Source organism: Eumetopias jubatus, unplaced genomic scaffold (genome assembly GCF_037043125.1).
Source record: "Eumetopias jubatus isolate StellerSeaLion01/CBP00866 unplaced genomic scaffold, mEumJub1_p1.0 scaffold_6, whole genome shotgun sequence".
Classification (NCBI taxonomy): Eukaryota; Metazoa; Chordata; class Mammalia; order Carnivora; family Otariidae; genus Eumetopias; species Eumetopias jubatus.
In genome coordinates, this window is record NW_028274812.1 from 13,565,284 (window position 1) to 13,853,641 (window position 288,358).

Below are 288,358 nucleotides of genomic sequence, written 5' to 3' on the forward strand. Positions count from 1 at the left end.
ATGATAACATATTATATGTTATATAATAATAATATATATCAACTGTTTTTCACCTTGCTTTTTTTCTCTCAAAAATATTTCCCTAAGATTGATCCCTAGTAGTATTTAGAGATATTCCGCATTCATTTTTATAGTTATATGGTAATCCATTGTGTGGATGTATCATGGACTTCAACCAGCTTCCTACTGATGTATATGATGTGTGTTTAAATTGCTCTAACAAATATTCCTGCAATGCAGTCTTATGCAGAAGCTCTTTTTTTGGCCACTATATCTGTGAGATAGATTCCAGCAACTGAGATTGCTGGGTCAAGATATAAATGCTACGTAATTTTGCTAGCAATTTCCAATTTTTTTTTCAATAGCTATTGCTCCATGTTGCATTCTCCCTAAAGATGTAGGAAATTGCCTCTTTCCCCACAGTTTTGCCAATAGAGTATGTTTTCTGATTTTGTTCCAAGTTAATATGTAGAAAATGCTCTCTTGGTATAGTTTTAATTTGCATATTCTCTTATTATGACTGAGGTTGAATACTTATTCACATAAAGCCATTTGCTGTTCTTATTTCTATGAATTATCTATTAATTTCTATAGCTGGTCTTACAGGGCCATCAGCCGTTTCTTATTTTAGAAGCACTTAATATATTAGAGATATTAATTATTTATCTATGATTTAAGTTACAAATAAGTAATTGTTATTATTTTGTTTATGGTGTTTTTATTTTTTATTTTTATTTTTAATTTTTAAAGATTTTATTTTATTTTTTTAATTTAATTTAATTTTTTTCCTATTTTTTAAGTTTAAATTCAATTAGCCAATGTATAGTACATTTTTAGTTTCAGGTGTAGAGTTCAGTTATTCATCAGTTGCATATTACACCCAGTGCCCATCACATCACATGCCCTCCTTAACGCCCATCACCCAGTTAACCCATTCCCTGACCCACCTCCCCTCCAGTAACCCTCAGTTTGTTTCCTATAGTTAAGAGACTCATGGTTTGTCTCCCTCTCTGATTTCTTCCCATTCAGTTTTCCCTCCCTTCCCCTCTGATGCTCTGCACTGTTTTTTATATTCCACATATGAGTGAAACCATATGATAATTGTCTTTCTCTGACTTACTGACTTATTTCACTCAGCATAATACCCTCTAGTTCCAACCATGTCAATGTAAATGGTAAGATTTCATCTTTTTTGATGGCTGGGTAATATTATGAATGTGAATATATGAATATATGAATGTGACTATTATGAAGTGAATAATATATATCACATCTTCTTTATCCATTCATCTGTCGATGGACATCTGGTCTCTTTCCACAGTTTGGCTATTGTGTATTGTGGGTGTTGCTGCTATAAACATTGGAGTGCAGGTGCCTCTTTGGATCCCTACATTTGTATCTTTGGGTAAATACTTACTAGCGATTGCTGGGTCATAGGGTAGCTCTATTTCTAACTTCTTGAGGAACCTCCATACTGTTTTCCAGAGTGGCTGTTGTATCTTAGATAGGTGAGTGATTCCTTTTTTGAGTTATAGAGTAATTTATCCCCATTTCTTCTAGCACTTATATGATTTCACTTTTTGTTTAAATCTCTGTTTAAATCTTTGTTTCCATTTGACACTTACACTGTTGTATCCTGACTAATGGATCCAATCGTACTATTTATCCATATGGCCAACCAGTTACCCCTTATCATTAATTTAAAAAAAACCCCAGTATCTATAATTTAAAATGGTCCTTCTATCACATATTATTTGTGTATTATGAACCAAGCATAAATCCCATATTGTTCTAATACAGAGGTTTTATAGATTGGATTGTTTTAATATCTAATGGGCCTAGCCCTCCTTCTCCCTTTCCTTGTTTTCTTTCTGTATTCTCCTGGGTTTTATAGCTCACCGGTGTGTGTCTTTCACCTCATTAACTAGACTGGGGTCAGTCATTTATCCCCTGTCCCAATTCTTACCTCCTGGGGAGGCAGATCTATCTTGAATTCTGAGGGTTTTTTTTAAATGCCAAAAGATAAATGTATAAATCAAGGTTTCTGATAATTTCTGATTTCATCCATTGATCACCGAAGTAAAAGGCATGCTCTTTGCTAATGCCTTATTTCCTGGAAATTTAACCTTGACCCGATGAAGTCAAAACTACACCTGTATCCCGGAAGTAATCCCTAGGCTCTCTAACGGACCATGACAGACCACATTCCAGATAGATAATCTGGATAACCAATCTTTTTCTAGATAATCTTTCTGGTAAAACACTTAAAATTAGGAAAGTATAAAAAAATGAAATTCTTAAAATTTTCAACAGTGTTGTTGTAGACTATTATCTCTAACACTTGTATTATTTTATTTTGTTTTGTTTTATTCTATTTTTATTATAGTTGACCCATAACGTTACATTAGTTTCAGGTGTACAACATAGTGATTTGACAAGTCAATACATTATCCTATGCTCACTGCAAGTGTAGCTACTACCTGTCACCATGGGAGGTTATTACACTACCATTGACTGCACTCCCTATGCTATACCTTTCACCCCTGTGACATATTCATTCCACAGCCGGAAGCCTGTCCCCCCTCCATCCCCTTCACCCATTCTGCCCACTCTCTCCCTCCTCTCCTCTGGCAACCACCAGCTTGTTCTCTGTGTTTATGGATCTGTTTCTGCTTTTTGCTTGTTTTGTTTTTTTAGACTCCCCATATAAGTGAAATCTTGCTTTATTTTACTTTAAAAATTACTTGCATTATTTTAATTTAGAAAGTACTTAATCGCTGGATAACTATTTGAAATATTTATATATCAATTCATCTTATATTAGCGTAGATCTGACTTTGCCTTTTATAGCTAGAGAAAAATTAAATCCCATAGCTATAGCTAATTGACTAACATTTTGGCCATCAAAAATAATAATATAAAAAAGATAGACTCCTTTGTACTATGGGTTGATGGATTCTACAATCTCCCCTGGTCCTAAAATATATTCCTTTACTACCTGAAATGAGGGTAAAAATTTCCCGAAGACATACTTCTTTATGTGAGGCCTAAAAGACTTAGCTAAAATTCTATTTTTTAAAGGTTTTATTTATTTATTTGAGACAGAGAAAGAAAGAGAGGGAGAGAGCACAAGCGGGGGGAGGGAGCGCAGAGGGAAAGAGAGAAACAGCCTCCCTGCTGATGTGGGGTTTGATCCCAAGACCTTGAGATCACAGCCCCAAGCCGAAGGCAAACTTTTAACTGACTGAGCCACTCAGGCACCCCTTGAAATTCAATTTTTTTAAATGGCAAAACATAAAGATTTGTTATATCCAATAATAACATTTTAGCTTGGAAATGAAACTATCCTACCCAGCAGGACCCTGAAGATACAGATCCCGAGATAAGCAAGTTAGAATCTAACAAGAGAAACAAGCTACAGTACCTTACATTTGAGTAACTAACTCTGACACAAATCCCACAATACTTAACAGATATAAGAAACTTGAGAAACCAGGTACATAAGGGAGGCAACTATAAGTTGTCAGTCTACAGTATAGCCAGGTTATGGTATAGTGGGCTCTCCTTTGAATGATGTTTTCACAAAATTTACATAATTTATATATACTGTTTTATTATATAGTAATTTATGTGTGTGTGTATATATCTATACATGTGTATGTATTTCACATGCATATTTTGTATATAATGCATGTATAATAATGTATATTCCTGTATGAGTCCCTTACATGTTTGAAGTCTGTCCATCTGTCACTGTAGACCATTTTGTAACACATGCCTAGAGCAAAATTGGTGCTCAAACATTTTATTAAGTGACAAATAAAGACCAAACTTTGTCATTTGTGCCTAGGTCTGACCCTTCTTACACATAAGTTACCTGTGCTTGGAAACAGGTTGCAAAGAAATCCTACAGTTCAGACTTTAACAAATTCCCATATGGCAGGATTTCTCCCATAGAAGTAATTCAATACAGAGGAATAATATTATTGCTATCTTAACTTTTGTTATTTCTGAAATGGTAAATTGGTTTTTGCATGGAAAGTTTTGCTCTGTAGGAAAAATCGCTCTGTAGGAAAAATCGCCCTGAAGGCTGGAAGCTTAAAATGCTGTACTTAAATGGAGGGAGATCTCTGGCTAATTTGCAGGTCACCATCAAAAGTGAATCTTGAATTACAATGTAATTTGCTTTCTGCTGGAATGACAAAATGTGAAGATTTTTATCCTTGAGTGGTTTGGACTGAAATGAAGGAGCCAGATAAGAGTCATAAAAGGTGAATCAGACTTGGAGTCAACAAAACTTTTTGTTGTTGTTTTGTTTTTCTGTTTTTTTTTAGAGAGAGAGAGAGAGAGAGAGCATGAGCATTGGAGGAGGGGCAGAGGGAGAGAGAATCTTAGGCAGGCTACACATCCAGGGCTGGGGCTGGATGTGGGGCTTGATCTCCTGACCCTGAGATCATGACCTGAGTCGAAATCAAGAGTCGGTCCCTTAACTAACTGAGCCACCCAGGTGCCCCTCAACAAAACTTTTAAATAAGTATTTAATTTTTGCATATTTCCACTGTGATGCACAAATTTTAAGTGTATTTTTTTATGTAACTACACAGCTGATGTCATTCAAACATTTAGTATAATTAACCATTTTCAAATTCTCTCATGCTCTCTTGTACTTTATTTAAGCACAGAGGCATTTTCAGTGTTCAGAGGTTTATGCTTCCTTATTTTGGCAAGCAGTTTTCAGTAACTTCCTTTTTGAGCCAGAAGATCAGAGATTAATACTTTTTTTCTTTATGATTAGTGTTCATTCTTTCGTTCTAGAGTATTCAGAACATGAGGGAAATAACTATAACAAGAAGAACACGTGCAACTCTATAATTTAAACAAAAATAACTGAGTTTAGCAAAAATATTCTGATGAAATGAAAAAGATAACATTTTGTTCACATATTAGCTATTATTTACAAATAGTACAATTCAGTTTATACTTGATCTAATTATAGCAAAATGAAGTGCCTATATTTTTAAATGTTTAGATATGGTTTAGCCACACAAGTTTTGTCCCAGAGGAGGCCAAAGGAAAAAAAAAAGTGGAAAAAGGGGGATGGGGAAAAAAGTGAAGAAAGAGTGGAGAAAAGACTGAACATGATATCAGACAAAATTAAAATGTATAAATACAGAAAGTGTGCCTGAAACACACAAAATTAAAATAAAATTTGAGGCAATTATTTACCTAAGTAAATACCCACTGGAACTCTTCAAAATAAGTATATCTAAAACACCCCAATAATTGAGGATATGTGAAAAAGAAAATATCTCAAGTCTTCACCAGGCACCGTATGTAGTCTCGCCTCAAGCACATTAATTGGTTCTCAATTAAAACGTTCCACTTGTTCGGGGGTGTGAGAAGGTTATAAATGTATTAGTTTGGCACTGATTACTCTAAGATTAGAGAGTGTGTCAGCAAGCTCTTGCCAGATTCTTAAGCAAATTCCTTTGGAAAGATACATCAATAAAAAAGCGAGCTGGGTTCAAGTACCACACAGAATTTTTTCTGGCTTGCAGTTCCAGCTCATGACCAGAGATGGCGCTGAGTGTACAGGGAACCTCGGACCAACCTGACTCAGGAATCAGAAAAAAAATCCGGCTAAAGTCGGCTCATGTATCCTCGGCAGCATTTCTAAGATAGTGAATATGTAGGAAGGGAAAAAAAGCATAAAGAACAAATAAAGAAAGACTCGAATTAGGGGAATCACGTATGGGAAAGGAGATAGGAATGAAAATCCTGACAGGTTAATATGGGGAGCATCAGGAATATGGATCAAAGCACTGAGAGAGTTAGGGCATCAATTTTTTTTTTTTAGGTTAAATAACCAGTTATGGAAGTTCTTCTAATATTTAATAAGTGTTTATATGGCAGAAGGGCTATGGGAGTTTTCGTGCTTTTAATGTTATATTCTGAAGGTGTGTGCGGACTGGTTATACTTCTGTCTTTAACAAATAAAGATCCAAAAGTAATCTGATGTAGCCATGAAGTACAACCCCCGAAGTCTAACGATGCATTTAAAATTTCTTTTTGATGAACAGAGTTTTGGCAAACAAAGATATCTTAAGTGAAAAAGGCACAAACTGCTTGCAGCCACAGCTGGTGTGCATATCTCTTGACCTGTATTCAGAAAACCAGAATTAAAGACACCGCATAAAAAAAAAAATTACTCAACCTCCCTCCAGTAAGTATGGCAATAATTTCTAAAATTATTTTTATGCTTTTGTGTTCTTTACCTTTTAATTTTTTAAAAAAAATTATAAAAGTAAAACCCCCAAATTTCTAATTTATACAAAAGGACTTCAAATAGAAAACCAAAGTGTCCTTCCCTGCCTTGTGTGTACACCTCCCTTTTTCATCTCTCCTTGGAATTCAGAACTAGAGCATACACAGCTGTGGTCCAAGGGTGCTAAATACTTTATCCTTGCTATGCAAAGTGGGTTGTGAGTCAGCAACATCAGCATCACCTGGGAGTTTGTCGGAAATGCAGAATATGAAGCCTCAGCCCAGGTTTAATGGATTGGGATCCGGATTTTAACAACACCCCCAAGTGATATATATGCACATTGAACTTTGAGAAGCTCTGCTCCATATTCCACAGACAGAACTATTGAGGGAAAGTCCTTCTCTTCCAGCTTTGCAAGAGGTTGCAGAAATAGCGTATATTGAATGCCCCATCCTTAGACTGTACAGAGAGGGGACTAGGGAGGGGGAGTCTAAGTCAATTATCATCAGAGACATTGAGAAGTAATGCTCACAGCAAGAGACTGTCTCATCTATCTAATCTCCAAGGAAATTGGTAGTAGATATTAGTGGTGCTGACAATAAAGGAACACTTATATCTCAATCCAAGGCTGGATATTTGTTTATTTTTCCAGAATCTACACAGCCACCCTGGTGCTTTCCTTGGAGTAAAAGGGAGCATGCAAGTGCCTGGATGACCCTGGCAGTGTTTCCCTAGAATTTAGGGACATATGTAAACATCAAGACTGTGCCCATTTATGGTCTTGTGATTTTTAAATGTGAGAGGCTTCTTGTAGTAGCCTGTGACAATGCTGTGAGAAGAGACTGTGGTGTACTATGGGAAGAAGACAGGGGTCAACCAATTCCCCAAACCATCTCAGTTCTTTGTGTTCTTGGGAGGGGTCCAAAACAGGATGCGCATAGTTCCTGTGGTTCCATGAGATGAGATGTAGAGATTCGATGAGGGAGTATGCACCCAGGTGACTAAGTCTAGCAAGGTTTTGTCCCTTCCAGAGAAGTAATTACAGGCATGAACCAGTCATAGCTAACAGGAGACATTGTTGCTATCTCTGAATGAGGCATTGGTGACAGAAGAGGACTGGATGCACATTGGGTGAACACTGCCCTCAGAAAAATGTACCACCACAGGAGGACCATCATCATCATGGAGGTCATTAGCAGCCAGAGAATGAACTCAAACCACAGCAAGACCAGGGTCTAGTGCCCAGCAGCAGCATTCAGGTAACTATATTAGATGAACCTCACTGCTACTATCTCTCCTTTTGCATGTCTTCCTCTAAAAAGATCTAAACAGAAAAAAGGGAGAGCAGGAAGACAGAACAGATCCCATCTTCTTCCATCACTCCAAGAACATGGGTTATAAATCAAATCTATTCTTGAAAGTGAGTAAGAAAGGGAGAACTTAGATTTCAACTGTGTTTATGTTCTTGGTGCATAAAATTAGATTAGACTTCAATAGCTAAAAGTGATCAGAAAGTTACAGAATCTTCCCAAGATGTAGTCAATGGATGAGAAAGCATTCAAAGTAGCAGGGTTGGAAGTAACGGTAGACAACATAAAACCAATGTCATCTATTCACTTTTCTTTAAAGAAAGAATTATAAATGTAAATAACAAACATGTTTAGAAATCTTAGTAAATCATTCTTTTTGTTTTCTCCATGATAAGCCAGATGAGGAAAGTGCAATTGTCCTAACTCCTTCTCTCCCAAGTCCACATTTCTTGATTAAGGGGAGTTCCATTACTGCTGTTTTTACTTAGTGGATAGGTTTATAACTTTGCTAAAAGTCATATAATATTAGTTATTGTTTAGGAAAAGGAACTACAGCTGACTCTGCAAATACATTGAAGAAATAGTGAATGCCTTTACACTCTATCCACAGTTTCTCTTAGCATCCCTACATTTGGGTAAGTTATTTGGGAGTTACTCTTCATGCCCTGTCCTGATCTCCTAAGAACTCCTGAGAACTCACTTCCCAGGACCTGCAGGAGTCCTGCTGCCAGCACCCTCGCCGTCTGTGGGGAAGACCAGAAGAGCTGAGGACGTAGGGCTCTCTGGAGAGGCCTCAGCCAATGATTGACAAGAACTGGAGGATAAATGCCCCACTTCCCTTTCCTTGCCTCCCAAGGAAGGACAAATCTGGGGTATGTTCTACACCATTTCCCAGAAGTTTTTAGTGCGGAAAATGGAAATTATTAAAAAATAAAGCCACTGTGACAGAATGGGTCTAACACGTGCATTACCAGATGAGGCTTGACTGACTGATCCAGAGTCTAAAAATCATAATAGTTAATTTGCATAATGGAAAGAAAGTCTTTCTCTGACTTGCCAAATGGGATAAGCAAAAATATAAAATAATTTGGGCTAGTTCACAGTGATCATAAAATGGTGTTATACAATACTGTGAATAGAATCATTCCAAGTATAATACATTTTTACAGCTTATTTAGAGACTTTTGAGGGGCTGTTTATCCAGTTTATGTTTTTAGCATCTTTTATTTTTCCTCTTCCTCCCTGAAACCTGCATTTTAAGACATATGATTATTATTACTTAAGTTTGAATGAAGTTAGGAGACAGAGAGATAAAACTCAAAGTAGTTTGTTTTACTCTTGTTGAAACAGTTTTGTGGAAAAGGCAAGAAGGAAGGATCTGGAAATGCTTAATCTAAATATCTCTCAGACCACCTGTGGATTTTAATTTTTTTATGACAGTTTCAGTGTTTTAGGTGTGTTACTTACTGTCAGGAAGAGGCCACCCACACATACACCAACACTCACATTTCTCCATCCATGGGGAGATTAGATTATGTTTAGGATTTAACTCACCAGGACTACAAAAATGTTTTGGAAAGCAATGTGACTATGCAGGGCCTAGGGATCCAAAAATATATGCAGTTGCTGGTGAAACTGCCAGTAATTTCAGTAAAAGGGCAATTCTTTGTGCCCTGCCGCACTTTAGTTTTGGGACATACATTATGACTCAGGCAGAGTTTATACAAGGAATCTGTGTGCTTCTTCTTGAAGCAGAGCTTCTCCACTTCAGAGCTACTGACTTTGGACCAGAAAATTCTTTGCTGTGGGGGGCTGTCCTGTGAATTGAAGGATGTTTAGCAACGTGCCTGACCTTAACCCACCAGATGTTGTGAAAGACAAAAATTACTCCAGTTGTTGCCAACTATACCCTGGGGGCAAGAGACAGCATGCTGTCTAAAACCACTGAATTGATGTAATGTTTACAAATAGTTGGCTGTCTTGGTGCTTGTTCTACATGTAGCATCATTAAGGTAATGTCGTCATGTGGGGGAAGAATGGAGCCAAGGCCCAGGAGCCCCTGAGCGATAGCTGCATACAGCACCTCTAGTCCCTGAAAGGTCATGTCTGCAATAACCCTCCCCTGGCCACCCAAAGTATCACCCCTGGTAGTATTTTACATATTGAATTGTATGACATGAAATATTTAAGTGCTTGTTTGTACCATTTATAAGTGTGACATTATAATCATCTTCCCCTTTTGTATTCTTTTTTCCTTTTTCTGGTGTTTTTCTCACTTGGCACTTTTCTGTTTATTGGGCATGGTCGTTTTTGTAAGTGGGAAGTAACATAGTCATGTCTGGAATATTGCTGTTATAAATTTGGGTTTAATCCGTAGCGTAGCCAGTCAAATTATGAGGTGGTTACAGTGTTGTTCTGCATTATATGATAAAGTCTTTTGACTATTTATCTAAATGCAGTATATGTTTCTCAGTCACATCTACCCTGCCATAATTCCTGTTTATATTTTACCCATTCCACTTTTGTTATGGTCTGTTTTAGTAAATGTTGGCAATTTTACGGAGAAATAACATTGTATTTGCTACCAGAAAGATAAATAGACTAGCCAGTCATCTGAAGAACAATAATAATGCGTTTTGTATTTTCCATTGATAACTGTAAGCAACAACTTTAAGAAATGGAAGTTTTAAATGAAAAGAAGCAGAGTGAGATCTCTCCTCTAGCGTAAAGGCAGAGGCAGAACACCTCTAACTGAATTTATTATTTTCTTGTATACACACCTTAATAGTAATGGCCCTTCACCAGGACAGTTATAGCTAGTTTGAAAAATAAACAGGTCGCTTCTTGCCCACTAAATGGTTTTAACAAAAAAGGCAGGCAATAATAAATGTTGGCAAGGATGTGTAGAAGCTGGAACCCTCATACTTTCTTGATGGGACTAACCTGTTAAAACCACTTTGGAAAACAGCTTAACCATTTCTTTAAAAAGTTAGACATAAGGAGATCAAAGAAGAGAGTAGCAACAACTCTCTGAACAGAGAAGCGACCACTCACTGGAAGGTAGGACGTTTGGAGAAGTGAATCCGAGGCGGTATTCGGGAGGATAGACGGCGGGGGAGGGGGCCTCCGCCGCTTCTGGCAAGTGATAGAGCCTGGAGCACAAAATCGGAACTTTTAGAAATTGGCTCCACAGAGGGACGTTGCTCCAGTGGCTAAGCAGGGGGTGGAACCCTCCCGGGACAGTGTGGTCTCAGGACCCTCGGGGTCACAGAAAGACCGGGGGTGCCTGAGTGCGGCAGAGCTCCCAGGTATCGGAGCGGGGAAGCCAGCTGCAGAGACGGAGCCGAGGCGCGGGCTCTCAGCTCGGGGTGGCCATAAACTGTGATCCGCGGCCCAGTCGGGCCACGGCTCCTCCAGCAGGGACCCAACAAGCCGCAGATCCGGGGAGACTCCCCTTCCTCCCCCAGGAGGAGCGGCGCGGGAGCGCACGGCAGGGATCTGCTGGGTTTGGAGACTCCACACGGGGTCGGGTGCCAGAGATAGAAACGCTCGGTCACAGGCCGGGTGAGCACGGAGTGCGGCCGGAGACCAGGGAGATGGGAGTGACTGCTTTTCTCTGGGGGCGCACTGAGGAGCGGCGCCCCGAGTTCTCAGCTCCTCCGAGTGGAGATTGGGAGGCCACCATTTTCACCGTGATCTTCCAAAGCTGTACCGAGAGCTTGCAGGGAACAAAAGCTCCTGAGAGCAAACCCAAGCAGGTTGCTTAGGCCGGACTCACAAGGGCAGGGCAATTCCGCCTCCGGCAAAGACATTTAGGAACCACGGCAACAGGCCCCTCCCCCAGAAGTTCAGCATGAACAGGCAGCAAGCCAAGACCAAGTTTACCGATCAAGGAGAACGGGAGAACTCCAGCACTAGGGGAATATTGCACATACAATTCATGGCTTTTTTACCATGATTCATTAGTTTTTCAAAGTTAATTTTTTAACTGGTTTTTTTTGAATTTTTCTTTTTCCCTTTTTCAACCAACATCTTATCAATTCCTTTTTTAAAAAAATATTTTTTATTTTTCATTTTTAGAGTCATATTTTATCCCTTCATAGTAGTTACCCTTATTTTTGGCATATATATATATAAGTTGTTCTCTCTTTAAAATTTTGAGATACAGTTTCTTCTAACAGATCAAAATATACCCTAAATCACTAGTGTATGGCTTTGTTATAGTCTCCTGCCTGATCACATTCTCTCCCTTTTTTTTTCTTTTTTTTAAAATCTTCTTTCTTTTTTCAAACAACTTCTTATCTTATCAATTCCTTTTATAAAATCTTTTATAATTTTCATCTTTACAGTCATCTTCCATCCCTTCATTGTATCAACCCTTATTTTGTGCATATATAAGTCTTTCTTCCTTTAAAATTTTAGCAGGCACTTTCTTCTAACAGACCAAAATATGCCCAAAATCTAGGGTGTGGCACTGATCTATGCACTAGCCTGACCATATTTGATCATGTTTTGTTTTTTTTTGTTTTGTTCTGTTTTTGTTTGTTTTTATCTTTTTCTTTTTCCTTTTTTTTTTCTCTTTCTTTCCCTTTCTTGTCCCCTGGTTTCAGGTCTTTTCTGATTTGTATAGAGTATATTTGCTGGGGATGTTGTTAACGTGAACTCATTCATCTATTCTCCTCTGGGCAAAATGACAAGACGAAAAAAATCACCACAGCAAAAAGAAGAAGAGGTAGTACCGTCTGCCAGGGACCTACTCAATACGGACATTAGTACGATGTCGGACCTAGAGTTCAGAATCATGACTTTAAAGATACTAGCTGGGCTTGAAAAAAAGCGTGGAAGTTATTAGAGAAACCCTTCCTGGAGAAATAAAAGAACTAAAATCTAACCAGATTGAAATCAAAAAGGCTATTAATGAGGTGCAATCAAAAATGGGGGTACTAACTGCTAGGATAAATGAGGCAGAAGAGAGAATCAGTGATATAGAAGACCAAATGATGGAAAATAAAGATGCTGAGAAAAAGATAAACAACTACAGGATCACGAGGGCAGAATTTGAGAGATAAGCGATACGATAAGATGAAACAACATTAGAATAATTGGGATCCCAGAAGAAGAAGAAAGAGAGAGAGGGGCAGAAGGTATATTGGAGCAAATTATAGCAGAGAACTTCCCTAATGTGGGGAAGGAAACAGGCATCAAAATCCAGGAGGCACAGAGAACCCCTCTCAAAATCAATAAAAATTGGTCAACACCCCGACATCTAATAGTAAAACTTACGAGTCTCAGAGACAAAGAGAAAATCCTGAAAGCAGCTTGGGAGAAGAGATCTGTAACTTACAATGGTAGAAACATTAGATTGGCAACAGACCTATCCACAGACACCTGGCAAGCCAGAAAGGACTGGCATGATATCTTCAGAGCACTAAATGAGAAAAATATGCAGCCAAGAATACTATATCCAGCTAGGCTGTCATTGAAAATAGAAGGAGAGATAAAAAGCTTCCAGGGCAAACAAAAACTAAAGGAATTTGCAAAAACGAAACCAGCCCTCCAAAAAATTTGAAAGGGGTCCTCTAAGCAAAGAGAGAGCCTAAAAGCAGCATAGATCAGAAAGGAACACAGACAATATACAGTAACAGTCACCTTACAGGCAATACAATGGTACTAAATTCATACCTTTCAATAGTTACCCTGAATGTAAATGGGCTAAATGCCCCAATGAAAAGACACAGGCTATCAGATTGGATTAAAAAACAAGACCCATCAATATGCTGTCTGCAAGAGATTCATTTTAGATCCAAAGACACCCCCAGATTGAAAGTGAGGGGGTGGAAATGATTTACGATGCTAATGGACACCAAAAGAAAGCTGGGGTGGCAATCCTTATATCAGACAAATTAGATTTTAAAACAAAGACTGTAATAAGAGATGAGGAAGGACACTATATCCTACTTAAAGGGTCTATCCACCAAGAAGATCTAACAATTGTAAATATCTATGCCCCTAACATGGGAGCAGCCAATTATATAAGGCAATTAATAACAAAAGCAAAGAAACACATTGACAACAATACAATAATAGTAGGGGACTTTAACACCCCCTGACTGAAATGGACAGATCATCTAAGCAAAAGATCAACAAGGACATAAAGACTTTAAATGACACACTGGACCAAATGGACTTTAGAGACATATTCAGAACATTCCATCCCAAAGCAATGGAATACACATTCTTCTCTAGTGCCCGTGGATCATTCTCCAGAATTGATCACATCCTGGGTCACAAATCAGGTCTCAACCGGTACCAAGAGATGGGGATTATTCCCTGCATATTTTCGGACCAAAATGCTTTGAAACTAGAACTCAATCACAAGAGGAAAGTCTGAAAGAACTCAAATAAATGGAGGCTAAAGAGCATCCTACTAAAGAATGAATGGGTCAACCAGGAAATTAAAGAAGAATTAAAAAAATTCATGGAAACCAATAAAATGAAAACACAACTGTTCAAAATCTTTGGGATACAGCAAAGGCAGTCCTGAGAGGAAAGTATATAGCAATACAAGCCTTTCTCAAGAAACAAGAAAGGTCTCAAATACACAACCTAACCCTACACCTAAAGGAGCTGGAGAAAAAACAGCAAATAAAGCCTAAACCCAGTAGGATAAGAGAAATACTAAAGATCAGAGCAGAAATCAATGAAATAGAAGCCAAAAGAACAGTAGAACAGATCAACGATACTAGGAGCTGGTTCTTTGAAAGAATTAACAAGATTAACAAATCCCCGGCCAGACTTATCAAAAAGAAAAGAGAAAGGACCCAAATCAACAAGAGGAGAGATCACAACCAACATCAAAGACATACAAACAATTATAAGAACATATTATGAGCAACTCTATGCCAGCAAATTAGATAACCTGAAAGAAATGGGTGCATTCCTAGAGATGTATCAACAACAAAATTGAACCAGGAAGAAATAGAAAACCTGAACAGACCTATAACCACTAAGGAAATTGAAGCAGTCATCAAAAATCTCCCAAAAAACAAAAGCCCAGGGCCAAATGGCTTCCCAGGGGAATTCTACCAAACATTTAAGGAAGAATTAATACCTATTCTCCTGAAACTGTTCCAAAAAATAGAAATGGAAGGAAAACTGCCAAACTCATTTTATGAGGCCACCATTACCTTGATCCCAAAACCAGACAAAGACCCCATCAAAAAGGAGAATGTCAGACCAATATCCTTGATGAACATGGATGCAAAAATTCTCACCAAAATATTCGCCAATAGGATCCAACAGTACATTAAAAGGATTATTCACCACGACCAAGTGGGATTTATCCCTGGGCTGCAAGGTTGGTTCAACATCTGCAAATCAATCAACGTGATACAATACATTAACAAAAGAAAGAACAAGATCATATGATCCTCTCAATAGATGCAGAAAAAGCATTTGACAAAGTACAGCATCCTTTCTTGATCAAAACTCTTCAGAGTATAGGGATAGAGGGTACATACCTCAATATCATAAAAGCCATCTATGAAAAACTACAGCAAATATCATTCTCAATGGGGAAAGCTGAGAGCTTTTCCCCTAAGGTCAGGAACGTGGCAGGGATGTCCACTCTCACCACTGCTATTCAACATAGTATTAGAAGTCCTAGCCACAGCAATCAGACAACAAAAAGAAATCAAAGGCATTCAAATCGGCAAAGAGGAAATCAAAAACTCTCACTCTTTGCAGATGATATGATACTTTATGTGGAAAACCCAAAAGACATCACCCCAAAACTGCTAGAACTCATATAGGAATTCAGTAAAGTAGCAGGATATAAAATCAATGCACAGAAATCAGTGGCATTCCTATACACCAACAACAAGACAGAAGAGAGACAAATCAAGGAGTTGATCCCATTTGTAATTGCACCCAAAACCATAAGATACCTAGGAATGAATTTAAGCAAAGAGGCAAAGGGTCTGTACTCAGAAAAGTATAAAATTCTCATGAAAGAAATTGAAGAAGACAAAGAAATGGAAAAACGTTCCATGCTCATGGATTGGAAGAACAAACATTGCGAAGATGTCAATGCTACCTAGAGCAACCTACACATTCAATGCAATCCCCATCAAAATACCATCCACTTTTTTCAAAGACATGGAACAAATAATCCTAAAATTTGTATGGAACCAGAAGAGACCCCAAATAGCCAGAGGAATGTTGAAAAAGAAAAACAAAGCTGGCGGCATCACAATTCCGGACTTCCAGCTCTATTACAAAGCCGTCATCATCAAGACAGTATGGTACTGGCACAAAAACAGACACATAGATCAATGGAACAGAATCGAGAGCCCAGAAATGGACCCTCAACTCAATGGTCAACTCATCTTTGACAAAGCAGGAAAGAATGTCCAATGGAAAAAAGACAGTCTCTTCCACAAATGGTGTTGGGAAAATTGGACAGCCACATGCAGAAGAATGAAACTGGACCATTTCCTTACACCACACACAAAAATAGACTCCAAATGGTTAAAGACCTAAATGTGAGACAGGAGTTCATCCAAATCCTAAAGGAGAACACAGGTAGCAACCTCTTCGACCTCAGCCGCAGCAACTTCTTCCTAGAAACATCGCCGAAGGCAAGGGAAGCAAGGGCAAAAATGTACTATTGGGATTTCATCAAGATAAAAAGCTTTGCACAGCAAAAGAAACAGTCCACAAAACCAAAAGACAACTGACAGAATGGGAGAAGATATTTGCAAATGACATATCAGATAAAGGGTTAGTATCCAACATCTATAAAGACTCAACACCCAAAGAACAAATAATCCAATCAAGAAATGGGCTAAAGACTTGAAAAGACATTTTTCCAAAGAAGACATCCAAATGGCCAACAGACACATGAAAAAGTGCTCACCATCGCTCGGCATCAGGGAAATCCAAATCAAAACCTCAATGAGATACCACCTCACACCAGTCAGAATGGCTAAAATTAACAAGTCAGGAAAGGACAGATGTTGGCAGGGATGCGGAGAAAGGGGAACCCTCCTACACTGTTGGTGGGAATGCAAGCTGGTGCAACCACTCTGGAAAACAGTATGGAGGTTCCTCAAACAGTTGAAAATAGAGCTACCATAGGATCCAGCAATTGCACTACTGGGTATTTACCACAAAGATACAAATGTAGGGATCCAAAGGGGTATGTGCACCCCAATGTTTATATAGTGCAATGTCCCCAATAGCCAAACTGTGGAAAGAGCCAAGATGTCCATTGACAGAGGAATGGATAAAGATGTGGTATATATACACAATGGACTATTATGCAGCGATCAAAAGGAATGAGATCTTGCCATTTGCAACGACGTGGATGGAACTGGAGGGTGTTATGCTGAGTGAAATAAGTCAATCAGAGAAAGACATGTATCATATGACCTCACTGATATGCGGAATTCTTAATCTCAGGAAACGAACTGAGGGTTGCTGGAGTGGTGGGGGTGGGAGGGATGGGGTGGCTGGGTGATAGACATTGGGGAGGGTATGTGCTATGGTGAGCGCTGTGAATTGTGCAAGACTGTTGAATCACAGATCTGTACTTCTGAAACAAATAATGCAATATACGTTAAGAAAAAAGAAGAAGAAGAAGATAGCAGGAGAGGAAGAATGAAAGGGAGTAAGTCGCAGGGGGAGACGAACCATGAGAGATGATGGACTCTGAAAAACAAACTGAGGGTTCTAGAGGGGAGGGGGATGGGAGGATGGGTTAGCCTGGTGATGGGTATTAAAGAGGGCACATTCTGCGTGGAGCACTGGGTGTTATGCACAAACAATGACTCATGGAACACTGCATCAAAAACTAATGATGTAATGTATGGTGAATAACATCACAATAAAATTAAAAAAAAAAGTTAGACATAAACTTACCGTAAAACCTGACAGTTCTACTCTTAGATATCTACCCAAGAGGAATATAAACTTACTCACATGAAGACTTGTTTATGATAACAGTATTATTCATAATTTCAAGAAGTGAAAACAATCCAAAGGGCCATCCACTAGTAAAAGAAGAAACAAAATGTGGAGTATCCATACAGTAGAATAAAACTCGGCAATAAAAAGGAATAAAGCACAGATTCATGCTACAATATAAATGAGTATTAAAAAAAAACATTATGTTAAGAAGTCCAATGCCAAAGACTCCTTTTGTGTGATACCATTTATATGCAGTGCTCAGTAAAGTCAAATCTATAGAGGCAAAAAGCAGATCTGAGGTTTTCTAGGGCTGGGATTAAGATTAGGGATTGATTGACAATTGGCACAGGGAATCTTTCTTGGGTGATGAAAATGCTCTAAAACTGGATTGTAAAGATGTTTTTATAGCTCTGAAAGTTTAATAAAGATTATTGAATTAATATAATTGAAATGGGTGAATTTTATAGTATGTAAACTATACCTTAAAAAAGGTCTAAACAAATACATGGGAAGACAGATTGCAAACAGAAGAACCGGCCTTGTTGGCCTTTCTTTGATTATTTTAGCTGATATTTGTACCTTTGTATACAACATATCAACTCCATGTGATTATGTCCTAGTCTCACTATTGGTCCCTCACTTCCTTGAGGGTCATTTTATTATACTTATGATTGAGTTAAATCTCCCTTATTGCACTTAGTTATTATGTAGTGAAGAATTAATCTTACTCAAGGAGAGGGCTGGCTTTTGCTCTCTCTGTTGAGATGCAGCTTCTAAGTCTTTACAATTTCCTGCCTGTTAAGAGTGTCTTTGTTGGACTGGAGACTTTGACTGCTAACAATCTAATCATGATTAGATTGTTAATCTCATGTTGGGAGCTTTGGGTTATGTGGTGTTAGATTTGCCTCCAATAGGAACTGGAAACTAAAGGTACCAGCCTGCTATTTGGGGGAGCATGGCAACTAAAGATCAAGTGCACGGGCAGTATGTGAAACTCCAGTTAAAATCTCCTGACAGCAATGATCAGGTGGGCTTCTCTGGTTGATGGTACTCCAATCATACTGTCATACTGTCATGCTGTGAAAGTACTATGTCCTTGCTCATGGAGAGAGGACAACAGAAGCTCTGTATCTGGTACCTGTCCTGGACTCTGCCCTACATCCTCCTTCCCTTGGATGATTTTAATTTGTATCCTTTCCCCATAATAAACCATCACTGTGAATATAAGCTTTCAGCTAGCTCTGTGAGTCCTTCTGGAGAATTATTGGAAATGAAGGTAACTATGGGAATCTTCCAAACTTGTATTTATTGTCAGAAGTGAGGGTGGTGTCCTGTGGAGATGATTCCCTTGGCTGAACACACACACACACACACACACACACACACACACACCACACAACACACAATACTTATTTTTTTTATATTTTAAAGCATCCTGAGCTTCATTTTTCAGCTCTTCAAAATGGTCAAACCTTGAGGATAGGGTCTTATTTAGTGTGGAAATCAACAATTGATAAGTGATTACTGGAACCATGGAAAGATATTTCCAAGACAAGATTTTAATCCTTTTGTTGAAAGGCATTATGTGGTAATACTCCTCCTAAATCTAGGCTGTGTTCAGCACAGGACTAGGCAGCTAAATATAGTTCAATATGTACTGAAGAGAATCACAGAAATTCTTTTCTCAACTGAATTAAGTTAAGAAATTCTAACCTCAGACTGTTGGCATATGTGAGGGACTCTTTGGCAAGCACCTTATCATTGAGGACTGACCACAAGTGAATCATTAATACACAGGACTAGAGGATTTAAAAATTAAATTTATGCATACTTATACCGCATATATTACTTTACTTTAGAGACTTCAAATGGCTTTTGCATAAATTATCTTGTATGATGACCACAAGAATCTTGTGAGGTTAGCATGGAAAGCTTAAAGATGCTAAATGACTCACTCAGATTTCCATAATCTTTGAGAAAGGTCTTATATTATGTACCGGGGCATAATCCTTGTAAGTGAAAATTTCTCATCCAAATTCCCTGCTGTGCAGACCATGTGACCTTCCTGTTAGCAGCTGATTGGACAAAACGTGGGCATAGGACCCGAAGACCAGCTAGAAATCTGTGCCTTGGACCGATGTGAGAAGATGAGAGGAGCAATCACATCACCTCTCCTAGGGGAGTGAACTGGGAAACAGAGTTGCTAGTGTGGAAGTTGAAGATGGAAGGAGGCCTTGAGATAGAGCAGGGCCTTATGGGCTCTTATTCAGCAAGGCAAAATCACAGAGAAGACAGTTATGGGTCAAACAAAAGTCAAGATGAAGAAAAGAGAATACTACTAGAAGACAGTGGTAACAAGTCAGAAATAAGCAAATATCCAGCAGTAATGGAACCACTCTGGAGGGGAACATGGGCATGAAAATATGCACCTCTGTGCCTGAGATCTCTAGATTGCCCTGGATTCTTCACAAATATGCTCTGGTTTCCAGGATGCCTGGATGTGGGACTGGAGCTGGGCACTTGTTTGTATCCCTACTATATAACCTCGCTATATCATCACCACCATCATTAACATAAGGTCTAGCTTTATTTTTTTAAATTATACATCTTTTCCACTCAAATGTGCCAAGCTGGTTTATTTATAACTTGGATCGAATATGGCTTATTGCCTCAATTCTTCTCTGAAAAAAATGAGCAAGTTAAAATGAAATATTTTCCACAGAACGCACCTTACATATATTACTCAGCTTTGTTCTGAAATTCTTGCCTCATAAAGATTTTAACATACCTATCAGAGAAAGCACTTTAGTTATTCAATTGCAGGTGGCTTTAATTTCAAAAGTTTGCTTTTCTTGTGCTATCTCCAGGCTCTATTACGGAATCTAAAGCTTAAAAACAGGTTAAGTACAAGTTATCTGAGCCTCAAGAAAAGCCCGCTAGAAACTTCCTGTGAAGAAAAGGCATGTGATCCTGGGAATACACCATGTCCAGTCCACATGTTTATACTTGATCTTCCCAGTCGCTTAGGCTGTGAACGTCTCATCCACACATTTTCTTGTTGCTTACTTCCAACTATATGGTGATAAAATATCTTGACCCATTTTGATGTCCTTGCAAAATGTCATGGTGTTTACCGGTTTTGATTTCTAAAGTCACCTTTATAGCTTGTCTGGATGTGAGGTATTTTTTGTTTGTTTGTTTTGTTTTGTTTTAATGTTGAGCAAAATTCTCATGCCCATTTAAAACACTTGCTCATTTTGTGTTTTTTAGAACCTGTAGTCACTGTTACCCTTTTTGTCTACTTTCTCTCTACTTTGTAAATTTTATCAGCTCCTTCTGCATCTGACTCTGCCTTATCTTTCTTTTTGCTTTCTTTTTTTTTTTTTTTTTAAATCGAAGTATAGGGATGCCTGGGTGGCTCAGTAAGTTAAGCATCTTCCTTCAGCTCAGGTCATGATCCCAGGCTCCTTGCTCAGCAGCATACTTCCTCTGCCTGCCACCCCCCCCCCCCGCCCGCTTGTGCCCCTTCTCTCTCTGACAAATAAATAAAATCTTTAAAAAAATAAAAATAAAAATTGAAGTATAATTGACATACAATGTCCTATCAGCTTCAGGCATACATCACAGCGACTCAGTATTTTTATACATTATTAAATAATCCCCATGATAAGTCTAGTTACCATCTGTCACCACAGAGTTATTACCATATTATTGACCATATTCCCTATGTTATCCATTATATCCCCATGACTTATTTATTTTATAACTGGAAGTTTTTATTTCTTAATCCCCTTCACCTATTTCTCCTGGCCCTCAACTCCCACTGTGGTAACCAACAGTTTGTTTTCTGTATCTATGAGCCTGTTTCCATTTGGTTTGGTGTTTTTGTTTGTTTGTTTGTTTGTTTTTGTTTTAGGTTCCACATCTAAGTGAAATCACATGGTATTTGTCTTTCTCCATTTTATTTCACTTAGGATAATATCCTCTAGGTTTATCCATGTTGCAAATGGCAGGATTTCATTCTTTTTTATGGCTGAGTAATATTCTATTGTGTATATACCCAATCTTTTTCATCCATTCCTTTATTGATGGACACTTAGTCTGCTCCCATGTCTCAGCTATGATTTTCTCTTTCCTTTTTTGGGCATATGGGAAGTTTAATTTTGGTATTGGTTGGGAACATTCTCATTTTATTAGAGAGGAAACTGAGTCTTAAAGAGAAAAAAGTACTTGCCTAATAAAAAATGTTATTACATGGCAGAATCTATACTTGAACCTCTCTCTTTCTGACTATAAACCTGTGCTAATGATTTCTGTAGCATTTATTGCTAGTTTTTGCAATCAAAACTACCAAAATAAGTACAAAATCAAATACAGAATCTTAAACTGGACCAAGATTTCCCAACAGCAATGTCTGTGTTATTTGTACTATGTCAGGCTAGCTTCACAGAAATAATTCCATTTTACTTACTTTGGATTTAGTATTTTTACATCCATTATTTCAACTTGACCTCTGAGATGGGTAAGGTAGGTCCTTACTCTATAGTTAAAACCCAGGCTGACAGACATTTAAATGATATACCAAAGGTCACAGAGCTAGTAGAACTTGCTTTCAAAAAGAGTTGGTGTTTGTAAGATATTTTACTTATGTGTCCTTACATATTTTAAAAATCAGACCAGATTTAAACTCCAAATAGAATCTTCATTCATATTAACACATGAAAAAAACTACTTTCAAATCCTCTGTTTAATTAAGCCAGATATTTTTTTCTAATTCCTCTTTGTCTTCGTTGCTAACAAAGGCATAGACTGGGGTGAAAATTAGGAAGATGATTCAGTCGGTGAGGATGTACCTCCATGGGTACCAGCAGCTCTTTGATAATGGTTATTAGTAACAGTCTGTTCTAGGCTGGGCTTCCACTTATTTCTCAAGTATGGGTGAAAAGGACTTCTTCAAAGAAGTATGATGGGAATGAAGAGCAGATACAGGTTGGGGGTTTCACCGGGCAGCATTCTCAGTGGGGTCAGGTAGATGCACAGTTTACCAGTGGATAAGACCATGGAGCATCTACTGAAATCTTCATTCCATGGCTACATTTTGGTCTCACTTAAGAAAAGTAATCAGGTGACCCAAATTAAATGGGAATTAAATCCCCAAGAAACCACCAGAATAAAACCCAGTGTATAATATTCAGTAATTCTTATAATCAAATTTCAAGTTATTACAGCAAAGCCAAGTACTTATTTGAAAGGAGACACAGTAGGGCACAGTTTGCACAATTGTCTTGTGCAGCCTCCAGATCTTTTCTCATTGCGATGGCAGAATAGCTCTGTATCCTTCCAAGCACATTTCTTGCCAGCATGGCAGGTCTTCAGTTCTGGAAAAGGATTTTGTTACAAGAAAGCAAAGCCACATCTATGAGGGATTTTCTACTTGTTATGACCATGACCATGATAACTTTCTTTCTTTCTCTTAAATAAACCTCTTATTCTCTATCCATTTAAAACTGTGGATAATAAATCACCGAGACTGAATTTCCTTGGGAAAAATGCAAGTTTTTTAAACATATTACAATTTCTCTGAGTTATTCATGAAAAAAATGTATGTATATTCCTAGATTCTTTGTTTGAAGAGAGACAAGTAAAAATAAGGACAGTGAAAAGAATCCAGGTTCCCTAACAAGCCCGAACGACTAAATGACCATTTCAGACGAGGATGAGCTACAGAGCAGCCATTATTCCCACGGTTCCCTTAAGTCTGACAGTAAGTGGCTTTCAAAATGAGCAAAGGTTCAGAGGGTGACAGTCCCTATTATCAGAGGGCTCTGTTGATCATTGTGAGACGTGTTGTTTTTGCTTGTCCAGCATGCATTTTCTTTTGGCCTGGTAGCTGTGTTCTGATGCCCTTTGGGGAAAGGAACTTCCTCTATTTTTGTCAGCGGCCTGGTCCAGCATTTCAGTCAAGATGCCATGATCTTCCCTGGCCAAGAGGCAGGGAAGTGTGCGACCTACCTAGGTCAATCAGAGTCTTTTTCCAGGTGGGGAGAAACCAGGAGAGGAAGCAGTTGGTGCAGAATTCTTCATCTGGTGATGTGGGATCTTCTCTCTTTGTCTCTATTCTCACTGTCCCAAGATATTGTCTGGTTACTGTTCTTGGAGAAGCCTGGTTTACCAGCTGTTTTGTCAAATCTATTAATAAAAGATAGTTGGAAAAAAGGCAAGGAGGGACAAGGGGCCCCCGCCCTAAGAGGAAACCACCCTTAAAAGGATTTTACACTACCCTGGAAGGAGCCCTCTACCCTTTCCCACATGCTAGGTAGATGACAAAAACCTGAGAGGGTGACAGGCACATGAAGGATTAATCAGATTAAAATAGCTTGCCAACAAGCCCATAAAAACCCCTAGACTTAGAAACTCAGGTGGCAGCCCTCTGGGATCTCCTCCCTCTTTGGGGGCTTTGTTCTATTGCTCAATAAACTTTACTATAGCTCAATAAATTTTGCTTTGCTGTCCACCAATCTTCATCTGGTCTACCTCTTCATTCTTTGAAGCGGTGTGACCATGAACCATAGGCACCAAAGGAAAAAGAAATCCTGTAACATTATGACTTTACCACATTTGTTTCCAATTACCTCTTTTTTATTTTGTTGCTTATTTTAGCCTTTTTTCCCCCTGTTATCTACAACCAAAGAACCCTAAGAGATACAGAAACTTTCCTCCTGTGTTGAGGATAGGGCCAGCTATTGTTATAGAAGGAGGAAGTGATTAACCCTGTATTGCAGTTTGAGAGAGTCCATAGGGCATACGTCCAAATATCCTCCACTTTGGGCTTCCATGATTTATAATTCCCACATTAGAGTCACCGGATAATGGGAGAATTATAGTTGTCAGAACTATAAGAGACCTTGGAAGCAAATCATCCTCCTATTTTTACCCATGTGTATACTGTTTCGAATGACTTCTCTAAGGTCACAAGGCTGGTAAATGGAAGAGATGGCTCTGGAACCTGAGTCATCTGATCATCGGTCTACTCTTTTTATGCTAACACATGGCTACTTCTCTAAGGACCTGTGAACATTTCCTCAGTCGACTCCTGTGTTGGCACAGATTAATCGAAACATCGCATCTGAGAAAGTTTAGAAAATTGAGGAGGGATTTAAGACTGAATATGTGAACTCTACCTCCACACCTAGAACTTATCCTGACAAGGGGAGAGGAAGAGTTATGTCTGAGTGTCTATCAAGAATGGATAAAATTGGATAAGTGATTTGGTAAGATTTAGAAGGTTCCTGAGCATCAAAACATTGATTTATGAATCTCAGCTCACCGTTGGGCTTTGAGAATCATTTAGGTTCTCAAATTTCAAAAACGGAAATTTTAATTCTATTTTTACAGATTAATTGTATACAATTATCAACTTTTATTTTTATGTGAGATTAAGTTATAAAAGTAACTTACTAAATGCCTTGCTCTGTTAACTAAATTATGCTTTTCATAAACTTAAGTTAACCCTGTAAATTAGGCTTTTGGAGTCTCATTTAAGAAACGCTTTCCCAACTCCATCTCCCAAAACAAGCTTCTTAAATTTCCTTTTAAGTGTTTTATAACATTCTCTCTAACAGTTAGACATAACGCTTTCATATTTGCATAGATTATGTCACAGTAAATCTTCTGATTCTTCTTATGCTGAGCCACTTTCCCCAAGATTATTTAATGTATAACCTGTTCTTTCTTCTCTCCCTTTTGATGCCCTAAACCACGTTTCATCACATTCATATGACCCTTTAGTGACTCTGCCTGATTCTGTTGATCTATTTGTCATTTCCTATACAAGAACTGTATAGATTTGATACCAGTGGCTTTCTAATATGTGTTCGTATCTGGTATGGTGGCTTTTCCACATTTGTTATTATTTTTCAAGTTTTTCTTAGCTATTTGTAGACTTTTATTCTTCCACATTCATTTTAGAATGAATTTTCCACATTCCCCTAAAATTCTGGCTGAGATTATTGTTGTAATTGCATTGATAAATTAATTAAGAAGAAATAACATTTTAAAAATATTAAGAAATCCTACCCATGGCTGTGTTATATCACTCCTTTTATGTCCTTTGGTAGAATTTAAATTTTTCTCCATCTTGGCCTTACTTATTTTTATAAATTTAGTTCCTAGATAAAATACACATTTTCTTTATCATTGTAAAATGTATCACATTTTCTATTTCACTTGCTTTATCAGTCAGAGTGTTCTAGAGGAACAGAACCAATAGGATTTATTTATTTGCTTATTTATTTATGAGTTGACTTACATGATTGTTGAAGCCGGGAAGCCTGAAATCCACAGGGCAGGCCATCATGCTAGAAACTCAGGCAGGTTTTAATGCTGCTGTCCTGAGGTAAAATTTCTTTGGAGGGAAACCTCAGTTTCTTCTCTTAGAGTCTTCAACTGATTGTAAGACCCACTCATATTATTTAGGGTAATCTCCTTTACTTGAAGCCTTTACTTGAATGTAGATGTTAACCACATTTATAAAGTATCTTCACAGCAGTACCTGGAGTAGTGTTTGATTAAATAATTGGATAGTATAGCCTGGGCAAGTTGATACATAAAACTAACCATCATTTAATGATGACAATATATAGAAGAACACTCTTCATTTTGCACATTGATACATTTAGCAAACTTCTGACTCCGATTATAACCTGATTGTAATTTTTTTTGATTATCTTGGGTTTGATACATAAATAATGACATACTGAGCACATGACTAGATCTTTTCCCCTTCAATCCTTGGGTATTTTTTCCCTGCCCTCTTATCGCATTGGCGAAGATCTCCTGTTCTGGGGTGAATTGTATGGGGAGGAATCCTATTCTTGTTTCTGACCTTTTATAGTTTTTCTATAAGGAAAATGTTTTCTGAAGGGATTTTATAGATTTTATCAAGTTAAATAAGCACCCTTATATTTCTAGTTTCTAGCTTTTTTTTATCAACAGGTATTAATTTTCATTAAATACATTTTGACTCCTAATAAGACTATTTTAATTTTTCTTCCTTTGAACATTAGTGAGGTATATTACTTTGCTAGATTTTTAAAAATGTTGAATTATTCTTGCATTTCTGCAATATACTGCAATTGATAATGATGTATTTTTTGAAAAGATTTTATTTATTTGAGAGAGGGAGAGAGCACGGGTGAGAGCACATTAGCAGGGGGAGGGGGAGAGGGAGAAGCCGACTCCCGGCTGAACAAGGAGCCTGATGTGGGGCTTCATCTGAGGACCCTGAGATAATGACCTGAGTAGAAGGCAGCCACTTAATACCCTAAGCCACCCAGGTGCTCCTTTGATATATTATTTTTGTAATATAGTCAGGATTTTTGAAACTAAGGTTATAACTAAAATAACTTTATTATAATTATTTATAAAATAGTATAGTTTAATATAACTAAGTTAGTTAAATAACTATAAGTATTTATAAAATAACTATTAATATAACTTGAAAAACATTTTTCTTTGTTGTTACTTATAAGATTTTGTTATAGAGGAAGCTGAGTCTTCCAGAGTTGGCGCATGTGGGCAGAGGGAAGCAAGGAGAGAGGAGAATTCTAAGGGACTCATGCTATAATGGCATCTAACACCGGCACTCTTTAAATATGGTGGGTATTCAAAGCTGACTTTCATGGAGTGTTTTTGTGAGACTTTTGGAGTCCCTCCTAATGTTGGGCATCTCTCACATCAAAATTTCTTTGGTGAGGCTGAATGTTATCTCCTTTTCTGCTGATCATGTACTCTTTTCTTAGCTCCTGAGCATTGGGTGAAACTCTATCTTCTTATTCCTGGAGTTTGCTTCTCGATACGGTCTTATTGAAAAAGACTCAAGACAAGTCTTTTTTTGCATGTGGCTAACATTTTATCTGTAGAAAATATTTATGCATTATCTCAATAAGAACTAGGAGTACCAAATGCCCATTGCAGCAAACTCTATTGTATTCCTACATTAAAATGGTTAAGCACCCTTTTAGATTTTCCACAAAAATTAGAATGAGTACTTCCTCCACGTTACCCCCAAATTGCAAAGGAGAAATAATGAGCTCTAAATGATCTTAGCGAAGCCCTTTTATTAACTTAAGGAAGTATCCCACACCTGCAGCTCTCTAAAATGAAATGCTCTTCAAAATCCTCTTCTGATCTCCAATTCCTTATTCTTTTATACCTTCAAGGAGTGTGACAGATTTGTGTCTCAAAACTAGGTGTTCAAATATTTACCATAAATTTTGCATCTTTGGAATATAATGTCTATTTTCTTGAATTGTCAGTTAAAAAAGGTTCTTTGTAATATTTTGTTATACACATATAATCCCTCTACCCTCATAAACATTTTTAGATATTACCACACTATTACACAGAGCAAGAAAACAGTTGGGAGACCTTGTGGTCTTTACCTCACCTAAGTGGATGGTGGCTCATGATGTTTGAAGGCACTGCCTAGAACTGAGTTTTGGCTGGGATTTAGTGGCTGTGAAATGTCTGAAATTATAGAATAAGTTGTGTGTGTGTGTATATGTGTGTGTGTATGAGAGAGAGAGAGAGAGAGAGAGAGAAACAGAGATGGTGAAAGAGAGAGAGAGAGAGTTTGTACGTGTGTATACTTATTTTAGCTTTCATTAGATTACCAGAGGGTCTTTGGAATCAAAATCAAGAACAATTGCCTAAATTTGTATTCCCCTGCAGATTAGTCAACATCAGCAGTCTTTTGCTTTTCATGAGGGCTAACTTACTAGGTATTTACATTTGTATATAAAGAAGTTGTAGTCAAATATATTTAAAATTCATATATAATCCCCTCTTTCTACTTCATTTAAAATTCAGTCCACTGTTGTTTAATACCTAAGAAGACACTGCATTCCTTCTTCTCCCAGGATTCCCTAATCTACGTGGAGCATATGCTTTCTTCACATTTTCTCATCTTACTGACAATTTTAGTGTTCAGGGGATAATTTTATTGAATTTCATAGAATCAAAATTAGTGGTCAATAGGTGCTTAGAAGGAAAAGTTATTTAAGGTGGGTTGGGGGCGATGCTTTTATATAAGAATTTAAAAGCAATGACAACAAAACAGGGCATGAGTCAGCAAGGGAGAGAGAAGCGAATATTTCTGACTGGGGGAGTGGGCTTCCAGTGAGGCCCATGTGCGCCGTGTGTCTCTGATTTATTACCACCTCCCACAAATACTCCACAAATAGTTCTGGAGTATCCTAAGATTGACCCCATTTCTGAACTCACCCACAGGCTCTCTTCAGCTCTTGGTATTCAATATTTGTCCTGCAGAACTTGACAGCTTACTGTACTGCAAGGAGAAGGACTTTTTTAAACACGTGCTCCTAGAGAATTTGAAGTATTGATTTTTACATACAAATATTTTCCAAGGGTGTAAAAGCAGAAGCTCAGTTTTAAAGACAATATAGAGACCAAGACACAACCTGGTGTAAGACTGATTCTAGGAAGTTCTGGTGATAGTTTTATAGTTCTTAATAGGCAACTGTCATTTTTTAATGTAAATATTCTAGGATTTCCTTTGTACATATATATGTTACTTGGTGGCACAAATGTGTGTCATAAAATGGGATTTAAAATATTATTTGTTGGGCACCTGGGTGGCTCAGTTGGTTGGGCGGCTGCCTTCGGCTCAGGTCATGATCCTGGAGTCCCGGGATCGAGTCCCACATCGGGCTCCCAGCTCGGCGGGGAGTCTGCTTCTCCCTCTGACCCTCTTCCCTCTCGTGCTTTCTATCTCTCATTCTCTCTCTCTCAAATAAATAAATAAAATCTTTAAAAAAAATAAAATAAAATATTATTTGTTAATTAATGTTATTTACTTTTGGCTATTGCTCGATAGATTAATTTTGACACATGTCAATTAAGCATTTAAAGATAACCAAATATAATTCTTAATCATGTAAAGTAATAACAACAAATAAAATAATAAAAATAACAAAACACTTTTTTTAAAGATTTTGTTTATTTGTTTGAAAGAGAGAAAGACAGCACAAGCAGGGGCAGTGGCAGAAGGAGAAGCAGACTCCCCTGCTGAGCAAGGAGCCTGACTCAGGGCTCCATCCCAGGACCCCAGGATCATGACCTAAGCCGAAGACAGATGCTTAACCGACTGAGCCACCCAGGTGCCCCAACAAAACACTTTTTTCTTTTTACCAATATAGCAATATGAATATTTAAGGAAAAAGAATTCCAAGAAGCAGCTGAAAGTAAGTGAGACTTAGAATTCTCATTATATATTTTGCACATAAAATGAACATGTAATCATTTGAACAGCATTTATCTTCTTAAGTAAATTTGGATCAGCTGTTGTATCTCTGCATAAGAAAAAAATATGAAGGCATTTTGTTTTGGGTTTATGAAAAACTGTACTTTGATTATTGATGGCTTTCAAGTGTTTCATTTCTAGTCCCACAGGCATAGTGTTTTAAGAAAAAAAAACAGGAGGTAGAGAAAAAAAGAAGACTGTGAAGCTATCAGGAATTTTTCCTCAAATGCTAATATCTTCAGAGCCATAGATATGAGAGGTTCTGGAAGAAACTCCAAATTCATTTTTAGCTTTAATCAATAAATAGTTATTGAGTGCTTCCTAGGTGCCAAGCACTGTCTTTGTGGCTTACAGCTGTGAATAGAGAAGATAAAATTTAATGAAAATTTTAAATGTAACTTTATGAAGAAACTTCAGCAATAATTTGATGTTTGAGTTTTGAGTTATTTGGATTTTGTTATTTTCTTACCTGTATTCACGGAATGTCATAATAAATGGATTCTTGATATGATTTATTGAAAAGTCTGTGTCCTCTTCTTGAAGAATAATTTTTAAGTTGTTCTTTTTTTCATTGGTTTCCAGGCAAAGGTTTAGGACTGCAGTGAAGTCTGCAGTGTTTTTAGCAGCGATATTGGTGGTGTGACACGTTGGACCCATGCTTCTCCTAAGGATGACACTTTTTATTTTCTTTTTAAAGATTTTATTTATTTATTTGACACACAGAGAGAACAGACAAGCAGGGAGAGGGGCAGAGGGAGAGAGAGAAGCAGACTCCCCACTGAGCAGGGAGCCCGATGCGGGGCTCGATCCCAGTGCCTTGAGATCTTGACCTGAGCTGAGGCAGATGCTTAATTGACTGAGCCACCCAGGCGTCCCAAGATGACACATTTTCAAATGATATTCTTACAGTTTTATTTTCCTCATTTCTAGTCAGTGTAAACTGTCTGATGCTTTCCAAAAAAAAGACAAGCTGAGGTCAACATTAACACAGGAACTGGTATGAACAGCATAAAATAGCCAGAACTATTACTTACTGGTCACATATAAAATATGTGTCTATCAGAATTGAAGCTGCTTCTTTGAATTTGCAATTCAATGTTGTACATTTAAATCCAAATACTGTTTTTAAGTTAGGTGATAAAATAAAATGTTTTACTCAGCTAAAAAACCCAAAGCAAAATGATATGACCTCATTGTATAATTTTTAGTGGTAGTTTTCAATTTGGGTTTGCATATATATATATATATATATACACACACACACACACACACACACACACACACATATATGTATAGTTTAATTCATAGGGACTTTTTTAATGTTGTGGAAGAATATTTAATTACAAGGAGAATGGGAGAGAAGTAGTTTGCAAAATAGTATGCACAACATGATCAGATAGATAGATGGTTGCAGAAACTGGAAATTTATCAACCAAATATTAATAAATCAATAAAATATGAATGTTGAAATCTCTGGATGGTAGAATTATGGTTGGGGTGTATATTCTTATTTACTCTCTTTATTTTTAAAATTCTTACAATGTAAATTATGTACTACTTTTATAATGAGAAAAAGTTCTTTACATTATTAAGAGATGGTGATTATTCTCTAAAGATTGGAGGAATGAATGAATTTATTTCCTTTTATATGTTTCTGCTTTGGGGACTCTTTATATGTGAAAAGTTGTAATTTGGAAAAGAAAAGCTTAAAGGTATAATTCAAGCCCAGTCTCATTGGGACCCGAACAAGAACATCAACACTTATCTCAAAATGTCATTACACATAGACACGTGCATATGAATATTGAACCTGTTACATTCTAATATTAACCAAACGTGGTCAAATTATGGTTTAAGAATAGAGGTTTGGGGACAGCCGCAAGTGACCCAGTTTCACCGACTGAGACCTTGAAGACTGAGATTGAAGTGTTTTCTTAAGTTCAAAACACATAAACATCAAAAATTTAATTTAATAAGCATGATTTTTTTGGAAAACTTCACAATTTTTTTGTGCATGTGTGTGCATACACACGTATGTGTAAGGCAGACCTCAAGGTTCTGGCAAAATGTTGGTATCACTCAAACATGCTACACATCTTTGCTACATGAGTTCCGCTATATGCATTCTTTAGATCTCAGTTCAACTGACATTTTATTGGGAAGTATTCCATAACCTCAATGAGTAGACTAAATGTTCCTTTATCTACCCAATAAAACTATCATTTGTGGCAATTTTACATTTATTTGTAAGCTTTATGTGTCTGCTTTCAACATCTTATTGAATGAATGAATGAATGATCAGCTACTTAGCTGAAAGTATTAATCTCTTCCCTTCCCTTACCTCTGCTTATTAAATAAAATTCATGATGATACTACAGTGTTTCTTCTACTTCATTCTGTTCACTAATCCATTCTATGGTTGAAAAACTTTTTTGTGAGCTTTCTGAGCTCAAGGCAAACTCAACAACAAACTGGTAAATTTCAGGAAGTGTTCTTAGCTAAAAGATCCATTAGAAGAATTGTTTTAATATATTATTTTCCTTAGTAGTCTCTGGGCTTTTGAGTACAGGGGTTAAGCCCCTCCCTGCTCCCCCCCACCCATACTCTTAACACAGTTCTTTGTGCCTAACTCTTTTTTTTTTATTAACATGTAATGTATTATTTGTTTCAGGGGTACACATCTTTGATTCATCAGTCTTACACAATTCACAGTGCTCATCATAGTACATACCCTTCCCAATGTCCATCACCCAGCCACCCCATCCCTCCCATCCCCCTCCACTTCAGCAACCCGCAGTTTGTTTCCTGACATTAAGAGTCTCTTATGGTTTGTCTCCCTCTCTGGTTTCATCTTGTTTCATTTTTCCCTCCCTTTTCCTATGATCCTCTGTCTTATTTCTCAAATTCCTCATATCAGTGAGATCATATGATACTTGTCTTTCTCTGATTGACTTATTTCGCTTAGCATAATACTCTCTAGTTCCATCCACATCATTGTAAATGGCAAGATTTCATTTTTTATGGCTGCATTATATTCCATTATATATATATATATGTATATATATATATATATATATATATATACACACCACCTTGTCCATCAACAGATGAATGTGCCTCTCTTAAGAGGCTGCATCAGTAAGAATGTTTTCATTTGCAGTAATAGAAAACTAATAGTTGAAATGCTTTTAACACAAATAAGAATTTGTGGGATAATGTAATTATAAATATCCAGGGAAAGCTTGAGACTCAGTTTGAACAACCCTGTTGTTCCAGTTCTTTGCAATTTCCCGGGCCATGATCTCATCTCTGTATTGACATCATTCTCACCCTAGCTTCCTTCATGTCAGCAAAGTGTCTATAGTGGTTCCATGCTTTACATCTGAACACGGTTCAATTCCAGAAGAATATAAACTTTTTTTTTTAAAGATTTTATTTATTTGAGAGAGAGAGAATGAGAGATAGAGAGCGTGAGAGGGAAGAGGGTCAGAGGGAGAAGCAGACTCCCCCCTGAGCAGGGAGCCCGATGTGGGACTCGATCCCGGGACTCCAGGATCATGACCTGAGCCGAAGGCAGTCGCTCAACCAACTGAGCCACCCAGGCGCCCAAGAATATAAACTTTTGAACAAAAGTTCTGAGCTTCACTCTCATTAAGGTGGGGAGAGTGCATACTCCTCAATTGCTGTTGGTCAGGAGGATTGTAATTCACTGATTGCCTTAGGTCTCTGTTATATGTCATATCCTTATCCAGTAACAGTGAGATAATCTCAGGCTAATCAGAACTTTGTCTCAAAGCTGAGGGTAGGGCCAATTGTGCTCAACTTAGATGATGAATAGCAGAAATGTAAAATGGCTCTGGAAGAGGCAACTAAAAATGCTCACAATTCATTTGAAAGTAGGAGAGAGAAGATGCTGAATATGTTCAAGGTTATCTTTTCTGGTCTAGCACTCTTAACAAAACAAAGTTGTTCTCAGGAAGGTAAAAGGTAGGTTGAAGGTTGAAACTTGCTTATGTACATTTTTAACGATTCTCGTGGATATTTGTGGATAATGCTGGGTTGAACAAAAGTTTCTATATTTTTACTACTTGCATAGAGCCAGAATGGAAGATTATACAATCAAAGGTATTTCAGAAAAACAGTTTTTCAGGTTTCAATTTATCCTTAGTTGAATTTTGGTTGTTTTCATCCTTTAAGGAACTGGCTTATTTCATCTAAGCTATCAAATTTGTGGGCATATAGCTCTTGTCTTGCGCCTTTATTATCATTTTAATACCCATACAATCAACAGTGATATCCCCTTGAGACCGCTAATTTTTTGCAATTTTGTTTCTAGCACCAATTTGAAAGTTAGAAAAAAGGCCCAACATGTAACACTCTACCAAAAAATGTGAATCAGTAAATAAACTGCAAAGATAAAGGTTTAAGATAAATGATGATTCTTTTACCTATTTTTCAGGTTGGTCTAAATTTTGCAAGGCTTTCTCCTTTAAAATTGCAATGTTTTCAGGGCGCCTGGGTGGCTCAGTCGTTGGGCATTTGCCTTCGGCTCAGGTCATGATCCTGGGGTCCTGGGATCGAGCCCCGCATCGGGCTCCCTGCTCCACGGAAGCCTGCTTCTCCCTCTCCCACTCCCCCTGCTTGTGTTCCCTCTCTTGCTGTGTCTCTCTGTCAAATAAATAAAATCTTAAAAAAAAATAAAATAAAATTGCAATGTTTTCTTCTGCCCATTAGCTTCTTCCTTCCATTGTTTATCTGAGTTACATTGTATACTTCCTCCTGACATTCAGGTCTAATACTCTCAGCCAGTCCAGATATATGAGTGCGTTGAGAACTGATAATTCCAGATGCCCACATTTTATGAAGCAGCTCATTTGTGTCTCTATACATGAAGATGTACAAATAAAGGTTTGTAAGTTTTGCCATTCTAAACCACAGGTTCAGAAATGGTGCTGCTATTTCCTCAAGACAAAAGCTTAAAGACTCAATTTTTCTTTTTATAAATAAAAACAATTTCTTTCCAATGACTATACCTTGGAAAGATAAGCAAATTGGAAGACGAAATCAAAGTTAGCAACATAGTTTTAAATACTCCATTTCTTTCTCTATGACTAACTTTGACAAACTCCATCTATGCATCCCTGGTTTATTCTTACCTACTGAAGATAAAATGTTCATGGAAATTGAATCTGGATGTTTAAGTCATGACATTTTCTGCAAAGAATCCATAAAAACTATGGAAAAGCTTCAACTGACATCTGTTTAGATGTTTTGATAGTCTCTGTTTAATTTTTTAAAGCTCATCCTATAATGCTGCTTACTTAAAAATAATAGAGGGGTGCCTGGGTGGATCGGTCAGTTAAACAGCTGACTTTGGCTTAGGTTGTGATCTTGGGGTCCTGGAATACAGCCTCTCCTCATGCTCTGCCCTCAGCATGAGTCTGCTTGTCCCTTTCCCACTTCCTCTGCTCCGCCCCTCGCCCAGGCTCTCTCTCTCAAATAGATAAGTAAAATCTTTGAAAACAAATAGAAATAGAGGAATACGAGCTGCTTAGCTAGGGAAGGACACTTCACACTGCACCAAGTAGTCAGATTGTGACTGTAGAGAAATAACACTATGCCAGAAGTGAGCAGAGAGTCTTCAGGGGAAAGGTGAAGTATATATTTCACTATAATAATAGTGAAAACAACAGCAATAGGTATTTTTCATTTCTGACCACCTCATGTGTTCACTATCTCTAATCTTCATATGAGGAGCATGTGTATATTATAATTTTCATTTTAACAAATTAGAAATCTGAGGTTTAACAAGATTAAATAATTTGCCAACTATCACATGAAAGAGTCCAGATTAAAATCAGTGTTGATCTGACTGTTAAATTACTATGTAATACCGATTCAGGTAGCAAGGTTATAGATAGTCCACGAGGAGGCAACAGAAATTGCTCTATGGAGCATCTGGGAGACTCTGCGGGACACTGAGTATAATTTTCCTCATCAACATGGGCATGGGAAGACTGAGGTAGTCCTGGAATTTTCATGGAATTTACTGCAGCATCATGGAAAAAGAGTGTTTCCAAAATGAGGCATCCAAAGAAGTTTCTCTAAAGTGATTGCAAGGCATTGCTGGCAAGATTCTGTAGGTTTGTTTGGGATGTGGGTGAGAAGGGACCAATCAAGTTATCTCAGGTGTACAGTCACTGATGTGAGCAAATTCGATATGAGACTTCTCTCAAGTGAAATATTCTGTGTGTGTTTTGAGGCTTCCCTATTAAAAGATAAAGCTACTTCTAAATAAAATAAACATCTCAGTTTTCACTAGAGTAGAGGTAGAACAGAAATAGCCATTACAGACTTGAAAGGCAAGGAGCTTGCCGGGTTCCAGAAGCTGGCGTATGTAGCCAGCGTCCAATACCTTCAAGGCAGTGGGGAAAATAAAGCAATAGTGACCCTCAGTTTGCTGGAGTGATGGGGGGTGGAGGGATGGGGCAGTTGGGTGATAGACATTGGGGAGGGTATGTGCTACGGTGAGCGTTGTGAATTGTGTAAGACTGATGAATCACAGACCTGTACCTCTGAAACAAATAATACATTATATGTTAAAAAAAAGAAGAAGAAGGTAGTAGGGAGAGAAAAATGCAGGGGGGAAATCGTAGGGGGAGACGAACCATGAGAGACTATGGACTCTGAGAAACAAACTGAGGGTTCTAGAGGGGAGCGGGGTGGGGGGATGGGTTAGCCTGGTGATGGGTATTAAAGAGGGCACGTACTGAATGGAGCACTGGGTGTTATATGCAAACAATGCATCATGGAACACTACATCAAAAACTAATGATGTAATGTATGGTGATTAACATAATAATAAAACAAATTATATAAATTGTCAACAAGATAAATTATAGTGAAAATATTAATACAATTTCAGAAGTCATAGTTTCTTAATTATATCATTACATTTTGCTGTATCTATAATCTTTATGTTAATTACATTTATTATATTTGCATAACTGGGATACTATAAAATATATGCTACTATGCATCTCTTCTGAAATCTGTATAAAGTGGTACCATATTTGTAGCCTGAACTCAGAAATGGTAAGATTATTGACAAAATAAAAGTGAGCAAACATTAAAAAAATAAAAAAATAAAATAAATAAATAAAAGCAACAACAAAATGTGCTTGGGACTAGGGTTTGTATCAAACTGGACATAATGATGGCTAGAAGCTGAGGAAGGATTTCAGGCATGATGTGAATTAATCTGCTTTTGGCCCAGTGACTGAATTTCAATATTCTTCCAGCCAATAATTTAAGACCCATTTCCTGACCCATTTCCTTAGAAATCAGAAGTCTGTACTCAATATGAGCCTACACATTCAACAATCAGAAAGGTATGCTTGAGATCTTTGAGAAGATAAAGGAAGAAATAAAGTCTTTTGAAAAAATTATAAATTAAAATAAGAAAGATATGAATGAAGAACAAATTAATAAGAAAAGAAACCAACTGAATTTAAAAAAGAGATCTGAAAAAGTAGAATTTGTCTGGAGTGAACACAGTTGAAAACTACTGAGGAATTTATACAGATTGCAACATGGAAAATAAAATTAAAGTTATAAAAGATGGAATAAATGAAACATGAAAGAAAACTACCTATGTCTAGTGGAATTTACAGAGGGAGAGGTTTGTGAAGAATGATATAGAAATAATATTAAAACAATTTGCCAAGGGGCACCTGGTGGCTCAGTCGGTTAAGGATCTGACTCAATTTTGGCTCAGGTCATGATCTCAGGGTCCTGGGATTGAGCCCCACGTCTGGCTCTGTGCTTGGCGCAGAGTCTGCTTGTTCCTCTCTCTCTGCTCCTCCTTGTTCTCTCTCTTTCTCTAAAATAATAAAGTCTTAAAAGAAAGATTTTGCCAAAATTGAAGATAGACATCCCCAGATTAGAAATAACCAAACTAGAAAAATACAAGTAAGTTCAAAGACTTCCAGTAAAGTCTGAGTTTGCTAATATCCATTCTTCCTTTTTTCTTTTGGTTATATGACACCTTGAGTTTTATCTGAGTTCATTTTCTTGAATTAATTAAACTAATCACTTTGACAACTATTTCTTTTCTCAGTGTTTTCCTCCCAGCACCCTGAGTTTTCTTCTTGTTGGAGGGAATTTTTGATTGTTCTTTTAGTAAGAATCTGTGGTTACTAAATTCTTTTAGCATTTAAATATATTGAAGAATATTTTCCCCTACAATTAAGTGATATTTATCTGGATAAATAGTCTAGAATTACAATAATCTTCCTTCAGCACTTTAAAGATTTCATCCCTTTGTACTGTTATGTGGCTAGGATTTAATGCCTTCAGGGCAATTGAAATCAACATCTCTTGCTGCTGATAAAGTCTGTTGCCAGTTTAACCACTGTTCCTTCGAAAATTATCTCTGTTCTCTTTTCAAGTTCGAGTTATCCTAAAGGGCATATAGAAAAGCAAAATGTTAGCAAAATAGTTAATACAGTTTTAATGAATAGGAACCAAATGAGATTATTTGGCTTTTGAGGTGTCAAATTTTATTATAATAATTATAACCATTTAGACTTGCTGGACATTACTACAAAGATAAATAATTAGGTCATTAGGCAGAATAAAAATATATAAAATGATACATATATGACAACTTGAAATATGTTAGAGGTAACTTTACAGATGAGTGAGAACAAGCTGACTGGTTTTCATTCATCTATCCATTTTATCCATCTTGAAGGAAAAGCCTAGATTACTGCCCCGTAACATACACAAAAAATAATTCCAGATGAATGGAAGAGTTCTATGTCACAAGAAAACATTGAAATGTTTAGGAAAGAGCATAGCAGAATATTTTAATTACTTTGGGAATTCAAACCATAAAGTAAAATATTGCTGAGTAAACCCACATTAAAATTAGCACTAACCTTTAGGTTTAGCAAAAGACACCTGAAATAAGGAAAAAACATCCCACATAGACTGAGAGTAAATATTGCAGTTAAGTCACAAAGGATTAGTATCCAGAATATATAAAGAATTTCTGCAAATCAGTAAAAAACTGATAAACAGCTCAATAATATATGGACAATGCACTTAAGGAAGAAAAGGATTGGGCAATAAATATAGGAAAAATGCTCAACTGCACTAATGAGGTAAATAAGGCAACAGTGATATCTTTCATACTGATCTGAATGATAAAAATTTTTAAAGTCTGATAATAATACCAAGTATTTGCCAGGATGTATGGAGTTGGAAATACAAATTATTGGTGGCTTCTAAATCAACACAATTACTCTAAGGAGCAATTTTGTAACACCTGGTAAAGTTGAACATGCTGATATCTATCAAAAAAAATTTTTTATTTCTAGGTACTTCCTAAGAATAGGCTCACATGAATGAACAAGGAGATATGAGAAAGATAAGTGCTAAAATTTTTTATATCTAAAATAGTGGTAACTACTCAAATGCCCACCAGTGGGATAACTGAGAAATAAATTGTGACATGTTTTTATAATGTACTATCTATGTTTTAATTAAAAAAGTAAGCTATATATTTCCTTTTGAAATTTTATTGAGCATTCAAATTACCTGGGATTCTTGTTAAAACATATCTTCTGATTCAGAAGGTCTGGGTGGAGTCAGAGGTTCTGCATTTCTGATAAGCTCCTAAAAGATGCTGATGACTCTGTTCTGTTATGTATACCTTGAGTAGTGATGGGCTGGATTAATACATATGAACATGGAAACATCTTAAAATATTGTTGAGTTAGTAAAGTTACCTTATATATCGTAAGTTATGGTATATTATCTAATGTAATTTATGTAGACCAAAAATATTCCAAAAAGTAACTACTCAGAACAGTGGCAACACCAAATGCTGGGGATGAGGAACAATAGGAACTCACACTCACTGTTGGTGGGAATGCAAAATGGACAGCCACTCTGGATGACAGTTTGGCAGTTTCTTATAAAACTAAATGTATTATTAGTCGAAAATGCAGCAATTTTATTCCACGGTATTTATCCAAAGGAGGTGAAAACATATGTCTATAAAAAAACCTGTACTTGGATATTTACAGCAGTTTTATTCATAATTGCTAAAACTTGGAAGGAACCAAGATGTCCTTCAGTAGGTGAATAGATAAACCATGGCTCATCTAGACAATGAGCTATTATTCAGCACTAAAAAAAAATGAGCTATCAGGCCCCAAAACGACATTCAGAAGTGTCGAATGTATATTACTAAATGAAAGAAGCCAATCTGACCAGGCTACTATATGACTACAACTATATGACATTGTGGAAAAAGTAAAACTCTTGAAATAGAAAAAAAAAAAAAAAGTCAGTAGAGTGGTGCCAGGGGTTAGCAGCAGGGAGGGATGAATAGATGCAGAGGAATTTTAGGGCAGTGGAAATACTCTGTATGCTACTATAATGATGAAAACATGTTATACATCTGTCTAAACCCAAAGAATGTACAACACCAATAATGAACCCTAATGTAAACTATGGACTTTGGGTGATTATAATGTATCAATGTGAGTTCATCAGTTATCAACTGTAACAAACGTACTGCTCTGGGAAGGATGATGACAATGAAGGAAACTGCATGTGTGGGGACAGAGGTATAAGGGAAATCTCCATACCTTCTTTTCAATTTTGCTGTAAACCTAAAGGTACCCTAAAAAATTAAAGTCTTATTTTTTTTAAGAAATAACTATATTATTTACTTTAAGACATAGAAAAATTACAAAAAAAAAAAAAAAAACTGGACCAGATACAGACCAAACCTTGTATTTGTGACCTTGGAGAAGTGAGGGAGTTAAATGGTATGACAGAATGCCACCAAGAGGCCTTTAGTTTAATGAATAACAATTTATTACTTTAAATATCAACTTTTTGAGAAATAAAAACCATATGTATATAGGCATTGTACATGAATGTTCATAGAAACAATTTAATATCCATCAGTAAGTGTGTGGATAAATGAGCTGTGATATATCCAACACGACAGACTGCTATTAGCAATAAAAGGAAAACTTTTGATATGAAATTTTCATGGAATCTAAAAAAGTCATTCTTCTGAGTAAAAGAAAGTAGATTCATCCCTCTCCAAAATGTAGACAAGATATAATTTCATTTATATGCATCTTAAAAAAGTACAAACTAATATATTGATATCTTAATTAGATTATATTAATTTATGTATAGTCATTGGTTGTTTGGGGATGAATTTTATTTATTTATTTATTTATTTATTTATTTATTTATTTACTTACTTACTTACTTACTTACCTTTTTTTTAAAGATTTTATTTATTTGACAGAGAGAGACACAGCGACCTGGGATCATGACCCGAACTGAAGGCAGAGGCTTAACGACTGAGCCACCCAGGCGCCCCGGGATGAATTTTAAAAAGGGCATTGGGGAATAATGGTAATGTATGTTATCTTGGTTGTGATGGTTTCACAGATACATGCATATATTAACATTGATCAAATCGTACAATTAAAAATGTAAAATTTACTGTATGTCAATTATTTCTCAAATAACATTTTAAAAATTGTTCTGAAGCAATTGTTGAGCCCTTTAACTTCTGTTTATGAATAAATGGTGATAATATTCGTATTTTTTTAAAGATTTCATTTATTTATTTGACGAGAGAGAGAGAGAGAATGCACAAGCCGGGGGAGAGGGAAAAGCAGACTCCCCACTGAGGGGGAAACCCGACAAGGGGCTTGATCCCCAAACCCCAGGCATCATGACCTGACCTGAAGGCAGATGCTTAACAGACTGAGCCACCCAGGTACCCCATACTAGTATTGTTTGCCTTTTCTGGTCAATTATTTTTATTAAGATAACATATTGCCTTCTGTAGTGGATTTTGTGTTTCACAGAAAATGGAAAAGATGCTCATTTTGTCTTAGGAGGCTGTGTCCCTTTTGATAAAGAGAGCAAAGAGAAACAAAGACAAATGAGAAGAAATTGACGATGGAAATAATTTGCAATGCTATGAATTCTCTATCTGAGTCCCCATCCCCAACCTGAGCTTGCTTTTCCTGGCCTGACCTGGGCACATCAAGATGTGATGAAAACAGTTTTTTTGATTTTACAATGTACAAAATTGAGGTGGGCTTGCCCAAAGGGGGCCATAATGTCTTATAATAAAATCTGATTCTGGAGACCCCCAAATTAATTCTACTGCTTATGAGCATACAACATGGACAGACATTTCCTTTCCATTAGTTTTCATTTTGTAATGGAGGATCAGAGAAATGATCAATTCAAAGACAGGAAGACCTAAAATTATAGATATTTTACACAAATAGCATAATACTTAAAATTCACAACCATGGTCAAACATCGTTTGACAAATATACCAGGACACAACCATCAGAATCAAAACCTCTATTAAATATGAGCAGCATTTTGTTTATGGGCATTATCATTTCAGGTCAGCCATGGTATCTAATAATAAACCCCTCAGTAAAAGCCATTTCATTTCTAGGAGATCAAAGGTCATTTTCCCAGTCAAAATCAGAGCAGGAACTTACATGTCTTCTAATGTTGTTAAGACTTAAGAAAAAGTCTTTGAAGATGATCCCTTTCAAACACAAGTCAACCTACTTGAGCATTCCAAGAGGCCTTCTATTTAGAACATTAGGAAAAGAAGTACTTCTTCTCTTAGATTTATTACCCAAGGGATTTCTGTTAGTTTAAGTACATGCTAACATATATTAAATACTGTCATTGTTTGCCTGAGTGGTTGTGTGCCTAATGTGTGGAAGCGTTCTGGTAAGATACATATTTTAATGAAAAGGTTTTATTTTGACTTTGGTTCAAATTTCCAAGAACTTGGTTTAAAAAGTCCTTATTGGGGTAAATTTTACAATGTTTGAAGCCTACTTTGGTCCTGAGATCAACCTGGAAGAACCATGAAAACTATTTTCAGTAGTAAGAGATTGCGCTTTCAGGGTTATTATGAAAATGTAGAAATAAAAAGGTCAGTTGCTCAGTTGTTGGGAGTAAACCTTTGGTATTTCCAGAAATGCATGGGAACTGGAACTCTAAACACTTTGAAAGAGCAGAAGTTTCTGGACACCTGCAGCAGATGTTGATTTGGTTTGCAGAGTGTTGGTGTCAACAATATGATTCCAGTTTCCTTTATTGTTTCTTTGTCCATTGACTTTCTTTAAAGGATGAAGTAGATATAAGGCATACATTGTTTTTAGTTGCTCTATGATGTTGTGCAACTAGTTTTTTATAAGCCTATTACTTCGTCTTATGCTAAACTATTGTCTGGAATGTATCACATACCATGAGACGTAGACCTTGAATTTTGGAGGAAGATGAATAAAGAAAAATGAGAAATATTGAATGTAGATATTTAAACTTCATTTTCAATTATAATTAAGGCCTTATATCCTCTGGTACCATTTTATTGATAGGATTGATTTGTAGATAACTGAAAACCTTATAAGACAGAGATAACATGAGATTAAGAAGCCTTTTAGTCTAAGTCTGAATTTAATCTGAAAATATTGTAAGTGGTCTTCTATATAGCTTGGGGATGACATTAGATTTGTTTGATTATTTCCAAAGCTATCAGAAAGAAATAAATGGTGTGAGTTATAACATTTCCTAGAAATTGAACAAAATTAGTAACATTTGAGCAAAGAAAATGGAAGGTAATGACTTGCACTGTAGTAAACTTTTTCTCTTATTGTAAACTATTTAATTAGCTAGAAGTAACCTTTTTAAATTACATTCACTGAGAGCGCTTCTGTGTGAAAAAAATGTAGCTATCACGGCACTGTCTGAGGGATCTCATGTATGCCATCTGCTGCCAGGTCCCATGGGAAAGGTTTACATCATGTTGGGTTCTAGCTTGCAACAATGGTGCCCAAGGATGTGAGTTGTTATCTCCAGTGGGACCCTGAGAGTCTTTGGCAAGGAGCAAATGCTTAGCAGAACCAAATGATCCCCAGAGCCCATCAGTGATATAGAGGCCACTCCTTGTTTGGTAACTCCCATAAGCATCCACATAGTTTCTTTTGGAGGTTTCATTTAGTTACATCATCTGTAATCTTGTGTCAGAGTCTTAGCATACATTTTTTTGTTCTATCTATAGATAGATGATAGATGATAGATTAGATAGATAGATAGATAGATAGATAGATAGATAGATAGATAGATAATAGATATCTTGGTGCACCTTCTCAACGTCGATATGCTACTACCAAAAATTCGGTACTAACAAATATTTAAAAACAGTATCCTTATCTTCTGTTTTTTTCTGGAAGGTGCCAGAAAAAGAATTTCAATTGATGTGTCTGCGGCAGATCTCAAAATGGAAAGGAAAGTAATTGGGATGGTTCTTCCACTTCATCTAATGTCATCTCTCCTGTGGTATCTTATTTCTAATGTTCTGATTTATGAGGGAGAAGAAAAACTGAGAACATAGAAGCATTTTCTTAACTGTCTTAGAAGTGGCATTGGTTGGGATATTTCTGTGAAATCAACTAAATGGTTCTGAAAATGAGGTGAGGATTAAAAAACCAACTTGCAATCTAAAGATCCTTGATTCTGTTCCCTGGAACCAGATAAAATTTAGCAGAATCAATTTTAATAAAATAACCATAGAAGAGTTCTCCAGTTATTGGTATTTTTTTTACTAAAATTGTAAGAACTTGTATATTAAAAAAACAGACTGGAAGGTAAATTTTTTTTTCAAATGAAACTTTTTTTGGTACTTGAAAGCATCATGTATTTAAGGACAAACAATTATCCTAAAAGTTATTTCATTAAATACAGAAACACTTCAGTTATAAAGGCAATTCAAAAGGATTTTAAATTCTAGAAATTCCATTTTATAGTAAACACCATAGAATGGCATTTACTTAAGGGGTAGGCTGTTGTTGGCAGCATGAGTTCATGCTTTGACTGATAATCGTTGAGTTGTCTGCTTCCAGAATACAATTATTTTCCAGGCGGCTGAGAACAGGCAGGTCTGAAGAAAAGAGTTGGGCATGAACACCTGTTCATTCTGCTTTCAGCACAGCGAGCCCTTCCACCTAATCAGGCCTGCCCTTGATTTCCCAGTCTAGAATAACCTTGGTGCCTACACTCTTTGTTACACATTTATGGTCTGTACACATAGAAAGCAAGCAAGAGGACCCTCTAGGTTGCTCCATGCTGCTAAAGCGCTTTATTGTCAATAACTTATTTACTTCTCCAAGTTGTTGGTTGTTGACATTTTAAAGTCAAGTGGGCCCCACAATGAAGAGACAAGTTTCCTGAGCTCTGCAGTAAGAGCTAACAAAAAATTATTTAGCACTTCATGAGTTACAAAGATTTCTCATATACATGATCACATTTGGCACTCACTAGAACTCCTCAAAATAGACATGATTATGCTTCATTTCACATTAGCCCTGTGCATGGAGATTCACCTTTGTTTCAGTTTTCTATCGCTGCTGTAGCAAATTACAAATTTTGTGTCTTAAAACAGCACACATATGTTATCTCAGAGTTGTAGAGATCAGAAGTCCTGATTTTAAAAGTAACATTATTTAGGTTCTTTTTTTTTTTAAGATTTTATTTATTTATTTGAGAGAGAGAGAATGAGAGATAGAGAGCACGAGAGGGAAGAGGGTCAGAGGGAGAAGCAGACTCCCCGCCGAGCAGGGAGCCCGATGTGGGACTCGATCCCTGGACTCCAGGATCATGACTTGAGCCAAAGGCAATTGCCCAACCAACTGAGCCACCCAGGTGCCCCAACATTATTTAGGTTCTTGTCCGTACCTAAGTTGCAGGCCAGAACCTTAAAGTCCGGTTTTCTGAACTTAAATAAAATAGTCTTTCCATGACATCACTGTTGTAAAGACCCATAAACGTTAAACCACACATCTTAAAGATTTCTTTTAATAAAATGCATATAGCAGGTATCTCTTCTTGAGTCAATAGGAGACAACTTCCCAGCTAGGGAAGAAAAAATTAATATTGGGCTTAAATATATACTTCTTTGTCTGAAAGCAACTGTTCTTTGTTCAGACCTTAAACAGATTGTCAGAACTTTCTGAATCTACCTTCCTACCTGTGGACAGAAGTATTATAAACCACATCGACTTCAGATGCTATATCTTCTGCCACAGGCTTGTGCCTTTGAGTTTAGAACTTGGAATTTTGAACTTAGGATGTCAAAACCAATTTCTGTAGTTTCTTTCTCCTCTTGAAATAATTTTGGAGTAACTTTAGAATAGTAAATTTCCTTCCATGTTTATCTAATGGGAAACCATTAATTTGATTTAATAGAAAAATAATTACATTGTCACTAGGACATGGAAGCTCTTTTCTTGGATCATCATCAAATAAAGGAGTAAAACTCCAGAGGTTTCATGTTGCTTTTTCAACTTGTAGATTTTATGAATGCAATTTTCTTCCTTTTCTAAGGATCAGGCTGTAGTTGCAATGGTTGCTTCGGAGTTATGAACTTGATATAAATAATTCCTTGTTTTATTTCATTATTTTGATCAGTAATTACATGTTCATTTAGCAAAGAATTTGGCATTGCAGAGATTTCAACTAAGCTGGTTGAGTTCTGAATTTGATGGGAATAATTTCTTGTTTGTTTTGATTGTGTGATCAGTAATTCAGTCCTCACTAAATAATTAGTAAAACCCTGTTCTCAAATTGTATATTGACTATGTTCATCAGCAGCTTTACTTTAATTCATTCCAGTTTTCAAAATTTAAGCCAACTGTTTCTTTGAAGATTTTCTGTTTTTAATTTCAGCTCTTTTTGTTTCCTTAGTTCCACTCTTGTGTTTTTAATTTATATAACTTTTTCAAATATTTTATTTTATTTTATTTTATTTTATTTTATTTTAGAAAGTGAGTGAGCATGAGCAGGAGGGGGTGGGGAGGGGCAGAGGGAGAGGGAGAGAAAGCATGCTCCACGCCTGGCACAGAGCTGGATACTGCCTTGATCTCATGACACTGAGATTATGACCTGAGCCGAAATCAGGAGTAACATGCTTAACTGACTGAGCCGCCCAGGTGCCCCAACTTTATCAAATTATAATCACTTTCAATGATCTAAAGGACTAACAAAAAGTAGTCAAGGGCTACAAAATTTAAATATATGTTTATCACATATGTAAATAAAAATGATCGTAATATTAAAATTATTGTCAAATTATTTTCTTCTCAAATAGTAAAAATTTTCTATTAGAATTTGAATACCAAATAAAGCTGAATTTTTCTATTTAATTTTCTGAAAATGTAACTATTACATATTTCTACAAAATAAAAACACTTGACATTCCAGTATTCACTTTCTATCTAGTTGCCAATGTAAAAGAAAAAATTCATTATTTGTTTTATTTATGTTACCTTGGGACACACAAACACACATAAACACACACCCCAAAATATAATAGCAATATGATTGTTTAATTTTACAAAGTATTCCTTTGCTGTCATGTTCAAATGTTTTAGTACTGTTCTGATTAGTTAATACCTCTACACTTACAAATTAGCATAGAAATAGACAAGAAAATAGGTACTTTTCATTAATTAGAAACAATATATTGTAATGCAAGCATCTTTTGCAGTCATACTACTCTCTAAGAGAAGAATTTGATAATTAGGGTAATTTGCCTTGCCTCTTTCCTAAATGAACCCCTTGCTCAAATTCTCCTCAGCCTATAAAGCAGTGTCCATTGGCAAGGTTGGCATAATGAACCTGAAACCCTTGCGATATTTGAACAGTTGCCTTTTGTATTAAGGACATACGAGGAGTTGTTGAGGGTGACCCAACAGTGTATACATTTTTCTTGTTCCTCACTGACAATTATAGAGTTTTTTTTTAATTGAGCATTCAGCATTTATTTTTCATTCCTTTAAATGTATATTTAATAAATATATAATAATTTTCCATTATATGGAAGACCCAGAGCTAGGTGTACAAAATTTGGAGGTTAGAAGAACAGAATTTTTGGAAAGTTTACATTCTAATGGGTGACAAAAGACAAATGTACAAAAAATGGGTAGGAGGTGGGTAAAAAGTCCTGTGGAGGTGTCAAGCCCCAATGATAAAGTACGACAAGAAAAGGAGGGATTTGGGGTTTAATCACAAGGGTAATTTACAGATGAATTATTAAGGGACACTTGTTAGGTGGCTGAGTCGGTTAAGCATATGACTTGTTTTTTAAAGATTTTGTTTGTTTGTTTATTTATTTATTTATTTATTTGAGAGAGAGAGAGCAAGCGAGCGAGCAGGGGGAGGGGCAGAGAATCTCCAATCTCCGGAGTCGGTTAAGTCAGCACTTAATCAACTGAGCCACCCAAGCACACCCAGGGACACCTAAGCATTCGAACTCTCTGATTTCCACACAGGTCATGATCTCAGGGTCCTGAGGTAGAGGTCCAAGTTGGGAATCCGTGTTCAGCAGGGAGTTTGCTTGAGATTCTCTCTCTACTCTCTCTCTACCCTCTGCCCCTCCCCCTTTCTCTCTCTCAAGTAAATAAATAAATAAATCTATTTTTAAAAAAGTGCTATGGTGAGCGCCGTGAATTGTGTAAGACCGATGAATCACAGACCTGTACCCCTGAAACAAATAATACATTATATGTTAATAAAAAATAAATAAAAAGAAAAAAGATGAATTATTAAATTACAACACTAGATCCACCTTTTAATCTACGCTTTTTGTCCTGTTTTCCTTCCAGTTTGCTTGTAGCAATTTTTATTTATTTTCTTGAACAATGAAAATTTCCAGAAAATGTACCTAGTGTATTCTTCATGTTCTTCGTACTGAGATTCTAAATCAGAGAATTAAGTAAAACTCTAAGCCTGAAAAATATTCCTTCACCATCCTTCTTTTCATTTTGAAATAAGTTTATTAAAACTAAAGAACTGACATATATAACCCTTAGCCAATTCAATCTAGAAAACTCTTCTTTCATAAACAACAGCATATAGAGAGCAATGACCATGAATGTTAACATTTTATAATAAAGGTTTATAAAGAAGGTTGCCTCACTTAATATTTTACACCAACAATAACAACTTATTATTTTTTGTTATGTTTACTATGTACTGGTGTCAAAGAAAATTTACATTGGACAACTTAAACAGGCAAGAAACACTTTATTCAAGACTATTGCAATTCAAGGGGTTGAAGCCAATTCTGCTGGGGTGAGCTAGTAGGAAAGTACTGGATGATATGAGGGTAATTGGCCAATGGGTTAGACCATCTATGTTAGCTAATTGTTGCCTCTGAAGTTAAGCTCCTACCATCCCACAGAGACTGGGAGGTAAGGGTGCTATCTCCTTCAATAATCACATTTCAAAACAATGGCTCCCAGGGTCCTGAGAAGAATAACCCTGGGTTGTAAAACTGTCAAGAAGTTTGGAAAAGATTTACCACATCTCAAAGGGGTAGAGGAAGAATTTACAACAGGAAGTTGTCAAAAGTAAACACTTTAAAAAGAGATTAAGTGGGAAGCTAGAGTCAGGAAGAAGGCTGTCTAAGTTTAGTCAGATTGAGGGGAATGCTCGGATGGTCTTGGTCACTAAGCATTGAGTTTGCATATAGTATCTTATTTAATTTTCATAAAAAATGTATGTCAAGCAGATTTTCTATTAAACTTTGCTGTAAGGTTAAGAAATTGAGGCACCAGGAAATAAAACAAATTGCCTAAGATCATAGAGCTTTTAAGTGGCATAAATGACAGAAGAACCTGGGGTGTCTGACAGGGTGTGTGATTCCATACTGTATAATATGACTTTAGAACATTAGAGTTTACCAAGTACATTTTTCAAATTGAATCTCACAGTGACCCTATGAGATTGTCACTTGTTTACATAAAGTGAACTTCAGACTCACAGAGGGATGATCAAAATGAAATATGATGGTGAGTGGATGTTGCATCTCATTGTGCCAAAGTTGCTTTATTATAGTGTTCATTGCAGTAAATACTTTCCATTTCTCAGAGAGTAACTGGGCTACGCAAACAATGGCTGGAGCTGATGCCTTGCAAAAAAAAAACACTGTGTATTTTTGCTTGGTAAGAAAATGACTAGAGGTAGTATTTTTTTTTCTTTTAAAGAAATATTGCAAGCTTTCAAAAATTTATGGAAAATAACAAAAACAAACACCCATATATTCACCACCCAGGTGTATCAAATCTTGTTATTTTGACATATTTATTTTAGCTTTTTTTTTTTTTTTAAGAAATAAAATAACTTGGAACTCGTAATTCTGAACACGAGGTTTTCTGTTTTAATCAATTCAGGAGAAATTTCACAATTAATTTGCAATTTTGAAGTTCCAACTAATTCAAAGAAATTGGAAGTTTGTGCAAGTCTCAATCCCTACTACCCACATACTTGTGGAGGCCTCATCTCTTTTTCTTGGACAGACATAAAACCCCGTATCATCATTTACTAACTAAAGCCAACATCATGCTCCCTCTACTGGAATTGTGTTTTTTTTTTTTTTAAATAATTTTTTATTGTTATGTTAATCACCATACATTACATCATTAGTTTTTGATATAGTGTTCCATGATTCATTGTTTGTGCATAACACCCAGTGCTCCACGCAGAATGTGCCCTCTTTAATACCCATCACCAGGCTAACCCGTCTCCCCACCCCCTCCCCTCTAGAACCCTCAGTTTGTTTTTCAGAGTCCATCGTCTCTAATGGTTCGTCTGCCCCTCCGACTTACTCTCACTGGTTTGCCACAGAATTTTTCAGTTCTATCCACACTTTTGTTCCTGGAACTATTCTTAATTTTCTTGCAACTCAGTTATGAATGCAAAAGTTTATATATATATAAATATATATATATTTATACATATATATGTTTATAGGTAAATAAATAATATAAACATATATAACTTAAATGTATATTTTTAAAACTTTCAGCTAGAATGTGTATCTTTAAACAAACACAAAAGCACTCTGGTCATATGCACTCTCATTATATACAAATATTTGGACCAAGTTAAAAAAGCTTCGGACTAAAAAGTGTTGAATGTGGCCTTTCATATGCTTTTTATCTGCATTTTGTCTATAGAATGTTGAATGCAGTTGAGTTGTGCCATAAAAAATATATACATTCTTGGCTTCTCATCTGAAAGTTTTTAAGTATGTGTGCTAGCCTGAATGCTTCCTTGCATAGACTTGCATTTTATGGAGCTGTGTGGAAATGCAGGCCCACTTGCGGAAATGAAGGAAGGCTGATGGATGGTGTAGAGACTATATACAGGCTACATATTATTGTTGATCCTATATTCTTTGAGCGTGGTGTGATTTGGAGGGAAGTGACAGAACAAGGCTTATCAAAAAGGCCCCTCCTTGTTCACGAGCCGTTTTCCAGAGAAATTTCATAAGATTTCCATTCATCAAATTAATTTTTTTTTTTTAAATCTCTGAGTCAATTGATGTAATTGGGTCAATAGCTAATGAATGAGTTTGGTTATGGAGCTATAAATGTTATTTCAACTTAGATTCTTTTCATCTATAATTTTTCCTAATTCCTTTTCCTCTAATTTCATTATATTGGAAGTTTTCCATGTTACTAAGAAACACAGGATCCAGTCTAATGGATTCTCCGATTATCATTTTACTTTAAACCAATCAATAAATCTCACATTCATTTGAATATTTGGAAAGGTTTTTTAAGCAATTAAAATGTTTTAAGAATACAAAACTACTAAAATGTTAAGATTTGACAGTAAATGTTTTGCCAGACCTTTTAAAATTATTTTAAATGTTACACGTACTCACTATAAACAGTAAAGCAACGGAGATAGACATAAAAAAAAGAAAAAATATTCTAAATCATCACATTGCCCAGATGTAACATTTTAGGTGCTCTTTACTATAAGATATCTGTTTTCTCTGAGAGTATGTGTGTCCACATTCCACTCTGTACCTCACATACCTACACACACACACACACACACACACACAGGAATTTTAATCATTTTTTAAATAAAACATTTTATGCATAGAGATGGACATGTAAATCATATATTCATATATAAGATATATAAAGATATAAGAAGAATAATAAAATATTCACTTATGGATCTACCACCTCATTGAAAAAAAATAAAACTTTACTAATATTGTTGACATCCCCTGTGTGGACCTTCCCAGTCTGTGTTCTGTCTGTCATGCCAAGGTTAAGAACTATTAAGAATTTGTGGTTATTATTTGCTTGGCGTATTTTCTTAAGCTGTATACTGCCTAGTACATGTAGCTAAAGTTCACTCATTTTTCATGCCCTCCATACCCGTGTATGACTATTCCACAATTTTTCTTTATCCATTCTCCTTGTTTCCTTATTGGCTTTCTTTGGGGGACAGTGCATTTTTTTTCTTTGCTTGCCTTTTCAATGACTGTGTAGCTCTATCTGGAATTTGGTTTCATATAGGTTCTCTGGCTTGGCTGCTTACGTTGCACAAATTCAAGGCCTGGTGATCACTTCTGCAGCTGGTTATAAGCAGTCAGGGCTCCAGCTCTTTGGTTGACGTCTTACCCCAGATATTCCCTACTCTTCATACCACCAGTGCCCGTGAACCATCATATAGATTTGAGGCCAGCACAGTTCCAAGAGGCTCCATTCACAAGCAGTGCCCACCACTCATATTAAACATTTTTCTGTTTTGGTCCTTGATATCCTTGTGACTTCAACAGTGCATTTTAAATAGCACTGTGCGTTTATCTAGTTAAGCAGTTCATTGCAAGAATTGTGAGAATATCTGATCTGCTTTATGGTCTGAAGAGATGTTCTTCTGTTCACTTGCCTTTTCAACTCACAAATTTCATGAACATCTTTCTGTGACATAAATCTGCCTCTAATATACTATCTTCAATTGTACAGAAGTACATTGTACTGATATATACTATTTAATGAATGTCGCATGATCTAATCACATTTATAGAATTTCCAAATTTTGCTAATACTCATAACTTCACACATATTCATAATTACTTAGGATAAATTGCCAAATTACCCTATAAAAACTTTTTTTATTTTTACATTCCACATATAAGTGAGATCATATGGTATTTGTTTCTCTGTCTGACTTATTTCAAGATCCATCCATGTTGTCACAAATGGCAAGATTTCATTCTTTTTTTATAGTTGAATAATATTCCATTATATATATACACATATATGTATATGTATGTACAAAAAAAGAAGTTTGATATATCTACATATATATATATATGTAAGATTTTTATTTATTTGAGAGAGAGAGAGAGGAAAAACAAGCAGGGGGAGCTACAGGCAGAGGGAGAAGCGGACTCCCTGCTGAGCAAGGAGCCCGATAGGGTATTCTATCCCAGGACCCCGGAATCATGACCTGGGCGGAAGGCAGATGCTTAAATGGACTGAGCCACCCAGGCACCCCTGAAATGTGTATCTTAAATAATATGAAAGTTGAAATGACTCCTTGATCCATGGGCTGCAGAATGGCTGTTGTGTTAGCAGGCATGAAACCAATTGTTTTCATGTCCCTCAGAGCTCTTGGGTGACCCGGTGCTTTGACCCATGTCAAGGAGCTTTGTTCCTACGTTTTCCTTCTTTCTTTCTCTCTCTCTCTTTCTTTCTTTCTTTCTTTCTTTCTTTCTTTCTTTCTTTCTTTCTTTCTTTCTTTCTTTCTTTCTTTCTTTCTTTCTTTCTTCTTCCTTTCTTTCTTCTTCTTTCTCTTTTTTTCTTTCTTCTTTCTCTTTTTTCTTTCAAGATTTTATTTATTTTTTTGAGAGAGAGACAGACAGAGATAGGGAGAGAGAGAACAAGCAGGGAGTAGAGGGAGAAGCAGGCTCCCAGGGAGCACGACGTGGGGCTCGATCCCAGGATCCTGGGATCATGACCTGAGCAAAGGCAGATGCTTAACCGACTCAACCACTCAGGCACCCCTGTTCCTAAGTTTTGTTCTAGGATTTTCATGGTTTCAGGTCTTACACTTAAGTCTTTAATGTATTTCAAGTTAATTGTGTGAGTAGTATGGATGTGGGTCCAGTTTCATTCTTTCGTATGTGAATATACAATTATCCCAGCACCATTTATTGGACAAGGTCTTTTCTTCATTGAGTATGCCTGGCTCCTCTGTCAAATGTTAATTGACCATATACACTTGGGTTTGTTTCTGGGCTCTTGATTCTGTTTCATTGGTCTGTTGTCTATTTTTATGCCAGTACTGTATGGTTTTAGTGACTATAACTTTAGAGCTTAGCTTTAAATTAGGAAGTGTGATGCCTACAGCATTGTTCTTTCTCAGGATTTCTTTGGCTATTTGGGGTCTTTTGAGGTTCCATAAAAATTTTTTGGAATCTTGATAGGGATCGCATGGAATGTCTAGATAGCTTTTGGTAGTATTAATATTTTAACAATATTAATTCTTTCAGTCTATGAACACATAATCTGTGTCTTATTATTATTTGTATCTTCAGAGTAGAGATCTTTTACCTCCTTAGTTAAATTTACTCCTAAGTATTTTATTGTTTTGGAAGCTATCGTAAATAGGATTCATATCTTTATTTCTTTTTCAGAAAATTTGTTGTTAGTGTATAGAGATGCTACTATTTTTGTACGTTAAATTTGTATTCTGCAACATTACTGAATTCATTCATTATATCTAACAGTTTTTTGATTCAGTCTTTAGGGTTTTCTCTGTATAAAATCATGTCATCTGCAAATAGAGACAATTTTACTTCTTTTTTTCTCCCCAGTTCTGATACATCTTATTTCTTTTTCTTGCCTGATTGTTCTGGTTAGGTCTAGTACATGTTGAATAGGAGTGGTCAGTGTGGGCACTCTTGTGTCTGATCTTTGAGAAGTTTTCAGTTATAATATTAAATCAATTAAACATTAAAATGAAATTTAAACATTTTTAAGTTCTGACCAAGTTATGTGTGAGAGATTTTTCCCCACCTTTACCCACACTTAATAGAGTCCATCTTTTTAATTATTAATTATACTACTATGTAATACTAATGCTCAAAGAATATTTTATTGTACATGCAACTTGTATTTCCTTGGTTACTAATAGTATTCAGTTTTTAAATTTACTTTTTAATCATTCCTATTTTTTTCTCACTGAATTCTTTGCCAGTTTTCCTATTGGACTATTTATTTTTCTTAGAAAATAATGCTTATTGTAGATCAAATATATTATAATTATAGCTTCCTATCTCATTGATTTGCACGTTGCCACATTTATGTTGATTTTGACTCCAGAGAAATTTAAATGTTTTTTTGGTCAGTTTTGTTAAATTTTGCCATATGTGCTCTGACTTTGATTCTTCTATTAACTAACTGTTCACTAATGAAATGTGATGCACCTAGAAAAGTCCTAAGTATAAGATGCTGGGTTGGGTTAGATAAGATGCAGAGTAATCTCTTCCTTATGTCAAGATTTTCATACAATTAATTTACATTTTATCTATTATATATATATTTTTATAAATTCATATTTTATAAATTCATATTATAAATCCATACATTCATATATAAATTCAATATATTTCAATCTTTAATCCATACTTAATCTATTTTTGTATAAAGAATAAGATAAACACTAGAATTGTTTTTCTCCATAGTTGTTTCTAGCTTAGTGATATTTATTTTTTGATTATTTTTCTATCCATTTAAATGCCATTATTTCAATATGTTCTTGAATTATCATTGGACTAGCCATTTTATCAAATTAATTTATCAACCTGTTCTTCTACCAACATCAATTAATTTCATTATGTAGCAACATAATAGATTTTATATTCTGTAGATCAAGTAACCCCTGTACTCCATTACTCATTTATTTTAGAATTAACCAAGCTGCTCAGATCGTATGTTTATTATTCTAGACTAATTTTGAGAATAATTTTCAAGTTAAAAAATCCATGGGACTTAATTGGCTTTATGTTACATTTAGAGAGAAACTTGTGGTCAATTTATAAAATTTAGTCTATCAGCATGATAGTCTCTATTTGCTTCCCCACATCCAATCTCCTTCCTTCTCTCTTCTGTTATATACTCTAGGAGGCTGACTTTTTTGGACCATGTCGATTGGTAGAGTCCATTTCAAATAGTTAGGGGAAATAGAAGATGTTGGCAGGATGGGGGTGGGGGTCCAGGAAAGAGTGAGTCTTGTTATCTGTCTCCTCCTTTCTTCTTACTCAAGCCAGCACCTGTCAGTGACTACATCTCTTAGGCCCTTATTGAACAGCCCTTTCCTGCTACACAATCCATCTTCAGACAACCCCTTCACACCTATAGGAGATAATGGTTTCCATCCTTGCTAAACCTAGGGTGCTGTATCTCCCTGATTCTTTCCTCTTAAAGACATTTTTGTTTGTTTCAATTACCTCTTTAAATATGTCTTCTGATCCTTGTCAGAACTCTGCTCCATACCTCATCCAAAAAAAGATGTTTCTTTTTTTATTTCATGGTTCTTTTGTGTTCCTCAGTATTTTTATAACTTTCCTTAAAAGTTTTTTTAAAGATTTTATTTATTTATTTGAGAGAGAGAGAAGGAGTAGGGAGGAGGGGTAGAGAGAGAAAGGGAAAAGCAGGCTCCCCACTGAACAGGGAGCACGACGCAGGACTTGAATTCAGGACCTTGAGATCATGACCAGAGCTGAAAGTAGACACTTAATGATCTGAGCCACCCAGGTGTCCCCTTATAAAGATTTTGCACACTTTTTTTTTAAAGTTTATTCTTTTTTTTTTATGGAAGCTTCTGTATGAACCCTGCTGGACCTTAAATGTTCCCTTGAGATTTTCAACTTTACTTCCTCTTTTGAAATGTGTTCATCTTCCTATTCAGGAATAGTCACATGTGGTTCTCAAAACTATGATGCTCTAGAGTATACATACATACTAGACAAATGAGACAGATATTCTAATAATAATGGAAAGAAGAAAAATTTAACATTATTGGCTGTGCAATTTATATATTATGTTTTGCATTACTTCATCTAAACAAATGACTAATTGAACAGCCTTTTTGTTCTGAATATTAGAATAGTGATAAGCAAACGCAAAAAATTTCAAGTTAAAAAATGAGCACACATCATGATGCTATTAAAGCAAAACATAGACTGTGTTCACCACTGTAAACATCAATTCATATTTGACTCGATAATAAGACATTTGTTAAAGCATTCTAAATGAGATCTGAAATGCTCTTTGGCACAACATTCATCACATCGACCCCTGGTCAACTAGACATAACATTGCCATTTAGGAAAAAAAAAAAAACACGAACAGTTCCATTTTTAAATATGAGTTCTTTTGACCATCATCAAAGACCCTCATTAACCTGGCCTGACACTTAATAGGGCATGGTTTTCCTTCTCTAACTCTGGCTGCTTCTCGGTCTCCTAGACTGTGTTCTTTATCTCCTCAATGTCTAATCGTTGGAGAGCTCCCGAGTTCGTCCTCCCATCTCTTACTTCTTAGAGCTCTCTTCTGGCCTGCCTCACTCTCAGCTTCACTTCTGATTCCAGCCTCGACTGCAGCCATGTGTGGGCATCTGCTATTTCAAGCAGCAACAATTACCTCATCTTAACTTCCTGCCCTGGGGCTTCTAACTTCAGTGTGGGAACCTGCTAGGGACAGGACCTTCAGGCTCAGCCTGGAAGTTTCTACGAGTGAACCTCCCTACCCTTTCCATAAACCCTCAACTACTGGAATATGGGAGGTGATGGATAAACATCTCTCCCAGTCAACCCATGAGTGGGCCAAGACAATGAAATATTTTAAGTAATTTTCAGAGAGCTCTACTGGAATGAAGCTCTGATTGCCCAAGTCAGTGACTGACATGATAAAGTATGATTGTATTGGCTTTTCTTCCTTCCCTCTTTTCTTTTCCGTGGTCTTTTATCCTGCTTCCTGGGCTCACCTTTTAAATAAACTACTTGCCCATAAGTCCTGATTTCAGGGTCTTTTCAGGAAGGACTCAGACTCTGTGATTTCATCCAGTCAAATGAATTAAGTACCATTAAAACAGTGATCAATTCTAAATATATAATCCTATTCAAAGTTTTGCCCCTCAATCTACATTTGTGTAACCAACTTTATACTGGGCATTTCTACTTGGATATCTAGTTTTTCTGCTTAGGCTATGACTCTAAATGAAAGAATACTTCTGCACACATTATACACACCAGAGCAACTAATAAGAAAAGTTATTGACATCACTGTGATGGGAAGAGGGCTTATAGTATTACACAAACCTTTGTAATGTCATAAGGAACTTTTCACCTGGGACAGCCTGGAGCAGAGATTTTATCTTTCATGAATTTGTCAGGATGAGATTGAAGAATATAGATGCCCTCCTCCGCCCCAACAAATGGCCCTCTCTTGCCTGATAGCTAGATTTGACAGATGTCAAAAAGAACCATGCAACACCACATTTCAATTCTGCTTCACGTCAACTTCATGGCTACAGATATTTGTACTTGTTAAAAAATTGTTTATTTAATTCTTTATATAAGATATTCAAATAATGAAAACGTGTAAAAAGTGAAAAGTCCCTCTCTCTCATCAGTTTAGTTCCTTCCACTTCAAAATCAAAAATAAACAAAACAAACATCTTCAATCTCCCCACCCCCAGCCACATACTTTACTTAACCTATTTATTAATTTTGTGCATATTCTTTAAGAATTTATTTATACACACCAAAAACTAATGATGTAATATATGGTGATTAACATAACAATAAAAATTAAAAAAAAAAGAAAGAATTTATTTATACATACATGTGCAAATACAAATATATATTTTTATTTTCTTCCTTTTTATGGGAAAAAATAACATGCATAGAATGTATAATAATATACTTTTAAAAATCAGTACATAAACATCCTCTTCTCTTTTTTGGAGCCATATAGTGTTGCATTGTGTGGATATGCCATAAATTATTTCACCAACATTGTACTGGTGCTTGTTAGGTGTTTATGCTGCTAATTTCCTGCAGGTTCTCTGTTCATGTGCAAGCAGATCAGTTGGATAAAAATCTTAAAAGTGCAGGATCGAAGGGAAAGTCCCTGGATCCCAAACCACTATTTGGCCATATCTATCAAAATTACAAATTTATATCAAATTACAAATTATTTCAAATTTAGTTTCCTGTAATCCATTTTGGAAAATGTCTGTTTCTTAACACTTTAACATGATTGATGAAATTTTATTTGGTCAGGACCATAGGTGAAAATAATATCTCAGTACAGTTTTCATTTATCTTTCTCTCCTAAGGAATGAAGATGGGCATCTTTTCATGTTTTATAGGTCATTTATATATTCTTGTGTTCAACATCTGTTTAGAGTCTGCTCACTATCCGATAAGTAAGTTCATCGAGTGTAAACCATGCTGTATGTGATTCATATCTCATCTCTCATTCCTGCTTGAGGAGGATGTTTTTAAGTGGCTTTCTTTTTTTTTTTTAAGACTTTATCTGTTTATTTATTTGAGAGAGCGAGAGAGAGCGAGCACCAGTGGGGTGAGGGGCAGAGGGAGAAGCAGACTCCCCCCTCCACTAAGTGGTAAGCCCCAACCAGGGCTGATCCCAGAACCCTGAGATCATGACCTGAGCCAAAGTCAGAAGCTTAATGGACTAAGCCAACCAAGTGCCCCAAGTGACTTTCTTTTATTTACCTCCAGCTACCACACTCTGACCTCCCAATTTGGAGGAAACTTGGTGCTATCGGATTTCTAATAAATATTTGCTCAAGTCAGTAACACTCTCAAGAGCTGACCTTGATTTTACAGTTACCAGTTTATGAATATCAATAGAGAATTCATAATGGCAGCTTTAAGAGTATAGTTAAAGTAAAATATTGTTTTATATCTAAGTATCTAATCAAGGACTATGGCAAGGGAAGCGTTACATTACTCAAAAATAAATGGTACCTAATTAACAACATAAATACCAGGAGTTTGGAGGATGTAGTGAAGCTCTAATGAAACCTAGGTCATAAAATAGCCATTGTGGTTCTCCCCTATGAACATATTGTTAATATATTTTCTGTGTTTGGGGATAATTTGTGCTGAATCTTTGTGTTCAATTTGTTATTTTAAACCAATCTCAATTTAATCATAAACCAGCCTACAAACTAGTTTTCCACAGAAAACTAATGGCAAAGTTCAGACCTAGAACTTTCATGCATTTATAATTGTTTTTTAGTTAGGTAATCATTTGGTAGACATTACACTGTGAGGGTTCTTTGCTTGCCTACAACCGATAATGTATGATTGTATTGGCTTTTCTTCCTTCTCTCTTTTCTTCTCTGTGGTCTTTTATCATGCTCCCTGGGATCACCTCTTAAATAAACTACTTGCTAAACTAGCTAAGTAATCTAGCTAAATTTGCATGAAAAGGGGGATGGTGAAAGAATATGGTAGCTTAAAGAATCAGGAAAAAAATGGAGAACTGATCTCAAAAAAGGAAAGATAGGAAAAGTACAGGGATTAATATGTAGAAGTTAACTGACAGTCTTAGCAGAGCATTTTAACTGGGAAGAACAGACATCTGTCCTGTTCAGATTCTGTATTATTTTGCTGAAGATGGAAATTCCAGGGAGATGGCTTCTGATTGACTTAGCTTGGTTCAAGGGTACCATCTCCCCATTTGCAGGAGAAGGTTGGACATGTCTGTCAAGATTGATTCAAAGTGGGAGCAAAGCAGAGCATCAAGGCAAAATCAGAATGCTATTACAGCAGGAGAGGGATGCATGATGAGCAGGGAAAAACAAGATGCTCACCACACACATAAACCCCTCAAAGTCCTGGGCTTACTTAATCACCTCACATGCATTCTCAGAACTAGAAATAGGCTTGATTTCTGTTGAAATCAACAGTCACTCAGTGAACCGCCCTCGTTTGTAAAGCCATGCACTGTCATTACTGCGCTCTGTCTTATTCCTATTCCTTGCTATTATTACGCTCCTTAATGTAGTAGATCAAATTGCTTTCTTGGACTATTAAGCTATATAGAACTAGGACTTCAACTTTGTTTTCCCATTTGTCTTTAAGATAGTGACAGAATAAATGATATAGTAAAATATCTCATAAAGCAAAATTTCAGTAATTAAGACTATTTGTGGAAAGGTCAATCTAAATTACAGATGTCTGTCTTATGGACTATTTTCATTCTAAATATCTATTGTAATTAGAAGGACCACTGGTGAGAAACTCTTGCCAAATAGAATCCTTTAAGGTCAGTTCTAATAGAACATGCTTTTGTAATTAGCTCATTCTAAACAGAGATGTTAAAGTTCCTGAAGCCATTTAGCCAGTTTAATCTTTTATACTTTATAATATTACTCTTAATTTACTTTTAAAGTGTTTTTTTCAAAGTCCATGCATAAATTTTGGTCTATATCAGTTGAATTATCATGAATTTTAGTTGATATGTGCTGATGACGTGAACTTTTACTACATTTGAACAGATACTGCTTACAACATAAATAAAACAATGTGACAAAATAAATAATAAACACCTAGTGTTCTAGCACTCTTCCTGGTGTGGAGATGCAGTAGTTAATATATTGAAATGACCTGACTTCATGGAGCTTAGACTCTAAGGGGGTACTTTCTCTATATAACCAATTTTCTTTTTGCATTTAGAGTTTGATTATGTAACTAAGAAAATTCTTCTTATATTTTTAGAAACTCATCTATTACACAAAAAGAAGTCTACATATTAGTAACAAAACAAAACAGTGAAACATCTCTATACCCTTTTTTCCCAACAAAACATTTGGCATTGATGGGAATATTTTTTATATATCCTGTCTAGTAACATAGCCACTAGCCAAATCTGACCACTGAAATGTAGTTAGTATGAGGAACTGAATTTTAAATTTTATGAAACTTTATGAAATTTTATTCAAATTTATTAAATAAATATTATTTATTTATAATTGGTTTAAATTTAAATTTAAATAGTCACGTGTGACTACTGACTACCATATTGGACAAAATAGCTTCATGTATTTACCCTAAACTTGGTCATTGGCAACGCATTCTCAAAATCAGTAGAATTTGCTGTTCTCAACTTTGTTACATATGCTTATAAAGCTAGGAATCATATATACATTTTTAATTTTCAGAGAGACCCATACTGTTAAAGTTATGGGGCATATACTTTCCTTTGAACTAGTCCCTTCAATTTCCTTACTGTGATAGAGCCAGTGCTGTGATGATGAGAAAATATGTTTTCATGAATTAATTTATCTCTTAGATCCTGGGAACTTCACAGAGAATACGATGTTTCATGCTGTAGCTTTGCACTATAAAGAGTTGAACTTCCATGGGGCCAACATTTACACATTATTCAGACTGAGATATGTGTGATATTTTCTAACTTTAAATTTTCTTCTTTATATAAACAGTATGTTAAGGTGTGTCTCACGATTAGATTTAGGGTGAAATATCTAAAAATTTCTCATCTATAACAGTACAACTTATATACATTCTCCTTATGGTGTATTCATGATGACTATTTCTTTGAAAAAACTTGGGTGGGTTTGAAAGAAAACCACCAACACGATCCAATTTAAATAGAATAAATTGCAGTTGAACTCAATACCATATTTCCTGGAAACTCTGGGTCATGTTTGATTGGATTTGGGAAAATAATATTTTACTTTTGGAATTCCTCTGCCTACCATACCCATTAGCTGGGTTTGATAGATAAGATGAATGTGGGAAGTAAGAATTAATTTTTGTTAGTCAGTAATTATGATCTTTTACTTTCTAATTAGTTATCCAGAACCAAAGATAATCTAAGAATTCTCTGCCAGTATCCAAATACATCCATTATCCTATCGCTCTGAATCCTTCCCTTGCATTATGGGTATCTCTATCTCCTTTTCAACTAATTCAATTTCTTCCTCAAATAGTTCCCATTGGATTACTTATAACTCTTTGCTGTTGGAGGTATTTGAAATTTTTAGAGTAATAACACACTATCATACACTATTGAAAGCTTCTCTGTATTTTTTTAAATTCTACTTTAATTAAATTGATGTTTTTATTTGTACCTGGTACTTGAATTTTAGGATACATACATAAAAGTAAACATACACACATGTGATATTTCAATCCTGTAAAATAAGATCTCTTTGTCTAAGAATATAGTAACGTTAAGTAATGATTTACCACTTATTACCAAACAATCCCACTATTGGTACTTGGAGTACTAAGTTTAGTGCTGGTACTCAAAATTTAGCAGCATTACATCACTTGGTTTCCACAAATGAAAAAGAATATGAATCATAACATGCAGATAGTACTTAAACTCTAAATTGCTTTCCATTTACTATTTTTGTTTTCTTGTTCTTTCTCTTTCTTTCTTTCCTTCTTTCTTTCTTTCTTTCTTTCTTTCTTTCTTTCTTTCTTTCTTTCTTTCTTTGAGAGAGAGAGAATGAGAGATAGAGAGCACGAGAGGGAAGAGAGTCAGAGGGAGAAGCAGACTCCCCACTGAGCAGGGAGCCTGATGTGGGACTCGATCCTGGGACTCCAGGATCATGACCTGAGCCGAAGGCAGTCGCCCAACGAACTGAGCCACCCAGGCGCCCCTGTTTTCTTGTTCTTGATGAACAATTGTCTATGCTTTTTCCATTTTCTCTTTCTTTTTCTGTCTCTCTCTTTGTCTCTTTCTCTCTCTCTTGCTCACCCACATGTTCACACACAGGCTTGATGTAAGTCTTTATAGTTCTAGATGTTAGTGAAACAAAGTGAATTCACACCCTTTATAACAAAAGGATTTAGCATCAAATGCATCTCAAAAAGCAAATCAAAAGAGTGAAATGTAACCAGAGATGCTTAGAATAGTTATGAGATTAAATCTAAGTAATGTCTAATGCAAAATAATTTTGGTTCTTTAATTTTTAATTTATTTTCAGTAAAAAAAATATTCTAGAAAACATGTCATTCATTTTTATACACTCCACTTCTATTAAATATTTTCAACTTTATATGTATTCCAGTAAGACATGGAAATGATCAAAATTTATTGGAATTATGAGTTATAGAGCTGGCAAAAAGCTCTAAGCATCATTCCATTATAAATGAGAAAACTGAAGGGTAGGGATATTAAGTAACTTGCTCGAAATCTTATATCTAGTACAAGACAGGCTTCCAGGTGGTGAGATAATAGTCTTACTTTGTGTCTCTTTGTTAGAGGCACAGTGTAAAGTTTGGTGCCCAGTTCTCCATGATATTTTGCCTCTAATTTATAAGGTATTTTATAATTTTCTTTGAGTTGGTAGGCTAAATATGTAGTTTTAAATACATTAGTTGAAGAAATTCTAAAGTTCCTTTTTATATCTGTTGGGTTGGCACCAAAATATAAATTTTAGTTTGGTTATCCACTTCCCCCCATATTAATCCAAACTCCACAGATATTAATTAGCAAGCAATGATTTGCCCAGGGAAAGAAACAGTTTAATTTTGTAAACACTTTGGATTTGGGGGGCTTAAGGGGTTTATTTGAGATACCTAGGGAGTTGAAAAAATGCAATAGTCTGCCTATAACTTTAACACTCCTAGCAGTCACACATTTTTAGTTGCATTTAAGTTACACAATCGAAAATACAGCAAACCAATCAATTATCCAATATAAGAAGACAGATTGGAGAGAGATGCAAAAATAATTTAACTTTGTAGTCAAGTAATAATAGCACTTAGGAAATGTAGATTGCTCACTTGTGAATAGATCAGAAAAAATGAGGTTTGAAACACTGTTACAGAGTTTCTTATTTTCTTTTTTTTAAAAGACAATCATGTAGGTTACTTACAGGACAATGCTTCCCACATTATGACCAGCTGGAAAACAGATGCAACTGGATGAATTGATTCTTGGTTAGTTTCAAAGCTAGTAGCTGTGGTTGGCAATTTTACCACAGTAATAACATGATATGATTAAAGATCAAGATACTTGGCATTGCCACCAACTAGGATCTCCTGCCTTGTGTATGATCAAATAGAATACAGTCTTAATGACTTAGAGGCCTCGTATTTAGGCAGCTGATGTCATATTTAGAAGGGTGTTTTACATGCATTTGCCCCAGAGCCCTGCCTCAATCCTGAGTAGACAAATACCTGGGGAAAGAAATAATGTGATTTGGGATGAGAGAATAAACTGTAAGATTTCTGAAATTTGTTGAGAACCATGAATTGTCTTCTTCCCCATTTGGACTTAGCAGCTGGGGACTTGTGTTCTAGGTTCACATTGTGACACTCCATCATTTCTAGTGACTAATACAGCACATGTAATTATAGCTTCATCGATAAGGGAGGTCATGGTCTTCTGCACCACGAATGGTTTAGGTTAAATCAAGGTTCTTTCACTTCATAACTATGTGATATTGGTAATTTACGTTTCTATACTTAGCTTAATCTATCAGTTGCAATAATCACACACATGTTGGGATTATCATGAAAAAAGCATATGGAAATGTAAGTAAAAGATTTAGCACAGTGGTTGGCACCACAGAACTGGAGAAATCCTTCCCTGAGTGTTACCGGAGGGGCACTATTTCAGATTCTTTTCTTCTTTACTATCCTGTAAATTTCCCAATTCCCAAATGGAAGTTAATGCCAGATTTTCATGTGTATTGGTTGTAGTTTGTACTACATGCTACTATGATTATATTTTAATTAAATATTAAGTAGGTTGAAAAGTTTATGTCATGAGCCTTCTCAGTTGTTCTAATAAAACTCTAAGTAAAAAGAATCCTTCTAAATATTTGTAAAAACACATATTTGAACCAATTTAAACCACTTTACGACTCAATAACAACAAAAAAGTTCTATCACCCAGACTATATAGGTCATGTAGGTGGTATTTCCTTCAAAAAACACCAGAATGATGCTTAGTGCTTTGAGAGGTTGCTATGTTTTAGCAAAATGCTACATGGGCTTTGAAAGCCATCCGATTGGCTGAGTTTCTTACAACTGCTCCCTTCTTAAAGGAAGCATAAGGTGATGACTAAACTATATAGCTTAGTAATTATGGAATCAGATAGACTTATTCTGCCATTTCCTGGTTGTGTAAGCCAGGGAAAGACCCTTAATGTCTCCAAGGTTAGGTTTCCTCATCTCTCAAAGGATTGTTTGGAGAATTAAATAAGTTTATGTGTATAAACTTCCTAATTGTTTGACACATAATTATCAATACATGGTATCCATTTAAATATCTTTATTGAGATAAAAATGACATATAATAAAATCCACCCATCGGAAGCATACATTTCAGTCATTATCAATATCTTAACTGATCTTAACCATCACAATTAATTTTAAATCATTTTCATTACCCTGAGAAGAAACTCCCATACCCATCAACAGTCAGTCCCAGCTTTCCCCAGTAGGGACCCACTCGTCAAGCTTGAAGTGACCACTCATCTATTTGCTGTCCCTGTAGAGCCACAGATTCTGAACGTTTCATATAAATGGAATCATACAATGTATGTTCCTTTGTGGCTGACTTCTTTCATTTAGTAAAATGTTTTCAAGGTTCATCCACATTGTACCATGTATTAGTACTTCATTTCTTTTTATTTCCAAATAATATTCTATTTATGGATGTACCCTATTTTGTTTGTTTATTGGTTTATGGAGATTTGGGATGTTTCCACTTTATGGCTGTTATGAATAATGCTACTATGAACATTCCTGTATAACTTTTTGTGTGGATATGTGTTTGTATTCTTCTTGTGTACCTAGGAGTAGAATTTCTGGGTTTTATGGTAACTGTGCTTAACATTTTGAAGAACTGCCAAACTGTTGTCTAAAGTGGTTGTACCATTGGCACCCTTTTTGATATCTTGATGATCATAATCAATTCTCAGGTGAGAATAAAATTGGGATCACTCTGTATTTGGGGTGCTTTGAGATCTGGGATAAGAGATGTATCCCCAGACATTACCTAGAAGATCCCAGTCTTCCTAACACCTCTCTCTCTACTGGGGCCTAGGTGGAATTGACTGCTACTAAGTTCCTTTGCTTCTCTAACACCTAGAGAAATCAGAACAGTCAGCCCTTAATGAGCCAGTTTTAGAGTCAGCAGAATGTTATCTGCTTCGAAGAAAAGTAGGTTGTTTGGATTTTTTTTATTAACTTGTGACATCAGGGAGACATCAGAAAGCTGAAACATATAATTGCCTTTTATTACAATAAGTACCAATAAGGTGGCAAAATAATATTTTAGAAATGACTCTTTGGTCGCTATAGTACCAAATGAAAGAAAAATTCTAAAAGATTTTAGCAAAGCCGGTACAATGATAGCAGTCCACAGGGATTTGGACACAGAACTATCCTTCTAATAAACAGTGCAATGGGGGCATGGGGAAAGCTGCTTACCCTTAAGTAATTTAAATAATAAGTTAATGACCACAACAGCTCTACATGTGATGTTGTTAGCTATTAAATCAAATGCAATTCATGCAGCTCATGTCATCTGCATCCTCGATTCACTCGAAAAGCTTGCTCTCAGATCGGTATTCCTTGTCAGATCAGTCTTTTCTCCAGAGGAGATAAGATTTGTTGGAACTGATACTTACTTAGATTTAAATACATGTAGTTAGAAACATTGCTAGGGTATCATCCCTGCTTTCTAAAGTTCTTTCATTTAGTCTTAGAGGACTCAGTCACTTCGTTTTTCAGAGTGCTGTGTTATTTACTTTAAACTTGAAAATAAGTGTTTTAATTTCATTCAATGCCTGATACTAACTTTTCTAAAACAACTCACTGAGTGGAATGGTGTGAAAATGGAATGAAGTTCACACCAGAAATCAGAATAATTGGCTGAAAATCTTCCACTCCCCCCCCCACTCTATCAGCCTTACATTGGGGGTTAAGTTCTCACTATAATTTAAGGGTCATTGGACACTTTCACCACACATTTTTTTTCTTTATAAAGAAGAATGGACTTGCAAACATCTTTCACGCATTCTACAAAGAACGGCTAGCAGAGCCTCCAGCAGAAGAAAGCACACCATCTGTTTTTGTTTTGGAAAAGACAAGCAGAGCACTGTACAGTGAAAATAACCAGAGATAAGTGAATGCACACACTTATTTAAGCTGCAGTGGAGTCTGTGAGTCCTCTTGGCGTGTCATCTGTCAAAGTCGGGTACCTTCGATTTAAGTGAGTGTTTGTATTAAATAAAAAAAGAAGTTTATAGACCGAGCAATCCATTAATGTCATGGAACAAGAGAAAATTATATGCTCTGCACAAAATATTTTTGAAAAGGCAATCCAAGCCACAAGCAATTTTGGAAATGCATTGAACATTTCTGAGATTTTGCCAGCTCCCATGCTGCAGCCATGACCATGGCTACACATTAACTGTTGGTAGAAGAGAGGCTTTAGTGATGGCAACGACAGAGCTACACACTGCTTAATATATGAGCTCATGCCTAAGAGAGGTTGGTAAGATAGGAATGTATGAAAATGCCACCGCTTATGAGATCAATGCTGTAAACAAAACCTGATGAGGGACCGTAAAATCTAAGATACAGTGATTGGTGTAGGAATAGTACAGTGTTCAGGACTTACACAACAATGACCTCATTTTAAAAGGGGAAGGTCAAAATCATATTCTGTTGGGTAGCAGGGAAATAAAAATAATGAAGACTTTAGAAAAGAGGATTCTCTTTTTTTTTTAAAAGGGGGTGTGGGAGGGGCAGAGGGAGTGGGAGAGAGGGCATCCTATGCAGGCTCCACGTCCAGTGTGAATCCAGATATGGGGCTCCATCTCACAATCCTGAGATCATGACCTGTGCTGAAACCAAGGGTCAGATGCTTAACTGACTGAGACACCCAGGTGCCCCTAGCAAAGAGGATTCTTATTTGGGCATCTAGACATATGCAGACCTGGTCTCAGTTCCCTCTATATTGTTGAAACATGGAATAATAACTCAAAAATATCAAAACACTACTATCAGCAATCCTAACACACATATCAGTTATACATATTTGGGTACTATTATAATTTAGTCTCCAAGTGGACACGGTTTTGTGCACCTAAATCTTCATTATATTGATTTATAGAACTATAACATCTCATCTTAGTAGTAGAAATCAGAGGAAGCTTACTGTGTCCAACATGTGGTAAATTTTTCGTGTCACCCAATGTCAGTAATAAGCCATTCCAATGGGCTCTGTTGAGATGTTTTGAGTGGTCTTGCTGTTGAGTTTTTTTTTGGGGGGGGATCTTGGCAATTGATTAATATGCGCATGGGCCATAACTCCACCTTTATTCTTGATGTCTTATGACATAGAACCTGTGTTCTCAGTCAGTGTCCCAAACCCATCTATTAAATATGTTGAGGCTAAAGCATTTAGAATAGTGAGGGATACAATATTGCTCTACATGTATTTGCTAAACAAAAACAGAGTGTTTTCAGTTTCATAATTCCCAGCACATACCAAATCTTGTATTATGAAGGTGATATAAGTGGCAGGACAGCATGTGGGATATAGTCCATTGTTTATCAGACCCCCAAGTAAACACTGAGATGTGGTCACTTAATTCATCATGACTTACTACTGTCTGGAACATGAGCTGACAAGTCACACAACAAAACACTTGGCAGGTCCAGTTGGCCAATTTCATTTAGCAATTCGCTTCAGGGCATCCTTAGTATTCTGTACTAATCTTTAAATATAACCATTTAATTCAGGATGACAAAGCATGATATTGACTGCTTAGATCAATGTTCTGTTCACAAATCCTTGAGCTTTTATTTGAGATAAACACAGAGCCATTTTTTGAAACAATAGTCTTTGGAAATCAGTGCTTCTTAAATAGCAGAAGCCAAGCTAAGATTCTGGTGGTAGAGGTTTGAAATGGAAGCGTGAGACTTATGAAGTAGATTGAGATGAAATCCCTCTCAATTAGGAAGTTCCTCCTCCAAAGCGTTCTTACAGAATCAAGGAGAATTTATAACAAAGCTTCCTTGTTTGGATTTCATGGAATCCTAAACCACCTGGCAAGAATGGTCTAGAACTCACTGATGTAGAACTTGGGATCTGACCACAGTAGGAGTCTTGCTCACAGTGCTGTTTGACTTCAACAGGACTGTCACGATAACTAAATCTTGTACACCTAACATAGCTTATTGAGTTTGTTTCAGTATGGATTTAAATGGTCTAAATATGAACTTAAAAGTTTCAGTACATGGGGGGCACCTGGGTGGCTCAGTCGTTAAGCATCAGACTTCGGCTCACGTCATGGTCCCAGGGTCCTGGGATCGAGCCCCACGTTGGGCTCCCTGCTCAGCCGGAAGCCTGCTTCTCCCTCCCCCACTCCTCCTGCTTGTGTTCCCTCTCTCACCGTGTCTCTCTCTGTCAAATAAGTAAATAAAATCTTTTTTTAAAAAAAGTTTCAGTACATGGATTCTAAAAAGTAGGCTAAAAAGTATTCAGTAGATATAAAAAGTATTCAATAAATACCAAATAGCCATTTTAGGCCCAGGGTCTGCTGAAGCACTACAGTGGAAGTCATTTTTTTTGGTGTTTAACTGAAAATCTGTGTCCTAAGATGGCCAACTGAGCCAGCGAGAGAGTCCCAGTCCTTGCTTTGGAGCTCTTTCATGTTCTTCTCCCTGCTCTGCTTCCGGCGCGCACCAATCCGGGTCCTTCTCCCTGCCCTGCTTTGCACACGCGCCAAAAGTGCCAAGTATGGGTAAGTAGAAGTGTATAAATTGCCCCCTTTGTTTGTGCTCGGGGCTCAGACTTTTGGAGACCACTCTCCTCTGAGCCTGCCGGTGTTAAATAAACCTCCTATCCTCCAAGATCTCCGGGTGCTGCTTGGTTCTTCAGTTGGGCGATCCAGTCCAGGTTCCATAACATAACCAGGAGCCTTTTAAAGTGCATCAACCTTCCTCATGGGGTCCCAACATTTTTCCTGCCAGAGGAAAATATTTGTGTATCTCATGAGAAATAAAAAAGATGATTACAGGAAAGGAATAAGTGGAATTTCTACATGATCTTCATTTGTTAAAAAAAAAGATTAAAAATCACTTCAGATAAAGCAAAGGAAAAATTCTCTGTGAGTCAGTATTAGAGACAATACATAAGAAGAAAACTGACATTGAACCACACACAAGTGCCCTTTGACATATAAAGTAAATGAATCCCCAAAACTTTTGTTGCTCTACCACCTTAGGTTAGAATTTGCATATTATTTAGCAACATCATGATCAATAAACATGGAACTAAAACGTGAATTCAGTCAGGCAAGGCAAAACAGACACAGTTTTATAAGCACTTTTTTTGTTTGGAGAACTTTTGTGTATCTTTTTTTTTTTTATATAAAGATGAGGGTGAGATCAGCTACCATGTCACTGATTTCAGAAGGTATCAAGACAATCTGACTAGTGAGTGGTTGTTTCACTCTGTCTGATAGTTTCATGTGCAGCTCTCCAGAAGCTGTGAATTTTATCCAAGAACACAATTGTCTCTGACAGAAGAATTGATATGCTTTCTTGCAGAAATCTGTTCTTTGCAATAGCTTCCTGGGTGAGTTTACCATATAATAGTGTCATTGTTACAGTGAGCAACATCCATGACAGTAATTCATCAATGTGATATTCATTCAAATAAATATTGAATGAACATTAACATACAGCAGGTCCTCTGCTAAGCACTAGAGAGTCAATAATGGACAAAAATATCATAGTCTCTACGTAAGCTCTTAAGAGCTGATAATTTATGGAGAAGACAGATTTTAATCAAATACTCACCCGAGGAAGCATATAATTAAATGTATGGTAAGTACTGTGAAAGAAAAATGCAGGAAGTGAAGAATGTCTACAATAAGGGGATCGGACCTAGTTGGGCAGAATGTGGCATATTGCAGGGATTAGGGTTGGGTCAAGGTCAGGGAAAACTTACCAGAGGGAGCGATGACTGAGCTGAAATCTGAAGCATGTGAAGTGGTTAGATAGATACTGTGATATTCCGCTCAGATTCTGTCTTCGGAGCCTATGCATCCATCCCTCAGTTGCTGAGAATAGTGGCTGCTGTTTGTTCACAGCTGTACCCTTCCTTGGAAATTACCCTCAGCCTCAGGGAACCATACTGCTCCTGATTATAGCTTTCCTTTCTGCCATAGGTCAATGGTAGATGTGGAAGTACTAAGGCTCTGCTCCTTTACTTCTCTTTGAGATAACTCCAAGGGATCTTCCCAGCTCCAAAGCTTTCCTTAGGATTGTCTGAGGCCTTAATTGATCAACTTTTTCCTCTGCCTTGTCCTTTACTTCCTTGCAGCTGGACCCCCCCTAAGATCATTTCCCATACATTTCTACAAATAGTTCTGTGTCTCAAAGTCTGTGTCCAAGTTGCCCAACTGAAGGCAGTTGTTAGTGGTGGTCCTGGGAAACCAAATCTAAAATAGAATTCTGGAGATGGATCACTTGCCAGCCATCTGGCAATGAGGACCCTATCACTGGTGGTAGGTGGTGCATGGGTTGCCCTTGGCATGTTGTAATGGTACAGTTGTTAAGCATACCCCTGTGGAGAACTAGAATGGGATACTGGTGGAAGGAGATACACTGACTGATGCATGATTTTGGGCTCTTGAAAGAGAAAAGGGAAAACCATAAGGACTGTGGAATTGGACGAATGAGTACCACCGATTCATTGAAAAGAAATTATTACAGGCTCAGGCTGATTAATCACTCATTTTAGGCACCATTTAAAACTGGAGCACTTAATCTACAATCAGAGGACACAAGGTTGCGGGCACTGATCAGAACCTAATCATAAGAATAATGGGAATTCCAAAAAGGTTGAATTCTGAGCCCTGGTAGGTCTCTTCATGAAGGTGAAAGCCCCATAAGGAAGGAGCGGGACTGGACATTGGATCAAGGGGCAGCCTACAGATATGGGGCATTCTTCTCTGATACAGGGTTTAGCACCATGACGAGGTCTCTGAGAGATGGCTCTTATTAATTTAAAAAAGTGATATCTCACATTAAATAGAGCTGATAGGACCATCAAGGCAAAGGAAAAAAAGATCAATAGGCTCAGAAAAATAGTATGCTGGGGTAGTTATGTCAGGTTGGAAAATCCACTTGCCTACTAAGTTCTACAGAGGACATCCCATTTACCAAAGAGGCTGTGCTGGTGAGAGGGGAAATGCTATCATTAAGAAGGTCTGGGATGCCTTTCCTTCATATGCTGGGGCTGGAGCAGGAGGTGTTCTTACAGAACTGGACTCCCTGAAATAAGACAGATCAGGTGAGGTGCTTAACTACCAAAAGCAGTGGGAGTGGGGTGGGCTGGGGGGGTGGCAGAGTTACTGCAATGAATAGAAAGACCAAAATGTATCCAGGGAGTCCCAATCGGCAGAGAACTACAGGTAGTCACAGAAACTGAGTTTAGGGGCAAGGTATATGGGAAACTAACAAGAGCGTTGTTTAATGATACAGCTAAAGGAAATCGGTTGGATGACTAGAAGTCGGGATGATTGCCAGATTCTGGAGCTGAGATTGTTCTAAGACGTCGAATCCCTCTCTGAAGGAGAGGCCAGGTCTCTAATAGGAAGGAGTCTGCAATACTGTGACAAGTATTGTATTCAGCAGTAATTACCCTACTCTTCCCCAGGGGATCTCTAGCCATTTACATAGATAATTAAGCATTGGCAAAAGGGAAATAGCCTCACGTTCCCAGGATTATGAGAGCAGAGTCTAAATTGACACTGATACCCAAGTACACAAATACTACCTTAGCCTGCCTGTTTGAATGAAGGCATGTGAAAGCTAGGTAATAAATGGATTCCTGGCCTGGGTCCAAATCACAGTGAGTCCACTGGGTTTACAGAGTTACCTGGTTTTAATATATATGGTCCCTGAGTTTATAATTGGAATGGATGTAATTGGTAGCCAGCAGAATCCTCCTCTTGTTTTCTTGACCCAGGGCTGGGGGTAGATGGGGTAAAAGCACTATTATAATGGCTTGAAAATGACCCACTTCCCAAGCAAAATAGCAAATCAAAACTAATATTACATCCCAGGAGGACTGACAGAAATCATTACCATTTTCAAAGATTTGAAGAATGTAGGGCTAATGGTCACCCTTATATCCTCATTTAAATTCACTGACCTGGCCTCTATTAAGACTGGATGGATAACGACAGTTTACAATGGACAACCATAGATTTCAGCACATAGTGTCTCTAATTGCAACTGCTGTGTGAGATGTGGTAATTTTACTAGAGCAGACAAAGGGAGCCTGTGGCGCTGGTATATGCCTTTCTTGGAAACGCGTTCTTTTCCATTCTATCAGAAAGAAGATTTAGAATCTCTGATAATGTCCTGGCTAGTTTGTCTGGACCCTGGAAAGAGAAAGATGAGAAGCTCTGGGACAAGATGGTGAGGGGAAGAGATACAGGAAGGGAACTATAGGAGTGAAGGTCTCTGGATCACAACTCAATGCCCATCAGAGGAATTAAACAACCAAGACCTCCCAAGTACTAGTCATTTCTTGTTCATTTGGAGCAGGGGTATACACTGAAAATCAATGACCTATAGGCCAGCATCTATCAACTGGCCACAGAGCTGTCATAAAGGTCACATAAATGGAGTTGCCATGGTGACAGAAATGATATCAAAAGCCCAATAGCATGGATCTTCACTCAATGAGGATGATTTTGCTATGACTGCTGCCAAAAGTCCAACTTGTAAGTATCATAGACCAACAGTTAGCCCTCGGTATGGCCCATTCCCCCCAAGGTGAGCTAACTTACTAGAAAGTTGACTGCATTGGATTTCTTTCACTCTTGAAGAGGCAATGATTCATCCTTAATGGGTTTGCTACATAGTTTGGAGATGGGATTTCTTTTCCTAGGGTAGGACCTTGACAAGCCTCTCTATTAAAGATTTCTGGAGATGGAGCTGCTAACATGCAATACTGCACTACTTCTCTAAATAATAACAAAGTTATATGTAGTCACCATAGTGGACACAGGACCAGGAGGTCTGCCTGTTTAAACCTAATCCCCAGTGTGATGGTATTAGGTGAGGCCTTTGGGAGGTGATTAGGATATGAGGGTGGAGCCTCTACAAATGGCATTAATGCCCTTATAAAAGAGACCCCAGAAAGCTCCCCTGTCTTTTCCACCATGGAAGGACATAGAGGGGAAAATGGCCGTCTTGAACCAAGTATCGAATCTGCTGACACCTTGAGCTTGGACTTTCTAGCCTCCAGAACTGTGAGAAATAAATTGTTTATAAGCCACCCAATCTCTTGTATTCTATTATATCAGCCTGAATGGACTAAGACTGAGTCCCACAAACCAGAAACTGTCAGTCTGATATAGCGGTGGAATGGTGTTTTAAACATGCTACTGAGGTGTTGGGTTGGAAATCATACCTTGTAGAGATGGAGTGCCATAATTCAGGACATGGTCTACACTGAAAATTAATGACTATTTTGTTGTCCTATAGCCTCTGTGTCTAGAATTCATAGGACTGGGAACCAAAGGATGGAATTTGAAATGGTGTCAGTTACCATCACCCCTAGTTTTTCCCTAGGGCTTTTGTGACTTCTGTCACAAAGTTTCAGGCTTGGTGGGTCTAAAGATCATGGTTCCCGAATATGTAATGATTTCGCCAGGAGAAGAGAGTAAAGTCTCACTAGATTTTAAGTTATGTCTTTCATCTGGATACGTTGGTCTTCTCATGATAAGGGACTAGCAGTGAAAGAAAGGAGCAAGCACTGATAGGAGCAGTTGGTTCAGATCAGCAGAAGGTAGGGTTGTTGCTATGTAATGGGGAAGGGTAGAATGTGTTTTGAGCTCAGGCGACCTACAAAAGCATCTCTTTTGCTCTGTCACCCAGCTTTAGGATTAAATGCATAAGTACAATAAGTGTTATGTGAGAAGGACATGGTAACTCCTGGGATTCAAACCTCTCAGGGATTAGGGACTCAGTGGCCCCCACCAGGCAAGCCACCACCTAGGCCAGCAGAGGAGTTGGCCAAGGGTGAAGGGGATCTAGAATGAGTACTGGAGGAAAGGATGATGAGTATCAGTTACAGCCTTCAGGTCAAGTGCAATAACACAGCTTGTGTTTCTTTCCATTTATTTTCAAGCTCCCCAACCAATACCCTGGAAAGCTCTTTCTACATGGGACAAACTTCCTACAAAAAGCAAGTGAATCTGACAGTGCAAGGGACAACAAGGTACTGCACTCACAATCCTGCTCCAGGGCCAATGTGCCCCTCCCTCTGCTAATGGGAAATATGAATTGCTGACAGGTCAAAGCTGTATCCTTCACTGGGGATTGTCCTTGGACACAGCAAACTGCTATGTTAGTTCCATTGGGCTCATGCTATTTCCATTGGGCAGCTTGTGACTAGTGACCGGCTGTTGTGAGGATACAAACAACGGGCCCTTTTCTACTGCTTGGGACTAGTCTGAAGGACTGTCCTAGCTCCACAGCACCCCTCAGGTGGGCAGATGCCTCTGTTGCAACCACACTGCAATTCGGCTTCTCTTTCGCTCAGCCCTGCCCTCTGTACTTCTTTACAGGTGTAACCCCGAGAATGAGCCTCCTTAAGCGTCCTGTGTGCAATTTTCCTTCTGTTATGGACTGAAAGCTTATGTTCTCCTAAAATTTATATGTTTGTGGAAGCTAGAACCCCTAGCGTGGCTGAATTTTGGGATAGGGCCTCTAAGGAAGTAATTAAGGTTAAATGAGTTCATAAAGGTGGTGCTCTGATGAGATAAGATTAGTGTTCTTCTAAGAATAGACACCAGAGAGTTTGCTCTTTCTCTCTCTGCACACCAGCACTGAGGAAAAGCCATGTGAGGACACGCTAAGAAGGTGGCTGTCTACAAGCAGAAAGAGAGCCCTCATGAGAAATGAAATTAGCAGGTACTTTGATCATGGACTTTTAGCCTCCAGAACTGTGAGAAAGTAAGATACCATCTCAGTCCATTTGCAGGAAGCTCCACCTAAACACACACTAAAATACACCCAGAGGCCATTGGCTGTCTGAGTCCAGAGCTCACAAAAAGATTTTTGGCTGTAGAGTTTTGGATATTGTTCTGGGCCAAAGCATTCTGGTAATATTTTTAAAGGAGCTGGCTTTTAAAGGTGTGTTTGATGACTCTTTTTATTTGAAGAGGAAAGAGGAGACTATACATTATTTTAAAAATAAACACTTTTCTCAGCAAAGTTTTTATTTCAGCAGCTTTAAAGCTACCATGGTAAGACTTCCAAAGAATGATTTTGGTCATACAAAACAGGTGGATTGCTATTATTATAAGCGATACCAGAAGCAGGCATATGTAAATATGCCTGTAAGTGAGCTGTCTTCAGCAAATTGCTTGACATATGTTTAGTCCAATGTAATGTATAAAACAAATGTTGGGGTATTAACAAGAGTTATGCAAAAGGATCATGTTCCCTTTAACTTCACCCCCTATAAACTCTCCTACCCCCAGAATGAACCATTATTATTAGGGTCTTAAACATAGAGGAAGAAGAGAGAGGTAGACTAAAGCAGGCAGAAAAGTTGAAGGAAAAATTAAATCTACAACATAAGACAAAGGGAGATTGTGGAAAAAAAGATTTAAAAATAGTTTAAGATTAAGATGAAAGAAATCTTCTGTTATAGATCATCTGTTCACATATCAGGGAGAAAGGCCACACATACGTTGAAGCCTTTTGGCAATAACACACCCACCCACCCACCCACATATGCACACCCACGCCCCCCCACACACACATGCACCAATAACTCAGTCCATCCCTCTTTATCCTTCTATGCCAACAAATGTGTCCCTTGGGATATTTTAACATCTCTAGTTTGAAGTAAAAACAAAGGAAGCCACTCTACTTTTTTTTTTAAATTATTATTTCTGAACATAGAATCAGATACAACATGGGCTTCCATGGGTGCATACAAGCACTGTGCCCACAGCAAACCTCTAAGGAAATAGGTCCCTAACCGAAGTGGTGGTTGGGGTCTCTTTCTGCAACAGGAAATGGCCTGAAATCCATCCCTCCTTCTTATATTAGTTCATTCTAAAATTCAATATTGATTTGAGGAGACCATCTCAATATTGATGAAAAATGAAGTTTTCTCCCAAGTAAAAAAATGTCCCATTATATTTTTTTTCTCATAATGAATTCAAATTACACTGAGTGAGAAGAGCTGTGGAAAGTGAGACCAATTTAAACAGTGTTCCATTGTGTGCAAAACCTTTCCTCTTTATCCATAAAATTCATTCTTCATGGGCAAAATAGCTTCATTCTCCTTGCGGCTACTGCCAAATAATGGATATTGGGTTTAAGAGTTTTTCGCTTGCTTTGGGATTTCAGAGAGTTATTATTTTCTTTTACCAGGAATCTTGTTTTCACAGTTTTGGGTACAGAATATGTTGCATTCAAATCTAGCTTTGGTTGGTTGGTTTGTTTCAAGTTTTTATTCAAATTCTAGTTAGTTAACATATAGGATAATCGTGGTTTCACGTGTAGAATTTAGTGATTTATCACTTACATATAACAGTGCTCATCACAAGTACCCTCCTTAATACAAAATCTACTTTTTAAGAGTCACTGTTTTAATGGAAACCTGTGGTTTCAGATTTACTTAGTGTTTCAGAAGAGGCAGCTACTTTCAGCACCTCAGTTTTTCTGTCTGTTAGGATGTACCTTAAATCTGGAACAATTATACTTCAGCTATAAGATCCTTTAGGCAAAGACTAGAATTTGTTTCTTTCTCCCTAGAACGTAATACACTGATACTATGTTCACGCAAGATACTTTTGCAATTGGAACTGATTTTTTTTTCCTACAGTCATTTATTTTCCAATGTCTGATATAGCTTGTGACTGGATAATGTCCCACTCTAGCTGCCCTTCTGTTTTTTCTGTATGTGGTGCATTTCCCATCTGCAAGTTCCAAAATCAGTCCAGAGTTCAACTTGAAGTAGCCTGAAGCTGTTCCCAGTTTTTAAAATATATTTCATAGTTATGTTTTCTTATTTTCCCAAGATTAGTTTGGCCTCACTCTATTCCATGACAATGAGACAACTATTAAATATTTATTGAGCAGTTTCTAAATGGATAGCAGCACACTAGATGACACACGTAGAGTAGAAATTTGCTGTATTTTAAAATTGTTGCATAGCCAGGGATGTTTCACATTATATATAAAATGTGTTTCTTTTTCCTACAGCTGTTTTCTCATGGGAGGTATGGACATGTGTTAGTTTTCTCGGTTGGCAGGGCTTCAAATCAATTTCTTTTCTACTAAATAGTCACTTTTTGAGGCATTTTTACAAAAAAATAAGCAAATGCATCGGGCCTGTCCTGAAAACTTCATCACCTTCCTTGTGAAGGAAAAATGATATGCCTTCAAAATTTGTCTTCTCCATGATCACTGATAAAATCCCCCTAAAAACATTGCATAAATCAAAACTGAAAAGGTTTTCTTTATCTGAAGGGTCTTCTGCTGCTGTGAGGTTGAGGCTCATGGTAATTTCCTCTGCCTGTACATCTGTCTCCAGGCCACCTTCTAATCCATGCACTGGAAGCTTCCACTGAGGATTTAGGTCATCTTGTTTATAGAGGGATGGAGCCTCATTCTGGAAAGGCTAATATATTCTTAACTTCCCCTGCAGATAATATATTTGCTGGGAGAGGACAAAATGGGGAGTAAATGTAAACACATACAAGTATAAAGGGTTTGTGTTGTTCCCGGTGAGCCTGGTACTTACAAGGAGATATTAGCTACTGCACGACATGCCAATGTCCCTGATGCCACTCATTTCACATTTGTAAAATTGAATCAAAGCACATTACATAACACTGTTGTGTAGAAAGGTTATTTTCACAGACATTTGATGTGAAATAATAAAATGAGCCATGTAACTGACAGTTCTCCAGCATAGAAAACCTCATCAGTACTAGGGCAGAGCAATGAGGAGGCCAAAAGCGGTGGAGCACTGAAATTCAAAGATCCTGGGGTCATTGGCCCTGAGTCCCTGTGCTGTGTCTTATTGCACAGATACTCCTGGGCAGCACCCAAAATCAAAGCACTATACTTCCCCTCAGGTAGAAAACACATTAGAAAGTAGTCTGGAAACATGGCAGGGTTCCTTCAGTGTCTCAGAAATGTAAGGTCACCCAGCTAGCTTTTCTTAGTCTCTTGGAATCATGTTTGCTTTACCTTCACTCTCCCCTAATGCACTTACTTTATAAAGAGCAATAAAAATTTTCAGCCAAAGTACCATCCACCTCTCACTTGGCATCTTGCTTTTAAAGTAGGATCTAGTCCCTTAAGCTTGTATTTGAAGTGAATTAGAACAGGTCCTTTATGACTGATGACTTTATGCCTGTAGAGTTTCTGAATAGCCTATTTTATGCTAAAACGCATCCCTCTAAAACTCAAAACCTTCTATGCTGGTGTTTGGAAGAGAATCTTTTGATAATGTCAGTATGCTGTAAAATCTTCTAGCCTGACATCTCGTTGAATAGAATAGGGAGAGGTCAAAGATACTCTGGGGACTGTGAGCCTCCATGCTGGACAGGAGGGACATAGTTAGAGGGACAATAATAAAGAAGAATTTATATTTTTAGTCAGCATACTTAAAAGAGGATGTTGGATGAGACAGTAGAGCCAAAATTTGAAAAAAAAAAATCTGGCTTCTTTTCTAGGCTGCTTTACTCATTTTCCTGCTCTGTGCGTCCCCAGGTTATGGAACACATGCATTTAGCAGCAGAAAAGCAAGAGCTCCATCCTGCTCCTAAACAAATACCATTGCACTTCTTGTCATAGATTTATATGGAAACACCGTATAAATTTAACATTATTTTGGACACCATCATGTTCTGATTTTCTGTATGTGGTGCATATGGATTAACAAATGGCAGTCAGGGAATGGGGAAGAGAAGAGATGTTCCCTGGAGTGATCAGACACAGTTTGTGAGTTGTATGATTATTATTATTATTTTACAACTCAGTATACCACAAAGTTATGCAACCATCACCATTAATTCCAGTACATTTCCATCATCCCAAAGGAAATCCCATAGCCATTTGTAGTGTGCATGTTTTATAATGAGATCTTAAAGTTCATGCTTGTCTACCTTGCACCACCAGAAATTTGGTAGCTTAAGCAATGAAGAATCATTCATCGAAACAAATGGGGGGAAATGTAATGGTTTGGTTGTTTGTACCTTAATTCCCGCTTAAATCCAAGGAACTTGGTGATATGAATCACTAACTTTGGTAAAAATTAAGAAGTCCCCATTTCCCTTTGAATGCTGAATCAACTTCCCCAGGACCCTGGGGGTCCTCTACTTTGATGTTTTTAAAGCATATTTCTCTCTAGGGTTGTTAGGGAAATTTTTTTTACAAAGCTCAAAATACATCTTAATCATATCAAAATCCACATATATTTTGATGCCAATCAATTAATAAAATTAGCATCTTGACATAATATATTAGTGTCCTATAATGAATAACTATAATTTTAGACAGTGGAAAGGTGTTACAACAAATAGCATGTTCTCTTGCTGAGGTGCAAAGAAACACCCCCTGTCTTTCACAAGATCCAGAGTCTGTTCATTTAGATGCAAGGGTCACCTCTAGTTTTTATTCCAGACTACTGCTCTTCTCATGATTGTTAACTCCCCTTTCATGGGAACAGGATCCAACAATCCAATTTCCGCTTGGATACAGCCAATAAATCTAAGCTCAAGGACAAAGCAACCAATGGAGGAACAGAATTCTAGTTTAGAATACACAAAGAGAAGGAAAGGGAAATGAGAATTGCATTTCAGCATCACCAAAAGCAAAATCTGCTAGAACATACAGTATGGGTTTCAACAGTAGATAATTTAGCCATAGTTCCTTATTTACTATCTTCTCTCTTTTAATAAACTTGAAATATTATAATCAACAGGCACTAGTTCAAGGGTCAGAGGTCAGAGGAAAATCAATATATCTATCAAGTACATGAAAAAGCAGAATATTATATCATATAAGACAGAGAAGTTGTTTTAGTTCTGCCAGTAAGTAGCTTTGTGATCTTTAGCAAGCTACTTGATTTCTTTGGCTTTACTTGTGAAGGGACTCAGTCATATGGAAAGAAAATTAGAATTTTCCTGTGCTTCCCTAGAAGGTAGTCCAAATGTAACAGTAGGAAGTTATAGGGAGCACATAGTAGACCCTTAATATATTGCTTTGCATTATGGGGAAACATAGAAAAGACCTACTTAATAATTAAAGTTGTTTAGGAAAATAAAATAAGGACTTCTCAATCCTCAGAAATGTTGAGGTAGGGTTTGTATGACTGTCAAGCTTATTTAGAAGGAGTAACTTTTGATAGGAAATGTTACTAGAGATAACAGAGTTTGAATATGTAATCTTAAAAAGCACTATTGAAAAAACTATAACTTTAAAGTTACCACACATAATAATTACATTAAGAGAATGCCCATAAATACCTAAATATGCCTTTCAGATGAAGGGGGTCTTGTTTTCATCAATGAGTTAGATGTTATCTAGTACCTACACAAACAGTCATTTTCCTTCACAATTTCCTTGGGAAAGGAGCCCCGATATTCTTTTGAACCTGGGCAACCAAGTGCTTCACCTTGATTTCTCTAAGATGATCATACAAATTCCAGTCCCTAGGTGGTAATTGGCCTGGTAAAGGACATGGGGTACCATTATGACCAGTGAGATTTGAAGAAAAGTTATATAGGAAGATCCACTGCTGTTAAGAATGGATCATGAGAGAAGGGTATACACTCTTCCATGTAGGCCGACGATCGAAATTAGTGAAGAATTAATGCCTGGAGCCTGCTGCAGCTTTTCTCCTTCCTTCTGTAATATGGATGTTGTAATGATAAATTTTATGTGTCAACTTGACTGGGCCATGGGATGCCTAAATATTTGGTCAAAAATTATTTGGGGTGTTTCTATGAGAGTATTTTTGGATGCACTTAACATTTGAATCAGTAGACTGAGTGAAACATACCGCCCTTCATAATGTAGGTGGGCCTCTTCAATTGATTGAAGGCCTGAACTTGACAAAAGAATCACCATGAGTGGGAGAGAATTCTCTTGCCTGATGGTTTTTAATCTGGGGCATCGGTTTTTCCTGGTTCCAGAGCAGCTGCTGGGTTTTGGACTTAAACTGGGACATCAGCTCTGCAGATTTCAGACTTGCCAGCTTCCATAATTATGTGAACCAAATAAATCTCTTTCTCCGTATACACACATCATATTTGTTCTTTTTCTCTGTAAAACCCTGACTAATAATATAGGTGTATCATACAAGGAGGATGAACAAAAGATAGAGAATGCCTGGGTTTTTTTAAATGACATAATTGGCAAGTTGAATAACCAACCCCATACCAAATGACTTTCATATTTCTTGTTATGTCATGGAGAGAGGAACAGAGAAGGAAGGGGTAGGAGAGATCCTTTGTGTTTGACTTATTTGAAATTGGATCTTCTGTTACTTGTTCCTTCAGCCAAAACCATACCCTAACTATTACAGTCATGGAAACTTTATTCTGAGTGTTCTTTGTGGTTCCTTACTGTTCTAAAACCTTGGGATTTATCGGGCTGGTCCACCTCACAAGGCCATGAAAATTAAATGAAACATTTCTATGGGAAAGTGTATAAAGTATGATGAAATTGTCGGGAACTATTAGCATTCGTTTTATGATGACTAAAATATATCCCTTGTCTCCTGAGTTGAGAAATCTTTATGGATTTTTGAAGAAAACATCAAACGTCTATAGTAATAAAACAATGCAGGTACAAATGAAGTTCAAGATGAATTGAAATGCAGCAAAATTATATTAGAAAAAGTTATCCTTTGATACTAATGAGGTAGAATCTTTAACTAGAAGGGAGAGAATTTCCATGAAGGAGATTATCCTGTAACTAAGAGAACTAGGTCATGTCAGTGGGAAAAGAGCTACAGTAGGGAGATCTGAGAAGTGTGACAATAAAGACACTAGAAATTGTCATTGATTAAAACACACACACACACACACACACACACATGCACTTGTGCTGTTTACAGCTGAGCCTTCCCCCTAAGATTGTTCTCTCTCAATGGCACTGATCTTTTTTTTTTTTTTTTTACAAGTAGAAGCGAACTCTAAAATGATTCTTAGCTATTTGTGCCCCACAAAATAAAACCATTCCTGGGGTTTTTAGGTGCTAGGTTAGCCAATAGCTCTTAATTTCGCCATCTTCTTGTATCTTTATTTCTACTGCTTTAAATACATTTCCCGTGAGCCCCCTCCCCACCTTTCTGCCTGGAAGTTCCATTTAAGTATCCATATGTGTCTTTGCTTGTTTCCAGTTGCTCTGCACTCCCTCACAGTTGTTCCCAGACAAAAACAGGAAGAGCACAGGTAATTCGGTTTTTATCTTGCTCAGTTCTGAATATTGACGGAAGTGCAGTCACACGTAAACAGTCACGTTAACAAGCCCTGAGGTCTAGAGCAATGACATGGCAGGGTATTTATTCCCTCAGAGTTGACTGGGCATGGTTTTTCAACAACTCATGCTTTAAAACAAATACAACGTGCGCATCAAATACTTTTCAAAGATAGTTCGCGAAGCTTCACAGATTAAAAATCTGCTTCGGAATTGAATGTTTTATGCGACAAAATGTAGTTAATTATGCAGAAAGGCCACACCAGTCACAGTTGAGTAAAACCTATAATGTACTCTTGAAAGTGCAGTAATAGCTAACACTAATAAACACTAATAGATACTTTTTATTCCAGGTGTGGCACTTATTAGGTACTAACACATACCAGTTAGTGTCCGGTCAATATGTAGAAATCACACCGACTATTTTAGCACAGATAAATTCATCTGAAGAATGGACAAGCAAAAATAGAGTTAGTATGAAGGCAGGAACTGTCAGAACCGGCAATTACTCCTAGGGCTGAGAGAACAAAGGGGAAGAGGCTTGAAATGATGAAAACATCGAATTTGAGGGTGGAACCCTGGAATTGAAATGAAACCTTGGCCTCCGAGGAGGGGGTCTTTCTCTGGATAGCATCTGTAAGGGAAACACGGAGAATTTGGTTCTGTAGGGGTTAGAAAAATTCCAATCTGAAATCAGTTGTTGCTAGTGAAATAAATTGCCATTATCCAGTTGGAGATAATTTGCTAGAGTGATTCTAAAATGTACAGCCAACAGAAAAAATAGGAAAGAACCAGGAAAGAGTCTGTCTTTCTCCCCGTCTGGTGCCATCTCCCAGCTTAAAGCCTAACAGGGAGCCAACAGGCGAAGAAAGGCCGTGTACAGGGGCAACTCATCACCACAACACAAAGGGTGAAGAGTGGGTTTGAGGCTGAGAGGCCGTGTCTTAGTAAATGACACATGGAGAATTAAAGATTAACAAGACCTCTACCTTGTCCTCAAAGAATTCTCATTTTAGTAGGAGAGAAAAATATGTAAGCAAAAACTTATAATGAAGTGTAGAAAGATCTACAGAGGAGGGGTGCCTGGGTAGCTCAGTTGGTTAAGCGGCCAACTCCTGGTTTCAGCTCAGATCATGATCTCAGGGTCTTGGGATCAAGCCCCCACCCAGGGCTCTGTGCTCACTGGGGAGTCTGCTCCTCACTCCTCCTCTGCCCCTCCCCCCACTTGCTTGTGCACGCTCTTTCTCTCTCTAAAATAAATAAATAAATCTTTAAAAAAAATCTACAAAGGAGATATCCCTAGGTGTATGTTTTGAATAATAAACTTGAAGATATATGTAATTTTGTTAATAATGATATTGGTATATTTCTTCTTAAAGGGAAAATATATAACTATGACTAACTATAACTATAACTATATATATATATATATATATATATAAAACTTTATAATTATATAGTTATAGGTTAAATCTGGGCTAGACCTTAAGAAATAATTTGACCCTGTTCCAAATCTTCATTCAGATAAGATATTCTTGAAATGATTTGCCTCAGATGCAGTGATGAGCTTGGCTACCGTCACCTTGGATGGTACAGTGGGAAAGGCGAGCTCAAACTCAGCTCTCTGCTTCACAGCAGAATGTTTTGTCTATCATTCTATTCTGTGCCTCACAAGCCAGATCGACAATAACAACTCTACTTCAAGTTTTAATTAGAAAATCACTGGTACCACCAAATATTTCTCATACAGTGCTAATCACATACAAATGAAAGTGTTGTAAGCTGGAGAGTTAGAGCTATTTATTTTAAAATCTTTTTATCTCTTTGACAGGATAATTCTATAAGTGCCAATATGTTGACCCTTCTATCACCCTGACCCGCTCTCCTTTCTTTTTTTTTTCATACATACATACATACATACATACTAACCCGCTCTCCTTTCTTTAGTTTCAGTCTGTCTGTATCTGAAAGAAATGTATAGCTAGAACACACAAACAAATGTATCATGATCTTGCCTAAAGATATGCCTGATAATATTTGATCATAAAGCATCAATTGCTTTATCATGTGAATAGTGATAGCACCAGACATCTAGTTACTTGCTTACTTATTTTCTGGGTTTTGAGCATGTATTTAGAATTAGAATTCAAAATTCCCATAAAAATAACAAAATGATAACATTCTACAATTTGGAGTTGACCAAATGCCCTTTTGTAAGGAGATGGATTGAGGCTCTCAAGGAATTTATTCTAATGTCCTCACCTTCAGTTCTGTCTATGGAAGGTAGGCGGTGGAGACATTTCAGAAGGCTGCCTAGCATCTCCAGATAGAGCTTATCTAGAGTGAGATAGCATGTACCTGGTATGAGACATGGACGTTCTCTCAAAAGGGGCTGCAAATATTTCTTAGCTGAGAAAAGAGAAATAGTGAGAACCAAAACTAGGAACATATTCTGCAGGAAAGTTTTAATGACTCCAAAAGAAGAGGAGAAGGAAAACTGCATAGTACTTACCATATGCCTGTAACTATTTTAAGAATTTTATATTTATTCACTCACTTAATCTTCATAACAATCCCGTGAGGTTGGTATTACTGCCATTGCCTTCATTTTACACAGAAAGAAACTGAGATTCAGAGGTTAAAATATACAGTTGGCAAGAGCAGAGACAAGATTCAAACTTAAGAAGCTTGACTTCAGCGTTTGTGTATACTTACCCACATACACTATTGTTTTTCAAATACTAGAAAAACATATAAGTATTTACTACTTTTCAGGCCCTGTGCCAATTTGTTTAATATGTTATTGTATTTGTTTCCTGACATTTAAAGTAATATAATCAGATAATATAAGTAATATTATCATCTCCATTTTACAGATGGAAAATGGAAGAACAGGGAGGTAAATTGTGATTCCCAAGGTTACAGGACTAGTAAATGTGGAGCATCAAGGACAGATCCTTATGTCCAGAAACACTGAGTCAGAATTTCTGGTAGTAGAACTTAGGGTTGGTATTCTATCAAGCATTCTGAGCAGTTTTTGTAGACACTAAAGTTTGAAAAATCACTGCTCAGGGGCCAAGATTCTTTTAATTTAGAATTGGTACTAATCTTTTTATCTTACGTTAGAATAGTACCATTTACATATGTAGAGCACTTTTAATCAATAGCTAATTAACTCAACATACTTTTAATGAACACCTGCCATGTCTCAAGTACTCAGCTAAACTTCTAAGCTAGGAAATTGAATAAGAAATTATCCTTGCGTCAAGGCCATGGGAAAATAGTAGGAAAGATAGAAAAATAGGTACTTATAATATGGAAAACTTTATAATAGAGATTTGATTAAAATGCTATGTGGCTAGAGAGAATGGAATACCTAATCTGGCCTGGGAGAGTCCAGGAAAATTCACAAAGACAATGACCTATCAGTTGAATCTTTAAGAATTTGTAAGAGATTAAAGAGGGAAAAAAAAGCTTTCCAGGGAGAGTGCAAATCATTTCTCAAATTATGGAGATGTGAAAGAATGCAGTATGTTTAAGAGGCTCTGGGATATTCAACAAGGATAGATGTAGAGCAGCAGAAAATGTAACTGAAGTGGGGTGGAAGAAGGCATCTTTCATGGGACCATCGTTGTATTTTGTACCAGCAAATTTTTGCTGCAAAAAATGAAAAACACAACTCAGATTGGCTTAATGATGGTAAAAGTGTTTATTATTTCACAAATCTGGAAATTCCATATTGAATGTTGACTGGTCCATGGCCCAACAGTGTCATTGAGGTCCCAGTTTATGTCTCTTCACCATCCCATCCAGTGTTTGCTTCATCTCAAGTCTGGATTTTGTTCTCAAGGTCATATCTAACAATGAACAGTGTTAAAATCTCCTACAAATACTTCTCCTAGTATTTCTAGCTTGGTGGGCCAGGAAAACGTCCTAAAATTCATAACTTGTTCTGTTAGCTGTTAGGTAGTGAATTAGCTATCTATTGCCATGTAACAACCTCAAAACTTAGCATCTTAAAACAATAAATATCAATCATCTTGCACATATTCTGTGAGTCAAGAATACATTAGTGGCTTAGCTCAGAGGTTCTGGCTTGAGGTCTCTCATGAAGTTGCAGTCAAGATGTCAGCTGGACCTACGGACATCTGAAGACCTAACCTGGCCGGAGGATCAGATTCCAAGATGGCTCATTTGCATGGAGGGCAAGTTGTTGTGGGCTGTTAGCAAGAGGCATCATCTTTCCATTGGACTGACTGAATGCCCTGAGTAAATGATGCAAAGAGAGCAAGGACGGATAAAACCACAATGCCTTTTACTACCTAACCTCTGAAGTTGCACTCTCATTTCTGCAATATCCTATTGGTTATTCGGGTTATCCCTATTCATTGAGGGAGTGGGCTATACTTGACAGTTCATTGCAAAGGCTTTCTTGTGCCTTGAAATTTATTTCATGAAAATTATTTTAATGACATTATTGTATTGATATCATATAGATATGTCACTATTAATTTTACCAATTTTCTGTTACTAGGTATTATAGGTTATTGTTGTTATTATTATTATAAATCAAAGAATTATTGCAGATAAATATATGTACATAATCTTAACTTTTTCCTTAGGTTAGTGTTTAAGATTTTTTTTTGAAAAAATTTTGATAAAGTATGCTTAATTGTCCTTCAAGATGATTTTTTATTTATTTATGTATTTTTTAAAGATTTTATTTATTTATTTGAGACAGAGAGAGAGAGTGAGAGCACGAGCATAAGTGAGGGGAGGGGCAGAGGGAGAGGGAGAAGCAGCCTCCCCACTGAGCAGGGAGCCCTATGTGGGGCTCGATCCCAGGACCCTGAGATCATGACCTGAGCCAAAGGCAGATGCTCAACACATCGAGCCACCCAGGCACCCCTCAAGATGGTTTTTTAAAATCAATTTCATATCTACACATAGCCCTAGGTATTATCATCTATAAGTAACACCAATCTCATCTCATAAAATTTTGCTTTCATTCTAATTTATTTTTTCATTATTGGTAAGGATAAATATTTTTCATATGGCTGGTGTATATTTGTCTTTCTTCTATTATTAGCTGTTTGTGTTCACATCCTTGGTTCTTTTTTATTGGGGTGTTAGTTATGTTCTTTGTTCTTATTTATTTTGAAGAGCACTTCTTATTAAAATGCTAGATATTTTTGCCCTTTATTCTGCAAACATTTTAAGACAAATTTTTCATTTGCCTTTTATTTGTATTTATGAACTTTTATTAAAGGAATATTTAATTCTAATTTGTCATAACATATTTATATTTTCCATTATAATATTTTAGCATGTGATCACATTCACACTTGACTAGATTTTCAACTAAATCAGTTAAATTAATCTATCTTTTTACATTTGGCTCAACAATCCGTTTGGAATTTTTTTTGGTGTACAATGTGAGTGAAGGACGTATGTTTTTTAAAAATAGATAAATTGACAATATGTAGAAAAGTGTTTGTATAAGCTTTGTTTTAAGTAATAGAAGCATTTTGAGTCAGTAACCTGCTTCTTTGTCTTCTTACTCTTGGCCATTTTAATCCTACCCGTATAGCTTTATTTTAGGGAAGTAAAAACATGCAACCAAAATATACATACAAGGATATGTATAACATAATTTATTAATAGCAAAAATTAGAAACAACCTAAATATACAACAACATCAAACAGCTGGTAAATTAAAAATTACAATGAGAAAGATGTAACAACTGAAATCAGGTATTTGAATAACATTTAGTTATCTTAGAAAACTTCTCCAGATATAATCCTATGAGAAGTAGCAGATTAGAGAGTTGTCTGTGCAGTATAATCTACCTTCCAGAGATTATATTTAAATTATATTTTACTTGAAATATGTTCTGTGATTTTTAGTTTTCCAACATGACTACACCCTACTACATGAAATTTAAAACACAATGATGATTTTTGAAAAATAAATATGTAATTATAAAATCAAAGGGAAATAACTTTTCCTTTGGACATAATTTTATAATGGTTAATTATGAACTTGTTTCTGATTTTTGATAGCTTCAAGTGTACATACTTCGGTTTAGTCACCATAATTAGTAAACAAGCATGTCTTATAATTATAATGACAGAAGCATTTATTAACTCATTAATATTTATGATGAAACATAGTCAGTGGTAATTTAAGAAATGATTCCTGAAGCTCTTTCAAGCCACAAACCAGTAGTGGTTTTTACATTGGAAGCTTCTCTAAAAAAATGATAAAATCTGGTAGCATTAGAAAGCAGGATTGTTCTCATGTTCAGATATACCCTATAACTGAATTAAATTTGCTTTTAATTTGATCTGCTTTGCTTTTCATGGGAATTTTTTTTCCTGAAGTTACTTCTAAATATTATTTTAATTGTTTCTCTCCTTGTATATTCAATACCTTTTATGTTACATAAAATCACTTATATGTGTACAATCAAAACAAATTTTAATTTTTATATCTACATGGCACAATGTAGGAATATTAGGTAGGAAGCATATGTTACTGAGTCAGATTTTAAACACATATGACTGTATTCAGAGCCATCTTCAGAGGCAGTTGCACAGACCCTTGCTCTTAGAGAGATCCCACCCTTGATTCAAGATCATGTTGTTGGGGTCTTAAAGTTCTAATAATTTTTGGAAAAGTGCACTGTATTTTAATTGTGCACTCAATGCTGTATTTTAATTATGCACTCAATGCTGCCAATTATGTAGTGGACCCTGACAGTATTAGGAATTTTTTGGAACATAACAAAAATATCAAAACTACAGCTATAACTGGCCTAATCCAAAAGAGGAAATTTTGGGAGGGGTGTATATCAAATGCTTTCAGTGAATGGATAACTTCAGGTGAGACTTTATGCAGGGCTCATACTGTGGGATCAGGTTGTGCTGCCTCTGTCTGCACTGGCTTTGTTCTCAGACCCACCAGCACTCAGGTTTTGGAAACTGCATGGGTACCAGCAGCTTCTGGGACAGCATGGTCTATTTTCTTTGCCAGGAAGGAAGACTACCTTTTCTTCAAGCCCTTAACTCAAAGTTCTGGATTTCACTCTGGCTGGCTTAACTGAATCTACCACTAAACAGAACAAAAAAAATTGGGAAATTATTAAGAAAAGAAAGGGAAATTTGATGCTGTTTGGCCCAGGTCTGAACCATAGCAATGTCTCTAAAGATAGTATTGGGTTGTCTGTTCCTGAAACCGTGGAGCACAGGAATGAATGACAGCAGGGAACTCCTAACCAAGAAAAGAGGAAATGGATGCTACATGGGTAAAATTTGTTTTGATGACTTTACAGAGGAATTAAAAGTTTATTGAAAAAAGAAAAGGCAATGTCACTAATTTAATTTCATTTGAGAGAACTGTTTGAGAGAGTAAAAAAAGGCTGTAAGTTATTTTAGAATAAGTTTGCCTTGTATTGTCTGCTGTGTAGCTGAAATTCAAATATTTGATAATTGAATGACCAACATGGATTTACTAAGCAGGAATGGGATAATTTCACATATTAAAATACAGTAGGAATAACATACTCCCTTGCTACATTGAGAAAAAAAAATGATCTATTGAAATATTTGCTAGGATTAGGGCAAGGTATTTGGGGATTTGGGGGGTATCTGTAACTTACCATAATTAAGGCATGTCAGACAATCTAGTATTTTGTACAAAACAATGAGAAGCCACAATATTGAAACATTCTTCTTCTTGCAAACTAAAATTAGAAAACTTTCTTCTTTCACTGAAACTAAATGCTATATGATTTATAAATCAGGCTTGCAGCATTATTCTTACTGTACCAAGGTATAATAACTTTCCTTTCCAGTGACATTAATTTACTTAAGTAACAAGTTAAATGTAGAATAATAGTTTCATGAAGTCAAGATCATTTCCAAAACAGAGCCTGACTATTCTCAACATAGGTTATCGTTGCTGTTACCTGGCTGGTCAATCAATGATGTGTCTGTTATTTGGGCAGAAAAAGTACCAATTAAAACTTACAAGAATATCCTGAAGTAAAAAATGGTCACCTCTTTTAGAAAAATGTGATTTGATTTATTAAAGGAGGGAAGCTCATGCTTTATTTCAGTGTCAATATAGTCAAATTACATTGATTGAAGAAAAATTGAACTATATATCTACTAATGGATGAGAGAAAAGTATTCTTTTTCTAGCTGAATGGTCAAAGGGAGGAAAAAGAAATTGACAGGAAGGGGAAAGAGAGATGTCAATGATTTAGATAACTTCATGTTGGAGAGAAGTCAGCAGCTCTGGCAGCATGTCTTAAATGGGTGAACAGACTCTAGAAAGGAGAAAATTACCCCTGCCCATGTATACAATGGAAATGAGCCCCAAAGCCTAATTTTCTCCTTTCCATGCCATCATATGCACAGATATACCCTGATATTTCTTATAGTTCCTATTTTCTTTATTTGAAGTGTACTCAGTTCACTTCTTGAGATGATAGAAGTCCCAACATTTAGTTTTTATTATCATCTAAAAATTTAAGCTCTACAGTCACCACCAAGTGCTTTGGATTTTGAGGTCCATGTATAGGGACTGAAGGATATTTAGCTAAGGGACAAAACTGATGTGAAATTGTATGGGAAAGGAAACAGTTTATGCATATCTTAGCTATTCACCCAATAGACACTTAAAGGATGCATGCTCTGTGTCAGGCCTTGTGTTAAGACAAGTAGAGTTTCCATCCCTAAAGAACCTTTAGCTTAGAAGAGGAAAACAGTCATGCAAACAAATGCAAAAGTAAATCTAGGTGGAATTAATATAGATTTTAGTAGGGAACAAAAGTAGATCTGGTCATTTATATTTGGAGATAAAGAAAGAAAGGTTTCAAAGGAGATTGCCATGATTATATTTTTGGGGGTTGTGTCAGATGATTAAGAGTGAAGGAAAGACAGATGTTCTCTGCACCACTCATTACTATTGAGCAACTACTGTGTTAGTGTCAGCCACAAAGAAAATGTCTCAGTAAAGGGGATTCAGATAGTACCTGAAATGTACTTTCACTACCTAGTATATCACATGGCACATAGGTAGCACCCATGAATGTTGGATAAATGAAGGAAGGAATAAATAAATGGAATACCCTTTGGAGATGCTCAGAGTCTCTAAGAGAAGTATGAATCGGGTCTTGTAACAACTGTGGGAGGAGTAAAGCTAACTGGAACAGGTGAAAGAGAGGTTTCACGGAAGAGCATGAGTCTTCAAGGATGAATAGGAGTTTATTGGCTGGAGGGGGAAAGGACTTTTCCAGGTAGAAGGAATCACTGCAGAGAGTCCTGGAGGAGGGGGGAGGACCTGGCATGTTGGGGATGTCAGGTGGTAAGGTATAAAAGTTCATGAGAGGAGAGGAGCTTGGTGATGACGTTGACTAGGTGGAGATAGAGATGATTTGCATATGTATGCAATCTCAAGAATGAAATGAAGGCCAAAGAGGAAGTTTTAAAGGGAGGGATTTTTTTTGAAGTTTTTATGGCTTTCAGTGTTCAGGCTCCAACTGTGTATTCCTGAACCCTCTGCGTTTTGGTTTATGTGCATTATCTGATTCACTATCCCCCAACCCCACACAATGAGCAGGTGCAGTAATTCTTTTTATCCCCATTTTATCAATGGGTAAACTAAAGAATGAAGAATATAACTTCCCAAAGGTCACGCAACTAATAAAAGGCAGTGGAAGGCAAACTAGCAAAAAGGTGACATTCACTTACATGAGCATCGGCACATGTCTGTGCAGCCCCAGAGCAGGCCAGTGAAGAAAGGCATGTTACGGATGGAGCTTACATTTTCCTTCCCTGCACATTGCATCCACAGCTGTCACCCCTGATTCTGCACAGGCTTTCCTTTTTGACAGTTTATATTGTACATCTAACCTGAAACTCCTCCTTGCCGTTTCAGGCCACAGCTCAAATTGCTTTACCAAGTTTTAAGCAGCTAGGTTCAATGCTGCTCTGCACAGAGAGTAGACATTTTAATTTCATTTTGTTACCCTCCAGGGTCTTACTTGAATACCATATTTTACTTGGCTAATTCATTGTTCATTCGTCAGTGTGGTGAAGTATACCCAGTGCTCTCTATCCAGTCTCTTCTTTTCTTACTACTTAAAGATCCGGGACAGCTCCAGCTATACATGAGGAAACAAGAATGGTGATGCTTCAATAATTTTTAAATTAATGTGTCTTAATAATGGCAATCTGGTTGGAAGGGTTAAAGGACAGGAGGATTGTCTTGAGAATTCATTTGCATCGTTAGATGACGTGTGTGTGTGTGTGTGTGTGTGTGTGTGTGTGTGTGTGTGTGTGTAGAGAGGGTTGTTTTGAAGGCTTTTTTCATTATAAAACTATAATGAAGAACATATTTCTTAAATCTCCACTTCTCATTTTGAGAAAACAGCCTGCTTTCTTGAAATAAATCTTTTGCAAAACCTTTCCGATTTTTAGCAGCAAAGATCTCTGTAAGGGATATCTCCTGGTGAGAGAGTCAGTAATTTGTCAGTCTTGAGTATCTGCCAAACCTCTGTTCCTCCTAGAACTGATCTACTAAACAGAGTTAGGCCCAATACAGGGACTCTGAGGAGGAAGGACTCTCAGATCCTTACTACAATGTTGTTTTCTTCTAAAGCTTTGTTTTCATCATTTTCAAGCACATGTCACTTACAATACTTGTACTTTGTAGCAAAGGCAAAATGTCACTTATTCCAGCTCCATTAATCTGTCAAACCAGACAGTTTTTGGTTATAGATAGCCTTTGAAATGGTGATGAGCAAGTGATAAACAAATTTCCAAAGTGTTTATCCCACCTTCTTGAGAAGGTAATATTTTTAAGCACTTCAAAAATTTCTGTTTACAAAAAGGAATGTTTTTGGAGATTATTCTAATTTCTTAATGTCTTATTTTCAAGACAGTCTTTGATAACACCGGACAAAGAGTTGGAAATCTGAGCTCTGCTGTTTACTAGCTGTGTAGCTTTGCATAAATCAATAAACACTACTTATCTATTTTTTCTTCATTCTAAAAGGATATAGTGTTTACCTTCCAGGATCATAGTGAGATTTAAATAATATCTGTGAAAACCTCTGAGAACTAAATTATACTAATTAAAGCAAAGATACAAACATCAGACTTCCCTGAGACTCTTCTCAATGCCGAGAAGAATTAAGCACTCATGTATTTTCGTCCCAGAACTTAAACATGAATAAATATTGTTTATTGTAATATTATTGTGTCAGCTTTGTACTTTTCTGGTTCTTTAGTTTCACCAAATTGCTTGAGGGCAGGTCTCACTGTCTTATTTATTTTCATCCTCAAAAGCTAACTCACTTAGTAGGCACTGTTAAAACAGGAACGGATTAAAAAAAAAATGGAGTTAAGCAAATGGTAAAACTGTCGACTTTGTGTTTGATATTTTTCCAGCTGCCTTTAGAAATTGTGTGTGTCTGTGATCGCTCTTCCCATTTCTCCCTCCATCTGTCTACCTTTGACTAGTCAGTATCTCAGGTAGGTGCTTACTCATTCTTAATTAATTGGTACACAGTTTAGGACATATTTGCATAGTTGCAAACTTTCGAAAGAAGAAAACTCTGAATTCTCCAAAATGAGTATACAAAAGTATAAGTTCAGGCAGCATTTTGAGTAGTGAAAGTCAGAATGGGTATTTTGGTGCTAAGAGGACTGAAAATTATGCCTAAAACATAGCCACCTTCTTCCAACATTTCTCCTACTTTTTCAGGTATTCCAGCCACATATTCACAGCATCAGCTCTATATTCAAATAGATTTTGGTAAAGTTGATTATGATAATGTAATTAAAGTGACCTCAAAATGAAGAATTAAAAAAAGAAAGAAATTATAATGAAGCATGAAGTTCTTATTTTAGGACTCTAGGAAAGAAAAAATAAAGTATATATCTGCTTATTGAGAAATATGTGGATAAAAATACAGAAGCTGAATTTTTAAAGCATGAACTTTATAAAAGATATTTCCTAACCATTTTCTATAGTTTGAACCTTTACCATCAACTAAAATAAGTTTGTGAACCACAGTTTACAAAACATTTCTGACGTGCATACACTAAATTGTGATAAACACTTCACATTTTCATTCTCCTCAAAAGATACAATTATCATAGGTGTATAGGTATCAAACTTCTAAATTTTAAAATACTTTGTTGTTGAAAAAAGAAGACATTTCACTTACATAGACACTTATTGAGGGTATATTTTGTTTGTAAACTGAAGGCCATAAAATTTTAAAATGCTAGGCATGCATTTCAGTCCATTTCAAATATTAGAACATGTATGTGAATGCTTTATAAAAGTGCTCTGGATTTTGACAGGTAAGAGATAAGTTATACAAAGTACTGAAAATGAAAGCAAAAATCCCTTTTAAAGAACTAAATTTAGTAAGTTATTTAAAGAAAAAATACAGCCTCTACGAAATTTTCATGGTGCTTTATTTTTAAAGCCCATCCACTTAATAATTTTAATTCACTTCTCATCATTGTGAGCTCAGTAAAAATGGGTCCTGAAGAGACAGGTAGGATTTATTTGCAATTTGACACATCATCAGTGTCTTCACACAATGTCAATCTATGTGGTGTCTGCTGTTCCAACATGGCTATTGTCCTAGGTGTCTATTCTCAAAACCTGAACAAAATGAATAGAAATCAAACCAGAATAATTGGGATCAGGTCACATTTTAAAAATTTTGAGAGAGTTGTTCTTAAAATACTTAATGTGTAAAAGCCTCTTGAAACTGGAGCAAACATAACATTAAGAATCATACACTAATACAATTTTTTAAACCACTTTATCTTATTTATTTTACAGAAGTAAATAAGGTTTTGAGAAATGAGAGAACTTGCCCAAGGTCCCACAGTTTTGTTTTTTTTTTTTTTGTAGCAGAGATAAGGTAAGAACTCAGGTGGTCTTTGTACCAATACAAAGTCATTCATGTGATGGACCCTTATGAAACAAACAGAAAGTATATCTGGAAAATATACATGGTAGCATGCCAAAAGCACTTGAAAATTAGAAAGAACAAAATTAAAACACACTAGTAGAAGTCTCTAATTTGCTTTTAAAACAGGATAATATCAACCAGAAGGAAAAAGAATGGGCAAATCCAAGGTAATTCTCTGGAAGAACAAACAGACTTGCCATTTTTGTCTCAAGGAAAAGAACACAGTAGGAATAAAGCTGAAGCCTAAATTTTTAGCTTTGTTTTCAAAATAATTGTGGGTTTACTTATAAAGATTGATTAATTTGAGGGTTGGATACCACCACTAGTTATGAAAAAAACTTGAGATTTCTACTTTGGGAGATGGAGTAATATGAGACTAGATTTACCCTCCCACCAGAAACAACTAAAACACTGGACAAAATATATTAAACAACTTCTTTGAAGTCATTGAACATCAGTCAATAAAGGGTAGTTATTTTTGAGAATGGCAAACAAATGAGGTGAGTCCTATTATTTCCCCAAATTGTTGCCTGGAGGAAAATTACAAGTGATAGCTCTGGGATAGAAAATCTAGGTAGAGCCTGGTAGTCTTTCTGATTTGAAAATATGAGATAGAAGTCTGGGAAAGCCAACATGCCTAGAATGCTCAGAGCAGAGAAGAGAGAGCTATACAAAGAGAGAACTTGAGATCTCCAGAGCATGCCTTGAGAGTTCAGCTGAGAACTTATCAGTTCATGTATGTGGGGAAACTATCTGAAGCTGGGAAAGATCCACCTGAAAGGATTAGAGAGAACAGTGACTTAACAGGTCTGGAAACACCACCTGTTTCCAACAGCTAAAGTGGAAAACATAGTTCTCAAAGCATTGGTTAGGATACTCAGAAGGTTTTATTTTTTCTCTAGGACAAAATTAGCCTGAGACTAAATGTTGTTCTGGTTCTGCCTAACAGGCCTAACAGTATTAAGGAACAGTGTAAAAATCAAGCTGTTACCAAGTTGCTTAGCTGACATTGCAGACTATTTACCAGTGGCACCTGTACAAAATAAAACACATAGAGAGAAAAACTGGAAAAAAAAGAAACAGCATGGTTGAACTGTGGGACAAATTTAAGTTATCAGACATATATGTAATTGGATCCCTGCAAAAAGGTGGATGTGACTTTTAACGAAATAATGGTGAAAAATTGCCAAAATTTGAAGAAAACTGTAAATTCACTGATCCAATAAGTTCAATGAACCTCAAGCACAATAAACATGAAGAAAACTATGCCATAACACATCAAAATCAAATTGCCTAAAAACAGATTAAGAGGAAATATACATGTCAGAGATTAAAAAAATTATAAAAAGGAAAAAAGATAAGGCTGATAAAGATAAGGCAGACTTTTAATCAAGAATGAAAGATAGAAGACAGTGGAGCAATATCTTTAAAGGCCTGAAAGAAAAAATAACTGGCAATCTCAGAATTTTTAGAAAAAAAATACATGTCCAAAACTAAAGTGGAGTAAAGATTTTTTGCACACATAAAAGCTGAAACGATTAATCATCAACACTGTAAAAAATGTTAAAGTCCTCCATTCAGGAAGAAAATGATACCATATGGAAAGATGGATGTACAAAAAGCAAAAGGTTTATCTCTAAATGACTTTAAAAATGTTGGCTACATGGAAGATATAAGTAAAATTTTAAATCACTTTAAAATATAATCAATAAATTAAAGCAAAAATAATAACATTGTATGGTGGGGTTTATAAGATTTGGCGAAGCAGAATGTCTGATATCATCACAAAGTCCAGAGGGGAAGAAATGGAAGTATACAATTGTAATGTTCATATACTACATGTGAAGTAGTAACAACCTTGGAGGCTATAGATATATACTTAAACCAGAAAGCAACCATAAAGTCTAAAGTAACATGAAAAAGATTTACTCCTAGTAATCCAACAGAAAAGATAAAATAGAATTATAAAAACTACTCAATACCAGATAAGGCAGAAGGAGAGAAAAGAGGAAACAAAAAATAGAACAATCAGATAAGGGACACTTGGGTGGCTCAGTCAGTTAAGCGCCTGCCTTTGGCTCAGGTCATGGTCCCAGGGACCTGGGATTGAGTCCCTCATCTGGCTCCTTCCTCAAAGGAGAGCTTGCTTCTCCTTCTGCTTGCTGCTCCCCCTGCTTGTGCTCTCTCTCTCTCCCTTTCTTACAAGTAAATAGATAGGATCTTTTTTTTTTTTTAAATAACAATCAGGGGTGCCTGGGTGGCTCAGTCGTTGGGCGTCTGCTTTCGGCTCCGGTCATGATCCCAGGGTCCTGGGATCGAGCCCCGCATCAGACTCCCTGCTCAGTGGGGAGTCTGCTTCTCCCCCTGCCTCTGCTTGTGTGCTCTCTCTCTCTCTCTCCTTCTCTGTCAAATAAATAAATAAAATCTTTAAAAAAAATAACAATCAGATAACAAATAACAGAAGGATAGATTAAAACCTAGCCACTTTGGAAATCATATTAAATGTAAATGGGCTAAATTTTCTTACTAAAATAGATTGTCAGTTCAATTAGGAAAAAAAACCACTTAAGTATGTGCTGCCCATAAGAAATGCACTTTAAATATAATGACACAAAAAGCTTAAAAGTATGAAAATCAACATACCATGCTAATACAAATTCCAAGAAACCAGGAATAACTCTATTACTATCAAACAAAGTAGGAGTGAGAGTTATTTCATAATTATAAAAGTATAAATTCAAGAAATAACAATTCTAAATTGCACCTAAGAAGAGAGCTTCAAAATTCATGAACAAAAACTGATAAAAACCACAAGGAGAAAGAGACAAACTCATATTTGCAGTGGAGATTTCAGTAACCCATTCTCAATAACTTTATAAAAGGAGGCATAAAATAATTAAGATTATACACATCTTAAATGACATTATAAACCAATTGACCTCTCTGAAATTTATATGGAAAACAAGTCTCTATAACTGAAAAGTATTCAAGTAACACAATTGAATTAAATTAATAATCAGTAACTGGAAAATTTTGGGGAAAATTCTGAAATATTTGGAAATTAAAGCACACAATTTAAAATAGCCTATGAGTAAAGGAAGAAATCAAATAAGAAATTAGAAATGTTTCTTAACTGTATGAAAATGAAAACAACATATCAGAATATGTGTCATGCCATTAAAGTAGTATTTGAGGGGAAATTTATAGTACTAAACACCTATGCTAGAAAAGAAGAAAGGATTTCAAATTAATGACCTCAGCTCCTACTTTAAGAAACTCAAAAGGAGGAGCAAAGTAAACCCAAAACAATCAGAAAAAAAGAAATGATAAAGATTATAGGCAAAATTAATGAAATAGAAAAGAGAATTCCAATAGGGAAAAGGAATAAAATTTTGATCTTCTTTGAAGAGGTAAATGAGAATAACGAACTTCTGGTCAGATAGATCAGGACATAAAAAGAGAAGATACAAATTACCAATAAGCAAACAAGAGAGGTGACATTACATATTCTACAGATAGTAAAAAGATAAGAGGACCATAAAGGCAGTAGTAAAATAATACTATACATGGTAAAGACAGTGAGAGATTACTATCAACAACTTTATGACAATAAATTCAACAAGTTAGATTAAATGAACAAATTCTTGTAAGGCACAAACTCAAAAACTTCACTCAAGAAGAAATAGATAATCCAAATAACTCTATATTTATCATAGACTTTCAATTTGTGGTTTATAAACTTCTCACAAAATAAGCTCCAAGCCCAGATGAATTCACTGACAAATTCTACCAAACAGGGGCGCCTGGGTGGCTCAGTCGTTAAGCCGCTGCCTTCAGCTCAGGTCACGATCCTGGAGTCCTGGGATCGAGTCCCACATCGGGCTCCCTGCTCTGTGGGAAGCCTGCTTCTCCCGCTCCCACTCCCCCTGCTTGTGTTCCTGCTCTCGCTGTCTCTGTCAAATAAATATATAAAAAAAAATCTTAAAAAAAAATTCTACCAAACAATTAAGGAAGTAGTAATACCAATTCCAAATGCAGTCCTTCAGAAAAATTGCATGACCAAAGATAGTATAAGAAGAGAAAATTACTAATATCTTATGAATATAGATGCAAAAATTCTTAATTAAATTTTAGTAAATATAATCAAACCATAGATAGAAACATAGCACATTATACCAGTGGGTTTTTGCTTTCTGGGAGTGCAAGTTTGGTTTACCATTAGAAATCAATCAATGTAACTCACTATACTAAGAGATTTCAAGAGAATAAAACATATGGCCATCTCAACAGATTGAGAAAAAGCATTTGAAAGAAATTAATCATTTATTCTTGATAAAAACTTTCAACAAACCAAGAAGAGAAGGAGACGTTTTCATTTCAATAAAGGACATTTATTACAAACCTACAGCTAACATCATTCTTTATGGTGGAAAACTGAATGTTTCCCACCAAGATCAGAAACAAGGCAAAGCTATCTGCTCTAGTCACTTCTGTTAAACATTTTCCTAGAGGTTATAATATGTGCAATGGGCAGGAAAAATAAATAAAAGACATGCAAATTGGAAAATGAGAAGTAAAACTTTTTATTTGCAGATGATATGGTTCTCTCTACAGAAAAATTTATGGCACCTAAAAAAAAGCTAGTAGAACTATTGAGTGAATTTAGTTTGGTTAGTTTGGTGAAGTTAGTATAAGTTCAGTTATACAAAATCAGATTGTATTTTCATATGTTCGCAACAAACGTTCGGGAATTGAAATTTTAAAAATACTATTTACAATAACATCAATAAATGTGAAATACTTAGGACTAAATATGCCAGAAGATGTGTAGGATATGTATATGAAAAAACAGAGCATTGTTGAGAGAAATGAAGACCCAAATAAATAGAAAAACCATGTTCATGGGTTATGGATGAGAAGATTTAATTTTTCCCTTACTTTGCCTATACATTTAACACAATTTCAAATGAGAATATAGCAGGATTTTTGTAGAAATTAATAAGCTGCTTCTAAAACTCATATGGAAATGCAAAGGACTTTGAAGAGCCAAAATGATTCTGAAAAAGAACATTGCTTAGAGGGCTAATAACACCATCTGACTTCAAGGCTTATTATAAGCTACAGTCACCAAAACAGTGTGAGAGTGGCATCAATATAGACAAGTAGATGACTGGAACAGCATAGATGGTCCAGAAATAGACCTATACATACATGATCAATTTGACTTTTTGACAAAGTTTCAAAGACAGCTTTGCCTTTCCACAATTCAGTGGAATGGGGGCAGTGTTTTCAACTATTGGTCTTTGAATAATTGGAGTTCCATATATAAGAAAATTCCCCAAAGCAAACAAATAAATAAAAATCCTGCAGGGTTTTAAGGCAAGGATAAAAACACTTTGTAGAACATTATCTCCTAGAGATGTGGAAGATTGTCATTACTGCATTTCATTTATTCTCAGACGCACTTTTTTCTTTTCATTTTAAAAAACATCCCTGAAATCCATTTGTGATTAAAATTGGTGGCATCTTGTAGTTCCTGTCAGGTGGCAGTCCCAGCACAGTTGTCATTTCCTGCATGTGTGTGAATTTGATCATAGTTGCAATGGTTTATTACAGTTCAGGTGATAGATGTAACTTAATATAAGAAATTCTTATATTCTCATAAGAATATAAGAAATTTTCATTTTGAGCATATTTCATTTTGAGTATAGGCAACCTATATTTAATTTTGAATCTTTTGTTTTTGACAACAGTTGCAAATTATTCTGAGCTAACTTTGGTGAGTAAGATTGAGCATCCATCTGGGGAATTGTTTTAGGTCAAAAGTGATATAACTATAAAGAGAGAGTATTTCTTGTGTGCTTTATAAACTGTCCTGACAGTAGTTCCAGAAGAAGGTTCTTGGCATACTTTGTGCAGTATTCAGAACTACATGAAGAGAAAGACAGCATCTCTTTGCATATGTAAACATAAGGGTAGTATACAAAGAAGCCTTATTACTTTGCAATCTTACTTCAAAAGTAATTAAACAATTACTAATTTCATCCAATAAATGTGTAATGAGTGAATACTCCATAGGATCATGCTAAGAACCCTAGGGAAGACAATACTAATTAATAATAATATCATCCATGGATGAAGCAATACTTTGTATTTGAAGAAAATACTTTTCAAGTATTTAGAGACATTTGTTATCTCATTTAATCACTACAACAGCCCTGTGAAAAATGCATTATTATCTTCATTTTCTAAATGAGTTAATGCAGAAGTAGGTTAAATCACTTTGCCAGCGTCACTCAGTAATCAGTTAAGATGAGGCAGAGCTAAGCTAAGCCTAGCTAAGCTAAGTACCTTGGTATGACTTGTGAAACTCTGATCTTAAGCAACTTTTATTTGATAAGGGAACAAGTGATGTGTCATAGAATAGGCCATGGTTTCACAAGAAGATTACATTTGGAAGGAATTTCATGAAGTTAAATTTTTAACTGAATCTTGAATTCTTTCTTTTTTTTAAAAAAGATTTTATTTATTTATTTGACAGAGTGAGAGACAGCGAAAGGGGGAACACAAGCAGGGGGAGTGGGAGAGGGAGAGGGAGAAGCAGGCTTCCCACTGAGCAGGGAGCCCTATGTGGGGCAGGACTCCAGGACCTTGGGATCATGACCTGAGCTGAAGTCAGATGCCCAATGACTGAGCCACCCAGGAGCCCCTTGAATTATTTCAATAGGTATATCTAGAAGGAAGAAACAGTAGAGTTGGAAGGGAATTATAGCAGAGGAGTCATAGAGGTGATAAAATGCAGGACAAGCTTGTAGAAATTATGTTTAACTCACTGGGTCTACGCCTAGAAAGGAACGCAAGGACTTCATCTTCTAGGGTCTATACACAAAGGTGAGAGCTCTTTGTCTATTTTATTAGGTTTGAGTAGAAGAAAGGTGTGGAATTCTGAGTTTAGTGTAACTCCAACAGCTGAGTTCTGTTTAAGAAGCTTAACATGGCAATTGAATATAGTCTGGATTAAAGCAATAAATCAAGAAGAAACGTTAGGAGTCTGAGTTATGATAATGGCTTTGAAAATGGAGTTATAATACAGGGATAATACAGGTAGAGTAATGTATTGCCAAGAGTAGTCAGTGTGCTACCAGAGATTTCCTTTTTGGGGTGGGGGAGAGTAGGAAGGGGGGGCAGCGTGAGAGACACTTACCGGGTGACTATAATTCCTTAAGAATTCCTAAAGTTAAATTCTGATAAGAAATATTGATTTTGCTCTTGTACCCAGAAAAATGTACCCTGGTAAACTAGTGTTTTAAAGAGTATGCAGCTATAAAGAGATAATATTCTTCTTTGATTATCTATCTATTATCTATCTCTCATCTATCTCGTCTATCTATGTAGCCCATCATCATCTATCATCTGCCTTTAGCTTATTGGTTTAGGGCTGAACTTGGTGCTAGACAGCTCTTTTTATCTCTAAAATGTCTAATATATGCCCTTGAACAAAATTTCTTTATTGTGTTTAGCCTAAACTTTCTCATATGTAAAATGGGGACATTAATGATGCTTCCCAAATAAGTTTATTATGATTAAATGAAATAACATATCTATAGTTTTTATCATAGTATTTTGTCATAGTCAGCACTAAAATATATGAGCATGCACATATGTGCATATTTTAAAATGTATAAATATATTTGTGGATGGGCTATTGATTCTGCTGACTTGGTGTTTATTTCCTTTGAGGACTAATTACAGTACGGACAGAGACAGATTGTTGAAAATATTATCCTGCGGGAAGAGTTAATGTTTCATGCCTTGTCAATCCTTTTCCATCTCCTTTGGTGGCTACTTGTAGCTAAAGCACCCCCAATTCCCTAGGTTCTCCCTAGGATTCTCCCTCTGGCACCATCTTTCAATTGCTCTTGGTACCAAGAGACCTTCCTAATTTATCTGTTTCATCACTGGAATCAGGTTTTATTCTTGGACTTCATTCTCCAAGTACTACTAATATAATAACCTTATGTATGTACATGTGGATTACGATTGCTTAATGAATTACTTTTTCCAGAGAACGGATTTACATTTAACTGAACTTAAGAGTTTAAGATAATGGTTCTCAAATTTGAGTATGCGTCAGAATCATGTGAGGGCAATAAAACACAGCTTGGTGGGCCCCAGTCCCATAAACTCTGAGTAGCACTGGAATGAGACCTGAGGATGTGTATTCCTATTAAGTTCTTAGGGGGTGTTGATGCTGTTGTGTGGGGACCACACACTGAGAACCTCTGCTTTAAGCTAAAGGGATACTATTAGAAGGAGTTTTCAGAATCCCAACTAGGTTACTAGGGGAGGCATTCGGTGTAAGGGAGACTTTCAGTAGTACTTCTAGAGAATAGGTGGAGATACCTTGGCAGTCAATTGACTTCTGCTGTTAACAGCAAAGATTTTCTATGCCTTTATTTAGTTATTTTACCTGCCAGGTGTCTGATGAAGATTCAATTGTCCAAAAACTATACTTTATATTGGAAAACTTGGATTTTTTTATTTTTACCATAGGTGGTCTTTACTTTTTTACCATAGTTTCTTTACTCCACAAAAATTTGTGTGTATACCACACTGACTTCAAATCTGCATGCATTAGCAAACTAGTGCCTATTTACAAACACATTTTATTTAGATTTAGATTTGCTTTCTAAAAGTATAAAAAATCTGAAGATAATTCCTGCCTTCTTGGGTCTCCTCAGTGATCAATGTGTCACCATTAGGGTGGAAAGGATGGAAACTGCAACCTCTCTAACTTTGAATTTGTATCACTTCATAAGACAGTTACTGACCTGAATCCTGAACCTCGAGGGCTCATTGTTTTTTTTTTAATTTTTTTATTCTTATGTTAATCACCATACATTACATCATTAGTTTTGGGTGTAGTGTTCCATGATTTATTGTTTGTGCATTATACCCAGTGCTCCATGCAGGACGTGCCCTCTTTAATACCCATCACCAGGCTAACCCATTCCCCCAAACCCCTCCCCTCTAGAACCCTCAGTTTGTTTTTCAGAGTTCATCGTCTCTCACGGTTGGTCTCCCCCTCCAATTTACTCCCCTTCATTCTTCCCCTCCTGCTATCTTCTTCTTCTTTTTTTCTTAACATATATTGCGTTATTTGTTTCAGAGGTACAGAACTGTGATTCAACAGTCTTGCACAATTCACAGCACTCGCCATAGCACATACTCTCCCCAATGTCTATCACCCAGCCACCCCATCCCTCCCACACCCCCACCACTCCAGCAAACCTCAGTTTGTTTCCTGAGATTAAGAATTCCTCACGTCAGTGAGGTCATATGATACATGTCTTTCTCTGATTGACTTATTTCACTCAGCATAACACCCTCCAGTTCCATTCACGTCCTTGCAAATGGCAAGATCTCATTCCTTTTGATCGCTGCATAATATTCCATTGTGTATATATACCACTTCTTCTTTAGCCATTCATCTGTCGATGGACATCTTGGCTCTTTCCACAGTTTGGCTATTGTGGACATTGTTGCTATAAACATTGGGGTGCACGTACCCCTTCGGATCCCTACATTTGTAACTTTGGGGTAAATACCCAGTAGTGCAATTGCTGGATCCTGTGGTAGCTCTATTTTCAACTGTTTGAGGAACCTCCATACTGTTTTCCAGAGTGGTTGCACCAACCTGCATTCCCACCAACAGTGTAGGAGGGTTCCCCTTTCTCCGCATGCCCGCCAATATCTGTCGTTTCCCCCTGACTTGTTAATTTTAGCCGTTCTGACTGGTGTGAGGTGGTATCTCATTCAGGTTTTGATTTGGATTTCCCTGATGCCAAGCAATGTTCAGCACTTTTTCATGTGTCTGTTGGCCATTTGGATGTCTTCTTTGGAAAAATGTCTGTTCATGTCTTCTGCCCATTTCTTGATTGGATCATTTGTTCTTTGGGTGTTGAGTCTGAGAAGTTCTTTATAGATGTTGGATACTAGCCCTTTATCTGATATGTCATTTGCAAATATCTTGTCCCATTCTGTCGGTTGTCTTTTGGTTTTGTGGACTGTTTCTTTTGCAGTGCAAAAGCTTTTTATCTTGATGAAATCCCAATAGTTCATTTTTGCCCTTGCTTCCCTTGCCTTTGGCAATGTTTCTAGGAAGAAGTTGCTGCGGCTGAGGTCAAAGAGGTTGCTGCCTGTGTTCTCCTTTAGGATTTTGATGGACTCCTGTCTCACGTTTAGGTCTTTCAACCATTTGGAGTCTATTTTTGTGTGTGGTGTATGGAAATGGTCCAGTTTCATTCTTCTTCATGTGGCTGTCCAATTTTCTCAACACCATTTGTGGAAGAGACTGTCTTTTTTCCATTGGACATTCTTTCCTGCTTTGTCAAAGATGAGTTGATCAGAGAGTTGAGGGTCCATTTCTGGGCTCTCGATTCTGTTCCATTGATCTATGTGTCTGCTTTTGTGCCAGTACCATACTGTCTTGATGATGACAGCTTTGTAATAGAGCTGGAAGTCTGGAATTGTGATGCTGCCAGCTTTGTTTTTCTTTTTCAACATTCCTCTGGCTATTCGGGGTCTCTTCTGGTTCCATACAAATTTTAGGATTATTTGTTCCATTTCTTTGAAAAAAGTGGTTGGTATTTTGATGGGGATTGCATTGAATGTGTGGATTGCTCTAGGTAGCATTGACATCTTCACAATGTTTGTTCTTCCAATCCATGAGCATGGAACGTTTTTCCATTTCTTTGTGTCTTCTTCAATTTCTTTCATGAGTATTTTATAGTTTTCTGAGTACAGATCCTTTGCCTCTTTGGTTTGATTTATTCCTAGGTCTCTTATGGTTTTGGGCGCAATTGTAAATGGGATCGACTCTTTAATTTGTCTCTCTTCTGTCTTGTTGTTGGTGTATAGGAATGCCACTGATTTCTGTGCACTGATTTTATATCCTGCCACTTTACTGAATTCCTGTATGACTCCTAGCAGTTTTGGGGTGGAGTCTTATGGGTTTTCCACATAAAGTTTCATATCATCTGCAAAGAGTGAGAGTTTGACTTCCTCTTTGCCGATTTGGATGCCTTTGATTTCTTTTTGTTGTCTGATTGCTGTGGCTAGGACTTCTAATATTATGTTGAATAGCAGTGGTGATAGTGGACATCCCTGCTGCATTCCTGACCTTAGGGGAAAAGCTCTGAGCTTTTCCCCATGGAGAATGATATTTGCTGTAGTTTTTCATAGATGGCTTTTATGATATTGAGGTATGCACCCTCTATCCCTATACTCTGAAGAGTTTTGATCAAGAAAGGATGCTGTACTTTGTCAAATGCTTTTTCTGCATCTATTGAGAGGATCATATGATTCTTGTTCTTTCTTTTGTTAATGTATTGTATCACGTTGATTTGCGGATGTTGAACCAACCTTGCAGCCCAGGGATAAATCCCACTTGGTCATGGTGAATAATCCTTTTAATGTACTGTTGGATCCTATTGGCGAGTATTTTGGTGAGAATTTTTGCATCCATGTTCATCAAGGATACTGGTCTGTAATTCTCCTTTTTGATGGGGTCTTTGTCTGCTTTTGGGATCAAGGTAATGGTGGCCTCATAAAGTGAGTTTGGCAGTTTTCCTTCCATTTCTATTTTTTGGAACAGTTTGAGGAGAATAGGTATTACTTCTTCCTTAAATGTTTGGTAGAATTCCCCTGGGAAGCCATTTGGTCCTGGGCTCTTGTTTGTTGGGAGATTTTTGATGACTGCTTCAAATTCCATAGTGGTTATAGGTCTGTTCAGGTTTTCTGTTTCTTCCTGGTTCAATTTTGGTAGTTGATACATCTCTAGGAATGCATCCATTTCTTTCAGGTTATCTAATTTGCTGGCATAGAGTTGCTCATAATATGTTCTTATAATTGTTTGTATGTCTTTCGTGTTGGTTGTGATCTCTCCTCTTTCATTCACGATTTTGTTGATTTGGGTCATTTCTCTTTTCTTTTTGATAAGTCTGGCCAGGGGTTTATCAATCTTGTTAATTCTTTCAAAGAACCAGCTCCTAGTTTTGTTGATCTATTCTACTGTTCTTTTGGTTTCTATTTCATTGATTTCTGCTCTGATCCTTATTATTTATCTTCTCCTGCTGGGTTTAGGCTTTATTTGCTGTTTTTCTTCAGCTCCTTTAGGTGTAGGGTTAGGTTGTGTATTTGAGACCTTTCTTGTTTCTTGAGAAAGGCTTGTATTGCTATATACTTTCCTCTCAGGACTGCCTTTGCTGTATCCCAAAGATTTTGAACAGTTGTGTTCTCATTTTCATTGGTTTCCATGAATTTTTTTAATTCTTCTTTAATTTCCTGGTTGCCCCATTCATTTTTAGTAGCATGCTCTTTAGCCTCCATGTATTTGAGTTCTTTCTGACTTTCCTCTTGTGATTGAGTTCTAGTTTCAAAGCACTGTGTTCTGAGAATATGCAGGGAATAATCCCTATCTTTTGGTACCGGTTGAGACCTGATTTGTGACCTAGGATGTGGTCTATTCTGGAGAATGTTCCATGGGCACTAGAGAAGAATGTCTATTCCATTGCTTTGGGATGGAATGTTCTGAATATGTCTGTAAAGTCCATTTGGTCCAGTGTGTCATTTAAAGTCTTTATTTCCTTGTTGATCTTTTGCTTAGATGATCTGTCCATTTCAGTCAGGGGATGTTAAACTCCCCCACTATTATTGTATTGTTGTCAATGTGTTTCTTTGCTTTTGTTATTAATTGGCTTATATGATTGGCTGCTCCCATGTTAGGGGCATAGATATTTACAATTGTTAGATCTTCTTGTTGGATAGACCTTTTAAGTAGGATGTAGTGTCCTTCCTCATCTCTTATTACAGTCTTTGTTTTAAAATCTTATTTGTCTGATATAAGGATTGCCACCTCAGCTTTCTTTTGGTGTCCATTAGCATGGTAAATGGTTTCCACCCCCTCACTTTCAATCTGGGGGTGTCTTTGGGTCTAAAATGAGTCTCTTGCAGACAGCATATTGATGGGTCTTGTTTTTTAATCCATTCTGGTAGCCTGTGTCTTTTGATTGTGGCATTTAGCCCATTTACATTCAGGGTAACTATTGAAAGATATGAATTTAGTGCCATTGTATTGCCTGTAAGGTGACTGTTACTGTATATTGTCTGTGTTCCTTTCTGGTCTATGCTGCTTTTAGGCTCTCTCTTTGCTTAGAGGACCCCTTTCAATATTTCTTGTAGGGCTGGTTTCATGTTCGCAAATTCCATTAGTTTTTGTTTGTCCTGGAAGCTTTTTATCTCTTCTTCAATTTTCAATGACAGCCTAGCTGGATGTAGGATTCTTGGCTGCACATTTTTCTCGTTTAGTGCTCTGAAGATATCATGCCAGTCCTTTCTGGCCTGCCAGGTGTCTGTGGATAGGTCTGCTGCCAATCTAATGTTTCTACCATTGTAGTTACAGATCTCTTGTCTCGAGCTGCTCTCAGGATTTTCTCTTTGTGTCTGAGACTCGTAAGTTTTACTATTAGATGTTGGGGTGTTGACCAATTTTTATTGATTTTGAGAGGGGTTCTCTGTGCCTCCTGGATTTTGATGGCTGTTTCCTTCCCCACATTAGCGAAGTTCTCTGCTATAATTTGCCCCAATATACCTTCTGCCCCCTCTCTCTTTCTTCTTCTTCTGGGATTCCAATTATTCTAATGTTGTGCTGTCCTATGGTATTGCTTATCTCTCGAATTCTGCCCTCGTGATCCAGTAGTTGTTTATCTCTCTTTTTCTCAGCTTCTTTATTTTCCATCATTTGATCTTCTATATTGCTGATTCTCTCTTCTGCCTCATTTATCCTAGCAGTTAGTGCCCCCATTTTTTATTGTACTTCATTAATAGCCTTTTTGATTTCGATCTGGTTGGATTTTAGTTCTTTTATTTCTCCAGGAAGGGTTTCTCTAATAACTTCCATGCTTTTTTCAAGCCCAGCTAGTATCTTTAAAATCATGATTCTGAACTCTAGGTCTGACATCGTACTAATGTCCGTATTGAGTAGGTCCCTGGCAGATGGTACTACCTCTTGTTCTTTTTGCTGAGGTGATTTTTTTTCATCTTGTCATTTTGTCCAGAGGAGAATAGATGAATGAGAGAACAAAATGCTAACAGGTTAACAGCGTCCCCAGCAAATATACTCTAAACAAATCAGAAAATACCTGAAACCACGGGACAAGAAAGGGAAAGAAAGAGAAAAAAAGGAAAAAGAAAAGATAAAAACAAACAAAAATAGAACAAAACAAAAAAAACAGAATATGATCAAATATGATCAGGCTAGTGCATAGATCAGTGCCACACACTAGATTTTGGGTGTATTTTGGTCTGTTAGAAGAAAGTGCCTCCTAAAATTTTAAAAGAAGAAAGACTTATATATGTACAAAATAAGGGTTGATACAATAAAGGGATGGAAGATGACTGTAAACATGAAAATTATAAAAGATTTTATAAAAGGAATTGATAAGAAGTTGTTTGAAAAAAGAAAGAAGATTTTTTAAAAAAAAGAAAAAGAAAAAAAGGGAGAGCATGTGATCAGGCAGGACACTAGTCAAAGCTATACACTAGTGATTTAGGGTATATTTTGATCTGTTAGAAGAAACCGTATCTCAAAATTTTAAAGAGAGAATAACATATATATATGCCAAAAATAAGGGTATCTACTATGAAGGGATAGAGTATGACTCTAAAAATGAAAAATAAAAATGTTTTTTTTTTTCAAAAAGGGATCGATAAGATGTTGGGTGAAAAAGGGAAAAAGAAAAATTAAAAAAAAAAGTTAAAAAAATTAACTTTGAAAAACTAATGAATCATGGTAAAAAAGCCATGAATTCTATGTGCAGTATTCCCCTAGTGCTGGAGTTCTCCCGTTCTCCTTGATCGGTAAACTTGGTCTTGGCTGGCTGTTCGTGCTGATCTTCTGGGGGAGGAGCCTGTTGCTGTGGTTCCCGAATGTCTTTGCCGGAGGCGGAATTGCCCCGCCCTTGCTGGTCCGGGCTAAGTAATCTGACCGGGTTTGCTCTCGGGAGCTTTTGTTCCCTGCAAGCTTTCTGTACAGCTTTGGAGGATGAGAGTGAAAATCTCTGCCTGGAGGAGCCGAGAACTTGGGGCCCCACTCCTCAGTGTGCCCCCAGAGAAAAGCAGTCAATCACTCCTGTGTCCCCGGTCTCCGGCCGCACTCCGTGCTCACCCGGCCTGTGACCGAGCGTTGCTATCTCTGGCACCCGACCCTGTGTGGAGTCTCCAAACCCAGCAGATCCCTGCGGTGCACTCCCACGCCACTCCTCTTGGGGGAGGAAGGGGAGTGTCCCCGGATCTGCCGCTTGTTGGGTCCCTGCTGGAGAAGCAGTGGCCTGACTGGGGTCGCAGATCACAGTTTATGGCCACCCCAAGCTGAGAGCTCGCGCCTCGGCTCTGTCTCTGCAGCCGGCTTCCCCGCTCCGATACCTGGGAGCTCTGCCGCACTCAGGCACCCCCGGTCTTTCTGTGACCCCGAGGGTCCTGAGACCACACTGTCCCGCGAGGGTTCCACCGCCCGCTTAGCCACTGGAGCGTCGTCCCTCCGCGGAGCTGACTCTAAATGTTCCGATTTTGTGCTCTGCGGCTCTATCACTTGCCAGAAGTGGCCGACGGAGGCCCCCTCCCCCGCCGTCTATCCTCCCGAATACCGCCTCGGATTCACTTCTCCGCACGTCCTACCTTCCAGTAAGTGGTTGCTTTTCTGTTCAGAGAGTTGTTGCTGTTCTTCTCTTCGATCTCCTGTTGAGTTCGTAGGTGTTCAGAATGGTTTGATCCCCATTCAGCTGACTTCCTGAGACCAGACGAAATCCAGGTCTCCTACTCCTCCGCCATCTTGCTCCGCCTCTAAGAGGCCTCATTGTTTTTAGAGTCTGTGGTGAATACAGATGAAATGAAAGGGAAATGCATGTCCGGTCTTACAGGATTGCCTTAGTCCTCTGAATTGTTCAGATGATTGTTTCTTTGTAATTGTCCATGTAATAACTTTAATTTTCTACTTTACTTTGCATACATAAGCCTGGCTGAAATCCAACAACTGAATTCTTTAGGATAATTATCAGGAGTGTCTTATAACAGTTGACAATTGCATGGAAATTCATGTTTCAAAAAGTGAATTATATGTACAGGTATCAAACAATATGCATTCTAAAGTACTCATTTGAACCGATCATAAACGATTGGCCAAATCATACTGAACTTTTCTATTCTTAGTGATCTGTATGTTGAGTTCCAATCCAACTCAAGCTTAGCTTCAAAGCCTCCTTTTGATCTCTGAATGCCTGCTGAAAATAGTTCATCTGCAGATGGCTGTTACACTGGCACACACTTTCATGTCCTCTTCTTGCATACCCAATCTCCTCTATTCCCCACAGCAAACTCATGTATCTCATCAGTCAATTCTCCTTCTGAAACATTTCTTTGTCTTTCTGAAATTTCATTTATGTATTTGATACTATGACATGCTTTCTCGGTGCTCATCTATATGTTTCCACAATTCATCATTTTAAAATGATCTTCTTGACTAGTCTCGATTTAGTTTTAGATTTTCTTTAATGTTTGAATTTAATTTCCTGTCCTTTGTTTCACCTGTCTGAAACTTTGTAGATACGTTAAAAATAAATAATTTTTTTAAAGATTTTTTATTTATTTATTTGAGAGAGAGAGAATGAGAGATAGAGAGCACGAGAGGGAAGAGGGTCAGAGGGAGAAGCAGACTCCCCGCTGAGCAGGGAGCCCGATGCGGGACTTGATCCCGGGACTCCAGGATCATGACCTGAGCCGAAGGCAGTCGCCTAACCAACTGAGCCACCCAGGCGCCCCCAAAATAAATAATTTAAAATAGATGGCTATTAGATTTAGGTGTACACAGGCACCTCTTTCATCCTTTCCGACTTTTTTCCCTTCTAAATCCAATCTGTGTACATCGGCAGTATTTTATCACACTTAAGTCCTCCTACCCGTGCTTCTCTGTGCATCTCTTCCTAGATGTAAGACACTGATTGTGGATATTAGCAACAGATATGAAAATACCACTTTGCTCCTTTTTATTCCACTCCGCAGTTTCTTTAAGCAATTAGGGCTCTTTGCAAAGGGAATGATTGGTTCATTGGCTCTTTGTGGAAATGGTCTAAAATCCTCTAAGAAGACAAAGCCAGAGGATGTGCTTTTCTGCTGGAAATGCCACCACCATTAGTGATCTCCAGTCAACAATGTCAAAAATACAGGTGGTTTTGACATGTCTTATGAACTTGTTCCTCTTCTTTCCATACCTTTCATGCCCTGTGAATTTATATGAGCAAATGGTCAAAATTCATACTGAATTATAAAAATAAAGATTTTGCAATGATTTCAAGGTAAAAGAAAAACCTTGCATTGAATTGATTGATTAGGGTGTAGGAAATTTGATGACCGTAGGAGAAGAAAAAGAATTTTGTTGAAAGGATTTGAGTGGAAACATTCCGTGTTGAAGCAGGAAGGGGGATTAGGGAGAATGCATATCTATCATGGGGCTTTAGTTCTCTGGCCAGTTGTCATGTTTTTATGTCCTCTGAAGGCAGTTTGTATAAGAATCTGAAAAATGGGTTTGCATGTAAAAAATCTCTGTGTGAGACTTTGGTGGTGAAAGAAAGTGCTCTTTGGTATCTAAGTTATGGTGATTGAGGGACTCAGGCACCAATGTAAGAGGAAGACAAAAACCTCAATAATCAAGATACACAATATTTTAATGGGATATATTAAAAATTAAAAATTAATACAAAAATCTATGAGAGACAAATACAAAACTTTAAATTAAAACTGGATCAATACTATTGATTTTTCCTTTGCCTCAATCTTCAATATAGCTTCATATGGTACTGCTCTTAAGGAATATTGTGTCAAAATGCAGTATAAATTAATTTGCATATATATTTGTGGGTGTTGGCTGGGGTAAAGAGTTCTACTTTAAGCTTCACCTCAGTGGAGAATTGACACAATAGGACTACAGAATCCATCAGGAAGAAACAACTCTATTGGCAAAACCATTAGTTTGGGTAGAATATTTCCATATTTTGGAGGGCAGCACCATCAAAGAAACTAAAGATGAAGATAATAAAAATTATCAGTCTGACGCAATTGTTCAGGACAACTGGCTGGGAACATTTTGAAACTTATAGAAACATCCATAGAAGAAGCCAGGTTACCCTGTGTATTCTCAAGTAGAGAGAGGATAAGCAAGAGACACACTGCTTTTACTTACTTTGGGTAAATTCCTAACACTAAATGATCTTAGAAGCAAAGAAGAATTTAAAGAACAGAAAGAATGGGAAAGTCAAATAAGCCATCATCACCAACCTTTACTGGGAAACGAGGATGGAAACATCATTGTATAATTTAAGTGATGATTCCCCAGCCAAGGACTTGTCATGGCAACATCCCATTTTGAATTATGTATTCGTTTGGGCACTTTTTCTGAAATAATTTAGAAAGCCAAGTAACCTTTTGGAATTGAAAAAAAGAATAGGGCTCTAACTTAGAAAACTAGAAAGTTTAACGAATAACATGGCATACATTATTCTTCAAAATTGATGTGAATAGGATATGTATGTTTAGCAACATTGAATGATCCCACAGGGTATCACACAGAAAGTTATAGAAAGAAATTGGAAAGTAGTGTATTGTATTTTCCCTGAAGAGAATATCTACCAATCTCTGCTTCTCTGTATAATTATGCTGACATTATTATTGCTTCATAGTTTGTGTTTGCTGATTCCATTTGCAGGTTGTCTAGTGTGGAAGGCCTTATAATTCACTCAGTTTGCCTCTTCAACGTCTTTTGGCCTTGGCTTCACAAAGTTTTGGGTGGCTTTCTCAGCTCCTTGTATTTCAACAAAATATTGTTGCGTGACTTAAATCTGTTAGACACATCTTTGGACAGTGGATACACAGGTATTAATAAGACATGTTCTTTGCACTTAAGGAGCTCATTTTTTCTTGAGGACAGACAGCATGGTAAAGGGTTATACTAATAAGAAACACAGGGGCGCCTGGGTGGCTCAGTTGGTTAAGCGACTGTCTTCAGCTCAGGTCATGATCCCGGAGTCCCGGGATCGAGTCCCGCATCGGACTCCCTGCTCAGCGGGGAGTCTGCTTCTCCCTGACCTTCCCCCTTCTCATGTACTCTCTCTCTCTCATTCTCTCTCTCAAATAAATAAACAAAATCTTAAAAAAAAAAAAAGAAACACAATGACACTGAAGTATGAGTGAACATTTAATCCCCTCCGTTCTGAATTATTCCCTACTGGTAGCACTGTCTTGATAATTTTGGTACTCTCTTATTGGGCTCTTTGGTTTACAGTCTCTTCTAATTCTTACTTACTTTGTCATTCTAAATGAATGGGCCTTCCTGATATATTTTCTCACACTTATCAGCATTTCCTCAACTTTCAAGGCTTCCTAGTACTTCAAGAAAATAAATCCAGTCTCCTTGGCAAAGTCCTCCTAACCTTTCAAATTGTAGCCTGAGTCATTTCCAACTATATGATCCACTGTTGTGTTCATCTCCCCCCAAAGCTCTTATACTCATAGTCAAATAGATTTCTATTATTTTCTATACATTATCGTCTTGTTAGCTTATCCTATTTTGAACAGTGTTTCATATATTTTCTCTTTTCTAAATACTTCAAGGCACAGCTTAACTGCAATGTCTAGTCAAAGCTCTTCTTAGTCATCCCAAGTCACCTTGACAACAGGTTTCAGAATGTCTGAGATCCTTATTTTTTGTATCTTTTGTATCTTGTAACTTTTTAGAAGTTATTTTATGCCATGAGTGGTCACTTTTGAATATGAATATTTTTATCTTCAAAAAAAATTAAGTATTTACAGAACCGAATGCTCAAAAAAATTTGTTTCAGGAACTTCCAGAGTATTCCCCATAGTATATATACAGTAAATGTTTGCAATAATGATGGTAGATAGTAGAGTGGTGGTGCCTCTTGAAGAAACAAGTTAAAACTGGTTTGCTCTCTTAGTGAGCATTGTCAGCCAGAATTAAGCGAAAATTACCATGAATTTCCTGAATTATACCCTGTTGACAACCAGTCAAAATTTATCAGCTGAGGGAACTTTGGAAATTACGATCCTCCAAAAGCTTATTAAATCAGTTTATTCAACTAATAAAAATTAACTTCAAGTTATAATATTTATATTTAAATTTATGGAATTTTAGAGAAATCTCCAGCTTTATTTAAATAAAATGAAAAGTGCACTTTCACTATAAATGGATATTATTTCTTAATATGCACTAATGCACACTGATAGTGATCTGACTGACAGCTTTGACTAAGTAGACAAAAGGGCAATATTTTTCATTATTGGAGATAAGAAATTTGTCAAAAACTAGACTGGCATATCAAAAAGCAAACTTCATGAAAGCATAATAAGAGTTTACTTAACACCACACATTGTTTCATTTCCTGCTTGAAGATAATTATATTAAGACATATTAATATGTATTTATCCACCTCATTCTTGTACATAAAAAATGTTTGAGATTGTTTTTGATTAAAACACATTGAGTATGCATATGATTGGGAAATAAATATTAGTTGTATGGACTCTGAAGCCAGACTACTTGTACTCAAGTTTCAGTCCACTAATGACTTAGTGGGTAATTCCTTAACATCTCTTTAACTCCGTTCAGTCATTTGAATGTTGGGATACTAAGAGTACCTGCTCACAGAATTCTTAGGAGAATTAAATACTGAATTAACATTTGCAAAGCACTTAGAACAATGGCTAGTACAAAAATATAAAAATATTGTTGTTAAAAAAATTCACTAAAATTACCAGATTGAAGACTTATTTACAAAGGGACAATTATATTAAATTGGTGAATGACTCTCAAATACAGCAAAACTTGATAGAAGTTAATTATGCAAAAAAAGTTAATTATGCAATACCTCCAAAGGTCTGAAAGAAAATGTAGGTCAAATTAGATTTCTATATATAGCTAAACTATTTTTTAAAAATGAGGTCTGTGGTATAGTATAGAATATATCTTGTCGTGGGTGCCTGGGTGGCTCAGTTGGTTAAGTGTTTGCCTTCAGCTCAGGTCATGATCTCAGAGTCCTGGGATCGAGTCCTGTGTCAGGCTCCTTGCTTAGTGGGGAGCCTGCTTCTCCCTCTTCTCCCCATAGGTGATCTCTCTCACTCTCTCTCTGTAATAAATGAATAAAATCTTAAAAAGAAGAATATCTGGTCTTTGTCCTCAGTTTTCGTTACAGAGATTCAATAATCTCTGGAATTTTCTGAGTGATAGAAATGTCTTCTATTATTCTTAAGAGCCCCTTTCCAGCACACCTGGATTTATGCTGATCAGATGACTCATGGTGAATGTTTAGACAGTTTCAAGGGAGAAGTTAACCACTCCAGAAAGGCTACATTACATGCGATTGGAAGACTGGGACTTTCAGTCCCAACACCTGACTTCAGAGGATAGAAGAGGGTCTGGAGACTGAACTCAATCATTTGGCCAATTACATAACAAGACCCCAAATTCTGGACACCCAGAGCTTAAAGAGTATCCTAGTTGGTGAGCACGTTGATTTGCCAGGAGGGTGACTCAGTCTGGTCCCATGGGGTAGAAGGCATAGAAAATCTATATCTGGGATCTGCCAGACCTTGCCCTCGGTTTCTCTCTCATTTGGTTATTCCTGAATTGTATCTTTTATTTTAAAATGCTACCCATAAACACAGAAGTTTCAGACTCACTGAAATGACTTTTAGAAAAGTCATTCTAAAGAACTATGAAGGCTGAGCAGATCATGCGAAATGTATAGCTAGTTGTCCAGAGTGTGGGTAGGCCCCCAAATTTGCAGCTGGGACCTGACGTGGGGTTAGTATTGTGGGGGACTTTTCCCCTAGCTTAGGTGTTCCTCACTAACTTTGGATAGTCAGGGTCAGAATTGAATTGGAGTGTAGGACATCCAGTTGATGTCAGAGAAGTGGTGTCAGAATAAGCTCTAATAAACAAAACTTTTAGACATAAAGAAAGTTTTAAAAAATAAACTTACCTCTGTGTAACTACTAAAAATCCCACTATATGAGAAATTTTAGTAAGAAATAAACCCAGAAAGAAGAGGAGTTGGTGCGGAAAGTAATACAGATCGATGATAAGGTGTAAACTTTGTCAGTAATTCCAATGAACTCTTGATGAATAAAAGCCAAAAATTTTGTGCTAATAATAGCTGTAACTAAAATTTTAGATAATACTAAAGATGTAGGAATGCAGTTTCAAGGGTGGGCAGGCCAGATAATGTCTTTATTTTGATTGGTAGCAGGATAGAGATTTCAATTCTTTTTTGTTTTTTTTTTTAAGAAAAATATAGAAATAAGTATGTACATCTCCAGGACCAATCTATCTATAAGTAGAGCTATAGGGACAATCATCAAAATCATAGAAGCTAATTATATTACTTCTTAAATTCAGAAAAAAAAGAATACTTTGAATCTTCAACTTAAAGATAAGCAGGGAAAATAAAATAATATAAAAAGTTTGCTAAATAAGTAACACAAAATAAGAGTGTATAAATAAATTCATATATGTCATTTATATCAATAAATACAAGCAGATTAAGCCCAGTGATTGAAGGACAGAGATCATTAAGCTATTTTTAAAGAAGTTGCCTCTTTTCTGCTTTCGGAAATGACTGAGGCAATATCAGTAAGATTATATATATGAAGTATGAGGAAAATATACCCAAGGAAAATACTGGTCAAAATTGAACTTATATAGCAATGTTAATTTTAGATAAAATTGCACTAAATGAATTAAATAACAAAAGTATTAATAAACAATATCACAGCTTAAATTTGAGAGAAATAATCCAATAAAAACTCTATGACAAACTTTGCACCAAGACACATGAAAACATATAAACAAGCAAGTTGCAAACATGTAAAGCAATAGGTGATGGATTTAAAGAGAAATGGTCAAATCTATAGGCATAGAGCAGAATTGCACACTTTTCTCAGGAACTGCTAGATAAAGACAGAAAAAAAATATTAGTAGTGCTGTTAAGAGATATAAAGAAAATGTATAAGTTTCACCTACTAGAGAAGTAGAAAGTGAGAGGGAGAGAGATCTAATAATAATTCCAATATAAAAATATAAGAATATATAATTAGTAGAATTACACACGCACACACACACACACACAAGAATACATAGAACAGTCACACAAAAATGACCATGGGCAGGATTACAGAGAAAATCCCTACAAATTAAAAACGATCAAATGATACAGGCTACAGTAGCTGACTACAATGTCATTAAAATTGTAGAGCAATATGTCAGGCAAGAAAACAAAAGCATTCACATACATTCACTCAAGTGACAGTTTAGAACAAACAAGCAAACACTCCGAACAATGGCTTAGTGTTTAAGACTTCACTCTCTTTCCATTTCCTCTATGTGGTCATATGCAATAATAATGTACAAGTGGGCGCCTGGGTGGCTCAGTCATTAAGCGTTTGCTTTCGGCTCAGGTCATGATCCCAGGGTCCTGGGATCGAGTCCCACATGGGGCTCCTTGCTCGGCGGGAAGCCTGCTTCTCCCTCTCCCACTCCCCCTGCTTCTGTTCCCTCTCTGGTTGTGTTTCTCTCTGTCAAATAAATAAACAAAATCTTAAAAAAAATAATAATAATGGACAAGTATCAAGTTCTAGGGAGAAAATTCATCCCACAGATTTTTTGGACTATTTTTTAATAATTTAATGCCATGAAATAATTTTTCAAAGACCGCCAGCTTATTTTTTCAAATGTTCTATAATATTAAAAACATTCTTATAGAAAAAATATGAAATGATTTCAAAGGAATAATTGTATCGATAACATTAAAGAAAAAAGACACACTCACTTCATCAGTATGCATCAGGAATGTCATGTTGAAGTCTAGTGTACTTTACTATTTAGTCAATAATGTCTATAAATATGTGACTTACAGTAATTTCCATGTATCAGCTAATGTTCAGTAGTGTTTTCAAGTAAGAGAGTGGCCTTTAAGTATACGTTTGTGTTGTAAAAATATCTTCTGTCATAATAATAACCATTTCAGAATGAAGGAGAGATTCTAAGCCATACAAAGAAAAGGAAATTACTTCTGTTTTGCTGCTGAAAATAGTTTGTTTATGTTTCACAAGCACATAGGCAGAACTGAGAATGTTTCTTTTTATTTTTTAATGATTTTTTTACTTTAAATTTTTTATTATGTTAATCACCATACATTACATCATTAGTTTTTGATGTAGTGTTCCATGAGTCATTGTTTGTGCATAACACCCAGTGCTCCACACAGACTGTGCCCTCTTTAATACCCGTCACCAGGAGAACTGAGAACGTTTTAAGTCTCATAGTAAAATTTTTTTTCTGAAGATGTTTTTAAAAGGCTCCTTTCAGACTCTAGTGTAGAGTGTACCTTGCCAATATTTTCAGAGATTAATAAATATTGCTGTAATCAACTCAGAATATTGCTAATACTGGAGTGCAGGTGCCCCTTCTGATCACTACATTAGTATCTTTGGGGTAAATAACACAATGTTTATAGCAGCAATGTCCACAATAGCCAAACTATGGAAAGAGCCCAGATGTCCATCCACAGATGAATGGATAAAGAAGATGTGCTATATATATACAATAGAATATTATGCAGCCATCAAAAAATGAAATCTTGCCATTTACAATGACGTGGATGGAACTAGACTGTATTATGTTGAGCAAAATAAGTTAGTCAGAGAAGGATAATTATCATATGATCTTGCTGATATGTGGAATTTAAGAAACAAAACAGAGGATCATAGGGGAAGAGAGGAAAAAATAAAACAAGATGAAACCAGAGAGGGAGACAAACCCTAACAGACTCTTAATCATAGGAAACAAGCTGAGGGTTGCTGGGGGAGAGACGGGTAGGGGGGATGGGGTAATGGGGTGATGGACATTAAGGAGAGCATGTGATGTAATAATGAGCACTGGGTATTATGTACACTGATGAATCACAGGCCTGACCTCTGAAACCAATAATACATTCTATGTTAATTAATTCGATTTAAATGAAAAAAGTTTTAAAAAAAGAATATTGCTAATACTAGGACTGTAGTTGTTCCTACAACTACACTAGGGTATCAAAGCACATTTTTTCCTAACAATTTCTTTAAGAAAAGTATTTTCTCACTGTTTGGAGGCAACAATAATGAAGCTGTTCTGTGAACAGGAGGGATTGAATTAGGAGGTGCAAATTTTTGCAGAGCAATGTTCTCTGGGATTTCAAGTTAGATAAATATGGCACCAGCAAGAGCTTTCAATAACATGTGCTGGCTTTGTGGATCATTTTATTACATGCTTGTATGATAAAATATTTAGGAGAGGAAATTGAGTTCAGTCTTTTTATTCCTGTGAAACATAGTCATTGTTTCTTACTCATCTATGTGTAACTGGTATATACAGAGATCGAATGACCTTTGAATGCACTTCAAACTTAATTCTGTGCTTTAGGTTCCATGATTACAAAACAGTGTCTTTCCAGGCTGGTGAAATCCAAAGAGGTTACTTCCAATACCTCATTAGGTCTTCAGCTACAGCTGGGTATTTGTTAAAAAGGAAATTAAAGCACCAAAGTTGGCAACGTTACACTGTGTCAGCTCCCAGTTCCATAATAATTTACGTTTTGTCTTCGTGAGATTTAAACTCTTTATTAATTTAATTTTTGTTTAGGAAAGCATTATATGCAAATAATTTTGAGTGGTACTATATTGCTTATATAGGGAAAAAAAAAAGTGCCATACCATCCACGCCAGGGCTTAAGCACTCACAATGACTCAACACCAACTATTTCACATGGGGTTCATTTCTTTGTTGGACTCCTCTAATAATTTATAAATTCCACCTTGTATTACACTTGAATCTTCCTCCTTGCAACTTTTAACTATTAGGCATTGTTTTTTTCCCCCCAGAGAAAGAGATCTTTCTATCTCTGAACATTATAATTTACTTTTTGAGCCTCCATTTAACCCTTTTTAAGTTTATTTTTGGCATTGGAAAGAAATTTGGTATTGAAATCTGTTTTATGTCATTGAAAAATTAAATAGAAATCTCATATGAGTGTCTTTTAAAATAAAAATTGAAATACAACTTACAAGAAAATTAGACTTTCTCTTTACAGATGTGATAATCTTTCCCAAAAACATTTCTTATTTCATTAAAGTACTAAAAGAATGAATTTTAATGTAGGAGAGTAATTATCATTAGCAATGTAAAATTTTACATTATGTCTAAAAATACTACATTATTTTATTTGTCCTTTATGTGATAAAATTTAAACCTCCAGGTAAAAATTTGCTTTTAATTTCTAAAAACTGGTTGAATAATATTATGATAGACTACAATATGATTCAGATTTTTTGGCTGCACAGAATTTGTTCAACTAGATATTATTTAAATAAAGCAAGTCTACTGCTGAGGCTTGTCAGTTATAGTGTCACATGTAGTTTGGGAGTAAAATGGTATTAGTGTGATGGAATTGAATCTGAGTAATCTCTTTTCTTCTCTCCTTTTCTCCCTCACTCCCTCCCTTCCTTCCTTCCTTCCTATCTTCCTTCCTTCCTTCCTTTCTTCCTATCTTCCTTCCTTTCTTCCTTCCTTCCTCCCTTCCTACCTTCCTTCCTCTCTTCCTTCCTATCTTCCTTCCTTCCTTTCTTCCTATCTTCCTTCCTTCTTTCCTATCTTCCTTCCTTCCTTCCTCCCTTCCTTCCTTCCTATCTTCCTATCTTCCTTCCTTCCTTCCTTCTTCCCTTCCTTCCTTCCTTCCTCCCTCCCTCCCTCCCTTCCTTCCTTCATTTCTTCCTGTCTTCCTTCCTTCCTTCCTTCCTCTCTTCCTTCCTTCTTTCCTATCTTCCTTCCATCGTTCCTTCCTCCCTTCCTTCCTTGCTTCGTTCCTTCCTCCCTTCCTTCCTTCCTTTGTTCCTTCCTCCCTTCCTTCCTTCCTATGTTCCTTCCTCCCTTCCTTCCTTCCTTTGTTCCTTCCTCCCTTCCTTCCTTCCTTTGTTCCTTCCTCCCTTCCTTCCTTCCTTCGTTCCTTCCTCCCTTCCTTCCTTCCTTTGTTCCTTCCTCCCTTCCTTCCTTCCTTCCTCCCTTCCTTCCTTCCTTCCCTTCTTCCCCCTTCTTCTCCTCATCTTCCTCCTCTTTCTTTTCTCCCCTCCTCCTCCTTCTTCCATTTCTTCTTCTACCTCTTAGTTTACTTTGAGAGCAAGACCTCTGTCTTCCTACATGTATGTTTTAAGTGTGTGTGAATTAAAAAGAATGTAGACATTACCTTAAATTAAACAAGTACTTATCTGGGGATCACTGAGCAAATCTAAACTAAATGATGCAGTTTTTCTGATCACCCTCCATTTATCATTTATCTGTATAGTATGAACTAGCTGTGTCATTGACTCTGTGTCAGGGTCAGCAATTTCCAGGCCTCTGCTTCTCCTCGAACTGACCTCTTAAGGATAAGTCAGGCTAAGTGTACTGGCTGCATAAGCTGAAGACTCTTTGATATTTTAAAAAAACTTGCTTTTCTCCTCTACAGATATTCATTAGAGACCACGTCCACTTACAGAAAAGGACAAATCTTTTCACCACTTCTGTGCATTCATTTTTTGAAGACTTGTCATTTTTACTTTGTAATATGGGTAAACTTCAATTATCAACCATATTAGTATAGAATTTGAAATAAATCTTTTTCCTAAGGTTAAGTTAGCTTCATGTATAATACATACATATACACACACACACTCATGTGCACACATACATACATATATGTAATAGAGGCCAAATAAATATGTGGGTAAACACATTTTCACATTTCCTACTAGAGAATATACTTTTCAAGTATTTATCAAGCACTGATTTCTTCAAATTGTCCATTTGCTAAATCTTTGCAGGTGGTCCTTGTAAATAAGCAGAAATGCTGAGACTGGAGGGCAAGACCCAGGTTTGCAATTACTTGACAGTAAACTTGGCCAAGTTACTTAAGTTTTTTGAGATTTTGCGTGTTCATCTGTAAAACTAGACGAATGATACTTAAATCTACTTAAATCATGAAAGCACTATGTGGATAAGGGGAGATGATAAAGTATAATGGAAATAATTAAGAAAATTTAAACTATTATTATTATATAATACTGACCTCAGCTGAGAAGGTTGTTAGGCTACTGCCAGGTGACTGATGGACATGTGGTCTATGCCATATGTGTGCTAAGACCAGACTGACTTAATAAGCGCCTGCCAGGACCAGGGATACTACTTGCAGCTATGGGGCAAGGCTTAATCAGACACAGCCCCTGGGCACATTATAATCTAGTGAAGGAAACAGACACAAACTTAAAAGTGTTATGATAGAGCTTTTAAAAATGAAACAGAGAAGAGGGAAGGAAAATTAATTCCAGTGCAAAAATGAAAAGATCTTGTGGAAAAAGCAGAGTTTACACTTGAAAAATAGATATAGCTGACAACCATCAAGTTAAGTCAAAAAGAGAGTAGATTTAGGTCATTACTCTGTCCATAGTACAAAGAATGTCTACATTGTAACTAGTGAAAATTAACTAAATATTAAGGATAATATTGAAGAGCAAATTGAAAAGAAAATTGCCAAAGGCACAATTAAGTACCTTCTCCAAAATTCAGAGATGATTTTCTTTACCAATTCATTTAGAATGTCAGAAGGTCTTTTTGGAGATTTTACTCTGCACCTGGTTTTGTTAATTGTCAAAATGTTCTAGAAGGGATTGCTCTTTCTGTTTTTGCCATTAATTTTAAAGACAACCATTATAGTTTTCCAGCTTTTTAGCCTTTCTGCAATTAGAACTCTTGTTTCTTCTAGACTTTACATAGAATCTGACAAGTACAAGAGCTTCAGAAATGCAATGATATTATGTAACACATAGTTGCAAATTTCTACTCCAAGGCTCTTTTCTTTTCCAAAGACAAGGGGTTTTCCTGGAACTGTGTGTGTGGGGGGTTGGGGGGGTGGCATAGTATAGCCAAGGGAAACACTCTGAATAGCTGACTAGTAACTTTTTAAGCAGTGCTTGCAGTAGTGTTTTCCATTATAAATGGAATTATTTAACAAAAATTACTTTTTCTAATACCAAACCACATTGACTCAAATTTAATCATTTAGGTGTGTATGTATTTTTTTGAGGCTTTCTTTTTTAAATTTAATTTTATTATGTTATGTTAATCACCATACATTATTTTGATTAGTATTCCATGATTCATTGTTTGCATATAACACCCAGTGCTCCATTCAATATGTGCCCTCTTTAATACCCATCACCGGGCTAGCCCCTCCCCCCACCCCCCTCCCCTCTAAAACCCTCAGTTTGTTTCTCAGAGTCCATAGTCTCTCATGGTTCGTCTCCCCCTCCGAATTCCCCCACCTTCATTCTTTCCTTCCTGCTATCTTCTTTTTTTTTTAAACATATAATGTATTACTTGTTTCAGAGGTACAGATCTGTGATTCAATAGTCTTACACAATTCACAGCGCTCACCATAGCACATACCCTCCCCAATGTCTATCATCCAGCCACCCCAACCCTCCCACCCCCCCACCATTTTAGCAACCCTCGGTTTGTTTCCTGAGATTAAGAATTCCTCATATCAGTGAAATCATATGATACATGTCTTTCTCTGATTGACTTATTTCGCTCAGCATAATACCCTCCCATTCTTGAAACTGTATCTATGTGGTCAAGAGGTATAAAATAGTTCATGTTCATTTACCCAGATATCTCATTGAAGTTATATGTATTATGATCTTTATCTAAGTATGTTTATGATTCAACAACAACAGAAGACCTTGGGATATCCTAAAAACCCAGCAGTAAGTTATTATCTTAAAAAAATCATAATCTGGGGTTCCTGGTGGGTTAGTTGGTTAAGTGTCCACCTTCAGCTCAAGTAATGATCTCAGGGTCTTGGGATCAAGCCCGGCATCTGGCTCCTTGCTCAGCAGGGAGTCTGCTTCTCCCTCTCCCTTTGCCCCTCCTTCTCCTGCTCATGTGGTCTCTTTCAAATAAATAAAATCTTTAAAAAAATAAAATAAAAAATCATAATATATTCATTCTGTGAAAATATAAAGCTATAAAAATCCATAATTTTTAAGATTTTATAAAATCCAAGATCAGTACATGGATATATTACATAAGCAAAACAAGAGGTGCTATTGCCATGCTGTAGATAAATGGAAGAGAATGGCAGGGTGATAGAAAGGCCAATAGATAATCAGACATTGAACAAATTATAGAAGGATGAAATGCCAGCAGCATTGGGTTGGGATTGGGTGATTTATTTTATCTTCCCCATTTCTCAGATTTGCTGAAATGGATTCATAACATTTTAAAATACATTAAAAAAAAAGAAGATAGTAGGAAGGGAAAAATGAAGGGGGGGAATCAGAGGGGGAGACGAACCATGAGAGACTATGGACTCTGAGAAACAAACTGAGGGTTTTAGAGGGGAGGGGCGTGGGGGGATGGGTTAGCCTGGTGATGGGTATTAAAGAGAGCACGTTCTGCATGGAGCACTGGGTGTTATATACAAACAATGAATCATGGAACACTACATCAAAAACTAATGATGTAATGTATGGTGATTAACATAACATAATAAAAAATAAAATAAAATGAAATTCTCAAACTAAAAATAAAAGAAACATTTTAATAATTTCTCTTATTCTTGGTTTTCTTACCAATTGGTTAAAAGTGGTTTCACTATAGTGAAATGATCTTGCTTACTAGCTCTTGAATTTGGGAGGTTATAGAACCTCCGGGAAATTCTCAGTTTCATCACATCATCACATAGAAAGTTGGAATAATAATACTTTCTAAAAGTGTTCTGATGTTTATTTTTTTTAAGATTTTATTTATTTATTTGAGAGGGAGAGAATGAGAGATAGAGAGCATGAGAGGGAAGAGGGTCAGAGGAAGACGCAGACTCCCTGCTGAGCAGGGAGCCCGATGCGGGACTCGATCCCGGGACTCCAGGATCATGACCTGAGCTGAAGGCAGTTGCTTAACCAACTGCGCCACCCAGGCGCCCAGTGTTCAGATGTTTAAATAAAATAACAACATAGTAAGTCTTCTAGCAATTGCCTATTTAGTGAGCATTTGATTGATTGCTATTAGTATTAATTTGTTCCAGTTTGCATTTTTAAAAAAATATTATAGTGATGTTGAAAGTCATCTGAAATACTTGGAGGTGATTTGGATTTCTTACTGTTGTTTACACGTTCATGCCTACTATCTCATGGCCATGTGTCTGTGCTAACCATAGGCATTACTGAAGAAAAAGGGATTCCAGATCCAGGCTCTCTAGTCTCTTGGCCAGAATTTTCCCTATCTAGGCCACTTTAGATCAGTCTCTTTATTTTTTTATTTTTAATATTTTTTAAAGATTTATTTTTTTGAGAGAGAGAGTGCAAGGGGAGGGGCACAGGAAGAGAAACTCAAGCAGACTCCCTGCTGAGCGCAGAGTCTGACCTAGGGCTCCAGGACCCTAAGATCATGACCTAAGCTGAAATCTGAAATCAAGAGTCAGTCGCTTAGCCAACTGAAACACCCAGGCACCCCCAATCTCTGCTTTTAAAGACTCTACTGATGGACCATGGCTCCTTCAGTAATTTGTTTTCACATTTCCAAACTGGTGGTTACATTATTATTATTATTATTATTATTATTATTATTTTAATAGGGGAGACATTTCACATTCTTCACTCAGTTGTTTCACCTGAAATTGTATACTTAACCTTTTGAGGCTAAAGTCTACCTCTGATTTTTTAGTATATGTGCTGCCGAAGAGTGAGCTTTATATGGTCCAGACTACTGTGCAGGAATTTGATCCTAGGGCTCATGGCCAAAGCTCTTGTTTGTTTCATCCAACAGCTTTGCTTGTTTCATCTTCTTTCTATATAAGTACCTGAGGTATCTCCCAAGGGCAAGAGAATACTGGGGGCAGGGCATCTTGCAAATACCATTTGAAAATTGTTCAATATTATTCCCAAAGCTTGTTTAGCTTCAGGAGACCCTGCCAATATGTGAATGGGGGCAGCAGTTTAGAGGCAAATCCTGGGCTAGGGTAAGTCTACCATGAAATAGATAGTATTAGGGCATGTGGTATTTTTAACCTTTGAAATGTAAATATGACACTGATGTCCAGTGCACAATTAGTTATCTCAGTCTGTTCCCTCTTTAACTTGTTTTGAACACCACTAAAGGAGTTGTCACCTCTCATGATAAGTGGGCTGGAAGTAACCTACCAGGTGCTCTCAATTGGACTTGTCTGTATTAGTTATTTGATAGCCCAGACATTGAATCTTGGGGAGCAGGAGAGTTGAGAGACAAGGGAAAAACAAACACTTGATGATTTAGTGGCCTTTATATGAGGCATCAGGATATTTAGATAACCCTCCATCTCTTTCTGAATGAAGGAATTTCAATGGTGGTTAAATAAAATAGACTTCCAAAGGAGAAAATTTTTCCCTTTTATTTCTGCCTCCTAAACTTTTGCCCACCTACCCCCCCAGTTAATTCTAGGAAAATTACTGATCTAATTCATCCAATTCTAGGATATTGTGTAGATTATATTTTCTAGACTAATGTTTTGCATTAAACAGTCAGACACATGTGAATCATCCTCCTGGAGTTCTCTCTTTTGCCCAAGCAGCAGCAGAGATAGCTGACCCATGACTTGGCTTCTATGGCTTCTGTGATCTTCAGGGGCTTCTAAGGATACAGAGCTCTAAGAGTACCATCTTCAGTAAGCATAGTGCTGGGGTCAGGCTATATGTAGCACAGAAATGGGGTGATTCAGATTTTGGAAAAATAAACCTGTTTCTTGCTATGCTTAAGTTCTAGAATTGTTTTGAAGGTTTGTTTCTCTGTGTACCTTCATGAGGGGAATATGAGATGGGGCCCATTAGAAATGGCTAGCCACTTTTACCTGGCTTCTTTTTGTTACTGACAAACCTAGAAAGAATTTCTTTCTAAAATGGATTAATGTGATTTACTTGTTTTTCTATGACAACTAAAAATATAATTTACTATGTAAATCAGATAATCATTTAAATATTGATATAATTTTGTAATTATTAACCCATATGTCAATCGGCCTTAGCTCCAAGTGAACAAAAAGCAGTTTTCACATAAACCAGCTCTAATAAATTGTTTATAGAGCCAAGCATATGGTAATAAAACAATCTTCCTAAAATTTTGTCTTCTCTATGTCTTCTCTTTATCAGTGAACATGGAAGGACATGGTCAGTACCTCTGCCTTTCTAGGCAAGAACAATAAAGAACTAACCACATGAGTGAGTTTTGTTTTAAAAGTCTTGATTATCCACACCTAATACAGCGGGCCAAGGTTAAGAAGTAGAGCATTGTGAGATCTAAATGTAAATCAAGAAATGAACCAGAATCTAGATTAGAGGTTTATAAACCACAGGCACAGGACAAATCTGTCCTGCTGTGCTGCTTGTTCTTACAGATAAGGATTCATTGGAACACTGCTACACCCATTATTTATTTTACTATCTATTGCCCATGGCGGCTTTCACACTACAAAGGCAGAATTGAGAAATTGCACAGAAATGGAATGATCAGTAAAGCTGACGATATTTATTATCTGGACATTTAAGTAAAATTTTTTCAATCCCTGATCTAGATCAACAATTTTATGATACATAAAAATCCTATTGAATGGTACTGGTAAAACCAAAAGATAGGCAGAAGAAGATTAAAAAAAATAAAGGAAAATTGGAAGAGAAAAAATAATGGATTGAAAGCTATCAAAAAGAGAAATGAGAGTAAGAAAATAGAAAAGATAAAAAAAGGAAAAGAATCACGTTTTAGTTGTGGATAGTGCAGTATCACTGCCTAAGAGATTCCACAGAAACTCTGGTATCTGCATGGGAAGGTTTCTGTGTTTTAGTCCAACCAATGAACATGTTATGCAACAATTAAATTTTTCAGAGGTTTTGAGAGGAAAGAGGTATTACCAACCAATGAATAGTGTTCAATTGCATATTCTCCAATACTATATCAATTTGCTGTTTGACTATTTTTTTAAAAGATTTTATTTATTTATTTGAGAGAGAGAATGAGAGAGAGAGAGAGAGAGAGAGAGAGAGTAGAGCGCATGCGCAAGTGCTCACATGAGAGGAGGAGGGGCAGAGGGAGAAGCAGACTACCCGAAGACCAGGGAGCCCGATGCGGGACTCGATCCCGGGACTCCAGGATCATGACCTGAGCTGGAGGCAGTCGCTTAACCAACTGAGCCACCCAGCTGCCCCTCAGTTTGCTGTTTGATTAATTATTGGATGAATCTGAAAAAGAAATATTTTAACAAATGTTGCTACTGCAACTAGTTTGCAGTCAGCTTATCTCTTTGTGAATATCGTATTTCTTACAATTTTTTTTGAAAAACTGAACAGTAATCATTCTCAGAATGCTAGGCTCATCAGTTCTTAGAAACAATTTTAAAATTGGGTTTTTTGAATCTGACAAAACCTTAATAGCAGCTACAATGGCACAGATTTAATCTAAAATTGACAATATAAATTGTTTTTAAGTTGAACATTGATTCTCAGTTCAGCTTTGTTCTTACGAAAAGGGTAAACATTTGAATGTATTAGAAGAAAAATACTTACATAAGTGTGAACAAAAGCAAGCTTTGATTAAAAAGTAAAGTGAGATACCATCATCCAGAAAAATGTTTGTCAAAGTAGATATTCTTGAAAGGTAATTTTGTTAAGGCTAACACTATTATTTTAACTGCTTTTACTATTTTAATGCTTTAAACAGTGTTTAAAATAACACTATTATTTTAACTGCTTTCATTAAAAGGATAGTGGAAAGAGGTAGACAGATAAGCTCAAGGTTTGTTCTTACCAATTGCTAGTCATTTGGCTTTAGGTGAGCCATGGTGTATTTCCTTATGAGTAAAATCAAGTATGTCATGCCCTATTTTATAAGGATTTTGTAAGAACTTAAGTAAAATAATTCATAAAAAGCATGTATCACAGAACTTGGTAAATGGCAAATAATAATAGATGATATATAGTTGCTTTTATTATTTTTTTTAGATATCATGTACTTCTCTGCAACAGTAAACTGAAAAAATATGAACTTGCTTTTTTTTGTGAATTTCAGAGATGATTAGACAATTTTGAGCTATTTCATTCTATGGTAGTACAAAGGAATGAATTGTTTCTATGTATTTGACTTTTTAAAATTCCACATAGAAGTGACATCATGCAGTGTTTTCTTTCTGTGTCTGGCTTATCTTGCTTAGCATAATGTTTGTCTTCCAGGTTCATCCATAGGGCATAATCTCCTTTTTTAGGGCCAAATAACATATCATTATTTTTATATTTATTTATATACATATAAAATCTCACAATTTCTTTTTCCATTCATCCATTGGTGGACACATAGGTTTTTTCCATATCTTGACTATGAATAATGTTGCAATGAATGTGGGAGCACAGATATCTATGAGGTAGTGATTTTATTTACTTGGGGGTTATACCCAGAGGACTGTTGGCTCCTATGATAGTTCTAATTTTAGTCTTCTGAGGAACTTCATACTGTTTTCCATAACGGCTGTGTCAATTTACATTCTCACAGTGTGCAAGGGTTCCAGTATTTCCATACATTTGCCAACAATTGTTATCTTTTATTTTGCTGATAAAGGCCATTTTAACAGGTAAGAGGTGATATCTCATGCATTTGATTTGCATTTCCCTGATGATTAGTGATGTTGAGTACCTTTTCTTATATCTGTTGCCCATTTGTATGTCTTCTTTGGAAAAATGACTATTCAAGTCCTTTGACTATTCATCAATAAACACACTTCTTTGGAGAGTAATTGCTTCTAATCCTATCTTGGTGATGCTTGAGTCCTTTTGATTACTTCTACACTAGTAGCTTCTCTGGATGATATCAGTTAATATTTCTTCTTCTCATTGTTAAGAAGCAAACAAAAACCCCCCAAATCCCACTATTTTACTTTTAGTACTACCTGTTTAGAATATTTTACCTAGAAATCACCTCAAATATTTACACAATTTAAATAATACTAAAATGATATATATATAAATATATAAACATATTTAGTATTAATTTAATACAATTAGTATTATTTAAATTGTATAAATATATATATCACACATATATCTTAGAAAAAAATCAGACTAGAACTAATATCTCAGGAATGTTATATAGCAGGATCTTTCTGAGAATTTCTCCCTAGGAATTCTATTTTTGATTGGATGATTTAGGAGAAAATGTTAGAAAGAAAAATACAGTCTATGTTAAAGTAAAATTATTGTATGAACCTAGAGCATTATAAAAATTAGTGTTAATTCACAAAATATGTTTAATAAAACCAAGGCAGATTTGCAGATTTTTTTTATTCTGAAATTATTACAACACTAACCAAAATGTATTGATACAGTTTGTGGAAGTTCCAATGAGCTCATAGGGTTGAACAGAATACAAATAAAAGTGGAATTAATAATTTGAATTAATTCTAACATTTAGTGCAAATGTGATTAGGAAAATTATTCTGTTGGCAATCTTTATTATCAATTTTTTTCCACAAAAATTGAAACAGTCAGAGATTTCAAATATAAATAACTGTTAAGTGTTATGAAAACCAAAAACAAAAAATTCATGGAAAAATAAAAATCTGCTGATTTTTTTCTTCTCAGTTTTAATTTTAGTGTTAAACATTTTCATGTATTTCATTCATGAAAACATGTGTTTTAACATACTTTTAAGGGACCCTACTGATCATTACATTGATAATACCTTGAGATAGTTTATTTTCAGAAAAATATTTTAAAAGATACACACAATTATGTGAAATTTCTGCTGTTTACTTGCAGCACTTAGAGATGAAAGGATTGAAACTTGAGAGCTAGACAGGGATGGTAACCCCTCTTAATAATAACAATGTAGGTATCAAGTATTACCTTTCATTACTCCCACTTTGTTTCACAACTTTAATTATGTAAATAATGTTTTACCAACTGTATAATAACATAAAACACATAGATATGCCTTTTATAAAAAATATCACTTTAAGAAAACCTACTGATCTGCTATTTCTCTCTTTTGAACAAGATCCTGGAAATCCAAATTGAAATTTTGAAGAATCACATTCTTTCATCCTTTTAATGATAACAATTGTGTAAGCTATCCTTACTAGGCCTTCAAAAACTGAAATTCAGCAGACTGTACTTAGATCTGAGATTCATTACTTCATAGGCCCAAAGGGACCTTTGATGTTACACTACTTTGTTCATGAATGTCTTGGGGCACTTTTGAATTAAAGCAAAACAACTAACTGACTTTGTTGCCTTTCAACAAAATAAGAGCAATGTTACCTCCAGGGGAAGGAAATTTTTTAGTACTGGTATTAATTTGTGCTTATACACACAGATCAAGAAAATATTTTTGTGGATTTAAGCATGTTGCAACCAAACAATACATGAATATTAGACATTTGGCTTTGTCTATTGATGATTGCCTTTTAATTTTAGAAATCAGAAATCTTTTGGAAAAAAGAGTCTCCTTAATGTTTCATTCTCCTACTTATACTAAAATCAAAGGTAAACATGACTTTCACCAGATTTACACAACTCAGGATTAAACAGGAAAAATGGCTATAATTATATTTATATAGTAAAGATAGCCTATTCTTGATATTCTTGGAAAACCCTTAAATTGTACCAGAACCTAGGAAAAAGGCATAGAATAGATTTCTCCCTCACAGCTCTCAAAAGGAACTAATGCAACTTTTGTCTTGATCTCTGATTTCGAGTTTCCTGACTGTGAGACAATAAATTCCTATTGGTCTAAGTCATATCAGTGTATTCACTGAGCCCAGTTATTCCATCATTGCTAGAAGTAGGAGTCCTGCTTTGTTGCATATTCTAAGAGATCTCATAATTTGGTTTATTAATTCATCTCATATTTAAGCAAGAGTTATAGATTTCTTTTCTAAATTTTGTTAATATTGATAACGTTTTATCAATATGAGGGAAGCCAATTTTATACAGACCAGTAGAGATGGAAGTGCAAGTATCTATTAAGAATTGTCAATCATTTAGACACACAAAAACATTAATTAATCTCATTAGATTTTTAGAGAAGCTTAGTTGAATGTCTAAGTAATTTTGTGATTTTTTTTAGTAGAACAAGCTTCTTAATGTTTTTCTTTACTATTCTTTTAAATTGTAACAATCTCTTATCTTTTTTTAATTATGTTCAATTAGCCAATTGGCAATCTCCTTATCTTTAGCTTATTTAAAAGGTTCTGAGGAGCCACTAATTTGGAATCATTTTTTTTAAGATTTTATTTATTTATTTGTCAGAGAGAAAGAGAGCAGAAGCAGGGGGAGCAGGAGGCAGAGCAGGCAGGGGGGAGAAGCAGGCTCCCTGCTGAGTGATGAGCCCAATGTAGGACTCAATCCCAGGACCCTGGGATCATGACCTGAGCCGAAGGCAGCTGCTTAACCGACTGAGCCACCCAAGTGGTCCCAATTTGGAATCATTTTATCATTAAAGGTGTTTCAAAATACAAAAGTTGACCATTGCATGCTAGAAATTTGGTTTCTTTTTATTCAAAAGCTTTCTTTGAAAGAGGAATTTATATGCATAAAAACACAAATCATATAACCAAAGAAGATCCTACCAATAGTTAAAAAAAAATAATAAAAACATGTTATTTCTTGGCTTTCATATGCAGGAAATATCAGAAGTTTAAGACAAACACAGATACACAGATTAAATAAAGACTAATAGGAAAATGGGTCCAGATTTCTTGTCCAGCTGACAGAGACTCAATTTCTGACATCTACCACATGTCAACTGCATAATTCAAAATCAGATTTCACCACAATTGTCACCAGAAACAGATTTGATTATAAATATAGTTACTGAGTAGGGCTAAAAAGCTCAGTCCTCATTCATGATATTTGCCAAAGGAGCCAAGCAAAACTGAGCCAAGGGCTTAGATGGTCCAGGTTCAGATAAGGCATGCCATCGAACTTCATGTTTCTATTGGCTTTCACATCCGAAGACAGGTGTACTATAACCTAATGGAACCTATAAGAATGACTATCAAAGAAGATTCAGAGACAAGTGCACTTAGAAAAAATATCTTGTAAAGAATGTAACGGAATCAGATTTCAGAAGAAAGATTTGTCAAATATAAAACACAACAAAGAAAAAGTATAAATTAATAAGATTATTTAGTGTACATTCATCAGCTCAGGTTGACAAATAGTAATTTTATAAAATTATAATATATTCATAAATAATGTGGTATGTCTTCAAATATCAGGACATCAAGAATTAACAATAAAATTGTCATTGTTAGTTTAGTTTAAAGAAAATATTCAAAATTTTGTTATTGTGGGGACAAGAACCAATCAGAATGACTCCTTTTTTTTTAGCTTATCATAGATTTTTCCCCCCTGACTGTGGTTTGTAAATTTTATAGTAGTTGTTTTAAATGCAGAACAAAGTATTGGATTTGATTTCTTCACAACCTATGACCTCTGCTCCTTAGGCAATTTTCTAACCTTTGTGCTCCAGGTTTTTCATCTGTAAAAAGTGAACGGCAATAAGGTTATCTTTCTCAGTGAATTGTTATAAGGATTAAATCAGTGTATAGCAGGGCGTGCAATATAGTAAACAATATGAGTCTTTGTCATTATTGTTATTTTGTTGATGGAACTGATTCAGTGGAGATGAATATTTGATGATGCACGAGAGGACAATTGTGGCAGTGACTGTCCTCAAGTAGATGAAGATAAACAGATGGGATCTGGTGCCCAAGTGGAAACAGGACTTGGACAGAGACATAAATGGTTTGTCCATATAAGCATGAAGCAAAGCCAAGTATGTGGGTGCAACTAGGGGGCAAATTATACGGGATATGTGGTAGAGGGGAAATTTTCTCCAGAGTGCTTATGTTTTCTCCATAAACTGAGAAGTAATGTCCTCATCTGGAAGTAAAAATAAGGAAGTATTGGAGGAAGAAAGAGAAGGTGTGATGCTGTCATCTCAGAGAGCAGTAAGTTGAAAAAAACAATGGAGTGGGATTCTGAAGGCAGAATCTGAAATACCAAGAATTATGGCAAAGAAAATACTATTGACATAGTCTGAATATGTTATTTTTATGTTTTTATGAAGCTTTTAGATTCAAGGCCAAATTCCACTTTATGTTGGACTTAAATCCTGTAAACTACTTTATAGAAGTGACTATTTTAATTTTTATTCATTTTTGTATAGCATTAATTAAAAGTAATGTTATTTATCCATTGGGATATTTTGGCTACATTTCTGAACCTTCAGAAAATTTCTTGGTGTATAAAAGCACATTATTGTATATGTATAGCTGCTTTATGGATATCCACGAATTTGGTTTCAATGGTAAAATGCAACAATAAAGAAATTTAGCAATAGTGAGGACCCACCTGAGCTTACTGGTTATTAAAAAATGAAGCCAGTCCCACAGATTCTGTAAATAAGGAGAAGTTAAACGCTTGGGCCAAGACAGAGATGAGAAAGAAGGTTAAAAGTACATGCAAGAAGTTCACATAGAGATGAAATATGCAATCTCAGCTGGATAAGAAAGGAAGCAAGAACTAAAGTGGGTGAGGTTCAGGGGAAATAGGTTAGAATCAGTAGATTATAGAAAGGGCTTTCTTATTGGCAATGGCAATTGGCAAGTAAGAGGCTGAGCTAAGTTAAGGGATGATATTATGGAGTAAAGATGGCAGGATCTGGGAGAGCTGTGTGTTGGATGGGTTATCCATATACAAATAGAAAAATCGCCATCTTTATTTCAAGGTAATAATAGGTGTTGGTGGAATGACATCTGTATGCATCCCTAACCTTAGAAAATGTGATTTAACTTTTATTTTATTTATTTATTTTACCATCAGCTCTAGCCATGCCAGTCTTTTGAAAAGGAAAATTCATATTTAGATAGTCTTTTCACTCTTAAGGTAGTTGTACAGTGTAGATATATATTTTTTTTATGTAATAAAGATTATAGGATGGAAACGAGTCCTGGATATTTCCCTCTTCACACTCAGGTGGTTCATTCTCAATGTACTCTTTATCTGGAAGAGAAAATCAAGTGTCATGATGCCTCTGAGATTAGTAAGTCATTAATTTATCCTTTCTAAAGAATACATCTTGAAGAGTTTAATATTTTTAAAGATAGTAATTTTAAGTTGCCATTCACAGTAGGGACATGTTGAAAATCATATGAGTGTATTAGAAAAATTAGTGATAAAGCTCATTTGACTTTAATTTAAAAATATTAAAATATTAAACAGATTTCTTTCATCTATGAATGATTAATAAAATTCCTCTTTTTTTATATGAAATTGTATGTAGTCGATCCCTGATTTTTTAGTTTGCAAGATAAAAAGTACATAAAGCACTTCTGAACTTGACTAATGAGAAGAAATATTACAGACTCTTATGAAAAAAATATTGTTTGAACAAGATCCTTTTACCTATCTGTAGGGGTATTCCTAGCTCTACTTTGTAAAAGAATGACAGAAGAGAAGCATGCACTCTTACTAGATTCTGTACTTTCATGTTCAAGAGCCTATTCTTTGAAGCAGAATCTGAAATATAAAGTATTACTGCCAAGAGCATCCTTGGCACAGCCTGGACATTTTGTTTATATTTTCACAGTGGATTAGATTTGTGCCCAGTTTCCACTTAGTATTGAAAATAAATCCTGCCAACAGCTTTGAAGAAGTGACTATGGTGAACTTCTATTCTTTGTTTTCTTGTCTATATTTAATTAAAAACAAAATAGTTATTTATCTACTGGGGAATGTTTATCTGGGGATATTCTTTTTAAAAATTATCTACTTATGTTTGAATGCTAAAGTTAGAAGGAATTATTTTATTCTTTTCTTTTTTTTTAAGATTTTATTTATGTATTTGAGAGAGAGAATGACAGACAGCATGAGAGGGAGGAGGGTCAGAGGGAGAAGCAGACTCCCCGCTGAGCAGAGAGCCCAATGTGGGACTCGATCCCGGGACTCCAGGATCATGACCTGAGCCGAAGGCAATTGCTTAACCAACTGAGCCATCCAGGCACCCTTATTCTTCTTTTCTTTTAAGTTTTTATTTAAATTCCAGTTAGTTAACATACAGTGCAACATTAGTTTCAGGTGTACAATATAGTGATTCAACACTATCACAATATAATGATACAACAACAGGTGCTTAGCAAAAGGGCATGCCTTAATTCCCATTGCCTGTTTAACCCATTCTCCCATCCCCTTCTCTCTGGTAACCAACAGTTTATTCTCTATAGTTAAGAGTCTGTTTCTTGGTTTGCCTCTCTCTCTGTTTTTTTTTTCTTTGCTTGTTTGTTCTGTTTCTTAAATTCCACATATGAATGAAATCATATGGTATTTGTCTTTCTCTGACTGACTTATTTTGCTTAGCATAATACTCTCTAGCTCCAGCCATGTCATTGAAAATGGCAAGATTTCATTCTTTTTTATGGCTGAGTAATTTTCCATTATATATATATATATATAATGGAAAATTGTATATATATATATATACCACATCTTCTTTATCCATTCATCAGTCAGTGGGCAACTGGACTGTTTCCATAATTTGTCTATTGTAGATAATGCTACTATAAACATACAATGCATGTATCCCTTTGAATTAGTATTTTTGTATTTGGGTAAAGACCTAGTAGTGCAATTTCTGGATCATAAGGTAGTTCTGTGGAGTGATATTCTAACTGGAAATTTAAACTCTGTAAAAGTAATCCTATCTGGCAAGAAACAAAGTACTTTCCATATGTACCTATCTAATTGATCTGAAATTTTATCAGTGCTGAAAAAAAGGTGGAGGAAGTGTTAGCTGGCATAACTATGAGAGTTTCTGTAAACAGAAGATTAGATTTATTTATAGAAGGTTATAACTTCTTATGAATAAACCTATAATATAATCACATTTAAAATTTAATCTGAGCTATTTGTAAGCCATCAAACTTCTAGAAGATTGTAACTTCTTATGAATAAACCTATAATATAACCACATTTAAAATTTAATCTGAGTTATTTATAAGCCATCAAACTTCTCCAATAACATGATGATGTTCCAGATGCTAAAGTTATTTTATTTTTATAATGGTGAAGTAAAGTGAATCATGATTTCAGAACTAACTAATGAACTTTATTAAGAGAGCATTTTCTACATCATCGTGAGTTTAAAATGAAGTCCATTGTCTTAACAAAAGGGCAAAATTAATTCTTGTTTAGATCCTGATGTCATGATGGGCTTGACCTTTTGGGTAAGAATTATTCTTGTTTGATAAAAAGATCTAGCCAACATATGTTAATTGTTAAATGGCATTATTAATTCTTTTAAATAAATGAGATAGTTGATAAAGTTTTCAACAAGGCTAGTGAAACAATCACTGACTTTATTAATGTTTACTCTTTCTCCTATCTATAAATTAGTCTGGATATACAGAAAAAAGATGCTACTCCCTCCCCATATAATGAATCCTTTATAGAAATGTATGATTTGTATAAGTATGCTCTTTTTACAAGGGAATGGGACATTTTGCTTCTTGAGATCTCTATGAAATATCATGGATTAAATTTGTCTACATCTAAAAATAAAAAGGGTTTTATTTCATCAAATGGCCCTATCTAGACAATAATTTCCTCTCCTATGTCCACTGTAAATAAGGAGTCTATATTTTTGCATTTTATTTCTTCTTTTGGCCTTTGGCTTTCTTCTGTATGAAGCCAGGATTGGCTACCATATGTTCACTTTTTTTTTTTTTTAGATAATGGGCCAACACTCTCAGCCGGTCCTTGAGTTATACTTGAGCCCCTTTCTTGGCTTCTTATAACACACTTTGGACTGTGGACAGAAAAGCACATTTTCACAAGGTCTTCAGGAATTTTTGACATAATTTCAAAAGGTAGCTTTCTCTCTTCTGGTGAGAGCTTAGAAAAATTTCCTCTTCTGTCTCAAAAATGGAGATCCACTCTCTTGCTCAAGACAGAGAAACATCATATATCCCTGAACACAATCAAATTTGTGAAGTCAAATATGCTTAGTTATCTTCTTTTTTTTTTCAGGATTTTTTTTTTGTTTAGTTATCTTCTTAATGAAGTTTATGAAATAATTATGCTGATAATCAGTGTTTAAAACAGGTTGGTAGCAATAAGGACTGGAGAGACAGTAGGACTTGTTTCTGAATTTCTATTTTTGATCAACATTAAGGAAGACATTTTAATCCACATTACACTTTAAAGTCATGGCAGATAGAGAAATTCAGCGTATAATATATAATAGGCCTCAAAAACGTACTTGCAGCTTGATATTGAGTATTTATATAGAAGAAAACAATTATCTAATAAAATAGATTTCTAAGTTTGTTTGTTCCATTTTTCACACTCCAGTTCTTTCCCTAGATAGTGCAGTACTGTTTTAGTACTGCAGCTTGACTTTTAACAACTCTTCTCATTATTATGAGCTTCTACAAGTAGAAGAATAGAGGCAAGAAACAAAAAAATACATTTGTACTGCTTTCATTTTTGCCTATGTTACCTCTACTGGTGCTCTTTATTTCTGCACATGAATTTGAGTTACTGTCTAGTGTCATTTTATTTCAGTCTGAATGTGAATAAAACTGGTGTTATGGGCTGAATCATGTTTCTCCAAAATTCATATGTTGGAGTCCTAACCCCCAGAACATACCTCAGAATGTAACCATATTTGGAGATAAGTTATTTAAAGAGGTAATACATTTAAAATGAGATCTTTAGGGTGGGCATTAATTCCATGTAACTGGTGTTCTCATAAGAAGAGGACACTTGGACATTTATTTCAGTGTTCCTGTTGCTTTTATGGAGGGAAGATTTTCATGTGAATGCCAGCTTGTGATTTAAACTGTCTCTTCAAAGATTTTAATTTTACTTTTTACTCAGCACCAAGGCCAGGATAGTGTGTGTGTGTGTGTGTGTGTGTGTGTGTGTGTGTGTGTGGCGCATGTGGATTTTACCTACTGTTTATAGTCATCTTTTTTTAAATTTTTATTTTTTTAAAAAAATTAAGGTTTTACTTTTATTCCAGTTATCATTGAGTGTAATATTAGTTTCATTTGTACAGTATAATGATTCAAAACTTCCAGAAGGTACCTGGTGCTCAACACGAAAGTGCACTCCCTAATCCCCATCACCAGTCTCACCCATCCCCCCACCCATCTCCCCTCTGGTAACCATCCATTTGTTCTCTGTAGTTAAGGGTCTGTTTTATGGTTTGTCTCTCTCTTTTCTTTAATCCCATTGCTCATTAGTATTGCTTTTTAAATTCCACATATGAGTGAAATCGTATGGTATTTGTGTCATTTAAAATAAGGCTGCAGCTTTTATTTTTTTAAAGATTTTATTTATTCATTTATTTGAGAGAGAGAGAGTGTGTGTAAGAGAGAGACAGCACATGCAGGAGGGAGGGGCAGAGGGAGAAGCAGACTCCCTGCTGAGCAGGGAGCCAGACTCAGGGCTGGATCCCAGGACCCCTGGATTATGACCTGAGCTGAAGGCAGCCATTTAACTGATGAGCCACCCAGGTGCCAGAATAAGGCTGTAACTCTTATGAGATCCATATGTATGTGGGTGTATTCTTTTATCTGCATATCCATGAGGGAGCACTAGGCTTTATCATATGTTCCCTTTGTTCTCCAAAGCAAGAAAAATGGAAGCTCAATGTCACAATAATTTGGCCCCTCAAGACTTGCTTTCTAAGCTTTCCACTTATTTGATTTCTGTCCTTTATTCATCCTTCAATTCTTGCCATTTATGCAATCATCTAATTATATAAAGTGCACTTTTTCCAGTTTCAAAGTTGATTTGTTCACAGTTGTTCAAACTTTCTCGTGTTTGAACTTTCTCACCAAACTTTCTCACCAAACTATCAGAAGTAGAAGCCAGATTTTATTTTTAATGAACAATATTCCCTAAAACTTCTCCTCTCTTGTTTCATCTCCCAGTAGTAATAAAACTTTAAAATCAAAGTTTCTAAATTAATTTTTCAGTGATACTTCTTTTTCACTCCATGTAGTATTTATGCCTATAATACCATTTCAGAAATATCAAGAGTTTTCCATTACTTTTAGTTATTTCCTCTAATCCTAGTAGGGAAATCGTTTAAGTAAGAAAGACATCCTCGACTTGATCAGTTGGACAGTAATGACTAGCAATGACTAGTAAAAAGCAATCTGTTTTAAAAAAAGATTTTATTTATTTTAGAGAGGGGGAGAGGAGAAAGAGGGCAAGAAAGAATCTCAAGTAGACTCCATGCTGAGCATGGAGCTCAACACAGCTCGATCTCACCACCCTGAGATCATGACCTGAGCTGAAATCAAGAGTCTGACGCTTAACTGACTGAGCCACCCGGGTGTTCCTAGTACAAAGCAATCTTGCTCAGAGATTAATTGTTGCTATTATTACTTACATATATATTACTATTACTAGATTGATATCTAAATGTATATTGTATTTTCTGCTCACAAGACAAAGATACACCAATAATACATTCCAGATGTTAGTCTGGTCCCAAGGTATAAAATATATTTATTGCACATATTTTGCCACTTTTGTGTCTCTTGCAATTATGATAGGTCAATCTTGACAATTGACCCTTTAGAGGTCTTCTAAGACTTCTTAACATGGTATACTAGGCAGGCCCTGCTAATTGGTCATAGTTGGTACAGCCTGTGAAACTGCCATCCATAATGCATGACTACCATGTTAGTATTTAGATTTAAAAATTCTACAGAGAAATAACCAACTCTGTAAGGGTGTCTAAAAACAAAGTCACCTCAAATTGTTAAAACCAGAACTATTTTATAAATATACTTTTACCTCTACTGATTTATCATAAGTATTTAAACAATTATGTGACATATGCTAGCTCTTTCACTTTTAATCAAATACAATGAAAATGTCTTTATTCAACTTCCTAAAGAATGCACTCTGGGTGACAAGTGTTGGAATATCTTGGAAGTTAAGGTCAAATGCTCAAATGCACATTGTTGCTGTGTCCAGGAAAACCACAAACTGGCACAGATCTGAGTCTGAGATGAGAGAATCAGTATTATAGGAGGCATCTCAGATAGATTACCAAGATTTCATTTGAAGATGCTGTAAACTTTGCAAAAAAAGCACTAAATATAGACTTGTAAAGGTAAGCACAGGTCAAGATTTTGGAAAATAGCCAAGATAAGAGGACATGAGAGTCTCTGAACTCTCTAGGGTAACTGGACTTACCTAAAATATCTCTAGGGTTACCTCTCTAGGGTAGCTGGACTTACCTAAATGATATCTCTCTTAATTAGGATATGCTTTTATTCTATTTTATTTTTTTAACTCTTATGGCTTTCTTTAGGATATACTTTTAAAGAATCATGAAACACTTTGTAGCTTTTGTACTGTAGAATCTAAATTTAGGTGACATTTAGAATATCCTTCATGATACACCTCATATATACTGTGTGAAAACTCTTTGACCCTACAAAAATATCATCATTTTCAATTTCCAAGTTTATCCAAGTAGTTCTGCTACATGAGAAACAAACATCTCATCATATTGATGGATGTGCTTAATAGAAACATTTTTGAGAGCTTAATTACTGTTCCTCTTATGTGTAATTAAATAAAAATTATTTTCAATTTTAGCTCCAGAAGTATATTTAATATGCAGCTTTGGTTTGTCAAGATTCTATATGGTGTTACTATATAATGCATTATCTCTTTTTTTTGACATTTTTAAAATTAATTATTCTTTCTCTACTTGATTGTGTTCCAAATTGTAGTCCTGTATTTCAGAATCAAAAACATATTATTGGACTAAAGTATTAGCTATTTGAGGTCAAATCCAGATTATATTCAATCATAAATAAATCAGTCAGCTAGAGAAAGACAAATACGATATGATTTTATTCATGTGGAATCTAAAAAACAAAACAGATGAACAAACAAACAAATCAAAACCAGATTATTAAATACAGAGAACAAACCGGTGGCAGAGAGGAGGTGGAGGGGGTCGATATCGGTAAAAAAAGTAGATAAATCATTGAGTATTTCCTATGATGGAACATTGTCATAGACTTTTTTGAAGTAATTGTGAATAAAGGAAACATTCTCCTTGCTCTTGCAGAGTTTATAACCTAGTAAAAACATAGAAAATAAAACAGATAATTACAATAAAGGTTAATGTCAAAGAAAAATCTGGACTCAAATAAGTAGAGCCTTTATTCAAAAGGATAATTGCAATAATGGGAGAGAAATACTGTAATAGAAGTAGGGAGACTTTGGCAATAGGGAGAGGCTTCTGACCATAAGAGCTGAAATTATCTCAAAGGGCAAGCAGAAAATGGCTTTTCTTTTATTGAGAGGAGGAATAAAAAAGGCAAGAAAGAACCACAGTGGGTGGAGGGGGAGAAAGGGAATGAGGTGGCACAATCACAAAGTAGATGTTTTTTCACCAGAATCTATCCTTGGGAATGCTTTAGGAAAGACTGTTCTGTGTCCCAATGCACTAGGGTAGACCAAAGCTCAGGGGTCTAGGGGAAGGAGAGAAGCTTGACTAAAGTTTGGTCAAGTCAAGTTAGTGGATATTTTGTTCTGATTCATCAGTGCAGGCAAAGAGTTGAGCTCATTGTTTATGAGACAAAGAATAGGCATCTGGAGCGACTGGGTCTGGTCTTCCCCTAGGTAAACAAGAAGGACTATCCACAAGTTTTAACTAAGTCATATGGGTATGGGCAGTTCTTTGCACTAAATCATTTTCTGGAACACAAAGGGTGGGAGGATTTCTTTAACTGTCACTGTTTTCCAGGAACACAGGACTCAGGTAAATTTGTTCGTACGATTCTGCATTGTCCATAGTAAAAGCTAAGGTGGCAGAATTGTAGAGTCTTATAGGAACATAAAGATGGGGTCTGTGAGGAGGTGAGTCCAAGCTCTGATTCTAAGAATTAGTAGGACTTAAAAAGGACAGAGGGATCAGTGAATTAAAAGGCAAAGAGCATATCATTTATAAGCAGAGTAAATGACCTAGTAAATTGCCTGTTTGGAAGAATTAAAAATACATTCTCCGGGGATTCGTGAACTTGCACAATTGGATTTTCAGTTTGTGTGTGTGTCCTTGCAAATGTAGCTTCACTTAACCAGAGGTGTTTGGGAACCAAGAAGTGTTTGATGTTTATTCAGAAGAGCTAGCCAATGGCAGATCTCCAGCCCCTGATACTGAGGGCTAACAGGAATTACATGGGCACTAAGGCTGGAGATCAAAGCACAGCCCAGTGTTAGGTTAAAGCAAGGAACATAAGCATGGTTGAGGCATAGGCAGTGAAGGGAGTAAGTAATGGAATTTGGGCTCTCCAGCATGTTAGCTCCTGCTGGGGTGTTGGGGGGAATGTATAAAGGAAATATTTATTCCAAGACGCTTTTTCTATTGTTATGACTCCATCTCCTAAACAATTTCCTGCTTCATTCAGACTAACAGGATTCCAGGCAGCATTTTGCCATCGATGATGGTCAAGCATGGTGGTGGATGGTTCGTATGTATTATACTCATTCAATCCTTCCAACGACTTTTTGAATTAAGCACCATCATTATCTTCATGTATTTAGAAGTGAAGAAAGTGGGAATAGAGAAATTAAATGACTTGTCCAATGTCAGGAAAACACAAACTCAGGCAATCTTGCTCCTGAGTTTGATCTTTTGAGCACCACAACCGTGTGGCAAGTTAGCATCCACACACCATGTGGCCCAAAGTCAGAGAGGCAAAGGAATTTACATTGGACTTGTAGGGATGTGATCAATCCTTTCCAAATGCAAATGACTCTTGATTGATTCCTTTTTTAAATTAAAAAAAATTTTATTATATCACCATACAGTACATCATTAGTTTTTGATGTAGTGTTCCATGATTCATTGTTTGCGTTTATTCCTTTATCATCAAGGCTTCAGTGCTCATTTTTCAATTCTTTTCTGGCCCTGACAGGAAGATAGAAAACGTTGAAAACCCCTAAAGAGAAGACAAAGCACTGGGAAGAGAAGAATGCAGAAAGGCAGGAGCTCCCCCACCCCGACACACCCAAAGTGCAGTTTACCTTGGGCTCAGTCTGAGGTGTGAATTTAAAGTCAGTTTGCTGTGTGCCACAGCTTTTGCTGCTAACAGGGACAGGATGGATGGCCCTATCTCTGATTCTCACAGTGTCTCCTGAGTAGTAAATCTGTGCTGATACATGTTATCTGCATTCCGTTTCAGCAAATCATCAGCCTTTTAAAACTCTGAAGTAGTACTTTGTATCTGAAGACAAAAATGTCTTAGGATACTCTTTCCCCTTGGAATTTTATGGAAGTCAAGTTTTTATTTTTTTATATATTTTTATTTTTTTAAAAGATTTTTATTTATTTATTTAACAGAGATAGAGAGAGAACACAAGTAGGCAGAGCAGCAAACAGAGGGAGAGGGACAAGCAGGCTCTCCGCCGAGCGGGGAACCCAATGCGGGGCTCAATTCCAGGACCCTGGGATCATGACCTGAGCTGAAGGCAGCCGCTTAACTGACTGAGCCACTCAAGCTCCCCTGGAAGTCAAGTTTTTAAACAGCTGATCCCTCAGGAGTTACAATGAAATACATCACTGTCAGTCAACTGACTGAGCTACTGACTAATCAGTTTGTTTTTCTCTTTCCGTTGAGACTCTTTATTTGAGAATGCTTGAACACAATCCATAGAGTTCTAGTGCCTTTACTGTTATTTTATAGCAACCTTGATTTGGGGGCATAACAAGAGAGATTTTGCTCTAAGCTTTAAGAAAGCCTTCATCTAGCAACCAATGGATAGAAAGGGGTTTCCCACCAAAATAGTTTTAATATTTTTTTCTTCTGCACCTACTTTTTACTTAGGCCTTAGAAAAATCTGATGTTTGATGGTAAAAACCAGCATAAAAATGTAATTTTGTCCATAGAGGAGGCATAATCACAGGGAGTCTATGTTTGTGCTAAATAACTCTTATAGTTTGAGCTTATTCCTGGCCCTCATATACATATCAAAAATGCTTTACTATGTCTTGTAGGTGACTTTACCTCTCTCATTGAGCTTGCTAAACATCCCTTAATAGCATATTGCCTCAAGAAGTTAAAAAAAAAGTACAATCAAGTCTAGCAAAATGACAATGTTACTGCAGGAGGAACACTCCTCAGCTATCAGCAGCTTACTTGTTCTTTAAAATCAACATTTATTTGACATAGCAGAATTATAGAAAAATATAAGAAAGAATGTAATACTCACTTAGCTACTCTCTACCACAATTAACAATTGTTAGTGTTATATTTGCTTCAGATCTTTAAATAAAAATTTACATTTATGGGCACCTGGGTGGCTCAGTTGGTTAAGAGTCTGCTTTCGGCTCAGATCATGATCCCCGGGTGCTGAGATAAGAGTCCTGAGTCCAGCTCCCTGCTTAGCAGGGAGTCTGCTTCTCCCTCTCCCTTTGCCCCTCTCCCCTGCTCCTGTGTACTCTCTCTCTCTCTCTCTCCCCTTCACGTGCTCTCAAATAAAGAAATAAAATCTTAATAAAGAAATTTACATTTACATGTGCATATATATTTATATAAAGTTGAAATTTCATTTATCCTCTATCTCCAAAATTTCTCTTCATTGCCATGTCCCAATCTCCTGGCAACCACTGTCAAAAATATAATGGGTTTCCTTCTAAGCCAGTTTTTGTACTCTTTCATATACCTACAGGTGACCATAAATAAGGTATATTTTCGCATGTTTAAAAAAAACCCAATAGATAAATTGTATATATCATTGTGTAATATTCTTTTCATATAACATTTTGTTTTTGAGATCTGTATAATACTCTGAACTTCTTTTTTTTTAAGATTTTATTTATTTATTTGAGAGAGAATGAGAGATGAGAGCACGAGAGGGAAGAGGGTCAGAGGGAGAAGCAGACTCCCCGCTGAGCAGGGAGCCCGATGCGGGACTCGATCCCGGGACTCCAGAATCATGACCTGAGCTGAAGGCAGTCGCCCAACCAACTGAGCCACCCAGGCGCCCAATACTCTGAACTTCTTACAATTACTAATGTCTCTTTAAGACAAGCACTGATAGTGTTAATAAATGGGCTCTGCAATATTGTTATTAAAAATAGCTTTAAGTAGGTAGATTTGCTACAGGTAAGAATTATAAAAAGAGCATAACAAGAAATGTGACTCAACCACGAAGCTGAGATGGAGGAGGCACAGATGCAGTGTTCCATAATAATGCTAATCATTATAAAAATGCTGACTTGAAGTATATTTTAGAGACCACTACTGAAGAAAATATTTCTCTCACCATGCTCTAATGGAGGAAATCTCCTGGGATTGTGATCCCCATTTGCCATATTCTCAGGCTCACTTTGCCCAGCTTTTGAAATGACAAGAACAGAGTCTCACTGCAAATGGTGGCTTATACACACTGCTCATCACTGAGAGTGACCACCGACAGGCACAGAGATGGTAAAGCATATATTGTATGTGCCTCCATCTGACCAGCCTGTTTTAGATGCTGTCCTTTGGAAATCATGATGTATAACGGATGCAGTCTTAATGTGAATTCTGTTAAGAGAAGGCCAGGGGCTCAGCCTCCCCATATGAAAAAGGGATGGGGGCGCCTGGGTGGCTTAGTCAGTTAAGTATCTTGATTCTTGATTTCGGCTCAAGTCATGATCTCAGGGTGGTGAGAGAGAGCCCTACGTTGGGCTCCATGCTCTGTGGAGCCTGCTTAAGATTCTGTCTCTGTCTCCCTCTGCCCCTGTCCCTGCTCATGTTCAAGTCCTCTTTCTCTGTCTCAAATAAATAAATAAATAAAATCTTAAAAAAAAAAAGGAATGTCGGGCCACCTCAAAATGTTCACAAAATATTTGTGAAGACTTACACATACATATAATTTTTACCAGCTGCAAATGTATTTCTACAGATTTGACAGGGTATCTCCATTTGCCTGAAGTTATGTTTTCTGCTGAAATGTTGAGAGATGTACCACTCCAGGCAATGATAGGTGGATAACCCACATCTCATATCTCAGATGACCTTATGAATTTTAAATTGAATTTCAACCTTTCTTGACATTTTATAAGAATTATTTACTTGGAATTTTATTCTTCTTGAATTTGAGTTGCTGAAATGCAGGAGAAAAAATAAACCTAATTCATCTACTAGAGTTAAAATTTCAGAAACTAGAATTTTTCATTTGAATATGGATGGTCAAGATGGTACCCCATGCTTTTTCATAAGCTTACAAATTTCTATCCACCCTTTAATACAACATCTTAAACTCTTTCATAATAGCTGCTAAGGTCTCTCTTCCCTATACGATGTGTGTGTTTCCTCTGAGCTCCTGTAGCATTTTGTTATCTTGTGATATTTTTATCTCCCAACAGTTTTGTTTTCTATCTTAGAGTTATTTATATGTTATGTATAAAATATAATCTTATTATATTTTAAATTAGTTGTGGGAAAGGACACTGTCCATTAATCTTTGCATCCTTCACAGTGTTTATCACAATATTAGACAGGTAGTAACTCCTGGTAAATATGGATCAAATGCATGAATGAGCAAATGAATGACTGAGGACAGGCACTTTAAACAACAGTAATCTTTAAATACATGCAAGATATTGAGTCTTCTTAAATAAATAATTTTATTCAAATTGATTATCAGCTTAAATATTCTATTTGATAATCATAAAAATTATAAGGCATAGATAACATACTTTTTCAACAACCACTTGTAAACATATAATGGTCAATATGAAGAATATATGTATATATGTATATATATATATGTAGATAGAGAGAAGAAATAGCAATGAAAATACAGAGTTAATTAATAATGAATGTAGTGCCTATTGCATGCTGGTTGCTTAATTAAGCACTCTTGTTACATCATTTATTCTATACTTAAAACATTTTATGTTAAAACTTTATTGCTCTTATGTTTGCCTTGTAGAAACAATTGCATCAGTACCATGTTTGAGATCATGTGTCTGAAACAGCAGAAGATGTATACAAAATAAGCATAAACAAATTAAATATCAGTTATTTCTCTTAGAATTCCAGTAATTGGAAGAGCATTTATTTTATAATTAGAAAAATGCAAGCAAAAAGCAACTTGTCAGCACTCCCAGAGGGTGAAATTTTCAACACAATAGTTTGAAAAGTCTGAAAACAAGTTGAATTTATGTTAATTGAAGACATGTACTTACTCTCTCTGTCAAAGTTTAAAGACCTATTTCTTCATAATCCACAATTATTCCATTGCTCATCAAGTTTTTTATTATTGTTATTGAGAAATGATTGTGATTGCTGGACCATACTAAGTCCAAATGCATATGAGAGCAAGCTCAGTGCATTTAGTTGTAGGTCATGGTACATTTAGCAGAAATGCCAATTTTGTGGCATGTTTGTGGTATCGGTTATCTGGATTGACTTCGGATCTAGTCTCTATTAACCATATAATTGCGTACTCATCCAGATCTTTCTGAATTACAAGACCAATCTTGCTTATTTGTTGAAATACATATTTATGAATTTAAACATTTGCCCCTGAAAAGTTTACACACTTTCCAGGGCCCATGTAAATGGGTGAAATAATTGGCTAAGGAGAATCCCAGAACAATGAATACATCACCATTTTATAGAGTGACTGTGTTTTTGTCTTTGATTATTCCTCATTGTTTTACTCAAGCACACATGTAAAAATAGTCTTCAACCTTTAATGGCTAATAATGCAATATGCTAATGGTACTAATCATACACCACTGGGGATGGAAGAACACTGTTTTTTTTTTTTTTAGAGCTACCACAAAAGGGCAATAGAGAATATTTTGTGGAGTTTGCAGCCAGTTCCAGTCCATGAGCCACCTAAGACCAGCCCATGAGCCACCTACCATCAGTCCATAAACCATCATTTTCTCAACTGGTGTCAGTAATAGTTTCTACCTCATCAGATTGTTGTGGGGATTACAGAAGATGATACATGTAAAATGCACAACAGAGTTAGTGCTCAGGAGACACTAGTTATCATAAAGGATATTATTAATTGGTGTTCTATGTTTAAAGAATTTCAAACAACAGATTATTATAGTAGTATCATGACTTCACTTAAAAATTGCTCATCAGTTATAAACTATTTCAATAAAAGAATGAATTATAAAGTGAATTATATCAATTCAGAATGCGTGAGCATGGAATGTTTTTCTATTTCTTTGTATCTTCTTCAATTTCTTTCATAAATATTTTGTAGTTTTCAGCATACAGATCTTTTACCTCTTTGGTTGGGTTTATTTCTAGGTATCTTATGGGTTTTAGTGCAACTGTAAATGGGATTGATTCCTTGATTTCTCTTTCTGCTGCTTCATTATTGGTGTATAGAAATGCAACAAATTTCTGTATGTTGATTTTATAACCTGTAACTTTGCTGAATTCATGTATCGGTTCTAGCAATTTTTAAAAAAGATTTACTTGTCAGAGAGAAAGAACACAAGCAAGGGGATCAGCAGGGAGAGGGAGAAGCAGGCTACCTGCTGAGCAAGGAGCCTGATGTAGGACTTGATCCCAGGACCCTGGGATCATGACCTGAGCCAAAAGCAAATGCTTAACTGACTGAACCACCCAGGTGTCCCAGTTCTAGCAATTTTTTTGTGGAGTCTTTCAGGTTTGCTAAGAAGACAGTAATCATTTATTATTATTTTTAAACTGTTTACCCATAGCCATAATTCACAACTTATACCCAAGACATTGAAGGGGTATAGGATTTCTCATCTGAAAATATATCTTTGGCATAAGGTTTATTTGGGGTTGATTATTTTTAAGAAACCCGAAAGGGCACCTGCACCCCAATGTTTAGAGAAGCAATGTCCACAATATCCAAACTGTGGAAAGAACAGAGATGTCCATCGACAGATGAATGGATAAAGAAGATATGGTATATATATACAATGGGATATTATGGGGCCATCAGAAAGAATGAATACTTATCATTTACATTGACATGAGTGGAACTGGAGGGTATTATGCTGACCAAAATAAGTCAATCAGAGAGAGACGATTATCATATGGTTTCATTCATATGTGGAATATAAGAAACAGTGCAAAGGATCATAGGGGAAAGGAGGGAAACTGAATGGGAAGTCATTGGAGAGGGAGAAAAACCATGAGAGACTCTTAAGTACAGGAAACAAACTGAGGGTTGCTGGAGGGGAGGGGGGGTGGGGGTATGGGATAATTGGATGATGGGCATTAAGGGGGGGCACATGATGTGATGAGCCCTGGGTGTTATACGCAACTGATGAATTATTGAACTCTACATCTAAAACTAATGATGTACTATATGTTGGCTAATTGAATTTAAATTTTAAAAAAAGAAATAGTAGACATGGAAAAGTTATGAAAACTGGGTAGAATTACCGTTTTGGAAGAGATATTTACACTTATAAGGAAAATCTCTATTTGTAAGGACATCCCCCTCTCTGTACCAGGAAGAGAAAGATGACTAAATTTCTAGACACTCTTACCAATGAAGGAGGCAATCGCTTGAATCTGCATACCAAACTTGCCCTTATTTACTGTGCTTTTCCCAATAGCCTGTCATAACTGGCTTCCCAACCCCTCAACATTTTCTTTTGTCTTTAGCTGGAAATGTTAAGGTAATGGCTTGGACCACTTTTGAGAGTTACTTAACTTTTCCTGGATCTCTCCCATGTATACAGGAGGTATACATGTTATTAAACTTCTTTTATTATGGGGGTGGGGGGGTCTCAACCAAAGATCTAGAATAGTAAAGGGAAAATTATTTTTCCTCCCCTATAATATCCAGCTGATTATGTTTGAATTCTCACATATTGTTTTTTTTTTGCCTTTTAGAAAAATCTCCATCTCAACTAATGCCAATTTGCTCCTATTGTCCACTCTTAATTTGTTTTCCTCTCTTCGCCCAGAGACTACATGATGTTCCCGTTCATTTTTATTCTCTTACATTCCCATTCACTTTGCCTTTATATCTCTCTCAATATATTATCACATCCCCCCCAATATAAGCCAATCCACTTTACCCATATAAGCACTTAGTAAATTAGTTGTAACCTAAGTGGGGAAAAATTATATCATTCTCTTTTGTGGGTGTCTTTTTTTACCCCTTAAATGTAGGTAAGTCCAAAAACCTATTTTTGTCCCTTGTTCTAATTCTATGAGTTCATCCTGGGCAATCTTACACACTGGTTTAACATCTGCTTTCTTGACTCTGAGATCTTTAGCCCAGTTTTCTCTGTGGGGACAACAGTTTCTTCTTTCCAACCTCCATTTCCATTTGACATCTCAAACACATTTTAAACTGAATATCTTGAAAACCTCCTGTACTCACTAAGTGAGTAACATGCAGTTACCCAAGCTGCAAACATGGCAGTTACTCTTGACTCTTCTCTTAAATCACACGTCTAATTTGTTCAGCTAAATAGTTCTTGGAATTTTCCCCACCTCTCTATGCTGTCAGCTTCAAATTCTCTCAAAGACGAATACCACATGATTTCACTCATATGTGGAATTTAAGAAACAAAGGAAATGAACATAGGGGTGGAAAAAAGAGAGAGAAAAACAAGAAGCAGAGAGAACAAACTGAGGGATCCTGGAAGGGAGGTGGAGTGGGGGGGATGGGTGATATAGGTGATGGGGATTAAGGAGGGCACTTGTGGTGATGATGAGCACTGGGTGTTGTATATAAGTGATGTATCACTAAATTCTACACTGTGTATTAATAATATAGTAATAATATTACATTGTATGTTAACTAACTGGAATTTAAATAAAAACTTGAAAAAAGAAAAGATTGAATTTCTCTCTGATCTACATCTTATCAATTAAGATTCTTAGGATTGCAAGAAACAGAGAATGCTTGTGTGAACTTGAGCAGCTCATGAAAAATATAGATTGCTTAACAGCCCAGCCTCTGAAAAAGAGGGACAAAGACAGCTCCAGAAGCCCTAGAGATTCATGGTTTTTCTCTTCAGTTATATTATTCGGAAAAAGCATAACCTTTGTAACAAACAATGACGTACTAATGACTCAAGCATGATAGAAGTTGTATTTCTCACTCACTGAAAGTCTAAAATGAATACTGTTCATTAGCAGGAGGCTCTGTTCCAAGTCAAGATTCAGGGATCCAAGACTTTTACTACATGTGGCATCAGGACAGCTGGGATCATTTGTATCAGGTGGTAAAATGGGAGAGAACATGGAGGGTTGTACGTGGCAGGTTTTTGTCGGTAAGCCTGCAGGTGGCCCATATGTCCATTCACATTTTATTGGTTCAAAAGCAGCCACATGGCCACATACATCAGCAAGAGAAGCTGGGAAATATCTTGTAGCTCTGTGCTCAGGAGAAGAAAGAATCGGTTTTGTAATCTGCTAGTAGTCCCTGTAGAGCTTAACTTTCAGTCACTAAATATCTAATTCCTCCTTCCTCCCACAACTAGAACATGTGCATCCCCTCCTCAGGACAGACAATCCAAGGTCCATCCAGTGAATTCCTCCAGTTTCTCAGCTCCCAGGTTGATTGGCAAGTCAGGACCTAAAATGATAATTTATTTAATCCTGCCACACTCATCCAATATACAATGATGGCACAGGGACATGAAAAACACAGTAAGAACTCCCATTAAGAAAAGAAGAGAATAAAATGTGCCAGCACCCATGCTCCATTAACAGTTACAATTTCCTCTGGGCAGAATTTCAAAGGCCTCTACCATAGTTGGGAGGCTCCTTGATTAGGCCCCAATTCTACTTCCTTGGAGGAGTACCTGACTCCATTCCTTTGGGGTTTCTTTTTGGCCTGGTTTGAGTGGGTCTTGAGGCTTATGTTCTCCTGGGAATTTTGCTCTTTCTGCAGTTTATTTCCTGGTTATATAGTTTAGGAAGCACAGAGGATTGTTCTATTTTATTTTATTTTATTTTTTTTATTTTTTGAAGATTTTGTTTATTTATTTGACAGAGAGAGAGTTAGCGAGAACAGGAACACAAGCAGGGGAAATGGGAGAGGGAGAAGCAGACTTCCCGCAGAGCAGGGAGCCCGATGTGGGGCTGGATCCCAGGACCCTGGGATCATGACATGAGCCGAAGGCAGACGCTTAACAACTCAGCTACCCAGATGCTCCACAAAGGATTGCTTTAAAATAAAACAGTCAAAAACATTTTTAGTCCAGGGGCATAGGCTCTTTCCAATATAATATGATTCCCTCAAAAACCTGTATTGTTCCCCATCTGTTGTTTCTTGAAGTCCTATGTGCTAGTAAACATCTCCAAAGTTCTTTTTCCTAGGTACAACCTTCAAGCCTGATATACTTCTTGGTTTCCTAGGTCACATCGAAACCATCTGAGATAACGGCGGGGGGGGGGGAGGTCCCTAAATCTGATTTTTTGGCCTCACAGTTGTCACTGGCTTGACTGAGAAGTTTTGGGGGTCCTTCTTCACTAACTACCTTTCTGAGTCTTACTTACCTTTTACAGTTTGAGGTACAAATGCAGTTGGAATTTCTAATCCCATAGGACTCGTGATCTCTGGACAGTCTCCATCCTATTTAATCTTTGCTTTAAAACAACAAAAACAAACAAACAAAAACTTCTTGCCTAAGCTTGTGGATATTTTTTTTTTCTTGTAAGGCCTTACTGAAGGCAGCCAAGAACAGCCAACATATACTTACCCTCTACTCCCAGAGCTCAGGTAACCTTCCAGGTAACATTGGGCATCTGATCAATTGTAGTGCCTCTGCTTCCTCTGATTTTTCAGTGTTCTAACTGTGCTAAATTCTGGGAGACTGGGTCTTTCATCTGAACGTGGGCCCTCGGAACTGTGACTTTCTTAATTAGAGGGGCTAGATTTTATTCATCTTTGTAACTCCAGTGCCTAGCCCATAAGCTCAGAGTGTAAGTACTTAACAAATATTTTTGTGTTGTAAATGAATCATCTCAGGTTAAAGAACTAGCCATTAGATAGCTGGGTGGATCATTAGAAGAATTCTTATTTACACTTACCCATTCTGTGCTTTTTTTCTCTCTCTCTCAATTGTACAATGAAGAGGTTAGATGAGTAGCCTTCGAGTTCCAGTGTCCTACATTTCTAACAACCCATGCTTGTTCTCTCTTCTTTTCACATTCAGATAACTTCTCACAGGATAGGAAACAAAAGGTAAGAGAAGTGAAGAGCAATGAAGAAAATAATGCATACATTTTCTCTCCTTTTCTTCCTTTCCTTGCTCATTGACTTGTAATATATTGCTTTCTCTGGCTAAATTCTGCAAAGAACTTTCAAAGATGAGTAAAACATCATTCATGTTTCCAGTGCACTCTATTGAAAGTTGGGAATATAGTCTTATTACCAAATTAGTATGTACTAGCATTTTATGTGCCATTTTAGTGATTAGTGCAAAATGCCAGGGAAAGAAAGATTTTACCTTCCTAATGGAGATCAGGTAAAGAATCAAGCAGAAAGAGAACATCTGAGCTGAGCACTGGAAAATAAGTAAGAATTTGTCAGGAATAAAAGTACAGAGAGGACCATTCCAGGCAAAGGAACAGCTTGCACAAAACACATGAAGTCATACAAATGAAAGGCTTTGTATCAGGATTGAAATCCAGGTGGGGTGTGGAAAGACTGTTTTTTTCAGTAAAGAATGGTAGCAGATAAGATGGAAAAAACAGTACAAAATTTGCTTGAGTTGTGGTTGGTGGAGAAAAATTATCTGTGACTTGAAAATATCTTTTCTTCTAAAGAGTTTTGCTGACCAGTTTTTATCCATTCCTTTCTCTCACATTCTTTATCCTTAGTAAAATAAATACTTGTGGCTTATGAAATTCCTACAGGCAGGTGCTTGTTTTTGCATAACTCTCCCAGGAGCTTTGATTTGATTTCTTTGCATATAGTGCTTAAAAATATTCTTGCAAGCTGATTCCAAGATTAGCATATAAGGTACTAATAAATGGTATTGCATATTTAAGACAAAATTAATAAATCCAGCTTTCTTACTGTTTTTCCCCTCACGTGAATTTGCTGTCCCTTAGCCAGTACTACTGTGAGAAAGGAAGGAGCGGGTAATAAGTCAGCATTTCCAAAGAAAAACAAAGTAAACCTTTCCTCCCAGAAGGCCCATTTCGAAGTGGCATGAGCATCAGAGAAATGATTCTGGGATAGAGGAACAATTTGAAAATGGGGATGGGTGTTCAGAATTACTGCCACCAGAAAGCATTTGGTAAAGGGGGATCAAAGTTGTCAGCTCGGATGTAAGCAACCAGGAGTTAAGATCCATGTGATAAGTACTTCGCAGTGCTGATTATCCTCTCCCGCACCCCACCCTTTGGCCTATTCTATTTTTGGTGGGTTATAATCATCTATCTTGCAGACCTGCCTCCTACTTCTAATTAATTCCAGACTCCAATCTCAAGAGCCCATTTCCTTTCCACCTTCAAGGAGACTGATAAATATCAGAAGGCATTTGGCCACTTCAGCCTGTGACCTTTGAAGGAAAACCTTCTGTGATGCATTGATGCTGCTGGCTGGCAGAAGCCAGATGGGAAATAAACTGGTTCAGAGACTCAGCAATGGAACTACATTCTCAGAGGGGAGAGCAAAGAAACAGCCAAATATGAGGTTTTGGTGTTTGCTTTGCACTTTTGAGCCATGACCTGGTGGGGGTTGCTGTGGGGCAGGACAATAAGTGTATGAAAAGATAAAGTAGAAAAACTATCCTCAATTTGCTCTGCATCTGTTAGATATCAGGAATTTCCCAAACGAGTGTGCATTTTCTCTAATGAGGCATTCTTATTGGCTCAACATTTAAAGATTTCGAGATTTTTCAGTATGAATCTGCCTGGCATTTCTTATTTGCAAAGTGAGGGCCCTGGGATAGTCTGTTTCCAAGATCCTGTCTACAGATGTGACTAAGAACACTCCTCCAACATACATGTGTTTTTAGCAATCCAAAGAGAGAGGGTAAATTCTTATCTCTCAGAAGTTTCTGGAAAGTTTTATGTCCAGTTTCTTGTGCTTGAAAATGCCAATTATCCACCAAACCCAATTTCCTTAATCAAAAACACCTACAAGTATAGTATTGAGCAAACAAAAAAATAACTTCTATGTATATTCATTCTCTGTTTTGTAGGAAAAGGAGTTCAAACTGAATATATTGTCAGGTGACTCATAGCATACTTAGTACTTTCCACAACTTCACTTATGGTCTTTCTTGGTCTCATGCACAGACATTCACACTCACATGTCCTCTACACACACACACACACACAGCTATTCTAGGGAAGAGGGAAATAGCAATGACTAATTCAAATAATAAGGCAGTAGCAGATAGATATATATGTATATACATATACATATACACACACATATATACACACACATATATACACACATATATACACATATTTTCTGTGTTTCAAGTTTTGTAGCTAGACTAACTTCTATGAATTTACCTGTTATGCTAATCAGAGCTTTAGGAAAACTGGACAATGAATTAGTATTTTCAGTAGTTTCTTATGGTCTGAATCTATCACCCAAATAGAGAAACAGGTATCCGTTCATGGTTGAATTTCATCTCTAATTTGCTAACCTTTTGGAACAGTTAATTTCATTAGAAATAACATTTTAATTGTAGCTCATCGTTTATAACAAAGTACTAAATGACAGAAAGAAAAGAATTTTGTTGTCTAATATGAAGAAAATAAGGAAAACAAAAATGAAAGGAAGATTAAACTTGCTGGTTAGTTTGAAGAAGGCAAATGGAAATGCCCACAATTGAGAAAAAAGGGACAAAAACAGAAAATCAGAATTTCAGTAGGAAAAAGCTTAAGTTGGACTTCAGGGATAAATTCAGAAAGATCAGTATTCAAAATGAGAAAAAATTAATGAAAAGAAGAAGAAGAAGAAGAAGAAGAAGAAGAAGAAGAAGAAAATGTTACAAATTGGCTGAAGTAAAAGTAATAAGAAGATAAGAAAACAAATCTTTTTTTAAAATTTACCTGTATATAAATTGAATAAAGTAAGCAAATGAGGAAATGACAAGAAACACTAAAACCATATAAGATTCTGACATCATGAACACCCTTGCAGATAATTTAAATTGTGTCATCTAGACTTGAATTTAAATATATTTAATATGGACTCTCTTAGGATTACAAAGAAATATTGATTGTGCAGTAAGCACTACACGATAAACACATGAAAAAACCTGAAAGTGCAATCTAATCACAAATATGTTTCAGGCAATAGTGGATGCTGTGGTCTGAATGTTTGTGTCCTCCCAGAATTCATATATTGAAAACCTAACGTCCAGTGTGATGGTGGTAAGTGGTGGGGCCTTTGAGAGGTGACTGGGTTAAGGGTGGAGCCCTCACTTATGGAATTCATGCCTCTAAAAGTAAAAGAGGTCTGTGAAAGCTCCCTTGCCCCTTCTGCCAAGTGAGGACATAGCAAAAAGATGGCCATCCAGAAAGTGAGTCTTCATTAGACACTGAATATGGTAGCCCTCGGATCTTGGATTTTCCAGCCTCTGAAACCATGAGAGATAAATTTCTGTTGTTTATAAGCCACTCAATTTCTAGCATTTTGTTATAGCAGCCCGAATGGACAAAAACACTAGATAAATTTTTTGGAGGTAGTTTGTTGATATTTTACTCGTCAATGAGGAACATCTAAATCCTACTCTCTCTTCACTTCTCTTCATGCAAGGGTTCTCTGCAAAGCAAGTTCTTTTGGGGCGAATGAGTGGCTCAGTCGGTTGAGTGTCTGCCTTAGGTTCAGGTCATAATCCCGGGGTCCTGGGACCCAGTCCCGCATCAGGCTCCCTGCTCAGAGGGGAGCCTGCTTTTCCCTCTCCCACTCCCCCTGCTTGTGTTCCCTCTCGTTGTGTGTGTCTCTCTGTCAAATAAATAAATAAATAAATAAACAAATAAACAAATAAATAAATAAATAAAGCTCTTTCAAAGGGAAATAACAGCCAACTGGGAAATGAAATATCTTGGCAAATAGCTGGTAACTTCCAATGGATGTATCTGGTGAAGACTCTATTAGAAACTGGGAATCAAGTCTAAATGAGCCATTCTGCTTACAGCACCCTGTGAGATTACTTGTTTTAATGATTTTAGCAGATGCACCCCAGCCTCAGGCATGGAAGTTGAGTAATGCACAGGGAGAGACTGTGACTCTTGTACCCTATGCAGATAGGTTCTACCTCATTTGCCTACTTAGGGGCACAGAGAACAAAACCAGAATGTATGTTTCATGGCTGTTGACCTTTAAAGGTCAGTAATCCAACACACTAGTAAAATGCCACCTCCACCCCCCATCTTTCTAAACTCATAGAGAATATAAATGTCTTCTCTCTATGCACTGGGGTCAAGGCACAGGGAGAAGATAGTCAGCATTGCTTACCTATATAGTAAATTAGAAAAAAGAGATTGAACATAATAAATAGAGAGAAATAGTAGAGACCAAGACATGAGAATGAAAGTGGTATATTTAGGGAAGCACCCACAGGTCAAACTCCCTAAAGAGCCCTGAAGACATAGCAGATAATCTGCCTTACAGGTAAACACACACTGTGTGTGTTGAGTGCAAAGCAACCATAAAAGGCTATTTGTTGGGGCCCATGGATGGCTCAGTAGGTTGAACATTTGACTTTTGATTTCAGCTCAAGTCATGATCTCAGGGTCATGGGCTTGAGCCCCGCCTCCGGCTCAGCACTTAGTCTGATTGTTCCTCTCCCTCTGCTCCTCTCCCCAACTTGTACACTCTCTCTCAAATGAATAAATAAAATCTTTAAAAAAAGAGACTATCTGTCTCCCTAAAATTGTCATTTCTGTTCAGTGAATTTTTGATGCTCCTTTACTGCCACTGTTAGAGTTTTCCTGTGTACATATCAATGGAGAAGTTTGCCCTAAATATAATGCAAAATTCAAGTTAGCATTTCCAAACATTTAGATTTAAACGGTCAGGAAAAAATCAACAATAAAGATATTGGGGGGGGAATGACATAGGTGGTTACCTACATTTTATTATAAGGAGTACATTAAAACAAATTTGCATATAATAACATCATTATGATGTAATGAGCAATGGGTATTATTACATAAGACTGATGAATCACCGAACTCTACCTCTGAAACTAATAATATACTATATGTTAATTAAATGAATTTAAATTAAAAAAATAAGAGTTGAGGGGCACCTGGGTGGCTCATTCATTAATCGTCTGCCTGCGGCTCAGGTCATGATCCCGGGGTCCTAGGATCGAGCCCCACATCGGGCTCCCTGCTCTGCAGGAAGCCTGCTTCTCCCTCTCCCACTCCCTCTGCTTGTGTTCCCTCTCTTGTTGTGTCTCTCTCTGTCAAACAAACAAACAAATAAATAAATAATAAATCTTTAAAAATAATAAGAGTTGAAAATGGGGGGAAATAGTAAGATTATGGAATGGATATTTTACTGTGGATAGAATTAGTCCATGAATTTATATGTGGATGAGTTGATAAAGTTTTCCCTAGATAGTTGGACTTTGCTTTTTGCTGTATATATATCGTATAAACAGTATCTATCTTCTTTTTCAAACTGAGGAGCAAAATAGGATCAACAGAAAATCATGAGTAAAGTAAACATCAACTAGATAAAAAGTCTTTTAGTCAATGAAGGGGCTTTTTCTTGGAAGTTTTTAGCCAAATACTTCCCAGATTATTTAAGAAATAAAATGAAATCTCAAAGACACTCATGATGTTTAATCATTAACGATAGGTCAATGAATGGTATCTTGATGTTAAAGAAAGAAAATCTGGCAGAGACTCTTTCTATAAATCATAAATTAAATAGTACTTGAGAATTCAAAACCAGTTGGTCGATTTTCATGCTTCTGGAAAAATTTATTTTAATAAAAAATCAATCTGGGAGCACCTGGAGCATCAAATGTTAAGTAGCAGTGAATACAGATTTGTCAGAAACAATTGTTCTCAAATAACTAAATTTTGTCTCTGTCTAAATAATTTACTTTGTAAATGGGGAAGAACTGGCACAAGTAAACAGCACCCACTTCTATTTTAATAATATATGTTAAAATATATCAAAATAATTATAGAAAAAATATGGTCAAATTGAACAGAATGACACTTGTATCGCAAGTTTCCAATTGCATCTTACACATGTAGAAATCATTGAAATTTATCCAAAATACACACAAAAAGTGATGTCAGTATCTCTAACAATGTACAATATTGAACAAAGATTACAGATTTCTTTAAAACTTCATTTCACTAAATTTTAAAACAATATTTTGTACATTTATAATTCTTTTCTTTCCATGAAACAATTGAAATCAAGCATAATTACAAAATGCTTTTTAACTTCACAAATCTATTATTTTAGTATCAATTGGTGAACAGTACTGATGAATTGGTTTGCATCGATGCTGATATTATTCTGGGTATAGAACGCTGGGAGAAACATGAATGATACCACAAACTGTAATTTTTATTTATTTTTTATTTAGTGCTTTCTTTGAATGTATCAGTCCTCAAAATTCTCACATCTATTTTATTTATTCCCATATCCACTGGTCTTAAAACCAATCCATATTTTACCTCCTGTGATCCTGTCTCCCACTGGTAATATTTTACACTTGGATAGAACACTTGAAAAATGCTAAAACCATTACATATGTAGTCTCCCCAACCTCTCTGCTGTTCTCTCCATTTTACAGATTTTACGTAAATGGGTCTCTGAAGGGTTGAATTGGCTTGGCCAAATTCACAGCCTAATAATGTGATATGGTATTTATTTGGGGTCTTCTTATTAGAACCCTGTTGCCCTGCCAGTTCATCCCATTGAGCTAATTTAAGCCTTGGTCTTGGAGATAGAGGAGGGAAGGGAGGAAGGCATGCTTCCAAATGAAACTTGGGGTTCTGGAGGAACCTGCCCAGTCCATATTTTATCAGTTCACAGGTGCCACCTAGAGGTAAGGAAAATGGAAAATAAAAAAGCCACTGTTTTCCACTTTTGTCTTAAAAGAAATATCCATTTCAGAGAGAAAAGAAACAACTGTTGTCCAAATTCTTACCTTCAAGGTATAAAATATCACAATTGAAATAAAGATTGTAGAAAGAAAAATTATTGAATAGATTTTTATTAACTGTTAAATTCTCTTCACTGAATGTTTACTTTTAACTTTTCTTTCATCCAAGTGTGTGTTTGCTTGGTCCATTTTTAAGATCTCTGATACACAAGTTTTAACCAATTTCTTCTTTTTTCTCAAATTGAAGCTTCTTTTCCTATTTGTTGAAGTGTCTACTCTCTGTGTCATTTATATCTGTTCCGACCCCTTATGTTTGTTTTGATGTGTCTTTTAAAAGAACCATATGCTATTTCATTTTATATGTATCTTGAATCAACTCTTCATAACTCCAGATTCCTTTAAGTACATGGCTTTTTGGTGCCCAAACTTGTACTTTTAACATTGTAAAAGCATGAGCACTATAGAACAAAGGATAAAAATTCTTTTTTTTTTTTAAAGATTTTATTTATTTGACAGAGAGAGACACAGCGAGAGAGGGAACACAAGCAGAGGGAGTGGGAGAGGGAGAAGCAGGCGGAGTGAGGAGCAGTGAGCCCATGTGGGGCTGGATCCCAGGACCCTGGGATCATGACCTGAGCCAAAGGCAGACGCTTAACAACTGAGCCACCCAGGCATCCCTAGAATAAAAATTCTTAAAGAGACTTTTATCAATTTGTCCGGATTAGCTACTCAATGTCAACAACTTTAACTTCCCATATGAGTTATTAGAACGTGTAAATACTAACCTGAATATGAGAAACTGTTTATTTTGAAATAAAATTGAAAATTTAAAGTTCTGATTAGAAGTACAATGATAATGAGCAAAAGATTTATTTTAAATGGTGACTCAGCATTTCTTTCTTTTGCTTCTTAAACAAAGGAATTACTTTACAGTAAAGAATGCGAAGTGCCCTCATCATAGTGGAGTTGGGTGAACTGTTCATAATGTTTGCTCATGCGTTAACAATCCAGATCAAGATGCAGACCACTTCTAGCACCCCAAAGGCTTCCTATGTTCTTTCCCATTTAATATTGTCTATCAGTGGGAACTACCATTTTGATTTCTAGAGCCATACGTTTAGTTTTGCCTATTACTGAATTTCATAAAAATTGGGTCCTAATGAATAGCTTCTATTGTGTCTGACTTTTGTGCTCAATATTTTACATGTGAGATGTAACCATTTTGTTTCATGTGGTTGTGGACAGTGCATTCTTACAATGTGTAATATTTTGAAAGCGGAAATCATGATTCAGCATTTACATTATTTGTAACAAAAAATGAGAAAGATAATATATGTTAATATTGCTATGTTAATATATATATGCTAAACAGTTTATGATAATAAAATCTTGGAATTAAGAAAACATATTTTACAAAAGCACTTTTAACATGATGCTCTTGCTTTGTGTTTCATTTTCTGTTGTTTTATAATTTTCTTTGTATTATTGTAATAAAGTACTTCCTATTTTGCTTACTTTCTCTCTGATTACTAAAGTTATTATTTTCATTTTTCTAGGAGAAACTATGAAAGAATTGATTGTTCCCCTGAGTTCTAGTTAAGATTTACTTTCATTTATAAAATGAGATGTTCTTTATATGTTGTTTATGTGTAGTAGTTACAATACATGAAATTATCAGTGATTAATTAACTAAAGGATAAAAGAAAATAATTACTTACTTCTAGTTTTCACAGCTGGATTGTAACTGAATTCTTAACATGCATTATGAGAATTATTTAACATACTTGTTAGACCGTAAGAAATACCAATATTCAAAAAAATCATTCTGATATAAAACGACAATGACTAACAATCCAGACAATATTACTGATGAAACCTTATTGTCAAAGATAAAAACTATTATAATGAACAAATAAAAACTTAGACTTGATCAAAATGAGGGAAAAATAAGACAGATTATGCTTTAAACTGCACACAGTTCAAACTTTGACCCAAGAAAATTAAACTATGCAGAAAAGAAATTCCTAAAAACTTACTCAAAATGGGAGAAGTTATATTTGGTAAAATTAGATGTCATTTAATAAATTGATAAATGTTTTATTGCAAAATACCTTCAGAAAATAGTTTATCCAGAAGAATGTTTTACAAACTTCAGGTAGGAAAAATTGTAAATTACCAATCAGAAATTAGTTACAGAGCAAACAACTAAAACCTGCTTATAATCAGCATAACTGGTGAAATGTCTGTTTTACGTAACAAAAGTGTAAGTTTAGACTAAGTTTGGTTTGTACAGCAATACTGAAAAGACCCAACCTCCTTTTATTTTAGTGCTCCCAAGACTTGTAGTAGTCGTATATTTTATTCTTCAGGATGATAAAATAGCTGTTGATTCTCCAGTAATCCCGGCCATATACAAGGTAGAAAAATAGAGAAGGAAAAAGACACGACAAAAACCAAAGCAACATTCTAGCTAAGTCTATCCCTTGAAAAGAGTTCTCCCATAATGCCATTCTAGCTAAGTCTATTCCTTGAAAAGAGTTCACCCGTAATGCCCCTCTGTATCTTCCTCTTATATTTCATTGGCCGGAACTAGATCGCATGGCCACTTTTAGCTGCAAGAGGGGCTGGACAAATGAGTAGTGCAGTTTTTCCATCTGGATGATAGAGGAGTGCAAAGGAGAAGGGGACTCTGAATGATTCGGGGCAAGCATTTCAGTGCCTACTATGTGGTTCCACTGTTCTCTTTCGAAATTTGAACAAAGGATTAAATTGGCCTAATTTTTCCTTACATTAAAAAAAATTGTATTAAAGTTTGAATATTTTTTTCTAAATTTCTTTTATAAACAGAGTAAAAAAATATTCACATTTCAAAGTGGCAGAGTAGACACTTTTGCTGGTCCAAATGATGGGCACAAAATGGGGACAAGGTTCTAAACATTTGCTAACCATTAAAAAAAAAGCAGGATCTGAAACTTGTTGAGTGATAATCAATGAAATTACACTGAGCTTCAGAATCCATGAAAGCAAAGTATTTAGAGAAATAGTGGAAGCCATGGTAGATTGTCTTCCCATAATAATGCATCAAATATTGATCGAGGGCTATTAATTTCTCCTGAATGCTAATTATCTTTTAATTTTGTAGCTGTTTAGTGCCCTGTATCTTGCGTACATGGAGTTAATATTTTGTTTAGTTTTCTAGTTTGTGACAAACTTAACTCAAGCTTGTATGACTTGTTTTGTTGACTTTCTCCATGTTGACATAAGCTGCTATCTCAAGTTTTCTGTTTGTTTTGCTTTCATGACACCTTGCAAGTAAGTGATGGTAGAAAGATAATAATTTTATTTCCTTAAAATTTTTATAATTTTTATCTTTATTCTATCCTTAGAAGCCGTTCAATTTTCTTTTGTTAAGGACACGATATTCTGTACTAATCTATTTCTAGCTGGTGTTTTTATTTTAAGGTCTCTGGGACTCGTTTCTGCTACTGGCACCCATAGAGAGAAGCAGAGTATTTCTTTACCTAATTTCATAGCAAGTCATTAAATCTTCTTGAGATAGTTTTGAAAGATGTATTATTTCCTATATTGATGTTCATAGATGTGCACTATTGATATTGAATTTAATAAAATTTGAAGAAACATATGAGGAAGTATTCTTTTCTTAAATTCTAGTGACACCTAATAAAAATCATATGCATGCATAATAACAGTATTTGGTTTAAATAATCACTATTTGAAAGGATTATTGAGTTCATAGAGTCAAATGGATTTTACAAAAATTTCTTTTTTTTACTGCTGACAGATTTTTTATTTTACCGCAAGCAATGAGGGGCCTTTACTATATATGAAGGGTTTTTTTCCCCCTAAAGCATTAATTAGAGGAAACATTCTGACATTAAATAATATGGCTTTCATATTACTACTCATTTGAACGTTTGTAAAAATGGCATTACATATATAAAGATTTGTTTTTTCCAAAGGTCAGTGAATCCAGAAGCTGGTAAGAATATGAATGAATTTTAGGGATTTTAACAAAGACTATTAATATATGCCTTGTCACTTCCAGGATTCATTCTGTATCTGAGGCAGCATTAAATACCAAGTGACGTCCCTTCATAGATCCAGTAAGAAGTAACATGGAAAAAAGTAGGGAAAAAAAAAAGAAGCAAAAACTAGAATTGTTTCAGGCACTCAAGGGCTACAGCTTAAATCTTGCATTCAGTGAAAAGTCCCAAATGTCCTGCTTGTGTGATGAGTCCTTAGAATATATATTATGAATGTGTTTATGTGCTCATATGTGTATGTGAGAGCATGTGGGTGGTAAACATAGGGGTTTTGTGTGCATAAGGGACCTGGGGCTCTAAAAAAAAAAGTGGTTAGGTATACTAGGGAAGATGGTCATCCTCCAGTGCCAGGCTATCAAGATGCATAAATCACCTATTAAGCCTCCAAACAATGTTTTGGTTGGTAAAGAACCACAGCCTGGGAATTCACAACTTGGGAAGAAAGATCATTAGGATACATAATGGTTCATTCCTTCATTTACCCAACAAATAGCTGCGAGGGTATAGCAAGGAAAAAGTTGACAAAATTCCTACTATCCTGGGCTTAGATTCTAGTGGGGGTTGCAATCATTAAGACAAACAATCCAAATAGACTGTGTATTAGATGATGATACATTCTATGGAAAAAACATACAGCAGAGAAGGGAAGAAAGGAGAGTGGACTGAGAAAAAGTAGTTGTAATTTTAATTAGAGTGACTATTTAAGTCTGCAATGAAAAGGTGGCATCTGAGTAAAGCTCTGAAAGAGGTAAGGGAGTAGGCTTTGCTGGTATCTAATGAAGAGAATTCTAATAAGAAGAAAAAGGTTCAAAAGCCCGATGTAGAAGCAAGCCTTGAATAATGGCTAAGTGGTCAGTGTGGTAAGAGAGGCAATAGGAAAGGCACTGGGTGGTTTTGAGTAGAGAAATGAAATGACCTGAGCTAGCAGGTCATGCTCACTCCTTTGTTAAGAGTATTCTGAAGGAAGGCGAGGGCATAATAAGAGGTATGGGCTAGGACAGGAGAGTACTGATAGAGACCATGATGGCTTGAGCCAAGGTGGTAGCAGTGAGGAGTGGCTGTACTCCGAAAATAGGGTGAACAGGATTGCTTAACTGAATACACATGGAATCCAGGAGGATACCAGAGTTTTTGGTGTGAGCAAGCGACAGGATTTTGTCATTTACTGAAATGGATAGGTTGTAGGAGTCATAGATTTGGGGGCAAAGATCAGAAGTTCAGTTTTGAACATATTATATTTGAATGCCTATTAGACATTAAAGTAGAGATACCAATTATCAGTTGGATATGTGGTCAAAAGTTTGAAGGAAGGGATAGAGAAATTGACTGGAAATATTTATTTGGAATCTAAATATCAATTACAAAGATACCATTCAAAGCCTTGAGGTGGGAAGAGTCATGAAAATAGCTAAAAGTCAAAAAACAAGAAAATTTGAACACTAAATGATATTTAATATTTGTTTGTCCCAGAGTTTCAGGTTAAAGAGAAATATTTAATAATAAATAATATATTAATAAAACAATAAATATTAGCAGAAATGAATAATATAGTAATATGTAAATAATAAATCAAGTAAAAAGTCTCTATATGATACTATAGCAGTCATTCAGAAAACTAGTTGTTATTTATTGTTAAAAGTATTTTGGGGGGAACCTGGCTGGCTCAATTGGAAGAGCATGTGACTCTTGATCTCAGGGTCATGAGTTTGAGCCCCACATGGGTTGTAGAGATAAATAAATAAAAACTTAAAAAAATTGTTTTTTATTTACGTATAGTTGACATACAGTGTTACATTAGCTTCAGGTGTACAACATAGTGATTGAACAAGTCTATACTCTGTTCACCATAAGTGTAGCTACAGTCTGTCTCTGTACAACACTATTAGAATACCAATGATTACGTTCCTTAGGCTGTATCTTTCATCTCCATGATATATTCATTCCATAACTGGAAGCCTGTATTCCCACTCCCTTTCACCCTTTTTGCCCATTCCCCCTCCAACTAACTGACAACCACCAATTTGTTGTTTTTAGGAGACAAAAAATGTTTTGAGGAAGTTTCTCAAAATACTAAAAGCAGAACTACATCTCATCAAAATATTTTATTTTGGACATTGCTGCTATAAACACAGGGGTGCATATACCCCTTCAGGCAGCAATGTCCATAATAGCCAAACTGTGGAAAGAGCCAAGATGTCCATTGACAGATGAATGGATAAAGAAGATGTGGTATATCTATCTATATATATATAGAGAGAGATATGTATATATACCTCTCTCTCTATATATGTGTGTATATATATATATATATATATACATACACACACACACACATGCACACACACACACTGGAATATCATGCAGCCATCAAAAGGAATGAAATCTCGCCATTTGCAACAACGTGGATGGAACTGGAGGGTGTTATGCTGAGCAAAATAAGTCAATCAGAGAAAAACATTTATCATATGATCTCAATGATATGAGGAATTCTTAATCTCAGGAAACAAACTGAGGGTTGCTGGAGTGGTGGGGGGTGGGAGGGATGGGGTGGCTGGGTGATGGACACTGGGGAGGGTATGTGCTACGGTGAGCACTGTGAATTGTGTAAGACTGTTGAATCACAGACCTGTACCTCTGAAACAAATAATACATTATATGTTAAAAAAAAAAGAAGAAGAAGAAGATAGCAGGAGGGGAAGAATGAAGGGGGGGAATCGGAGGGGGAGACGAGCCATGAGAGACTATGGACTCTGAAAAACAAACTGAGGGTTCTGAGGGTCGGGTGGGAGGATGGGTTAGCTCGGTGTTGGGTATTAAGGAGGGCACGTTCTACATGGAGCGCTGGGTGTTATACGCAAACAATGAATCATGGAACACTACATCAAAAACTAATGATGTAATGTATGGTGATTAACATAACATAATAAAAAGAAAAGAAAAGAAAAAATATTTTATTTCTGGGTTTATCCAAAGAAAATCAAAGAAGAATATTGAAGACAAATCTGCATTTCCACGTTCACTGCAGTATTATTCACAATAGCTAAGATAAAGAAATAACCCAAGTGTCCTTCAATGGATGAATTAATGAACAAGATGTTTTGTATATATATATATAATAACAATAATTCAATATTATGTATAAATAATATATATAAAATTTATATTATATATAATATATAATGGAATATTAGTCAACCATGAGATAAAAAGGAAATCCTGTCATTTGTAACAGCATGGGTGGACACTGAGGGTATTATGAAAGGTAAAATAATTATGCAAAGTAAAAATGGCATCACTTACATATGGCATTAAAAACAATAAAGTCAAACCCATAGAGATAGAGAGTAGAAAAGTGGTTGCTAGGAGTGAGGGGCTGGGCAAAATAGGGAGAGGTTGGTAAAAAGGTACAAACTTTCAACTATAAAATAAATAAGTTTGAGGATCTAATGTGAAACGTGATTGTAGCTGATAATACCATATGGTATAAATGAATATTGCTAAGAAAGTAGAATTTAACTGTTCTCACACACACACACAAAAGATGACTATTTCAGGTGATAAAGGTATTAATTAACTAGATGATGGGCATCCTTTCATAATGTATTTGTACGTCAAATCACCAAGGCGTACCTATACTTTAAATGTCTTACCATTTTTCCCCTAAAAAAAAAAAGTCTTACCATTTTTGCTCCCATGACTTATTTATTTTATAAATGAAAATCTGTACCTCTTAATCCCCTTCATCTATTTCACCCATCCCTAAAGCCCCTTCCCCTCTGGCAACCACCATTTTTTTCCCTGTATATATGAGTCTGTTTCTTTTTATCTGTTTGTTTGTTGGCATTTGTTTTATTTTTTAGATTTCACATATATATATATATAAATGAAATCATATAGTATTTGTCTTTCTCTGTCTGACTTATTTCACTTAGCATAGTACCCTGTAGGTCTATCCATGTTGTCATGAATGGCAAGATTCTAATCTTTTTTATGGTCAAGTAATATCACAATGTGTAAATATATCAAATCTTCTTTATTCACTCGTCTGTGGATGGACATTTAGGTTGCTTCCATGGTGAACATTTTAATGTATGTAATTGTCCAACCACTATGTTGTACACTTGCAACTAATATATTTTATATGTTAACTATACTTCAATAAAAAATAAAAAATAAAAAGTAAAAGTAATTAAAAAAATAAATGTCTTAAAATGTTGCCAAGTACATCACAATAGAGCTGAAATTCTTTCTAAAAGTGGAAGCAATTGTGAATAGATAAACAAATGTGATACATGTATACAATGGGATTCTACTTGGCAATAAAAAAGAATGAAGAACGCACACATGCTGTAAAAAAATAAAAGAAAGAAAGAAAGAAAGAAAGAAAGAAAGAAAGAAAGAAAGAAAGAAAGAAAGAAAGAAAGAAACATAAGAACACAAAACATCATGTTAAGAAGCCAGACACAAAGAACCACATATTGTATCATTCTATTTATATGAGATATACAGAAAAGACACATCTATAGGGACAAAAAGTATAACGGTTAGTGGCTTACTGGTGATGAGGGTAGGAATGAGAAGTGACTAAAAGTGAACAAGAAGTTTCTTTTTGAGATGATAAAAATGTTCCGAAATTAGGTCGAAGTGATGGTCGCATAACTCTATAAATTTAGGAAATATTATTGAATAATACACTTAAAACAAGTGAATTTTATAGCATGTAAGTCATAGGTCAATAAAGCTGTTTTTTTAAAAATAAAAAATATAATTTAAAAATGCCTCTGTAAATCATTAAAATCTAGGATCAATGAAATTGTCTAAATTGTGCTGTGCTTTAAGAGAAATGGACTTTTTTGGCAAAAAGATGTCTTCTCTAAGGAAAGTGAAATTTTTATTAGATAAATCTGAGGGATGGGTAAGGAGAAGCCAATCTTAGCAGGGATTATCTATCTAGATCCTCAAAAAGAGGACAAACCTAAATGTCGAATAAACACAGATACATATCACTACTGTATCAGTAGGAGTCAATCAGAAAAAGTACTCATTTATTTATTTTTAAGATTTTATTTATTTATTTGAGAGAGACAGACAGAGATAGTGAGAGAAAGCAGGAGCAGGGAGGAGAGGGAGAAGCAGGCTCCCCGCTGAGCTGGGAGCCTGATGTGGGGATCGATCCCAGGACACTGGGATCATGCATGACCTGAGCCGAAGGCAGACGCTTCACTGATTGAGCCACTCAGGCGCGCCAGTAAAAGTATTTTTTAAAAAAGATATTTAAACAAATAAGATTAGCTATTATAAAACTAGCTTTGTTGATTAAAGTGGTTTGTTGCTTTCTCTTATTATTATCAACCTGAGGTGCTCACTGGGAAGGATGAACAATTGTTATCAATTTCATGGGTGGGAAATATTTTCTTGGTACTGTAACTATGGACCTGGGAGAGCAGCATCTCCGTGCTGGAGATGAAAGAAGACTGAATTCCCCCGATTCCCTATTCATTAAATTGCCAATTAAAGTTACCTATAGGCACGTTATCCTGTGGAAACTTTAATTAAAGACCTGAGTTTTCAACTTAGGATCAATAACACCTAACAGAGACCTTTTCTTTTAAAATGAGCAGTTGTTTTTCATGGCAGTGTTATTATTGTTGTTATCAATAGCCTTAGTAGTAGCAATAATAAATGTGGAAGACACTGGAAATAATACATGTAGAAGGGGAAAAGTTTTGAAAAATTATCCAGATTGATCCGTATGATGAGGTTGCATTTTTTTTTTTTAATTTATTCTTATCTTCCAAGGTTGAGGCAAAATTAAAATCTTATCCTCTGGGAATCTGCTCTCAGAATATGTTCCACAGAGCAATAGTTAAGCCTGATGTAACGATTCATAAGAATAAGGAAAAATAATCTTTTAAAAAATTGGGAAACTTTGGGACAAACAAAATTAAAAAGGTTTTTTTTTTTTTTTAACCGTATGACTTCTCAGAGTTTAATTTACAAAAGTGCATGGTAAGTCCCTATGGGAAAAAAACACTCTGCAGTGATGTCAAAACTTATTTGACCGTGACAACCTTTTACTTCTAAGGGAACCTCGTGAGGCCAGTTTCTTATTTGAGGAACTACTGCTTTAATGCGGACCAAGACAGACTAACATAGTCCCAGGACGGGCTGGGATGCTGACTGAAATTCTAAAATATGTTACGGTTAATATTAATTTCATTCTCCTGGGCACATGAGACTACATTTTTGAGACACTTTGCATTTCAGCTGGGACCAGCTAGGCTCTGGTCAACAGACGGGAAGTGGAAGTGATGGATTTGCCTGTCTGTATCAAAGCCTGCCTGATCTCTCACAGTTTCTCTCCTTTTGTCTCCATGACCCTGAAGGCTATGCTGAGGCTGGTGGCATCATGGATGATAGGGATCTGGATTGCAGAATCACTGCCTGGTGTATATCTGCACACGACAATGGTCTAATCTCATTGGTACTGAGTGAGAAACTTAATGTCATAAGCACTGGAATTATGGGGTCTAATGTAACCGTATCTTTATCTGGCCAATACTGCAATTTCATTTAGTTCAACTCACCGAACACATACCATGTTCCTAAAGTGGGAATGGTTCCAAGGCATTCTGTAGTAACACAGCTGTTAGTAGCACAAAAAAACGAATGAGCCAATATTCTGGCCTTCAAGGATTAGCAAACACAGATGGCTCACACTCTCCAGCTCACTCTAGCGTTTTAAAACTCTAGCCTTTTGTTTTGCCCGAGTTGACTTCAGATTGAATTCTGGCCCTTCTCCCCTCTTGCAATAGTCTTAGTTAAGGCTTATCCCTTACCTATTTAACTTTTCCCAGTGCAATTTTTGCCTGACAAGACTAACTACTAATATTATGTTCTAAATCTTTAATTATGCCACTTGTCCCAAAGTGTCTATAGGTTCTTCTGTACTGGTTATAATGGGAAGATACCTTATATTCACATTCTGGCTTTGTGTACCTATTGTTCATGGTGGAAAATATATAATCAATGGCTTTCAGTATTTTCTACCCACTGTTGAGGAGACATGACTTCAGTTCAGAATGGTTGGGCATAGTGGACCAGCTGGACTGCTCTGTGAGTCCTTTGTCTAGACTGCCACACAGATAAGACAAAGCCTAGATAATGAACCTGGACTTATTTTCTGAGGATGAGGGGTGGAAACCATAGTTGGGCATGATAGACAATTAGTATGCAGAGTATGGAGATGAAATGGGATGAAATAAATTGGAAGTTAAAAGCAAATTTAGGCATATAGTAACATTAGGACGGATGTCTGAGCAGAGAAAGAGAATGGAAGTGGAATACAGAGACATTTGCTGACCCGTATAGCCTCTTCATAGTGTCCCCACAGCCTGGGTCTGGGTAGAGAGCCCTTAGGGCAGCCATATCGTCAGATAAACTGTCATAGCCTGTTCCATTTTCTCTTCTGTGAATTGTTCTGCAAACCCACCGTCTTTGTTTCTGCATACTGCCTGTTCTGCAACCTCTGCTGGAAAAATCCAAATAGTATGGTGGATCAGTACTGCTGGAATAAAGTTAAGGCTTTTCAGCTTAGTCTGACCTTTAGTATTGCTTAATTAATCTTAACTGTTGTCAAATGTTTGTTTTTTTTCAGTTTTCTACTGTGGCTCATCTAAATCTTTAATTTTTTTTTCTTTTGCTTTCCTCATTTTCAGCAAGATATAAAAGCTCAAAGGAATAAAAGTCATAATATGCTCCTCACATTTTCCCCATTAAATTTATTTTTTTTCTTTTTTTTACATTTTAAAAAATTTTATTATGTTATGTTAATCACCATATATTACATCACTAGTTTTTGAAGTAGTGTTCCATGATTCATTGTTTGCATATAACACCCAGTGCTCCATTCAGTACATGCCCTCTTTAATACCCATCACCAGGCTAACCCATTCCCCCACCCCCTTCCCCTCTAGAACCCTCAGTTTGTTTCTCGGAGTCCAGAGTCTCTCATGGTTAGTCTCCCGCTCCGATTACCACCCCTTCATTCTTCCCTTCCTACTATCTTTTTTTTTTTAACATATAATGTATTATTTGTTTCAGAGGTACAGGTCTGTGATTCAAGAGTCTTGCACAATTCACAGTGCTCACCATAGCACATACCCTCCCCAATGTCTATCACCCAGCCACCCCATCCCTCCCACCCTCCACCACTCCAGCAACCCTCAGTTTGTTTCCTGAGATTAAGAATTCCTCATGTCATTGAGATCATATGATACATGTCTTTCTCTGATTGACTTATTTCGCTCAGCATAACACCCTCCAGTTCCATCCACGTCGTTGCAAATGGCAAGATCTCATTCCTTTTGATGGCTGCATAATATTCCATTGTGTATATATACCACATCTTCTTTATCCATTCATCTGTAGATGGACATCTTGTGGCTCCTTCCGTAGTTTGGCTATTGTGGACATTGCTGCTATAAACATTGGGGTGCACATACCCCTTTGGATCACTACATTTGTATCTTTGGGGTAAATACCCAGTAGAGCAATTGCTGGGTCATAGTGCAGCTCTATTTTCAACTTTTTGAGGAACGTCCATGCATTTTTCCAAATTTTTTTTTTGTTGTTTTAAAAAAACAAAATGCACCAGCTTGCATTCCCACCAACAGTGTAGGAGGGTTCCCCTTTCTCCGCATCCCCACCAACATCTGTCATTTCCTGACTTGTTAATTTTAGGCATTCTGAGTGGTGTGAGGTGGTATCTCATAAATTTATTTTTATTTGAACATATTTTCCCCTTTTTTTCTCCTCCAGCCCCAAAGCATTCCTCTTCTCCTACCTCCTCTGAGACCTTATTTCATACTTTAATATTTTAATTCATCACTTGATTCTTTCCAATCAGCATAATTCTCTCTTTCCCTCCCTCCCCTTTCCATTCTTTCTCTCTACCTCCTTCTTTACGTGTTTAGTCCCACCCACCCCAATACACACATACCCTGGAACTTTATTTTTTTTAAATTTTATTTATTTGAGATAGAGAGAGCAGGAGCAGGGGAGGAGAGAGAGGGAGAAGCAGGCTCCCCACTGAGCAGGGAGCCTTACGTGGGACTCAATTCCAGGACCCCAGGATCATGACCTGAGCAGAAGGCAGACGCTTAACAAACTGAACCACCCAGGCACCCGATGCCCTAGAACTTTAGCCTCCTCTCTACTTTTTTTTTTAGACCTGCATTCATAATAGGTCTTTGGAAATAGTAATCTACATTTGCTGTTGTAACTCTCCTACTTTCTTGTTAATCACAATTTACTGTCATTTTGCTTCTACCTCAATCCACTGAAACTTGCCATCAGTGCAAATGACCTTCCTTGTACAAAAGCCAGTAGATCAGTTTTTATCATCTTATTTTATTTTATTTATTTATTTTTGAGGCTTTGCCGATTTCTGTCAGTCTCTTCCAACTTTCTCTTGCCTTGATTTGTATCATAGCATCAAATCTTCATTCTCTTCCTACCTAACAGTCCTTTCCTTGTTTTCAAATTACTGTTGTAGTTGTTTCCTCTCCATTTAACATTTATTTAAGTACTGAATTTCTTTGAGGTTCTTTCTCTTGCCCTGTTCACCTTTTCATCTTCATGCCCTCTTTTGACCACATATTCATTACCTGTGTACATCTTTGAAATCTGTTCCTTCTTTTATGTTCCTTATCTGGGATATTGGCATGTCCATTCACAACTCAAACAAACAAAAAACTAGGAAGGATTAGAGACCCTGAATATCCTTGTGTGATACTGTGATTTATAATAAGGAATATATAATTGGTCCTCATCATGTTTCCAGGCACACAGATCTTAAAACTCTCCCAATTTTCAATATAAAAGCCAGAGAAGCCTCTTTGGTATAATACTTAGTTTTGTTCCCAGTTCCTGAAATAGCTCCAGAGCAATACAAGGAAAGTGGATGTTTTTTTGTTATTCATAACAAGCCCCTTTCAACCACACCTGTTTATGCTAATGCTGTGACAATTAGAAAGTCACTAAAGAGGAGGGCTGGTTGCCAGGGGAACCAAGGGAGTGATTAGAGGATTGGGATTAGGAGACTCCAGGTTGGTGAACACAGGACATGATGGGAGGATAGTGCACCCAGAACAGGCAGAGAAGCTTTGAGCCCTTTCCATATAACTTGCAATATGCAGGGTGCCTGGGTGGCTCAGTTGGTTAAGCGACTGCCTTTGGCTCAGGTCATGATCCTGGAGTCCCGGGATCGAGTCCTGCATCAGGTTCCCTGCTCAGCAGGGAGTCTGCTTCTCCCTCTGACCTTCCTCTCTCTCATGCTCTCTACCATTCTCTCTCTCTCTCAATAAATAAATTAAAGAAAAAAAAATCTTAAAAAAAAACTTGCAATATGCATTTTTTTCCATGTGACTCTTTCTAAGTTATATCTTTTTATAATAAACTGGCAATCTAGAAAGCAATGTTTCTCTGAGTTTTGTGAGCCGCTCTAGAAAATTAACTGGACACAAGAGGGGGTTGTGGGACCCTTCGATTTATAGCTAGAAGCACAGGTAACAGCCTGAACTTGCTAACTGCATCTGAAGGGGGTCTGAGAACAGTCATAAGAAACAGAACCCTTAACCTGTGAGATCGGAGTCTTTCTCCAGGTAGATAGTGTCATGCAGAATTGAATTAAATTGTGTCACAACTGCTGGCAACATATACTCCCAAACCTCTTCTTTTAATATCTTTTATTTGAATGACTAGAACCCCTTTGCACAGAGCAATCCAAACATAAAATCTGAAGAGTACTGAAAAATCTATTATATATATTTTTATAACTCCTATATCTTCTTGGTGAAACTTGCTTGAAATGGAAACTTCTGCACTCCCAGTCTCTCTTACACTACTCCATTTTTCAATATAACATACAATTTACTTGTTATTTTTCTTATTTGTTATCTATAAAGTGTAAGGTTCCCAAAGACAAAGACATTTTGTCTATTTTAGTCACTGAAGTATCTTAAGCATCTAGACCCTAGCCCTAACCCTAACCCCAACCCTAACCTGACACATTTTAGTCACTCAATAAATATTTGTAGAGAGTGAATCTGTATAAAGAATGAATATTTGTAGACTGTAGAATGTGTGGTGTAAATACATTCTTTTCTCAGTTGCTCTCACAGCTTACACTTCTTTGAGATTGTGGGTGCTTATTAAATATCTGTTGAATGAATTGATGACAAGTAAATAACTCAATTTCCATAAACAAAATTTCCAGGGACTCCTTGGTGCCATGGATTTTAAGTGAGATAAACTAAAACATAACAGCCATGATAAACTACAGAAATTATACTACAGTTGTAGATTTTGTCATTTCCACTTGAATTTTATTTCCAATAAGCAATAGATACTCTGTCATCAGTAACTGTCTCATCTATATGTGGTGCTAATAAATACCCCAAACATTTTCATGGAAGACTTAGGTATGTAATTTCACTCTATCCTTTGAACCGGATTATAAATGAAGTCTTATTTTGTTAAATATGCACCAAATTTTGGTTTTACAAACTTCATCCATAAATTAGCCAGATATGTTTTACTTTGAGTGATCAAAGGTTTGGATATGAGAAATTATTATTATTATTATTATTATTATTATTATTAAGAGAGTATGCATGCACTAGTGGAGGGGAGGGGCAGATGGAGAGAGAGAATCTTAAGCGGGCCCCATGCCCAGTGTGGAGCTGGTCGTGGGGCTCCAACTCATGACCCTGAGATCATGACCTGAGTTGAAACCAAGAGTCAGACACTTAATCAATTGAACCTCCCAGATGCCTTGAGAAATTATTTTTTTGACAATTCTTCATATTATTTGAACAATAAACTTTATTTAAATTATAATATATGTGACCTTTCTAAATCTGCTAAGTCATTTATCATAATTATTTGTCAAATGGAATGACCATATAGTCTGTCATCCAATTTGGGACATATTTAAGAGTGATAGAAGGCACAACTAATTATTCTGGGGTTGCTTAGATTGTCCTGAAGGAACAGAGATGTCAGATAACTTATTGTTAACTCATTTCATTTGCACTTCAATGTCTATGATAAGATAATAGCACAGTTCAATAACACAATGGTTTTCATATAAACCATTATAAGCAGGAAGAATAATTGATGATTTTCATGTTTTATTTCAACCAAAATATAATAAATATGATCTTCTCAGAATAGCTTACCATGCTATCTCAAGTGATTAAAATATACATATGATATTTTTAACAAATGATTTAATTTAGTTTATAAAAATAAATTTATCTAATTCAAGTTATGATAGGTACTTCAGGACCCAAGAACAGTATGGGACTACTAAGGCACAATGTTTTGTGAGAATGGTAACATTTTATTGCCTTTATTTTTGTGTAAATGGTAGAAATCAAACTCTGATGAAATGAGTAAGTTTTTAGAGGACAGATATTTTAAGAGACGTGAGTCCATTCAGAATATATGAGCAGGGAACAGTGTTGCAGAACAGTGTAAAATAGAGGAGATCCATGTCATTTGTTGTCCAAAGGGAAAAAGTGACAAGGACAATTCTGATTGATTTCATAGTTTGCTAGTTCTTAACTCCGTCCACAGTTAAATACTATTAATCATTAAGAAAGACATTCTTTATAATTCACTTCTCTTTTTGCTTACACAAATCTTGCTTTAAAGAGCAAAAAGTTACGTTTATTCAATTCTTTAAATTTTAACATACTGCTTTCTATTTCTACAGGTTTGATTGCATTTATCTTCACATGTCAGTTCTGCAGATAGTTGAAGAAACATAGTAAGTGCTAGATAACTGAAATAAAATGGAATGACTCCATTTGATCTGCTTATACCTGATCAGATTACGTTAGGAATTCTTGAGCAGTTGTCTGTAGCTGTCTTTCTTTTTTTTTTTTTTGTAGCTGTCTTTCAACAACATGCTTGATTAATGATTAAAAAGATAATGAAAATGCATATTCTAACCTCTATTTATGGTACTCAATATGTTAAAAGTGGATTCTTCCCCCAAAGAATTCCTAATTTTTGGTTCCTTAATATTATAAAGTGAAACACAGCCTAAAGGACATTTATTTTTCTGGGTCAAAGGTATAACCCATACTTGGGCTAAGTTGAGAAAAATGTAGACAAAATCCTCCAAAAACAATGTAATTAAAATAGAATTATGTTGGGGCCCCTGGGTGGCTCAGTTAATTGAATGTCTGACTCTTGGTTTTGGCTCAGGTCATGATCTGGGCTTCGAGGGGATCACCTGGAGGGTAGGATTCCCTGCTTAGTGGGGAGTCAACTTCTCTCCCTCTGCCCTTCCTTTGACTAGAGTGCACTCTCTCTCTCTCTCTCTCTCTCAAATAAATAAATTTTAAAACATAGAATTATATTAGTTTGAGTTAAAAGCATTTAAGTTGCAGGTATGCTCCAGACTAATGGAGAGATACTGACTAATTTAGAGAGCAAAAACGCATATGTAATTTAAGATGGAAACTTCACATGACATGTTAATATTAAAAAAGTAACTTATGAAAGAATAGTATTCAGTGTTCATAAAAAAGAGGGAATAAAGAAAATTTGATAATGGATAGAATTCAGAAAAGGAGGAAAATAATAATAGAAAAATCAGGATAAATAGCAATGAGGAGAGTGGAAATAAATCCATATGCATCATTAATAAAATAAATGTAAATAAACCAAACTGACTTAGTAAATGATAGTGATTGTCTGATGAGATTTTTTAAGTCTAGCTATGTGCCCTTAAAAATAGGAAGGTGCTGAAAGCTTAAAAATAAAATAATAAAAGAAGATACATCAGGCAAATAATCATCAATGGAAAATTGGTAGAGCCCCATTAAAAACAAATTAAACTTTGAAAGAAAAGGGAATTTTTGGCTTAAAAATATTTAGTACATATTAGAAAAAGAACAATTAAACAGAAAGAAACAATAAAATGATAAATGTGTGTACCTAATATCACTGTTAATTAAGCAAAAATTATTAGTATTACAATGAGTTGTTGAAAAATCCTAACAGAGGATTGTATAATAACACTTTCTGAAATATCAAGTAAACAAATATGGCAAGGTTTAGAAAATTTGCAAAACACCATTAACAAACTATCTCATGACCATATACAATCCTACAAACAATAATCAGAGTGAACACATTCTTTTCAAACACTAATGGAATATTTGCAAAATTTAAATGTGTACTGAGCCAAAGACATGTTGTTGTATATTGGTTTGATATAATTTTAAATCTACTTGTTTATGACAAAAATAAAATTTTTCTTAAGAGTACAGTTGTTTTGATTAAGAGTGAAGTAAGCCGTGACAGGCTATCATTATCTCATTTGTTGTCATTGATAAACTCTCATTAGTTCAGCTGTTGAGGGACCCTGCTGGGGGCTTATCAATAAAAACATGAGGAAGCAACAATGGCAAGGAGACATTTCGACTGTAAATACCCTGAGTTTGTGAGAATTGTCTGAGGTTGGGTCCAGGTAAGGTGACTCTTTGCTGGTCTAAATAGCTCTCCTGAAGACCTTGGGTCAAGTAACTGCTGCCGCAGTAAAAGGCAATTCTTTTATTGGTAGCGGTGAAAACCAGCGGTGGCCCACTAAGGAGATCCTCTCGCCTGTCAACACCGGGGTGGTTGTGCCCTAGCAACAGCCAGCTTTTACTTTTGTGCTGGCAACTGGAGGTCAGCTTTTAATTGGTTAAGCCTCTCTCTTCAGTACCAACTCATATAAAGATAGACCTCAACCAAATTTGGACTTTATTCTTTTCATTTCCTCTTGCCTGGAACAACAGTGTGATTAATCTATCATTGGTTTGGAGTGTGTTATTTCTTTATTGGCTTACTAAGAGGCGTTATCCTGTATGCTATTGCTTGTGAAACTCTCTCAGTAAAAATGTATTAATAAATTGTTGGCAAAGACAAAGTCTGAGCATTAATTTGCCCCCCCGAAATAAAACACATATCTTCATAACTATTTGGGAATTCTAACCATTCAGAGCTAATTCTGTGATCTAAAATCAATTAAGATAAGAATTACAAAATAGCAGAACTTTGGCATTTCTATAATACTTATAAATAGCCATACTTATAAAAAGCTAGTTGGTCAAAAAGGACATCAAAATGTAAATAAGAAATGCAGAGCCATGGGCAAGATTGCATTTGACTTAAATGTTTACATTGTTTTTCTAAAAAAATGAAAGAAAAGTTAATGGGCCAGGTATCTGATTTCAGAAATTAGAAAAAGAACAATGAAATAAATCTCCAGGAAGTTGAATAAAGAAAATTATAATTCTGGTGTGCACAGATTTGAAATAGAAAACCAAGTTATATTAAAAAGTATTAATAATCCATTTACAGATGGTTTTTTTAAAAGACTAATAAAATAGATAAAACTCTGGAAATTAATCAAAAAACAAATTCAGCAATGGTGAGATACTTGATTATAGACATAAGATAGAGTCCTATACAATCCTATAAAAATCAGAAGACAATCATATCCTGTAAAAATCAGTAGAGAATTTAATGCCAATGCATTTAGAAATGTACCTGAAATGGACTTCGAATAAAAACATGTATCAAAGCTAAGAAAACAATAGATGACCAAAATATACCTGTAACCCATTGAAGAAATTATGTCAATATTTTAGGAAATCTCTACAAATTCCAAAACATTATGTTGGCTTGTCAATACACATAAAAAGAAGAAATAATCTCAGTCTTTTTTTTTTTTTTAAAGATTTTATGTATTTAAGGAAGAGAAAGAGAGAAAGGGAGAGCATAAGTGGGGAGAGGGGCAGAGGGAGAAGGAGAAGCAGACCTTTTGCCCCACATGGGGATAGATCCCAGGAGCCTGGGATCATGACCTGAGTCGAAGGCAGACATTAACTGATAGAGCCACACAGCCACCCCAAAATAATCTCAGTCTTAAGTGAAGTGTTCCAGAGAGTAAAAGTGAAAATTCTTTCTTATTTAAGTGAAAGTTCTTATTTTATCTCATGAGGTTAGCATATGCTTCTTACTCGAATCAGTTAGGTACAATATGAGAATAGAGAAGTAATGATGAGTTTCATTTTGAACATGACACACAATTCTATTTAAAATCTTGGCAAATTAAATAAAACTATATATGAACAAGCATCTCTCTCTCTGTCTCTCACACACACACACACACCCCTATAGAAAGCATAATTAAGTGGAATATATCCAGGAAATGAAAGCTGTTGGTTGTCATCCTCAAATTCCCTTAAAAATACAATTTTAAAAAGGAAATATGTAGTCAACCTCAACAGATACATAAAAATACTGGATAAAACTTATAACTCATAATGATAAAAGAGTCAACATTTTAGCAAACCAGCAATAAAATGGAATTCCCTTGAATTTCCTTGAATGAAAGGGTAAGGATTTTTTTTTCAAAATTTTTTTCTGAAATGTCACAACAAATTGTGAAGTTAAAATGCATTTTCTTTAAATTTAGGAATAATAAAAACAAATCTGCCTTTATGGCTTTTATCTGTTAGAATATTTAGGCAACAAAATGATAAAAAAAAGATTCAAAAGTTAAAATAATTAGAATAAACAAAATTGTCACCATCTAAACTTTTATGAATGAATTAATAAAAGTCCCTTTCCTGCCATTTTTCCACGTCTGAAACTCACTCCATAGATAATTTCCTTATCATTTGAAAGTTAAAAAATTTTTTTGAGAGCTTTAAGCTGGCCAGCTAAAAGTGTTATGATAGCCAAGGGTTTGATTAATAAATCTCTTCCATTTCAAAAGCAAGATCTCCAACAGGCAGGCTTTAGTGTTAGTAACAAGCAGCATTAATTTGACCATTCCTTGACAATTCAAATTGTACTTCATCAAAAACTGCATGATGGGGCTCTGCTATCTGGACACTGAGTGATTCAATATCACACTATCATTCATAAGAGTCTATTTCCTAGAACCACTTTTGTTGCTAATTCTCTTAGGTCCCAGAAATAGATCCTAAGGTGAGGATCCTAATGCAAGTGAATTATTGAAGAAAAATAGAAGCTAGCTGCCTTGTATCTGCATATATTCTATCAGTCTTTTCTGAAATAGCTGGCATACAATTTAATATAACAAATAAATTAATTAAATAATGGCATCCTTATGTGCTGTACTTATGTGCCACTTTCTCTTCTTTTTCTGGTAGTATTATACCCATTCCATTGCAGAACCTCCCTACAAACCATAGATATTAAATAAACATGTAACCTAGGCATATTCAACCAGATGATTACCCCATCACACTGGTCATAATGATTGGACCATGGATGACCGCTGAACACAAATAAAGTTGACCTAAGTCCTCCAGGTTGTTAGAAAAAACAAGAAAGTTTTATCCATTACTGACTATGGAGATGTTGAAATCTGGGCTATCTATGAGCATACTTCCCTTTCATGCCATACTAAGAAAGAAATTTGGATAAATACAGAAAGAATCAAACCAGAAATGGAGAGAGGGTGACTCCCTATTATATCAATTGTGCCAAATGATCAGTCCTGTATCATTGACTCCTTTGCAAGTATGGGGGCTGATCTATTCTACTTTTTTTTTTTTTTTAAAAGCTCATTTGTATGGGTTTACATTACTTGAAGGTGAAAGGGCAAGATTACTACGCTTAATAAGCTGAAACTGTTAATGAATTATAACTGAATGAAAAATCCAATAAAATCAGGAAGAAAATTGAGTGACACACTTAAAATGATGAAAGAAAATAGCTATTAACTTAGTGCTATAAAACTAGTGAAAATATCCTTAGAAGATGCAGATGAAATTGAGATATTTTCAGACAAACAAAAATTTGAGAAAATTTGCAATCAGCAGATTTGAATTCAAGAAAATGCTTAAGGGAGTTGTTGAGAGAAAAGAAAATGATCCTAGGCATAAAGAGAGAAATTCAGAAGTGAATAAAGAGCAGAATAAAGGGTGAATATGTAGATGAATTTAAATGAATGTTGACTGTGCAGAATAATAATAAAAAGTCTTTCGTGATTTAAAATTAAATTAAACTACACAACAATGGTGTAAACTTGGGAGTAGGCAGGGTACTCTAAGTGTTTTAATATCTTTGTATGTCTGTGAAGTAATAAAAGTACTAATTTATATTGGGAGCAAATAAGTCAAGATTTCATGTTGAATCTTTAGGGAAACCACTAAGGAGTAGTAAAAAAATGTGCAACTGACAAACTAACAAAGGAGAAGATTTAATAATAAGATTTTATTCAATTATTCCAAAAGAAAGCTAGTTAAGAGAGAAAAAGAAACATAGAATAAATTGGAAAAATACAAGATACATTTTAATATGGTATTAAATATGGCTTTATGGCATTTAATATAATGGACCTAATGTTTCAAGTAAAAGTAAAAAATTCGTAGACCCATTAAGAAATACAAAGCTGGGGCTCCTGAGTGGTTCAGTTGGTTAAGCATTTGATTATTGATTTTGGCTGAGGTCATGATCTCAGCGTTGTAAATCAAGCCCTGCATTGAACTCCATGCTGGATGTGGAGCCTGCTAACAATTCTTCCTCTCCCTCTGCCCTTCCCCTCCACCACTCTCTCTCCCTCTCTTAGAAAGCAAAAAACAAAGAACAAAACAAAGCAAAAAAACTAAAAAAAAAACTAAAAAGCAAATTATATACAGCTTATGAGTCACACTTTAATTAAAGAGAAAAATGAAGGTAAAATGATGAAATACACACCAAGCAAAACTAAATCACATCTACCCCTACCCCCTCAGAAAGATGTGGCTGTATAATATCAGATAAAATTGACTTTATGGTCAAAAGTCTTACTAGGAATTTGTATGCTCTAATAATGTTTATCAGCAGTCTGTAAAACTATGGACTTTCTCCCATATTTATAAATAAAGTTTTATTGGAACGTAGTTACATCAATTCATTTTATGTATTGTCTATGGTTACTTATATGCTGGTTGGCAGCATTGAGTAGTTGTAATACAGACATATGCTCCATAAACCATAAAATATTCATTAACTCACCCTTTACCAAAAAAGGTTTACCACCTCTAATGCAGACTCAAAATCCATAAATTACTCAATGTAAAGATTTAAAGAGAAAATTAGATAAATTCACAATTTGTGAGATTTTAATGTATCATAATTATACAAATCAAAGAATCACTATAAATAAAATTCAAACTAGCAAATTACAAAATGGAATTAATTTATTTTCTTTTGAAAGTACAATTAATTTATATATTTATAACACAACATTCAAAAACTACAGAATTTTTTCAAGTGGACATGAAATATTTACTAAATTTTATCATATTTTGGCCCATATATAAGTTTTAACAAATATTAAAAGATTAAAATAATATATCATATATTTTAATCATAAATTAAATTAACAAGAATAAGATAATTATAAAAATCTTCAAATGTTTGGAAATTAAGCATTATATTTCTAAATATACTATGGATCAAAGAAGAAGTCACAAAGACTAGTAAAATATGTGTTAAATAATAATGTAAATATTACATAGTAATAGTTGGATTCAGCTCAAACTGAACACTTCCTGGAGCTCACTTAAGGTGAAACACTTCCTAGAGCTCACTCAGGACAAAAAATAATTATGTTCTCACCATCCGGAATAGAAAGACCTTGTTAATATAAGGAATTTGGGAAAGACATCAAAAGGGTGGTGGGTCTCAATTAGCCTTAGAGTAACTGCTGTTCTAGATCTAACGTGAGGAAGCTTGAAAGCACATCTCAGAAGGATCAAACAGATTCCGAGTAACTTACTGTATGCTAGGACAAATTCAAAGGGACACAACAAAATTTAACATTCAATAATGTAAAAACCATAATGAATGGGATTCAATAAAAAAATCAGCAGACTTGCAAAAAAGGAAAATAACATCTATAACAACAAAATCTTGTATCAGCAGAAGCAGACTCATAAATAATAGAGATCATTTGCATATAGGGCCAAAATAAAAAATAATGACAACAACAAATGATGGTGAAGATGTGGAGAAACTGGATCATTGGTGATTGCTTTTGGAATGTAAGATGATACAGCCACATTGGAAAACAGTTTGACCATTTATCAAATTAAGCATGCAATTACCACACCACCCAGTAATTGTGTTCTTGGGCATTATGCCTGAAAAATAAAAAATTATGTTCACTCAAAAACCTGTGCACAAATGTTCATAGTAACTTGATTTTTAGTAACCAGAAAGTGGTCTGTCCAGATGTTCTTCAAGTGAATGGTTAAACACCTTGGTGTTTACATGCCAGGAAGTGCTATTCAGAAATATAAAAGAATAAACAAACTACTGATGTGAAAACTAATCATAAAAAGTTGCATAGTAAAATTCCATATATATAACATTTTTAAATGTTATATAAACTTATACAAACTTATAAAATGTTATAAAAACTTATACAAATTTTGAAATGTCAAAGTTTTAGGAAAGAACAGATTACTGGTTTCCAGGGATTAGAAACCAGTAATTTGTTGGGGGTAAATAGGAAGGAGGTGTGGTTACTAAAAAACAACATGAGGGATTCTTGTATTGATGGAGTTGTTCAATATCTTCACTATGGTGGTGAACACAGGAACAATAGAGATGATAAAACAGTGTAGAACTTAATACATGGACACACAGGCACACAGACACACACACACACACACACACAAATAAGTACAAGTATAATCAGAAATCTGAAAAAGATCAGTGGATTGTATGAATGCCAAAAGTCTGTGTGTGATGTAAGACTACAGTTTTGCAAACTGCTAGCACAGGGAAAATTGAGTGAAGCATACAAGGGATCTCTTTGTGTTCTTTCTTATAACTCCATACAAAAAAATTATTTCAATTACAGAATTGGGATAAGTCAAGATTTCTCATAGAGTACAAAAAAGCACTAATCCCCCAAATAATTGACCAGCTGGAATTCATCAAAACTAAAGATTCTTTTATCATTAGACATTATTAAGGAAATGAATCAAATCTTACACTGGTGGCCACAAAACATGTATCTGATATAGATTTTACATCCAAAATATATGAATAACTCTACAAATCTAATAAAAACAACCCAATAAAAGTGGGTCCCCCAAAAGCACTGAACATTATTAGTGATTAGAAAAAAGCAAATATGCCAATTAAAAATTCATTAAGTTCCCACTAGAGTAGCTTAAATACAAGAAATTGAAAACACCAAATATTGATGAGCATGTGGAACAACTGAAACCATCAGACATTTTCTAGTGGGAGTATAAAGGAAAGTTTGAGAGTGTCTTATAAAGTTAGTCATAAACCTAACTTATGACCCAGACACTCTACTTGTAGCAATTTATCCAAGAAAAATAGAAATGTTTCTCCACAAAAGTCTAATGCATGTGTGTTCATAGCAGCTTTATTCATAATAGCTAAATGTTACAAATATCTGTCAAAATTAGAATGTATAAATCACATTGTAATATACTCATACAATGAAACACTGCTCAGCAATGAAAAGGTATGTGCTATGAATACAGGCAACAATATGAATAAACCTCAAAAAGCATTATGTTGAAAAAAATGTCACATGCAAAAGGAGAGCATTTATATAAAGTTTAAAAACAGGCAAAACCAATTTTCAGCATTTAAATCAAAGTGTGGCTGCATATGGTGATGAGAATATACTTGAGGGGGACATAGAAAATTTCTGGATAGGTAGAAATGTTCTATATCTTGACAAGGTGATGGTTACATTGTTGTATACATTTATCCAGTTTTACCCCTAAGAAGTTTTCATTTCACTCTATATAAATTTGAATACATTTTTAATTATAAAATGAATGTTTATATTGAAAATAAAGCATTCAGTAAGTTTTTAAAAGTAGCTATTATAAATATGGTCCATTTATTTGAGAAGGTAGAAGGAAGAATGATCATGATGGTGAGAAATAGAAAATAAAAAAGATCCAAATAAAATTTCTAGATATGAAAACCATACCTGAAATTTTAAAAATACTCTTGGTAAGATTAACAACATACTAGATACTACAGAAAAAAGATGAGTGAATTTGATCATATGGTATTAGAAACTATTCAAAATAAATTAAAAAAATGACAAAAGAAAAAATTGAACAGAGTATCAGTGACCTATGGAACTATATAAAGTGTTTTAACATACATGTATTTGGAAAAGGGAGAGGGAGTGAAAGAAGGAGAGAAAACAGGAAAACATTTTTAAAATGATAACTGAAAATTTCCCCACATTTGATGAAAATAATAAATGTACAGATCCAATTTAGTTTAGTTATCCCCAACAGGGGGAAAAAAAGAAAAAAGAGAAAAAGAAAACCACATTAACGTGTATCACAAGTAAAGTGGTGAAAGTCTTAAATGAAGCCAAAGAACTGCTATATTGTTATTTGAAGGTGGATTTAATTGTTTAAATGTAAATTGTAGACACAAGAGCAACAACTAAGAGATTTTAAAAAAAAGGAATTATAGGGGTGCCTGGGTGTCTCAGTCAGTTATGCATTTCCCTTCAGTTCAGGTCATGATCTCAGGGTCCTGGAATCAAGCCCCACATCAAGCTCTTTGCTCAGCAGGGAATCTGCTTCTTCCCCTCCCCCTGCCCCTCCCCATTGCTCATGCTCTCTCTGTCTCAAATAAATAAATAAAATCTTTAAAAAATAATAAATTAAAAAATTAAAAAAGAATTATAAATGATATGCTAAGAAGGAGATAAATATGAATAATATAAAATGACCATTAAAACTAGAGAAGACAGAAAAGAGGAAGAAGAAATAAAGAACAAGTACAAGAAATGGAAAATAGTTACAAAGATGGTAGATATTAATCTAACTATATTAATAGTCACTAGAGGGGTGTCTGGGTGGCTCAGTTAATTAAGCGTCTGACTCTTGGTTTCTCCTCAGGTCATGATCTCAGGGTCATTAAACTGAGCCCCATGTCAAGTTGGGCTCTGCGCTCATTGAGGAGTCACCTTGGGATTCTCTCCCTTTTTCTCCTTCCCCCTCTGCCCGTTTCCTTACATGCTGTCTCAAATAAGTAAATAAAATCATTTAAAAAAGGCACTATAGGTGTGAATGGCCTAAAGACACTAGTTCAAAGACAGAGATTGTCAGAGTGGATAAAAAAACTAGATACAACTATGTGCTATCTATAAGAAACCAACTTCAAATACAGAGGTTTAGATGGGTTGAAGTAAAGAGATGGAGAAATAGTCAATGCTAATACTAACCAAAAGGAAGTTGGACAGATTTCAGAACAAGAGATTATCAGGGATAGAGGGTCATTCCATAATGATAAAGGGACCAATTCTTCAAGAAGATATAAAAATCCTAAATGTATTTGTTCCTAAAATGACTCAAACAAAATACTGGAAGCAAAATTTGAAAGAACTGGAAAGAGAAATTATCCAATCCACTATTATAATGGAAGAGTCAATGTCCTTCTCCTAGTAACTGATACATTAAGCATCCAGAAACTAGTAAGGATAGAGATGACCTGAAAAATACCATCAAACTGATATAATTGATATTTATAGAGTATTCCATCTTAAAATGACACAATATACATCTCAAACTCACAAGGAATATTCACCAGGATAGACCACATTGTGGGCCATAATACATACTGTAACACATTTTAAAGAACAGATATCATAAAAAACTATGTTCTCAAAACACAATGCAATTAACCTGGAAATCAGTAACAGAAAGTTAGATGGAAAAATCCCCAAATATCGGGGATTAAACAACATATTTATAAATATAGAAAATTTTAGTAAGAATTTCAAGAAATATTTTGAGTTCAAAGAAAATAAAAGTAAAATTTATGAAAATTTGTAAGATGCAGCTAAAACAAAATTTAGAGAAAAATTTATAGCATCAAATGCATATATATTAGGAAAAAAGATCTAAAATCAGTAAACTCTTTCTACCCTAGGAAACTAGAAGAAAAAAGTGTAACTTATACCTTAAGCAAGCAAGCAAAGAAAAAACAAAAAAGGAAATAATGAAAACTAGAGCAGAAATTATTTAAAATGGCAAGAAAACAATAGGTAAAATGAATAAAATAAAAAGCTGGCTCTTTGAAAAGTTCAATGAAATTGATTAACCTCTAACCAGGTTAGCCAAGAAAAAAGAGAGAGGACAGAAATTACTAGCACCAGAAATGAAAGAGGAGGCATCACTATTGATCCCATGGTTATTACAAAGATAATACAGGAATGCTACAAGTAACTCTATGTCCACAAGTTTGGTAAATGGATGAAATGATCTGAAAAAAAAGTTCCAAATTTTCTGAAATTAAACTGTATGGTTCTATTCAAATTTCTACAACAGAAATGCATGGTGTGAGAGAAGAAATTCAGTAACAAAGTAGCTTAGTAGCAATGGGCTCTTGAACCTGATTCCCTGGCTTTCAATCTAAACTCCAACATACTCAAGATTTTACCTTGAATAAGATGTTAAACTTCTCTAAACCCCGGTTTTCACTGCATATAAAAGAGCAATGAAATAGTATTTTTTTAAAGATTTTATTTATTTATTTGACAGAGAGTGAGCGAGCACAGCAGGGGGAACTGAAGAGGGAGAGGGAGAAGCAGACTCAGCGGGGAGGCCCGACGTGGGGCTCCATCCCAGGACCCTGAGATCATGACCTGAGTTGAAAGCAGACACTTAACCAACTGAGCCACCCAGGTGCCTCTAAAATAGTATTTTTTAAACAAAGTAAGAATTAAATATGAGAATGTAAAAAATCATTGAATGTGTGCCTGAAACATGGTAAATAATACATAAATATGATTAGTAATAATAGTAATAAAAGAACACCAAAAATCATACACAGGGTAAAAAAGTAGTTAAAATTTGTTATTATATCCAATTTAAATGTACTTGCTATATTATGCAAATCAAATTTAAAATTAAGTTTTCTGGGGTGCCTCAGTGGCTCAGTTGGTTAAGCGTCTGCCTTCTGCTCAGGTCATGATCCCAGGGTTGTGGGATGGAGCCTCCTGTTGGGAATCCTTGCTCAGTGGGGAGTCTGACTCTCCCTCTGACCCTCCACCTTCTAGTGCTCTCTCTCTCAAATAAATAAATAAAATCTTAAAAAATAAATAAAATTAAGTTTTCTAGTATTAATATCACAAACATGCCAACTTTCCTGGAATACATTAATTCCACTCACAAAAGCTAAGAAATTTTTTTTCAGTAGATTAAACTCCATATTTTTTAATGACTTAGTTAAAAATTGATAGTTTTCTTAGAACGCCAACATGAGTAGTATATCTTTACCCTCTTATGTGATGCTCAACATAGTTAATCATCCAAAAGCATGGTATCAACCAATGAGAGTGATGTACAGTCCTGAAGGCATCTTACTTTTTTAGGAGGTCACTCCAAGATGGAAGGTCCTAGTGGAATTACAGGGAGGTGCAAGGTCATCATCATATTGAGACCAGTGATAAATGGGATGCTTAGGTTGTGGAGAAAGAGGTGTCCTGGAAAGCAGCTATTAACTGACCATATTTGTACAGCTGGTATGGCCATACATGTTTGTACTAAATGAATATTACACAAAGAAAACCCACTCTACCCTGATTATTTATAGAAAAGGTAGCTATGCAAAAGTTGCATTGATAAATTTTAGTTATTCTGATAAATGTAAAAGAAAGGACAACTTTTACTTATAGTCACATCACGCCAGAATTAGAAAAACTTAAAAAACTTGATCTAGCACCATGATTTTATAGTTGAAGAAATGTTGACCTAAAAAGTTTTCCCACAAGACATTTAGTTTGGCAAAAGAACAAGTATTAGGCTCCATATCTTCAGACATAATGATTGGACCTATTTTTCTGATAGCAAATTATAATTAATATTATTCCTATTATCAGTGACTGATACCTTGTGAAAACAGGATTAATTATAGAGAACACCATTCTACTATTAAGGAATTTATGTTTGTAATCCCCTTATAGAAATATGTGTTTTGGATTGTTAAATATCCTTTCACAGAAATTGAAAGGGGCGCTTAATAACATCCTTCAGTCTTAAGTTGAAAAACTATTCCAGACACATGCCAAATCGTCTACCATAGAAGCCAATAAAAACTAAAGGAAACTGTTCATGATTAATGTGAAAGATTCCTAAAATTCTCATCCTTCCCTTCCTACACTTTGCCAAAAACACACATATTTTTCTTTTTTTATTGACATGCAATTTTCTAAGTAATCCTTGGTAAAACACTTCTTTTCTATTCAATTGTGATCATTAGAGGATCAAAATGTTCAAATGCTATTTTCACACAGTATTTATTTTCATTTGAGGTGATAGTCAATATCTCCCTGAAGTTATAATATTGTATTTAATCAATACCCTCTGATTTTGAAGTGTAGCCATTATATTCTATGAGTAAGTGAAGTAAGGCAAGATTATAAGAATTTTGTCCTTCTTTGTTTGCCCCTTTAACTTTTTGGAAAATGATGTAAACAAAAGGACATTAAGTGATCTTACAATTTAAATGTGACTTAATGAATGCTTTATGACTGGTCTCACTAAATGACATTTAGTAATGCAGGCTGCCCCATCAGATAAATGATTGGCTCTGTAACCATAGCACTGGGCTACAGTACTGGAAATGTTTGTAAGTGTCAAAGGATCCTCTTTCTTTAGACACAAGGCAAAATGTTAAAGCAATAATGTGTTTTCATTATAGCTTTCCCTATCATTAAATCACTTGGTTCTCATTTTTTTAAATTTAAAAATACTGACTATTCAAAAATGTACTCCAAGTTTCCTAAGCATTTAGTGACTAATAGTGGCCATGAGTGTGGTTTGGGAGAACCACATTCTATTGGGACATTTCTGAGACTTGTCAGAATTTAATATACAGTTCTCATATAAGGAAATGCCTGTTTTCTCTTCTATCCTAAATCAGGACCATCCTTAGACACAGGCAGGATCAATCATTATTCCTATGGCACACATTAAATAATTTAAAAGAACAGATTGAAATCTCAGTTTTTATTACCTATTTACAATTTGATCTCTTATTATTTTAATTTATCAGGAACCTGCATACCAAATTATTTGCATTTAAGGAATTAATAAAGAAGTGGAGGCAAGGTATGTCTGTGAAGTTAAGCCATGAAGAAGACAGGATTAGAATCATGAATGTCTATAGAGAATAATTTTTTTAGAACATATGAACATATCTTTATACATAGTGAAAAGAGCCTGTTAAAAGGAGGAGATAAAAATGCAAATAAGATATAACTGAGTAATCTGTTAATGCTGTGAAGGATAAGGTCTATATAGCAAAATTGGTGCCCCATCCAGATCTTGGAGCATCAGCTTCTCCCACGGTCCCTCAGGTCCTTCATCCTTTGCTGCTGATGGTTCCCATCTGTGACCTTTGGAGGATAACTAGATAACTGGAGCTGGAAACGGACTTCTGGGAAAAACTCCATATTCCTTTGCCCCAGAAGGAGTACATTTCAAGTATAATTTATTCTCCCAAGCTCCCCTGAAGACCATCTGAGGTTACAAGTGCACCTGACATTGTTTGTTTTGTTTAGCCTCTTTCTCCTTTCAGTTTTCTTCCTCCAGACCCTTATTGTTTTCTCTTGGGAGCACTTTAACAAATAAAATGCACAAATGTTTCATCTCAATGTCTACTTTTGGAAAACCCAAGCTAAGACTGATACATTTCATCATTTGATGCAAAACTGAGACAGAAGAGAGAAGGTAAAGATGCAGAGTGCTTTGAATTTTAAGGGGCAGGAAATCCAGCATGTATACTAAGGGTGATCTTAATTTCATTAAAATAGATAGCAAAGAAATCCATCAAATTGTCATGAAAAGTGGTTTGAAGACAGCACCATTTTAAAGGTTTTTCCAATTAATAGTAGAAGGATTTCAGAACCATTGTTAGAACCCAATGGAGGTTTTAGATAATGGATTCTTTATAAGGGTTGGGAGGTTTGTGTTAAGAAAGTGAGGTGGTGTTGAAAGTAGAAGTAATTTAGAGCATGGAAGGGACAGAGGACAAGCTTTTATGGTGCAGTGTGATGTGAGGTTCAGGGACTAGAATGTACCATAATGCAGTGGGGGTAGCTGGAACCAGGTGGAAGGTAGAACGTTCAGTGATTGTGCATGGAAATGCAGAAAGAATATGTGGAAGTGCCCAATAAATGCTTATCCAAAAGTTAATTTTAACCTCACAACATGAGAATAAAGATTAACTACAAAAGATCCTGTATGTCTTATTCATAAATGGTGAAAAACAAATCAAAATGTATTTTTCCTTTTATTTAAACTTCAACAACACCCATAACTTGTCGATTTGCTTTTTCTCCTTTTGTGATCTGCATTCATAAAAAAAATCTTTCTCTTTATGAAAGCAATAGATTCAAATCTGACTGAGGAAGATGATCCTGATGGTGTATGCATGCAATAGATACTAAACACATTCAGTAGGTTGATCACTAATCAAAGTATTCTTTAGTACACCTCCCAAAAAACACAAATCATCTCTATTTTTTAAACTACTTTCCAGCAGTATTCTAAACACATATTGACCCTCTCAGAAAATGTACACATGAATGGGCACAAAATGAGGTTGAAGTGAAATGGAAATAAATAGAATGAGGGAGAATGAGCCTCAACCACCATATTCTCTCTTTCTTCCTCCTCTCCCCATATAAAACATCCATGAACAGACTGTACTTTATTTTGTGAATAATGAACTCCAATCCTTAAGTCCTTAGTTATTTTCCAGGTAGTACACAGTCACTGATTTGGAACAGACCATACCAAATACTTTTCTAAAAAGATATCAAGCTTTCATTCATAGGATTCGGGTTATCTGATTGGCAACACAGATGACAAAAGAAACAAATGATGAAAAATTATCAGCTTCTATTCAACTCCTTTTATAATCAGTTTCTTGTATCTTGAATACCCAATGTGGGATCTTACTGAGAGTGGCAGGTTTTCTTTTATGCTAGAAAATCCCTTTATTTGAGTTATATGGAATCAGTCAAGAGTTTCCAAGTGATCAAAAATGTCAATATACCCTATGTCTGTATCACTAGCACTATAAAATTTAGATAACATAATATATTGGAAAGAACACTTAATTAGAGGGATAAGCTCAAATGAGAGGCTAAATTCTGCCATTCATTGGCCCTGGACAAATTACATAAACTCTTAAGTGTCTATTCTTAACTGTAAAATGTGTTTTTTCTTTTTTTAAAGATTTATTTATTTATTTGAGAGAGAGGGAGAGAGTGTTTGAGGGAAGGGGAAGAGGGAGAGGGAGAGAAGCAGACTCCACTGAGTGCGAAGCCTGACTTGGGCCTGGTCTCACAACACTGAGATAATGACCTGAGCCAAAATCGAGAGTTGGATGCATAACCAACTGGGCCAGTAAGGCACAGTTTTTTTTTTTTTTAATCTGGAAAAAAATTGCCTATTTTACCAACCTTGTAGATTTTATAAAAAAAATTAAGATACATAAGAAAAAATTATAAATTCTCAATATTATCTACAAATGAATAGTCATTACTATACTCCAAGAAGGGCAGATGCTTTCATATTTTTCAAGGTAAGAGAAATAGTAATAACTCATTATCATTATATTGTATCTATTACCATATATCATCTTCATCTTGACTTTTTGCGATTGATAACCACACTTTAATTTCACATCTTTTTTAAGTAGAAAAAATATTGTACTCAGAGAAATTTGGTGACCTACCCAGGGTCACTAAATTCCAAATTTAGTTATTGTGTGAATTCCACTTAAGAATAAGTAGCCAACTAATTTTTGACAAAGCAGGAAAGAATGCCCAATGGAAAAAAGACAGTCTCTTCAACAAATTGTGCTGGGAAAATTGGACAGCCACATGCAGAAGAATGAAACTGGCCCACTTTCTTACACCATATGTAAAAATAAACTCAAAATGGATAAAAGACCTAAATATGAGACAGAAATCCATCAAAATCCTAGAGGAGAATACAAACAGCAGCCTCTTTGACAATGGCCACAGCAACTTCTTGCTAGACACATCTCCAGAAGCAATGGAAACAAAGCAAAAATGAACTACTGGGACCTCATCAGGATAAAAAGCTTTTGCACAGCAAAGAAAACAGTCAACAAAATTAAAAGATAACCTACAGAATGGGAGAAGATATTTGCAAATCACTTATAAGATAAAGGGTTAGCATCCAAAATCTATAAAGAACTTAACCAAACTCCAAACCCAAAAAACAAAAAAAAAATCCAGTCAAGAAATTGTCAGAAAACATGAACAGACATTTCTCCAAAGAACACATACAAATGGTCAACAAACACATGAAAAAATGCTAAACATCACTCCTCATCAGGGAAATACAAATCAAAACTACCGTGAGATACCACCTCACACTGGTCAGAATGGCTAAAATTAACAACTCAGGAAACAACAGATGTTGGTGAGGATGTGGAGAAAGGGGAACCCTTTTACACTGTTGGTGGGAATGCAAAGTGGTGTGGCCACTCTGGAAAACAGAACGGAAGTTCCTCAAAAAGTTAAAAATAGAACTACCCTATGACCCAACAATTGCACTACTAGGTATGTATCCAAAGGATACAAAAATACTGATTCAAATGGGGCACATGCACCCCAATGTTTATAGCAGCACTATTACAATAGCCAAATTATGGAAAAAGCCCAAATGTCCATTGACTGATGAATGGATAAGGAAGATTTTGTATATAGGTGTGTGTGTGTGTGTGTGTGTGTGTGTGTGTGTGTAATGGAATATTACTCAGCCATCAAAAAGAATGAAATCTTGCCATTTGCAAAGATGTGGATGGAACTAGGGGATATTATGCTAAGCAAAATAAGTCAGGAAAGATAAATACCATATGATTTCACTCAGATGTGGAATATAAGAAACAATGCAGAGGATCATAGGGGAAGGGAGGGAAAACTGAATGGGAAGAGATCAGAGAGTGAGAGAAACTAGGAAACAAATTGAGGGTTGCTGGAGGGGAGGTGAGGGGGAGGGATAACTGGGTGACTGGCATTAAGGAGGGCACTTGATGTAGTGAGCACTGGATATTATATGCAACTGATGACTCACTAATTCTATTCTTGAAACTAATAATACAGTATATGTTAACTAAATTGAATTTAAATAAAAAAACTTTAAAAAACACTAAAAAGAAGAATAAGGAGCCATGCTTTATGTGGGTGGGGGAGTCAAGTCTAGTTTTTAAAAATAAATTCTAAGATTAGCTTTTATTGGGAATTTTACTTTCTCTTTCTGCATTTCCATGCACCATCTTGGCAAAAGTCTGAGCTGTACTGAATACTCTCTGTCCAAAACTTCAAGACATTTTCCATTTCGTTGTTTCACAGGAAAGGAAGCTGAATATTTAGAGTGGCCACTGACACAAAAAATACTGTGAGTTAATAACTTTCATAATGCAGAAAATCATTCTTATTCTATACATGGAATCAGTGAACTAATTTAAAAATATTAGACTCTGAAAATTATCTCTGCTCTTTTGTGCAGGACTAAGTATCATATCTACTCCATTACATGAGATATCTATTTGAATATATCACCAGGATTGTATCTAGCACACTAGTCCCTTCTGTCTAAAGAACAATTTCCTTCAATTTTCACTTACTTTTTTTTTATTCTCTGGGGCCTTTGCAATGAAAAAGCATAAAAAAGTAACTGTTTTACCATCCAACTGCATTAGTTGGAAATATTTAATGGAATTCATATTTCTAGACTTCTTTTTCCCATTTATTTTTTATATTATTATTTTCAGTCTCACAATGTGCTAAAAAACATATCATCGTGGAGTATGTGAAGTCTTTAATAATACTGTGATGGTTGATCAACAAGAGTATCTAAAGATACCTCATTTCTCCAATGCTGATGATAACTTGGAAATTATAGTGCCCAGGAGACTCCCACCCTTCATATCCTAACTATACTCTTTGGTTGGAGGAAAGTAACTAATGAGATGATAAATCTTAAGGGGATCAATTGAAAGAACAGCTTCATTATCTACACATTTCATGCCAGTAGATAGTATAAGGCTTCTTTCTTCAATAATTTTTTATAATAAAATTTAAGAGATAACACATTTTGATGTTGAATATGAAAAGTAAAAAATTACCACTGGAAAAATTAGTCCTGTCACATTGACATTTATTAGAAAGCATGCTTAGTATAATTTAATCAGAGCTGTTTAACTCATGATATACTCACTGTGGTGAATTTTTATTTGGGAGAGATTATAAATGAGTGCTAGCAAACTATTCCAAAATGATGGTTGCAACATTATATTCATGCATTTTCCTCATGCACGTTGAAATGGATTTGAGATATCTCACAAAACAAAAGATAAGACAGACTATATATATAAAATAATAGTCATAAGAAAGAATCAGAAGGATTGGAAATTTCCAGGCAGTTATTATGAAATAGTTAACACAGTTAGAAACTTATCTTTGAGTGTCTTGGAAAATAAATCAAAACTGGTATATGAGCTATGTTACATATTTTTCAGTAGGAATAGAATAAATGCATTCATATTAATCAACAAAGACAAATGTTTTCTTGGAACTAAGCTGAAGGAGAAGTTTCTGTGGGTTTGCATATGAGCAATATTGGAGTATATTGGTCAATAAGTTTCTAAAACATTATTTTTAATTGATTGATATTTTGCTCTGAACTTTGCATCAGACTTAGAACTCTTCCCACTCCCTGCTTTTAAACTGTATTACAAAGCTAAAGTAATCAAAACAATATGGCATGGGCATAAAAATACATATAAAGGTAAATGGAACAGAACAGAGACCCCAGAAATAAACCCATGCATATATAGTGAACTAATTTTTGGCAAAAGGTCCAAGAATATACAATGGGGAAAGACAGTCTTTTCAATAAATGATGTTGGGAAAACTGGACAGCCACATGAAAAAGAATGAGGCTGGACCATTATTTTACAGTATACACAAAAATCAACTCAAAATGGATTAAGACTTGAATTTAAGATCTGAAACCATAAAACTCCTAGAACAAAAAAAGGTGTGATAACCTTCTTGATTAGTCTTGGTGATGACTTTGTGGATTTGACACCAAAACAAAGGCAATAAAAGCAAAGATGAACAAAGGGGACTACACTAAACTAAAAATCTACTGCTTAGCAAAGGAAATCATCAACAAAATGAAAAGGCAAGCTACAGAATAAGAGAAACTATTTGCAAATTATATATCTGATAAGGAGTTAATATCTAAAATATATAGAACACTCATACAACTCAGTAGAAAAAAAAAAAACCCTAAGCAATTCAATTAAAGAATGAACAGAAGTTTTGAATAAACATTTTTCCAAAGAAGACATATATGTGAACAACATGTATGTGAAAAAGTGCTCAACATCACTAATCAGGGAAATGCAAATCATAATGACAAGGAGATATCACCTCACACCTATTAGAATGACTACTATCAAAAGCACCAGAAATAACAAGTGTTGGCAAGGATGTGGAGAAAAAGGAACCTCTGTGCACTGTTGGTAGGAATGTAAATGTGTGCAACCACTATGCAGAACAGTATGGAACTTCCTCAAAAAATTAAAAATTGAACTACCATATGATCCAGGAATTCTATTTCTGGGTATTTATCAGAAGGAAATTAAAATATTAACTGGAAAAAATATATATACCCCATGTTCATTGTAGCATTATTTATAATAACCAAGACACACAGCAACCTCAGTGTCCACTGATGGATAAATGGATAAAGAAAATGTGGTATCTGTACACAATGGGATATTATTTAGCCATAAAAGGGAATAAAATCTTGCCATTTTCAATAACATGGATGGACCTTGAGGGTATTATGCTAGGTGAAATAAATTAAACATAAAAGGCAAATCCTGTATGATTTAATTTATATGTGGAATCCAAAACCAAACCAAAACCAAACCAGACTCATAGATTTAAAGAACAGATTGGTAGTTGCCAGAGATGGGGGTTGGGGAATGGGTGAAATGGGTAAAGGTGGTAAAAATGTACAAACTTACAGTTATAAAATAAATAAGTCCTGGGGATATAATGTAGAGTATGGTGAGTATAGTTAATGATACTATATTATATATTCAGAAGTTGCTAAGATTAGATCTTAAAAGTTTTCATCACAAGAAAAAAATTTGTAACTATGTGTGGTGATGGATGTTTACTAGATTTATCATGGTGATCACTTGCAAGTGATCACATTTAACAAATAATTACATTGTACACCTGAACCAATACCATGTTATATGTCAATTATATCTCAAAAAATGATGACATCACAATTAAAAAATATGCATGAAAGCATGGTTGAATAAAAACTTTCCCATATGGGGGGAGGAGCAAGATGGCGGAGGAGTAGGAGACCTAAATTTCATCTGGTCCCAGGAATTCAGCTGGATAGGGATCAAACCATTCTGAACACCTACGAACTCAACAGGAGATCAAAGAATAGCAACAACTCTCTGAACAGAAAAGTGACCACTTTCTGGAAGGTAGGATGTGTGAGAAGTGAATCCGAGGCAATATTGGGGAAGATAGAAGGTGGGGGAGGGAGCCTCCATCAGCCTCTACCAGCAAGTGACAAAGCAGCTGAGCACAAAATCGGAACTTTTAGAAGTTGGCTCCACTGAGGGATGTTGCTCCAGTGGCTCAGTGGGGGGTGGAACCCTCACTGGGACAGTGTGGTCTCAGGACCCTCGGGGTCACAGAAAGACTGGGGGTGCCTGCATGCGGTAGAGCTTCCAGGTATCGGAGCAGGGAAGCTGGCTGCAGAGATGGAGCGGAGGAGCGGTCTCTCAGCTCGGGGTCGCCATAAACCGTGATCCGTGGCACAGTTGGGCCACTGCTCCTCCAGCAGGGACCCAACAAGCAGCAGATCCGGGGAGACTCCCCTTTCTCCCCCGGGGGGAGTGGCACGGGAGCGCACCACAGGGATCTTCTGGGTTTGGAGACTCCACACAGCGTTGTGTGCCAGAGATAGAAACACTCGGTCACAGGCTGGTTGAGCACGGAGTGCGGCCGGAGACCAGGGAGATGAGAGTGATTGACTGCTTTTCTCTGGGGGCGCACTGAAAAGTGGGGCCCCGAGTTCTTGGCTCCTCTTGGGCAGAGATTAGGAGGTCGCCATTTTCACCCTCCTCCTCCAAAGCTGTACGGAAAGCTTGCAGGGAACAAAAGTTCCTGAGAGCAAACCCGAGCAGATTACTTAGCCCAGACCAGCAAAGACATCTGAGAACCATGGCAACAGGCCCCTCCCCCAGAAGATCAGCAAGAACAGCCAGCCAAGACCAAGTTTACCGATCAAAGAATGGCAGAACGGCAGCGCTAGGGGAATACAGCACATAGAATTCATGGCTTTTTCCCCCTGATTCTTTAGTCTTTCAAAGTTAATTTTTTTAATTTTCTTTTTTTTTTGAATTTTTCTTTTTCCCTTTCTCAACCAACATCTTATCAATCCCTTTTTTAAAAACCTTTTTTATTTTTCATTTTTAGAGTCATATTCTATCCCTTCATAGTAGTTAACCTTAGTTTTGGTATATATATATAAGTTGTTCTCTCTTTAAAATTTTGGGATAAAGTTTCTTCTAAGAGACCAAAATATACCCTAAATCTCTAGTGTATGGCTTTGTTCTAGTCTCCTGCCTGATCACATTCTCTCCCTTTTTTTTTTAATTCCTCTTCTTTCTTTTTTTCAACCAACTTTTTATCAATTCCTTTTATAAAATCCTTTATAATTTTCATCTTTACAGTCAGATTCCATCTCTTCATCATATTTACCCTTATTTTTGTACACATATAAGTTTTTCTTTCTTTAAAATTTTGGGAGGCACTTTCTACTAACAGACCAAAATATGCCCACAATCTACTCTATGGCACTGATCTATGCACCAGCCTGATCATATTTGATCATATTCTTTTTTTTTAATCTTTTTCTTTTTTTTTTCCTTTTTTTTTCTTTCCCTTTCTTTTCCCCCAGTTTCAGGTCTCTTCTGATTTGTTTAGTGTATATTTTTCTGGGGTTGTTGTTACCCTGTTAATATTTTGTTCTCTCATTCATCTGTTCTCCTCTGGACAAAATGACAAGATGGAAAAAAACACCTCAAAAAAAAGAACAAGAGGTAGTACTGACTGCCAGGGACCTAATCAATACAGACATTAGTAAGATGTCAGAACTAGAGTTCAGAATGATGATTTTAAAGATATTAGCTGGGCTTGAAAAAAGCATGGAAGATATTAGAGAAACCCTTTCTGGAGAAATAAAGAACTAAAATCTAACCAAGTCGAAATCAATAATGCTATTAATGAGGCACAATAAAAAATGGAGGCTTAAACTGCTAGAATAAATGGGGCAGAAGAGAGAATTGGTGATATAAAAGACCAAATGATGGAAAATAAAGAAGCTGAGAAAAAGAGAGATAAACAACTACTGGATCATGAGAAATTAGTGATGCCATAAGACGAAACAAAATTAGAATAATTGGGATTCCAGAAGAGGAAAGAGAGAGAGGGGCAGAAGGTATATTGGAGCAAATTATAGCAGAGAACTTGCCTAATTTGGGGAAGCAAACAGGCATCAAAAACCAGGAGGCACAGAGAAACCCCTCAAAATCAATAAAAATAGGTCAACACCCTGACATCTAATAGTCAAACTTATGAGTCTCAGAGACAAAGAGAAAATCCTGAAGGCAGCTCAGGAGAAGAGATCTGTAACTACAGACTGGCAGCAGACCTATCCACAGAGACCTGGCAGGCCAGAAAGGACAGGCATGATATCTTCAGAGCACTAAATGAGAAAAATATGCAGCCAAGAATACTATATCCAGCTAGGCTGTCACTGAAAATAGAAGGAGAGTTAAAAAGTTCCCAGGACAAACAAAAATTAAAGGAATTTGCAAACACAAAACCAGCCCTACAAGAAATATTGAAAGGGGTCCTCTGAGCAAAGAGAGAGCCTAAAAGCAACATAGACCAGAAAGGAACACAGACAATATACAGTAACAGTCACCTTACAGGCAATACAATGGCACTAAATTCATATCTTTCAATAGTTACCCTGAATGTAAATGGGCTAAATGCCCCAATCAAAAGCCACAGGCTATCAGATTGGATAAAAAACCAAGACCCATTGATATGCTGTCTGCAAGAGACTCATTTTAGACCCAAAGACACCTCCAGATTTAAAGTGAGGGGGTGGAAAACCATTTACCATGCTAATGGACACCAAAAGAAAGCTGGGGTGGCAATCCTTATAACAGACAAATAAAATTTTAAAACAAAGACTATAATAAGAGATGAGGAAGGACACTATATCCTACTTAAAGGGTCTATCCACCAAGAAGATCTAACAATTGTAAATATCTATGCCCCTAACATGGGAGCAGCCAATTATATAAGGCAATTAATAACAAAAGCAAAGAAACACATTGACAACAATACAATAATAGTAGGGGACTTTAACACCCCCCTGACTGAAATGGACAGATCATCTAAGCAAAAGATCAACGAGGAAATAAAGATTTTAAATGACACCCTGCACCAAATGGACTTCATAGATATATTCAGAGCATTCCATCCCAAAGCAACAGAATATGCATTCTTTTCTAGTGCCCATAGAACATTCTCCAGAATAGATCATATCCTAGGTCACAAATCAGGTCTCAACTGGTACCAAAAGATTAGGATCATTCCCTGCATATTTTCGGACCACAATGCTTTGAAACTAGAACTCAATCACAAGAGGAAAGTCGGAAAGAACTCAAATACATGGAGGCTAAAGAACATCTGACTAAAGACTGAATGAGTCAATCAGAAAATTAAAGAATTAAAAAAATTCATGGAAACAAATGAAAATGAAAACACAGCTGTTCAAAATCTTTGGGATGCAGCAAAGGCGGTCCTAAGAGGAAAGTATATAGCAATACAAGCCTTTCTCAAGAAACAAGAAAGGTGTACAAGCCTTTCTCAAGAAACAAGAAATACACAACCTAACCCTACACCTAAAGGAGCTGGAGAAAGAACAGCAAATAAAGCCTAAACCCAGCAGGAGAAGAGAAATAATAAAGATCAGAGTAGAAATCAATGAAATAGAAACCAAAAGAACAGTAGAACAGATCAACGAAACTAGGAGCTGGTTCTTTGAAAGAATTAACAAGATTGATAAACCCCTGGCCAGACTTATCAAAAAGAAAAGAGAAATGACCCAAATAAATAAAATCATGAATGAAAGAGGAGAGATCTCAACCAGCACCAAAGAAATACAAACAATTATAAGAACATATTATGAGAACTATATGCCAGCAAATTAGATAACCTGGAAGAAATGGATGCATTCCTAGAGATGTATCAACTACCAAAACTGAATCAGGAAGAAATAGAAAACCTGAACAGACCTATTACCACTAAGGATATTGAAGCAGTCATCAAAAATCTCCCAACAAACAAAAGCCCAGGGCCAGATGGCTTCCCAGGGGAGTTCTACCAAACATTTAAAGAAGAATTAATACCTATTCTTCTGAGACTGTTCCAAAAGATAGAAATGGAAGGAAAACTTCCAAACTCGTTTTATGAGGCCACCATTACCTTGATCCCAAAAACCAAAGACCCCATCAAAAAGGAGAATTAAGGACAAATATCTCTGGTGAACATGGATGCAAAAGTTCTCACCAAAGTACTAGCCAATAGGCTCCAACAGTACATTAAAAGGATTATTCACCACGACCAAGTGGGATTTATCCCTAGGCTGCAAGTTTGGTTCAACATCTGCAAATCAATCAATGTGATACACTACATTAATGAAAGAAAGAACAAGAACCATATGATCCTCTCAATAAATGCAGAAAAAGCATTTGACAAAGTACAGCATCCTTTCTTGATCAAAACTCTTCAGAGTATAGGGATAGAGGTTACATACCTCAATATCATAAAAGCCATCTATGGAAAACCCACAGTAAATATCATTCTCACTGCGGAAAAACTGAGAGCTTTCCCCCTAATGTCAGAACATGGCAGAGATGTCCACTATCACCACTGTTATTCAACATAGTATTAGAAGTCCTAGCCACAGCAATCAGACAATAAAAAGAAATAAAATACATCCAAATCGGCAAAGAAGAAATCAAACTCTCACTCTTTGCGGATGACATGATACTTTATGTGGAAAACCCAAAAGACTCCACCCCAAAACCACTAGAACCCATACAGGAATTCAGTAAAGTGGCAGGATATAAAATCGATGCACAGAAATCAGTGGCATTCCTATACACCAACAAGACAGAAGAAAGAGAAATTAAGGAGTCAATCACATTTACAGTTGCACCCAAAACCATAAAGAGACCTAGGAATAAATCTAACCAAAGAGGCAAAGAATCTGTACTCAGAAAACAAAATACTCATGAAAGAAATTGAGGAAGACACAAAGAAATGGAAAAATGTTCCATGCTCATGGATTGGAAGAACAAATATTGTGAAGATGTCAATGCTACCTAGAGCAAACTACACATTTAATGCAATCACTATCAAAATACCAACCACTTTTTTCAAAGAAATGGTACAAATAAACCTAAAATTTGTATGGAACCAGAAAAGACCCTGAATAGCCAGAGGAATGTTGAAAAAGAAAAGCAAAGCTGGCGGCATTACAATTCCAGACTTCAAGCTCTGTTACAAAGCCGTCATCATGAAGACAGTATGGTACTGTCACAAAAACAGACACGTAGATCAATGGAACAGAACAGAGAGCCCAGAAATGGACCCTCAACTCTATGGTCAGCTAATCTTCGACAAAGCAGGAAAGAATGTCCGATGGAAAAAAGACAGTCTCTTCAACAAATGGTGTTGGGAAAATTGACAGCCACATGCAGAAGAATGAAACTGGACCAGAAGCAAGGAATTCTTCCAATCCACTCCTCCATGAAACCAATGAAAACAGTGGCAAAAATTAAAAAAAAAAAAAAAACAAAGGTAATTTGAGCAACAAAATTAATAAATAATGGGCCAATGGATTATAAAGCAAGTTATATGAAAAACCCATGTGCCCGTATTGTTTTAAATAAATGATTAAACAAATAAATGAGTGGGAAGAAACAAATCTCACATGTAAAAATCCAAGTAATTTATGTAGATACTCCCTACTCAAGGAAGTGAAACATAATTCTCTGTTCCTTAGGCTTGGTTGCTCACAGTGACTTCCTTTTAAAGAGAAAAACAGGGAAAGGAGGGAAGAGAGGAAGTTAACAGTGGATAGACCTGGCAAATAGTACCTCAGCCAGCTGGTGAAGGTTAACGATAGTGATGACATATTGATAATATGCACCACGATATTATGTGATTAAAATGACACTTATCCCTGTGGTCTTCTTCCACAAACCCTATAACCCCAGTGTAATCATGAGAAAAATATCAGACAAATCCCAATTGGGGGACCTTCTACAAAGTACTTTACCAGTTTTTCTCAAAACTGTCCAAATCATCAATGACACTTTGAACTATCATAGCCAAGAAGAATAAAAGGAAAAATGACAAATAAATGTAGCATTTATTTGGACAGGATCCTTGAAAATAAAATGGATATTAGGTGAAAACTACAGAAACCTAAATAAAGTATGGACTTTAGTTGATAATATAACACTATTGGTTCACTAATAGTAACAAAATGCTAATCCAAGATGTTAATAAAAGGGAAAACTGTATGAATAGTACATGAGAACTCATTTTTCTATAAATCTAAAACTGCTCTAAAATTCAAAGTTCATTTGCAAAAGAAATCTACTAAGCACACTTTCTGCTTAGTATAATGGTTAATGAAGAGAATTTTACTACTTAGCACGTTGTGATGCTGGGAAAATTCCATATCATCTATTGCCTAATTTTCATTCTCTGTAATATGAGAATGGTAATAATACAAAGCTCACAGTGTTGTTGTAAGGATTAATATTTGCTAAACAGTTAAGTAAAGTGCCTAGCACATAGTAAGCACTATATAAATGTTTATTAAGTAATATGCCAGAAATCCTCCAGGGAGAATCCTGAATTAAAGAATTTTGATAAGCTCCTTGGATGACGTGAGGAGATAGCAAACAGTCATATACTTAAATAAAAGCAGAGGGTTGTTAACTGCCTTCCAAGGTGGGGGAGGTCCCATTAATTGCATGGTTTCATTTTTGCATTTAAGAAATATTCAAAAACAAGAAGTTTAAACACAAATGTTTATAGCAGTGTTCTTCATAATAGAAAAAATGTGGAAACAACCCAAATATCAGTTGATGTGCAAATGGATGAACAAATATGTTATATCCATTCAATGGAATAAAAAAGGAACAAAGTACTGGTACGTGCTACAACTTGGATGAAGCTTGAAAACAGTCAAAGAATTCCATATATTATATAATTCCATTCATATGAAAGTACGGAAGAGGGAAATCTAGAGAGACAGAAAGTGGTTAGTGGCTGCTTGGTGGTGGAGAAGGTAGGTCAGTGATAGCTAAAATGTATGGAGTTTCTTTTTTGGTGATGAAAATATCCTAAAATTGACTGTAGTGTTGATAGCACATCTGTGAATATACTGAAAACCCTTGAACTGTATACTTTAAATGGGTGAACCTCACGGTATATGAATTATATTTCAATAAAGCTGTTTAAAAATAAAGGCAAAATGAAAAGTTTCCAGTAAACAAACAAAAAATAAAAATTATGAGTTTATCTTGCTTGTTCATATTTCTCAAACTGTAGATGCAGTCTTGATTCTAGAAATACAAACAGAAAGTTGCATGCAGAAAGCATTTAGTATCTTGCCCTGAAAGAACCAAAATCTGATTCATCAGTCTGGAGACAGGCATGGCATGCTTTGTTTACAAGATGATGAAGATGAGCTGTGTTGAGTGTCAAGACAAGATCTACTTTTATTCCCCCGATCTCACGCGGGGGATTATACTCACTGTGTAAGTCTACTTGCTTACAGTGGGGAATGGGTGAAGAATGGAGTCTGTTAGCAGTTAAATACTAAGCAGTAGACAGTATTAACAATATGATAATTTTTTAAGAGAATGAATAAAGCCAATTATAGGGATACCAATCAAATGTCTGTCTTTGAACTCAGAAAGGAGAACATAGCAAAATACAGACATTTGCATGTAATGCTTACTCGCACTATTGTACAATCTCGCAATATTGTACACTCCCAGTGGAGTGTCTGCCCTTCCTCCTCTGTGTCCACTCCTGCTCACCCACTTGCGCATCTGCTAAGCAGACTCCCATCCTCCTTTTCCAAACATTGCCACTGCCCTGCCATGAGTGTTTATGTGCTCAGCTCTGCACTTTCACTGCACCATGTCTATACCAATTTCTCTAGCTGTCTACGTCCATTTCCATTTCCTCATTAAGTCCTCAGCCTCTTTGAAGGTCAGTCAGTCCTTTCATTTAGTTACTTCAACACCTAGCTAAGGTTATTAAAGATAATAAGTAAATAAATATTTAATAAATGAAATCCAAACTTAGTATATCTTTTTTATTTTTATTATATTTTTATTATGCTAGTCACCATACAGTGCTTCACTAGTTTTTGATGTAGTGTTCCATGATTCATTGTTTGCGTATAGCACCCACTGCTCATTGCAGTGCCCTCCTTAATACCATCACCGGGCTAATCCATCCCCTTTTTTGTTACACTTAAAAACAAATAACTTACATTTATTCCACATTCCCTTTGCAGTGACTTTTTATAACACATATCATATCATGACACTCGTGTGCCAAAAACTTTGAGTCTTCCTCACCCCTAAGGCAAAAGCTCTTCACATTTCCATCCTCTGCGGTGGCTGCCCATTGACCTGGAAACTTCAACAATGAGAAAGTGATTGCATATCTCTGAATTCTGTGATTTCCTAGGCCTTGCCTTTGCGTAAAACCTTTTATTCCTTGTTTCCTGGGAAAATGTCTTTGCATTTCAAAATCAAACTCAGATTTAATGTTTCCAGAAAGTTTTCTTTAACTACCTCCTTTCTGCCTGAAACAGAGTTAAACACAGTTTTTTGTTTATGCTAAGAATTTTACCGGCTTCTATCCACATTTATTACATTGAATTTTAACGAAATTAGTCTTCCTAATTCAGTGGGGAGAGAGAACACCATGATCAGGAGTTGTATTGTTCTTCTCTGGCACTGTATCATATAAATAAAAGATACTCAATAAATGCTGTTTTTAATGATTGAATAAATGAATGGATGAACAAATGAAAACTTCAACACTTGGTTTTCAAAATGTTTCTCATGTATCAGGTCATGCATTTCTTATATCTATACTGAATTAGGCTTTATATTAAGTATCAAACTTTTTTAAGAACCAAGAAAACTAAGGATCTGAGAAGTGTAATGATACCACGTATAGAGACCCAGCTTTTTTGACTGTTGGGTCCCTGCACCCAGCTGAAAGGGCATCTGAATTTGAAGCAACAATATTTGGCGGACATGGAAGCTATAGAATGCAAGTAATAAAAAGGAAAAAGAAATTAACTCAAAGAAAGACATGTTATTGTAATCTAAATTATATTTTACTGTACACTGAGAAAGCAATCTTACATAAAGCCTTCCTTGGAGAATCACATTTCCTCTAATCACTATTAAAGTCATTTTCATCAAATGGAACAACTTATTACAAATGAACTCATGTTGCTTTGGGAACATCTACTTCCTAGGTCAATTTTTATTTAGGAATTGTGGTCTCTTTATTAAGTTAATATAGATTTTTTGTTAATTAGATCAGGAGTCTCATGTCACTAGGTATCTACACATCCTAAATAATAGATGATAATCTTATATCTAAAGAACTAATTTCAAACACTTGAAGATTGATTACATAGTATTTAAGGTGAAAGAAATCTTAGAAATCATCATTACCACCCCTCATATTTTTAAGTTAAGAAAACCAAAGACACTGACAGGTGAAATAATTTGTTTAAAACGACTGACCATGTTGCAATGGATCTGGGAATTGGCCCCTGGCCTCCTGACCTGAATACAGGCTCTTCCTTTACCCCTTGTCTACACATTATTCTATGCAAATTGATCAACATACTCTTTGCATCAATTTTATTTTCATACTTCCACAACTGTCTCTACTGTGGGGAAATTCATGAAGGTTTTTAATAGCTCCCTCTCTTTATCATATTATCATGGTAAAAAGGCCAACATATTGTCTTTTTATCAAATAGTATGGAAGGATCATCACATACGACGATGGATAGAGGTAGCAATGTTAAAAACAAGTGTCTGTGTTTTTTTTTAAATTTTATTATGTTATGTTAATCACCATACATTAAATCATTAGTTTTTGATGTAGTGTTCCATGATTCATTGTTTGCATATAAAGTGTATGTTTTAAAAATATCTTGCAACATCAATTTGGAAAGCATTGTCTTGTTTTTTTTAAAAAAAGGTTTCAGTGAATAAAGATTATCAATGTAAGTTAGTTGTAGATAACCTTATAATTCTTTATTTTCAGCTGCCTTCTTTGCCTTGGTAATTTTCTAGTTTTTTCTTAGATCTGCATTTCCTCCACTCATTTCTTGGCCTCCAGGCTTGATTTAATTTTTTCTGTAGTTCTGTAGAAGCAATGCATATAGATTCTAGAGACAAATGCATGGATTAAAATCCTGTCTCTGTTAGTAACTAGCTGTAAAAAGTTGGGAAAAATCACCAAATTTTTCTAAATTTGTTTCCCCATTTGATAAATATAGGTAATATTAGTGCCTACTTCATGAGGTAATTGTCAACATTATATGAATTATTCCATTTAAAACTATATACTATTTAATAACTCTTTCATAAACATAAAAAGGCTTCCTAAATTAGTTTAAAAATAAGAATATGATGATTGATTACAATCATAAAGATGACAAATGGTTTCATTTTACCTAGAAAATGTGACACTTCATTAGTCCACAGTAATGTGGCCAAATGACTTTCCTTAGTTGGGGAAATATACAGGCTAGAGGAGTGATAAATGGATGCTTTTTAAATGAAAGTAGTTCAGAAACTTTAACTTGCATGGCAAAATAAAAACAGTATGATTCAGAGGAATGACTCAGAAGAACCTGAAGATAACTTTTACATTTTGTACCAAATGAAAAAAATGCTGTTCTTTGCAAGGATCTCTGTTGATGTATTATACCAGCACACTGAATGCATAATGAAATAAATTATCCCTTACTTATTAAATACAGTATTCCTATTTGAATATTTTAATACAAAACCTTCTCATCTGTACATAGAGGGCTGTTCAGGACTGGGGAGTAGCAATGCATGAGTTCAGTGGTGAGGGCTCACTGTGAATTACTGTCTCCTGGATCTCTCGGTGTCTTGGCAATTGAGGAAAGGAAGGGAACCCCCGGTGTTTTTGAGTACCTCTTCTCTAACACCAATGCAAGAGAATAGAGAATAGACTCTTCTACTGAGGGTTGGGTAGAGTACTGCCTAGGGTATGAGGTGTAGGAAGGTCTTTTCTCTCTGGAGCATCCCCCTTTAAATATTGGCCGTAGCCCTAAATATGTGCAGCTCTGCATGCCTCTTTCTGGGCTAGAAAATCATATTTCTTCTGCCTTGAATTCTCTGCAGACTAGGTCCATGAGGACAAGAAGGAATCTGAGTCATTTCAAATTTGGCATTAAAGATGCTACTTTTCCAGGATTTGGATACCTTTTTTTTTTTATTTCCATTAAATGCCCTTCCTCAGAAAAAGTGGCTTGGAACATGGTTATTTAATCATTAATGCTCAATACGGTGGAATAGCTACAGGTCGGATGGAGACATCTTTCACCATTATATTTTATTCAGTTCACACTGTTATGATACCAGAACAAAGAGAATTCGATTTCTAGCAATCTTTTGCAGTACTATTTTCTGGTAGTCATTAGACAACTTGTCAACCTAGAAAGCAACAAAGCTATAATCAACAATAATAGACAACAGGCAATCAGACAGCAGATATTTTATGGACTGAGCCAGGTTATTTCCTAATGTTATAGCTGATCTTGAGAGAAACAGGGCAAGCATAAGCCAGAGGCCAACTGAAGGGTAAAGAGAGAGCTGTCATTAACCTAGCCAAAAACACACTTTTCTAATTAAAGAAACACTGTGGAGATGAACATGATCTGCAAGGGATTCAAGGAATTTATACAAGGTGGGGATGGTTTTAAATGAACGAATTTTACATGATTGGATGCTACTCGGACCTTCTGTAAAATGCCTTGTAGAAGAATTTCAGAGTGTGAGTCATACCCCATTTGTTACCTTGGCTCTCAGCTTCATTCCACCATCCTATGGTCTTCTTCGTGTCTTGGGGACATCAGCAGTGACTGCGGGCTCCAGTAGCACTGGGATGGTTTCCCAAGAGCAGAAGCCTGAGGGCAAACCCCTGGTGGTTTGTTGCTGTGCAATTCAGTGGCAGTGGATGCCTGAGAGAAACTCTTCACATGGTGGTAACAGATGCATGAGAACACAGGCAAGAACTAGAATTGCTTAGCTTTGTTTAGTACTGGAATGCCAGCAAAAGTGTCTCGTTCCTTTGTCTCAGTACAGGTAATCTGACTGAGCCCAAAGTCAAGAAGGAGAAAAATCTATGCTAATCCTTCAGTGTGGGGAACTGCAAAGTTACATGGCAAAAGGCATCAAGGATTGGGGCCAATAATGCCTACTCTGCCCCCATACTCTGTGTGCTCCTAATTCAATGATACCTGACGTTGAACACAAATGTCAGAAACATCTTATCGTGATCCTCTGGCTTGAGGGGTACAGAGTGCTGTTTTTCACGTTTTCTGTTTCTTTAGGGAAAATGGCAAGGAAAAGAAGTGAAGATTCTGAACTGGGAAATTGTACCTGAACAAGGGAACTGTAAATGTTAACATTTAATCAGGGAACAACAGATAAACCCTGTGAAATCTAAATTGTTGCACACTCAGAATTATTTTTGATGCTAAATATAAACACAATGTTAAGAAAAACTGATTTCTGTAGCTATCATACTTGTAGGAAGTAGTGATACCTATCAAACTGTTTTTCTTCACTTACATGTGCCATGATAAAAAATACATCAGGATATGAAAATATTTACAGTCACATTAGTTTCTCTTTTTATTTTCCAAAAAGGCAGTCTAAAATATCAAGGATGATATCTGTATTTGTATAACAATGAGAAAAAGACCATCATCCTGAGAAGAATCTTACCTAAAAATCAGGGCTCAAAGACCCTAAATAATGGGGAAAAAAGGTAAATTTCTGCAAAAAAGGCATGAAAGAGCTATGAAAATCTTCAAAGGGACAGAATTCTTTATCTTATGCCAAAAGCATATCGTAGAAAAAAATACAATAAATTTCAGGACTTTATAATTTTGCTTCTATTCAATAAAGATTGTGGCTGTATTTCTACTTTCTGCTCTTTCAACTATTCGAGAAATTACAGAAGAAGGTCTTGTAACTCTTGGGACTAGGAACAACTGCAAAAGGAAAAAGAAATGTAAAAGTCTAGAAGGTATTTTTCTCATTTCATATCTTGAAATCTGTACCAGTGAGCTAGAAGTACTCGATACATGTGAATACAGCCCAAATGGAGTGGCTCTGAAGAGGGGGGATAAATCAGTGGATTAGAAGTATCTCCAGAGCCACCTGAAAAGAAAAATGCAGATTTGACATGTTTTTTTCCAGTGTCCAAAGACACAAAGCAATGGAATATATGTAAGTTGAGATTTACACATTAACAATTTATTTCCTATCAAAAACTATCTTTGATAACCATCTTTCATGGTGAAATGACCTTCCCATCACAGAGCCAGTACTTGGGATTAAAGCATTCAGTAGAGAACGCTTAATTCCAAACACAAAGAAATACGTTCACTGGAGCAGGAACTCTCTGATGTGTTGCAATGCATTTGTATTCCATGATCAGGTTTTAGAAACAGGAGAACTTAAGTCCTAAAATTTTGAAATGATTTCCAGTTATTTGGTTTTTTTTAAGATCTCTGCTTCCTGCTCTGATGGAGTAACAGGTATTGGATTAGCTTTCTGCTATGAATACATATATATGTAGGTATATACATACATACATCAGTAAATCAGAAAACAAGGAAAAACCAGAACCTATTCCAGGTAAACAAATGTTCAGTTCCTTTTCTCCTTTGGAGACGCCTCTCTCTCTCTCTAGATTTGGGATTAGTTGTTTGCCAAGCAACTACTGGTTTCTGATGGGTTTGAGAAAAATTGTTAATTGGCATGTTATCCAGACTTTTGTATAAATGTGAGAATGATATTCTGGCTAGTGCTCCACATCTCTGAGCTAAACTGGAAATCCCCGTATTCTTTTAAACTTTATAGTATACTTTTATGTTTTATAATTTTCTTCCTTCTTTTAAACAAAATTATCTAAGCATTCCTTGATATATTGTTTAATTTAGGGTGAAATGATATTGCCCAAATATTAAGCATATCTGTCAGTAAGCATGATATCTTTGTAGTTATTCAGGCTTTTATTTTTGCTCTTCAGTAAGGTATTTTAATTCCTTTTTTATATAAGATATATAGTTCTTGTTAGGTATGCACTTTATATCAAGGAATATTTTTTTGTTTTTCTTGCTATTTCAAGTATGAAATTTCATCTGATTACATTTCCTAATTGGTCATTACCCTGTACAAAAATGTTTTATTCTTGATTTGTTGTTCTGTGTCTCTCCATTTTGATGAATTCTATTTGGCAACTGATTCTCTTGAATTTTCTGTGTAGACAGTCATATCATTGACATATAGGTAGTTTGCCATTTTATTTCCAATATTAAAATGTACTCTTTTTTTTCCTGTGTTTTTGTTTGATCATATCTCCAATACAATGACTAATGCTTGTACTAGTTTAGGAGTAATTGTATTATTTCTGCTTTAATGGGAATGCTTCTGTTATTTTAACATCAGATATAATATTTGCCATGGGTGCCTGAGAGTTAGACTTTATCAAGCAAATTTCTTCTTTGTTTTTAAAATCATGAATGAATGTTACACTTTATAAAATACTTCCCACCTTTCTTTGAGAAAAACATTTGACATTACTCCTTTAGATTAATTTAATAATTTACATCGAAAAAATATTCTAACGTTGAGCAAGTCTTCCAGTTTTAGATAATCTTATTTGGTCATAAAAGCTTTTAATTCATGGTGATCTGTGCTACCCCTGTTCTGTCTGGCACTTGGGTAAATGAAAGTCATATAATGGAATTGTATTCTGTACTCTGGAATGGTTTCCTAAGAATGGAGTTTTCTATATCCTATTCTTTGTAAGAATGCCCCACTCACAACCATCACAACTAGACCAGCTAGAGTGAAGACGGACCTGAGGAACTCTGCAGATTGCTGGCAAGACTGACACCATCACCTGTCCATCCTCCCCCACCCTAACTTGAACAACCTCCCTACTACCACCTGCCTCCATGATCATTAGCACTGATCCCCCATTGTTTTCTTTTTCCTTTTTTTTTAAATTTAATTTATCTATTTGAGAGGGAGAGAGGGAGAGAGAAAGAGAGAGAGAGAGACCACAAGCAGGGGGAAGGGGGGGAGAGAGAAGCAGACTCCCCACTGAGCAGGGACCCACCCCCTCCATGCGGGATTCCATCCCAGGACCCTGGGATCATAACCTGAGCTGAAGGCAGATGCTTAACCAAATGAGCAACCCAGGTGCACCATTTTTTTCCTTTTTAATTTTTTTTCTTTTTTTCCTTTTTACGTTGGTAATAAAGAGGCCAATGACTCCCAGGTCACCACATATGCTTGATTCACAAAAGACTGTGTACAACCTTCATGTGCCTCCTTTCCTCACTGCTCACCAAACCATGCACTTTGCCTTCTGAAACTCATAATCAGTTAATAATAGAATTCCCTATGCCCTCATCTTCTCCTATTTCTTTTTTAATTATAACCCTACATAAAACCTACTCTATTCTCTCTGATAACACTGATTCCTCTTTAGCTCTCAAATGGTGGCTGATTTATCTCTTAAAATGGTCATGGCACTGGGCCATGAATAGAGAATTGTCTTCCTCCTTCCTTATTGTCACAGACAATTCTCTCCGAGAGCCCACTCTTCTGAAGGCGATTTCCATAGTGTATACATCAGTGTGTACAAATCTCTCTCCATTCATGTTTTAGTCAGTCTAGAGACCTATTAGTCCTTTTCATTTTGTGAGATTTTTAGCTTCTGTATCTAACTCTATAGAATATTAGTTCATGATTTTGGTGATTTAAATATTCATTTAGATAATACCTCTCACTGCAATTATACCTCTCCACTTCTTGACAATTTCTGCTATAATAAGCCTCCATCCAATGTAAGCCTCCTACTCCCAAGTTCATATTGAAAGCTGTGTTATAACCAATAATTGAACTCAATGCATGTATGAAATATTAAGCACCCCAATCTTTTTTATTTGCTGTTTACTCTTTCTAGGATTCTGACTCCAATAATTCTTGAATTTGCTTGAGATCTATATTTCATTGATTTTGCCATCTTCTTACTGATCTTCAACTGCCTTTCTGTCTTCACCTTCCACCCTTCTGCTTAGATTCCATAGTTCAGGGGCACCTGGGTGACTTAGTCAGTTGAGTGACTCTTAGTTTTGGCTCAGTTTGTGATCTCATGAGTCATGTGATCGAGGTCAGCTTTGGCCTCCGAGTTCAGTGCAGTCTGCTTGAGATTCTCTCCCTCTGTACTTTGCCCCGTGCATGGACTCTCTCTCAAATAAATAAATAAATCTTAAAAAAATATGTCTCATAGTCCATAGTTGTAATCATTCCTTTACATGTATTTCTAAATCATTTGGCCCTGCCTCTCTTGATTGAACACACCTAACATATTACTATTCTGGTTGAATTACAGCTTTTTGTCTACTACAGGAGGAACATAGTTGGAAAAAAAAATAAACAACCATGATGGTTGGTTTCACTTTGAATTTATGATCCTTAACTTCAAATGAGCTCATAAGGCTGTCCCAAAACCAACCCCATTTTCTCTTCTCCATTCACTCCCCTTCTCACTAGATGACTACTTCACATGCATGTTGAAAAACAACTTCACCTACCTTCACCATCTTATTGACTTACTTCTTACCCTCATTACTCTTCTTTATTTTTCCCGCAATAGTACTTATCTCCCTCTGATGTTCTAGTACTTATATTTTTTCTTCTTTCCCAGTCTTCATACTACAATATAAGCAGGCAACTTTTCTACTTTGTTTACTATTGGTTCCTTACTGCACAAGATAGTGTCTGGCATAAAGTATTGGCAGTCAACCATACATATATATATATATTTTTAAGTGCTCTCTACACCCAACGTGGGGCTCAAACTCATGACCCCGAGAATAAGAGCTGCATATTTCTCTGACTGAGCCAGCCAGGCACCCAGGCACTCAACTATATTTGTTGGATGAATGTAGAAATTGAATTTTTCCTTCAATAATTACAGATAATGTGGCAGTTTACTTAGGGCTTACAATTGGCAGGATCTAATAAGATCCTGTGTACAGGAGAAAGGTTTGTGTGTCACACCATTCTACATATGTGTAAGTTAACATTAATGTGTATTTCTTAATTTTATTTATTTATTTATTTACTTATTTATTTTTTATTTTTTTATTTTTTTGAAAGAGAGAGAGAGCAAGCGCATGCACACAAGAATGCGCCAGTGGAGATGGGAGGGGCAGAGGGAGAGAAAGAATCTTAAGCAGGCTCCACGCCCAGTGAGGAGCCTGACTCGGGGTTCAGTCTCAAGACCCTGAGATCATGATCTGAGCTGAAACCAAGAATCCAGTGCTTAACTGACTGAGCCACCCAGGAGCCTCATATATTTCTTAATTTTAGATACAAATTATTAATTGACTAAGGATGCGCTCTTTTAGATACTGAAGTTTTAATCCTGGGCTCTGCCAGTCCCGTTAAGGATGTGAAAGGCCTGAGTATCTCAAAGACAATAATATGTATCCATTTCTAAACTGTCCCCTATAAATTTTTTTTTTTAAATAGAAATTTCCTACCTCCATCTCATCATCTTCTCTCACTTCTCATTTCTAATAATGTACTATACTCCCATGTTTAATGACTGTCTTGGGGAATGAAAGAATCTTCAAGGTAAGTCAGCTTCTGGCAGGTTTGTGCTTTGGAGAGTAATAACTGGTCTGACACACCAGATTAATCCTAAAATGGTTTAACCAATGAATGACCCCTCCAAACCATCTGTGAGGTATAATCATATAATCTCTGGGATCAATTCTGAGGAAATTATCTTATCATCATAATTACTACAGTTGGATAAATCACTACTTTGGGGGCTAGAAGAAGGGTGGAGATACACAGAAGCCAGGACTAATTTCTTTTATGATCTCCCAAAACAACAGGTGCAATTTAATTGTTCTAAGCATGTCACCAGGCAAACTCAAAACCGACATGTTACAATATTAAGAATTATAGAAACAGTTCTCTTTGGTCAATGATGCCAGGTTCCATATTTACTAAAGTGTTTTTTTTTTTCTTTGAAGCAGCACCTGTGGTGTAACAATCTTCTGACCTAATTATTTGCTGTGTCTAAGTGAGATTTTGACAGGCTCTTAGAACAATTTATCCCCTTGAAAATCATTGACCTTCTATTAGAGTTAATGTCTAGCACAACAGATCAGAATTTTGTCTATAAGACAGGAGAAAATAATTTGGTTTTCATTATATGTGGATAAAATAATTTTGTTAAATTTAACTTGAAATACATTAATGAGTGTTGTGATTTCAATTGTTCTTAAAATAACTACATTTTAATGCTGGTTCCACTACTTAGAAACTATGATCCTGGCTAAATATATTAATCTTTCTGCACTTGAATTTTTCTCCTATATAAAATAAGGCTAAATAATAAGGGTATTTTGAAGATTAACCTATGCTTGCTATCTTCTGTTTTTATACCTTTTATTAAATTCTCAACCAAATTACCTTATTTTCTTTCAACCCCTTCAACCAAATTGGTTCCTATCATAATTAATCAGATCTCTTAATGGCCACATTCAAAGATTCTTCCCAGTCTTCACTCCCTTGAAATAACCTTACCAATTGGCATTATGATCTTCTTTTAATCAAGAAATTATTTTTTCTTGGCTATTTGATAATATTATCTTCTATTATTTTTCTGTGAGAGAAGTCTTTCCTCTCTGTAAATGCAATTATTCTCAAGATTTCATTCTTGATCGTGTTTTAAATCTAATTTAACACACTCATTCGAGTAATAACTGCAGATATTACCTATTTAATGGTGACCTTACATTTTTACCTCTAGCCTTAATCTTCCCTGAATTAATCCAGATGTCCTATAGACATTAATCATTTCTCCAAAATTCCAGACTATTTTTATCCCCCTTTGTCACAAAGTATTCTAGGCTGAAAGTCTGATTATTTTCTAAATACCACCAACATGAGTAGCAACATCATTACCATCGTCATCACTGTCAAAATGTAATATACACCTTTTATTTAGCATCCACTGTGACCCAAAGATTATTAAATGCTTTGGACACATTATCTCATTTAATAATCCCAACTACGTTATTTCACAAAATAGGAAAAAAAGGATAAATGAGGTAACACTGATTGCTTCTGGTCTCATAGTTATTAGGTTGGAAAAGCCGAAATGGTAGCCTAAATTTATTTGACACCCAAGCTTATGATTTCAACTACCACAGCCTACTGCCTCTCTCACTGGACTTCACTGATTCCAATCACTTCCTGAGGATACCTATTTTGTGTCTTATATGTGTCTCAAACTTGTCTCATCCTATTGCTCTTGTTCTACTTCAGACTTTTTATTCTTTATTTATTATCACTTCGAGACAAGTCAACTTGAAACTAATTTTACTTCATACCAAATTTAAATAAAGAAATAAAATTATTTTTATATTCCTGGCTTTTCAGAGAGGTATTTTTTTAAATGTCAGTTTTATTTTATATATGTGAAACATGTGGCCCATTATATTAGGAGAAATAAGGAGTGATAATGCAATTTATCTAAAATGGGATATGGACTCAATCGTTGTTTGCCAAGATCATACCAATGCTGAAGATATGGCATACACATTATTAAAAATTAATCTCACCCAATTAGATTGGTAAATCAGGTAAAAATATTTAAATCCAATTGGGATTCAAACATTTGCATATGAAGTGAAAGAAAATATACAGAGTATAATCCACAGTAAAATCTTACCATTTTATATTATGATAATTTTTTAAAAAATAAAAGAAAAAACATGATTTATTTTGGGTTTGGTCCTCCAAAAATAGTGCCATTTTAATGTTTCCTGACTCATGTTCTTATGACATCCTTGCTTTTGGAATGTTCTGGACCTGAAAGATGCTCTTTTCTATGAATTTCTTTTAATTAATAGGTGCTGCCTAAGATATAGGGTTGAGTGGAGAGATGGATAAATATATTTTTTAGTATATTTCTAACATTTTTGTTTGGTGTGCATTTGTTTTTAACTTGAGTGAGTTTTATTTGCTTGTTTCAGTTGTCTCACTTTCCTATTTTTTTATTCAGATTTCTAATTCTGGCCATGATGTAGCTATAGTCACAGAACTTAACCTCCCAATAGAAACAGAAAGCTGGACAACATATAAATACTTATTGTCAGACACTGGGCCAACGGAGAGCAGAACTGTGATTTCTGAAGTAAGTGAACCATATGAGGTGAGTTCAATGGATGTCCCAGCTTCATGCCTGGAAGCAATTCTTGACCATGGATACAAAGAGGTGGAGATCAGACTCCATGCCTTCTCTGAGTAGCATTATATTAGGAAATTTTGAGTCAAAATGAGCATTTTTCACCAAAGAGGCTATTTCTTATGTAAGATTTAGAAATTCTGTCAACATTTCACCAACCTTGCTGATGTAAAATAAAAAGGAGCAACTCTTCAATGTTCAAATATATTTTTATTGTAAAAATCTGAAGAGAACTCATTTATTGTGATTCCAAGATTCAATTATTCTTCAGATGTGATTACATTGGGACCACCTCCTCCCCCTACAAACATACTGACCTAGAGAGGCAGCTGAGAGGGGTGGCAGTATGTGTGAACATCCCAGTAGCTTAGCCTTGGTTGCAACTTGAGATGAAGCTGAATTCTCCCACCTCTGATGCCTAAGACCAAAAGCAGCCATGGAGAGCTCCTTCATGGAAGCAACTACAGGAAGTTTTTTTTTTTTAATTTTTTACTTAAATTCAATTTAATTAACATATAGTGCATTATTAGTGTTTTGTTTTGTTTTTTTCCATTCAGAGTTAATTCCTAGTACCATGGAATTGTGCATATAAGCTATGAAATGCCTATTTCTTCCCAGGCTAAAGATGTAGCCATACTTCTTTATAGAAACAGTGCTGAAATCACCCACTTTAAAGATTTCAAATTCATCCTACAGAATGCAAGCTAGTATTTTTTTAAAAGATTTTATTTATTTATTTGAGAGAGAGAGTATGAGTGCTGAACAGAGAGCCTGATGTGCGGCTCAATCCCAGGACCCTGGGATCAGGAACTGAGCCGAAGGCAGACACCTAACTAAGCCCCCCAGGCGCCCCACAATCTAGTATTTTTTCAAACTACTTCATTGTATATTACTAATGGTGGTGATACTGGTAACCAGAAAAATAACCCTTATGTTACATGCCAATTATATTTTAATTAAAAAAGGAAAAACTATATTAAAATTATTTTATTCTTGTCAGTGCATCTTTTTTGTACTTGAGATGTGAATCATCTCAAAAAAATGAACCTTATTGAATGAGTCACATGTTATTAATACATAACATGTCTTTCCCATTCAAAGTAATGCTTCTTTATACTATCTTGTAAGTCCAGTTTATAATCACTAGCATTTACTGAGGGCTGAGCTAGTGTCAAATATTGTTCTAAGCACTTTATAGGAATCAAACTATTTAATCTTCACACCAACCCCAATTTGCTGATAAGGAAACTGAGGCATAGGAAGGTTATATGATTTGCTGACAAAGAAAGCCTAAGTCTTACTATCTAGTCCAGAAACACATTTTTTAATAGAATCAATAAACAGACTACCCCTTTAATGTTCCTAACATTGGTTATGAATGCAATTTTTCTTTTTGTGTTTATCATTAATGTTGACAAGGTCTAAAGGAGACAGTGGGTGGTATGAAGTTTGACCAGGGCTATAATTGTATCTTATTTTAAACTAACCACATTAAGAACAGAGATCTCTTACACTGTCAATTTAATGACAGTGAAAAAACGTGTGCTGATTTATGTGCAGGTTGAGTCCAAAATCCTAGAACTTCTATGTGTCAAGGATCACATTCTTGTCTGAAGAACAGACCAACAATCCTTATTTACAGTTGCATTTATTTAAATTTGACAGATTTTGCAATATAATGATCACTGCATCACATGATATTTCCCTCCTTCATTGTATGGGGATTAATTTTTCCTCTAGGGAAAATTGTTTCTGAAATGCTCATATTACCAGAAAGGGTTAGAACTGAAGTATTCAGTCTTTTGCAAATGTCAAGCAGTGAGCCTTCCAAAATGGTTTTGAACTCTTAAGTCTATTAACCAATTTTGCTGGAAACATGATTTAGAAATAATCACTGCAGACAGTTTTTTCAGACAAAGACAGGCAAAATGGGCAAGATAACTAGGAATTCAAGCAAGTTAAGGTTGATGGACTTATTTTAGTTTATTCCATTTTAATGGTTTTTGTCAAGTATTTTTTCTTTCTTTTCTACTTTTCAGGGTTTTTTTTCTTCCTTCAAAGGAAAAAAAAATTGAGGTCTACTTATTTTTTCTTTAAATTTGCTGGGCATTATTCCTTAGAATTCCTTTATAGCTCTACTTCTTTACTAAAATTGACTCTTAAGGGAGAAAAGATAGTCCAAATGTTCTATATACATTACTAATTCCTTGAGTGCCTCCTTTATTCTTCACTCTTATAAACTCCTAGTTGTATTATATTCTCAGTTGCAGTCTGCAGCCTCCTTAGCATTCATCATAATCACCTGGCAACATCACCAAACTAAATCATCCCTCATTTCTTAGCTCACTTCATAAAATTCCTGCTTCCCAGGCGCCCGGGTGGTTAAGTTGGTTGGGCGACTGCCTTCGGCTCGGGTCATGATCCTGGAGGCCCAGGATCGAGTTCCGCGTCGGGCTCCCTGCTCAGGAGGGAGTCTGCTTCTCCCTCTGACCCTCACCCCTCTCATTCTCTCTCTCTGTCATTCTCTCTCTCTCAAAAATAAATAAAATTAAAAAAAAATTGGGCGCCTGGGTGGCTCAGACGGTTAAGCATCTGCCTTCGGCTCAGGTCATGATTCCAGGGTCCTGGGATTGAGTCCCATATCGAGCTCCCTGCTCCTTGGGAGCCTGCTTCTCCCTCTGCCTCTCTCTCTCTCTCTCTTTCTGTCTCTCATGAATAAATAAATAAAATCTTTAAAAAAATTTGTTTTTGAAATTCCTGCTTCCCTCCCTAGTATTTTGAAAGAATATTAAGTTTGTAAAAAGATAATTTTTTTTCCTGAAATCTTATTATATCTGAAGTACCATGAACCTAAAATTTTCTCAAAAGATTTTGGATTTCAAAGTGCATGAGAAATGTCTTTTACTAGTATGTTTTATTATTAGCTGTCTCATGGCATCACATTTTTATATCATCTGAATGACATCAAAGTAAGGGGACATTTTGGACATCACATACACATGAAGAAATAAAAAAGTGAGTGCTGAATAATGACGCACAAATCAATAGCACTTTTCTAAGGGAAGGTATGGATTTGATCCTCATTGTAGAACTGAAGATACTCTCTTGAATCAGTTGATAGTTTTTCTAATGAAAGTTTTGTTACATAACTTATTAAGGCTCTCACAAAGTACCCGGGAGTGATATTCAGCATAATGTAATCAACTTTCTTTTTTCAATGGTTATATTAATTTCAAGAGAGAAGCTATGATCAGAACTTATATTAAGTTTAAAATGGATAAAAATTTGATTAGAATATTATGTTTTTAGAAAATCCAGCTGGCGTGCATGTCCCAAGGAGCAGAGCTCAGAATCTGAGAATGAACTTTAAAAATCAGAGAGTGAACTTCAAAAAGAATTAAAATAAATCTAGGATTAGTATACATGACATAAATTATGAGGAAACTTGCTAGTAAGGAGGAAATGATCAAAAGGGTATAGCAAAATGTGGCAAATGTAGCAAAAACTTATGAGCAAAAACTTGTAGCAAAATTTATGAGATTAAAACTGACCTTTCAAATTTAAACCTCTAACGTAGGGGAACCTGGGTGGCTCAGTTGGTTGAGCAACTGCCTTCAGCTTGAGTCATGATCTTGGGTTGCTGGGATTGAGCCCCGGGTGGGTCTTACTGCTCAGGGGGGAGTCTGCTTCTCCCTCTCCCCCCCCACCCCCCCATGGGCATGAGGGCGTGCTCTCTCTCTCTCAAATAAATAAATAAATAAATAAATAAATAAATAAAATCTGAAAAAAAAACCCTCAAAGTAGTGACATCAACCATTATAGGCACTGTAATAGCAATTTATGTAATTTAATGTAACACATTATCTGATCATGATGTTTTCCTCAGTAGCCTTATGAAAGAACCAGCTTATATGGTGTTCTAGTGGCTTTTTTTGATTCTCATCCAAGTGGCTGTAAGTGCTGACCTTCTCACTTTCCCATTTGAGTCCATAGCAAATGGAGACAGTGCAATTTCAGTGCTCTGATCATGGGACCCTGGCAGAGAGCCATGGAATCAAGACAATGATTAAGCAAAATTGTACTTAGCAGATGATTCTGAGATTCACGTATTTTTTTAATGAAATTTTTTTAAGATTTTATTTATTCATTTGAGACAGAGAGACACACAGAGAGAGAGAGAGAGCATGAGCAGGGGGAGAGGCAGAGGGAGAGGGAGAAGCAGGAACCCGGAGCCAGATGTGGGGCTCGATCCCAGGGTTCTGGGATTATGACCTGAGCCGAAGGCAGACCCTTAACCATCTGAGCCACCCAGGCACCCCTGAGCTTCACATATTTTAAGTATTTTAATTGTTTTAATTTTTAATCAAGATAAGGTAGAGATAGATAAACTACAAAGCCAACATTAGGAAGTCAGAAAAATTTCAAAAAATTAAATTTATGTAAGTCAACTCAGAATAATCACTGGTAACATTCTGAAATACTTATTTCCAGTCTTTAGTCTTCTGCTACTAAATCTAATCTAAATCTCAGTAAAATATACATAGGCTATTTATTATTTATTATTGTTTATTACAATGATCATAATGCCATAGTTTTACTATAGTTGATCCATAATACTTCGTTCCAGCAATAATTAGATAACAGGCCCATTTTTAGATAAATTCCACTTTTATGTGTGGTAAGTGAATGAAATCATCTTACATTTAGCTTTCTGTTTTCCTATATTAATGAAGATGCATATCCATCTCATCCAAAAGTAGTATTTCCTTTTTCCCCCAAAACACAATTTTGAATCATCTGCCTGGAGACGTTTCTTGCCTACATTGATCTTTAGTACCGTTATGTTTTTGTGTGTGGTTCAAAATATAGGGAAAGGAACCAATTGCTAGAACTGTGTGTAATGTGAAATCTTGTATTCAGGAACAAGACAAGAGGTTCAAGGCCAGAGAAATACTGGTAACCAAAGTGCTAAAGTGCTTTATTACTGAGCCCAGATCTGTTATATCACCAGAGCTTAAATACAATTTGGAAAGATCAGAAGGGCTCTTCTGTTGTGGAATGAGTCATACAAGGAAGAAAAGTGAGAAATGATATGAAAGATGAAAGTTTTCAAAACTTAAGATCCTGGAAGGGAAATAGAAAGGTATTAGAGTACATCAAAAACTAATGATGTAGGGTGCCTGGGTGGCTCAGATGGTTAAGTGTCTGCCTTTGGCTCAGGTCATGATCCCAGGATCATGGGATCGAGCCCCACATCAGGCTCCTGGCTCAGGGAGGAGCCTGCTTCTCCCTCTGCCTCTCTCCCTGCTCATGCTTTCTCTCTGTATCTCTGTGTCTCAAATGAATAAATAAAATTAAAAAAAAAAAAACAACTAATGATGTAATGTATGGTGATTAACATAACATAAAAAATAAATAAATAAACTGACAAAACAAAACAAAAAAAGATATTACAATTAGTTTTGCCTTAACTATTGTTTTGAAAACACAAATTTGCTCAAATGTGACTCATATATGAAGGAAGAATTTGAGCATAATATGAATTTGATGTTTGTTTACACATGATTTCTGCAAGCACTAAGTAAACTAGAACACTATACCTAGCTGAACCCAATAGCATCAAAACCCATAAAACATACGCATGCACTCTCTTTCAACATCTATTTGCTACCTCAGTTTATCATGCATGTTACCCATTCACATCTGGTGTTAGAAATTTCCATCTTATTTCAGATAACAGTCTGTTATCACTTCACAAAAATTCACAAGCTGTAGCCCTTCTGATGACCAGTTCTAGTCTTTTTCCGGGTAAAATATCATATTTATTGCAGTATTTATATATTTTTAACAATTTAATATGTAAAACTTTGCTGTTTTTATTAGTTCTCTATTGTTTATATCTGTATCTACCTATCTAGCTATTATCTATCTATTTACCTATCTATCATCTATATCATCTATCTATGTATATATTGCGTGTTGTACTCCTAACCCCATTTTTCCTTATACTTCCCAAAATTGTATTGTTGATTTTGGATAGGACAGAAATCTTTAGGAATGTATGTCATGTTATTGCAGAACTGACTATATTTTATCCTGAGGATATTAATTAATGTATGAAAACTTTGCTGATTTGTTAAATTTAAAAGTACATTAAAATAATTTATAAACAAAATAAAAATTGAAGATATCGATTACTACATGAAAACTTTGCTTGCTTTAAATTTAGAAAGATTAAAATAAACTTTACACTAATTTTATTTCTTGAGTTCTTAGGAAAGAATGTGAAAAATGTATATAAAGTAACTTGTGATCAAAAGACACCAATACCTAGAATAATCATGTCTATTTTACTACCGAGAACCTTTACCATACAACCTAAGTCCTGTAGAATTTATTTAATATGGATTTTAACTTCAAATTTAAGAAGAAAAAAGTAACTTAGTTTGTATAAACAGGAACAAATACCATGCCATTTTATTCTGTTAGTAAAACATTTGTTGAGTCACATAAACGTTGAAGAACACAGAATAGAAAATAGATTGAACCCAAAAGCATTCAGCAACTCCTCAAATTAGTTGATTTGAACTTAGCTTTAACTGTTATCTCTAAAATAGCATTGGCAAAGTTTCCAAAATGGCATTATTTTCATTTTAAGCTGGGAAATCAATTAATGTTGATCAAATTAAAATTGACTAAATTCTAAGGCATATTTTAGCAACTCATCAACATTTTCTTTATGCAAAGTCTTTGGATCTGATAGATAAATTTTATTAGAAAGCTCAGATGTCTTAATTCTTATTTGTTTTAATTTGTGGTTTTCCTACTTTTAAACATGTCCTTTGCTCCACCTAGCTTGCTGATGTCAAAGTGCTTAAAAATGTATCATTGATAATATTGTCAGCCTTACCTATTAAAATGTAAAAGATATTGTTGATACTCTTCATCTAAAACCAGCAGGAAAACACCGATAGGCAAATAAAGCTAGATTTAATGACTCATTTCAATGAGGGAGAAAACAACAAAGTGGCAATTTATAGCATGTAGTATTAAGGGTGTTAGGAGCAGCTTGCTATGAATTTGATCTATATTTTTCTAATATAATATCTCACAGAAATATTGTACATGGTTTCCTTCTGTTTAGTACCTTCTGGATATAATTATGGATGTATATCTTCCTTTTCTTTATTTTCAACAATTCTGTTTTTTTTCAGTGTGTCTTCTGTAAGCCCATATAGCTGGATTCTAACATATCCAGTATCATTTTGCCTCTCTCATTCTGTCTGTATATAGATACGTAGATATAGATATGGATGATATAGACATAGATATATAAATATAGATAAATATATATATAATTTATTTCTATATGTAATTTATATATATGTAGAAAGACATATATATACACGCACGCACACACACACACACGTATCTTTCCCTCAGTAAATTAGCTTACTCTGGTAGCATTTAGTATGATGATCAAGGGTATATTTGGATTTTTTTCTGCCACCTTATTTTTGTTTGCATTATTTGTGTTTTTAATTACTATATAATATTAGCTGTCAATACTGTGTAACAAATTATTTCAAAATTTAACAGCTTAAAACAACATTATTATTTTATGGTCTGTGGGTCATAAATCCAGATACAGCTTAGCTAAATAAGTCCTCTGCTTCAGTATTCCTCACAAGACTGAATCCGTGTGGTGACTGGAGCTGTGGTTTCATCTGAAGAACTGACTGGGGAAGGATTCGCTTCCACATCCACTCAGATGGTTTTTGGTAGGGTTAAGTTCACCAATCACTCTTGGACTGGAGACCCTGGTACCTCACTGGGTTTTGGTCAGAACCTCCCACCCAGTTCCTTGCTATGTGGGCCTCTCAGTAGAGCAGCTCACAGTATAACAGCTTGTTTCATCAGAGTTAATATCAGAGACAAGCCAGAGAGAGAGAGAGAGAGGGAGAGAGTAAATGTGCAAGCAAGATGGATGTCATAATCTTTTATTACTTAATCTTGAATGTAACATCTCATCACTTGTCCTGTTAGAAGCAAACCATGAAGTGTCAAACATTTGTCAAATAAGTAACAATATTCTTAACTGAGTTGAATCGGCTTGATAACATTTAAAATTCTATGAGTGGATGTAAATAAGAGACTTGTGAGCAACTATCATTTAAGAATTTTTTTAAAACTTCGATTTTGTATTGCAACTTAAATATCTATTTAGAATAAAAAAGAAACTTAAATATTGATTATTGATTCAAATGTTAAGGTTTTATTTTACTTAAAATAGTGCTTGTTATTCCTGGAGATTATTTTAAAGTATCAGGTCTACTCTTCATGTTGACTTTAGCAACTCAGACTTTCCTAATCATAGCAGTTGACATTGACACCATGTGATACAGAGCTTTTAAAAATGTTTTAGACCATTTACTACAACCTCCTAGAAAAAATTGAGTTAAAATAAGCAGAGCAAAATCAAAGCTAACCGTAAAGAATAAGCTAATATTGTCTGTCTCATAGTTCACCAAGAAAATATGCCTCAAAGGGTGGGCACTGCTGAAATGATTTCTTTTGTTGCAAAAAATATCAGGTGCAAAATATTTGTGGCAAGAATGATCATCTTTTTCATTTTTCCTGGATAAAGAACTATTCTCTATTCATACTTATTTATTGAAAGTCTTTCCAATTCCTAATAAGTCAAATCATTGCTAAACACATGTATCTTATTTTTAGCTGATAAGCAATATAAAATGAGCTCATTTTAATTTTATCTGGACTTCCTTTAATTGAGTGCCTTTAAAATGAATGAAACAAAAAAAACTGTTCATGTAATTATGAAAAATAATTTTACTTTGTATGTTACTTTCAGTTTAGAAAGCCTTTTATACTTTTCAAAAATATAGTCTGAGTTTATCTTAATTGATTCTTTCAATAGTCTTTTGAAGTAGATGAGGTAGCTATTATATTTAAACCCCAGGTCTTTCTGTGAAATTAAGTTAAAATGGATTCATACGTTTTTAAGAAAAATAATTCAAATTCCACTGTGTAAGTTTTCTTTCTTTAATATGAAGAGATTCATTTTAAACTAGTAACTTTTATTGTTCAATCATCCTCAAATTAGTAGAAGGAAAGTAAATATCAGAGTGGAAATAAATAAAATAGAGACTAAAATGATGATAGAAAGATCAACGAAATGAACCATCAGTTCTCTGAAAAGATAAACAAAATTGACAAACTTTTATCTACATACACTAAGAGGAGAGAGACTCAAGTAAATAAAATCAGAAATGAAAGAGAAATCACTACTGATACCAAAGAAATACAAATGATCATAATAAATTACTATGAACAATTATACATCAACAGATTGGACAACCTAGAAGAAATGGATACATTTCTAGCAACATACAATCTTCCAAGACTGAATTATGAAGAAATAGAAAATCTCAGTCAACTGATTATTAGTAGAGATTGGTTCAGTAATCAAAATATTCCCAACAAGCAAAAATTCAAAACCAGAAAATTTCACCAGTGAATTCTACCAAACATTCAAAGAACATTTAGTACCTGTCCTCTAATTCTTCCAAAAAATTGTGTGGTGATGAATGTTAACTAGATTTATTAGGATGGTCATATCACAGTGCATACAAATACTGAATCATTATGTTGTACACCTGAAACTATTATAATGCTATATATCAATTATACTTCAGGAAATAAACAAACAAATAAATAAAATAAAGTTAGCCTTCTTCCAATTTGTACAAGATAACTTCCAGTTGCTAAGCAGTCATTTTGTCTTCCTAGAGTAGATGCCTTTTCTGAATTTGCACAGGAATGTCATGCTAAGCACATGTACATTATTTTTAGCTGATAAGCAATATAAAATGAGCTCATTTTAATTTTATCTGGACTTCCTTTAATTGAGTGCCTTTAAAATGAATGAATCAAAAAAACTCTTCATGTAATTGGGAACAGACATATCTACTTATCAAGAATTGGACTCCATTTGTATTACTTACATTCTATGGTGATAAAGCTATCTAAAATGACTCAGAGCAAAAACAATAGATATGTTTAAAAGCTAGCCCTGTATTTATGTTTTCCCAGATAAAAAATATATGGACCCAAATATCCAACTTCTTTTAATTAAATTATTGGCTTAAATATTTGCAAGGAGATGTATGGGATATAATCAATTTGAGATTGAAACACTTATTTTTTTATGAAATTTTCTGTAGAATTAGTAGAATGTGATTTCAGCAGAACAAAATCATATAGTTAAAAGGCAGATTATTATGTAGCCTCAATGGATTTGTATTGATATTTTTAACTCAAAGTTGAACAATAAAATTGTATTGTGTACAATACAAAATACAAAAAAGTGTATTGTGTTCTAAGCCTTAAGTTTTCATTTAGTTGAAGCAGCCCTCTCCTTACATCCTATGGATCTTATGTTGACAAATGAAATGGAGTTTTAATCATTTGTCAAATTATGTCAAGCCCAGTGCATGACCAGTTAAACATAAATGCATTATTTATGAATTTTTGGACTTACATGTTTCCCTATACTATTTAAATATCTCTTTCACTCACTTTCCTAGTCATTCCTATAAACAGATTCAAAACAGAACAGTCATGTTTTCTTATCAACTCTGCTTATCTCCTTTTATTACTTCTGTTCAAAATGTAAACAGCATTGACCCGGTCACAAACATTGTCTATCTTCTCTGCCTCCCACACTTGCTTGCTTATTATTTCTTTCACTTCTACCTCCTACATGCATCCCTAATCTTTCCCCAAACTACTGAATTCTATTGCCAGTGAATTTTCATGAGAACTGTTGGAACGCTTTCTGCTTCTAGCACTAACACAAAAATAGTTCAGTGAGCAAAAACCAAACAACACATAAGTGATTTGTGTGTGCTGGTATGTGTTTGAGCAAAGGTAAGGACGTGGGATGACATATACCAGTCTGTTAACATTGGATGAAGTTGGGTTGGGTTGGGGAGAAACAGTAAGATTTTACTTCGTTAGTCATTTAAATATTTCCCTATTAAAAGAGAAAAACACTTCTGAAGATGCCCTATTATCTCGCTTTTCTGTGACACTTTTCTATCCTGTATCAAAATCACACTATGGTGCCAATTTCTTAACCATTGTCTGTATGGCAAGGTTAGCAGATAATTGCCATTTGAAAGTCAGGCAAACTCTATTTGCAGTAGAGCTTTTTCTCCAGGCAAACATACTTCTTGATAAACTGTGAAGTCTGAATTGTAATTTAGAAGAATAAGTGAATAACCCACGATGATTATGTAATGAATATATAAAACTGATTATGTAAAAATGTGAGTATACATACATATGTGCAAATATTTGTATATGCATGTGTGCATACATGCATATATAATATCTACATATTTATGATAATCATGCAAATTGTTCTTTTAATGTTAAATAACACCTGTAAATGCTCTATATACCTCTACTTTCCAAAAAATTGTTCACAATTTGTTTCAGTTTAACCTAAAAATTTCTGAAGAAATGGACAGTCTGTAATTACCAAACTATGACACATCATTTGACACTATTACCTCATAGGTAATATTAATGGAAGAACTAGGGTTTGTACATATTGGCGGGAAGGGGGAAATATGAATTCCTCTATTAAGATATCTCTGGGATATATATGGAATTGAATCTATTTATGTGATACAATTTTAGTAGACATACATATTTAATTTGTTCAGAATAAAATTCCATTTCTTAGCCTAACTTGAAATGTTTAAGATAAAGTAACAAAATGTGTATCTGTGATTTTGTGTATCAACACACTTATGAGTATTGTTATAAAAGGATGTGTCTCAAATCACCCCCCTTTTTATTTTGTTCTACCCTGAAGAATATTTAGCAATGATTGATCAGTCTCACAGGCTTCAATGAATCTTCTGTGGTCTCAAATAACACTTCCAACCAACTATAACACAATTTTTTAAGAAATCAGTTTAAGGAAGATTATAGTGAATTATCAAACTGTTGACTTTTGCAAACTTAAGAGAGTTCTCCAGTTTATTAAAAAAGAAAAAAATCAATATCAATATGAAATATTGCAGTGTGTCAAATGTCTTCTCATTTCAAACTGCAGAAAATGTTTGGATAATCATATTTGATGTCCATTTTCCAACTGTGCCAGTGTAAAAGAATTGAGGACTTGAGCACTGACCAAATGGTACTCAAGAACAGTTGAACAGAATTTTGCCTATTGATTCTAATTCTCCCTTTGTGACTCAAATTTAGCTTCGAAAACAATCGCTGAATTCTTTTAGCATAATCTTATTTTGCAAATGAGCAAACTTAGCCTCAGCAAGCTTCATTGTCAAAATGATAGGTCATGGCACACACAGAATAGAACCCAGGCCTCCAGATCAGTTTGGTGCTCTCCATTTGTCTTTGTCTTCTGCTCCTCACTTTGTTGAGTTGAAAGTAACATTTCAATTCACTGTAAACAAGTGAATGGGCAGAGGACCATGGTATGAATGGGATGGACAGGAACATTCTCAATGTCCTGCCTAATAAAAACAGAGAGAGTAGCTGAAGCCCTATCATTGGAAACCCAGTAACTGACAGAGACAGGGGTGGACCTGGTGAGATTTGCCTGCAGTTCTTTCCTCCTGCAACATATATTGACTGTAGGTGCTCATCAGGGGATTGCTGTCCTTTGCAAAAAAAGCTGTCGAGACCACCTAACTTCATTTGATTAGAACATATTCTAAGACATAGACTGTTGGTAAAACCTGGATTTATTAAGAAGTTATCAAATAAATGTAAATTTTTTCAAGCACACTTAATTTTAGAAACTGTTGTTTTGCAGCGCCATTTTCAGTTTCCCTAAAAGAATATAGATAGATAGATAGATGATAGATAGATAGATGACGATAGATAGATAAAGATATATAAATATAGATATAGATTTTTTAAATCAAGGATCTAGCAAAGATCGTTAGCTGTCCACTTAAAATTTGTGCTCCTTGGGGAAGAATGAAGGGGAGTAAGTCAGAGGGGGAGACGAACCAGTAGAGACGATGGACTCTGAGAAACAAACTGAGGGTTCTAGAGGGGAGGGGGTGGGGGGATGGGTTAGCCTGGTGATGGGTATTAAAGAGGGCACGTTCTGCGTGGAGCACTGGGTGTTATGCACAAACAATGAATCATGGAACCCTACATCAAAAACTAATGATGTAATGTATGGTGATTAACATAACAATAAAAAATATTAAAAAAAAATTTGTGCTCCTTAATGGATAGTTATTTCTGGGAAATGGCTGCCTTCCAAGAACTTCACATAAATCTGGAAGGTGAGACTACTCTTCCAGGTGTCAATTTTAAAGAAAGAATTAACTTCCAGGGCCCAACAGGTAGATTATAGAACTAGCCTTCTTAGGTGACTTGAGAATGTGATCATAATGGTATTAAATTAGAGACAACCAAATTTGTCATTGAAAGGAAACTGAATAACCATCCTATAGGAGTATATTCATATGTTAAAATGCTATTTAAAAGAAAATGAATGAACTACCACTTCAATAGGATTAATGTCACAAATACAAAACTGAGTAAAAGGAATGTCACTTAACTCAAAAAAATTGCTGTTTTTAGGTGCAAAATCAAATGTGCAAAACTTTATGTATTTAAATATGGTAGACAAGTTAAATTTAAGTGAATGTCAAACATACCTCTATGACAGTGACAATATCTGGGAGTCGGGAGCTCGATGTCAATGTCAGGAGGGATGAATTCACCAATTGTTTCAGATAGTCACCTACATCTGAATCTGTGTGATGAGCACGTTTATGTCCTCTTATTGTTATTAGTTATATGAATACTAGTATATGTTATTTTATATGTATGAAATGTTCAATGAGGAGCAATAAAACATTGGAAAATACATAGAAGGTGTTATTCTTTAGGAAAAAGTTAAAATGGTCACTAATGAATAAATGCAGTTGTCCTAAAAAGTCTTTTTCTTTTCCCTAAAGAAAAAAAAAATACAATTTGCTACATATTAGGAATGGCATTTCAAATTAACTTCACTTAAGATAACCATGAGGGGAAGATATAAAGCTACATCTCTTTCTTACTCCCTTTCTATCACAAAATTTCAGATGCGGTACACAGCTAAATGTGAAAATCAAAATCACAAAGCTACTAGAAAAATACAAGTATTAATTTTATAATTTTGAGAGTCCCAGACCTAGGACTATAATGAGCTGAATGAACAAAACAAGTGTCTAACTCAGCTTTTACGCACAATTAAAGGAAATACCAAGAAACTTGTAATGAAGATAATATTTTAAGCATAATATTTTAATATATTACATTAAATAATTTAAAAATTAAAACAAATGTGAAAATCCAAGATGAATGAAATGTCAAAGTATTAACTAAAGACAAGATTGTTATTATTGGCTTTTGAATGATATCATGCTCAAAATCCAGAAGCCATGAGAGAAACAATGAAAATGATAGCATGAGAAGTAAGTGATGAATGGAGATGATGAAGGACAATTCATGCAAATTTCTATGAAAAAATTCAAAAGGGAAGAGAAAATTGCCTATAAATTAATTATAACACATCTTATAAATGACCAACTCAATATAAGAAATTGACAAATAATCTGAAAATTTCAAGAAAAAAAATCTTAAGTGTCCAATTAGTATATAAAGATTTTTAGATTTACACATAATTCCGCATCAGATCAATAAGATACAATTTATTATATAATTAGGTATATATTAAATTCTACAAAATAAAAAATAAAGATTAAAGATTTTATATATATATAATATGTCCTGCTATCTTAAAATATGAACATCACTTATAAACCATCAGGTAAAACTTGAACAAAATAGGCAAAGGCTGTGAATATAAAATTTGAGTGTACAAGAATGCAAATTGTCACAATAATGAAAAACAAATCTCATACTCTAAAACAGAACAAGAATTAATGGCATCCACTTTTGGTAGACCCTGATTTAGGGAAGTTTTTCGATACTTCTGTTCAGTGTCTAGCGTGTATAGTAATATTAACTCTGGAACTTTCTCCAAACAAATAGTTGGCTAAAAAGCACAAGGTAAAAGGAAATTCATTGCAGCATAAACTATACTGTGCAGACTGTGGAATAACTAAAGGAGCATTTGCCAAATAAAAATGATAAACTCACACATTTGGCTATTACGTTATATTCATATTTATCAATCTGGAAAAATGTTTGCAATATAATGTTATCTGAAAAATCGTTTCAAAATAGTGTACACATTAAGATCTATATTTATTTAAACATTATGTGAATATTTACGTGTGTTTATTTGTTCCTAGAAGATCTGGGGAGACTATTTACCAAAATATTATTACCAATCATCTCTGTGGATGAAGGGTGATTTTTACTTTCTTATTCATGTCTTTTCATAGTGCTTGTAAGATCAGTTTTGTAATTCAATAAATTAATTAAACCAATTAAAATGTAATTTAGGAATATAAGAAGGATACTTTTATTAAAATACTTTTTAAAAGTAAAGCTGTCCATGGAAAGTAACTAATCTGACCAAAGCTTAGTGACACTTTACATGCGCTTCAAGAAGGAACAGCAGAAGAATATTCTTTCAGGTTGAACTGGGAAGATCTAGCTTGAATTCATTTGCTTGGTGCATTTCTTCCGTGGAGTGAGAAGCTCTCCATTGATTGGGGTAGGCTGAATTACAATGTAATATATTGTCAGAAAAAAGTTGTGTCAGTTTATATAGTAAGGATAAGTACAAGTATGACACACTTAAAAAAACATGATAACATAAATATATAAGCAACATATCTTAATATCCCAAGTGAACAGGCATACCAGTGAAATCCAGTGTCTAGATATTAATGCCAGACAAAGAAGTGTATTTGCTTTCATGGGAAAAGTCTGGAAAACTAAGTGTTATGGGAGTGTGGAAATGCAATCAGATATGCTTCACAAAGCAGCTTTCATAATATTACCCTAAAACTCTTATTCTGAAGAATAAAGAAATGTGGGCATATTGGGAAGACAGCCCAGCCAACTTGCATTACTTTGTTTTCAAATTATTATCGTTGCTGTTGTCATTATTTTTGGCTTATTGTCGATATTTTAAATATGTGGTGCATTCACATGATGAAAACTCAGAATAGCAAAAAGATAAACAATCACCCTCTTGCTATGTCCCAAAGATTTTGGTGTCCTGGTTTCAAAGCCACAGCCCTTATAAACGCTCATGTTATCACTGAGGGTAGGGGGTGAGGGTGACTACCTCCACAATTTGTTGCATAAACTTTATTTGATGTTTATATATTCAAGGTTAATAATCTTATTTGGAACACTTTCATTATTTTCTTAAAACATTCTGAGAATAGAGAAGGTATCTTTTAACTGAATCATTATCATTTTCTAAAACTGATTTAAAGGATGAAGACATGGGTTAGATTGAAAAATAGAGTTTATTATTACTATTATTGCTGTTTTTAAAAATAATACTTTCACTTAGTGAGTCCTTCTTTGGTTCAGGTGTCATATCAAATGTTTTATATACATTCAGTCCTATTCAAGACCTTGCTGTGTAGCTTTATTATCTTCTCCTTATAGATAGGCAAATTTGAATCAAAAGAGTTGAAGAACTAGTCACATGATATCATTAAGTGGCAGGTATAACTAATCTCTTACAAACTACTCTCTGACACCAAATTAACAGTAATCAAGTCCATACTCTTTTATTTTTTCCCTCAAGTTCATACTCTTAACTATCTGCTATGGACTGATTGTTTGTGTTCATTTGCCCCCAAAATTCATATATTGCATCTCCTAGATGATGATATTAAGAGATGGGGCCTTTTGGGGGTGATTAGGTCATCAGGGAAAGCCCTAATGAATGGGATTAGTGCCCTTCTAAAATAGGCTCCAAAGCAGTGCCTAGCCCCTTCCACCATCTGAGGTTATAGTTCATAGAGTGACATGTCTATGAATCAAGAAGCTTGCTCTCATCAAATACCAGATCTGCCTGTGCCTTGATCTTGGACTTCCCAGCTTTCAAAGCTGTGAAAAGTAAGTTTTTATTGTTTACAAGTTACCCAGTTTATGGTGTTTTGTTATAACAACTCAAATGGACCAAGACATTATCATTCTAAAATAACAGACTATAAACAAAAAAATCAATCAACATTTGGAAATGAAATAGAAATAGCTACATTCAAGGAAATGTTAATTCATTTTTTTTGTTGTTGTGGTAAGAACACTTACTATGAGATCTACCCTCTTAAATTTTTTATTGTACAATACAGCATTGTTAATTATAAGCACAATGTTAACTTTAATGTAATCAGAAAACTTGGTTATCATGTTATGTAGTTGGCCACATACACTCCTTAATTGTGACATTTCAAATTATAAATTTTGATAGTTATGAGCAAAGATTCTTTCCTGAGGAGAAAATATCACCTCTGCCTGCCACGGAGGGCCTTAAAATTTGTACACTGTCATTATAATCTCCTTTGTCGCACTATTTTTAATCATACTGTATGCTCATTTTGTCCTTAAGTGTTGAGGTATTTTATAACTAACAAGCCCATCACGTTTGATGAGTACAAAAAACCATGAGAGAGTCAGAGGTGCCGGTAAGATCAAGCATATAGGTACAATTAAATGAAAATATAAGTAAATTTAAAACCTCAGAGGAGTGAAAAAAATCAAACATGTTGACTGCTTATACAAAAAATCACCCCTACCACTGGCTCAGGCTAATGCCGATCTGATTTCATATTGCCTGTTCAAAGGGGCACCTGGGTGGCTCAAGTCCTTTGAGTATCCGACTCTTGATTTCAGCTCAGGTCATGATCTCAGGGTTGTGAGACTAAGCCTCTAGTCAGGCTTCACACTGGGCATGAAGTCTGCTTGGACCTATATGGGTATGTACTCTATTCTGTCATAGCTGGCTTCTTTCACTCTGCATAATATTTCAGAAATTTATCCATGATATTATATGCTCCATCAATTTTTTGCTGAGGAGCACCTCACTCTATATCTGTGGATATCCATTCACCTGTTGATGGGCATTAGAATTTCAGGTTTGGACTATTTCCTTACTTTTATTGTCAACTACCCACAATTTTTTATTTAATATATGAATGACACTAATACCTCACATTACATATTTGAAGCTAAATTACACTAACTTAGTTTTTTAAGTTTGGACTATTTTTAATAAAGCTGCTGTGAAAAATCATGTACCAGTCTTTTCATGGGCATATATTTTTATTTCTTTTGGGTATGTACTTAGGAGTGGAATTACTAGATCATATTATTATTGTATGTCTGATCTTAAAAGACATTTCTAAAAAAATGGTTGTGTTATTTTACACTTCAACTAGAAATGTATGACAATTCAATTGCGCCTGTTGTCACATCAAAACACCTGATATTGTCAAGTCTTTTTAATATTATTTTAATTTAATTTCAATGAGGTAGTGGTATCTCACTGAGGTTTTAAAACAATGTCTTAATGCAATATTTAAAATGTTTTTTTAAAGATTTTTAAAAATTTATTTGTCAGAGAGAAAGGGAAAGAGAGAGAGTGAGCACAATCAAGGGGAGGGGCAGGCAGAGGGAGAAGCAGGCTTCCCACTGAGCAGGGAGCCCGATGCAGGACTCAATCCCAGGACCCTGGGATCATGACCTGAGCTGAAGGCAGACACCTAACTGATGGAGCCACCCAGGCGTCCCAGTATTTAAAATATTTTAAATTAATGCCAAAAATCCATGATGAAAAAATATAAAATTGTATTTAATGACAAGATCAGTCACCGTGTTGGGTAGAGCTATTATGAAGTCTTAGGTGAAAGGAAAAATCAGTAATACTGATTATTATTTAAAATTTTGATATTTCCTCACTGGGATTTTAATTTTCATTTCCCTGATGACTAACCAAAAGGTCTTAAAATTATCAATGGATACTGAATTTGATTAAATGATAACTGTGCATCAATGCAAATGATTATATGATTTTCTTTGCCAATATAATGACTTGTCATAGTGAATTTCCTAGGGGTTTAATCCCTAATATAATGACATTTGTTCATGATGTAAATTCTGAGAATTGCTAGATTTGGTGTGGTAATATGTTTTTTAATTTTTGCATGTGTATGAATGAAAGCAATTTTACTTTCACAAGTGTTTACTGTGTTACTGTGTTTACATGGTTTCGGCTTTTTTTCTTTTCAGTTTTCTCGAAGATGTTGCAAAAGGTTTTGAGTATCTATTACCTAAATGTGTAATAAACTTGCTAATTATATTCATTTTGACCTAGTGCTTTTATTTTTTTATATCTGATTTTCATATTTTTTAACACTACTCTTTTTTGGATATTTTCTGTTTAGATTTCCTATAACTTCTTGAATTCACTTTAATAAAGTTTTAGAGAAAATTTAGTTTATTTAGTATACATTGCAATTACATTTTGATGAAGTATTTATTGTATTTCATCATAGTTTCTTTTCATCTCTATCTTATCCATAAATATGCTTCTCTTTTAGTTACTTATATGGCTTATTTGAGACTTCACCCATCTTTCTTTAACATCATTGTCAGAAACTTACCTAATTAACTGATCTGTTCAAAGAAACAAATTTTCGCTTTTATGATCCTATATCATATATTTATTTTCTTTTTCATTATTGCCATTCTTTTTCTGTGTTAGGTCATTTCCTCTACTTTCTTGCATATATTTTACCTACTAAAGTTGGATTCTAATCTGATTAACTTTGTCTTTTTTATTAACGAATTTAAGTTTCTCAATATCTAAATACCACTTTAGCTGCTTCCCACCAATTTTTATGTATGGTATATTCACTTTATCCCATTTTAACTAAGGACTATTTCTTCATGGACTAGTTGATTATTTAGAAATGGGTTAAATGATCTCAAAGTTATATGTCTTAAATATTCTAATTTAGTTGAATTTAAATAAGAGACTTATAAATAAGAGGTTAAATAAGGTTCTTAGGCTGAGGCTAACTCTAAAATTTGTTGAGATTGGCTTCACGGTATCGTACATGACCAGTTTTATATATACTTTCCTTTTGGGCTTGTAAAAAATGCATTTTGTGGGGTGCTTGTGTGGCTCAGTTGAGCGTCTGCCTTTGGCTCAGGTCATGATCCCAGGGTCCTGAAACCAAGCCCCGTGTCCAGCTCCCTGCTCAGCACCCCACTTGTGCTCTGCCCCTCCCCCCACTCATGCTCTCTCTCTTTCTCAAATAAATAAATAAAAATTATTAAAAAAATGCATTTAGTAAGTCATCGATTATAACTCTCTGCATATGACTTTTAGGTAAACTTTGTTAGTATATTTAAATATTCCACAACATACTATTTAAATAATTGGTTTATAAATTAGAGAAAAAACAAGATCATTTTCTATGTGCATTTTTCAAACGCTTCTTATAACTGTCAATTCTTGCTTCTATTACTTTGAAACTACTTATGAAGAGAATACAAATTTAGAATTATGATATATTTCCTAGTGTATTGAATTTTTCTATCCTCATATAATTGCTTTTTTTTATCTCTAATAATGCCTTTTGGCCTATAGAGAAAGTCTATTTTCCAGACATGCTTTGGTATTCGCCTGGAATATAATTTTCCAGCCTTTTCGTTCAGGCTTTCTTTGTCCTTAAATTATAGGTATGTATGTTTTAAATAACTATAACAGACATGGATATGTTACATTAGTTAGCAAATTGAGTCCATTTACATTTATGGAAATTACACATAATTGTAGCTTTATTTCTATCATTTTATACTGTGCTTTTTATTTATCCTTCTTTTTCAAAGTATCTTGAATTTCTCCTATCTGCTTTTCTTGTTTTCGTAAATTGAGGGTTTTTAAAAATTTATCTAATTTTTTTTTACTTTTTATAATTTAAAGTTGGATGTAGTTGCTAGTTTTGATCAATAACCTTAAAAAGTTAATTGGCATATTTAACCACATTCTAATTGTAATCAATATCTTTACCTTATTCCCAAACATCATCATGACTTGTATTTTTGCTGTAATTATCTCTCCTACATAACAAATTATTTTTTTAACAATTTATATTCACATTATTCATTCTCATTGAATTAAAAGTTGCTATTAATGTTTTAAACAGTTGATATTTGTTTAGATTTACCAACATGATTACTAATGTTTTTGCTAAACATTTCTGATTGGATTATTAATGTTCCTATTATCCTTTTTCTTGAAGGTTATTGTTTACTTTACAGAAGGTGTGTTAGTAGAAAACACTAAATTTTAGTTTGAAAATATCTTATTCTGAAAAGATGGCTTCGCTAACTATGCAACTCTGGGTTGACAACTATTTTTCCTTAGCACTTTTTACTTGCTATTCACTATTTTTCGTTCTCCTCTTGCTATTGAGAAGGCATTTGCCAGGGAAATTTTTATTTTATGCTATATTTTCCTTTGCTAGCATTCATTCAAGGTGGTTTTTGGGCTTTGTTATTTATCTGTAGAAAAAGAATGAGCTTTGGAATAAGTGTCAGCCAGAGAGGATTTGTTTGCAGATTCTTGGTGGCTGGGATGCTGCCAGACTTTGACAGTTTAAGTTAATTTTGTAGCTTAGTATTTTATAAACCAAGAAGGTAGTAAACATTTGAAATAAATTGGTGTAACTATAAGCCTACTGTTATGATTCCTAAGAAATCATAGTCTGAAACAGGTAAGTTACTCTCTGTTGAAAACAGTTAATTTTGAGAACACTTTTTAGTGAGAGTATTTTGTCCTCGTGGGTTCGGATTCATGTGAAGATTGCATTTCAAACACCTTATTTTAGTTTCTCCTTACGTCTTTTGCTTTACCATTTAATCAGGAATTTTACTTATGCAGATCCAAAAATGCTGTGGGGAAATTGCATTTTCTGTACAAATTTATCACTCTGTTGTGTAACTTTCTTGTTTCGTGTTCTTTGTTTTTATTTATGATTTGTTTTGTTTTGTTTGTTGCTTCTGTTTTGACCTAGGGAATTTGTTTACCTTCTTTGGGACTCTGTTATGCATTTAAATATATATTTTTAGTAATTCATCCAGCATTTCTAAATATTCTGTATGTGGAGGCTTTCCTGGATTAATCTGTCCACTATATTACCAGCTACTGAAGTGTAAAATATGTTTTTTTTTCACTTAGTAGCATGTTAATTATCTTTTCTATTTTGATACATAAGAATTATGCTTCATTTTCATTTCTTCTGAGTAGAAACTGCCAATATGGACATTGAGAGTTTTAGTTAGTCATTTCTCCTGTGATGGGCACCTAAGTTATAAGACTATAATAAAGCCCTAATAATATGTGCCTTCTTGTGTAAAAGTGGACATGTTTCTCTATATTAGAGACAGGAATTTTAGAATTATAGAGTATGCTCATTTTCTATTTTAGTGAACTTTCATATTGCCCCTCAAAGTGGCTTTGTCTCCTTACTTTGGAGCCAGTGTCCTTTTCCCTGAGGCCACATCTATAGTCTCAAAGTTAAAGATTGTGGCTTAGCAAATGGATGAAATATGCCACATTTTTTTTTTAAATTTACCTGATCGCATTAGTTAGTATGCTTGCCCGTATCAGCTGGCCATTTAAATTGCCATTCCTTTTAAATTACCTATTTTTATCATTCATCCATTATGTTTTTTGTGTTTTCCATGATAATTTGACCAAGTTCATACTTTCTTCATATCAGTGTTCTGTTTGTAATATTTTGCATTATTCTTTCTCAGTCATGCACTTAATCTGCATCCATTCATTATGTCTATTTAAGGGCATACAATGAAGAGCAAAGATTATTCTGTGCTGGGTTCACAATGATTGTAGATTTTTGGCCAATATTTTGCTCTGTTGAACTGAAGTGGCCTTTACTCATTCAGAACAAAGACAAAACAAAGTGAAAAACTGAAGAGAATTTAATGGATTATGATGAGCATTTCTCCTCTTGTAATTTCTGAAAAGCTGTCAGTGCTCCTTGCATGTCTTTAAGTCCTGATGATGATGTTCATATACTAGGTAGGCTGCTCTGAGGTAAAGATGGGGGTGGGCATTCTTAAATTTGTTTGGCTTTTGTTCTTGTTCACTGTCCTTTTGTGACAGCTTCCCATTCTTTTTGTCACTCCACTGTCAGGATTCTAGAGAAAGTTCACTCTGTAAACTGACACATTAACCTTATAACTACAATGTTTGCTCACTCTTTTTTTTTTAATTTTTATTGTTGTGTTAATCACCATACATTGCATCATTAGTTCTTGGTGTAGTGTTCCATGATTCATTGTTTGTGCATAACACCCAGTGCTCCACGCAGAACGTGCCCTCCTTAATACCCATCACCAGGCTAACCCATCCCCCCACCCCCCTCCCCTCTAGAACCCTCAGTTTGTTTTTCAGACAGTCCACAAAAAGTATTCTTTTGTTTTCTTTCCATTAGAAACATACTTAATAGTCAAAAGCTTCCCCGGAGCTTTAAATCTTTTCAATAAATGAAAAAAAGCCCACAAAATTATAGAACTGTCATTTCAGTTAATGTCTGAACCTGCAATCCTAAATAGCATGCAGAAAGACTTGTCATAGGAATGTATTTGCTCTTCATATAATATTACCCCCACCCCACCAAAAAAAAAAAAAAAAAGAGCCCATAATAGATTTTTTTAAGCTCCCTTCAGACAGAATTGTAAATAAAAATCAATGCTAAGGAAATGAACTCATCTTAACTACATCTACTACAACTCTGTTTCCAAGTAAGGTCACATTCTGAGGTACAGGAATTTGGACTTCAATATATGAATTTGGGGTTTCACAATTCAACTCATAACAACTTAAAACAAAAATGTTAACACTATGGGTTTGGTTTACTTTATTATTCCTGAACTCGATGTCAATGAACTTAAGTTTTACTTTATTCTTCAGATAAAGTTTGAAATGCTTCCTCTTTTTTTCTTTGTCTTTCAGTGGATAATTTCTACTAACCTGTCTTCAAGATCACTGGTCTTTCTCAGCTCCATCCCCTATCTTGTTAACATGTTAAAGGACTAATTCTGCTTCATATCTCTTCTCTCTCTCTCTCTTTTTTTTGGTATCTCTTATCTTATCTTTTTCATATCTCTTAACATTTCTGTCTCTCTGCTGAAATTCCCCAACCTGTCCATCTATTCAGTTAGATGATTTATCATAATAACAGTTTCCTTACTATTCTATGTGGTCATTCCAACATCTAAGTATTCTCAGCCTGTTCTGTTGATTGCTTTATTATTTAGTATGGGTTATATTTTTCTTTTCTTTGTTCCCCCACCTTTACTGAGATATTATTGACATATAACATCTGTAAGTTTAAGGTGAACAATGTGATGATTTGATGCACCTATATATTGCAAAATTATTGCTAAAATTAGGTGGGCTTTTTTCTTTTTTGTGCTTATGTGTCTCATAATTTTTGGTTGAATGTCACTGATATGTGTAATGAATATTATTTATTCCCCAAATAGATGGAGGAGGGTGGAAGATTGAATCAATCCAATCAGGAGTTAAGTTGGCTTCAGTTTCATTTACCTCCAGTGTGTTACAGGTTTAGTGGTGGGTTGTTAACTTGTGTTTCGAGTGAACTCTGGGCTATCCAGAAAGATTTTTCTCAATGTTCCATCTCCTCTTTTCAATTTTGATGATCCCTATATGCCTGTCTGCTTGTGTCTCAGAGAGACTATTTCTCGGTGGTCCTGCTCTCTCCCACTCCCCATCCCCACTGTAAATCATTGGCTCAGTGTCTTCTAGGCTGGCCCTATGCCTCCTTTCTCAGCATCCCTGCCTCTGTTTGCATTGGCAAACAAACTCTGACTTTTATCTACAATTGGTCTTAGGCAGGGTTTTCTTGTTTATCCCTTAGAAGCAATAGATGTTTTATGGTGTTAGTGCAGAATCCTGGGCCTCAGAATTTTCCTTCTATCCTCTCTCAGTGGTAGATGATTCTGCTTTTGCGTCTCTAAAACAGTATATTTTTGCCTATGTTGAAAGATCTTTTCCTAGAGGCAGGTAGATTGTTTTCTATTCCTTCTTCATACTCTGTAGGAACAAGAAGCTGTTGATTCATCAGAAACAAGAGAGAAGGATTTAGGGAAACTGACATAGCTTTGTGTCTTCCCCAGATGCTGGCAATCATCTGCATTCCTCAACCTCCATGACATCTGTCCTCTTCTGCCACCATGCCCTCAAACTTCCCCATGGCGCCCTTCCATAAGTGAGCTTGGGACTGATTATTAATTTCCTTGTATCCAGGGAGCTATTCGAAACTGACATGCTAACCTATACTTGGTCTAAGTATTCAGTAAATTGTAGCTGATTTCTTCTTATACATTTTTATGGAGGCCACCTCTTTCTCTTATGCTTTACCAATGATAGTTTCTCATTTCTCTTTAGATGGGATTTTTTCTCCTTGGAATTTGGTTCACCTGTTGTCTTATGACCTCAGATTTCCAATGAACTCAAAAAAGCTATTTTGTAGATTATCTGGCTTTTTCTCATTGAGTGAGTATGACATTTTTACACTTCTTCATTTTCTAAGAGTAGAACCCTTATTATCCTTTTAATGTCTATAGTGATGTCCCCATTTTCTGTTTTATATGCTTATTTATATTATCTCCTTTTGTGTTCACCAGTCCTGGTAGGTGTTTATCAATTTTATTATTCACCTTAAAGGAGTAATTTGGCTTCATTATTTACCTCTACTTTGGGGTATGTTTTGTAAGCTTGTCATTTTTATATTTCCCTTGTATTTTTTCAGATAAAATTTTCTCTCCTTTTTCTAGCTTTTAGAGTTGAAAGCTTAAGTTGTTGATTTTAAATTTTTTATTCTCCAAAACAAGCATTAAAAGTGTGAAATTTCCCTCCAAAGATGGCCTTTAGCTGCATCATATAAATTGTGATTCCATTACCTTTGAGTTTGAAATACTTTCTTTCAGTTTCTTCCTTGACTCATAGATTTTATTTGAAATATGATTTTATTTCTAAAATCTGGGTATTTTATTTGTATCTTATTTTTATTGCTTCATAATTTAATTCCATTGTGGTCTGAGGACATATTTTGTATAATTTCATTATTTTCAAATGCATTAATTCTTGCCTTACATATCAGCATATGGTTTATTGTGGTGAATAGTCCATTTGGACTTAAAAAAGATGGCTTTTGCATTTGTAAGTGTGGAGTTCTGTGACTGTTATTTAGTCTAGTTTGGGTGCTAATATTCTCTTTTTTACTGTTTTCTTTTGTCCACTTAATCTATCAATTACCGAAAGATAAGGGTGAAAATATGAAAATATATTTGTGACTTTTAAACTTCTGTTTATTTTGTCAATTTTTGTGTCTATTATAGACATTTAAGAAGATGAGGAAGAAGATGAAGATGAGGAGTTGATCCTTTTATAGTTATGCTCTGTTCCACTTTATTACTAGTAAGAGTCTTTGCCTCAAGTTCTACTTATGGTTAATACTTGCATGATGTATAGTTTTCTACCCTTTGCTTTTTTTTTTAATTGAAGCTTTATATTTTTAGCATAGTTTTAGTTTCATAGCAAAATTGTAGTGAAGGTAGAGCAATTTCCCATATATCCCTGCCCCCACATATGCAGAGCCTCCCTCATTATCATCAACTGCCACCAGAGTGGTACATTCATTACAATTGATGAACTTATAGTGACACATCATTGTCACCCAAAGCCCATAATTTACATCAGGGGTCACTCTTGGTGTTCCACATTGTATGCATTTGGGCAAATTATACATGTATAATTACATGTATTAATCATTATGTATTATTCAGAGTATTTTCACTGCCCTAAGTGTCCTCTGTGCTCTGCCTATTCATCCCCATCCCACCCGCCATAACCCTTATCAACCACTAATCCTTTTACTGTCTCCATAGTTTTGTTGTTTCCAGAATGTCGTATAGTTGGAGTCAAACAGTATGTAGCATTTTCAGACTGGCTTGCTTCACTTAGCAATATGCATTCAAGTTTCCTCTATGTCTTTCCATGACTTAATGGTTCATATCATTTTAGCTCTGAATGATATTCCTTTGCATGAATGTATCACAGTTTATTTACCCATTCTCCCACTGCATAGTTGCTGAATCATATGGTAAAAATATGTTTAGTGTGGTAAAAACCACCAAACTGCTTTCCAAAGTGGCTGTATCATTTTGTATTCACATAAATAATGAACGAGGGTTCCTGTTGTTCCATATTCTCTCCAGCATTTAGTGTTGACAGTGTTCATATTTTGGACATTCTAATAGGAGTGCAGTGGTAACTCATCGTTCTTTTAATTTGCATTTTCCTGATACCACATGATCTGGAGTATTTTTTATTCTGTTTGTCATCTGTATATCTTCTTTGGTGAAGTGTTAAGGTGTTTAGCGAATTTTTAAATCAAGTTGTTTGTTTTCTTATTGTTGAATTTTAAGAGTTCTTTGCAATTTTGGATAACAATATTTCCCAACATTTGTGATTTGACTAACCCAATATAATCATGGAAAACAGGATGTGTATAATATATTAGAGATGGTATAGAGTGAGACAAAAAGGGAATGTGCACTTGGAAAGATGAAGGAGATAAATAAAGACACGAAAGGAGATAAATAAAGACATGAAAGGAGATGTCAAAATTTTGAATCTTCATGTCTGAAGTGAAGCCACTAGGAAATGGACAAAAAAGAGCAGACCCTGCTAATAGTTATCTAGACTTTTTGTTTTAAAAAGTGGTGTTTAATATTAGAAAAAATAATACATGCTATTACATTATAAGGTTAGGTTTTCCTTCCATGTAGTGGTACTTTCTTTCCAGTGACCTACTTCCGTTTTCAGATTATATGTCAGAAAATTAACCTAACCAAAATCTGAGTGACCTATATAGGTATATGAGCTTAAAGGAATAAATTAGGCAATAACTAAACATCTGTACAACACTGGGACTTATTTTTGCAGAGTATTTTAAAAATGATAATTTAAAATAAAGGTATATCAAGAACTCATAAAACTCAGTATCAAAAATAATTAAAAATCTAATTTAAAAAATGGGCAGAAGATGTGAATAGGCATTTTTCCAAAGAAGAGATACAGATGAACAACAGGTACATGAAAAAATATTCAACATCACTAATCATGAGGGAAATGCAAATCAAAAGCACAATAATATATCACCTGTTAAATGACTATTATCAAAAAGATAAGAAATAACAAGTGTTGGCAAAGATGTGGAGAAAAGAGAACACTTGTGTACTGTTGGTGGGAATGTAAACTGGAGCGACCATTATGGAAAATAGTATGGGAAAGCCTGGTGGCTCAGTCAGTTAAGCTCTGCCTTCGGCTCAGGTCATGATCCCAGGGTCCTGGGATCGAGTTCCGTGTCGGGCTCCCTGCTTGGCAGGGATCCTGCTTCTTCCTCTGCTGCTTCTCCCTCTGTCTGCCGCTCCCCTGCCTTGTGTTCTCTCTATCTCTCTGGAAAAAAAAAAAAAATAAATAAAATCTTTTTTTAAAAAAGAAAATAGTATGAACATTTATCAAAATATTAAAAAAGAATTATCATATGATCCAGAAATTCCACTTCTGGGTATAAAATAAAAACACAAATTTGAAAAGATATATGCATCTCCATGTTCATTGCTATATTATTTATGACAACCAAGACATGGAAACAACCTAAGTGTCTATTGGTGGTTGAATGGATAAAGAAAATGCCATAGATATATAGATAAATATAGATATTATTCAGCCATAAAAAAGAATGAAATCTTGCCATTTGTGACAACATGGATGGATTTTGAGGGCATTATGCTATGTGAAATAAGTCAGACAGAGAATCTAATACCATATGACCTCACTTAAAAGCACAATCTATAAAACAAAAAGAAACAAAAAGAAACAGGCTCATACAGAGAACAGATTGCTGGTTGAGGTGTGGGCAAAATAGGTGAAGAGAGTTATAAGGTACAAACTTCCAGTTGCAAAATAATTAAGTCATGGGGATGTAATGTACAGCACAGGGACTATAGATACTAATATTGTATTGCATATTTGGAATTTGCTAAAAGAATAGATCTTAAAATTTCTCATCACAAGAAAATAAATTGTGTAACTACGTGTGGTGATGGATGGACACTAAACTTATTTTGGTGATTATTTTGCGATGTATACAAATATTGAATCGTTATTTTGTACAACTGAAACTAATATCATGTTAGATGTCAATTATACTTCAATAAAATAAAACAAAGCCTAGATTTAAGTGTGACAAGGAAGCGCATTATTTGCTTATTGAATGATAATTATTACTCATTTTATACATTTGTTTTCAAAATATACCAGCTTGGAATAAGACAAAGTTCACTGACATAATGCAATTTTTCTAAAAGTCATATCTATTTTTTTAATTTAATTTAATTTAATTATGTTATGTTAGTCACCATACAATACATCATTGTTTTTGATGTGATGATCCACGATTCATTGTTTTCATATAACACCCAGGGCTCCACGCAGTACGTGCCCTCCTCAATACCCATCACCGGGCTGACCCATCCCCCCACCCCCCTCTCCTCTAAAACCCTCAGATTGTTTCTCAGAGTCCATAGTCTCTCATGGTTCGTCTCTCCCTCCGATTCCCCCCCCTTCATTTTTCCCTTCCTTCTCCTAGTGTCCTCCATGCTGTTCCTTCTGTTCCACAAATAAGTGAAACCATATGATAATTGACTTTCTCTGCTTGACTTAGTTCACTTAGCATCATCTCCTCCAGTCCCACCCATGTTGATGCAAAAGTTGGGTATTCATCCTTTCTGGTGGCTGAGTAATATTCCATTGTATATATGGACCACATCTTCTTTATCCATTCGTCTGTTGAAGGGCATCTCGGCTCTTTCCACAGTTTGGCTATTGTGGACATTGCTGCTATGAACATTGGGGAGCATATGGCCCTTCTTTTCACTACATCTATTTATTAAAGTAAAAATGATTAGCATCTGTTTTCTTTTCCTGATTCAAGTTAATGAATTTTCTTTTATTGACCTGTTTGTGGGAATGGTTTAAGTGTAATTGACATAGAGTCTTTATGAGGGAAAAACACATAAGAAAAAATAATAAAATAAATAATATAAATAATATTATTAATCCTTTAATTCTCATAAAGACATAACAAAAGTATTTTTGCCTTCATTTTATAGCTGAGAAAATGGGCTTAGGAATAATAAGAAACTGGCTCAATATTAAAAAAATGAAGCTGGGGTTTGACTACAGATAATTCCAAAACCTGAGCTGTGACCCACACATTTTCCCCCATATTTAACAAAATGAGAAAGATTCTGACCAATAAAAATCCAAGTTATTTGATACTTTTATTTTTTTATTTAAATTCAATTAATTAACATATAGTGTATTAGTTTCAGATGTAGAGTTCATTGATTCATCAGTTGTATATAAAACCCAGTGCTCATTACATCATGTGCCCTCCTTAATGCCCATCACCCTATTACTCCATTTCCCCACCCACCTCCCCTCCAGCAACCCTCAGTTTGTTTCCTATGGTTAAGAGTCTCTTATGTTTTGTCACCCTCTCTGATTTTGTCTTATTTTTTTTAAGATTTTATTTATTTATTTATTTTAGAGAGAGAGTGCATGAGCAGTGGCGAGGGAAAGGCAGAGAGAAAAGCAGACTCCCCGCTGACCAGGGAGCCTGGCGCAGGACTCGATCCCAGGACTCCGGGATCATGACCTGAGCTGAAGGCAGACCCTTAACTGACTGAGCCACCCAGGCGCCCCAACGTCTTGTGTTATTTTTCCCTCACTTCCTCTATGCTCCTCTGTTTTGTTTCTTAAATTCCACATATGAGTGAAATCATATGATAATTATCTTTCTCTGATTGACTTATTTCGCTTAGCATAATACCCTCTAGTTTCATCCACACTATTGTAAATGGCAAGATTCGTTTTTCTTTTCTTTTCTTTTCTTTTCTTTTTTTTTTTTTTTGACGGCTAATATTCCATTGTATACGTATACCCCATCTTTATCCATTCATCAGTCAATGGACATCTGGGCTCTTTCCAGTTTGACTGTTGTGGACATTGCTGCTATAAACATTGGGGTGCAGGTGCCCTTTCAGATCAATACATTTGTATCTTTGGGGTATATACCTAGTAGTGCATTTGCTGTGTCATAGGGTAGCTCTATTTTTAACTAACTGAGGAATCTCCATGCTGTTTTCCCAAGTGGCTGTACCAGTTTGCATTCCCACTAACAGTGTAAGGTGGCTTCCTTTTCTCTGCATCCTCACCAACATTTGTTGTTTCCTTACTTGTTAATTTTAGCCATGCTGACTAGTGTGTGGTGTTATCTAATTGGGGTTTTGATTTGTATTTCCCTGATCCTGAGTGTTGAGCATTTTTTCATGTATTTGTTGGCCATTTGTAGGTCTTCTTTAGAGAAATGTCTGTTCATGTCTTCTGCCCATTTCTTGACTGGATTATTTGTTCTTTGGGTGTTGAGTTTGATAAGTTCTTTATAGTCTATAGGATACTAACCCTTTATCTGATAAGTCATTTGTGTATAACACCCAGTGCTCCATGCAATACATGCCCTCCTTAATACCCATCACTGGGCTCACCCATTCCCTGCCCCCCTCTAAAACCCTCAGTTTGATTCCTGGTGTGTCTGTTTTGTGCCAGTACCATACTGTCTTGATGATTACAGCTTTGTATACAGCTTGAAGTCTGGGATTATAATGTCTCCAGCTTTGGTTTTCTTTTTCAAAATGACTCTGGCATTCGAGGTCTTTTCTGGTTCAATACAAATTTTAGGATTATTTGTTCCAGTTCTGTGAAAAATGTTGATGGTATTTTGTTAGGGATTGCATTGAACGTATTGATTGCTCTGGGAAGAATAGACATTTTAACAATGTTTATTCTTCTAATCCATGAGCATGGAATGTTTTTCCATTTTCTTGTATCTTCCTCAATTTCTTTCATGAGTGTTTTATAGTTTTCAGAGTACAGATCCTTCACCTCTTTGGTTAGGCTTATTCCTAGGTATCTTATGGTTTGCGGTGTGATTATAAATGGGATCGATTTCTTAATTTCTCTTTCTCCTGTTTCATTGTTACTGTCTAGAAATGCAACTGATTTCTGTACATTGATTTTGTATCTTGCCACTTTTCTGACTTCCTATATGAGTTCTAGCAATTTTCGGGTAGAGTCTTTTGGGTTTTCCACATAGAGTATCATGTCATCTGTGAGAGTGAGAGTTTAAATTCTTCTTTGCCTATTCAGATGTCTTTTATTTCTTTTTGTTGTCTGATTGCTGAGGCTAGGACTTCTAGTACTATATTGAATAGCAGTGGTGAGAGTGGACATCCCTGTCATGTTCATGTTCCTGACCTTAGGGGGAAAGCTTCAGTTTTTCCCCATTGATAATGATATTTGCTGTGGGCTTTTCGTATACGGCTTTTATGATATTGAGGTATGTTCCTTCTATCCCTACACTGTGCAGAGTTTTAATCAAGAAAGAATGCTATATTTTGTCAAATGCTTTTTCTGCATCTACTGAGAGGATTATATGGTTCTTGTCATTTCTTTTATTAATGTATTGTATCATATTGATTGATTTACAGATGTTGACCCACCCTTGCATCCCAGGAATAAATCCCACTTGGTCATGGTGAATAATCCTTTTAATGTACTATTGCATCCTATTGGCTAGTATTTTGTTGAGTATTTTGGCATCCCTGTTCATCAGGGATATTGGTCTGTAATTCTCCTTTTTGGTGGGATATTTGTCTGGTTTTGGGATCGAGGTAATGTTGGCCTTATAGAGTTTGGACGTTTTCCTTCCATTTCTATTTTTTGGAACAGCTTCAGAATAGATATTAATTCTTCTTTAAATGTTTGGTAGAATTCTCCTGGGAAGCTATCTGGCCCTGGACTCTTGTTTGTTGGGAGATTTTTTATTACTGCTTCAATTTTCTTGCTGGTTATGGGTCTTTTCATGTTTTCTATTTCTTCCTGTTTCCGTTTTGGTAGTTTATACGTCTCTAGAAATGCATCATTTCTTCTAGATTGTTGCCATATAGTTGCTTATAATATGTTCTTATAATTGTTTTTATTTCTTTGGTGTTGGTTGTGATCTCTTCTCTTTCATTCATGATTTTATTAATTTGGGTCTTCCTCTTTTCTTTTTGATAAGTCTGGCTAGGGCTTTATCAATCTTATTAATTCTTTCAAAGAACGAGCTCCTAGTTTCGTTGATCTGTTCTACTATTCTTTTGGTTTCTATTGCACTGATTTCTGCTCTAATCTTTATTAATTCTCTTCCTGATTGGTTTAGGCATTATTTGCTGTTCTTTCTCCAGCTCCTTTAGGTGTATGGTTACGTTGTATATTTGAGACTTTTTTTGTTTCTTGAGAAAGGCTTGTGTGTTTTCTACTTCCCTCTTACAGTTTTGAACAGTTGTGTTTTCATTTTCATTTGTTTCCTTGAATTTTTTTAATTCTTTAATTTCCTGGTTGACCTATTTATTCTTCAGTAGGATTCTCTTTAACCTCCAACTATTTGAGTTCTTTCCAAATTTCCTCTTGTGATTGAGTTCCAGTTTCAAAGCACTGTGGTCTGAAAATATGTGGGGAATGGTCCTAATTTTTGGTACCAGTTGAGACCTGATTTGTGACCCAGTATGTGATCTATTCTGGAGAATGTTCCATGTGCAGTCGAGAAGAATGTGTATTCTGTTGCTTTAGAATGGAATGCCCTGACTGTATCTGTAAAGTTCATCTGGTCCAATGTGTCATTCAAAGCCTTTGTTTCCTTGTTGATCTTCTGCTTAGATTATCTGTCCATTGCTGTGAGTGGGATGTAAAATCCCCTACTATTATTGTATTATTATCAATATATTTCTTTAATTTTGTTATTAATTGGTTTGTATAATTGGCTGCTCCCATGTTAGAAGCATAAATATTTACAATTGTTAGATCTTCTCGTTGGGTAGGCCCTTTAAGTGTGGTATAGTGTCCCTCTTCATCTCTTACTATAGTCTTTATTTTATTTTTTTAAAAGATTTTATTTATTTATTTGAGAGAGAGAGTGAGTGAGAGAGAGCACATGAGCAGGGGCAGAGGGAGAGGGAGAAGTAAACTCCCCGGCTGAGGAGGGAGCCCAATCATGATTTGGGCTGAAGGCAGATGCTTAACCAACTGAGCCACTCAGACACCCCTATAGTCTTTGGTTTAAAATCTAATTTGTCTGATATAAGGATTGCTGCCCCAGCTTTCTTTTGATGTCCATTAGCATGATAAATCGTTCTCCACCCCATCACTTTGAATCTTGAGGTGTCTTTGGGTCTAAAATGAATCTTTTGCTGACAGCATATCGATGGGTCTTGTTTTTTTTTCCAATCTGATACCCTGTGTCTTTTGATTGGGACCTTTAGCCCATTTACATTCAGAGTAACAATTGAAAGATATGAAGTTAGTGCCATTGTATTACCTGTAAAGTCACTGTTTCTGTATATTGTCTCTGTTCCTTTCTGGTCTGGTTACTTTTGGGATCTCTCTTTGTTTAAAGGACCCCCTTTAATATTTCTTGCAAGGGTGGTTTAGTGATCACAAATTCTTCTGCTGCCAGCCTTATGTTTCTACTTCTGTAGGTTAAGGACCTCTTGTCCCAAGCTGCTTTCAGGATTTTCTCTTTGTCTCTGAGATTTGCAAGTTTACTATTATATGTTGAGGCACTGACCTATTTTTATTGAATTTGAGAGGGAGTTCTCTGTGCCTCTTATATTTGAATGCCTGTTTCCTTCCCCATATTAGGGAAGTTCTCAGCTATAATTTACTCAAATATACCTTCTGCCCCCCCTTTCTCTGTTTCCTCTTCCTCTGGGACCCCAATTATTCTAATATTGTTTTGCTTTATGGTATCACTGATTTCTCAAGTCCTCCCCTTATAATCCAGTAGATGTCTATCTCTCTTTTCCTCAGTTTCTTTACTCTCTGTTATTTTATCTTCTATGTCATTGATTCTCTCTTCTGCCTCATTTATCCTAGCAGTTAGAGCCTCCATTTCTGACTGCATCTCATTAATAGCCTTTTTTTATTTTGACTTGATAAGATTTTATTTTATTTCTCCAGAAAGGGATTCTCTAGTGCTTCTATGCTTTTTTTCAAGCCCAGCTAATATCTTTATAATCATTATTCTGAATTCTAGCTCTTACATTTTATTAATATCCATATTTATTAAGTCTCTGGCAATTAGTACTGCCTCTTGTTCTTTTTGTCTGGTGTGAGTATTTATGTCTTGTCATTTTGTCCGGAGAAGAATGGATGGCTGAGAGAACAAAATACAAAAATATCAACCAATGACTCCAGCAAAATAAACACTAAACAAATCTGAAGAGATCAGAAACCAAAAAAGGAAAAAAAAAGGGTGGGGGGAGAGAAAATATAACCAAACAAGTGAATGAAACAGGGTAATACACTAGGCCCTGGGTGTATTTTAGTCTGTTTGTTAGAAGAAACTAGATTCCAAAATTGTAAATAAAGAAAAACACACACACATACACACACACACATATATATATATATATATATACACACACAAAAATAAGATTGAATACAGTGAAAGGAAGCCAAAAATGAAGAATATATATATAAAATGTAAATGTAAAAATGAAAATTAAGAAAAGACTTAAAAAAAGAGTTGATAAAGTAAGAAACTAGTTGAAAAGAGAAAACAGAAATTTTAAACTGAAAGTCTAAAGAATCATGAGAAAAAAACCTTGAATTCTATATAATGTTTTCCGCTAGTGCTGGAGTTTTGCAGTTCTTTGAGACTGGTAAACTTGGTCTTAGCCATTCTGATCTTCTGGGGAAAGGGCCTTTTGTGCTGATTTTCAGGTGTTTTGCCCCGGGCAGAGTTGCACTATCCTTGCCAGGGGGCCAGGCTAAGTAAGCAGTTCTGGATTGCATTATGCGGCTTTTGTTCCCTAAAGGTTTTCTGGTTTTCCATGCCACTTTATAGGATGAGAATGAAGATGGTGGCCTCCCAATCTCTAGCCCTGGAGCCAAAAGCTCAGAGCCCCATTTATCAGTACACCCTCAGGAAAAAGCAGCCAATTGCTCTTGTCTCCCTGGTCTCTGACCATACTCCGTGCTCAACCAGCCTATGACTGAGCATTTCTGTCTTAGGCTTACGACCCTGCTTCAAGTCTCCAAACCCTGCAGACTTCTGTGGTGCACACTCACGCCATTCCGCTTGGGGAGGAAGGGGTGTTTTGTGGCGGTTCTGCTGCTTGCTGTGCCCCTGCTTGGAGAGCAGTCCAGCTGGAATTCACAGTTTATGGCAACCCAGAGCTGAGAGCCCACTCCTCGGTTTGCTGATTGCAGCCGGCTTCCCAGCTCCAATGCCTGGGAACTCTGCTGCTCTCAGGCACCCCATTCTTTCTATGACCCTGGGGCATCCTGAGACCACACTGTACCACCTAGGATTCTACCCTGTTTCACCACATGAGTGCCTTTGAGGCAGGGACATCCCTCACCAGAGCAGACTTCTAAAAGTTCTGATTTTACTCTCCACTGCTGTATCATTTTCCAGCTGATGGAGGCTCCCTCCCCCCATGGTTTATCTTCCAATATATTGCCTCAGATTCACTTCTCTGTATTTCCTACCTTGCAGAAAGTGGTCACTTTTCTATTTGTAGAATTGTAGCAATTCTTTCCTTAGATCTCATATTGAGTTCACGGGTGTTCAGAATGATTTGATAGCTATTTAGCAGAATTCCAGGGACCAGAGGAAACTCGGGTCTCTTATTCCTCTACCATCTTCCCAAAGCCCTTGATACTTTTATTTATTGAGAGGCAACAGGATAAATTTTAGTGCACAGGCTCTTGTCCTAAGGCGGCCTAGGCTCAACTGTGCCTCAGTTCTATGACCAGCTGTGTGAATGTGGACAAGCTAAGGAAACACTCTGCCTCCCTTTCTCACCCATAACACATGGGACAAAAACAGATCTTTCTTCACAGTAACCCTGTAAATATTAAATACATTAATACGTATAAAACAACTAGAAGAAATGCCTAGCCTGTATGCATTTAGTAAATGTAAGTTTTTGTCATACTTACTAAATTTAATCCTTTTCATATTGTCTAAGTATAAAGCTAAATTTCCATATAATCAAACAGAATCTCAGGGGTAATAACTGAAGAAAGAGAAAATTAATAAAAAATATTTTTGCAAAGTTATGTTTCCCAGTTGTAAACCCAAGTTGCTGAGCTTAAATTCATAATGACTCTTGGGATTCTGGCAAAACTCTCTACCCAATTTGACACACTTGTTGTTTGTGATCAGATATGATTGTGATCAGAAGTTAATTAATAATATATTAATCAATGCATTAATAAATCATGCTAATGTAATATATTAATATAATATAAAAATTCCTATTTATACTTCAATTAAAATTTATACTTAAGTAATGTACTCTTTATTTTTAAGGGAAAAAATCCTTAAAGGATAGGTCTTTGAGATAATCAAATGACCTGGGCATGTGGAGTCTTTGGATCTGGGCTGGGCTCTCATAGAAAAATGGGTACACCTTAACTTGCCTTCTCTGTGTGCTTCACTCTCTTTATGTATTGAATAGCCATGGAAATACCTGCCCACCTGCAGCAAGTGGCTTTTGTTCATATGAGATGAAATAAGTTGAAGCGCTTTGTAAAATATAAAGCATATGGAAAAATTATGGGCTTAATAATAATAATACAGAGATGTGTGTTGAAAACATTTCAACAACTAGGTCAGAAAAATTATTAGCTCCAAGAGCAGAAAGTGTGACACAGACTTCTTAGTCATCCAATTATCCCATGAAAATACAGATGTAAATCTATCTTTCTACATTTTCAAAGACTCATAAAAGAAAACTTCTCACCTTTAATCAAAGCTTTTGATAAGGCAGTATTTTCCAAAACCATCTAAATTCATCATGAGATGATACAGTAAGCACCTTTTGTATATCCATCTAAAAAGGGGTGCATTAATGTAAACTATAAAATAATTGGCATGTTGCAACAAGGGATGCCAAAGAAATTATTAATTTCCTTCATATATAAATATTTCTTACAAATTAATTTTTTAAAACTAGATTTGATATTAGTTCTTTTTTGTCTACCTGATGTATCTTCTTTTGGCAAAGTGACCTCATTTCTATTGCCATGATTCTGGTAAGTTACTAGTCATAGTACTCCAACCCCCAATCAAAAAAAATCGTCAAATGACCCATGCAAATAAATTAAATTCTCTTCTGAGATTTGAAGGAATTTAGCAGGCATGTGGAGCTATGTCACATGATGCTTCTTGTCTCTGGTTTTGAGTCTCAGAGCTATCTTGGTGCCCATCCATCAAGAACCCTGGTTATTCATCTCTTCCTGAATCTGTAAATTACTCTATATTATATCACTAAGTTGTTTTTACATTTTCAGCATTAGTTATCCAGAATTGCTTTACATTGTGGGCAAAGAGGAGACTTTACTCAAAGTGACCAAAAAAATAAATATTTCCATATGTAATTTATAAAGCAGGAAAATAAATGGTATTAAAGAACAAAATAGCTAACCTCATTAGTAATCAAAGATATGCAATAAAATCAGTAAGTTGGATCTTTATTAAGAACCCTACAATCATTCCCAACCTATTTCATGCAAAGTAAAAGCCAAATTTTAACAGTTCATAAGCCTTATTAATATCCTGACATCTATAGGTGTCACCTACTTTCTTCCTCCTGTCTCACCTCTGGCCTCCTTGCTATTTCTCAATTACACCAGGCATACTACAGTCTTCGAACTTTACCTCAAGCTATTCCTCTGTCTCTAGCTATCTCCTTGGCCAACATGCTCATGCCTCTCTCTGCTTAAACCTCTCCTATTCTGTTTAGTACTTGAACCTGCCATGCCTTTAAATCCTTATTCCCTGAACCTGTTCTAATGTCATTTTTATAGATAACACTTACTGAGTTTTAACATATGATGTACTCATTAATTACAAAACTTGAATTTTTTCTTCCTTTCCTACAATGTAAGCTTCATGGAGGCAGAGATCTATGTCTGGTTTGTACATTGATGTATCACAAGTAATTAGAACACCGTCTAGGACACAGTGATTGCTTAGCAAATACTTATTGGATAAAGTGCATGCTACTTTAACTTCTTCAGTTAGCAAATTTTTTAAATGATGAAGATATGGTAAAATGGAAAAGCAAATAAAGCATTGTGGCAGGGCATCCAGAAACCAGAACCAAACTGCCTTGCTTCAAACTTTAGCTCCACCGCCTGTCTTCTGTCTAACTTTAAGCAATTTACTTTATCTATTTGTGTCACAATTTCTTTATCTCTAAATGCAAAGGATGATAAAAATCAACATTATAAGGTTCCTGTCATGCTCACAAGTAAAGCACTCAAAAATACTACCCAATGCATGGAAAACAATAAATGTTGCCTTAAGTAGCATAAACCTCGTGCAAATGAAAAATTATCTAATTTATTTCTGAAAAGCCAGTAATGCTATTTGCCTCAGTAAATCTGGGAGGCAAGTTTTTAAAATATATTAATAAGTGTGGACAAAGTATAGTGAAATGATTATAAATAATTTTGATATTTGATAATACAGAGTAGCTACACAAATGATAAGGTAATTTTAGGCATTAAATTATATCTACACAGATATAATGTCTGGAGAAGTTTGTGGTTTGATAGCATGTGAAGAGAGTAGGATATATTTTAGAGTGCTATTACCTAAAATATGTAAAGAGTGAATAAAAAATATTAAAAAATAGCAAAATATGAACAATTGTTTTTCTGTTATATATTTGCAGGGAATTCAAAATATACTTTTTTACAGTTTTCTTTTTCTGTATTAGTTTTATAATCATCATAAATTTTTTTAAAAGATAATTCATCTGAGTCTGCAGCAAACAAACCTATTTCCGATATGTAATCTCAATCACATGAATGCACAGTTTAATATAAAATTTCCAAGAGAAAGCATAAAATATAGTGTTTTATGGGACAAACATATATCAAGCTCCTGGCGCTATGTTTTCTTTCTTTCTTTCTTTCTTTCTTTCTTTCTTTCTTTCTTTCTTTCTTTCTTTCTTTCTTTCTTTCTTTCTTTCTTCTTATGTGAGGCTGCAATAGGAAATTTCATCATACTGTGCTGTATTTCACAGAATGGAAAAAAAATAAAACAATGTCTGCCTATGCATTTTGAGTAATACCATTCTATGGTTAACATATCTTCTAATGCAAGAAATATGTATAACTGAGAGTTAGTACTTATATTATTTAAGGTCCAGTTAAACCTCAACTCTATATGTTTATTTGTTATTGAATAGTTGAATCTTCTCCAGAGGTGAATGTGAAACTTTTAAACATTTACTAAACTTAAAAAGGCAGCTATTGTCCAGTTTCATCTCTGACACGTAAGAGCTTGGGACTCATCACTCTTTCGTCCCTACAACAAATATAACCTGAAAAAAACTGAGAATCAATGACCTTTATTAAACCAATAAGATAATGGAGGTCACAGGGTAAATCATCACTTCAAATCTAAAGAGGTTCATCCAAAGATATACAGCAACCCAGATCTGCTTACCTGAAGCAAAAGACAATGGTAGCAAAACTTAAATGGGTGAATAGCTTAGGCTGAGTGAGGGCAGCGTAAGAGCAGGAAAACTCCTGGAACTGTAGCTTTATGGGGATCTAGCACTTCAGGGTTTTATCTCCAGGATGCTATTAGGCTTTCCTGGTGAGAATCTTATAATGATCCTCTGTGGTCTTGATGGAGGGGAAGAAAGATTCAGAACCTTCTCCCTACAATGGCGTACTCCCCAGGCTCCCCAGGAGAAAGGACCTTGTCAGAGTGCAATTCTGAAGCCTTATCCTAGCTGGAGGAAAGGGAACCCTTCCCCCTCTTGCTTCTTCTAGTTTTCCTTTTTTACCTAAAGGAGCGGGAGAAACATAGTTAATGAGGGCAGGCATTCAAGGAAACAGATTGGGTTGCTACAGCCAGGGATGAGAGTAGGGGGCAGGGCCAAAAAGAGCTATAGTGCTAGAAGACAGATTAAAACACAAGGCTACACCGTGACTTATGGCCCAATAAATAACCAAGATTTAATTGGAAAATTAGAGAACTGCCCATCTCCAACTCCTTAGGATACCATCAACAAGACTCCAGAATAAAAAACAGTGGATTACAAGTGTAAGAGCTATAATAAAGTAAATGAATGAATAAAAAAATAAAACCCAAAATCAAACAAACAACAAAAAACCAGTGTAAGAGCTATAGACATAGACTCTCTGAGAATTGCTTAAGAAAGACCCAGGTCCAAGAAAAAAGACTAAAACAAAAACACTAGACAAAACCGGAGCCTCTGGTATCTGTAGGTACAACAATGAATAAACATAAGACAACTCTTAACCAAATTGACATTGACTACTTACCTTGGTCTTTTTTATCTAAACAGTAAGTCTGGCTTTCAAAAATCACAAAATATGCCTTGTATGGGGCTCTGCACTCAGTGGGGAGCCTCCTTTTCCCTCTCCCTCTGCCCTTCTCTACCGCTCATGGGCTCTCTCACTCTCTCTCTCTCTCAAATAAATAAAATCTTAAAAAAATCATAAGATATTATAAGAGAGGAAAATTATACACTGATATCTTTCATCAATAGATACAGAACTCCTTAACAAAATATTAACAAACTGAATCCATCAATATGTGTAAAAGATAACTCATCACCACCAGTATTGTTCATTCCAGAAATGCAAGGCTGGTTCAATGCTGATAAGATAATTAATGAACTTCATCATATTAACAAACTGAATATGAAAAAAGCATATGATCATATCATAGATGGAGTAAAATGGTTTGACAAAATTCAATGCCAATGTGTAAAAACTAGGGATAGGAGGATATTTTCTTAACTTAATAAAGGAAACACATGCAAAACTAACAGGTAACATCACCGAACATAAACAGAAAGGTGAAACAGAATGCAAATTTTGATAATCTCTTGGAGTATTGGGCAAATCTCCACTTTTTGGAATTCATTAAAAGACAATAATATATCCTAAAGAGAAAAAGTTTCAATCATCTAGTATAATTTTAATAATGAAAATTTTAAAACACCCATAATGGAGGACAAAAAGGAAAATTGCCCATAATGGTTATCAGATTTTATGCTTTGTCAACTAACAGCTTACTTGATTCACACGTCATAGTTACAAAGATGTTCAGAAATGTCATGGAAAGGATATTCAGCAACAAAGACTTTTATAGGAGAGCTCCCCACACTCCCTTGGTCCTAGGAAAATGCATTTTATGCAGTCAATAGCCGAAGTGTCTACCTTCTTCACAACCATGTATTCAACTTCTTATGTACCATAAAAATAAAGACTTTTCCTGAAAAATAATTTTTAGGTGGCAAAACTAGGGCACAAAAGTATTGTCATAGTAGTTTTCCTATAGACACCAAGCCTTATGATGACAGTATATTTTTATTCCAATTTTTCTTATCTATCATTATATAATGTACATATTCTGACCTGAAAAAGTCAATTAACTCCTCTAAATTTTAGTTTTTTCTCTTCTGCAAAATGAGAAGTCTGTGTCATTTTAGGTTTCTTCTGAGTAATAAGAATCTGCTTGCATGTTTATTGGTCAGGATAATTGATGGTAGCTGATATAGTGATGGACCCTAGCATTTCAGTAGCTTAACACAATAAAAGTTTACTTCTCATTAATATTACAATTCATTTGGTTGTTTAATAACCTCTTCATGGACTGATTCAGTGGTCCCAGGTCCTTCCAACTTGTTGGGCCACCATCTTCCCAGGTCTCCTCTGGTTCCTTACTGTCCTGTGTTCAGTGAACTAAGGAGTAAAGAGAGAACAAGAAAGATTGGGGTATGTTAGGTGCCAGGTCTAAGGGTAGCATTTATCATTTGAGCGCATCTTCTGGCCAAACCTTTATTGTATAGCTCCAAACTAACTTCAGGGGAGTATGGAAAAAAGTAGTCTTCTTTTATACCTAGGAAGAGAAAAAGGGATTAGGGAACTTTTAGATAGTGTTTGTCAAACTGTGGTTGAAAACATATATGTGGGAGCCAGATGGCCTGAGTTAGAATCCTTGTTTGCTACTTCTTTGTTGAGCAAATCATGTAACTTCTTTGTGTAATAATAGAACTTACAAGGTTGATGGGAAAATTAAATGAGATAATATATGTAAAGTTCTTTGAAAAGGGCTTTGCACTTGTTAGACACTGTAATGGCCAAATTGTGTGCCCCCAAATGTTCATATGGTGAAGTTCTAACCCCAGTACTTCAGAATGTAACAGTATTTAGAGATAGGTTTTCAAAGGTAATTAAATTAAAACAAGATCATTAGGGTGGATTCTAATCCAATATGACTAGTATCCTTATATGAGACCATGTAAAGACACAGGGAGAAGACAGACTTCTACAAGTCAAGGAGAGAGGTCGGGAAGAGACCTTTCTCTTGACCCTCAGAAGAAACCAACCCTGCTGACGTTGTCATTTTGGACTTCCAGCCTCCAAGGACTGAGAAAATAAATTTCTGTAGTATTATAGTACTTTGTTATGGCAGTCCTAGCAAACAAATACAGGCACTGTTATTGTTAGCTGTAAGTAGCAATTTCTTCTGAAAAACAAGCCACTTAATCTCTCGGTGTAAATTTAACCTTACATATAAGGTAATTGGGAAAAACTACTTTTTCCCAGGGAATAGATCTCATGTTACAGTTTCATGAAACTGAAGTCTCTTTGTCAGCAAACTCCCAAAGATCTAAAGTAGGTAATACAATGCACTTCATATTGTGGACAATCCATGGTTGCCTTCCTCCTTCTGTGTTTTATTCCCACTGCTCCAATTTGAGCTATCTGCCCTTCCCTGAATCAATCATTGTGTGTGCCAGGCCGGAAAAGACATCAATCTCTGGGAATTTTAAGCAACACTTTGTAACTATAGCTGAGGCTACAGTTTCAGTTAAGAAATCATCTCTTTTCCCTGAATCCTTAAAAATGTCATGCATTTTATATCAGAGTACTCTAGACTGAAAGTATTCTATATGGCTAGCCTTCTATGATATCCCATAGAAGATAGTGCAGGGCTCATAAATGATAATAGCAATGTTGATGATCATAACGTCATAGACTTTTAGAGTTTAAAGCAATCTGAGAAATCATCTAGTCCATTCCTGCATTTGGCTGATCTGGTATCCAAGCCAAAGGAATGGTGCCTGATTCTCAGAGATGTGCAGGGGACTTAGTTCAGGTCCCCTGACTCTAAGCTCTTGCTCTTTCCACTCAAGCACAGCATCAGTAATGAAAATGAAATGTACATTCAGGATCTGCTGGCATGAAACATTGAAATTGTGACATTTTTCCCAATCAGAAGACACCAGATTTAGTTTTGCTCTGCCTTGTGTATGACTAAACATTAGTCTTCCGTAACTGCAAATGATCTCTCTGAACTCTAAGAAATCAAAACAGCATAGCAGGGAAATATTGATGGCTGGGTTTTTTAAACTATCTGATTACTTGCAAAGATGAAACAGCTAACCAGCCCTAAAATAGTGGCAGTGACAGAAACGTACATTACAGTCTTATTACAGACTAGTCTTTAACACTTACTTTGTAAGATGGCCTTAAATACTCCTACTTTTAGAGTGACATCAACTTAAGACTCTGATAGTCTGGCCTAAATGGTGGGTTCCCATTTCCTTACATTTCTCTAATCACTTAAGCTCATTAATAGACTCACAAAACATAAAATGATAGTGCTTATTCCTTCAGAAAGGTAAGACATTTATGCTCCTGTTATGTGTAGCAACATAAATATATCAAATTTTGTTTCTCTCTTATAATAAATCAATTAAACCTTAAGAGACCTATTCAAAATATTATGCTACTTTTAATAAGAAGCAGGGTTGCCTGATTTCAAGTTATATTACAAAGCCGTGATCAGCAAGACAGCATTGTACTGGCACAGAAACAGACATATAGACCAATGGAACAGAATAAAGAGCCCAGATATGGACCCTCAACTCCATGGTCAATTAATCTTTGACAAAGCAGGAAAAAATACGCAATGGAAAAAAGACAGTCTCCTCAGTAAATGGTCCTGGGAAAATTGGACAGCTATATACAGAAGAACGAAACTCGACCATTCTCTAACACCATACACAAAGATAAACTCAAAATGGATGAAAGACCTCAATGTGAGACAGGACTCCATCACAATCCTAGAGGAGAACATAGGCAGTAACCTCTTTGACATCGGCCACAGCAGCTTCTTTCAAGATACATCTCCAAAGGCTAGTGAAACAAAAGCAAAAATGAATTTTGGGGGCTTCATCAAGATAAAAAGCTTCTGCACGGCAAAGGAAACAGTCAACAAAACAAAGAGGCAACCCACAGAATGGGAGAAGATATTTGTAAATGACACTATAGACAAAGGGCTGATATCAAAGATCTATAAAGAACTTCTCAAACTCAACACCCAAAAAACAAATAATCAAGTCAAAAAATAGGCAGAAGACATGAACAGACACTTCTCCAAAGAAGATATACAAATGGCTAACAGACACATGAAAAAATGTTCATCATCATTAGCTATCAGGGAAATTCAAATCAAAACCACACTGAGATACCACCTTACACCAGTTAGAATGGCAAAAATTGACAAGGCAAGAAACAACAAATGTCGGAGAGGTTGTGGAGAAAGGGGAACCCTCTTACACTGTTGGTGGGAATGCAAGTTGATACAGCCACTTTGGAAAACAGTGTGGAGGTGCCTCAGAAAATTAAAAATAGAGCTACCCTATGACTACTGAGTATTTACCCCAAAGACACAGATGTAGTGAAAAGAAGGGCCATATGCGCCCTTCATAGCAGCAATGTCCGCAGTAGCCAAACTGTGGAAAGAGCCAAGATGCCCTTCAACAGACGAATGGATAAAGAAAATGTGGTCCATATATACAATGGAATACAACTCAGCCATCAGAAAGAAAAATACTCAACTTTTACTTCACCTTGGATGGGACTGGAGGAGATTATGCTAAGTGAACTAAGTCAAGCAGAGAAAGTCAATTATCATATGGTTTCACTTATTTGTGGAACATAAGGAATAGCTTGGAGGACATTAGGAGAAGGAAGGGAAAAATGAAGGGGGGACATTGGAGGGAGAGATGAACCATAAGAGACTATGGACTCTGAGAAACAAACTGAGGGTTCTAGAGGAGAGGGGGGTGGGGGGATGGGTTAGCCCTGTGATGGATATTAAGGAGGGCATGTATTGCATGGCGCACTGGGTTTTATATGAAAACAATGAATCATGGAACACTACATCAAAAACTAGTGATGTAATGTATGGTGATTAACACAGCATAATAAAATTAAATTAAATTAAAAAAATACTAGCTTAATGACAATCCAAAAATGTTTCTCATTCTTAATCTTTTAATGACAGTTATAATAAAGACCTCTTGTTTTTTTTTTTAAATAAGAAGCAAGGTATGAATCACATATGATATTTTGAATAAAAAGTTCATATTTCATTAACTTCTTTCCAGGAAATTGTTCAGCCTAACAAAAAACACACTAGGTGAAAGTGACCCTCAAGGCAAACTGTGAATTCCACCTAAGGATCCTCTCCAACTGGAGAAGTTGGTGGCTCCTCAGCAGAAGAAAAACCCGGACTTTTCTGGTGTCAAGAGAAATATGAAATTTTGAATAAGATATATTTGACATCCTGATATTTTAGGCCTCTTTTATGCTATTGGTAATATTCCCATGATTGAGACAATTTCAAGATTATTTAAACTTCCTTTCTTCCCAGGCAATGGCAGGCTGTGGAGTCATCAAAAGAAATAGGAGAAGGACATTGTCTCATTTCTCATTTGTCTCATTTCTACAGGTTTGCAGTACTTCTGATGGGAAAGAGGTACATTTTTTTTTGTTGTTGTTCATCCAGGAAAATTTTGTTTTAAAAATGTTTTCATTTATATTATGTTGTTTTTTTTAAAGATTTTATTTATTTATTTATTTGAGAGAGCGAGAATGAGAGAGAGAGAGAGAGCACATGAGAGGCAGGGAGGATCAGAGGGAGAAGCAGACTCCCTGCTGAGCAGCAGGGAGCCCGAAGCAGGACTCGATCCCGGGACTCCAGGATCATGACCTGAGCCGAAAGCAGTCGCTTAACCAACTGAGCCACCCAGGCGCCCTGTGATTTTAAACTGAGTGGTCTTCAGTATTTCATTAGTCACTAGACTTTTCTGCCCCCTCAAAGGGGTGATCTCGCTAAATCGAAGAGGTCTTTAGTGGAGCTGTACTTGAAGCTGTGATCCTATTCTTTTCCTTTAGAATGAAAGAAACATTTCACAAATGGTGAGAACATGATTATTTTCCTTATTTACGTGGAGTCCTTTGGCAGCACAAAGAACATCTTTCTTACTCAGTGTGTCTTTGAACAGGTGGGCATTTTGTTTGGCAGGAGGGATAATCACATTGACTGATCTGAACTACAGGCTTAGAAAAATCGATCTCCAGGGAGAAGCAGTAAACTTGCTTCAATTCCATCTCACATCTTGGGAGAAATAAAGTGAATCATTTCTTTAAATGGCTTTTCAAAGGCTCTGCACATTTGAAAAGACTTCCATTTAATCATGCCTTTTCTGTATATTAGTTACTTGTCTGTGAATGCCACTGACATTAACCACACATGAATGAAAGGCAAAACTCTTGTAGAGATACCAGTTAGGGTTGGTTAACTCTAAAATTTTAAGTAGACTAAATAAAAGTGTCCCAAATGAGCCACAACAGAAAAGGCTTATCTAATTTTTCTGTTTATTAGCCGATGACCTTTCTCCTCTCCTTATCTTTGAAGAGAGGGAAGTCAAACTGTGAGAGACTTATTTATTTACTTACGATCAGAAAAAGAGTAAAATTGCAGAAATTCTTTCTCTTTGGTGATTACAGACCTTATCCTGAAAATTAAAAGTGAATCTTTTGCTTATTTTATGGAAGGGCATTAACTTTTCCAAGTCTCCTGCTGTCTGGGATTCTCTGCCCTGATACGACCCTACCCACCCTGCTCTCTCTTGTTCTGGTTAACATCTCATCTCTGAAGATTCAATTCAACGTACATTTCCTATACAAAGTATTTGTTAAACACTGCTGCTTTCCCCCACCACCCCACTACCCCAGCCATTCCCTCCTGTTCATTCTCTCTACACATGCTTCAATCTCAATTATTCAACTCTCTTCAGAGTTCTCCCTCAGTGGGAATGTAAATTATTTAATTGTGGAAGCCTGCATCATTTGTATTTGATTCCCATTCCTTCATGTATTGTTGGTTACATTATTGATGATAAACCCATATTTGTTGCCAGAATACATGGCAACATGGTTTCAAAAGAATTTACAATTTTCTCCCTATATATTTATTTAATATATATACCGACACAAAGGTACACACACACACACACACACACACACACACACACACGTACATATCCTCCATATTGTCATAATCACTTATAAAAGTATAAAGGGTATTCAGTAAGACTCTAATACAAAAAAATAAACCCATTCGGCTAAGTTGTCATCTCTGTTTTGACCTGTTCTAAATTTCTTTCCTAGCTTTGTCCAAATTTTGCTGGCCTTACTTGATACATCCTGCAGTGGTCTTGCCCCTCACCAACTACTGTTTCCTGACAGAGACCCCAACTTCTGTCTTCTCCAGTGAGCTCACACAAAGTTACCTGAAATGTAACCCACATCCGTTGAGGCCATGACTTGTCTCTACCAAGCCCGCCTGCTTTCCTTCTTATCCCAGAAACAACTACAAGTTCTGTTTTTCTTTCTATGCCATTATAACTATGCTCCTGAAAAAGTTCAGGGAAAAAAATGCCTTCCATTCCTTTAAGCAGACAGGTTTTGGTGTGAAGAGAACAGTTAAAAATAGTTTACCCACATGTGTTGAATATGCCTTAGAAAATTCCAATGGCCTTTTACTATTTTTTCAACAGAGGTAAATAACTAGTAAAGCAGGAAAAGTCTGTCAGCTTCAAATGAGATTTTTAATTCCAAAAGTAAATATGCAGTAAGCATAGTGATGATTGAGTGATTCAATACATAAATAGTATTACTAAAATAAAAGGTGACCTGGTATTATTCCATCACAATGGCTTATTCTCCATATGCAAGCTTTGCACTTACTATCTAAATGCCCTCATCTGCCCCAGATCTTGCCATTTGAATTAATTTTATTTGTCCAGAATAACTCTCAGCACATTGAGGGCACAGTCTATATTTTCCTAAGCTTGGTGACACAGGGACAGAATTTTTTTTCTCAGAAATCTTAAATTCCATCCTTACGTATGATTTTGTCAAAATTAGCTGTAGTTATAATCTATAGTCATTGATTTCTGTGGCATGTTCCTTTGCAAAAATTGTTTGATACTTTGTCCATTCATTCTGTAACGTCTGTGCTCGCAGTTGGCTTGGACCTACTTCACATTCTGGAAGGATCTTAGAGAATAAGACATTGGTAAAGAATATAAGACAGCACAAAAACATCTTCTGTTATACTTTTAATGATTTCCTCCCCTGAGTTCAACTAGTCTATGAAAAATGATGTCATCTGATATTCTCATCTTTGAAGATCAGAAACCACTTTGAGAAATTGAATTAGCTCAGTTCTAAAATTTTGCATCATTTGGGTATTTTTTAAAAACTTTTTATTTTAGTTCTAAAGACTTTATTTATTTATTTATTTACTTGTCAGAGAGAGAGGGAGAGAGACAGAGAGAGAGAGCACAAGCAAGGCGAGTGGCAGGTAGAGGGAGAAGCAGGCTCCCCGTGTAGCAAGGACCCCGATGCAGGACTCAATCCCAGGACTCTGGGATCATGACCTGAGGTGAAGCCAGCTGCTTAACTGACAGAGCCACCCAGGCAACACTTAAAGACTTTTTAAAAGCAGTTCTGGGTATATAACAAAATTGAAAGAAAGGTATATAGATTTCCCATATACCCCCATCCCTCCATACAAACATAGCTTCCCTCATTATCAACATCACTTACCAGAATGGCGCTGTCTTTTTTTAATCAAGGATGAACCTGCTCTGACCCATCATAATCATTCAAAGTCCATAATCTACATTAGGTTTCATTCTTGGTGTTGTGCATTCTATGGCATTGAACCAATGTATAATGACACATATCCCTCATTATCCATCACTCTCTTAAAATATCTCTGTGCTCTGCCTATTCTCTCCCTCTTCACCCTCACCTCTAGCAACCACTGATCTTTTTACTGTCTCCATAGTTTTGTCTTTTCCAGAATGTCATATAGCTGGAATCATACTGTATATAGTCTTTTCAGATGGGCTTCCTTCATTTAGTAACATGCATTTAAGATTTCTCTGTGTCTTCCATGGCATGATAGTTCATTTTTTTTTTTTTTTTTAGCACTGGATAATATTCCATTATCTGGGTGTATCACAGTTTACTTATCCATTTACCTACTAAGATGTCTTTGTTGTTTACAAGTTTTGGCAATTTTGCATAAAGATTAATTGGGTGTTTTTAAAACAAAGCAAAACAAACAAAAAAAGACACCCTCCACCCAGCATCCTGAACCACTGTTTCTCAAACTTTCATGTGTGTATGAATTACCTGGGGATTTTTAAAAATGGAGAGAGATGCGGCTGAGTTTCTGATTTCTTACAAGTTCTGAGGTGACATCCACACCACATACCCAGGGCCACATCCTGAATTCCAAGGTCTTAGCATCCTCTTAAAACTTATGAAAAAATGGGGACGCCTGGGTGGCTCAGTCAGTTAAGCATCTGCCTTTGGCTCAGGTCATGATCCCAGGGTCCTGGCATCGAGTCCCGCATCGAGCTCCCTGCTCCATGGGGAGCCTGCTTCTCCCTCTGCTTCTGCCTCTCTCTCTTTGTCTCTCATGAATAAGTAAGTAAAATCTTTAAAAAAAAACTTATGAAAAAATGGTGTCTCACAGTGGAATAAGGCACTTCATATTTTTAGTAAGCTGCCTTGGTGAGATATATTTAGTGAGTTAGACAGCTTCCATGGATCAGCATTTGGGAACAAATGGAATATATGATCTTACCCTGATTTTTAGCTTGCTGTAACTGAATTTTCTTTGTTTTTATAGAGACAACATTATAAAAGGATGCTTTTAATAGAATAGATCTTTTAATAGAAGAGTTCAGTTTCTATGGACATTTATTAAATATTAAAATGAAAATGAGGGACTTGTAATTTATATCCTAGGGTAACTTACACATAATACTCATCATTTTAAAATTAAAAACATGAATAGCAGAAATCAATATGCATGTACTCTTACTTATATGTGCTGTCCCAAAGGTAAACTGAAATGATTAAGTATGTTTTTTCATATATAGTTGAAATTTTTTTAAAAATGATGTTACAAAACACTTCCACTGGCATGTGGGATTATTCCTACATCTCTAGCATTATTATTATCTCTAACTTGACAAGTTGCCATTCATCAGCTTTTATTATCTAATTTCAGTTTGAGAAGCTTTCCCTTCAACTCAGTATCAGAAATTATTCATGAAGAATTTTGAAAGAAAGATAAGTTATATGAAGTCACATAATTCATTGATAAAAGATACTCTGGGACAGTGGTGAGAAACAGATTGCCAGACAAATGGCTACTATTAAATATTGTATGATAAGTATGTATCTAGAGAGATAGATTAAAGCATGTATCTGATATACACTCAAAAGACAGTAGGCTTAGAATTATGATATTTTAGGCACTAGGAGTTGAGCCTCTTTGTCTCATAGTGGCTGATTTTATCAGCATGCTCTTTATTTAACTCCAGGTTATCAATCCACTTAGGGAACACACTGAAATCTAATTTTGTATTAATTATGCTCTGCACACATAGCTGCCTTTACATGTACTCACATATTTTTGTAAAGGCCACTGTAGTCCATTGTAGCTATCAGTTCAATAAATAGTATTTTGCTGTGTATCCAGAAATTCTTAGGATCTGACAGGAAACAAAGACAAGAGCCCAAAGATTCTTTGTACCCTATCTAGAGCCTTTTTTGATGAAAACCTTTCTTGATCAAAACATATTTATCTAGGGGCACCTGGGTGGCTCAGTAGGTTAAGTGTCCAACTTTTGATTTTGACTTCACGTCATGAGCTCATGGGTCCTGGGATGGAGCCCCAGGTTGGGCTCCATGTTCAGTGGGGAGTCTGCTTCTCTCCTTCTCCCTTTCCCTCTGCCCCTCTGTGTGTGCATGCTTCCTCTCTCGCTTTCAAATAAATTAATCTTTTTTAAAAAAACCACACATTTATCTAAATAAGTTAGGCTTTATTTGTTTTTAAATATTTTAGCATTGATTGATCAGCTCTCTGAGATGTGTAACTGCTAAAGGAATACAGCATTAGTTTTCTAGCTCAAATTTTATGGTATCAAATTGAAATGATACAGAGTATAAGAAAATTTAATTTCTTGGCTTCAGTTATATAAATAGATATTAAAAATCTTGATTATACCCTTTCTACCTCTCACTTAAAATTTCAATGATGACTTCTAGAACTTTCTCTGTTATGATAGTAATTTTAAAAGCTGTCAAGCAATTTCTAAGGTGTCCTATATTTTTAAAAATTAAAATATTTTTTGATTCTTTCTTTTGTATCATCACTGAATATTAACTCTCATCTTATTTGTGGCCATAAAAGAAAAGTAAGCAGAATAACTTAAAATTTAAAATCTTAGCAAGCTTCAATGATCTTTCCCTATCCCCCCACCTAAAAGGCTTTCTAATCCCTCAGCCCATGCTTAAATTAACAAGAAACATTCCACACTTTGAGCACACTCCTACAAACTGCATTTTATTCTGTTATACAGAATAAAATCTCTCAAATAATCTTATTCTTCCTCCATATCTAGTTACTTCTAGGTTGGTTGGGAGAATCATAGGTTTTGCAGAATAAAGACAACAATTGGAGAATTTATAGATATGAAGAGAGATTTTGTGACATCTTTTGAGAAGGAAGTATGCATACCTAAGTATCTTGACCTTTAGAGAAGGGCCATGAAATAGTAAACATGCTTAAGCCTGGAATGTGTTAAATAACTAGCAGAAGCACTAAAGTATAGAATGCATAATGAACCAAAGGAGGAGACATAAAAATGAGACATGTTTCCAAGAAAATTATTTGCATCAAAACATGCAAAATAGCTACTATGCTATTTCTTTTTTTTTTAAGATTTTATTTATTTATTTGACAGAAAGAGACACAGCGAGAGAGGGAACACAAGCAGAGGGAGTGGGAGAGGGAGAAGCAGTCTTCCCGCGGAGCAGGGAGCCCCATACGGGGCTTGATCCCAGGACCCTGGGATCATGACCTGAGTGAAGGCAGACGCTTAAGGGCTGAGCCACTCAGGTGCCCCTGCTATGCTATTTCTAAGCTTGAAATAGTTCCTGAGCTTTACTTTCTTAGATACAACAAGCTAATCAAAGGAGTGGGCTCATGAACATGTCTCCAGTGCTCCCTAGTTCTGTCCAGATTAGATCTTTTCTGAGGTGTATATTTAAGTCAGATATATTTGTTTCTAGTTTCTGACCCAGATGACTTGTGCCTTATTAATTTCTGCTTTTCTGGTATTTTGAGTTTTAATTCATTAATTGCTGCAAATATTTTGCTTTCCTCAAAAATGCTTTACAAAATTACAGTTATGGAATTCTACAGTCTTTCTAAATTGGATGTTATTGATCTGTCACAATCAGCAATTATTCTTCACGCTGGGCTGCTAGCAGGCCCATTTTTTTTAAGGCCCTTATGTCATGAAGAACATTTTCTGATTTGGGGTCTAAATTAAAAAATAATGACCTGTATGCAGTCACTTCACTTGCCAATTCCTCTGTGACACCATTTAGCAGCCCCCCATCAGCAATGGTGCAGACTGTAACTCTATAATCATCTATGGAAATTCTGTAGTGTTCTGAATTTGATGGGAGCTGGAGAATAATTAAAATCATATATACACTTAAAAATGCACTTGGAAATAACATAAGTGAGCACAATCTTAAAAGTGTACAGCACTATAGGAAATGAGGAGGTAATTTTCTGGGCTAGTAAAATACACACAGTCCTTGCCTTACAGTGGTTCAACTTACAATTTTTTGACTTGATGATGGTGCAAAAACCATATGCATTTAGTAGAAACCATATTTTGAATTTCGAATTTGGACCTTTTCCGGGGGTAGTGATATGATGCTGGGCGGTGGCAACTCCCAGGCAGCCAGGTGATCACAAGGATAAGCCACTGATACACTTATAACCCTTTATACCCACACAGCTATTCTGTTTTTCACTTTCAGTAAAGTATTCCATCAATTACATGAGATATTCAACATGTTACTATAAAATAGGCTTTATGTTAGATAATTTGCCCAATGGTAATCTAATGTAAGTGTTTGAGCACATTGAAGGTAGGCCAGGCTAAGCTGTGATATTTGGTAGTTTAGGTATATTAAATGCATTTTCAATTTATGATACTTCAAACTTATGATGAGTTTATCAAAAAACATTAAGTCATGAAGATCTGTATCATTGTCAATAACCTTTGGGCAATGTAGAATGGAGATCCAAAATTCGGACAGTAGTCAATATACACTTGAGGAATATTAGAGAGGGTTTAATAAAGAGAGCACGAGACAAAAGAAATTGGATGTTTGCACAATAACATATATTTATAAAGTAACAAAAGTCAGACAGTGACTAGCATCACTATAAGGTACAACAAGCGAGGTATTTCATCCATATTTCTTCTATGCCTACAAGAGATAAAAGAGTCAAATTTTAAAGCACAAGATACAATGTAGGACTTTTGGGGAAAACAAGTTTCTGAAGTAACATAAACAAGTTTGGAAAACTAGATTATTTTCCAAAGAATCTGGATGCAAATTGTATTTCTTCTTAAGACACTTTGTCTTGTTATTCAGTGAAGGGGGAAGCAAGGGTGTTAGCACTGCCCAGCTAGGTTTGTAATTATTAAATTTGACACAAATATTATAAACTGCTTTAGTTCTATCAATATAATAGGATAATGTAAAGTGATTTAAAAAAAAGGATTATAGACAATACCATCCACTATTTATGTAACACTGTGTTATTGCATTCTAATTATGTGTCTGTCAAGTTACAGAATCATCTCTGCTTATTAAAAACTGTCCTGGTAAGTATACATATTATTTCCATTTTACAGGTAAGAAAACTAAAGCTCAGATATGATATGTAGCTCACCTGAAGATGGAACTTGGGCAATTTTCAGATCACGTCTCTCTAACTCCAGATCTTTGCCCTGGGTCATGCTGTTTCACGAATGAGGAAGTTGCATTAACATGGAGAAGCCACAGCTAAATGCATTGACTCTAAACAAAAAATAAATGTGAAAATGAATACACAGTCATTTCAACACTTTCTAGAATTTGCTGGATATTGTTATTTTAAGTATCATTAAATGAAAGAAAATGATTCATTTCACTGACATGTTCAAAAAGCCCATTTAATGAACATATTTTAAATATATAATCATAAAATTTTAATGACTCATTTAAACTAAGGACTATAAATATATTTCAATGCCTGATTACTAAGCACAGTTTGTTAGGGAACCTACCACTGTGTGGACTTTATAATCCAGTATTTTATAATTTAGTTTTGGAGGCTCTGAGAAAAATTGCTCCTGGAAATTCCAAGAAAATTTAGAGATCTAGAACAGACCCCTTGGGGTTCCCTAATGAAAATAATCATGGTAGTTGTGGCCTGCCTAACTTAAAAAATGCCCAGGGGTCCATTTGATGTACACCAAAAAACACAATTATCCACATGGACCTCAATTAAAGTCAATTCTAAATTGTTCAGGACTTGATTAGTTAGACTATAAATTTTCCAACCCCCGTCTATTCTTGAGACAATATATCTCTTATAGTTATGAATGCATGTTGGGTGTACAATTGGAAATAAAGTTGAAAATTGTAATTTGCAGTTGAGTTATAAATATAAGGCATTTTCAGTTATTAGGTCTTTATGCTCAAGAAACAGAAAAGGCAGATTTCAAAATATTAATAATGCTGATTTTTCTCCCCAGGCCATGTCTCATGTATTTCCTTCTCTCTTCTCTTTCTCTCTTTCCAGATCACATTTTTCCTATTAGAAACTATAGAAGTGTTGAGCAATAGTATATGTTAAAATAATTTGTGATAAATGAATGAAGAGTAAAGACATTAACATATCTCCTAAACTTTTGACTTTCCTTGTTACAAGGTTGCCCGTGAAGGCAGTGGCACTGCGGTGAATGAACCTTTGATGAATTTCTCAGTATTGGTATCCCTGGGTATTTAGTCTTCACGTAGGACTTGTTGATTTACAGATTAAATAATACAGGGAAACTTCCAGTTATAAAATGAATAAGTCACAGGAATAAAAAGTACAGCATAGGGAATATAGTCAATGGTATAACAGTATTGAGTGGTGACAGATGGTAGTTACAATTATAGTGAGCATAGCATAGCATAGTTATTGAATCACTATGTTGTATACCTGAAACTAATGTAACATCATGTGTCAGCTATACTCAGCCAATCAATCAATCAATAAATCAGTTCCCTGATTTAGTTAGGTGAAGCATATTAGAAATGACTTGTGTTTTCACTTGGATTTTTTAAAGTGAGTATGATTACCTTGGGTTTTGCATAAGTTCTTCAGCATATCCCTATCTGCATCCATTTTCATATAATTAAAAGATTATGTATTTTATTAAGAATGAGACTAAAAATAAATAATTCCTCAACTATTAGTAAATATTTAAAATAGATCTAGAAGTATACTGTAAGCACCTGTCCTTTCTCCTCTTCCCAGCTATCATGAAAATTTTCAAATCTTAAAACTTTGTTTTTGGTGTGTGTGTGTGTGTCTGTATGCATATGTGTGAGCATCCATATGTTTACTATGACAGATAATTACCTATGAGTATTTACCGTGGGGGGGGCAGAGAGTTGAGCCACCATCTCACTTTAAAAACTGGTAATATTAAAAAATAAAAGTAAATAAAAATCGGTAATATTTATTTAGTTAGAATATAAGGCTAATGCAAGGTGCCTGGCTGGCTCAGTCAGTGGAGGATACAACTCAAGAGTTTTATCTTGGGGTTGTGCGTTTCAAGCCCCACGTTGTGTGTAAAGATTAGTTAAAAATAAAATCTTAAAAAAATATATAAGGCTGATGAGAACCTACTAGTAAATAAAATATGTCCTTTGGTTCTTTTAAGATTTTATTTGTTTATTTGACAGAGAGAGAGAGACAGTGAGAGCAGGAACACAAGCAGGGGGAGAAGCAGGCTTCCCACCGAGCAGGGAGCCTGACACGGGGCTCGATCCCAGGACCCCGGGATCATGACCTGAGCCGAAGGCAAACGCTTAGCGACTGAGCCACCCAGGTGCCTCCTCTGGTTCTTTTATTCAGCAACTCATGTATCTCAAATATAGTAAATCAACTTTGCAAGTAGCTACTTTCAACTGGCTAGAAATCCACTAAATTTGGCAGTATTAAGATTGTTTATTCTCTGATGTATACAGAGTTTGGTAAAAATATGAATAGTTTACTAGTAGTAAAAAATAAGTAAATGAATTAAATCATGAAAACATAATGATGAAAGGGCAGATTAAAAGCATTTTAATTAGAATAAATATGTGTTATTTAACATGCAAGAATATGAGATATATTCATTTTATAGGAATTGGATGTAAATTAGAAATAATCCAGTTACTGTAAGAATTAAATAAGAAAAGCACTTGAAAATACATTTTGTTAATGGACACATTTGATAAATCATAGTCTCATTACTATTAATAATATCCGCTAAGGTATGTGCTAATACTAAATGATATGAAATCATATGTGTACATAACTTGGGCTCAGTATTAGAGAATTAAGTATAATTTGCCTATTCACTTTCAACTAACATCTCTAGTTGATTGAATTGGAAAAAATGACCCAATCATCTTAATGCATCATCTTGCCAGAGCTAGAAATCATATGCCTACTCTTCATAAATATACAATTTATCATTTAAGTAGCTGAATCAAGTCAACTAAACAAATAGAAAAATATGATTACTTCAGTGATCATAAAAGTAAAGAATATTGGGTTTGGGAGAAGACCTACAGAAAGATATTTAGTCTGATTTCCTTTCAAATGCAGAAATCCTTTCTACAGCATTCTGGGAAAATAGACTTCTAAGTTCTACTTAAATGTTAATAAAAAAAGAAATTTTCTTTGCATTGATGGGTTACCTAGAAACAGTGGAAACTCTCATTTGCTGCCATTCTCTTATTTTCAACAAAGCCTTCTATTTTAGTATTTTCCCATCAGCATTTAATGTGGTCTCACATCTCGTATCTAAAAACCACACTCTTCAAATTACTATCATCTTACAGAGCAAATAATCTTTATGTACGTTCACGTAATTAATTATTATTATATACATTCTTCTTATCCCTTAATACCTAAGGTCTTTGAAATTATAAGTATTCCTTTTAAAAATAATTCCTTCCTGTTATTTTTTTGAGACCACATTCCCCTGGGTTTTTATTATTCTTCTTTGTCTTCAGTCTTCCTCAGGTTCTTATTCTTTCCTTCCGTTAAAACAATGTTATTAGTGGACCCTCTCTTTTCCTTACTTTACATACCCCCTCTGGCTAAGTCTATCCAATCACATCGCTTCAATTACCATCCATATGTTGTTGAGGTTACTAGGTCAACAGTTGTTAACCTACTTTGAGTCATGTTTCTTTGAAATTCTTTACCTTTGTTCATAAACAAATGGTACCCACGTAAGCTTTCTTTGAGTTCCATTAGCTACTAGCAGGGAATGTCTCTAGAGCCAAATCTCATTATATACCCAGGTAATAGCAATCTATTTTTATATAATGCTTTCAAGAAACCCAAGTAGAATGTTAACTATGCTTTTATGACCTGGAGGAGATGAGGTACTTTTTGGTGGTATATCAAATGAAAAGCTGCCCTCATGAGTTAGATTCTGTCCAACTCATCAAATCATAAGATTGGGCAGGTCCAAAAATAGTCAATCTTTTTTTTAAAAAAACTTCATTTATTCATTAGAGAGAGAGAGAGAGAGCACAAGCAGACTGAGCAGCAGGCAGAGGGAGAGGAAGAAGCAGGCTCCCCACTGAGCAGAGAGCCCACCATGGGACAAATCCCAGGACCCTGGGATCATGACCTGAGCTGAAGGCTGGTGCTTCACCGACTGAGCCACCCAGGCATCCCAAAACAGTCAATCTTAAAATAAAAGTGGTACATCCAGAATCATGTAAACTGTAATCTGAAGATGTAGAATCTCATGTCATCTACCTTGGCTTCATTTTTCCCTAAGCTCCCACTATGGTTGTTTTGGTGCAGGTGGGTGTGTGTGTTAGGGGGAGGGTTAGAGAAGAACATCTGTGGGAGTTGTAAATAAGCCAACTTTGGGTCACAGAGGGGTCATCTTGGTATGTAGTCCCAGGCCAAAATGGACCATGCTACAAGACAACTCCATTCATAGATGCCTTGAAAAACACTGGTGTAGGAAGTCCTCCCAAAAGGGATTGCTTTGGGCAGTGTATCTTAATGTTCACATTATGTGGAAAGACAAGTGGTCCACGTAAAGAATACTATTACTCCGGAGTAGAGATGAATTGGTCAGGGTACTGGAAGGAGATAGACTGGAAGAATAAGAACAGGGAGCTCTGGGTAAGTGACACAAGGATAGACATATAACCATATGGTCATAAAGTGTGAAGAAATGTTATCACATGTTAATTCCCCCCAGAGAGCATCTACCACAGAAGAGACATCCAACAACCAAGTACCCTGAATGACCTGATAGTGGCCTCAGTTACCTTGGTCAGACCACCCCAGTGCAAACACAACAGGTGCAAGAATGGAGTCTCCATGGCACCAGTGTGGAGGGGTATAAAAGGCTCCCACTCACTGAGACTGATCTGCGTCCAGTCTCCAAATGGCCAACCTGCCAGCAACAGTCTCCAATGCAGACCACCCTGATTCACCCCTCAAGGAGACAAATTAGCTACTTGGCAGCAGCTTAACATTGGAAATGGCAGCAATTCATCTTGACTGGAATCAGTGTATATTCTGGGTTTTTATTTGCTTTTCCTGCCATCAGTGACTAAGCCAGTATTACTATTCAAGGCCTTATTGAGTGTTTGATTTAGCAATACAAAATCAGACATAATGTCACATTGCACCAAGGGACTCCCGCTTTTACAGCCAGTTCAACTTGTACCTCTCCCAGTGCTGATGCAGTCACCTATAAGTTTTGCTCCCCAGAACGCTCTGCAATTAATCCCTTCCTGCACGTAAATCTCGGAGACTCAATATTTTCTCAGGCAACTCAAACTAAGGCAAGTGGAATGGGATTGCAATGGTGGCTGATCCCTTAACTCTTCTGTCTCTTGCACCAACATCAAGGAATGTAAAATTTCCTCCTATTCCTACCCACATCTTGTCCTTGGGAGGAGTCAAAGAGGAATATGTCCACAGGCATCGGTACTTGATTGGAAAGTTCTGTTAAGAACATAAAATACTGCCCTTTTATGAAGATGGCGCCGAAGGCTAAGAAGGAAGCCCCTGCCCCTCCCAAAGCCGAAGTCAAAGCAAAGGATTTGAAGGCCAAAAAAGTGGTGCTGAAAGGCGTCCACAGTCACAAAAAAAAAGAAGATCCGCACGTCACCTACATTCCGATGACCCAAGACACCGCGTCTGCGGAGGCAGCCTAAATATCCTCGAAAGAGCGCCCCCAGGAGAAACAAGCTTGATCACTATGCTATCAAGTTCCCCCTGACTACTTAGTCAGCCATGAAGAAAATAGAAGACAACAGCACACTTGTGTTCATTGTGGACGTCAAAGACAATAAGCACCAGATCAAACAGGCTGTGAAGAAGCTCTAGGACATTGACATGGCCAAGGTCAACACCTTGATCAAGTCTGATGGAGAGAAGAAGGCATATGTTCGAAGCTCTCATTTTGAGAAGTTACTCAATATCAATCGAATGTTTAAACATTTCTTATCCTAAATTATTATACATAAAATTTGGTCTATTCATTTTTGTTTAACCAGTAGGTATATCATATGGTTTAAGGATCCTTAACTTTCCTGGTCTAGAGTATGGTTTATCAATATCATTTTTAAAGTGTGGTTCCCAGAACAACCCTTTCTCCAACGGGTGACTGAACAGCATAATATAAAGAAGAGACACTGCATCTTTTCTCCTGAAAGCTGTACTTGCATAGATTCAGCCAATGGTTGCTTTGGCATTTTGACCACTCTCATCACACTGTTGATTTATATTTCACTTGAACTGCTAAGCCCTTACTACACATTGTCCTGTTAAGCTAGCTGCACCTAACCATACAAATATTGAAAATCTTAGAAATTTGCTTATTTTAGTAAATTACATGCATTTTCATCTGAGCCTTGATTTTGGTAATGTAATCAGATATGCATGATCTTTTTTTTCCTTTATTTTCTTTTTTCTTTATTTTTTAAATTTTGATTCCAGCATAGTTAACATACAGTGTTAGTTTCCGGTGTACAATACAGTGATTCAACAAGTCCGTATATCACCTGGTGCTCATCACAACAAGAGCCCTCCCAAATCCCCATCACCTATTTCACCCATTCCCCCACCCACCTCCCCACTGGTAACCATCAGTTTGTTCTCTTTAGTTAAGAGTCTGTTTCTTGGTTTGCTTCTCTTTTTCCCTTTGCTCATTTGTTTTGTTTCTTAAGTTCCACATATGAGTGAAATCATACGGTATTTGTTTTTATCTGACTGACTTATTTTGCTTAGCAATACTCTTTTACTCATCCATGTCTTTGCAAATGGCAAGATTTTGTTCTTTTTTATGGCTGAATAATATTCTATTCTGTACACACACACACACCTTTTTTTTCTTTTTTTTATTATGTTATGTCAATCACCATACATTACATCATTAGTTTTTGATGTAGTGTTCCATGATTCATTGCTTGCGTATGACACCCAGTGCTCCATGCAGTATGTGCCCTCCTTAATACCCATCACTGGGCTAACCCAACCCCCTACCCTCCTCCCCTCTAGAACCCTCAGTTTGTTTCTCAGTGTCCGTAGTTTCTCATGGTTCGTCTAGATATTTAGAAACATGTGATACAGAAAATATCAGTCTAAGCAATATAGTCTCCCAATTTACCAAGAACTATTAAAAATTTATAGATATGTTTACTTGTTATTTTTGTCACAGAAACTCTAACAATAAATGACTTTGCATTCAGATCCAGAAATCTATGTCATCTGATCATTTGATTTTTCCTGAGTGACTATCCAAATGGATTTTTGCATTCTAAAGTGATATTCTATCTTGAAAAACTTCCTATAATCTTGAATTTACATCCTAATGGGACACTGAATTATGTTTCAAAATGCAAATTTATTTAGGAGAAGTGATGCTATAATTACAATTTGAGCTCCTGCCAAGACATATCATCTTCAACTTGTGCCAAATCTTAACAAAATTTAGTTGCAATAATAATAAGGATTACTATTTCCAGAGAATCATATATCTTAGCTAACTGCCACTTCTGGAAAAGAGTTATCTGAAAAAAAATCATGTTTTTGTAACAAAATTTGTTACCAACTTTGTCAATACATATGTGATATCACATCAGTGATAATGTGCAATTCATAATCCTATAGCTTACACAATAAACATTGACAATCATTTGTTTAAAAAGTATTAGAATAATTTATTCTGATGAAACAATTATAATACAAAAAATCTACCAAATTAAAAATGAAACCATAGATCTCAAAAGGGATCCATGCTTGTTTTGCACTCTGTTGATCCAATGCCCTCGCATGGTCTCTGAAGTAGAAGTGATACCCCAGTGTGTAAGACAGCAGTTTTCCTCATCTAGTGGATGTCAGTAGTTCTGATAGCTACAGATTTATGCTGGGAGTTCAGCTAAACTGTTGTAATCTGGAGCCAATAAACATGACATTGGCTTCTTCACTGTCCAGCTTTCTGAGTGTGTTCTTTTCTGGCTAGCCCAATTCCCAGGATTGTTCTGGGAATTCTTTCTGGAAATTCAGCCTATAACCTCCTCCTATGATTCTTCCAATAATTTTATAAACATTGCTTTTCCTTAAAATAACTAGAACATTTTCTATCATCTGCCAGTGAACACATTAATAGTAGATTAATACCAGTTAATAGCATTAACAGAATAAAAGATTAATAACTAATATTTCAGTGGAATTTGAAAACTTCTATATCATTGTATTTGCAACACTACTTTGGACTACTTTGGGTGTGATGCAAATTCAAACTTCTACCCAAATGAACCCTCCTCCATATAGAATAGGAGATGGCAACAATAGTTAAAGTGAGCTTTCTGCCATTTATGCAAACCTTTTAATTTCTACTGATCTTATGTAGGTAATAAATGTTATAAACCTATATCTCTTTAAAATGTACTGTTGCAAATTGAATCAATAAAGGAATAACTAGAATTTTATTTACCATCACATCCCCTTCCTTTTTGAGTCAACTGAACAGAGTCAATAGCTCTCTCTAACAGAATTATTTTAAATGTTTTAGCATATGTCAGTCAATCTTCCTCCACCATCAGCTGATAGTATCAGTTTCAAAGTCATAAAATGAAACTTTTTGTATCTATCTTGTAGGTTTTATCTCCCAAGTGATATAAAAATATTTCTAATCATTATATTAGTTTGGACTGATTATCAGTAAGTCAACATAGTGGCATAATCAAAACAATTCTAACTTCTTTATCTCAAAAAAATTCAAGGAAAATCCAATACAAGTAGCTTAACCAGACTCATGGTCAGCATTTCCCTCAATAATGTTGTCACTTGACTTACCAACAAAGTCTTGGGCAATGAACTCTTACTGGATAGGGGTTGGGATTTAGTATATAGCATTGTGTAACTACTTTTGTGTGATTTTACAGTTGGAAGGGAATGAAAGCCTCACCATTCAGTTCTTATATCTCATTTTAATGTAATAGATGTTTGCTGACCACCATTTATTTAGGTGTTGGGTATGAGCCCCAAGGCTGAGGAGCTCCCTGTTGCCAGAAGAAAGAAGAGCTGCCCTGAACCCCAAACTCTCAGTGCAGAGTTACCATGGTTATGCTGTACACAACTACATGTTCAATAAAGTCATACATTCTATTTACAAAATGCATTCTAACAAATATTTCCTCACGGTAAAAAAGAAAACAAAACTTTATAAAAACTGTGCATACTTGCCCACAAAACTTGCTCAAAGCTATGCAGAATATCCTAGCTATTTCTCCCAAATTATAAGACCAA